Source organism: Lynx canadensis, chromosome C2 (genome assembly GCF_007474595.2).
Source record: "Lynx canadensis isolate LIC74 chromosome C2, mLynCan4.pri.v2, whole genome shotgun sequence".
Classification (NCBI taxonomy): domain Eukaryota; kingdom Metazoa; phylum Chordata; class Mammalia; order Carnivora; family Felidae; genus Lynx; species Lynx canadensis.
The window spans coordinates 81,477,611-81,765,968 of NC_044311.2; the positions used below are offsets into that span (position 1 = coordinate 81,477,611).

General features: G+C 38.7%; 2 protein-coding genes across 6 annotated transcripts; both read left to right on the plus strand.

The window, feature by feature from the left end:
* The first annotated feature begins 42,386 nt into the window (after positions 1–42,386).
* On the plus strand, positions 42,387–178,718 carry LOC115524279 (interleukin 1 receptor accessory protein). Of its 5 annotated transcripts, none has more exons than XR_003971997.1 (12): positions 42,387–42,563; positions 90,742–90,806; positions 127,933–128,218; positions 132,388–132,574; positions 144,938–145,103; positions 147,570–147,641; positions 149,660–149,786; positions 152,503–152,651; positions 161,400–161,543; positions 163,106–163,249; positions 172,640–173,585; positions 177,588–178,718. XR_003971997.1 is itself a non-coding variant. In XM_030330699.1 (12 exons), coding segments are annotated over exons 2-12 (1,920 nt in total). In that variant the 5' UTR covers positions 42,389–42,563; position 90,742; the 3' UTR covers positions 173,503–175,597. The 5 variants fall into 5 exon arrangements, 4 of the variants coding, with proteins under 4 accessions (XP_030186557.1, XP_030186559.1, XP_030186560.1 ...); XM_030330699.1 differs by lacking the exon at positions 177,588–178,718 and having other exon boundaries at positions 42,389–42,563; positions 172,640–173,218; positions 173,501–175,597; XM_030330697.1 differs by lacking the exon at positions 177,588–178,718 and having other exon boundaries at positions 172,640–175,597.
* Positions 178,719–222,148: 43,430 nt separating this feature from the next.
* LOC115522870 (55 kDa erythrocyte membrane protein-like) lies at positions 222,149–228,604 on the plus strand. Its single transcript, XM_032594583.1, is given in 5 exon segments — positions 222,149–222,287; positions 227,100–227,266; positions 227,269–227,335; positions 227,338–228,186; positions 228,189–228,604. Coding segments are annotated over 5 exon segments (1,638 nt in total).
* Positions 228,605–288,358: the final 59,754 nt, after the last annotated feature.

A 288,358-nucleotide genomic window follows, 5' to 3' on the forward strand; every position in this document is an offset into this window, starting at 1 on the left:
CAAACCTCTGGCAGCGGATCTGACTCCCTCCGGCTGCCACAGGGCCCCTCCTGAAGTGGATCACCTAAGGAGAAGCGAGCTAAGCCTGCCCCCCCGCCGCCGTGCACCTTGCCTTCCCACCCCAGCTAATACGCCAGATCCCCAGCATCACAAGCCTGGCAGTGTGCAAGTAGCCCAGATGGGCCACGCCACCCCACAGGGAATCCCGCCCCTAGGAGAGGGGAAGAGAAGGCACACACCAGTCTGACTGTGGCCCCAGCGGTGGGCTGGGGGCAGACATCAGGACTGACTGCGGCCCCGCCCACCAACTCCAGTTATACACCACAGCACAGGGGAAGTGCCCTGCAGGTCCTCACCACACCAGGGACTATCCAAAATGACCAAGCGGAAGAATTCCCCTCAGAAGAATCTCCAGGAAATAACAACAGCTAATGAGCTGATCAAAAAGGATTTAAATAATATAACAGAAAGTGAATTTAGAATAATAGTCATAAAATTAATCGCTGGGCTGGAAAACAGTATACAGGACAGCAGAGAATCTCTTGCTACAGAGATCAAGGGACTAAGGAACAGTCACGAGGAGCTGAAAAATGCTTTAAATGAAATGCAAAACAAAATGCAAACCACCACGGCTCGGATGGAAGAGGCAGAGGAGAGAATAGGTGAACTAGAAGATAAAGTTATGGAAAAAGAGGAAGCTGAGAAAAAGAGAGATAAAAAAATCCAGGAGTATGAGGGGAAAATTAGAGAACTAAGTGATACACTAAAAAGAAATAATATACGCATAATTGGTATCCCAGAGGAGGAAGAGAGAGGGAAAGGTGCTGAAGGGGTACTTGAAGAAATCATAGCTGAGAACTTCCCTGAACTGGGGAAGGAAAAAGGCATTGAAATCCAAGAGGCACAGAGAACTCCCTTCAGACGTAACTTGAATCGATCTTCTGCACGACATATCATAGTGAAACTGGCAAAATACAAGGATAAAGAGAAAATTCTGAAAGCAGCAAGGGGTAAACGTGCCCTCACATATAAAGGGAGACCTATAAGACTTGTGACTGATCTCTCTTTTGAAACTTGGCAGGCCAGAAAGAATTGGCACGAGATTTTCAGTGTGCTAAACAGAAAAAATATGCAGCCGAGAATCCTTTATCCAGCCAGTCTGTCATTTAGAATAGAAGGAGAGATAAAGGTCTTCCCAAACAAACAAAAACTGAAGGAATTTGTCACCACTAAACCAGCCCTACAAGAAATCCTAAGGGGGACCCTGTGAGACAAAGTACCAGAGACATCACTACAAGCATAAAACATACAGACATCACAATGACTCTAAACCCGTATCTTTCTATAATAACACTGAATGTAAATGGATTAAATGCACCAACCAAAAGACATAGGGTATCAGAATGGATAAAAAAACAAGACCCATCTATTTGCTGTCTACAAGAGACTCATTTTAGACCTGAGGACACCTTTAGATTCAGAGTGAGGGGATGGAGAACTATTTATCATGCTACTGGAAGCCAAAAGAAAGCTGGAGTAGCCATACTTATATCAGACAAACTAGACTTTAAATTAAAGGCTGTAACAAGAGATGAAGAAGGACATTATATAATAGTTACAGGGTCTATCCATCAGGAAGAGCTAACAATTATAAATGTCTATGCGCCGAATACCGGAGCCCCCAAATATATAAAACAATTACTCATAAACATAAGCAACCTTATTGATAAGAATGTGGTAATTGCTGGGGACTTTAACACCCCACTTACAGAAATGGATAGATCATCTAGACACACGGTCAATAAAGAAACAAGGGCCCTGAATGAGACATTGGATCAGATGGACTTGACAGATATATTTAGAACTCTGCATCCCAAAGCAACAGAATATACTTTCTTCTCGAGTGCACATGGAACATTCTCCAAGATAGATCATATACTGGGTCACAAAACAGCCCTTCATAAGTTTACAAGAATTGAAATTATACCATGCATACTTTCAGACCACAATGCTATGAAGCTTGAAATCAACCACAGGAAAAAGTCTGGAAAACCTCCAAAAGCATGGAGGTTAAAGAACACCCTACTAACGAATGAGTGGGTCAACCAGGCAATTAGAGAAGAAATCAAAAAATATATGGAAACAAACGAAAATGAAAATACAACAATCCAAACGCTTTGGGACGCAGCGAAGGCAGTCCTGAGAGGAAAATACATTGCAATCCAGGCCTATCTCAAGAAGCAAGAAAAATCCCAAATACAAAATCTAACAGCACACCTAAAGGAAATAGAAGCAGAACAGCAAAGGCAGCCTAAACCCAGCAGAAGAAGAGAAATAATAAAGATCAGAGCAGAAATAAACAATATAGAATCTAAAAAAACTGTAGAGCAGATCAACGAAACCAAGAGTTGGTTTTTTGAAAAAATAAACAAAATTGACAAACCTCTAGCCAGGCTTCTCAAAAAGAAAAGGGAGATGACCCAAATAGATAAAATCATGAATGAAAATGGAATTATTACAACCAATCCCTCAGAGATACAAACAATTATCAGGGAATACTATGAAAAATTATATGCCAACAAATTGGACAACCTGGAAGAAATGGACAAATTCCTGAACACCCACACTCTTCCAAAACTCAATCAGGAGGAAATAGAAAGCTTGAACAGACCCATAACCAGCGAAGAAATTGAATCGGTTATCAAAAATCTCCCAACAAATAAGAGTCCAGGACCAGATGGCTTCCCAGGGGAGTTCTACCAGACATTTAAAGCAGAGATAATACCTATCCTTCTCAAGCTATTCCAAGAAATAGAAAGGGAAGGAAAACTTCCAGACTCATTCTATGAAGCCAGTATTACTTTGATTCCTAAACCAGACAGAGACCCAGTAAAAAAAGAGAACTACAGGCCAATATCCCTGATGAATATGGATGCAAAAATTCTCAATAAGATACTAGCAAATCGAATTCAACAGCATATAAAAAGAATTATTCACCATGATCAAGTGGGATTCATTCCTGGGATGCAGGGCTGGTTCAACATTCGCAAATCAATCAACGTGATACATCACATTAACAAAAAAAAAAGAGAAGAACCATATGATCCTGTCAATCGATGCAGAAAAGGCCTTTGACAAAATCCAGCACCCTTTCTTAATAAAAACCCTTGAGAAAGTCGGGATAGAAGGAACATACTTAAAGATCATAAAAGCCATTTATGAAAAGCCCACAGCTAACATCATCCTCAACGGGGAAAAACTGAGAGCTTTTTCCCTGAGATCAGGAACACGACAGGGATGCCCACTCTCACCCCTGTTGTTTAACATAGTGCTGGAAGTTCTAGCATCAGCAATCAGACAACAAAAGGAAATCAAAGGCATCAAAATTGGCAAAGATGAAGTCAAGCTTTCGCTTTTTGCAGATGACATGATATTATACATGGAAAATCCGATAGACTCCACCAAAAGTCTGCTAGAACTGATACATGAATTCAGCAAAGTTGCAGGATACAAAATCAATGTACAGAAATCAGTTGCATTCTTATACACTAACAATGAAGCAACAGAAAGACAAATAAAGAAAATGATCCCGTTCACAATTGCACCAAGAAGCATAAAATACCTAGGAATAAATCTAACCAAAGATGTAAAGGATCTGTATGCTGAAAACTATAGAAAGCTTATGAAGGTAATTGAAGAAGATTTAAAGAAATGGAAAGACATTCCCTGCTCATGGATTGGAAAAATAAATATTGTCAAAATGTCAATACTACCCAAAGCTATCTACACATTCAATGCAATCCCAATCAAAATTGCACCAGCATTCTTCTCGAAACTAGAACAAGCAATCCTAAAATTCATATGGAACCACAAAAGGCCCCGAATAGCCAAAGGAATTTTGAAGAAGAAGACCAAAGCAGGAGGCATCACAATCCCAGACTTTAGCCTCTACTACAAAGCTGTCATCATCAAGACAGCATGGTATTGGCACAAAAACAGACACACAGACCAATGGAATAGAATAGAAACCCCAAACTAGACCCACATACGTATGGCCAACTCATCTTTGACAAAGCAGGAAAGAACATCCAATGGAAAAAAGACAGCCTCTTTAACAAATGGTGCTGGGAGAACTGCACAGCAACATGCAGAAGGTTGAAACTAGACCACTTTCTCACACCATTTACAAAAATAAACTCAAAATGGATAAAGGACCTAAATGTGAGACAGGAAACCATGAGAACCTTAGAGGAGAAAGCAGGAAAAGACCTCTCTGACCTCAGCCGTAGCAATCTCTTTTTTTTTTTAAATTTTTTTTTTTCAACGTTTATTTATTTTTGGGACAGAGAGAGACAGAGCATGAACGGGGGAGGGGCAGAGAGAGAGGGAGACACAGAATCGGAAACAGGCTCCAGGCTCTGAGCTATCAGCCCAGAGCCCGACGCGGGGCTCGAACTCACGGACCGCGAGATCGTGACCTGGCTGAAGTCGGACGCTTAACCGACTGCGCCACCCAGGCGCCCCAGCCGTAGCAATCTGTTACTCGACACATCCCCAAAGGCAAGGGAATTAAAAGCAAAAGTGAATTACTGGGACCTTATGAAGATAAAAAGCTTCTGCACAGCAAAGGAAACAACCAACAAAACGAAAAGGCAACCAACGGAATGGGAAAAGATATTTGCAAATGACATATCGGACAAAGGGCTAGTATCTAAAATCTATAAAGAGCTCACCAAACTCCACACCCGAAAAACAAATAACCCAGTGAAGAAATGGGCAGAAAACATGAATAGACACTTCTCTAAAGAAGACATCCAGATGGCCAACAGGCACATGAAAAGATGTTCAGCGTCGCTCCTCATCAGGGAAATACAAATCAAAACCACACTGAGGTATCACCTCACGCCAGTCAGAGTGGCCAAAATGAACAAATCAGGAGACTATAGATGCTGGAGAGGATGTGGAGAAACGGGAACCCTCTTGCACTGTTGGTGGGAATGCAAATTGGTGCAGCCGCTCTGGAAAGCAGTGTGGAGGTTCCTCAGAAAATTAAAAATAGACCTACCCTATGACCCAGCAATAGCACTGCTAGGAATTTATCCAAGGGATACAGGAGTACTGATGCATAGGGGCACTTGTACCCCAATGTTCATAGCAGCACTCTCAACAATAGCCAAATTATGGAAAGAGCCTAAATGTCCATCAACTGATGAATGGATAAAGAAATTGTGGTATATATACACAATGGAATACTATGTGGCAATGAGAAAAAATGAAATATGGCCTTTTGTAGCAACGTGGATGGAACTGGAGAGTGTAATGCTAAGTGAAATAAGCCATACAGAGAAAGACAGATACCATATGGTTTCACTCTTATGTGGATCCTGAGAAACTTAACAGGAACCCATGGGGGAGGGGAAGGGAAAAAAAAAAAAAAGAGGTTAGAGTGGGAGAGAGCCAAAGCATAAGAGACTGTTAAAAACTGAGAACAAACTGAGGGTTGATGGGGGGGTGGGAGGGAGGGGAGGGTGGGTGATGGGTATCGAGGAGGGCACCTTTTGGGATGAGCACTGGGTGTTGTATGGAAACCAATTTGTCAATAAATTTCATATATATAAATAAATAAATAATAAATAAATAAATAAATAAATAAATAAATTGAAAGAAGGATAAACAACAACAACAAAAACAAAACAAAACCAGGTCCACAAAAGAAATTCCCATCATAGACTATGAGAGAAAGTGGGGAATGAGTGCAAAAATCCTAGGAAGGAAAGGGAAAACAAACGTTCAATCATTCTCTGGAATCCAAACAGAAAATCCAAACATGCTTATGCAAAAATGGATACAGTTAGAGCAAAGTAGGAGGCCTTTAAATCTCTGAAAACTTGGAGAAAATCGTTAATTAGCATTCTGAGATAATCACTGCTGTAAGTTCAGTCATTCGGCCTCTGTTTTCACAACCTGGCATTTTCCACTGAGAAGAGGAATCTGCCCTTCTCAGGAATTTTATTTTCCAGGCTCTTTCAAGGGTTCTGCCAGCACAGCCCTGACTCACCAGCTGGGGCTCCCTGAGGAGAGGTGGGAGGGGAGAGAATCCCCAGTGTGTGTGCTCTAGCCAACTTCCTGGAAGTCCCTGTGCATTTTGTCATGACAGTTAGACTCTCTACTTATACAAAATCTTCAAAACATCTTAATTAAGTTAGATTGAAGGAAATTACACTAAAAAAGATTTGAGGTGTGGAGCATTTCTTCCAATGTAGCTTGAAATGGAAGATAATAGGGTCGGTATAAAAGTCCCATTGTAAACCCAACGATGGTGGAGATCAAGTAGAGTCTGACTACTGCACAGATAATGAATTTGGAGGTCTCAGTTATATCTTTAGAGACGAGGAATAAGAAACAGTGCAAAAAATATTTTAACGGGTGGGGAAATAAAGGGAGAAGAATGACAGGGAATGGGAGTTATATTGGTAATGATACACAAAGCCCCTAATATTACAGGATGTCAGAACCAAGAGGTATTTTAGAGAACATCCAGACTATCCAGACAAACCCCTTTATTTTATAAAGGGGGGAAATAACACCCAGAGCAGCTAAGTAATAAAGCTGGATGTTTACAAAGTTAATTTATTTATCAGATAAACTATAAGACACATAAAATCCCTTTGAATTTCCATGTTTTTTGAAAGAACACATATCACAGGCATTGTTTTTGTTACTCTTTCTTTTCACATAAATTAATAAACTATCTTAACATTATGTAACTGAAACTATGGCAGTGAATATAATACCACCATAAATTGTAACCAAAGCCCAAAATGATTTGAACTTTATAAGTTTGGATTAGTCACATCATTAATAAACTTCAATTCACTGTTTTGTTGCTTAATGCTTACAAGCACTGTGCTTAAGCTCTTCAGAGGAACCATCAATGATAAAGGTTCCTGATCTCCAGGGGCTCACAGTTATCCAATGAGGTTAATTATAGGCAACACACACAGACTTTAACTTTAAAGGTGAAAAAGGCATTTTAAAGGGGTATAGAGAAAATAGATCATGAAGAGTTTAATTCTCTCTAGAGAGTTCAGGCAACCTCCATGAAATTAAATTGAGAAAGGACCTTGAAGGAATACTAAGACTTCAGTAGATGTAGACTGGAAAAGTAGGTCATTTTAGATAGAAGGGAATATACACACAAAGGCAGAGAGGTGGGGAAGTCTAGTGTGCTCTTTAGGAAAGACGCTATGTGTACTTAAGGTAGGGAAGAGAGGGTGCAGTGCTTGACAATATACAACCTCTTCTTGGTCACCACCCATGTACCCAACCATCACTCAAGGCTTTCTCTTAGGTAGCCACAATCATTACCATGGCACCTTGTCTCCAAATACCTCTCATTGAATTAGAGTTGAGCTACTCCACAGGTTTGTCAGAAACCTACACATTGGCTTGGCCCAAAAATTTGAATGAGGCCAATCATATATATGCCTTCTATAGTTATTTGAGCTTTGGAACACAAAGTTTCAGTGGAAGATAAAGCTGGAAGAGAAGATATAGAAAGGAAAACTGTAAGATAGAATCAAGGCCATGGAAAATTAAAATTTTGAGGGGACACAAACTCCAAGAAGAGAAATCATGGAGTTCTTTTATAAGAGTCAGAGAGTGGTTTGTCCCTAAGGTTACCTCAATCCTTGATATGTCCATCTTATAAACCAAGCTTGGGAGGAGTCTCAGGTTCTCAAATCAAAAGAACCTGGCTAATCCTGAGACTAAGAAAACTAATGAGAAATTAGGCCACATTTTATAGAATCTCTTGGGGTAAAGTGGGTATTTTAGACTCTACTGTATACATTAATAGCTGATGGTTTAAGAATTACCAACAAGGCTTGTTAGAAAGGTACACAGGTTCTGACTAATTAGTTTGGGGAGGAGACTAGGAATCCACTTTTTTGGTAAATGATCCTTAATCAAAGAGTTCATGGACCATACCTTGAAAAACTGTGACGCAGATTTTTTTCTAATAGGGAATTTCTAAAATAAAGTTTTGTTTTATTTTGTGAAGGTGTGAAACCAGGAGGTAAGCTAATAGAATATTCTAGATGGGAGAAAAATAATATGGGGGGAAAAGTTGCTTTTAATACAGTAAGTCTTTCATAAAATTCCATTGTTGTAATTTAGAACTATATATACCATCCCATTTCCTCATCTGTGTTCCCTTTACCTCCCTCTAGTATTTGTTTTTTTTTTTAATTTTTTAATGTTTATTTATTTTTGAAAGAGAGAGAGAGAGAGAGAGAGAGGAGAGAGAGAGAGAGAGAGAAAGTGTGAGCAGGGGAAGGGCAGAGAGAGAGGAAGACACAGAATCTGAAGCAGTTTTCCAGGCTCTGAGCCCAACATGGGGCTCGAACCCACAAACTGTGAGCTCATGGCCTGAGCTGAAGTTGGACACTTAACTGACTGAGCTACCCAGGTACCCCTCTAGTATTTTCTATCTATCTTGTCTATTCCTGAGCATGGTTCTCTATAGATGGATGTAAGAATTAGTACATCTGATCCCTGGGTTTAGTGATCTAACCAAAGTTAGCTCAGCAGATGGCTAAGAAAACCCCTGAAAGACAACAGGTTTGGCCAAAATGAAGATCTAATAGTATGAAGAATTACATCTTAATGCTGAGAAATCATTTAAATAATCAAGGGTTCTTTTTTCTTTAGTGTTTTCTTTTTTTTAATTTAAGTTTATTTATTCATTTTGAGAGAGAGAGAGAGAGAGAGAGAGAGAGAGAAAGAGAGAGAGAGCAAGGGAGGGGCAGAGAAAGAGGGAGAGAGAGAGTCCCAAGCAGGCTCTGCATTGTCAGCACAGAGTTGGATGTGGGACTCGAACTCACGAACTGTGAGATCGTGATCTGAGTCGAAACCAAGAGTCTGATGCTTAACTGACTGAGCCACACAGGTGCCCCAATAACTAAGGGTTTCTTAAAAGTCTTTTAATGTAGGAAAATAAAAAGAAGGGGAAAATGGAGGAGGTAATAAAATACCTTAAAAAATATGAAACGTATGGGGCCCCTGGGTGACTCAGTTGGTTAAGCGTACAACTCTTGATTTCAGCTCAGGTTTTGATCTCACAGTTTGTGAGTTCGATCTCCACACTGAGGTCCCCGCTGGCAGTGAGGAGCCTGCTTTGGATTCTCAATCTCTAAAATAAATAAATAAACTTATGAAAGGTAAAGGCAAGGCACAAATAGTTGTGTAATAAAGATTTAGTTAGAGTAGAGACTTCTTGGCTTTGACGAGTAGTGAATTCAAACAAGATTTTGGTGATTGATGAGTAATGGGGAGCTGAACTGGTCATCCATAAAGAGCAAAGCTCAGATTCCAGTATTTCTGCTGTATTCCTACTCACTATAAGGGTTTTTCCAGTTGGCGTCTTTAATACAGGAAAGTGATTATACTGATGAACTGTTGACAGACAGCTATCTTTGAATTACTCTTATCACTTACTTTTCGGTTTTAATTTTTAAGAACCCAATTTCCCTGTGTCTCTGTATGTGCTCAAAGACACATAATCTTCCAGGTTGTGAATCAAATCTAATCCAAAAGGGAAGAAAGGGAACTGGAGAACTAAGAAGACTTGGTAAGTTTGAGAAGACTGTAGTCCTTCAGTTGGAACATTAATGATAAAAGAGAAGACAGCTAGGAATCCCCCAAAGCATCTTTGGCTTGAATTAGCAATATAATCCCCATTTTTCTTTATGTGTGTTGCAAATAAGAAGCAGAGAAACTGGGCTCAGATGTGCTTTTGAAGGTTCCAAGGAATAGCCAATCTGCACAGATTTCTAATTGCCTTAACTTGAAAAGAAAGTACACTTTTTTTTTTTTTAAAGAACATAACTCCCTGCAAAACCAAACTGATAGCACTGCAGGATAATTACAGCTTCTTCTGGTTGCTATGACACCTCTTATACCTACGTCATCCTGTATCATAACTGTTTTTGAGTGCCAATAAAAGAAGTTAGGACGGTGACATAAGAGTAAAGGTATGAGGGGGAAAGATCTCACTAAAGATGACATTAAGAAATTATTTAATGTTAGTATTTTGGTTAATGGAAACATAATTATCTTCCTAGCAAATATTACCACATACGTCTTATGATACTTTGACTGTAACAGCTTGTACTTGGGTGAACAAGAGTTTTCGTTTGAAAGCTTCTTACAAATGTAAAACTAAAATAAATCTACCTATGACAAAACCAAGAAAATGTTTGAGCTTTTCTTTAACCAACCCCTCAGTGGTCTGGAGTAACTTGATGATAACATAAAATGGCCAGTGACTCAATAGAAGAGTTGTCAGCAATGAAGAGTTTGTTTTTGTTTTTGTTTTTGTTTTTTTTAATCCTCTGCCAAACCACCTGCACACTATAGGATGTCAGAACAAGGCTTCACCCACTTGGTATGAAAAAGCAGGCTGGCTCTTGTGGAGGGAAAAAGAAAGGAAGAGATTAGGAAGAGGAAGGCAGTGTGGACAGAATGAATGGTAATGAGTGCAGAGGAGCCGCTTAATCATTTGCCTACCATGGGCTTCCACCTGGATCGGACCAAAAGGGCTTCATTTAATGAGAAGATTTATCTTTGGTGTCTATGAAGCGAGAGCTGATCTGCCTTTGTTTAAACAGACAACATGAGAATGCAAGAGTGTAAAGCTGGTGTATTACTGAAATGCTCAAGAAATCTCATCACAAATACATTCAAAATACACAATCTAATCCCTTTTAAAGGGCACCTCACATTAATCCCCTCAGCTGGGGTTCCTCATTTTTATAGCATCATTTATCACTTTAATGTAACGTTAGTTTAGCAGCTAAAAGCCATGACAGAAAACCTGCTCCGAATGTTGGAACATTAATGACTTAAGCAAAAGGAAACACTTGAAGGACCAGCCGGCGCTCTAGTTCTCCTCCCCTAGGTTATAATCACAGATGCAGGAAGCAATTGCTGCTATATAAATTAATACTGCAATGTGGTTCACATTGGCAAGACCAGACTTATTTGTGACACTAAAGGGTAAATAACAAAAGGTTTGACAAACTGACTCAAGGGAGAAATGTGTGTTTATGTGTGTGGGGAGGGAGTGGTGAGAGGGAGAGAGAGATGAGCTCAAATAGTTCTTAGCTTCCAGTGCATATTTTCCTAAACAGAAAATCTAGGGGTGGAGATGGGATGCAGAGGGTGGAGGATGGAAATACCAGGGCATCCTAGCAGCACAGATGGCATTGGGACTCATGCCTCCCACTACACCTGAGGCTGTGGGTGCTGCTGGAGGATGGACGGGGATGTGGGTGTGGGGAGGGCTGGGGAGGCAGTGCGAACTCCATTTAGGAGGGGAGAATCCCAGCCTTTGTGAAATCAAATTTCCCACTGCTTCAACAACTGTTTTTTTCTGAACCTAAACCATATATCTGACACATATCTGACTCTCTCCCTTACTAAGTATGGTCTTGGGAGAGACACTTACCTTTTCTTGAATCACATTGTCCACATTTACTTTTTTTATTTTATTTATTTAGTTTTTTTATGTTTATTTATTTTTTAGAGAGACAGAGCATGAGTGAGGGAGGGGCAGAGAGAGAGGGAGACACAGAATCTGAAGCAGGCTCCAGGCTCTGAGCTGTCAGCCCAGAGTCCAACATGGGGCTCAAACTCACAAACTGCAAGGTCATGACCTAAGTAGGATGCTCAACCAACGGAGCACCCAGGTGCCCTGTCTACATTTCTGAAATGCACCAGAGATGGGGATGATGAGGATGGGGCTGTATGGATGAATCCTTTGAGTCTTTCCAGCACTATTTTTTTTATGGTTTACTTTGCTATTATTAACATAGCTGATAGTTCTTTTTATGCATCTTTGATGCTCTGATTAGAATCATAGCAAAGGACTGAATGTGGGCATATTCTCCAGGCTTCAGAATTTTCCAAAGGTAGAGCCATTTAGGAAATTTCCAGAACCCTCAATGTCATACTATTTAGTGACAAAGATTTCCTCTGACCGAACTCCAGCCAAGCTCCTCTGGGCCCTCTTCTTGACTAGGCCTCAACCTTGGCCTATAAAGACTTGACCAAAATAACATCATAGTTTCTAACAGCTTAAGGCTCTATCCCTAGGATGACCCTAGCTCCTCCTAAAGTACCTGCTTGAGAAAACTCAAGGCTGCCAAAATAATTTACTGCTTATTCCAGCCAACATCTGAAATAGGGTCCCTGTCTCTCAGCCTGTATGGGAAACCAAGAGCCTAAGTCTGATAAGAACCAGTTAACAAATTCAGATGGGTTTGATAGGGACCACCGCCCCTCCCACCACCTTCCTGCTTTTTGTGATTTTTTACTTCATTGACTCTGCTGAGGCCCTGCTGATTTCTTTCCTTAATCCCTCATTCTCCCTTTTATGTCCAGTCACTTCTGTACAAATCAAAGTTGAAAATTCAGTTCGCACTGCAATTTTTTTCCTTATTGCAATAGTATATTACTGATTAAAATCTGTCCTTACCAATTTAACTAGTATCCAGCTTTATCTTTGACATTACACAGTTGTCCCCATAATTTCAAGGTGATGAGTCTCCTAACACCCTTTCAGTTCAAAGGGTAAAATACAAATTTCTCATCCTGCATTTTATATAGCCCTTGAAGGGCATTTCCGATCTGCCCCACCTCTTCTGTCTTTGGGGCCCATCTGGCTTTTGTTTCAATCTCAGACACAGCAGATGACATTCTCTGCCAGGAATCCTATTTTCAGCTCTCTTGGGTAAGCTACAGACGCTGAGCCATGCTCCCGAATTTACTGCCAGGTTTAAAACAATAAAAATCTCATACTTATTATTCCCACTGACCTAGGGCAGGGTCTGAAAAGGACTGACTCCAGTTCTTCTGCAAAGATATCAAAGCTTGTTTAAAAAGTATTTATATATATCAAATGACTACTTGAGAATGACCCTGTATGGGTGTGTGGGTCTCAGAGGAGTGCTTTCCTAATGAATTGAGACTCCTCTCCATCACTACTGTCACAGCAAACAGAGACGGGGGAGGTGGGTCAAGCTTAGCCTGTATTGAGTTCTTTCCTTCTACATAGCAGAGGTTGAATGATCCCCACATGCCAGTTTGGACTTTGGAGTTTCCGGGAGGGATCCTCATCTAAGACAGCTCCAGGGGCCCCTGACACCTAATCTGTTCTGACTCTCTTTTGCTTTTAGAACTCTGCTACTCGGCAGAGAACCATCAGCATCCATACACCCGAGAACTTGTCAGAGATGCAGAATCTCAGGTCCTCCCCCAGACCTATCCATTCAGAATCAGCATTTCTGAAAAGACCTGCAGGAGATTCTAATGCACCGAAAAGTTTGAGAAGCATTGCCATTTGTAACCACTCTGACTCCTCGCTTTTTCCTGGAATCCTTACTACAATTCCTGAATCCTTGTCTTCCTAATATGCCCAAGGGGCTGCAGATACAGAATTTTCCTTAGTCTTTGCAGATGCTTCCCACATAGACTATGGGTCTACTCAGTAACCTGCCTGCCCTACAGAGTTGACTGCCTAATGGGACTCTGAGTGTCTCTCACTCATGTCTCACACATGAGTGACAAGGGACAAATATAGGTCTTGCACTTGCAGGTTGGCCACTCCCCAGCCCCACTGCCATGCTCCGTCTCTGCCTCATCTTGGTTAACATGCCTGGTTCTAGCTCAAACTGTCCTCATGAGCCCTATACCATGAAGTACACCTTTTTTGTGCCCGTAGCTTCCCAGAGCACTAAGATAAAATGAACTGCAGGCTTAACTGGGGATTATTGTAAAGAACATAGACCTGAGTTACAAAACACAGGATTTAGCTCCATCTGGTAGAAAACAATTTCACCTACGTCTCCTTGTTGTGAAACTTGAATGAGAATATCTATGGAAGCACTTGGTAACATCAAGCACTAAAATAGTATGTGAACAAGAGGTAATTGAGGGCTGAAATTGTTTCTCCATATTGCATCCCTCTTACAGATATGTTTTAGAAAATAAGGAGGGGGAAAGAGCTTAGTAGACACTCCTTAATTTGCTGTTCCAGAGCTTCTATGAGTGAACAACCATATACCTACCTTTTGCCATTTCTCTCTTTGTTCTTCCCTTTACCATCACCTGCCCCATCACACAAAATATTTCTCACCTATTACTTTCTTTGAACTACTTTGAGTTGTTGCCTTTTTCTCAACCTAGAATTCTTCCTTCAACATCCATTTATACTTGTTTGTATGCCAAAAAACTCGCATTTCTTTATTATCCTAAATGACATATATTTGGATTGTCTTTATCCAGAAGAACTGACAGGAAATGTTATTTCACTAATTGTTTTTATTTATTTTTTAACTTATTTTTTTAAAATTTAAAACCAGGTTAGTTAACATAGAGTGTAGTAATGGTTTCAGGAGTAGAATTTAGTGATTCATAACGTTGGATATAACACCCAGTGCTCATCTAACAAGTGCCCCCGTTAATGCCCCATAACCCATTTAGCCCATCCCCCCACCCAATACCCTGCCAGAAACCCTCAGTTTGTTCTCTGTATTTAAGAGTCTCTTATATTTTTTATCTTACTTTTCTTTCCCTTTCCCTGTGTTCATCTGTTTTGTTTCTTAAATTTCACATATGAGTGAAATCATATGCTATTTGTCTTTATCTGACTGACTTATTTCACTTAGCATAATACACTCTATTATGTTACCGCATATTATGTTACTGCAAATAGCAAGATTTCATTCTTTTTGATCACCAAGTAATATTCCACTATATACATACACACACACACACACACACACATACACACACACACACACACACACACCAGATCTTCTTTACCCATTCATCAGTCGATGGACATTTAGGCTGTTTTCATAATTTGGCTATTATTGATCATACTGCTATAAACATTAGGGGTGCATGTGCCACTTCAAATCAGCATTTTATATCTTTAGATAAATACCTAGTTAGTGCAATTGCTGGGCCGTAAGGTAGCTGTATTTTTAATTTTTGAGGAACCTCCATACTGTTTTCCAGAGTAGCTGTACCAGTTTGCATTCCACCAGCAGTGCAAAAGTGTTTTCCTTTTCTCTGCATCCTCACCAACCATCTGTGTTTCCTGAGTTGTTAATTTTAGCCATTCTGACAGGCGTGATGGTGGTATCTCATGGTGGTTTTGAACTGTATTCCCTGATGATAAGTGATGTGGAGCATCTTTTCATGTGTCTGTTAGCCATCTGGATGTCTTCTTGAAAAAGTGTCTGTTCTTGTCTTCTGCCCATTTCTTCACTGGATTTTTTGTTTTTGGGTGTTGAGTTTGATTAGTTCTTTACAGATTTGGATACTAACCTTTATCTGATATGTCATTTGCAAATATCTTCTCCAATTCTGTAGGCTGCCTTTTGGTTTTGTTGATGTTTCAGGGGGCAGTGTAATTCAAAGACTAAGCTCTTAATCATGGAACTTACAATATAGGGAATGCACTGGTTAATTACCCAAGCCAATATTCTTCTAAAGAAAAAATGGACTTCATGGGCTTCAAAATGGCTGCCTTGTATTAAAATAGTTTATAGATGTATACTTTTCCTCTACTATATTTTATATAATTATTTTGAGAGAAAGATTTATATCTGCTTGATTTATTACTCTCCTATAGCACCTGGCACAGTAACTGTCCCATAGTAAGCATAAAAATATATATTGAACTACCTATCCATATCTGAACATTACCAACTCCATAGGCTATGATTCATTCAATGAGGGGGTACCTGGGTGGCTTAGTTGGTTAAGAGTCTGACTTTGGCTCAGGTCATGGTATATGGGTTCAAGCCCTGCGCTGGGCTCTGCATTGGCAGTGAGGAGCCTGCTTGGGATTCTCTCTCTCTTCCTCTCTCTCTGACCCTCCCCAACTCACACTGTTTCTGTCTCTCTCAAAATACATAAATACACTTAAAAAATAAGTTCATTCAATGATTGCCTTTCTTCCCCTGCCCCTACCTTTGGTATTCTATTCTACTCTGCATATAGGCAGACTCAAAACACATCCTCTGCAGCATCAAGGAGAATCTGATGTCCCTTATGAGCTTTGTGTGAAGGAAAACATCACAGACAAGGAGTCAGGAGACATAGGCTTGAGTTCTGATTCTGTGAATCCATGTTATACATGTAATTTTCCCCTTAGAACTATTTATTCCACAAAATGAGGTGTGGACAAAATGATCTCCAGGTTCCTGTCAAGTTTTTGAGTGCAGAAAAGTGGCTTTGAAGTCAGGCACCGTAGATGCAAGGACTGCATCTGTATGATTTAACACCATACTTATCTCTAAGACAAATAGAGTGCTTACCATCTCTCAGTAATTATTAGCTATTTTTATTAGTATACTATTCTTGATTGTAATAAATCCTTTAAGGTGACTTTATCTAAGGCACGTATGTATGGTAGCTCATTTTTGGTTACGGGCCAGTAATGTCTTTTATAGCTTCCATTAATCCACCTCAAATTTCTCTGGTTACATACACTGCATGAGACACTCAATGGTCGTGGAAACTGAAAAACTGAATCATGTAAGGAGTTGTTTTATAGCTGACATCTCCTTGAATTTATTTTCCACCCATTTGACTTGCTTTCTCTTCAACCTGAATTGACCAGATTTATGACTTTGTGTAGGCACAACCCATGTCTGATCCTTAAGAACTGATAAAAGAAGATCAGACAGTGAATTCTTTATATTTATGAATCTTTCTGAAGATTCATCAAGGGATTCACTTTTACCAAAAGCAATCAGCAGAGACAGGCAATACATATAATTTCTTATTGAGAACATAGTAAAACTTTCTGTCATTGGGGGAGAGTTATAAATTTTAGGAACTTGTCTTAAAATATAGAATTTACTGAGGACTCAGCTTTCATTTAACATTGTTAAATTATAGAGTGCTTAGCTTCAACTCTACATAGATCTTGTGGTTCTTATTCTCTACCTATACATTTATTATTCCTCTCAGCATCTGTTATTGAAAGTTTAACGAATCTTCCCCTTTGTTTTTAATTCGTAGCAGAAACATTGAACCAAATTAGACACAAGATGGATTTCTGTGTCACTCCACTAGAATCTTCCCTCCACTAGTCTTCAGATGGATATTTTACAAGTTCCTAAAGGTAGAAATATGCAAACAAAAGCTTCCTAAGGACCCTAAGAAGTCAACTTCACTCTCAATTGCATTGATATTTCCTACCCTTCTTTTTAATTACCAAATGGTTTCACGGTATTAAAATAGAGGGAGAAGGGACAGATATTTGGAGCCAAAATTGAATATGCATTTTCTTTTTTTTTAAGTTTATTTATTTATTTTGAGAGGGAGGGAGAGAGAGCATTAGTGCATGCCTGTGCTCATGAGTGGGGGGAGGGGCACAGAGAAACTCCCAAGCAGGCTGTGCACTGCCAGTGCCAAGATGGATGGGGGGCTCAAACCCACGATGTGGGACATGAACTCCAGAACCATGGTATCATTACCAGAACTGAAATCAGGAGTCAGTCGCTTACCTGACTGAGCCACCAAGCACCCCTGAATATTCATTTGTCAATAAACCCAGATTGTTCTTCAATCCTTCCTTACGGTTGGTTTCTAGACCTGTCTTTGACAATCTTCTCTTCTTACTCTATTAATTCCATCAATGTGAGCCATCAGATGTTAGTTTTTAATTTTTTAAATATTTATTTATATGACAGAGAGAGAGAGACAGAGAGAGAGAGGATGCCAGCAGGGGAGGGGCAGAGAGAGAGATGGAGACAGAATCTGAGGCAGGTTCTGGCTCTGAACTGTCCGCACAGAGCTGGATGCAGGGCTCAAACACATGAGCTGAGATCATGACCTGAGCCGAAGGTGGATGCTCAACCAACAGAGCCACCCAGGCGCCCCTCTAAGATGCTATTTTTTAAAATAATTGAGAGCTTCATCCTCCCTCTAATAAATACAATACTCTGCTGAAATGTATCACAAATTTAATTCCGTTGATGTGGCAGTCTGGGTCCAGTCAAGAGATAAATAGAAACCACTTAGATTAAAATGGGGAAGTTAAATATAAAAAATAATTAACCACTATAAGAGAGTAACTGTAAGATATAAGGAAACTCTCTATGTACCACGTAGAGTGCCAAGAAAGCACATACTTGGAAGCAGAGACCTCATTAAGGAAGGTATGGTTCAGCCACCAGGGATAACAGAGACTCCAGAACTGGGCTGGTGTTGCAGGGCAAACAGCAGATAATCCTCTGGTTACAGGTGAGCTGCAGAAGGTCAGTAATCTGTGGTGTAGAGGCAGAGTAGGAATCCTGGCACGCCAAGCAGGAGGGCTTCAGAGCCAGGCAGGCCACACTGAGGAGGGGAAAGCCTCACAGTTGAAACCACTGCTGGGTGTGTGACCCTTGGGTCACAGGAGGTTAGGACTCATCCAGAGGATTTGGGCAGGTGGCTGTGAGAAGGTTTCAGGCAGAGGCTGCAGGATCCTAGAGAGACTGTGTTCTGGGCCCATGGCTGAGGCAGGCTCCACCATATATTTTCACACCCTCTCTGCTGACCCCCAGTCCTCAGAGGAAGCCTCCTCCTTCTCCAATGTCCAATAGCGCCCTCTACTGAGAAATCTTTGTGCTCACTTGTCAGGAAAAATGATTACAAATATTCCATTGTTCATCAGAGTATGTATTGAAGGATGCATTTGGAGCATAAAGACAATAGACTACTAACTTATTTTTCTTTTTTTTTTAATTTAAATTTAAGTTACTTAACACACAGTGTAGTCCTTGGCTTCAGGAGTAGAACCCAGTGATTCATCTCTTACACATAACACCCAGTGTTCATCCCAACAAGTTGCCCTCCTTAATGCCCATCACCCATTTTAACCCTAATTTATTTTTCTAATTTTACTATAACTTATGCTGTACTATGGGAGATAATTTCTCTTACGTTTAATGAATCAACAATCAGGATTAAAATACTAAAATTACTTACAGGTGTTAACTCTCTATGACTAGGACTATACATTTTACTTTCCCAAGCTTTAGTTTTCCTTGTCTGTAAACTATGCACACTACCATCTCAAGAGATCGTTGGAAGAATTAATGAGATGCATAAGTGAGAGTGCCTGGTAATGAAATATAAATGTATTTTATTTATTCTATGTCTCTTGAAATCATTAGCTTGTTTTTAATTAAATTGCATGCTAAGAGTTGCTTCTGGAAGCTAGAATGTTGACAAAGTAAGATAATTCCACACTGACTTTTAGTGAAAAAAGCGGCTTGGAGGTCACTGAATCACATCCTTGACAGGGAGTTGTGGAAAATTGGTCTCCAGAGCCCAAAAAGTGACTTACCCAAGTTTGTATGGAGATTGGCGTGGCAGAAATAAAACTGAGATTGGGTATACCAGCTGGCTGATTAGAATAAATAATCAAACCCAAGCAAAAGCCCCAAATAAGCAAGCTCAATTCTTATTATGGCTTTACGTTATCTCCAAGGGGGTGGGTATGTGCTCATAAGGGCAAAGAAACTAATTAAACAAGAGGGTTAGGGAAGATTGAGTGCCATGGTTCTATTCGGTTTATGTGAAGAACCTTTTGTAATCTGACCTGAGTGTAGTCTGTAATTTAGACAATGCAAAGGTTACCGTAAAAAGGGGTCTTTTCATCATTTAGCGTGTCATGTTCATGTTCTTTCTGGAGCACCGTTCGCACCCTTTTTCCAAAGGCACTTTTCCTTAATTCTTTAATGTACTTACTAGTTCCTGAATCCCTTCAGTGTGCTAGCACCTAGCATTACTACATCTGCCTCCAGCTCAGTGCGAAATGCTGGTTGCTAAGCAGTGCATATTTTACTCCACTTGAACAGAACAAGAGAGGCCCACTCAATGAGAGCCTATCACTGACACGAGCTGCTAAGTGGCTTCTGCAGGTAAGCATTTACCGGTGTTGCTCTATGACTCTGTGGACTCCACAGTGTGGCATCCAGGATGAGGGAGTAAAACTGAGGCCAAAAGCCTGTCCAAAGAATGTGTTAATAAACAACAGGAAACCTCAAAATACATTAATTCATCAAATAGAGATTGAGGTCCCTAATATGGTTTGTGGCTATTAGACATTGGAATGAATTATTGGACTAAACAGATCTGGCCCGATTATATAGTTTGTAGATTAGATGGAAAAAGAGGCAACCGGAAGCACCAAAGTGACAAATTGTGATAAGAAATAAACATGCGTGGGGCTCGTGGGTGGCTCAGTCAGTTAAGCATCTGACTCTTGATTCCAGCCCAAGTCACGATCTCACCAGTTGTGAGTTTGAGCCCCGAGTCAGGCTCTGCGCTGACAGCGCTGTGTCTGCTTGGGATTCTCGCTTTCCCCCTCTGTCTGCCCCTCCCCTGCTCACACGTGTTCTCGCTCAAAGTAAATAAATAAATAATCACTTTTTTTTTTTTTTAAAGAAGAAACATGTAACTTAGAATAACAAAGAGAGAGAGGGAGTGTGTTTTAAATAAGAACAAAGAGGAAAGCTTTCTGAAGCCAAAATACAAGCACCAGGAAGGTGCCACTCATGTGAAATGTATTCTAGGCAGAAGGAACTGTCGGTACAAATGCCCCGGACTGGCAGGGCAGGTGAGTAATGGAGAATGGGGCAGGAGGATAGGGAAGGAAGGAGCTTACCATGGAGGCACTGAGAAAAGACCAATGTGAAGTGGTGTTTAGTGAATCTCAAGTTATAGACAGATGTGCATTTCAGCTACAGTGAGTGAAAGAAAATCACTTGGACAGCTTTATGCAGTGAATGATTTGATCCATTTATATTTTTAATAGATCATATTCATTTCCAGGAAGGAAATTGATTGAAGGAAGACGAGAATAAAGCAGAGAGCCCAGTTAGGGAGCCCTGGCTAAAGTCCAGGAGAAAAAAAAAATGCTAGATAATTGATAAGAGAGGTGGCAGTGGAGATAGCAGAAAGGCAAGTCTGAAATATATTTGAGAGGTAGAAGAACAGAAACTTGATGAACTTCTGGTCTTCTACCACCAACCTGCTCGTTTTACAATCTTTCCCGTTAATGGTTAATGACCATCCATCCTTGTTCCCTTCATTCAAACAAGTGAACAATCTACTGGTTCTGCATGAAAAAGGTATCCTGAATCTACCACCTCTCACCAACCCTACCTACAAATCCCTGACTGAAACCACCATCATGTCTTACCTAGATAATGGCAACAGGTTCCCCTGCTTCTTTTTTTTTCCCTCCTGCGGTCTATGATCTGGGTGACATTCAGAGATGTTCCATCCCATTAAAAAGTAGATCAGATCTGGCACCTGGGCAGCTCAATTGGTTAAACACCAGACTTTGGCTCAGGTCATGATCTCACAGTTCCTGAGTTTGAGACCGGTGTTGGCTCTGTGCTGACGGTGCAGAGTCTGCTTGTGATTCTCTCTCTATCTCTCTCTCTCTCTCTCTCTCCCTTTCTCTGCCCCTCCCTCACTTGCTCTCTTTCAAAATAATAAAATTCAAAAACAAAATAGACCAGGTCCTGTTGATTTTCTGCTCAGAATCCAGTAGAAGCCTCACATCTCACTCTGAGTAAGAGATAAATACCTTGCAATGTAGTTAAAAAGGCACTACATGGTCTGACCAACCACTGTATGTCTTACGTCACCTTCTAGTTTACTCCAGCCACACTGGTGTCCTTGCTACTCCTTAAACACGACAAGCTTGTTCCTACCTCAGAGTCTTTGCCCCTCCTATTCTATCTTCTTGAAATCTCTTTCTCTAGTTAGCTATGCATCCCCTGCCTCACCTTTGAAATCCTTGTTCAGATGTTACCTTCTCCAGTAGACCTCCTCTGACTGCTCTGGATGAAATTATACTACCCCCAGCAATCTCTACTCTTTTCTGCCTTATTCTTTTCACAGAATTTTTTTCATCCTACCTACTATATATTTTACATTTTATCTTATGTAAGTTATTAAGCTCCATTAAGTGGTGAAACTTTTTAAATACACTTTAATTTTTAGTGCAACATTGTATTTTCAGGAGAAAAATGAGACAATAGCACAGAGAATTCCTGTCATACCCGGTTTCAGTCATTACTAACATCTCCCTTTACTATGGTGCATTTGTCACAATTAATGAACCAATATGACAACATTATATTTTTAGCTAAGGCCCTGTAGTTTAGTCAGATTTCCTTAATTTTTCTATAATGCCCTTTTTTAAACCAGAATCCATCCAGGTTACTATGTACCTGAAGTTGCATGTGGCCTTGAGCCTCTCTTGGCTTCGACAGTTTCTCAGATTTTGCTCTGTTTTGATGAACCTGAGAATTTTAAAGCCTACTAGTCAGATATATTGTAGGAATACCCAAAATGTCCTCTCAGGAAATTTTATGATATTATCTCATGATTAGATGGCTCTTATGAATTTTGACGAGGAAAGATCACGAGGTGCTGGTTACCCATTTATGCATTCACCTATAGACAGTCGCATATGGTCAACAGGATTTATGGACTGATGGTTATTGACCTTGATCACTTGGCTGAATGTGCATTTGTCTAGCTTCCTCCAGTGTACTGTTTCTTTCCCCCCACCCAGTTGTCTATCTTGTAATCTTTGGAAGGAAGTCACTATACACAGCTCCACCTTTAAAGAGGGGGGCACTAATTATGCCTCCAACTCCTGTGGAGGCAGAGTATCTGTGTACATGACCTGGAATTCTTCTGCTATGGGAGATTGGTCGTCTCCTGACCAATTTATTAAATTTTTTATCCTTTATTTTATTACATAAACTCGATAGCTTTTTGTTTTTTATGGGGGTATAACCAATACTACCTTTCTTTATTTGGTGTTTCAATTGTTCCAGATTTGACCATGTGGCACCCTTTCCATCCTCCTATTCTGTTTGACATATTCCCACCAATTTTTTTTTTTTTTAGCACTTTCTTACTTTCTGGCATCATGAGATGCTCTAGGCTTGTCTTGTGTATTTCCTGCCCAGTCCTAGGTTCAGCCACTTCTCGAAGGTGAAGTGGTGAATCTTTATCAATTCAATTATTTCTACATCCCTAACACTTAGTACACAGTACCTGGAACAGAAAAGGCTGTTCATAATATTTTTTGAATAAATGAATGAATTGGAAGCAGGATGGTGGATAGGGCTTGGGGACAGACTATCTTCCCCAAACCTCATTCTGTTATCTTCTTTCTTTTTTAATTTTTAAAATGTTTATTTATTCTGGAGAGAGAGAGAGACAGAGCACAACTGGTAGTAGGGTAGAGAGAGAGAGGGAGACACAGAATCGGAAGCAGGCTCCAGGCTCTGAGCTGTCAGCACAGAGCCCGATGCAGGGCTCAAACTCACAAAGTGTGAGATCATGATCTGAGCCAAAGTCAGATGCTAATTGAGCCCAACCAGGCAATCACCGACTCTTTTTTCATCAAGGCAAGTGGGATCCAGCACTTTGGCAGAAACCCTTCCATGGCAGTATTGCAGGCCTAAATGTGCATCACTCTCAAATATATTATTTTTTTAAAGAAATAGTTATCTTGAGGAGTGTTATGGAAATTACAATCATTTATTTTATATTAGTAAGCATTGTTTCCTTTAGTCAGAATTAATCACTCTCTCCTCAAACCCCACTCCTCTCATGCCCTAATTAGAAGACATATTTGTTCTTCTTCAGTTGTCTTCTCTTTTTCTGTCTCAGTTGGCAACAGGGACCATGTCTTATCTTGTGCAGCTCCGTAACACCAAGGCAGCTGACACACGGGAAACTCTCAGCAAGCAGCTAAAGAGAGAATATGAGAATGAGATTAACTGCATTGTTTAAAGCAATATTCACATTACAAAGCAAGCATAATCAAAGATCTGCATTTTTAGCTACGGAGAGTTGGCTGGAAAAGGGTGCATTTCAATTTGGACACTTATGGAGTAGAGGAAATGATAATAATAAAAAAGAATCCATTGTTCGATGGGACCAAATAACTTCCTTCCCCCCCACTTCTTCCTCTGCTGTTTCTTATAAATTCAAATAAACAAGAAACCTTTCCTGCGGTGCAGAATCACCAAGTCAGGGTAACCTTTAATATATGGTATAAGCCCCTTCTTTTTAAAGACAGAGGGATTGTGAGCCAGAGGCTGGAGGACATGATTGCCCCTAGTCAGAGTCCAGCTCTCACTCCCTAACTGCCAATGCCCTACAAAGAGGTCGCACCACTATTAACATCCTTGTGTAAAAGTGGACAGCACACTTAACTGTTACACTGGAAGGTTCGTGCTTGCTGAATAAAATAACAGATCGTATAAACTGAACTAATTCAAAGGTCTAATATTTTTAAGCAATTAATTTTTCCTTTAAGTAGGAGAGGGAGTGCACATTTAAACTCCGGGAAAGACAAAGCTATTCCTTCCAAATATTAAACAGCTGAAACTTAGAACAGAAAATGAGCAACCGTGCAAGGTGTACGAGTACTTTGCACCCACAAGTCGCCTGTACATGTTATTAGTCTGATGTTTCATGCTTCAACAGGGAAGGACTGTTGCGAGATGTTAAATAAATCATCCCCAGTCACACAGCTATTCGGTAGCAGAGCTGAGATTCGCACCAGATTCTGTGACTTCTATGTCTGGATATGCCTCTCTTTACCGCACCTTGATCCTTCCAAACTCCAGGACTTGAACTATTCTGATTATAGTTTTAAGCCAGATCTCTTTGTGCCTGTGTTATCTATCTTATCAATGCTGTACTGATTTAATTCTTATATGTGGTATTCACCATTCAATCCAATTTAGTTCAGACAAGATTGCTAACCACCTACCATGTTTTGGGGCACCCTACACCATGTGCAGCGCAGAATAAAAGATGGATTCACCTGATCTCAAATCGGAAAACACATGTGCACATCAACTCTATTGAAGGGAATATATGGAAACTTCTTAAACAGATGGACAAAGTACTATATAAAGTATCGTACATGTGCGTTTGTGTGTACACATACATATATATAGTAAGAGTTCTGCCTGGTGTGTGTGGGCTGCGTGTGTGGGCACTGGTGTACAGATGCATATGAAAAATCAGCACCATAAATTTATAGTTGCCCTATATACATATAATATATATGTAAATAGACATATAAAAATACTACTGTTTAATTTTAGTAGGTTCCGTAAATTCCTGCCCCCGAGGCTTAAGCTGAAAGCGGAACTTAGTATTATGTGCTAGTTTGTAAACAACTCAGAAAAAAATGCACGTTCACTTTTAATGTATGTTTTTCCATGATGATGATAATGGTGATGATCTGATCATGGCTCAAGACTTTAGAAACACAATAAAAATAAGAATAATGACAAAAGGCAAAAAGAAAAAAAAAATAGAAAAGACTGACTGGCCAAAAAAAAATTTAAGAAAAGAGACTTCTTCACAAGGACTTGGGATTTTCTCATAAGTTCATTTTTTACTTCAGACTTGGCACATTGTATAAGCATGCCTTATTGTCAAATTCCAAATTTATAACTCTCCCTTCCTCTTCTCTAGTCTCAAATTAATTTTTCGCTGTCATACCTCAAAGAAATTCAGAAAAAAAATGCTTTTATGCTGCTCCCATTTGTCGTGACATACATAAATGGTGAGTTTATAATAGTCATTTTATCCAGCTAATCTCTTCAGAACATTTGTTCTTTAGTCACTGTGAAATTCACATATAAGAGCAGGTCACTTGCAGTCTGACCTTTAAAATTTTCAGTAGCAGGATGCACGTTTTGCTGTCATGTGTTGTCTCTCCCCCGTTGTCCTTTGTAAGAGATGGTCTCAAGTCAGAAGTCACGTGCTTGCATACAGACAATTGGACAAGCCCCCATTTTCAATCTCCTTTGAAATTTTCGCTCCATGAATGCCAAGGCTTCTATTAGCAGGAAAATAAAACATAATATTTAAAACCACTTAATGAGCAGAACTAAGGTTTTTCTCTCTAAAACCAAGAGAAGGAATAGCAGGGACAAAAAGAGACCTTAATTTTTTGATGATGATGAATTTAGGAAGAACCAACATAGGATACAAAGTGAGAGTGTGGAATGTTAGGTTTTCACAGAATTGTTTAAAACCAAGGAATATATAAGGAGGGGACAATTTGCCAGATGGAAGCAATTGGGGCGATTTGTTTTATTTTTATTTTTTCTAAACCACTTTGCACTCTGTAACTGTCTTTAGTTCTCATTCCATATTCTTTCTGTGGTATCTATTTGTCTACTCTTACCTCCTCTGAGATTCTAAAAATTTGATGATAGCAGAGAATGTGTCAGATTCAGAATAGTCTCCATAATCCTTGTGCAGTACTTTGCACATAGTAGGTGCACGGTAAACAATGAGTGCATGGCTGCAGGCATGAGAAGGGCTAATATTAAATACCCATGGATTATATAGCATGTGGTTTTGGTATCTCTGAATTATACTGTCAATCAGTTCCAACTTTGGTCCCTATATCTTAGATTAAGACATGCCAATGGGATGATAAAGGCAGCCACACAATTTAACATTCCCTAATACACCAGAGCTTCTTAAGTGACAAGGTATCAGGTTGTTATATCAGCAAGACTGGCCTGTGAGGCCAAATCACATGGCATTCGTGCTCATGACAGACAGCTGCCATCAACAATACCTGGGAAAGATGCTGGCAGTCTCCCTTTTGAGATGCCGACTTCATTTCTTTGGTTTGAAGACCAGACAGTTTTACCCACTGATTTTACACTAAGATTCTCTTCAAAACCTTAGCCCTGAGTTGTGGGTCATCAAAGGTAAAAAAATTCAAAACTGATGATTATTTAATATGAATGGAGTATGAAAAGCTTTGGTGGAGCAGTCCGTATGAAACAATTATGATTACAATAATTAAAAAAATCATCTTTTTGTGTCTTTCTCAAGGGGAAGTCAACATGCCTCAATAAACCACAATGCAATTGTAGGTGTGGACTCATATCTAAACGCTCTGAAGCCTGGTGATGAAGATACTGACTAGTTCTGTGTTACATGGAGATGGGCAAATAATAGGTCTGCAAGTTTGTAGGAGGTCTTGTGTTGGAACAAGTCTTATTCTGTCATAAACCAAAGCAGCATTGTAAAGAGACCATGGCGTGGCAGACCTGGATTCAGGTCCCTTTGCTGACATTTACTGTATATTTGCAAGTCACATCACCCGATTTGAGCCTCATGTTAAAATCAGGATAATAATTACTGCTTCTTCCCTTTCTTACCTGTTGTTTTGAGGATCAGGTTACAGACAATAATGCCTTGTGAGGTGGATTGAAGTGCATAAACTTAAAGAATTGTAATTATTACAACAATTCCAGCAAGGATCGTTCCGTTCCCTCTTCTTAAATAGTAAGGCAGGAGCTGGCTTGGTACTTTGGACATAAGCTTAAAGAATTGTAATTATTAAGGATCTTTCCTTCTTACATAGTAAGGTAGGAGCTGGCTTGGTACTTTGGACTTCTCACAATAAATCAGGAAAGCATCTTAAAACCATATATCTCCTGCCGCAATGTTGATCGAGCAAAAAGTGTTTATTGAATGCTTGCGTTAATCAATATATGTATATCAAGTACCTATCACATGTAAAGAATTGTGTTGGACTTGGGGGAGAATAAGAATTAGTATCAGCTATGGTTTCCTTATGGTACCCGTGGTTCTTTATGAAGAGTAGACAAATTAGGAATTCATTTTAAGTCAATGGATGGGGCAGAAACTTCCATTTTCTGTTCACGTATAATGCACCAGACACTATAGTAGGCAATTTAAATGCATTATCCTTTTTAATCCTCACAGTAATTCTTACTTTTTGAGATAAAGCGTTTTTAATCTCAAGGCGTAGAGAAGTCAGATACCTTACTCAAGAATCCATCACCAATCAGTCAGAAAGTTGAACATCCATCCCAGGCTGGGTCTTGGGCAAATAGTAGGAAGTGTCAGCCAAGCATGGTAGGGACTCTTTGGAGTGTCCCTTCCTCTCTTGTTTTCTGTGGTTCCACTTTCATGTGCTCACAGAACCACATTTGGGCATAATATAGCTCTGTGCCCTCTCTCTATCTCTTTTTCTCCATTTATCTGCTTCATAATGAACTCTTCATTTAAATCGTAATTGTTTTACATATAGTGGTTTCATGTGATTTCACTTATGCTTACAGAATATTTGATTATCACAGAGGGAATGAGGGCACTTACCTCATCTTTACAGTTAGAAAAACTGTTACATGTTAAATAACATCTAGAGACATCTAACATATTTGTGAATTTTAAACATCAGTTATAAATTATTTTGTGAAGAAAAAAATGTGTATTTATTGAATGAATAAGCACTTAAAGCTAGCATTTGGTATCTTTTCAAATCTACTTATTATAAAGAATATTTACCAAATCAAATCTTTCTATCAACCTCCATTATAAAATTGGACCATAGTCCAATAGAAAATTGTTTTTGCATCATTAGATATGAACAACTACAAAGTAAGGTTACTAATCTCATAAAACCATACATCTAAAAGGAAAAAAATTCAATAAAACAATCATAATATTACAAATGAATCACAAATGGGATATGCTAAAACATAAAATGTTAAATAATACGCTCAGTGTTTTTGTATCCTTGTGATTTTCGATAATTCATGGTTTGAGTTCCATTTTATTTTATTGCTCTTATCCCAAACTAAATACATGTTTTGATTTCTCTTTCTAAAGGGGCTTCTCTATGTACAAGTTACTTATGCGTGCAATATTCCATGGGTAGGAAGTATATTTGTGTTTATAGGTGAAGAGGATTAAGATTACACATATCATGATGAACACTGATGCATAGAATTTTTGAGTCGCCATATTGTACACATATATGTTAACTATACTGGAATTAAAACAATAAAGAAAAGAACATTTATTTTTAATTCTTTCTCTCAAGAGAAAAGATATTAAATCCCTCTTTTTGGAGAAGTGGCAATTTTATTTCTTTCACAAGTAATATTATTGTAGAACAACATAAAGAAAACATCACAAAGTTTATACATACACAGTTCTACACATCTTAATGCTTTACTTTTCATTTTAATTGTATTGCATGTCTATAAATATGAATTAAGAATTCAGTTTTAAAATTTAAATATCAGATTTCTTATACTGTATATAATTATAATCCTAGTGGATGTATCATACTCTACACATGACCTGTCGATATTGATCAAGTCATTTTCCTATTTCTTAAAAAATCAGGTTGCCCTTGTTTCCTTTTTTTAATTTGTGCTAAAATACACATAGCAGTAAATGTTCCCTCTTAAACATCTTTATGTGTACAGTTTGGTAATGGTGAATACATTCATCATGTTCTTATGTAATCAACACCTAGAACCCTTTTCTTTTTAAGACCAAAAATCTGTACTCATTAAACAATAACTTCCCATTCCCCATATTCCTACCCCCTGGTAACTAGCATTCTACTTTCTGTCTCTATGAATTTGACTGTTCTAGATACCTCATGTAAGTGGATTTATAGAGCATTTGTCTTTTTGCATATGGCTTCTTTCACTTAGCATAATGTCTTCAAGATTCATCCACATTGTAGCACATGTCAGAATGTCTTTCCTTTTTCAGGGTGAATAATATTTGATTGAATGTATTTACTACCTTTTGTTTATCCATCTGTCAGTTGATGAACACTTGGGATGCTTCTACCTTTTGATTATTGTGAAAAATGCTGCTATACACATGGGTTTACAAATACCTCTTCGAGACCTTTCTTTCAATTTTGGGGTATATACCCAAAAGTGGAACTCCGGGATCATATAGTAATTCTATTTTTAAATATTTTGGGGAAGAATTGTACTGTTCTCCATAGAAGCTGTGCCATTTTACATTCCACCAACAGTGCACAAGGGTTCCATTTTTTCCACATCCTCACTGACATCTATTATTTTCTTTTTTTGCTTCCTTTTGTTTTCATTTTGTTTTATTTTGTTTTTGTAGGTGGTGGCATTTCATTGTGACTTTGATTTGTATTTCCCTACTGATGAGTGATGCCGAGCATATTCTCATGTGATTACTGTCCATTTGTATATCTTTGAAGAAATGTCTATTCAAGTCCTTTACCCATTTTTTAGTTGGGTTATTTGTTTTTTGTTACTGAGTTATAGAAATTCTTTATATATTCTGGATATTAACCTTAGCTTACCATTGCATTTTTTTAAAATATGAAATTTATTGTCAAACTGGTTTCTATACAACACCCAGTGCTCATCCCAACAGGTGCCCTCTGCCATTGCATTTTGTAGTCCGTATCTCTGAAGATAGTTTCCTCTTTGTTTGAATTATTTCTTTAGGTAAATTTCCAGGATTGAAATTTCTAGCTTAAAGAATATAACATTCTAAGATCTTGATTTTAATTGCCAAATTACTTTTTCAAAGAGTTGTGTCTATTAACATTAGCATTATGGAAATGTAGCTGTGTACCAGTAATCCCATAATTTCATTACCAAAATTAGTTTTAAGTCTTTTTCAATAATAAATGTAAAAATTTTCCTTATTGTTGCCATTTGCATTCCTCTGATAAACAGTGAAAGTTCAATACTGTTCCAAATATTTTTGGAACTACATTTCCTTATTTATTAGTAGGTTTTATCACATATTTGCCTATCTAACTATTGGAATTTGAGGTTTGTTGTATGACCTTTCAAACATTTTGCAATATTTTCTCTATGCATATGTTTCCATTTTAGTTATGCTTTAGTTTTCATTATAAAAAGTTAATGTGTGTATATGCATAATAGTTAATTAAACCTTTTTGCCTTTTTTTGAGTTTTTAAATTTATTTTGAGAGAGAGACAAAGAGAGAGAGAGAGTAAGCACAAGCGGGGGAGTGGGAAAGAGAGAAGGAGAGAAGAGGGAGAGAGAGAATCTCAAGCGAACTTCATGCTGTCAACGTGGAGTCCAATGTGGGGCTTGAACCCATGAACCATGAGACCATGAGACCGTCACCTGCGCCGAAGTCAAGGGTCAGTACTTAACCTATTGAGCCATTTAGGAACCCCTAAACCTTCTTGCCTTTCAAAATGTGATAGTAGATTCTGTTTTCTGCTATATTTTCTAGAGTTGTATGTTTTCTATAATTTTTTTAAAGCAAAGTCAACCTGTACAAAGTTTTTTCAAGGTACCTCACAATTGACATGCAGAGCTATGGAATTTACACAATCTGCTGCTCTCCTGAGTGGTGACCAAAATGTCAGCCTATGCTATTACGTGGCCAGCTGAACATATTGGTGGAAGGAAATGCATCCTTTAGAAACATAGCACCAATAAATAAAATGGCCTTCAGGGGCAATGAAAGTGTCTTGGTGTCAGCAGCAGCAATCAAAGCCATATTGGAAACACCAAGAAAAGAAAGCAAAGAGTCCTGGTTTGGGGATGGGACGAAGGCTGAGAAATGCTATCCCATGAATTTTACAGGAACAATAAAATTAAGGTCTCTGACCACAGAGGGTCTTTACAAGGACCCAGGACGAGTGGTGATATTAAATCTTGAGACCTTGGCCAAATTCCAACTTGGGTAATTGCATTTGGTCAATTTTAAATTCCCTCTGCAGTTTCTAATGCAATGCCCTTCTGTGCCTCCTGATGCCAACCTGCTGCATGCTACTGATCTGCACTGATAAGTACCTGGTGCCCTCTACCCTGGAGAAGGCCTGAAAGCTCCCAAGGGGAATGTCATTATACATGTCATTTTTGTCTTTCACTTCTGAAGAACCTACTTCCAAGCACTTAGGCTCTTATAGAAAAGTCTTCGCATCTTTAAATGTGGTGTATTTGGCCTGGGTGTTCTCCCATGACCCTACCAACACTTTTCCAGTAGTTGGGGACAGTGAAAGTTATCTTTAGACTTCAGCTCAGAGGATCTGAATTCCAGTCGATCTCTCTAACTCCTATCATCTGTGTGACCTGAGGCAACTCACTCCCTTTACTCATCAACTTTGAAGTGCTCCTCACAGTTTGAGACAATGGTGCTTTAACATAGCCAATGGGTGCCTGGGTGGCTCAGTCAGCTAAGCATCCGACTTCAGCTCAGGTCATGAGCTTGCGGTTCGTGAGTTTGAGCCCCATGCTGGGCTCTGTGGTGACAGCTCAAAATCTGGAGGCAGCTTCAGATTCTGTGTCTCCCTCTCTCTGCCCCTCTCCTGCTCATGCTGTCTCTCATAAATAAATAAATATTAAACAATATAAAAATAAAAATAAAACAAGATTTAACATAGCCAAGCCTGCCATGACTAGTTTCCAACTAGCCTTTCTTCCCTATCTCTACCTACTCCCAGGGTTAGAGACTACAGTCAAGAAATCTCCACCATTTCTTTTTTCCTCCTTGCTATGTGCACGGATGCCACTATGTGTCTGTCCCTGCTATGCCTACTGCCTAAGTGCCTCCCACCTCCCTCTCCTTTTGACAAATCCCATCCATCTTTCAAGGCTGATCTCATATACCATCTCCATAAAACTTCCCTGATTTCCCAGCTGGAAATCATCTTCTATTCCATAGCGTGAGTGTGAGTGCGTATGGTTGTTCAGCTTTCATACTAGAACTCTTTCTTTTTAAGTTTACTGTGCATTTCCTCTGGAACACAATACAGGATTTTATATTTACTAATCTTTCTAGTCTCTGAATTGTTTTCTTTATTTTCACATGATAGCCTTTCCAAATACCAAAGCAAATCTTAAATAAGCAAACAATATCATAGTTCATTTGGGATTAGTAAGCATACACAGAAACAGCCAAATAATCTCTTAATTGCTCTTCCTTCCCGCAGACTTTCTGTGATATTCAACCACAACAAATGTGTATATTTTACTAAATGTATTTACATTTAATTATCTCTTGTGATAAGAACCATGAGAGGAGCCTGGGTGGCTCAGTCGGTGGGGTGTCCAACTTTGGCTTAGGTCATGATCTCATGGTTCATGAGTTGCGATGGGCTCTGTCTGACAGCTCGGAGCCTGGAGCCTGCTTTGGGTTCTGTGTCTCCCTCTCTCTCTGCTCTTCCCCCACTTGTGCTCTGTCTCCTTCTCTCTCTCTCTCTCTCTCTCTCTCTCTCTCTCTCTCTGTCAAAAATAAACAAACATTTAAAATAAACATGGGGTTATTCTCTCAGATAAATACATTTTAAATATACAGCTTTTGGAGTCAGATTAAGTGACTATTTTTGAACTTTTCCAAATTTGTGTTTCAACTAATATATGATAATTTATGAGCTAATACATGACCTGCAAGTCCAGTCATTTTCTAATCAAATTTCCATTATTAGAATCACTTCTGGAGTGAGGTGATTAATCTCATGCTATGTCCACAACCCACAGGTTAGCATAAAGATGGGGCATCTCTAATCATTAAAGACAAAACAAACCATATGAAAAGACCAATAAAACAAAATTAAAAAGCCCAGGTAATTTAGATGCTTAGTAAGGGCTGACGACCAATACAATGCTGGAAGTTCATGACCATTTCCAAGGCAAAGAAGCAGAAGCTCAGAGAGCACAGAAAATGAACAGCCACACCTGGACTGCAAGCCAGGTTGTCTTCCTCCAGTTAAGTGCCTCTTTCCTCCTATGCCTCTTTCCTCACTGAAGCATCCACTCTTCCTCTTCTTTTGCAGGATTTTTCCATATCCGGGCTAGCTCTGTGACAACTATAACTTTCACAGGTTATAAATGTAGGAATACAACAAACCCGCATGCTAATTATAAATACATTTTCAAATTAGATAGAGAAGTCTCATTGCTGCTTCCGTTTTTACTGCTTGGGATTTAGACACAGCCAGATTTGCCCCTGGCCCGGTGATCCCAAGGTATGCCTCTGGTGCTTAATAAAGACAACCTCTGACTTTAGGGACCTCACACGCTCCTCAAAGAGGAGCTATTGTTTACCAACCAACTCATTTTCTAGGCAGATTTTCACTCAGTAACCCATGAGTTCCCGTGAATGGTATGTACACAAATAAAGGGGGAATATTTCACTGTAACAGAAATGAAGATACTTGGGTGCCTGGGTGGCTCTGTGGGTTGAGCATCTGACTTCAGCTCAGGTCATGATCTCACGGCTTGTGAGTTCAAGCCCAGCATCAGGCTCTGTGCTGACAGTGTGGAGCCTGCAGGGGATTCTCTCTCTCTGTCTCCCTTTCTCTCTGCCCCTACCCCCCACTCTCTCTCTTTCCTTCTCTCTCTCTCAAAATAATACAAAAAAAAATGAAATGAAGATACTTTCATATAAAGTCAAACTCTGTTGGTTGTGATAATGTGATTTAAAAAAAAATGTTTATTTTTGAGAGAGAGCAAGCCAGAGTGTGAGTGGGGGAGGGGCAGAGAGCGAGGGAGACAGAGAACCCAAAGCAGGCTCCAGGCCCTGAGCAGTCAGCACAGAGCCCAATGTGAGGCTCAAACCCATGAACTGTGAGATCATGACCTGAGCCAAAGTTGGACGTTTAATCGACTGAGTCACCTGGGTGCCCCAATTTTCTTGATCTGGATATGTTTACTTTTTGAAAATTCATCATGCTCTACACATATGATAAGTGTAAATTTACATACTTGTGTCACACTTCCATAAAATCTCTATTTAAAATAATAACAAAAGGGCTAACAATACAGCATAACATACAGCATAACAATATACTGCCTTAGCCTGCCATTTACAGTAGGCCAGAGAGTAGGAAAGAAAGGACAACTTCTAGAGTCAAAGTTTAAATTCCAGCTTTATATGTTTTTAGTTCTGTGATGTTGGGCAAGCCCTATTACCTCACTGGGCCTTAGAATACTTCCTATGTCCTGAACAGGAAAAAATAAATACCCACCTCATGGAGATGCTGTGGTAATGACATGATGTTTGTAAAAAAGCACCAGGCCTACATAGCACCTGGCCCTCAGCAGGCATCAGTAACTCACGCATTTGTCCAAGCAGTTCTTATGTCAGGCACCATTCTGGGATAGAGGGGCCAGCATGTTACAGTTCTTGCTCTCTAGTGGGTAATTTCAATAGAATTCCCTCCTTTCCTCCAGTATCTAAGTAAAGTATAGTTTTCCAGTCCTTTCTCCCACGACTTCCCACATGTTCTCCAGCTAGTGAGAGGATTCACCCCACTCTCCTTTCCCACCTCTTGGTGCTGTGAAACCACTTCCTCTGAGCTTAGGAGAGCATCATGCTGTCTTTCCAAAAGCACTTACCACCTCACGTTGCAGTTCTTTATTTACATTTTGAGCAGTAGTTGGGTGGATGAAGAGATAATGCTGTGCCCTTGTCCTATAGCTTCTCACTCCTTCCCTCCGTCACCATGAATCTTAACTCCACCTGTCTTCCCAATCCCTGCTCCTGACCCCCTCTCAGTTTCTTTCTTTGACACCCTCCAAACAGAAGCCATTTCCCTTCCTTCTTTCCTTCCTCCAAACAGAACCAGTGCTCCAAAAGTCCTTTATTTGAACTGTCTCGTGGACCTTATCATAGTATGGAGAAGTATGGCCTTCAGAATTTGTTCAATCTGGGGCTCGCCACTAGGTTAAAGTTAATTAGCTGTGTGGCCTTAAGCAAGTAAGCTTCTCTGACTTTATTTTCTCAACACTTAAAGTAGGGAAAACTCTGTCTACCTTTTAAAGTTATTGGAAGGTTTAGAAATAATGCATGTTTGAAGGACATGCCATGTAATAGTCATTTATCGAAGAGGAGCTATTATTTCAACTTTGTGTCTTATAATCTATGTAGACATCATGTCTTCTTCTATAATAAAGGATCCGTGTCTACCCTACCACAGCATCACCCACAGTGCCTGTATAAAGCAAGTGTTCAACACATGTTTGAATAAACAAATGAATAAAAGATAAATTTCTCAATGCTGGGGGCAGAGAAGAAATCCCATACAAAGTCTCTGAATCCCAGATGACTATTTGAAACTCTTTCTCTGGAGGTGAATAATATAAGTGCCTGCCTGCTAGGAGATCATTCAGTCTTCCTGGTGCTGCACAGAAAGAAAAGGACTAAATGGCACAGCCCTCTCATACTGCCTTATGAACAAGCACATATTAGCGTGATTTTAACTGGCACCGATTGGTTGTTATTCACCAGATGGTGAGCGATTTCGATGGAGTCTGCCCTAAAGAATATTGCAGTGGTTTGGCTTATGGGATAAAATAGGTGATGGTATCTATATAAAGAGCATGCCTTCAATTTAGATTAGATTTTGGAGGCTGGAAGCTGGTAAATGTGTTGTTAACTACTTACAAGGCCAAATGAGAACCATAAAGGTAGGCTTCCCCTCTCTGCATGCAAAGATCTTGTCTTTAAATTTCCTGCTGTAGGGAAGTGTCAACACCGCATAATAACCATCCTCCAAGACTTTATTAAAATCCTGACCTTTACTTCAAAGCTTCTGTGTGGAAGGAGAAAAGCAGGGAGGGAAAATTAGGTCTTTTCTAGCAGTCTCCAGGAGCTTTAGGCCATAGGCCAAGAAGACTCAGGCTGTCTTTTGGAAAACATGTCTTTGCCCGTCATCCTGTCACTCATCTAGATACGCTCCCGTGACGGTGCAGGAGGTGTATAGCCATGAAGACAAGCATTCCAAGGGAGAGGAAGCTAGTGTTAAAGCAGAAGCAACTGGGGGAATGGGGTACTGAATTTCCCACTACACGTATCCCATGAAAGACTCTAGCAGCCTCTGAACACTGCAGAATTCTCAGCATATAACAACTCCATCCAAACTCCTGTGCTAAGAGACTAGACTAAACTCTAGCATGGCTTTTAGCAGCATGAGTCTATGCCCCTGTGATGACCCCAGCCTCCCATTAAATGCCTGCCTGAGAAAGCTCAAGGCTGCCAGGAAAATTTATTATTTGTTCTAGCCAACATCTGATGAGAGGACTCTGACCTCCTTTTCTTAGAGCATTTACTAAAAAGGGCTTCCGATTGTGAATATGTATCTCTTACTACACAGAAGTATCTTTCTCAAGGATCTGAGAGCCACTCCTTTGAAATGCAATCATCAGGCAGGCCAGTCTCCATGGGAGGATAGAATCTTAACTTTAACTGCCAACCAGCAGATGTAGCTGGCCTAATCGTATTTACATTGACCAACTTCTTTTAATTTTTTTTTCTCTGACTCTACTGAGCCCCTCTCCTCCCCTCTCCCTCTTTCTCTTTTGAAACAACCAAATTTTCTCTGCACAAATCAGAATGAAGCTTAGTTCTTTTACCTACTGTCAGTAGTCACCGAATAAATTCTGTTTTCATTGCTTTAACTGATGTCCAGCTGTGTTTAACATGTGGGAAAATCACCTGTTCCTGGGGCCCAACTCCATCCCTATATGAAGAGAGTTCTGGAGGGGATCCAGGAATTCTGCTTTCACCTCTCTTCTTCCAGGGCCACACATAACATACCTTCTAGGTTGAGGGGTAGAAATGAAGAAAGTCTCCCATTGTGCAGCCATATTTCCTCTTCTAAACCACTTGACTTTCAGTAGTCAAAGAAGTGTGTCTGGGCACATGAGCACATACCGCTGGTAAGACAGGGCTGAGCTCTTAGTAATCTCTATCTTAACATAACTTTGTTCAATCTGCTTGTTTACCTACACCTACTCAAACCAAACTGAGGGGAGGGGGGCTTTTATTGGGGACAGAGGCTGTAAGTAGCAAGAGGGAGGATTGACTTGGAAACACCAGGCACAGCAGGGGCAATGGGCAAAAGCATGGTTGAGCACAATAAGGGGACAGTTAGAAAGCAGCTACAGGGCTTGGGTTGTGATGGGAGGAAAAATGGATAAGAAGTATAAATGGGGGGATGTAAAAGGACAGGGAAGTGACATCATTACTTGTTGCCTTGTTCACGTTTTTCCTTTTGGCTCAGTCCTGCTCTTCAACTTCCATCCAAAAACTTAAAGTAAAATGTCTCTGTATTGTACTTTCTTTACTCTGATCCCAGCCAATAAAAGCCACTTATTGTTTTATTTCATCCCTTCCATTATTCTGGCTTTGCAAAGATGTAAATCAAAGGAGAGGGGGCAAGGAATTGGTCACTTAATATCTTTGGGTCTTGGTTTAATCATGAGAGTTTTAGACTGCGTTTATAGTTCAACAAATGTTTATTAAATGAGTACTATATCCAGAGTACTGTGTATTTGCTAGGGAAACATCATATCACCCTTCTGGAGCCTAAGTTACAGGTTCCAGCAAAGGAGACATTCAATGAGCAAATTAAAATGTAACATAATTAAGATCAAATGTAATATAATTAAGATAGCGAATAAAAGAAGTAGCATTTGATAGGTTGTCAGAAAAGGTCGCATAGATTGTCACCTATGTGAAAAGGTAACAGTTGAGTGGAGGTGTGCATGAAGTAAGGGACCAAGCCAAAGGGGAAGAAAATTCCAGGCAGAGGCAACAGCATGCGCAAAGTTCCCAGCATGGGGAATTAGTATGCTTGGCAGCCATGAGAAGCACACGGTGAGAGACCTAAAGAAGTAATTCAGTGTTGGGGCACTTGGGTGGCTCAATTGGGTAAGCATTTGACTCTTGATTGCATCTCAGGTCATGATCTTGTGGGTCCGTGAGTTCAAGCCCTGTGTCGGGCTCTGTGCTGACAGCTCAGAGTTTGGAGCCTGTTTCAGATTCTGTGTCTCCCTCTCTCTCTGCCCCTCCCCTGCTTGTGCTCTATCTCTCTCTCAAAAATAAATAAACATTAAAAAAAAAGAAGAAGAAGAAGTAATTCAGTGTCCAATCATGTAGGGCCTTGTAGGCTACAGTAAGCACTCTGGAAATTTCTCTAATCATGATAACAATTCATTGAATATTTGAGAACAGAGGATGACATTTTACCACTAGTAAAAATAATAACTAGTATTTATATAGTACTTCCCGTGTGCCAATCTCTTTTCTAATTAGCTCATTAAATTTTACAACAACCCTCTGATGTAGACATGATTATTATTATTATTATTATATTTTTACAGATGATAAAAGTGAGGCACAAAGAAGTTAAGTAACTTGACCAGTTATGTTAATATGTTATAGAATTTAAACTAGAAACCAGGCAGTCTGGCTCCAAGGTCCTTGCCCTCAATCCCTAGCCTGCTTTTATTCTGATATCCATTGATAAATCACCTGAAGTGTGAGGAAAGACCCTGGAGGCAAGCAGCTAAGCAGGGGGCCAGTGAGGGGAGAGAGGACAGTGACCTGGTCTATAGTGGTTGTGGTGGAAGAGAGAACTAGTGTTCAGATGTGAGATGTGTTCTGAATGTAGAGGAAACAAAATTTGCCACTGGTTTGCAGATGAGCTATGAGAAAAAGCCAGGGATCAGTGGTGAATCCAACCTTTTGGCCTGAACAACTGGGTAAAAGATGGTGTTTCTTGTCAGTCTGGGAAAACTGGGAGAGGAGGTGGTTTGGGGAGTGGTATAAATAGTTTGTTTGGAGTATGTAAAGTTTGAAATGTATATGAAACATTAGAGAAGACATTTAAAGGAAGCAATAGGATAAAGACAGTCTGGGGTTCCGCCTGCAAACTTAAATTTGCAGGTCATTATCGTACAGATGTCTGAGAAAGCTATGTGCCTGGATATGATCTCCCAGGCAGGGAACAAAAGCACACCAAGGATCAGCCCTGGGGCATTCTAACCTTCAGCGATGATGAAGAGGTGAAGGAACCAACAAAAGAGTCTGGAAAGGAGTAGCAGATGAATCAATGGAAAAAGAGAAGTCAGGTAAGAAGGAGTTTGAAGGAGAAACTGATCAACTGTATCTAATGCTGCAAATAGGTCAAGTAAGATGAAGACAGAATTAACCACTGAATTTGGCAAAGAGGAGGTCATTAGATACCTTGACTACGAAGTGTTAGGGCCCAAACTCTGACTGGATTGGGTTCAAGGGACTAGCAATATTCTGAGGCATACGAGTAAAGATAATCAGAGGGAAAAGGTGAGGGATAGTAGCAGAGGGAAGAAGAAAGTCATGCATTTCCAATACTTCAACCAATTTCAGAATATTTTATTGGGCATGCCCTACACACCCAACACTGTTAGGTACTGACACCAATGAGTTTGCAGCCTCATTCATTCATTCATTCGCTCATGGGACAACTGTTCGTTGAATACGTAGTATGTGAGTTCTTAACATTTTTTTCTTTTTACATTAAAACAAATTTAAAAAAGGAAAAAGTATGCTTACACTCTCATAATCCTAATACATTCACGCTTTCCACATTTCTTTCAATTACCGCCCATGTGTTTCCATGACTTTTACACAAACTTATTAATTATATTGTAAGCATTTTTCTTTGTAGACATATTTTTATAATATGTTAATTTGATAGCAGCTATTTTATTGTGTGCATACATAGCATTAGTTATTTTTTCATTTTCATTCCCACTTATGTTGTCTTCAAATTTCAATATATAATGCAATGATTATTTGTCTATATGTGTGTCATCTTCATTAAGCTGAGTAGTCCCTCACAGTCCAGGACTATAGGTGGCTCAATTTTGAATCCCCAGCATGTGCCTGGCACACAGTCTTGTCTTCTAGAAAGCACACGAGGCTATACAGTGGAGCGGCTAATAACAGGAAGACTGACTGCCTCAGTTCTCAATAGTTCTCAATTTATATTCTCCCATTGTAGGCTTGTAGCTGTGGGCAAGATACAACTTCCCTATATCTGATCAATAAGTTGGAGATGATCGTAGTACCCTATTGGTCATGAGAATTAAATAAGCAAAGTGCCTGCTATATTGTAAGCACCTATGTAAGTGCTTGATAAGGGTACTATAACAGAAAAAAAAGTCCATGTCCTGAGTATGTTTAATGAATAAATAATAAATCAAGGAACAGTTCTCTTTTTGCTTCATACAGGTCATTTTAAAAATTCTTTTGGATTATTTGCCTTTGGGTTCAGAAACAATGTTGTGAGCATGTACTCTGGGAAAGGTATCCAGGGACCAATAATCGTTTCCAGGAATTAATTTTCATAAATGATATCAGTAAATGCAAGAACATGGACACTTCTATAGCTTCCATTATAGTGTTATTTTGCCTTGGGGAGCTAAGCTCCTTGAAGGCATGGGCGCCGTCTGGGTTTTGCATTGCTGGCCATCTTTGCAGGTAGATGCACAGAGACTGCCACCCGCTAGTTCCACCTGATAGTTCACGCAGGCCCTCTTCTTCTCCTTTGCCTTAACTTCTGTCTCTCTGGATGCCGATTTCTTGGATAAATTCATAAGATTCAATTAGCTAACTCTAAATGTGGAAGGAAAAAAAAATCAAGGAGATGGTGGCGGGCAAGGCATGTGTGAAGAGACAAGTCAATGTGGTAAAGGGCCTTTGTTAGGAAGTGTCAGAAATGGGGACAGGTGATGACGACAGGGCCCCGCCAGTCAGGAAGAAATCGTGATGGACCACCAACAGAAGGTTCTTGAACAAAGAAGTTGACTTAATGAAAATCTTCATGAAGTCTCTTGGGATGATTATCCAGACTGCCATCTAGAATGGGATAGAGTACTTGAGGTCTCTGGCAGAAACCTTGAGAAATGGGAATGAAAGAAGGGGAAGTAATGTTTTTGAGATTTATTTCGTTCGTTCGTTCGTTCGTTCATTCATTCATTCATTCATTCACTCATTCAACTCACACGTCTTCGGGGCTTACTTGGTACCAGGCACTGTGCTAGGCACTGGGTATCCACCAGTGGAAAATACAGATGCAGTCCTGCTCTCATGACCAGTTGTTTGTTCCCACGGGTGCCACTCGTGGCGGAGCAAGAGCCCCGGAAACACCGAAATTTTGTCTGTTTCTTCCTGTCGCACTCGGTGCTTGGCACCTGGTGGGCTCGCGCACATCCTGTGGCCTGAATTGATTCACGGCCCTGCTGCAGCAGGATAGCTAAGTACACAGACCCGGGGAGAAAAGGCGGGGTGGCATCGATGTCGCCTGTGAAGACAGGGTGCTTGCAATGAACGCCTGAGTGCATCTCTGCGCACGGTGGGGGCGTATTCTGGCCGTGCGCCTGGCAGCGGGCCGAGCTGCGGGACCCACCCTCTCCTTCGCCGGCGCGCTCGAGCCAGCCCAGGCGGGGGCTAGGCGCAGACGAGGCCGGGCGCAGCCTGGCGTCCGCCCGCAGTCCGGCCCCAGCGCGGCTCCTCCTCGCCGCGGGCGGAGCTGCCGTCGGTGCCGCCCCGCGGCCGCAGCTCCGCGGAGCCCCGAGCGCCTCGGGCTGGCGAGCCAGGGCTGCGGGTGGAGCCGGAGCAGCGCGGCGCCCGCCAATCGCGCCGCGCCGGGGGAGGAGCCCCAAAGGGGGAAAAAGAAAGTGCGGCGGAAAGTAAGAGGCTCATTGGGGGAAGACTGGCCGGATCGGGGTCCCCGGGCTCCTCTTTGGCCAGACGCACCGAAAAGCAGCAGTGCTGGGCGACCCTGCACCCTTCCCCACCGGTTCGGTGTGCCCCGCGCTGCTTCCCAAGAAAGGTGAGTCTCTCGCTGCCTGCAGGGCTTGGAGGAATCACCTACCCACCTCTCAGGGTGGAAGGACCCCCCTGGAAATCATCTCTTCCACCCTCTTATTTTTTCAAAAGGACAAACTGAGGCACAGAGCGAGGCAGCGGCTGGGATAGGTCACACAGCTAGTTAGTGCCGTGACCAGGACTCGAACCCATATTTGCTTTGTGGAGCTTTAGATACCGCAGTTTGGGGACGGCTGCGCGTTGCTGCACCCCACTTCCAGCCCTTCAAGGGATCCACCCTGGCGTACCCCCGCCCGGGTTTCTCCAGGGCGCTGCTGTGAGCGGTGAAGATAGAAGAGGGCAGTGTGTCCCAGCGTGTGTCACGCCGCTCCCAGCCTGGAGCTGTGACAGCCTGGAGAAAGGCTGCTCGCAGCTTCGCTCGGTCTCCCCCTGACCTGCTTTCTCAGAAAGATGCCCCTGCCGAGGTTGTCTGGCAGACGCCCGGGGAGGTGGTGGCGAGGGGAGGGACGCCCGGGCGCGGATGACTTGGGTTGGTACCCGCAGCTGTCTCCCAGCGCCGGGGGAGGCCGGTGGTCCTGTAGGGGATGGGATGCCCCTCGTTTAGGAGTAGCTGGCTTCACGGAGCCATGGCCCCTGGCACTTCTGAATGCTGGCATGGAACAAGGAAGCCGAGTTACAGAGAAAAAAATCACGAACATAAAAGCAAACTTCTGCCGTTTCCTTTAAGAGCCGTCCCCAGTCTGTCTTCCCTCCACCTCCGGTTGTGAAATTGAGAGCCGCCGCGCCTCTTGAAGCGCTTTCGCTGCTTGGCTTCACAGATCCTGGGGTAGCTACGGGCTCAAGAGGACGATTTACCTGGTTTTGAGTCCAGCTCTGCCCAGTGTTAGCTGTGTGAACTTGGTCGGGCAATTCAGGCAGTCCTTCTGGTAGTGTGTGTGTGTGTGTGTGTGTGTGTGTGTGTGTGTGTCCTCCCCCCCCTCCCCTCCCCCCAGCCGCAACATGGAGATTATAAGGATCAGAAGAAGCCCTTAGGGTCGTGGGGAGGACGAAATGGGATCATTCAGATAGTACGTTTAGCACAGTGCCTGTCATGGCACCTGGTTAGTTTGAGATTGATGGCTGCTATTGTAAATATTGTTATACAGTAACCATGAAGACAGGGGATTTTCAGAAAGGTGATTTCATACCACCTTACAGGGACTTTTTTTTTTTTTTTTTTTTTAAATCTGGGATGTTGTGGTGTTTACTTTTTTGGAGTTTGAACTGCTCCAAAAGTGTTTTCCCAGTGCTGTCTCCATGTAACTTTGATCATAGATGCTTGACTTGGAATACAAAATGAATGTTTCTCAGTGATGCCAAACCACCTAGATGTTAGGCCAAGCCTCAGGTCTATGAAGCCCTGATCTGTGGCATCCTTTATTGGCAACGAGCGTCTGGAATTTGACAAAAAGTAGGAAGACAAGAGGAGAAGTTGGAAGTTCCATCTGTGTTACAGACTGTTCTAAGCCTTGTATTCCTGCTGTCTTCGGTCAGACAAGCAACTTTATGGTTTTTCTTTTCGTTTTTTTCTTTTCTTTTCTTTTCTTTTCTTTTCTTTTCTTTTCTTTTCTTTTCATTTTCTCTTTCTTTTTCTTTCTTTTTTTTCTTTTTCTTTTCTTTTTTTTTTACTGTAGGAAAACAACAACACAATTCTCATGTGTTTCTTTTGGACTATATACTGGTGGTGCAAAATTCAGTCCCTGTGGACACAAACTTGCCTTATTTAAACAGAAATACTACAAATGCCTACTCTTGTCTTCCTTAATTATTGGCATTTTAAAATGAAAAAAACCTCCTCATATATCCTCACCATGCTCATGAAAATTGATTTTATTCTGATTGACTTCATACAGTTATTTACTACTGTCTCCTGGCTATGCCGTAAGTGTCTGAATTGAGTTCTCAGCATTTGTAGTTAGCTACCTGCTTCCCAGTCCCTCTCGTTTGTGTGGGGTATTGATGAGTGCATAGGGGGGAGTGCGATACATCTTGAGGGCAAGGAAGAACTTGGTGGTGCCCCTGGAGATGCCTCCCACACCAAGCGTTTGCAGAGGGTGGGATCACTTGCTTCCGTCAGTCTGTTCCGTGTGCATGCATTGTGATGAGCTGGCCAGTATGCATCTGAACGCGTGCCTGAGAAACCGGTGACTTGTGGGCAAAAGGAAAATGTTAAAAATAAGGTCAGAACAAGGGAATGGAAGGGAGATTGGAAGGTAACTTCTTTTGGTTCTGGTTCTTTAAAGAAAGAATACCCTGTTATACCTTTTCTCCTTATCCAGATTACCTGTGACAAAAATCATACACACATGCAGAGAGAACTTTAAAATTTCCAAGGCATATTCCATATATATGATCTTCCTTGCTACTTGCTGTAGCCCTGAGGGAAGGACGTGGCAGGCATATTAATAGTGGAAGGAGCTTAGGTTTTGTGGCCAAATTCGAATTTCAGTTCTAATACCTGTGTAGCTAGGTAATACTGAGCAATTTATTTCACCACTTAGAGCTGTCATTTTATCCAATTCTAAAATGGAAAAGAAAATGCTTACCCCAAGGATTTGCGTGAGGGTAAAATTAAGTAGAATAATGTGAAGTAGATGTAGTGAGTAGGTGCTCATTAAACAATATCTCTTCTTAGCTGGTCTCAATTTTACTGAGAAAGAGACTGAATGAGACTCAGAGAGTTGAGAGGTTTCTAGAGTCACATGGTTCTTAAGTTTCAGCCCTGGATACACAGTTCACACCTGGTGACTTCTAGTTAAGGGCTTTTTCCGTCACACCCTGTCACATCTTCAATGAGCTCCTTAACAATTTACTTCAGTTAAGTTGGCCTTACTTGGCTGGTGATTGCAGGGTATCCTTTCTGTCCCAAAGAGGAAATTTCCTTGCTGAGGGAACAATTCGCCAACATGCTCTGTAGAGTTTAGGGGGGCCAGCTTTCAGGAGAGGAAGTTTGAAAGCCCCGATCTCTAAGGCAACCTGCCTACTCTCCTGTGTTTGATGTAATGTACTTTCCAGTCCTAGGAGGAAGAGTACTGTGAAGACATGTCACGTTTTTTTCTTCCTGTTCTCAATGGTTTGCTCCCTCTGTCATCCTTGTGCTAATTCACAGGGTAGTAAGAAGATTGAAGAACAAATGTCACGAGTGGCCATAGCGTTCTTCACTTCTTTCACCAATTCTGTGGGTCCAGGATGGAATAGGGAACAGCATGCGCAGGCGGCATTTGCAGAAAAGACCACTCACTGCTGCTGGCGGGTGCTGATCACTGGTCTGGAGCCTCAGTCCTCCCTGTGGAAACTGATGGCTGCAGGCTTATGTAGGAAAATGAACAGATCTGTTTCTGGCCCAGGCAATGGGGCCATTTATCCGTTGAGACTCCCCACAGGCCATCAGGTTTCTCTGCTCTGCAGCAAGCAGACAGGCTTGCAAATGCAGTTCTGGGAGAAATGTTTTGCTCCTTGCTTTTGGCATTTGGAAGCATATGTTTGCATTTGCCAAAAGGTGCCCAGTTAGCGTCATCTTACCTGGCACTGTTAGAAAAGCAGAATGTAGCTGGAGGAAGTCAGAGGAGGAGGCAGAAGAAAAAAATAAAATAAAGGTTATCTCCAGCATACACACAGTTTCATTTGTTGCTCAACTTTGTCAGGCTTCTGCTAGTGACACAGATGTAGGACCTGGTGAGTCATTGTCGCCTTGCCCGTGAAATATTAAAGAGAGCCACCTACTGTGCTCTTTGCCCATTTTGGAAATTGTTCTGTGGGAGAAATAAAAGCCCCAATGAACTGGCAAGTTACAGAACATTTGGCATCTGATATTTTGGAGGATTAATTTGGGTTAGCTACTCATTTGCTCAAAACTGAGCAAATTTGGTTGTTTTTTTTTTTTTTTTTTTTTTTTTTTTTTTTTTTTTTTTTTAAAGTGAGGATGTAATGATGGGGTCGTCACACGGATGGGGTTGTCGCACTGATGGGGATACCTCCTTGTAGCCTGACTTTATATTCTGCCTAGCTCAGGCAGTTGGAGCCGTGTGGAGTGGTGCAGCCTGACAGGTGCAGGGGGCAAGGTAGAGTGTTGACATGAACCTCCATCTCTTCAGTTGGGAAACAGGGACACTGATGCCTGCCCAGAAGCTGGAGTCTCTCTCAGCACCTCAGTCACAGGAGGCATTTAATAAACACGGATTCATTCTTCTGCCATACATTCCTTCGATGTATTCGTCTGTTAAAATGTGAAAATCAAGGGGCACCTGGGTGGCTCAGTCAGTTAAGCGTCCGACTTCAGCTCAGGTCATGATCTTGCGGTTTGTGAGTTTGAGCCCTGCGTGGGGCTCTGCACTGACACCTTGGAGTTTGGAGCCTGCTTCGGATTCTGTGTCTCCCTCTCTCACTCTACCCCTCCCCTGCTTGTTCTTTCTCTCTAGCTCTCTCAAAAATAAACATTAAAAACATTAAAAATCGGGCGCCTGGGTGGCTCAGTCAGTTAAGTGTCGGACTTCAGCTCAGGACATGATCTCATGGTTTGTGGGTTCGAGCCCCGCATTGGGCTCTGTGCTGACAGTGCAGAGCCTGGAGCCCGTTTCTGATTCTGTGTTTCCTTCCCCCCCCCCCCCGTGCCTCCCCCACTCATGCTCTATTTTGTCTCTCTCAAAAATAAATAAACATTAAAAATTTTTTTAAACATGAATATCAAAATTTAATAACTACTCTTTACTGAACTCCATCATGGATTGTACTGAGTGCCTTACAGACATTACCTCATTCAATTCTTGCAATGATCCTGGGTATTTTTGGAGGCAACTAAGGCTCAGAGAGGTTAAGTGGGTAAGAAAGACCTGAAATTGTGTGGCCTCTGGATGAGAACTGAGAGCCTGGGCTAGGACTGCTTACCCACCTGTCCCCATCCTGCCATTCTGATCCTGGTATTACCTTGGCTGTGACTGAGAAGTCTCTACCTCTGGGCCTCAAATGTGAGCGAGCTGTACAGGATGATCCCTAAGTTCCTTCTGCAATATGTTGTTATTTATTTATTTATTTTAAAGTTTCCTTTAACTCTGAAATTCCATCCCCGTATCTCTTTGTGAAAGTCTAGGCTAGAAGGGGAAAGGGAAATAAACAGAAAATACCCTATGTTTTATGCAGAGAGATCTATTTTCCGGTCAAACAGAGGAGGGCAAAGGAAATCAACATTCATTGGTGCATGCACTTCTGTCATTTCATTTAAGCATAAAAGTAACTCTTAGGTGTATATTATTGTCTGCCTTTTACAGATGGAAGAACTGAGGCTCAGAGACACTTACAGACTTGCTCAAGGTGATCCAATTACTGAGAATTAGAACTGGTGTGTGCCTGAGTGTAAAGCCGTTTGGTCTATGATACCACCACATTTGCTAGACCCCAACCATAAAATCGGAAGACTTGTATAGCTAGATCTAGGAATGTCCCCTCCTTGTGTCCCCACACCATACCACCTCAGCAGCCATCTCCTCTCCTCCTCTGTCCTTCCTACAATGCTGCTTGAATCCTTTCTTGCTCCTTCCTGGTCCATGGACCCCTTTAAATGCTTTACCATCTTCTTCCTATCTCTACTGTGATTTTAGTTATTTGTTTGTACTCTGAGCCAGTAATTTGTCCCTTTGTGTTCTTGTCCAACTCCCTGATTAGCACCTAAGCAGCTGAGACACGTAGCACAGTGCCTTGTATATAAAAGGAACAGAGTTAAGTGAATGATGGTTTCATACTGTGTCAAGTAAGCCCAGAATACGTTTCCTAGTTTTCTCATGCTTTATTATGTTTCTAAGTATCTCAAAGGCCATCTCTACGGACTAACAAGGTAACTTTTAATTCCTTTAAGTTTATGGTCACAGAAAATTGGAAAAATGCTAAGGAATCACAGAGTCTAAGAAGTCTGGACATTGGGGCACTGGGGTTGCTCAGTCAGTTGAGCATCTGACTCTGGATTTCAGCTCAAGTCGTGATCCCAGGGTCATGGGATTGAGCCCCACCTTGGGCTCCACACTGAGTGTGGAACCTTCTTGGGATTCTCTCTCTCTCTCTCTCTCTCTCTCTCTCTCTGTCTCTCTCCCTCTCCCTCCGTTCCTCTCCCTCTCCTTCCTCTGCCCTTCTTCCTCACTCACGCTTTCTTCCTCCCTCTCTAAAATTAAAGAAAGGAAGGAAGGAAGGAAGGAAGGAAGGAAGGAAGGAAGGAAGAAAGAAAGAAAGAAAGTTGGACATCACTGGCTCAATGATGGAAAAGGACATTTTTTATTCTAATGATAAAGGGTGTTTTGCTGCAAACAGAGGGAAGGGAAGGAAGTGCTCGCTTGCATATATTGACAGCAAGGCCAGTGTCAACTGTCATGAATTAATTAACCAAAAGAAAGTAGGAAGTTTCCAGGGAAGCAGGCAGCTGCAGTGAACTCTGATCTCAAGATTTCTAAAAGCAATGAAGAATATGCATCCGTCCAGCTATTATTTGATATAATTTGGATAAAGACTGGTGACTTTTTATATCTAGTTTATATCCAGGAGATGCCTGTGGTTTCTACCTGTCTGGCACATAAGTCCTCATGATTACACTGGTTTCCTCCTTTTCCAATAAATGCTAAAGACAACAGAAAAGAGAACCAGTCATTTTATAAACACTGCTATCTGAAAGTGTTCTTTTCATAGATAACACAGTTCTTTAAGCCAGCTATGGTTAGATGCTATGGTAACCTAAAATTTTGGCCATGTAACATTTGTGAGCTCTAGAACCAGACCAGCTTCCCTGCGTTTGGTTATTTGGTCTGTCTCTGCTTTATTTTCATCATCTGTAAGAAGGGATACTAAAACCCTTTCATCAGGCTTTTGATAGGTGTCATTCATATGCCATAACACTTGTTAAGAGCCTGGTGCATGGGGATTTTAACATCTAATATGATTAACATCTGCAATGATATTCAACTGCATGCCCAAATTGATATTGGAGTAGGAAGTATAATACTTAGGTTCAAACAATAATAGTTTTTGTTTATATAGAACTGTAAAAGCCCTCAGAATGAATGTTATCGTATATACACCCACACCCACACCCACACCCACACCCACACACACACACACACACACACACACACACACATATATTTTTTTTTACAATAATTTGAGGTAATTAAAGCAACAACATTTTTCATCCTGAGTCTGAGAGGCTAAATATTTGCTGAAGCCACATAGCTAGTGACTAGTGGCGCTGGGACTTGGACCTCAGCTTTCTAACTCCAAGTTATATGTATTTTTTCCCTTTAATGATTCAGTCCAACAGTCCAACCCACTACTGGTTAATTGCTTTTCCTTCTCAGTGTCCTTTTTCCCACTTCTAAAATGAGAAATGTGGACAAGCTGCTCTCTAAGGTACGGTGTTCTATGAGTCTGTGCCTGTAGAGTAATGACTTAGAAGATACCATGAAAAGCCAAGAGAAGAACAACCCTCTTCTTGCCACAGAGGCACCCACACGCCATGGCATGTGGAGCACCCTAAATCCCAGACACCCAGCAGCCTCCTTGTCCTCAGTGAGACTCACAACTGAGTGTTGCACTGGGAGTCAGATCCATAAAGACACCTTCCATGTCCTTCAGGATGGGATTCTGCCACATTCCCATGACCTACACACTGTTTTCCCCTCAGGATGCAGGTTTGGGGGTGGGAAGAGAAAAGAGATGGCTGGGTTATGCACATTGACATTTGCTGTTTGGGAAATGAAAAGAGAGCCTTTTTTTATATAACGCAAGCTCTGTATCACCATTAATCACCATAATCTTCTACAAAGAAATAAAGAGATAAAATATTTGGCTTTCATTTGAATTTTAGCATTATGAGTGCATATTTTCTGCTTTATTCTTTTGAGCTAATTTAGTGCCCATGGAAGAAGCTTGGCTCTCATTGAATAAATATAGGAGTTTTTTCAACTTACAGAAATGATGGATGCTGGAGAGTGGAAATACACACTAAATAGCACTTTTCTGGAAGCTTGGACTTCGGTTTCCAATTACAGAATGAAACAATGGCAGGGGTTGGGGAGTGAATGATTAGAATGGGTAGTGAAAAGTTGGCTGGTTTTAGAGTCGTTGAACCCCAGATATTGCTTGCTCAGCCTGTGTAGACTTGGTTTCCTCATCTGTGAAATGGAAATTAGCATACTCTGGCTATCTCCTAGATAGATACACATCAATATCTGTATCTGTACCTGTCTTTATATACTTATATATATTACAGAGGTTAAAGCAAGATGAAATGTATCAAGTCCCTAGACTGGCACCCATAGGTCCCACAGTAAATACTCATCCCTCTCCCCATTCAGCGCTGCTATTTACCCCAAACCCTCACCCATGTGATGAAATTCACATGAAACTCTGATGGAGAGGGTGGGTATGTTGAGTAGATGCTTCTGCTTGTCTAAGGAAATTTTTCCCAATTTGACAAAGGGGATGGTAAGTATAGGAAGTGAATGTGATATTTACCTTAAACTATCTGGAAAGTTTTCCTGTGGAGGAGGAATTTGACTGGTGAAAATTGTGATACCTGGACCATCTACATCTGAATCATACAGATAGCTTGTTAAAGAAGCAGGTATCAAGGGCCTTTGCACCGAAGTCTGAGAATCACTGGATCAGAATTTTCTATGCTGAGAGGCAATATATCGTAGGGGTTTGGAGACTTACATAGGTTCATATTCTGGCTCCATTTGTGTAATCCTGGGCAAATTACTTAACTTCTCCGTGTGAAATGAGATTAACATGGCACATAACTCATTGGGTTGTTGTGATGACTAAATCAGTTAGTACAAATGAAGTTCCCCAGGCAGTAGCTGGCACAAGTAAGCACACATTATTTCACTCGGTGTGTGAGCCAGTCTTAAAACTGCCTTGTAAGACCCTGTATAGTTTGCATTCTGTTTCCTCTCTGACCCAGTCTCTCAGATAACCACGTAGCTAACTCCCCCATCCCCTTGAAGCTTTTGCTCAAATATCTGCTCCAAGAAGCCTATTTGATTGCTTTACATAAAATCACCCCTCATCCTGCTTCCCATCTCCACCCATGCCATTGCTCATCTGACTTACCCACTCTGCCCGCTTTTCCTTTTTCCATAGCAGTTGCCACTTTTCTCAGCTCCCACATGTGATTTATTTAATTAATTTAGTCTGTCTATTGTTTATTGTTTAGTTCACCCCCACTAGAATGTAACATCCTCAAGGGCAGAGACCCCGCTGTCTGCTGTATGCCATGAACAGTGCCTGGCAAATAGCAACTACTTAATCCTGAGTAAATGATGAATAAATACATGCACAGATAGGTGTTAGTATAATTGTTTGTCCTCAAGGGGTAGAAAGAAAGAAATGGAACTGAACAAGAAAACAAATCATGTATGTAATATTGAAATAAAAAACTTGTTTTGTACACACACATACACACATATATGTTTATGCACATTCATGCACACGTACACACACTCACATATATGTTTATGCACGTGTGCATAGGCACACATATATGTTTATGCACATGCATGCATTCACACGCATGCTTATGCACATGCACGCACACACATGTTTATATACACATGTGCACACACATGTTTATGCACATGCACACATATGAACACATATGTGTTTATGCACGTGCACACGTACACATATGCGTTTATGCACACACGCATACACACACGTACACACATATATGTTTATGCACATATATACATTTATGTACATGTATACATATGTAAACATACACAGTCAAAAATTGCTTTGGGAAGCAGAGATGTTGAGGTAATTCCTTGTTAGGAGGGAGAGAGACAGAAGAACAATATAAGTGAACAGATAACAGACAAGCAGACAGAAGAAATACAAATGATTTCAGGGCAAGAAACAAGGAACTGAGATGAAACAATGACAGCAGCACTAAAGGGATGTGGAGGAGGGACAGTTTTAAATAGGGTCGTCAGGGATGACACCTCTGAGAAGGCGACATTTGAGCTAAGGAAAATGCCTGAGAAGGAGCCAGGCTGGTCTGAAATCATGGCTGAGAGGGCAGAGGCCAGGTGAGAGGGGAAGAGGGGCTGGAAATAAGGTCGCAATATAAGCTGGGGCTACATCACCCTTTCAGGCGGTGGGCGGGAGTTGGGATTTTATGCAAAATGCAGAAGGAAAGTCACTGAAAGGATTGAAGGAGGATAGTGACCAGGTTTGACATATTTGGAGCCCCAGAGAGTGAAGGAAAATGGAAGAATTTATTTATTAGATGAGGAGTTAAACTCTTCTGATCCCCTATGAACAGAGGAGAGAGACCGTTCAGTTTCATTGATGTGTCATTCATGGACTTTCCTATTAGAATGTCTCCAAACAAACAGACAAACCCCCATTAGAATGTCTCAACACACACACACACACACACACGTAAAATAGGCAAAATCAGATTCCTTTGCTTTTTCTCAAATGATATTCTTATTTCCACATGCAGTAAGTAATGGATGGAAATGTAGGCACTGCTGCTCAGTTCAATTCAGCTGGAAATTTTACAGTTCTTGTGTAGGTGTTTTATGTAAGCAGTCCCCCAAAACACTGCACCCAGAGCTATTTCCTTTTAAGATTTTCAATACCAGTTTCGGAAATCTGCTGTATTGAGGAGGAAGCGTATGAAAGGCAAATTTAATTCCACGTAATATCAGTTTCTTCTTTCTGGATCTACACATTTAGATGGTGCCCAACTCTTCCAGAAATAAAATTCCTTCATGAACTCTTCACCTACATATGCATATGGAGTCTCATACATGCCTTTAATAATATAAACTAAAAATAGCTTGAAAACATATGCCAGGCACCTTTTAAGTGCTTTACGAACATTAGCTTGTTGAAACCACAGAATGACTTGATTCTCTATTACTTTTCATTGAGGAAGAGAAAACTGAGGATCAAGATCACAGTCAGTCGTAGAGCTAGTATCTGAACTTGGGCAAGCTGAGCCACTATACCGTCCTGCATTTTGATTGGAAGTGACCCTGAATATTTTATTCATCTCTGTTTGTCCCACTTTATGGTGGGATGAGGAATAGGTCAATGAGAATATGAGGAATAGTTCAATAAATGTATTGAATCAGTGAATGAATACGTGACCTATTCTTCAAGTTGTATTGTTTCATTAGCATAGTGATAAAGAAAAGTGGGTTTTAGAATGAGACAATCTGTGCAGGGTAATGCTACTCACTACCTCTGGGATATAGTAAATTTACTTAACATCTTTAAACCTGTGTCCTCATCTGCGTTGTTGGCACAAGAATAAAATCGTTGTTAGGATTAAGTATGTACACAAAGTGCTTAGCACAGTGCCTGGAACATAATTAGTGCTCAGTCCATTTGAGCTATTTTTATTATTTTTTTGAACTAAAATAACCTCCCCAAACATGCTTACACTTACATACTCAGGCAGTTTTTCACTTGTGCTTATTTTACTAACTTCCTTCAAAACTCAGAGCCAATGATCCAATCCTATAATCAGTGATACTAATTTTGTTCTAGGACCCATTCTGGTACCTTGCCCTCAGCAGAAAACTCCTGCAGGTAGAAGGGCCAGTCCTGGGGAATGATATGGGAGCCAAGATGCTGTAGGACTGCCCTGTCTCTCTCTCTTCCAGACATCTGACATACCTGTAGACAGTACTTCTCACCCTGCACATCCTTCTGCCCAGCCGGACCTGGCTTGCTGGGAAGTTATTTTACATTCCCGTGATGACTCCAGAACATTCTGGGTGGCAAAGGGAAAGCAGGAGAAGACTCAAATTTTACCCTAGATAACCCTTAATGAGGCTAATTTACAGAGCTTGCTGCAAGTTTAGGACCTCTTGCTAATCATCACACTAATATTGATGCAATGTTTCTTGTGTACCAGAAGCTGTGCTGAATGCTTTATTTTCATTATCTAATCCAATCCTATTGCTACCTTATGTAAATTATAAGTTTTAGTTTTAAGCCAGGGGATAAAACTAAAGGGTGTTATAGTTGCCTCCATATATGTACTGGGGAGGCGGTGATGATAAAATCAAATATTTCTTACCTGTGTTTTGCCATGTTTTTCTTCCAAAGCAAATTGTGCAGGGTTGCAGCACCTTTGGTGTCTCCAGGGATCTTCCCTGCAGTGAAAAGATGTTTGGCAGAGAAATGAGGCAAAGGTTGTGTTGGGAAGGCAAGAAGCTTCATTCTAGTTGACAGTTTATTTTGCCCTGGAAGAAACTAGTAGCAATGAACTCAGTCCTCTTTGGTTGATTGCATTTGCTTGCATCTTTGTAAGAAACCAATAGGGTGCTGACTTACAATGACCTTTTTTTTTATGAGATATTTAAAAGGTGTAAATTTATCATCTCACATGGCCCAAGTTTGATGATTTCCTTGGAGGAAAGGTCCATACACACAATACACACACATACACACAAGCATGAGAACAGTTCCTGAGTCTTGGTTGGCCCTCACTATATATTAGTTGAATGAATGCATGACAAAATAAAAATAAAAATAAAAATAAACTTTTTGGGGGGCACCTGGGTGGCCCAGTTGGTTGAGCGCCCAACTTCGGCTCAGGTCATGATCTCATGGTTCACGAGTTTGAGCCCTGTGTCGGGCTCTGTGCTGACAGCTCCGAGCCTGGAGCCCACTTCAGATTCCGTGTCTCCCTCTCTCTCTGCCCCTTCCCTGCTTGCACTCTGTCATTCTCTCTCTCTCTCTATCTCTCAAAAGTAAATATTAAAAAATTTAAAAAAAATAAAAAGCTTTTTCTTTTCCTGAGAATGGGAGGTGCTGTGGGATTTTTTTTTTTAAATAGTAAGATATCAATATGTAACTTTTTTTTTATTTTTTAGAGAGAAGGCACATGAGCTGAGGAAGGGGGAGAGAGAGAGAGAGAGAGAGAGAGAGAGAGAGAGAGAATCTGAAGCAGGCTTTATGCTCAACATGGAGCCAGACAACGGGGCTCTATCCCCTGACCCTGGGTCATGACCTGAACTGAAATGAAGAGTCAGATGTTCAACTGACTGAGCCACCTGTAACTTTCTTGTAAAATTTTTGTTTTAAAAATAATTTCAGAAGGAGATTATTCTAAGATAGGTGGCATTACTTAATCTTGGTGATTCAGGACAGCTTATTGGAGTGGACTGTAATTCCTTTAAAATTTATTGAGATGAGACCATGTACCCATGTAATAAGTGGCCCTAGACTGGTATACTTTTAAATTTATGTAATCTGATTTTCATAAATTTCTGTCCTCTCTTCCATTGTCTGCTATTTTTTTTCTTACTTTCAGCATGTCTTCCTCTAGCAGCTTTCTCTCCATTCCCCATATAATTAGCTGTTTCCGCTTTACTAGAGACTAGGGAGCAGGCTGACGAGTTTTGTTAGAGCCGTGTGTACGATAAAAATATACAGGGTTGGATTCGAATGAGACAGGCTCTTCTCTAAGGGAAGGGGATGGAAAGAATAAAGTGGCCCCAGAATAGTCTGCATGTAAGTGAGGCTATACCATATACTGTAGCACTGAGTTTTAGTTACCTGTGATATTAAAAAGGGAGTGGTAGCATGGATAATTCATTTACTCTTTGGGATGTTTCCTGAGAAGCTTCTGTAGGCAAGTCACTAGTGAGATATGGAGATTAAAATATCGTTACACAAACACAACCCCTGAAGAACAAGAATTTATGGATCATTTTGAAAGATAAGATGCTCACAGAGGTTTGCAATACAACTTGTACAACATTTGGAAGAGTGTAAGAGTATGTAAGATAACTAAAAGATATATGGAAAGACCTTTTCGTGTTTTTTCCCCAAATTTTTATTTAAATTCTAGTTAGCTAGCATATGGTGTAATATTGGTTTCAGGAGTGGAATTTAGTGTTTCATCACTTACATACAACACCCAGTGCTCATCCCAAGTGCCCCTCTTAATACCCATCACCCATTTAGCCCATCCCCTGCCCACCTCCCCTCCAGTAACCCTCAGTTTGTTCTCTATCATTAAGAGTCTCTTAGGGTTTGTTTCTCTCTCTCTTTTTGCTTCCCGTATGTTCATCTGTTTTGTTTCCTAATTTCCACATATGAGTAAAATTATATGGTATTTGTCTTTCTCTGACTGACTTCGCTTAGCATAATACATTCCAGTTTCATCCATGTGGTTGCAAATGGCAAGATTTCATTCATTTTGATGGCTGAGTAATAGTCCCCTTTTAGTGTTTTAAAAAGACACCTGTGTCACTCAGGAAAGGATTTATGAGGAGGTGGTGTTTGAAGTGATTCTTGAATCAATGGGCAGGTTTTGGACATAGATTAGTGGGGAGTGTAAAAATATTAGTGTATGAGTTTGGGTCCAACCAGGGAGAATAAATGATACGGGTGAATGATATGGAATGTGGGATTTATTATAAGGATGGTACCTAAAATTGTGGGGGGGGGGAAGCTGGACAATTAAAGCCTCAAAAGGGAACAGTGGGAGATGAGAAGGAGGTGGCGAAGAAGACTGTAGAAGACTACTTCTGTCTGTGGTAGGCAGGCAGTCAGGAAGAAAAGCTGGATGTGATGGGGAAGAGAGAAACCTGGACAACCCTTGACTATCTCTCTGTACCTAACCTGGCCAATGTGAATGGCCTGCAGAAGGAGCTGGGGGTCTTAGCCACAGAGCTCCACATCTGCCTGGCCTTGGACTGGAGACGTTGAAGGTACATTGGGTATGGCTGCTGCCCCCTCTTAGATCAGCCACCAGATCAGCAGTTATGTATGTGAGAGTCAGTAGTACCTAGGAGCCTAGACAGGCCCTCACAAAGCAATGGATACTGCTACACGTCCCTTCCAAATCTCGTGTGCATTTCCCTGTGGCTACCCCTATCTAAGAACCATGCAGAGAAGGGGATTCCAGAAAACATAATTCCAGCTGACCTAAGCTGACAGTTAAAAACCACAAATGATACTCCAGATAAAGGAAAATGAAAACATAAAGTGAGGGGGGGGGGAAGCTGGTGCCTTGCTTGGGGAGAGCCCAGTTTGAGCGGGAGATGATATTCAAGCACCAGGGTCATTGAAGATCGTATTTAAAAAAGGTGAGCCAAAGCCATATTGTTGAGGACCTTAAATACTCTGTTGAGGAATTTGCACTTAAACCTGTAAGACAAGGAGAAGTGCTGAATATTCTTGAGCAAGGGAGGATCATTATCAGATCTGTATTTTAGACAGATCTGGTATTCGGTGTTATAGCACTGGAACTTAGGAAGGGAATAATGAACATTCTATTATAATGGTCCAGGCAAAAACGATTGCATTCCTTTATTTTCACTTGGGAAAGTGACTTAGAATCATTGTAAGTGATTGTTCAGGACCATCCCAGGAACTAAAAATATTAGTGTACAATTGCAAGCCAACGTGACTTGACCTATGGCTAATATGTTGACTGTAATGTCCTTCTGACATATATTGGTAACTGGTTCTTTAAAAATTCCCTGATGATTCTGCCTTCAGTATGTGAAAAGCAAGAAGAAGTGTATAGGTAATTGGAACGTTGACTGAAATGAAATTGGCTTATGTAAGCATGTCAGTATCATTTTGGGAGGAAGAGCCTATAAAAATAAATATTGCTTATTTAATTCAGTAACATAATGCTTTTTGGCTTTACTGAGTAGTGATAGGAGTACTTTCTTATGTTTGTCCACATGCTTAACAATTTGCAAATTGCTTATGTGTCCCTTACCTCGTTTGCTTTGACGATGACTCCCCAAGGTCAGTTTGGTCTGAATTGGCTTCAGTGAGGCAACTGAAGCTCAGAGATTGTGGTAAGGATCAAGTAACCACTTAGCCCTTGATTCAAGGGTACTCACTGCACGTCCATAGATCCAGTGGATACCTTTCTGTGGCTCATCCTTCTGTTTCACACTATGCACCACTGCCCGATGATCTTTGTGGGGCACATCTCTGGTTCTTCTGTGTCCCTGTTCTAAATCTGCCCACAGTTTCTGGACTTCATTACTTGCAAGGTCTTGCTCTACCCAGAGGGTAGGCTCTTTGTAACCCCAGTGTTATAGTGGCAGCTGTCTGATTCCTCATTCACCCCCTGGCAGGCTTTTTACTGCCTTCTACCAAAGCACAGAACACTACAGAGTAAAGAGGAAGGCCTTCTTTACAAAAGCACACCTGAGTAGGTACCCAGGATCTCCCCAGGAGATCCGTACATCTTTGAATGAGGTCATTCTGTAAATCTTTCCTGTCAGCGTTTCCAAGCACATATTCCTGAATGTGTATAAAACATCTCTCCTGGCTTCCCACTTGTTGAAACATGGCAGAGCTCATTCACTTGTCTTGACTTATTTAAAACAAACACACCTAATGCTTTGTCTCCTGCGATTGCAACAGCGAATAGCAAGTGAGTACAAAATCTATAACCTCCATTCAGTGCTCCCCTGAAGTGTTGTGTCCTCTTAGAGGGATCCTTAAGGAATATCAAATTGGGGTGACAACTTCACGTTCTGTGCTTCACGGTGTGTGGAATTTTTACGGTTGCATGTAGAGACATCACTCAGGGGAGAGGGAGGAGGCTTATGGAAATCAAGCCTTCCTCGCTGTCTTTACACAGAAGACTTGTAATGGTTCTCTGAGAATACTAGCATGTTAGGGTCAAAAAAGCTAAACCCCTGGCTTTGCAAATAGGACAGAGTGGGATGTGTCTTGCTTAGAGTTAGCCAAAACTCTGTAATTGGTCTTCTTTTTAATTTTTTAAGTGTTTATTTTTGAGAGAGAGAGAGAGATCAAGTGTGAATGGAGGAGGGGCAAGGGGGCGGGGACAGAAGATCCAAAGTGGGCTCTGTGCTGACAGCAGAGAGCCCAATGTGGGGCTTGAACTCAGGAACCGTGAGATCATGACCTGAGCTGAAGTCAGATGCTCAACAGACTGAGCCACCCAGGTGCCCTTGTTATTGGTCCTCCAAGCTCTGTTACAGTGTACTTTCCACTGTGATGCTGTTTCTCTTGCTTTGGTTCTGCCACGTGAGAATTGGCCTCATTTCACCCCACCAGATATATGGGTTTTCTGCTTTCTGCATTGCTACGCTGGGTCGGGAAAAATTTGGGAGAATTGAAGGCTAGACTTCTGGTAATAACAATAAAACATAATAGCTGAGAAATCTGAGTGTTTACTATGTGTCAGGTGCTTTATAATATTATCTCACATCATCTTCATACCTGATTTCATGAGTTGCTTTACTGACCTATCCACCAATGAGGAAATGGAGACTCAGTGTGGTTGAGAAACTCACATAGCTATAGAGGATGTGAGTCTAGTCTGTGAGACTCCAAAGTCCTGGTGAAACTTTGCTCTTTGCTTCACTCTGCCAAGGCATACCCTCTGTCCCGTGGCCCCATCCAGTTTGCCTAGGGGCACATGAGAATCTTGTGACAGATGTTTAGTTACAACACTGATCGGTCTGATAATTCCCTAGAAACCCAACATGGGTGAGCTAACCCACCGGTCATATTGCTTCCTTTTCTCCTTTTTCAATTCCCTTTTAAGTCTGGGTAGCATAGGAGGTGCCTTGATCAATTGATGCTAGTTTTTCCTGTTTTAGCGATCTTTTCATTTCCTCAATATCCTTTTCTTACATTTGAGGGTTAGAGAAGCAAGTAAGGAAACAAGTGCTTGGTAAAAGCCCTGGTCTCCCATTTTGGAAAGTGAGGTCTGTGGAGATAAGGCAATGCTACTTCCAAATACCAGAACCACCGAGCTGAATGCCCTCAGGTGTCTGTGGAAGACAGAGGGAGGCTTCTGACATGATGCCAGAGACCTCAACCGGGACAAGGAGGTACAGATTCCAGGGGATCAGAGTCCAGCGCAACATAAGTTGACACTTATTACAGTTCGGGCCATAGGAAAAGTAACTTGGTAATGAGTTCGCCATCCTTAGATATATTTAAAGAGGGACTGCACATCCGCTTGGCAAGGATGTCAGAGGGATATTTGAATATTGGAAAATGTCCGAGTCAAAATGATATTTGAGGGCCTTTCCGGCGTTGAGATCGCGTGGCGAATTCACTTAGAAACTTCATATCGCGAATAAAGGTTTCCCCTTGTTACAATGAACACCAACTAGTGATGTCGCCTCCTCCCTCCCCCCTGTGCCTTCCCCGTGGAACAACTGCTCAATTTAGGAAGGGGCCTTAGGATGAGGAAGGATGTGGTTCCTTCCCGCTTGGCAGTGCTCCGTGTCAGAATGGAGGACTTGTGTCTGGGCCTGGCACGGATCCGTCGGGCCCTCTCACCAGCCCGGTCATGTCTGTGACTGGAGCACGTGGGAGTGCACATCCGTGTAGAAAACCTCCCACTGGCTGCCAGCTCTGGATTTGTTTTTTTGTTTTTTTTTTTTTTTTTTAATTTTTCTAAATGACTGATGAATGCGGTCTTGCCCAGGGCAGACCTCTCGGAGGGGATGGGGACACACCCTGAAACAAGTGCGAATCAGCCCAGACAAGCTTCCCCTGAGAAATAGTCCCTCTGCACTTGGCAGCGTCTGAGAAAGTGTCTTTGAGAGCAGTTTCTTCTTGCCGTTTCAAAGGCTAGCGGCTTGCAGGCCAGGGTATCAGGAGTGCAAAGCTCTCTCTCTTTTTATTTTTTTATTTATTTATTTTTTTTGTCTATTTTCTTTCTTTCTTTCTTGTTCTTTTTTTTTTTTTTTAATTGGCTTACTACTAATCTGAAAGCTGTGCTGTTCAAAAATGGTAATCCTTTGATTGAATGTCAGAATTGAGACACTGCCTGGGTTCTGGAAGGAAGGAGCGTTGCAGTGATAGAAAGCGCCCAGCAGCTGATTAACCGCTTTAATTTAAAAGAATAAAAAGAGAGTTACCAAAATGAGCAGCGGTCACACCGGGCCAGTGCTGCATGTAAGAATTCACACTAAATACAGAGCTCTTTCCCCTCAGGATTTACAAAGACTTTACCAATCCCCAACCCAGTTCAACTTTTTTTTTTTTTTTTTTTTTTAATGAAATGTTACAGCTAAGGATGTTTGGCTCAAATCTCTCACGTTTGGATATCTCAAAGTATGGTCTTGTTCCTTACAGGGAAGCTTCAGGAACTCACAGCTGTCAGGGGGCCCCCGCAGATAAACATGTTAAAAGCTTCATAGCTGCAGGGACTCCTTTAGGGATCTGGTCCAACACTGCCTGGAGGTGGTTTGGCCAGAATTCCCTGTGTACACCATAAATCTTCACGGAGTCGTGGGAAGAGAGCAGCGGCTTTAGCTTCTCCAGGCAGCTGGCTCCTTGCCCCTGGGCCCGAGGAGCTGTCTTCCTTTGACACAGGCCTGTTGCCTGTTTAGACATGACTTTTGCCTGGGATATAAATGGTGTGTTATTTTTAGGGGACAGTTATAGTTTCTGGTAGTTTTTCAGAGTTGGGAGGCAGCATGGCTTCATCAGAGGAAAGTCTCACCTGGGAATCAAAAGTGATCCCACATTTTTCACAAGCAAGCTGTTGACCTCAGGAAAGTCACTGCTCCTTCCTGAGCTTCTGGCTCCCAAATAGTGTCCAAATAATATAATTGGGCTTCTGAGGCCCTTTCTGATTTTCTTAAGGTCATCTAGATAAGAAGATAGAAAGAGGGAGAGAATTAAAAAAAAAAAAAAGCAGCGAAGTGGAGGATAGGGCTTAGGAAAAGAAGGCCTCTATTTCAAACAGGGCTCAGAACGCCTTTGTTGCAACAAGCCCTTGTTGCAAATATATGAAACTTTGTCTGTATTGCATACTACATGCTATTGGGATTTCCCCTATTTGTCTCATTTTTATTTGCTAAGACCTGACTAGAAACATGAATCATAACCATGAGGAAGCTTAGAGATCTTTAGATTCAGTTCCCTCACTTTACACGTCACAACCCCGAAGCCCTTGTCCAGACGCACACAGAGACTTGAATGGAGGTCTCCTGCCTCCTTGGGCAGTTTTCTTTGAAATCCGTTGCCTGTTCCGTTTATTTAGCAATGATGAGTCTTCAGAGAAAGAATCAGCCTACATTCTCAACGTTGATTGATCCTAAACAATACTTTGGTGACCAGAAATACATGCTAGCAAGGCCACACACACACTCACATACACACTCACACACACACAACTTGTTTTTCCCATGCTAAATGTGTTGATCTTTTAGGTTCGCTTTTGTGCTGCTCTCTCCATTGTCAATAAACACTGCGTTTCTCTCTCTTGGGTTTAGAAGGTCTACTTCTCCAAGAAAAACCATGCCTTATAATTCACTCTCTGTCCTCCAGCAGGGCCACTCACTCACACCTCTGATCACAGTATTTCTTAAGGTAAAAACCTCGGCTCTCTGAAAAGACTCTGGGATAACTACTTTCTGGGTTGGAGAGCATTATGAGAAGTTAAGGCAACAGTTCCTAACTGTCAATTTTGTAACCGTGGGGTGGCCACAAACACAGTGTCGTAAGATTCGCCTCTCCTGGATGGCAGCTCTGATTATTTCCAACAACCCACTGACCTTGGATCAATCAAGTTATGTTCCTGCTTTTGTTTTTCTGTTGAGTGAGGTGGTTGGCTTAGGGCTTTTTCCCTGTCTTCTGTGATCAAGGATCTTGTAACTGTTTGAATACTATCTCTTTCTAAAGTGTATTCCATACCACACAGCTGTCTTACAGTGAGTATCCTGAGAAATTATACCTTTAATTAATAATTCAGGGCCATGATTTTGAACATCAATTATTTTATATTGTGCATAATGATGTCCTCAGGGCCTGTTAAAATATGTAAGGCTTTAACACTAAATGGTCCCAGGCTCCATATCACTGTTTATTATATATATTTTTGTTTTGTTTTGTTTTTTAGTTTTCTTGTTGGCTTTCAATAGCTCCACTTTCTCACTGCCATCAACATGCCTACTTATAAAAGCCTTTTGCCTTCCATTCAAATTTGCTTTTCTTCTGTGCTTGGGCATAAGGACTCAGATAAGCAAGTTAGCAGAATGAGGATCTGAGGATGCTTGAAGTGGCTTAATTTTCTTAAGTTTGTGCCGAAATCATTCTGTCGCTAGTGTGCCTACTTGTTAGCTACTGGGTATTTGCTTGGTAATTGATACTGCCTAGTAAACTGAGTTACCAGCTGTTTAGCTATAACCGTATGCGTTTGATTCTGTGTATTTTGATTTTCTCCCCTTTTAGATGTTATGCTTCTTAGCCACTAGAATCACTTCAGATTTTTCCTGTGGTCTTCTGGGTAGATGCAAGGGACCTATGGATTTTTTTCTGTTAATATTAAAATAACCTAATCATACTAAATGTGGTATGAAATTTCTGAAAATAATCAAAACACCATCAATAGGGAAATAGTTAAACACACTGTGTATGGTGTAGCTGGCAGTGGAATTGTATTGAGTTATTAAAAGCAGTGAAGTGGGGTGCCTGGGTGGCTCAGTCGATTAAGCGTCCGACTTCAGCTCAGGTCATGATCTCGCGGTCCGTGAGTTCGAGCCCCGTGTCGGGCCCTGTGCTGACAGCTCAGAGCCTGGAGCCTGTTTTGGATTCTGTGTCTCCCTCTCTCTCTGACCCTCCCCTGTTCATGCTCTGTCTCTCTCTGTCTCAAAAATAGATAAATGTTAAAAAAAATTTTTTTAAATAAATAAATAAAAGGAGTGAAGTATAACAGTATAACTATGTGAACTGATCTGGATAAATGTGAATGATATGTAGAGTTCAATTTTTGTAAAAATAAAAATAAAGAAAAAAGTTATATGCAAAAAATGTAAAATTCTAAATCTGGTAGTTCCATGTAATAATTTTGGGAATGGGATTAATGAGTGCTAAAAAGAGAGAAGACAGGGACATAATATTTTCACTTCCTACTTAATTTATTTTTTTAATGTTTGTTTATTTCTGAGAGAGAGATAGAGAGAGGAGACACTGAATGGGGGAAGGGGAGAGAGAGGGAGACGCAGAATCCAAAGCAGCCTCTAGGCTCTGAGCTGTCAGCGCAGAGCCCCACACGGGGCTCGAACTCATAAGACAACAAGATCCCATGACCTGAGCCGAAGTCAGATGCTTAACCAACTGAAACACCCAGACACCCCTTCTACTTAATAAAATTTTTAAAGGGGGAGTAATAGAATCATAGGTAATTTTACCCTAACATTTTGTTATGCAAACATAAAAGCATGCAGCAAAGTTGAAAAGCTGTGACAGCGAACATCCATAGAACCGTTACCTTGATTCTACTGTTAATGTTATTTAATACCTGCTTTATCACATGCCTATTCATTTATGTATCTCTGGCCAATTTTTACTGTTCTTATGTTTTTCATTACCTCCAGACTTATTTAAGCAATTGACATGGAGCCTCTTGCTAAGTGAGACCCACATCCTATCCCAAAGAACCCATCATGACATTTACAAATTTTACTGATTCGGACAGACACAAAAACAAATACTGATAGAAAATTTATTAGATACCTTTACCTTAGGTACCTTAGATATCCCTTCTTTTCTTTTTATTGTTATTAGCAATGTTGGCAGAGAAGGCAATGAACTTGTCCATTCAGGGTCTGGCAGCTTACTTGAACTTCCTGGGCATCCTGTGAGTTCCCCTGCCCTGTGCCACCATGAACTGACTATGCTGTGCCTTTCCATGTTGACTGCTGTGCAAATTCTATATATTCTTATAAACCCATTTAACTTCCTTTTCCAGTATGTTACATTCTGAAATGTTTTTGGATATTATTAGGTTTTCAGAATAAATACAAATGATTTGTGATTCCCCTGAACCACTGCTGGAGTTTAGGGGTCCTAATGGCAGACACTGAAAGAGTTTGGGGCAGACCATATTTTTTTCAGTCCTACATAGACTTGTTTTTTTTTTTAATGTTTATTTATGTTTGAGAGAGAGAGAGAGAGAGAGAGAGAGAGAGAGAGAGAGAGCGCACGTGTGCGCATGAGCGGGGGAGGGGCAGAGAGGGAGGCACAGAATCCAAAGCAGGCTCCAGGCTCTGAGCTGTCAGCACAGAGCCCAAGGCAGGGCTTGAACTCATGGACCTGAGATCATGACCTGAGCTGAAGAAGTCGGAGGCTTAACTGACTGAGCCACCCAGGCACTCCTAGACTTGTGTGAAGAAAGGTTATTTGGCTGAGGCTGGGCTATGATTTGCAGAAAGGCAAATTATATTGAAGAACAGTAATGGTTTTGGGTACTTAGCTATAAATGTCCAAATGTGGAATATGAATAACTTTAAACAAGACCTACATTCTAGGATTTTTTTTGGAATAATTTATTTTAACAGCTGGACTTTGCTTCCCTTTTTGGTGATCAGACGTCCCTCCCCCGCAAAAAAAAGAGTCCAATCCATATGACCCCATCATTTTTCTCCTGCTGATCAATCTAGGCCTATTTCCCATAAGTCTTTGTCACCGCCTTTGCAAATTGCACTCTGATCTTACCAGACACCTTGCTTTTCTCTAAATAGTTGATGCATTTTTCTGCTTTCAGAACTTTTGCTCAGCTCATTTTCTCTCTTTTCAATTCCTTCTCCTCTTTCCTTGACTCCTTTCCTCTACACTCTCCCCTCTCCTTTTTTCTGGTTTCACCTGCTTACACAGACACACACCTCTATTACCTCTGCTTCTCTACCTCTTTAAATGCAGAATCTTCTCTGTGGAACCCAGCTGAACTTACCTGCTAGAAGGCATCACTTCTAACTTTGCATTTCCATAGCCCTTTGTTTATTTGCGCTTTATCCCTTAGACTGTTGCTTTTCAGTCTGTGGTTTGTGGCACTGGAGCAACAGCCTCCAGGGGTGACTTAGAAATGCGGACCCTTGAGTCTTGTCTTGTACTTAGTGCATCGGAATCTCTGCTTTACCGAGATCTCCAGGTCATCCTTATGCACATTACTATTCCAGAAGCACCGTCTTAGAACAGACATCTAACTTTGCGTTTCACTTGATGGCTTTTGTGTTGGTGGATTCTGATAGACTGTGTCTTGTGATCAGAGACTGTGTCTTCCTCATCTTTTGTCTGCAGGGCAGGGCGGATGGCTTTGCACACAGTAGAAACCCTTCAGTGCGTGTTGTTGAATGAAAGCCTCTGCTTTCAACGAACTTGGATATGTGAGGGAAATATATGAATAAAGGACATTTTCATGATTCTTGTCAGCAAGATATCTTTCAAATGGTCTCAGTCCTGCCATTGCTGTGACCAGGTTTTACAGACCCTGGCACAAAAGGGCTTGCCCCACTATCAGATCTGTTTTCTCCTCCCACTGCTTTGAAAAGTACCTCAATGATAGGGGGTATTTGAGCTTTCAGAAGCGATGGGAATTTACTGTGCAAGGGATTATATTTAAGACACAGAAAAACTTCATATTGATATTTTATTAATACAGTTATATCTGTACAACACGATTGTGTATTTGTTTTAAGAATTGGAAGCCTGATCACAAAGTCAGAGTAAGGTCTAGAATCAGATTTTGGTGCATCTGATCTCAGGAAAATAACATTGTTTTAGTTGATTATGTTTGCTTTTTGAAAACTTGGAAAGGGAGGAGTTTCATCATTTCAAAAGGACTTCTTCTATCTCCTCTTAACAGATTCTTTTCAGATTCTTTTTCCCAACATCTCCACGTTGCCCACTTTCCCTGGCATGATTGTTTTTCTTATTGTCTGGCACTCTGTTTTCTCTTCTAGTCTGTACATCTTTGTCGTATAGTTTCCTTATTCATTCTACTCATTTGTCCCATAATCACACTTCTGTATTGTATAATTCTGATGAAGTTTGTGACCCTTCACAAAACTGCTGAGTTAATTAGTAAAATTACAATAAATATAAACACAAGTAAATATAATAAATGAATATATAAGATAAAATAAATAAATAAAATATAAAATGATCAGTAACATGATAAATCAAGTAAAATAAAATAAATGTAATCATATAAAAATATAATTATAAACAAAATGAAAAGAGTAAATAAATAATCAAGCAGACAATTATTTGACCTATATAAGAACAATCCCAGTGAACACTTGCTGTTTTTTCCTGTTATTGAAAACAGATCTTGAATATGTAATGCCTGTTTCCTCTTTTTGGGGGGGATTATTAAGATTATGAAAATTGTTTGAATACTTCTTTCTCCTATATTCATTCATTTATTTAGAAGATATTTTCTAGTCCTGTGCTCTCCATGTGACATCGTAATGATGCAAACAAGAACTAAAAAAATAATAAGAAAACTTGTTTTGCCCTCAAGCCCTTAAGGTGCTCACAATGAAATCAGAAGAGATGAGACATATATAGAACTAGCTTAACACAGGTAGAAAGGAATAAATGCTAACAACCCTATAACAAAATTGTCAGAGTGTTTTTAAGGGAAATCCAAGAGGTAGTAAATGTGCAGACATGACAGGAAGTTCGTTAGAAATTGAAGGATAAGTTTCTATGAACTCTGATTACTGTATTCACATTAATATCCGCCCCCCCCAGTTGTTCTCTCTCTCTCTCTCTCTCCTTTCCTCCCTCCTTCCCAAGGTCTCTTTGCCTTTCTTCCCTTTAGACTTTCCATTTCTTGTCTTTGGTGGACTAATGTTTGTATGATACCCATTTTGAAACTGAAGGCATGGAATTCTCTTTTTGGAAGTAATTTTACAAAATTTTTGTCATGAGCCCGTCTGTAGGGAAATTTCTTTCAGTCCTGGTTGTTCCATTGGCCATTCATTTGCTTTCATAAATACCAACATTCATTATTTTAAAATTTGTTTTTCCCTTTTTTCCACATGTTCACTTGCCCTCAGTTTTCCTGCCAGTTTGTAATAAAGAGTTAGTCTTTTCTCTCATGTGTGTCTGTGTTTTAGTTTTTCTCCCACTAGAATTAATTTTAGTGAAAATTATACATGTTATAGTATAAATGTTATAGATTTACATATAGTTGTGGAAATATAATTAAGAAAAAACCCTCTCAACCCAGAAATCCTTTCCACAAAGGTAAGAGAGAAAGAAGACACTTTCATCATTAAGTAAGCATTAAACCAGGATATGAAACACATCACAGGCAACCCACTAAGAGATGGCAAAAACAGAAAGAAATCTTATACTTTTATATGGCCAAGCATCTCATTGCATACATGTTTTTGAGATAAACTACAACTTGTTTTCAAGTAGGATGAATTTGTCCTGCAAAGTTCATGCTGACTTAACTTGGTAATTGTTAGTTAATTGATTTTACTCAGATGAAAAACTTCTCATCTCTTTATTTTGTTTTAATTATACTTTACTGTGGTACAGATTCTTAACCTGAGATCTACACTTTTAACAAATGTATATGTCTAAAATACATTATTGTTGACTATAAGTACAATGCTGTAAAGGAGATCTCTATAATTTATTCATCTTTCTTAACTGAAACCTATGCCCATTGATTAGTACCTCTCATTTTCCCCTCCCTGCAACCCCTGGCAACCACCATTGCACTCTGATTCTATGAATTTGACTGTTATAGATACCTTTTCAAACTAGAAACAAGTAGTATTTGTCTTTCTGTGATTGGATTATTTCACTTAGCAGAGTGTCCTCAAAGTTCATCCATGTTGTCCCATACTGCAAAATTTCCTTCTTTTTTAAGGCTGAGTAGTATTACGTTGTATTTATACACAACATTTTCTTTATCCCTTCATTTGTGGTTGGGCATTTAAGTTTTCTCCATGTCTTGGCTATTGTGAATAGTGCTACAATGAGTATGGGAGTGAAGATACTTCTTGGAGATCCTGATTTCAGTTGTTTTGGATAAATATCCAGGAGTGGGAATGCTGGATCTGACAGGAAGTAGTTCTACAACTTAGAGCATTGCATTCTACCAAAGTAAAGCATCTCTCCTCCAACAGAAACTAGAGGAAATATCTCTATCATTTTTTTTTAATTTTTTTCTTAATGTTTATTTATTTCTGAGAGAGAGACAGAGTATGAGCAGGGAGGGGCAGAGAGAGAGAGACAGACAGACAGAATCCAAAGTAGGCTCCAGGCTCTGAGCTGTCAGCACAGAGCCTGATGTGAGGCTCGAACTCATGAACCGTGAGATCATGACCTGAGCCGAAGTGGACCACTTAACCGACTGAACCACTCAGGCGACCCAGCACCTCTATGGTCTTTGGTCTATGGCCCACTGGTCTTTGAGAAAGATATTTCTGTGTCACAAAGGTGACAAGAGACCTATGTAATCTTCAAAAGGATTTATATACTTAAAGAAAGGGGAAGTACCTAATAATGACTAGTTTTCTAAAGTAAATGCGCTGACAAAAAGTGAGGGGGGTGGTGGGAATCTCTTTCCTTATTTTTAAGGAGAATTAAGTCTCTTATTCTTAATTTGCATTTGTTCTTACAGAGGCTAGGGCATATTTTAATATGTCTAACTAATGCAGTTTGGAATAAAAGTATTTTTTGTTTGTTTGTTTGTTATCAACCAGAGATTCAACTGACGGTTGACTTTGGCTTTGTATAAAAAAATATATACCTTCATGATGAAATATGTTTTGAAATTCATTAGCATCTTTTTAATTTTCATTTTTTATCATGATAAAATATATATAACGTTTATCATCTTAACCATTCTGTGGCAGAGAGTACATTCACATTGTTGTGCAACTGTCGCCACCATCCATCTTCAGCACTTTCCCATCATCCCAAGTTTCAACAGAAATTGTACCCTTTAAACACTAACTTCCTGTATCCTCTGCCCTCCAGCTCCTGGCAACCACCATCATTAGCATTTTAACCTACCTATTAAAAACTGCCCGTGAAATTTCAACATCCTGCCTGTAGTGATAAGTCGAGTTCTATTTGCCCAAGATTCGAAACACAAAGGTGTTTTCTTGGGAAACTGACTGGGAAAAACAACTTTAAAACCTTTGAATGTCATGCCCCCATTTACACAAGTGATGCTACACTAATTACAAATAATCTAAGTCTGTGCAGTTCCCAGAAACACATCATTTGTGCCACTCGATTACTTTCAAAGTAATAAAGAAAAGCTTTTCGAGTGAGATTTTTTTTTTTTGCTTATAATTCAGGGATTTTACCAATCTAGACTGGCATTTTCCATGACCTTTGCTCCAGTGAATCTTTATTGTTTTTAATTGATCTTTTGGGTTGTTTTGTGAAACACAGCAAGCTAAATATTGAACACTTCCTACGTCTGTTTAGTTCATAGCTTGCCATGGGTGTCGGGGAGAATAAGGCAGAAGAATCGGTCAGCAATCTGCTGCAATCAGAGAACCTTATTTGAAACCAGCTCTGCTATGTGATTGCTGTGACAGCTTGAGTAGGACACTTCACCTTTTTGCACCTAATTTCTTCATCTGTGAAGCAGGAAAATTATATTTCTTTCTGAATAAGTGTCATGAATATCAAATAAAATAAGACCCGAAAAGAAGCCTACAGTCAAAGCATGGCTTGTTTTGGTTGAGTAAGGTACCTGGTAGAGAGTAGGGGTTTGAAAAATATTTGTTGAATGAACAGATATTGTTCTCAAAGTGAAATTTCCTGGGGTTCTGTTTTTTCCACTCATCGTCCTGGCTTGCCTTATTACCTCTCCACTCTCTGCTTGCCTGTGTTCCTGCTCATACCCCTCACTCCTGGCCCAGATCATGCTTCAGGTAAAAACTCCAGAGTTCAGGGTTTGGGAAGTGATATGAAGGGGCCAAAGGAATGTCTGTTATTCCTCTTCTCAGTTCTCCCTTCCTTTTTTTTTTAAGTATATTTATTAATTTTGAGCGGGGGATGAGGGGCAGACAGAGAGAGGGAGAGAGAGAATCCCAAGCAAGCTCCGTGCTCTTGATACAGAGCCCGATGTAGGACTCGAACTCACGAACTATGATATCATGACCTGAGCTGAAATCAAGAGTTGGACGCTCAACAGACTGGGCCACCCAGGCACCCCTCTTCCTTTCTTTTTTTTTTTAAATTTTTTTTTTCAACGTTTATTTATTTTTGGGACAGAGAGAGACAGAGCATGAACGGGGGAGGGGCAGAGAGAGAGGGAGACACAGAATCGGAAACAGGCTCCAGGCTCTGAGCAGTCAGCACAGAGCCCGACGCGGGGCTCGAACTCACGGACCGCAAGATCGTGACCTGGCTGAAGTCGGACGCTTAACCGACTGCGCCACCCAGGCGCCCCATCTTCCTTTCTAATCTAGACGTTCCTCAGAGCTACTGAGGAGTTAGAAATAGCAGTTAGAAATACAGTCATCTACTGGAACATACACAGTTAAGAAGAAGGGAGTTCCTTTTTGCCCAGCAGCAGCATGCCCCAGGGATCTCACCCTGGCCAAAAAATAATGAGCTGCAATCATGTTGAATCAGACACTGTGAATCCCCGTGAAACAATATTCTGGGCCTACTTCCCTGTGTAGACACTTGGGCAGGAGCTCACTGGGGTCTCACTTGCTCAGCAGCATCATACATGGGGTAAATGCAAATGTGCATAGTATAAGGCATAACCAAGTACTACCCTGGCAAAGCAGAAGATAGTCCCAGGGCATTCCTGTAAATTGTCTGACAGATTTTAGTGAGAAAACACCTCCCTAAAGGTGATCTGGAGAAAGAGATGAGTGCTGAGAGACCAGAGGTGTGGAAAACAAATGACAGAGTCAGAGTATTTCCCTAGACTGAGAAACAGCCTGTAGAATCACAATATTCAGGAGACCACAATCTTTCAGTCCCACAGCACTGAGCACTTTCTGTGTGCCGAGCTTCATGCGAGGCCTTGCGAGACAGACATTCCTCACAGGTGGACCCTGTTCTCAATCTCAAGAGGAAAAACACACACACTTAACAATCATACAAAGTAGAACATTCCATTACTGGAACGGTAAGGCAAAGTTGTAGGGAGAAGGGATAAATTGGGCCGGGCTAAGAGGGGGAGGGACATTTCATGAAGGAAATGTTTGTGGAAATCGATCTGGAAGGACGGGCAGTGTGTGTTCATGTGAAGAGGGGAATGCAGGTCATACAAGGCAGAAGGGATGATTTAAAGGGAAGGGAGGCATGGCGCTGATTTGTAGCACCATCTGTGGGAATCTGTGGTGGGAATCCGAGCTTATAAGAAGGGTTCTGAAGAGGGTGAGGTGAGGAGTTGGTGGCACCAGATCCTGGAGGATCCAGAATGTCCCATGAAGGACATCAGGGAAATAGAATTAAGTTGTGCTGTGTGGGAGAATCGGTTTGGTCCTTGCCATCAGTCAGTCATTAGGGGTGCCTCATGGCACCCAAAACTACTGCCTTCTTGTTTGTGATGTGGTAGGCATTGCTTCCTTGGGCTTTGGAAAATAAGATTTTGGTCTGTTTTTTCAAGCATCAGTGGATAGAAAGAAGTATTTACATGCAAAAAATACTACCAGTTTTTAAGTCAGCCTAATGAATACATGCCTTTTCTCATATTTCTCTTTTTCAGGGAAAGGCAGACCAATGAACACCTTTAATTTTTCGGGCATCTATGAAGGTCACAGAGGTGAAAGGGTTATTTGCTGGGTCCCTTTATGTGGTTGACTCCTTTTCTAATTGAAGAAATAACAGCTCCCCTCTGTTTTCTGATTCTGTATCTATGGTGTCTTACACTCTGATTTGGCAATGGTCTTTAAGCATCCGAAATGCTAGAAGAAGTGAAATCATAATCGACTTCAATTAGCTATACTGGCCGAGCATAGCATTACTGTACTTACGTTCACCAGCATGCCTTATGTCTCATTTTAGCTAGTCATTATGTTAGTGCTTCTCCATCAAATTGCCATGGGGATGGCTTAGTAAATTAGAAAATTGATTTGAATTTCCCACTTTTTTTCCTCAATTAAGAATTCATGACCCATACCTCACTAGGAGTTTTTAATAATATGTCCTATGAGAGAATTTACAGGAATTTCTCAAAGCCTGGCCTATTGCTGGGTGCCTTTTACAGATGAAACCCCTTTCTTCCTGAAAGAACTTCAGTCAGCATTTCTAAACTGTGCCAAGAATCCTAATAACTTGGAGATATTTTAAACAAAAAATTTGAAAGTCAATTAAGTTTGAGGAGCACTGTGAATGATTCCTAAGTGATTTGGTTCACAGTGTGTATTATTAGCATTCTAAAGGCCCTGAGAAGTCCTGTAAAAGAAGATAACTTTGTAACCTAATTTTTAATCTAATATTAATCACTTAATATTTCTCTAAAACGAGGACACAATACCAAAATGTAATTTCTTGAAATCATTCTCTAGAAGCCCACGCTGGACAATATGGATCACCATGTGACCTTTGGAGGGTCTAGGTTAATCCAAGAATAAAATAAAACTATTAAGAGCCTTGAATTTAGTAGGGGTATTAGGAGTATGTATTGAATTCATTCTCCGTCTACCTGCCAGGATTTATGGGAGGATTTTATTTATTTATTTATTTATTTATTTACTTACTTACTTACTTATTTTGTAACTTGGCGATCCTTTAAAACCTTGTCTGTGTCAACATAGCTGCTGCATCTGATACTATTTTCCTGAACCTGAAGAAACACTGAAGGGCACTGAAATAATAGGACATTAATTTCGGCTACAGAATGCCAATCTTGCTGACCCTGTGGGGTTATTGCAGAGTGAGATTAATTATGCGGACGTGCCACCCCAGGCTTTGGAGTTGAAGTACCCTGTTGTAATGCATGGCAGGGTCGTTCATGTAGTCGGCATCTTGATATGATTATTATTCCACCAAGGTTTTACCCGCCCCTAGACAATTACAGAACCACTTACCAGCATCTCTCATTGACTCCTTATTTAAAATTCCCAGGGCCACAGCAGGCATTCAGGTCCTTTTGTTGGAGACAGCTACAGATCAATGGCATGAAGCAGCATGGGATTTCCTTTCGGACATGATAAATGCTGAGATTGTTTGCTCAGCAGAAGATAGTCATTCAGCCCCCAGCAGAAAATAGTGTTTCTGTCCCCATGTCGCTGATACAAACATCTAGAATAATGGCAGCAAAACCAGAGAGGGAGCACATAGTAGAAAGATCATGAGATTTGGGGTCAAGGTATCCGAGTTTGAACACCATTAATGCTGGACCTTTAGGGAAATCACTACTTTTTCTGTAAAATGGGATTGATATTAAATGTCAAACTCCTGGCAGTCTTAAGAGGCTTAAATGAATATACATATGAATATATAAGCTTTGTGAGTGACACAGTGTTTTAAAAATATTGTGTTTCGTGTGCTAATGAGAACGCCTTCCATTCTTGAACTGGCAGTGTCGGCATAATTGAACATGCGTTTAAGGGCTCCATCGCTTGGGTAATACCCTATTAACTCCTATAATCACTAGTACTGCTACCTAGAGTAGAAAGTGGTAACCATGCATTGCTATGATTAGCAGCTGCATTGGGTATGATGTGCAGGACAAAGTTTCTGTTTCTAATAGTTGTTCTTAGTCTGTGGTTTCAGGGACTTCATAACTGCAAGATAATATTCATCTAATTGGAATTTTTCAGCAAGTTTTCCTTCCTGTTCTATGCCCAGTGGTCAAAAGTAAGGCTTGTTTTACTCTAATTTTGCACTAAATGCCTTTCTTCCTATGCATGGCTGCATTTCAGCGTGTTACCTGTCTCCAGAGTCCAGCTGTATTGCCATCTGATTCAAGGAGCCTCTCATCCCCCCCAATCCCTCTTGCCTCCCCCCCCGCCAATTAAAATGCAGATAATTCCTTCTTTACAGCATGTTCCTTGGACTCATTTGTATACTTATGATGGTGTAAGCAAACATAGCTAAACTGCTTTGTGTAGTTAAAGAAATAATAATAGTAAATATGCATTAAGGCATTTTGTATATGTTCACTTATAAGATTCTGTCAACAAACATATGAAGTAGGGACTGTTATACTCCCCCATTGTACAGTTGAGGAACCTAAGCACACACAGATTAAGTAATCTGTACCAATATTCTACAGGTACTAAGTGAAAGAACCAGGTATTGGAACATTTAACTAAAAGAACAGATTTAGCTACAGGGTTGTAATTAACAATATGCATGTTAGGAGATCCCTAGTAGGTTGTGAGTTCCTGGATGTTCAAATCTGTTTCATCTTTTAGCATTTAATGTCGCATAGTAGATCCTCAGTTATCATTTATTAGCTTTGCATTGGAAATCACAAAATCCCCACTTGTACTTTGTCTAACCCACCCTCCTCCACACACACACACACACACACACACACACACACACACACATATTATCTCTCTCTCTCTCTCTCTCTCTCTCTCTGTATATATATATATATATATGGATATGTGTGTGTGTATGTATACACATATATTAGTATATGTTCTGTCCTCCTGCTCAATTTTCTTGTCAGAGCATTTTAAAACCTCATATTAAGTGCTGCTTGAGCACCTCTCTCTGAGGGCACTGTTTTTTTCTAAGTATCATATTTGTTGGAAATAGGGTCACTTGAGTTTTTTTTTTTTTTTAATTTTTTTTTCAACGTTTATTTATTTTTGGGACAGAGAGAGACAGAGCATGAACGGGGGAGGGGCAGAGAGAGAGGGAGACACAGAATCGGAAACAGGCTCCAGGCTCCGAGCCATCAGCCCAGAGCCTGACGCGGGGCTCGAACTCCCGGACCGCGAGATCGTGACCTGGCTGAAGTTGGACGCTTAACCGACTGCGCCACCCAGGCGCCCGAGTTTTTAGTGGTTTATGGATCAGCAGATAATAGCACTATAAAATTCCAGCCCATTGTCATTCTGATGAAAGGGGGATTGCATGCTCTTACTTTATTTGCAATAAAATCACCAAATGTCAAATGCATATGTAAAGAACTGTGGCCAGAGCCCCTCACCCCTTCCCTCCATCCAGAGTGATCTGGTAGACTGAGGTCACATCCCAGACTATGGGACTGGTGGGTACACATTGCCATCTGTCAGGATAATCCTGGTGTCCAAAAAGCCGTGAAAGAAGCCATAGAATTTTTTCAACCAGGACACAGATGCCCACAGACTCACACAGTGTTAGTTCATAAGGGGACGTTCTTTAACACTTTAGATACAGAGAGATGATACTTTCTTTAAGGCTCTCTACTTTTGGCTTATGTGGGTTCCCAGAAAGACTTGGAATATTATCTCTGCATTTCAGGGACAAGACTGGAAGTAGGAATGGAGAGGATGCCTAATGGATTGTTCTCTCTAACAGGCAGAATGCTTGAAAGCAGAGGCTGGCCTAAAGGCCGCGTGTTTTCTCATCATTAGCAGTGTCAGTTTGGTACGTGGTAAGTCTTCTGTGAAAGTTCTTTTTTAACTTGTGACTTGAACTCTTCTTAATAAAGCTAGTTGTGGAAACTAAGCCACCTGCGGTGCATAAGCAGAGTCATACCACTAATTAATGCAAGAGTCAGGACTAGGACCCAGGACCCATCCCTCTTGTTTCTCTGCATAATTGACAGTGAGGAGCCCTTAGGCACTACGGGATCTGTTTGAGTAGCTGAAGCTCCTGACGCTTCCAGGTCCCTGAAGACGAGTGCAGGTGAAGCTCTAGTCTGATGGATGATAGCAAGCCAGTCATTTTTTCCTGCCAGAAGCAAAGATGACACAGGGAAGTGATCTTGTGAAAGGACAATTGATTCTGTTGTGAGACCAAGATGGCAGAGACCCATTCAAGTCTAATTTCTGAAGGTGGGTTCAGTATTTAAGCAGTGGATTTTGAGGAGAGCCACAGGGCTCACAGTGACGTGTGTCTAGACCCACTCTTGGAAGAGAGGGCATCCTTTGGATGGCTTTTAGCCCTGCTGAACAATCTAGTTTGCACATGAAGATGTGTGTAAAATAAAGCATTAACATCTCATATTTGCATCACACTTCACTGTTATGAAGCTTTTCCATGAATAGTGTCTAATTTGATCCTTACGGCAGCCTATGAAGTAAATGTTTGCAATCCTATCTTACTGATGAGGATACTGGGATCCACAGTAAATTATCTAAGGGGCACACAATTAAAGAGTGACCAACAGCAAACTAGAACAGAGATTGACTGTGTCCTTGGGATAGGTTCTTTCTACTTCTCGGCAGTTGCCATATGCATATATGTGTTTATTGTGTAATAGTGCTGGACTGTGGACATAAGCTTGGAGTCCTGGTCCAAAATGGGAGACGAAAAGGGAAAAAAAAAACCTAAATAGTACAGATCAGGATAGACAGTTCTCAGGGTTCTAAGAGAAGTACAGATACCTGCTTAGAGTTTTTAGAAAAGGTATCATTTACTTTTAGCCAGCGACAAGATAAGAGAGAATCAGGAAAGTCTGCAGAATGGGGATAAAGTTGTGGGGAACTGTCGATTTACTTCCTTTCCCTGGTAGCCAGTTTAGCCCCAAGTTGGGTGACTTTGAGAAGCATCTGTATCTTATAAATTGAGGATTGATCTGGGAATTAGGGTTCGGGCTCTCCCTTCCCCAGTTAAATTTTTTACTATCTGTAGCAGGATTTCCAATGGAACTCTAAGATGTATAATGCATAAAAAAGGGGTTCAGGGTTAAACAGCTTTGGTTAATGCTGTGCTGAAACAAGTCAACCAGGATATTTACTTGGCAGATGACCAGAGTCTTTAAAATGCTAATGTGTATACTGAATCTCCACGAAAGAACTTTGGGACGTGTCACTCTTCAAAATCATTTGGCCACATGGTCCTTTGGCAGAATGCACGTTATGGGATATGACAGTTTGATAGTTTCCATTATGTACTTTGGTGTGATTATACAGTATGACCATATACTTGTTCTCGTCTCTACTTTTTTCTTGTGTGTAAGTCTGACTTGCCTCCCAAACTGTTAGATCCATGATCATAAGAACTGTATGTTTATTTCTCTATACCTCACAGTTTCTATTAAAGTATATGAAATAGGGGTTCAATAAATCTTGATTTGAACAAAATTTGATTCTGTAGATGCAGAAGCAAGAGCGTACAGTCTTTATGGAGAAATCAATGGAAACTTGGCCACAGCTTTGTTACCTGTGGCCTCTCTAACAGTTTGTACGTGATGTCTTTCTCTTGTGAGCCTCAAAGGCAGCATCCTGATATTCAGGCCATCCCTTTGAATTAGAGGTTATTAGTGGCAGTGTTCTTATATGACATTTAAAGGGAGAAAACCTCGGATGGCTAAGAAGCTTTTCTATGCTGGAAAAAGTAATTAATTTCCTAACCTGGAGGTTACTGGATCTGAGCCTATAAGGTGTCATGACTGTTTTGTGTCTGTGATAGCTGTAATGTCACCTACTTCCCTACTTGAACTCCAGATGGCATCATATTTCCCCAGGGAGCTGCTCCCTCCTCTCTCCTCTCACACACTGTAAAATGCCTTTGGTTTAGCACTGTGCTTCAAGACTGTAAGCTCCAGGAGGACAGGGGCATTTTCCTTCCCTCCTCCGCCCTCAGAGTGTGTCCAGAGCTTGATAAATATTTGTTGAGTGACTTAGAAGGAATCTTAGGTACATTCTCATAAATATTCTTCTCCACCGCAGCCATAAAACTCCCTGAAATGATTCCCTGTCATATTCGGTGTTGGATGTTAAGCTGGTTTCTTGATTTAAAAGGTTATAGTGTTACCCTGTAGTTTTCTCTAACCTCTCCGTGTTGTTTAAACCACTCTAACTTCAATCAAGTGAAAGTTTTTCCGTAATATTTTGAAGAAGCATAACATATTAACAGTAAAATACACAAATACTAAGTGTACACATTGATGAATTGTTACAAATGCATCATTATGAAACCATCACCTGACTAAAAGATAGAATATTACCAGATCTTAGAAGATGTATTCTTGCCTGTCTCCATCAATATTGCCAAAAGTAATCCAGGTTCTGATGTGAAGTAAGTAATTTATGCTGTTCCTTTTTGAGGAAGTGTTCTCCACTGCTTCAGATTCTTTCAAATTTAAACAAGCAAAATAAAAATTTCAGCTTATTTCACATAAACCCAGCAGCATAACACATTATATTAAATCTCTGTCCACATGTCACATCATTTGGTCCTCTGTAACCACCTCATGAGATAGTCATGGCGGAGGGTTTTACTTCCATTTAAAAAAAAAAAAATGGGGTATTGAAAGACTAGAGAAGGAAAACGCCCTGGACCATAATCTCCCCAAGTTCAACTCGATTGTGGAGGGTATCATAAGAATCTTAGCTTTTCCATAAGGTACAGAGGCTGGATTTACAACTATTGTCAATCAGAGGACCGTCTTCTCTGAAATATTTAGGGAATAGAGCACTACACTTGGACCTGGTACAGCAAGTTTTGCCCAATGGTCAATGGTCAACTTGAACTAAGTCACTCGGGCTCTTCTTCTTTTAACTAATATTAATGATAACTCCCATTGGTCAACTGCTCCACATTTTCTCAAGTTTTTCACGTTTGTTATCTACTTTAATAAGAGATAATGATAATCAGTATTTGCTGAAAGCTTCCTATGTGCCTGGACAGTGCTAACTCCTCTACAGGAATTATCAACTACACTCCTCCCAACAGACTGATGAGGTAAGTATTGTCACCCCCACCATGCAAACTCCTGCCTCAGTCTCCCTGTGTACGTGGTTAATACTTAACCATCAAATTGTCCACCCACTAGGAAATGTAACACACTTTTCATTCTCATTAAGAAGCGTCCATGAACATCTAGCATGTCAGTCTTAACTTAGTCATCAAGATAGTGATCAGCTTATGACTCTTAAGTGGTTGTTATGAATCTTTATCTCCTCCTCTCTCAGGCTATTCAAGGTCAAACAATCAAACTTAGAACTCCAACTGTAGTGTGCTTCTTAAGGTTTCTTTCACCTTCATCTCACTGAAAACCTAGTTCTAGTTCTCTCTCATGAAGGATGAGACTGATGATATTTCTTCCCTCACTCCACAGAGCATGTTGCTGTTCAAAATATTAAAGAACAAAAGGATATCAATCTGTTCACATTCTATTCCAAGCTTCTAAAGGTGGCAGGTGGTATATTATATATGTCCTCTCAGAGTTCCCAACACTCTGAAGCTCTTTCGTAACAAAGGGGAAGGTAATATCTAAGAGGAGTGTGCCAATGTTTTCTGGAGTGAACTTTGACTCTGCTGTTATATCAAGGTTAGCGACACTGGCTTATGCTGAAAGTGGGGATGTTTCATTGATCTTTCTATGTATTTCTACTGCTGGACTTTTCTGGAACATTCAGTACTTAACAACAGGACAGTGTTATTTTCAAAGTAAATTTTGAAAATAGAAACCATATTTAGGTTAAAACAGCTTTCATTTATTTAACCTGTCTACAAGGGTTCACAAATCATTTGCAGAACTGTTAAAAAGGAAGACTCATGCTACTTAAAAAGATAAATTTTTAATTAACATACAATAAGATTGACTTTTAAAAGTACAACTCTATGAATTGTATAGACTCATTTAATCACTGACCCAGTCAGGACACAGACTCTTCTATCATCCCAAAGACACTACTGTGCTATCCCTTTATAGTTAACACCTGCCCACTACTTCTAGCCCCTGATCTGTTCTCTGTCACTCTCGTTTTGTCTTTTCAGGTATGTCATTTAGATGGAACTGGACAGTTGGTAACCTATTGAGACTGCCTTTTTTCTCTTAACATAATACCTTTGGCATTCATCCAAGTTGTTGTTATGGACAGCTCGTTGCTTTGTCTTGCTGAAGAGTAGGCTATTTTTTCCAGTATACCAGTTTGTTTATGCATTTGCCTGTTGAAGGGCATTTGAGTTGTGTCCAGTTTTTGACAATTAATAACAGAGCTGCCGTAAACACTCATGTACAGGTTTTTGTGTCAACATAAGTTTCCAGTTCTCTTGGGTAAATACCCAGGAGTGGGGATGCTGCATCCTATGGCAAGTGTATGTTTGACTTTCTAAGAAGTGGCCATGTGATTTTCCAGAGAGGCAGTGCTATTGTGTAGTCACCGCAGTAGGACGGTTTCAGTTGCTCTGTATTCTGTTTAGCACTCAGCATTGCCAGTATTTCTTACTTTAGTGATTCTGAAAGGTATGTAGTGGTATCTAATTTTGTGCTTTTAATTTTCATTTCCCTTATGGCTGATGATGTTGAACATCCTTTCCTGTGTTAATTTACCTCCTGAATATCCTTTTCAGTAAATGTCTCTTTTACTTTTGACTTTTGACATTTAAAACTGGGTTGTTTAGATGGATAAAGAAAACGTTGTGTATACACACAACCCCATGCACAGAAGGAGATTTTACCGTTCACAACATGGATGGACCTAGAGGATATTATGCTAAGCATTTAAGTCAGACGAAAAAAGGCAGATACCAAATGACTTCACTTATATGTGGAATCTTAAAAAACCAACAGACAAATAAAGAACAGAAATAGACTTATAAATACAGAGAACAAATGTGATTACGTGTGGTTACTATAGGTGATGGGCAATGGGTAAAACAGGTGAAGGTGATTAAGAGGCACAGACTTCAAGTTGTAAAATTAGTCATACGGATGAAAAGTACAGTATATGTATAGTCAATATTGTAATAGCTTTGTATGGTGACAGATGATAACTGTACCATGGTGAACATTTTGTAATGTATGTAATTGTCAAATCACCATGTTGTATCCCTGAAACTAATATTATATTTTGTCAACTGTACTTCAATTTTTTAAAAAGTTGGGATGCTTATACTGTGATTCCTACAACTTTATTCTTTGTTTTCAAAATGTTTGTCAAAATTCAAGGCATTTCTCTTTCCATATACGTTTTAAAATCAGCTTGTCCATATCTATAAACAAATCTTGCTAAGATTTTTTATTGGAATTTTATTACATATGTCGATTAATGTGGGGGGAGAATTGACATCTTTCTATGCGGAGTCTTTCAATCCATAAATATGGTATGTCTCTTGCATTATTTTCTATTGCCACTAATAAATTACCAGAAACGTGGTGGCTTAAAACAACATCCATGTATTACATCACAGTTTCTGTGAATCGGTTCAGGTACAATATTCTCTGCCTAGTGTCTTACGTGGCTAAAGTTAAAGTGTCACCAAGGTTATGTTCCTTTCTGGAGGCTCTGGAGAAGAGTATGGTTGCAAAGCTGGGAATATTTTTTGAAAGTTTTTATTTAAATTCCAGTGAGTTAACCTAAAATGTAATATTAGTTTCAGGTGTGCACAGTAGTGATTCAACAGTTCCATACATTACCCAGTGCTCATCACAACCAGTGCACTCCATAATACCCATTATCTTTATAACTCATACCTCCATCTCCCTTCTAGTAGCCATCACTTTGTTCTCTACAGTGGAGAGTCTATTTTTTTGCAGCGCTCCCTCTCACTTCCCCCCCTTTGCTCATTTTTTTTTTGCTCCTAAATTCCACATATGAGTGAAAACATATGGTATTTGTCTTTCTCTGACTGACTTACTTCACTTAGCATAATACTCTCTAGCTCCATCCATGTTGCTGCAAATGGCAAGATTTCATTCTTTTTTATGGCTGAATAATATTCCATTGTATATATATACCACATCATTTTTATCCACTTATCTATTGATGGGCACTTGAGCTGCTTCCATAATTTGGCTGTTGTAAATAATGCTGCTGTGGACATCGGGGTGTATGTATCTCTTTGAATTAATATTTTTGTATTCTTCGGGTAAATACCTAGTGGTATGATTGCTGGATTGTAGGATAGTTCTATTTTTAACTTTTTGAGGAACCTCTATGCTGTTTTCCAAGTGGCTGCATCAGTTTGCATTCCTACTGAGTGTAAGAGAGTTCCTCTTTCACCACATCTTCAAGTTGTTGGTAGAATTTTATTTCCCATGTTGAAGGCCCTAGTTACCATTCTCTCGCTGGCTGTCAGGCTATCAGCTGAAAATCTCTCACAGCTGTAGAAGGTCACCTGCAACCAAACAGAAGGTACTGGACAGGTTACTACATTTATCTTTAACACCAAAGTCCTCTCAAGTTCTTTTCTCACTTCACATTTCCATCATTTGTCTGTCTGCTACATCTCTCTGACTTTAACCAGAGAAAGTTCTTTGCTTAAGGGCTGATGTTAACGATTAGATTGAGTCCATGTGGATCATCTAGTATAATCTCCATATTTTGAAGTCCATAACGTTAATTATGTTTGCAGAGTTCTTTTGGCTAAGTAGGGCAACAAAACAGATTCCAGGGATTTAGGGCATGAGGCCATTTTGCCAACCATGTATTTCTATTTATTTAGGTCATCTTTGATTTCTTTTATCAATATTTTATATATTTCAGCATACAGACCTTTTTACATATCGGTTAGACTTTTTGCTCAGCATTTTTTTTAGTTATTATAACAAGTCTTTTTATTTATTTATTTTTAAATTCTTTTAATGTTTTTTTTTTTTATTTTATATTTGAGAGAGAGAGAATGAGAACACAAGCAGGGGAGGGGCAGAGAAACAGAGACAGAATCTGAAGTAGGCTCCAGGCTCCTGGAGAAAGCCTGATGTGGGGCTCGAAGTCAGGAGCAGTGATATCATGACCTGAGCCAAAGTCAGATGCTTAACTAACTGAGCCACCCAGGCTCCCCTTATTATAAGGAGTCTTTTAAAAAGTTTTGTTTTCTAGGCACCTGGGTGGCTCAGTCAGTTAAGCGTCCTCTGACTCTTGGTTTCTGCTTTGGTCATGATCTCACGGTTTGGGTTTGTGAGTTCAAGCCCTGCATTGGGCTCCGCACTGTGAATAGGGGTCTGCTGGGTATTCTGTCTCTCTCCCTCTCTTCCTGCCCCATCCCTGCACACACACTTGTGCTCTCTCTCTTTCAAACTAAATAAATAAACTTAAAAAAGTTTTGTTTACCGTTGTTATTGCTAGTATATATAATTTTTTCATGTTAATTACGTATGCTGTGACTTCTTTTTTTGTAATAAATTCTTTAGGGTTTTCTATGTTGAAAATTACATCATCTGTGACTAGCCTTACTGTCCTAGTTAAGACTTCCAGGATGATGGTGAATAGTACTAATAATGAATATCCTTGTCTTGCTGCTGATGTGAGTGGAAAAGTATTTGGTTTTCAACATTAGATGTTATGTTAGCTGTAGGTTTTTTATAGATACTCTTTATTGGTTTGAGGAGGTTCCCTTCTATTCTTAGTTTGCTAAGGACTTTTATCATGAATGGATACTGAATTTTGTCAAATGTTCTTCTTGCGTCAATTAAGATAATCATGTGGTATACTTTTTTGGCCTTTTAAAATACTGAAACCGGTGTTGCATTCCTGGGTTGAACTCTGCTTGGTTGTGGGATATCTGTAGATTTGTTTACTTATATCATCTGTGGCAGAATTTCGAATCAGAGTAATATTGTGTCATAAAATGAACTGGTAATTGTTTTGTCTTTTATTTTCTGGAAGAGATTATCTAGAAGAGATGATATTTATTCTTCAAATGTTTGGTCAGATTCACCAGTGAAATCATCTGGAGCTTGGAAATTTCTTTTTTGTAAGGTTTCTAATAGCAAATTTAATTAAAAAAAATAATGATAGGACCAATAACATTGTACATTTCATTTTGGATGAGCTTTGGTAGTTTGTGGGCTTTGAAATATTGGTCCATTTCATCAAAATTGTGTAATATGTGACTAGAGTATTTAGTATTCCCTTAATTACCAGTTTCCCCTTTATTACCATTTTAATGCCCCATGATCATTAGTGATGTAGCCTCTTTTATTTCTGATATTAGTGATATGTGTCTTTTTTTTTCCATTGGTTTACCTGGTTAGAGGTTTACCAAGTTTTTTATTGTTGTTGTTCTTTTCAAAAAACCAACTTTTGGGTTCATTTTTTTTTCTCTTTAAAATTTTTTCATCTCTACTTTTCATCATTTCCTTCATTTTGCTTGCTTGTATTTTTCTCCTCTTATTCTAGGTTCTTAAGGTAGATGATTAGCTTATTGACTTCAAATTTTTCTTCTTTTCTAATGTAAACCTTTTAATACTATAAATTATTTTCTAAATGCTGCATTAGCTGCATCCCACTCGTTTTGGTATGTTGTATTTTCATTTTTGTTCAGTTTAAGAATTTTCTAATAGTCTTCTTTTTGACCCATGAATTATTTAGACACACGATTGACCCTTGAATAACATGGTTTTGAATTGTGCAGATCCACTTATACACAGATTTTTTTTTCAATAAACGTACTACATTTCTGTCAATGTATTTTCTGTTTCTTATGATTTTCTTAATAACATTTTCTTTTCTCTAGCTTATTCTATTGTAAGAATATTGTATATAACATATATAGCATACAAAATATGTGTTAACCAACTCTTTGTATTAATGGTAAGCCTTCCTGTCAACAGTAGGTTGTTAGTAGTTAAGTTTTTGAGGAACCAAAAGTTATGCATGGATTTTTGACTGTGTGGATGGTCAACACCCCTAACCCTTTCTTGTTCAAGGCTCAGCTGTATATACCTTAATTTCTAAGTGTTCGAATATTATCCTGTCATTTTCTTTTATTGGTTTCTAGTTTAATTCTATAGTTAGAGCATATATGCTCAATTCTTTTAAAGTTGTTAAGGTTTAATTTATAGTTCATAATATAGCTGATCTTGGTAAATTTCCTATGTGTACTTGAAAAGAATGTGCTTTATTTACTTTTTGGAGTCTTCATATAATTGTTTTATGCATTCTTCCCAGGTTTATAGCTGCGTTCGTTAAGAGAAACAAAGTGGGTTTTGCTTACTTCGTTTTACTCATCATTAGAGTTTTCCATGTCACTTTGTTGGTAATTTTATTTACTGGTAAATATTCTTTTCTGAAGTATTCTGCATAAGGGTCCCTTTATGGTTCAAAAACTGCGAACTAGATAAAAGATGGATGATGAAAATAACTTTGATTTCTTAATAAATGCCATTGCTCCCTTTCTGTAAGATGGGATAATTAATAACTTGTCTCATGTCCTTTAAAGGCTTGTTTGTCATATCTTAGGTGAGCATACATGCAAAATCTGCTCAAAGTTTATTAGTAAGTTAGAGAAGTAAGTTAGGTACAGTTACTGAGTTTATCAGTAAGTTATGATCTGGATGGGATCAGGACTTAAGGAAGTGATTTGGCTGCAGGGTTGACCCGGCATGGAGATGACCATCTAGGGTTTGTAGCTTGGTGTTTACGGCCAAGTTTTCAGTGCACAGATCATAGCAAAGGACATCTGTCAACCAGGAATGAAGCAGCTCATGGCAACTCTGTGGTTATGGGAGGCATATCTAGCTTGGAGCAAGACCTTATGGGGGACAGAATTCAGGATTCTGGAAAAGAGTGCTGACAAGCCCCAGGTGGAAGGTCCATGTTCCAACTAGGTAGATGGGCTTCAAAGAGTGGCTAGGATCTGGGTATGGGCTAAATGTGGAATCAGGAAACTGAGTGAGAAATCCAGTCCTGTGGCCTGGTGAAATGTTACAGTGCAGGAAGAAGGCGAAGTGATTCAGGGATAATACCAGCCTTGGGGTAGGAGACCTAGTTTCAGCCTGTCACCTGCTGGCTCTGTGAGAGAATCATTGGTCAGAGCTGACTCAGAGGTAAGGAGATCCTGAAGCTTAGTAAGCCTAGAGAATGCAGGCAATGGAATGATTCATATGCAGGGGTAGATGTTAAAGTGCTGACCACATGTTGACAATCATCATTAATATTATTGCTGATTACATAAAAATAAGTACATGTTTGAAACTTTTTTGCCAGGTGGTATTGGCATCTGAGTTGATATACCAGGGAACAGTGGAATTAAATAGGAGCGAAGTACCAATACCTAAGAGGGGACGTATGAAAATGATTAGACAGTAGGTAAAATGGATAGTGCAGGAAAGGCTGACTGGGAATTTATTTTTGTTGGTTGCAATCATCTGAAGCAAGGGCAGAGTCTGTTAAATGCCATGGCAGTAATCTAAAGCTGGGTTGTAATTCAGACCATGAGAAACTGTGTGTTATTAGGCAGGTTCCTTTGCTTTCTGACAGCTTTTCCATCTCTGAAAATATCCAGCACCCTCTCTCCCCAAGACACAAGAACCAAAAATGTATTACTAGTCACAATAATAAAATTCTGAGGGAGAACGGAAGACGATGTTAAATGAACCAGCCAACCTCCTCCCACTAACCTTGGTACCTTTAGTCTGTCAAACCAGCCTGCACAATCACATTTTCTTTTCAATCTGCTTTATTCTAATTCATCACAGGACAGGACTGACCCTGGATTTGTGTTTGCACACAGGTTATCTTTAGATTGGCTTTACCTTGATGACCTGACTCCTTGCTGCCTCTGAAATAATCCAGTTACTCAAGGGAATATCAATTAAGGCCCTCAGTCACACTAATTAGAATGTCTTCTAAGTGTTGCCCTAGGAATTCAGCAGCTTATAAACAGGCGAATTGGGACAATCCAGAGGTGTGGGCTTTTGGTTTTGTTTTGTTTTGTTTTGTTTTGTTTTGTTTGTTTTTTTATATATAGCCAAAAGCAATTTGAGGGGGAGAGTGCTTTAGCACAGGGAGTATTGAGGCTGAAGTTACTGTGCCCTGAATCTGCAATGAAATATCTGGTTGTTCTCCACTGACAATGATTAATGCAGAATTATTAAATACTTTTATTAATGACTTGGATGAGGACATAGGTGGCATGCTGATCAAGTTCATAGATGACACAAAGCTAGGAGTTAAACAATTACTGTGATGACAGGCTCAGGAGACAAAATGATTTCAAGACAGAATTTAAAGGAAAAAAAAAAAAGAGAGGTTAGAGTGGGAGAGAGCCAAAGCATAAGAGACTCTTAAAAAATGAGAACAAACTGAGGGCTGATGGGGGGTGGGAGGGAGGGGAGGGTGGATGGATATTGAAGAGGGCATCTTTTGGGATGAGCACTGGGTGTTGTATGGAAACCAGTTTGACAATAAATTTCATGTATTTAAAAAATAAATAAATAAATAAATAAATAGACAGAATTTAGTGGCAATACATCCATACATTCTGGCAAGAATGATCTCCAGAAGGCACAATTTGATGATCAAGTCAGTCTTCTAATCAGAAACCTTCATTGATTCCCTATTTTCTGTTTAAATTAAATCCTGAGTCCTTTGCTTGCTATTCAAGGCCTTGCTGGAATCTGATCCTAACACTCCCCGCCTTCCAACAAACTCTTTATCGTTCTTTTACTAATACCCTGTGCTTGAGCCAAACTGAATTATTTACAGACTATTTCCTTTTTATGTTCCATGCTTTTCCTATCTGTGAACATTATTCTCCACTGAGTTTCTTTTCCCCATTTTCCTTCTGCTTCAATTCAGTTCTTGCTCAGTTCAAAAGCTACTTCTTGTATTTAGTCTTCTTTGATTGCTTTGGCTGAAGTAATCTCTTTCTTTGGCTAATCTTCCATAACACTTATCTGTTCCTCTCTATGCTTATCAGTATTTACTTTGTACTGTCATTATTTTTGTGCACATTTTAAGTCTTTGCTAGACCTGCTTAGTGCTCGAACTTGTCTGATAAATCTTTGTATACCTTATAGTGCCTCTGCATGTGTCTTGTTCATAGCTGTGACGTTGTAATGATTTATGTCCTCTACTGGGAAGAAATGCCTTTAGAGGAGGTCCCTGTATTTGTATCACAGAGACTTGTAAACAGAAAGTGCTCAGCACATGTTTTATTGAATAAATTAATGACAGAAGAGTGCCCTAAGTTAACGATATAAGAATTGGAAGGGAATGGTGGTGGCAAGAAAGAAACATTTAATCTCTGGGATAAAAAGGTTGTTTAGGATATAATAAACTCACTTGTGGTTTTTGAACAGTCATGCTAAAGGAGAGAGTACAATATGAACTGGAGATTTGTGGTGATCAGTGATCAAGAGAGGTGACAGGTGTCGGAAACTTGCATTGTCCTTTAAAGTGAGCAGGTACTCTGGACTGCTCAGGCAGTACCAGTTTATACCTTTGTTTTGGTGCCACACTCTTACAGGTGTCTCATTTAAATTTTCTTTTTTTAATGTTTATTCATTTTTGAGAGACAGAGTCAGAGCGTGAGCTGGGGAGGGGCAGAGAGAGAGAGGGAGACACAGAATCTGAAGCAGGCTCCAAGCTCTGAGCTGTCAGCACAGAGCCTGATGCAGGACTCCAACTCACAAACCATGAGATCATGACCTGAGCCGAAGTTGGATGCTTAACTAACGGAGCCACCCAGGTGCCCCCACACGTGTCTCATTAAAAGTGCTATTGTGAAAAAAAAAAAAAGTGCTATTGTGTGGCCACCCTATCAAATACCTCTTACACCTTTTTTTAGATTATTGGGTCCCTATGGTTGTGAACCTTGTGTCATAGGCTATTATTGGCTGGATGTGGCATAATTCCCATCTCTGTCACTTACTAGAAATGAGATCTGGACAAGTTATCAAGACCTCTGTAAGCACCCATAGGTGACTTTCTTGCTATTTCTCCAAATAGTTCTTGCTAGTTGGCTGGTTCAGCTGGTTATCAATAGAAAGGCTAACCATCACAGAAACCCGACTTTACCCTCATCATTTATCTCTTCCAAGGAGAAGAGGAGAGCAGGCACAGCAGGACATGAGGTTTATACATTTCCCCCTGCTATAAAGTCAGAGTGTAGTGGACTATAAACCGAGTTTGAACCCCGGATTTCTAGACTTTCTATTTATCACTAAGAAGGAGAAGTGCCTGGGTCATAAAATATTTCCAGACCACGAGAATGCTAAAGAGATCAAATTTATCTGCCAGAAATGTGACTCCTGATGAAAACATTGAAGAGGAATATTTTTCTTAAGTAGGCAGTTATAGTTGAATAATTAAGAGATTGTTCTAGAGCCAAACTGCTGGAGCTTGACCATTATTCTACCACTTTCTAGGCAAAGGAGGTTGGCTATGTTATTTAAACTTGTATCAGTTTCCTTATCTGTAGTATGGGTGATGAAAGAAAAAAAAAACTATTTTATTGGTTGGTTCCTGCAATTAAATTTGTTAATATTGTAAACGTGTTAGAACAGGTCCCCGTCCATAGTCAGCATGGGGATGCAGTAATTATTAAACTCTTGAGAGTGTGATAAGTACTCTCCATTAACTTTGTATTTATGTTGACAGGATGGGACTTCTGTGGTGTGTAATGAGTCTCTACTTCTATGGGATCCTGCAAAGTGATGCCTCAGGTAAGTGAATGGTTTTTGGCAATCTATTAAGGTACAGATGATCTCTATGGTATAATGTGTCAACTCTCTGAAAAATGAGTTAAGACAAAATAATATTTAAATCCATTGTCTTTTGTGGTACCATAGATTCACAGATATGAAAGAAATAGAATTTTGGTGATGGGAGGACCACTGACACCTTTAGTCTTTAAGGGGCATAGTGTACTTTGGGCAGTGGTCTGGTATGTCTAAATATAGGAATTTTCCATCATATCCAAGCCAACTAGAATCTGGCTTCTTTCCCTTCACCCCAGGTCTTCTGAGACAAGAAATGACAGAGATGGTAGCATGACCCTGTTTTTTAAACTTCAGGACGTAGTGGAAGAGGCCTTGGAGCTAACAGTCCATTGAGACCTTTTAAGAATGATGGGTTCCTGTCATACTGCTTCTATCTGGGAAAGAAAGAATCTATCATTAGGCTCATTTTTTTTTTCCTTTGGGTGTTGCTTCTTTTTTTAAACTTTTTTTTTAATGTTTATTCATTTTTGAGAGACAGAGAATGAGCAGGGGAGGGCCAGAGAGACAGAGGGAGACACAGAATCCAAAGCAGGCTCCAGGCTCTGAGCTGTCAGCACAGAGCCCGACCTGGGGCTCAAATTCATGAGCCACGAGATCACTGCCTAAGCTGAAGTCAGACGCTCAGCCAACTGAACCATCCAGGTGCCCCTGGGTGTTTCTTCTTAAGAGAAGCCAGCCAAAGCTTGTTTGAGTTTGAATAATCAAACTCGGTCATCACGGAACTGGATCATGTGAAATCAGATTCACAAGGGATTCGAAAGTTCATCCTTTCAGGGCTCCTCTCATCTCCAGAATTACTGCTCAGAACGGTTCCATGGTAACTCTACCTAGTAATCATCTCATTGCAGCCCATATGTCTTTGGACTGGCCAAGTTCTTACAAAGCTTTCTAGTATACATGATTGAGATTTGTTTTCATCATTTCCACATTTCTCTGGTTCAACGGCTTGATTTAAGTAGAAAATAGTCAATCCAGTGGTAGTCTAATTTTAATTCAAGGAACCTAGATATCTTCATTTGAAGAAGCTTCTCATGTATAATTCCCCTGAAGACCATGGAGAATACTTTGAATACCATTATTTTAATTCCTCTCCTGTGTGAGAGGTCTTCAGAAATTTTAAAATAGTGATCATATAACCTTGACAGTGTTTTCCTATGTTCTTCACATACCATGGATTTGAGCCCTCTTCAACCTGATTATCTTTTCTGGGTATGTTTCAGTTTTTCTATACCACTTAAAGCATTTTATCAGAAACCAAAAATAGCACTAAAGAAAGGGTATAACTAGGACAGAGTACGACTCAAAGCTGAGAGAAGTAAAGATAACTTCCAACCTCATTGGCCCTTTTCACAAGGAAAGCATATTTGCTAACCTGGACTGATATGCAGCTGGGAACCACTAGTACACAGATCTAATGGCTGTTTAGATCAGCATCTTTCCTGCTCGATTGAGTGTCTCATGTGACTGGTCAGTGCTGTGATGTCCTTAATTTTAAACATGTTGAACATAATCCCTGATTATAATCAGTTCTTATTTGATTTAGTTCTATGCTTGAATGTTATCTACTTTAACCACCTTAACTAGAATAGCCCTGCCAATCACACATTCCTATACCCACCTTTAGTTTCCTTTATGACACTCATCATTTCCTGACATTATACAAATTTTCTCTTGTCTCCTTCTCCTCCTTTCTCTTCTTTTTCCTCCCTGCCCTCTTCTCTTTTCTTCTCCTCTCTCTCTCTCTTCCCCCTGCCCCCTTCCCTTTCTCCTTCCTTCCCAATTTCTCTACTTGTAAGCTGTGCAAGGACAAGGACTTGTCCTCTTTGTTTGTTACCCAAATACTTGCAGTAATGATTGGTATGTAGACACATAGTAGGCACTCTCTCTGTATAGATATTTCATAAATGGATGGAAAAAAGTCCCTTCACATCCCTTTTGCCCAAATTGGCCAATTTTATAATGGGACTTGTTTGGATTCATACCAGTAATTCATCGATATGGTTTTATGTCCTGCCTCCCCTTGAAGGTAAAGGGAGAATTGACCGTGTTACTCTTGTTGAGAGATCAGTGAGATCTCAGAAGTTTGAGGATACTGGTATCTCCCCAGCCATCCTGGCAGTGTTGCTTTTCTGAATGACCTTTACTGTAATCCATCCAAGGAGGTCCCCTACCCCCCACCCCAAATGCTATTGGAAAGCGAGTTTTCTACCCAGGAACTGTGACTCATAACTCTGCCGGGGAAGCTGACTTCTTGAATAAGATAAGTTTTCATACCAGCCCCATTGAGTCACCATGGGAGCAGGAAACATGTTGTAATCCCCTCAGCCCATCTGGCACATACTCATTTGCCTTCCTTATGAAAAGGTATATTGTGTCTGTGTCAGTGATGCACTTCCTAGTTGGAGGAAGAGGAACAAAAAGGAAGCGTTGTTGACAAAAATAAAAGGAGCAACTAACTCTGGGCTACTAGGGGACAAAAGAGACCATTGCACGTGTTGGGGGAATCAACCAACTTCTCATACATCAAGGTATAACTTCGTACAACCATATAGATGCTGGCAGACTTGTTGGCCTTCCATGAGCTTCTTCCTATGCTTCATGTTCCTAGCTTTAATGGAATCACAGATTGATGTGAAGAATAAAGGGGTAATAGCCAGAAAACCCTAAATCAATGTACATGCATATGATATTAGTAGGAGTCTTGTTTGGTTGTTCTGGGCCTTTCCGTGTGGTCTCTTCTTTTAAGGGGAGCCCCACATTTAAAAACCATAATTTTAGAGGTGCCTGCGTGGCTCAGTTGGTTGAGCATCCGGCTTCGGCTCAGGTCATGATCTCACTGTTTGTGAGTTCGAGCCCCACGTCGGGCTCTGTGCTGACAGCTCAGAGTCTGGAGCCTGTTTCAGATTCTGTGTCTCCCTCTCTCTATGCTTCTCCCCTGCTTGTGCTCTCTCTCCCTCTCTCTCTCTCTCAAAAATAAATAAACATTAAAAATTAAAAAAAAAATAAAAAACATAATTTTCTTTATTTTGAGAGAGAGAGAGAGCCAGCATGATCAGGGGAGGGGCAAAGGAGAAAGAATCCCAAGCAGGCTCCACACTGTCAGCTCAGAGCCATACCTGGGGCTTGATCCCAGGAACCGAGATCATGACCTCAGCCAAAATCTAGAGTCAGACACTTATTTGACTGAGCCACCCAGGCACTCCTGGAAAGCCCCACATTTAAAAAAGAAGCCATATTGACATAAGAGCTTTAGTTCCATGCAGTGTGTTTTAAGTGCAGTGAACTGGACTTCAAGGCACAGAATTCTGACCTCAGAACACAATCTTTCTGGTAGCAATACTAGGATTTCCTTATTCATTCAGGGAAGTGGAAGCAATATTTTCATCTCAGGTGGCCATTAAAGCAAATGCTTAAGAAAAAAGCATTTACTTTTAAGGAATTAGAGCTTGGATAATTATAATGGTGATAATATAATGTGGTAGTTATAGTGGTAATAATAAACCTTCCTTTGCTGAAAAAGCACTTTGCATTTTACATATCCAATATCATTTGACTCTCACTCCCAAAATATAAAGCGGTCAGGCTGTTGTAACCACCTGTTTTGAAAAAGAAAATTAGAATTAAAGAGGTTAAGTGAATTACCCAAAGTCACAAAGCTAATACGTAACATAACTATGACTTCAACTAGATCCTTACACAATTAAAAAAAAAAAAGATTAAAATCCAAAGGGTCACAGGTTTCGCTGTTAAAGAACCACTCAATAGATTTCTGCGCTTTTTAGATAAGAAATATCTTCCCTCATGACTCCTCCGCCCCCCACCTTAGTTGTTTTCTTCAGGAGAAAAATCACTGCACTGTAAGCTCAAAATTCAATATTCCCATTTTTGCTTCTTATGGTATTGAACATTTCTGATACTAAACTCAAAGAAGTTTTGTTTTGCAACAATTCTGAAAGCAACTTGTCACACATTTCTCCTTTGGTGTGTTCCATTGGCAACATGTTAGAAGTTGAACTGTTAAAACTGCCTTTAGAGTAGAAATAAATATTTGCAGTTTGTGATTCCACGCTGGGGACAGGGTTGAGAATGGCACCACATGTAATATGGTGACTTTAAAAAATATTGCCATTTCAAAATTATTTGTTACAGAGACCATGTGAAAAAGATAGCACTGCATTGTCACTCCAGGTGCATGCGCACACACACACACACACACACACACACACACACACAGATCTTTGAATATTGTTTTTTATTTCAAGGTCAACAGATGACTATGTGCCAGGTACAGGGCTAGATTTCACACACATTGTCATTAATGTCACAGAAAACAATGGAGACTGGGGTTGGGAACCTGGAGATTCTTACACACATTTTATGGTTTAGGAAAAGAAGAACCAAAGAAGTGACCTAGGTTAACAGTGGTCTGGTGGCATGTCCAGTAGACCTAGGTTCTGAAGACTGCCTCAACTCCCGAAGCAGACCTCTTTCCTTTAAACTACATTGCCTTCTTGGGGCGCCTGGGTGGCGCAGTCGGTTAAGCGTCCGACTTCAGCCAGGTCACGATCTCGCGGTCCGTGAGTTCGAGCCCCGCGTCAGGCTCTGGGCTGATGGCTCAGAGCCTGGAGCCTGTTTACGATTCTGTGTCTCCCTCTCTCTCTGCCCCTCCCCCGTTCATGCTCTGTCTCTCTCTGTCCCAAAAATAAATAAAAAACGTTGAAAAAAAAATTAAACTACATTGCCTTCTTGGGGCACCTGGGTGGCTCAGTTGGTTAAGCTCTGACTCTTGATTTCGGCTCAGGTCATGATCTCACAGTTCATGAGATTGAGCCCCACATTGGGCTCTCAGAGCCTGCTTGGGATTCTCTGTCTCTGACCTTCCTCCATTCTTCATGTTCTCTGTCTCTCTGTCAAAATAAATGCTTAAAAAATAAATGACATTGCCTTCTTTTAGGATTTTGTTCTGCTAATAGAGGTTAAGATCCTGTGATTTAATTGCCATTAATTTTGAGAAATTTGCCAAGGGTGGAAATAATCTTTTGGCTTTTTGAGAGTGACTAATAAATAACTTATTTATTTATTTTTCACTATGAAAAGTAAATACGTAAAAACACTGGCTTACCAAGAATCGAGAGACATTGCTTTAAGTTCTGACTGTCACTTTGTGAGTGTTTAATGACATTAAGGAAGTCATTTAATCAGTCTGTGGTCACTGTGACCTTACCTATAAACCCAACCAACCAACCAAAAATAGCAAAGCTTCAGCCAATTCTGCTTTCTTGTTTGATTTTTTATTAAAGAGCACTATGAGAATTATTACACATTATGGACGAACACAGATACACTCTTCCTTTTATTTAAATAAGCAATTTCTAAATTTTTTTAATGTTTATTTTTTGAGAGACAGAGAGAGAAAATGAGAACAAGAGAATGAGCGGGGGAGGGGCAGAGACAGAGGGAGACAGAATCCAAAGCAGGCTCTAGGCTGTAGGCTCTGAGCTGTAAGCACAGGACCAGACGCAGGGCTCGAACCCATGAACTGCAAGATCATGACCTGAGCCGAAGTTGGATGCTTAACTGACTAAGCCATTGGAAGCCCCTAAATAAGCAATTTCTAAATGGCAAGTATTTCTTTTACCATGATTTTACTTTAGTCTAAAGATCATGTGTTTGACAATTTCATATTATAGAATCCGGGACAAATAAGGGTAGGCTTTTATGTAAGTGTCTTAGAGTCAAGTCTGACAGAGAGAAGAGAAAATAAATAACCAAACAGAATGCCATGGGAGAGCAGAGAAAGTTACCAGCCTGGTACGGGGCTCTGAGAGAACACATCCCAGTCAAAGAACAATTGCTCTTTTCTTGGAGATAATGTATCTCTTATTTGGGACCAGAACAGTGCAGTTGGACTATTGGATAATGTGAGGGTATTTAGAAGCCAAGCTAGAAGGGTAGGTTGGGGATAGGAATTCTTACAGGTGAAGAGACTATTTGTGTTTAATACATTTTAGATATAGTTGGCTGGTTATTTTGTGTGTGTGTGTGTGTGTGTGTGTGTGTGTGTGTGTGTATCTTACTTTTGTAAGGGCTTATAATACTTCTGATGCTATGTAATGGTTCTTTTAGCTTTGGTAAGCTTTTTATTTTTATTTTTATTTTTTAGTTTGTTGCCAATCTCAGTAGCTCCCTAGTATCTGAATATGCTTTCTGAAAAACTCCATACTTGGATGTACTTGTGACATTCAGTCCTGTCTGTTGCTCATGGCTGGTCATCCTGAACATACTTCGTTTCTATGCAATTTAGTCGAAACAATTTGAGAATGTCTGAAGAATACAGTTTCATTTTATTCTTAGACCTAAAGGTCATTGGAATTATAACATTTCACCCTGGTGTCCTTTAAATCCTTCTCCTTGGGAGCAGATATATTCCCTCTTTTTTTTCTTTTCTTGTATTTTGAAACACCCTGATGCTTATTTTTAAGTTGCTTATGCTTCCCAAAGGTAGGTATTCTGTAGCTTTATTGAAAAGAGATTTGAGGGGCGCCTGGGTGGCGCAGTCGGTTAAGTGTCCGACTTCAGCCAGGTCACGATCTTGCGGTCCGTGAGTTCGAGCCCCGCGTCAGGCTCTGGGCTGATGGCTCAGAGCCTGGAGCCTGTTTCCGATTCTGTGTCTCCCTCTCTCTCTGCCCCTCCCCCGTTCATGCTCTGTCTCTCTCTGTCCCAAAAATAAAAAAAAAACGTTGAAAAGAGATTTGAGTACCACAATTTATTGGCCTGATGCTAACTTTGCAAATATAAACTCTCCTGAACAGCTTCTTGTATCACAGTGGTAATTCTATGTTTAGAGAAATGACCTGATTCTTCCTTCACATGGCTGCATTAGTTAACAGAAACCCAGATTTTTGCAGGGAATACATTTTGTATATGGGGTTATAGGTGACAATGTCTGCTTTATGAGAATTCATTCAAGGTTTAAACACCTTCGTTTTTTCAAGGTGTTTGCAAACCTTTGTTTCTGCCTTATGATGAGCTTTATAAAACCAGACCACTGTCTTGATGATCAGTGACTAAATCCTATGCACTAAATATATATATATATATATATATATATATATATATATATATATATAAAATGTGTGTGTGTATGTATATGTATGTGTGTGTATATAGGTATATATATGTGTATATATACACACACACATATATATGTATATATATATATAATATAATAAAAATAATTAAAAATATATATACACTATGTATATATGCACTATATACATATATACACTAGAATAAAATAATATATATATGTACTCTCAAGATAAAAACACAATGATACTTGTATTTTGAAATCCACTAAGGGCCAGTATCTCTCATTATTTATTTTTGAGGCACAGAGAGAAATGGATCCATTTTACAAATACTCTGGGAACCTCAGTAAATAATTTCAAGTACCTTTTATCCAAACCTATAAAAGCTGAAATACAAAAATGCCCTCTTTTTGTCTTTCTCTGTTTTAAAGGCAATAGGCACAATGATAATACAAGATGGCAGAGAAAATGAGAGAAAACAGATAAAACAGTCACACCCATAATAAACTAGACTTGGCGGAGTTCTATTGTTTTCATGAATTTTCTTTCTCTTTCTGCCGTCAGAATCAAACTTTTGCTATAACTGTACATTACTGAGAAATGAGTATCACTTTCCCATGGTGTTTGTAGAGTCTGAACTAATAGTTTAAGGCCATTTGTTCATCAACCCTTTCAAAATACTTTCATATTTTTTGAAGTGCTTCCTGAGGTAGGCAGGAGTGTGCACTTTGATATGTGCATGAAGGTACTGATGTTTGCATTCCACCTTAACTTCTGTAATAGAATGTTATGGTCCCTTTAAAGGGACCACACCAACAAGAGGGAACAAGTGAAGAGTATCGCCAACTATGCTTCCTAGTGGAACTTGTAGGGCTTACACCGTAAATGTAGATTCCTGAAAGGAAAGAAACAGAAAGAGAGTGCATCCATCAGCCACCAGTGGCTTTTCTATGTAAATATAACTTTTTGTTAATATTACATGGTGGGTTTCAATTTCTAATTACTTAAACTTACCTACAAGTACAACCATAGTTGAAATATAGGACTGTATTGTTGTTAAAGCAAACACAGATATACAAATTGTTGTTCCCAAGTGGATCCCCACCATCGTTAACCATTATTTACTATATAACTTTGTTTTCCCTTTTTTCTTTGGGGAGAAACCTTTAATCATTCACCATGGGCTTGTTTGCTGTTTAAACACATTATACCTAATAGCTTAAATTGATGAGCCTGGGTTAACTCTGTTATTCTCTAGATCCTTTGGGAGTTCAGACTGCCCCCAAAAGTTTCCTGATGAACTAATTTTTGCTTTTCAGAGAGAAAGCATTAATATTATCCTCATATTTTCTAATTTGCCTTGGACTTTTTGATCTATCTGGTCCCCTAGGGAGAATTGAATTTCTCTTATGCAAGACTTGTTGACATCCATGGCTTGATTTTAAATGCTTCTTCAGCACTTTTTACTCAAGGTACAGAACCGTGACGAGAAGGAACAGGGAGGCGGAGAGAAAAGGAAGGGAAAGGGAGACAGAGAGAGAGAGAAGAGATAAGAGATACAGATAGAGACAGAAAGACTGAGAGAAAGAGGAGAGAGGGAGAGGAAGGGAGGTAGGGAAAGAGGAAGGAGGAGGAGAAAAGGAGAGAGAGATACAAAGAGAGATAGAGACACAGAGACAGTCTTCTCACAGAGGAGCTCACTGGATTTGATACCAACCCAAGTATATATTCACCCCGCCCCGCGCCTCCCCAAGGAAATAGATGGTATTGGATGGTATTCTTTTTTTTTTTTTTAAGGTTTTTTCATTTTTCAGAGTCAGACAGAGACAGAGCACAAATGGGGGAGGGGCAGAGAGAAAGGGAGACACCGAATCTGAAGCAGGCTCCAGTCCAAACTGTCAGCACGGAGCCCGGCGTGGGTCCTGAACTCACGGACCGCAAGATCATGACCTGAGCTGAAGTCAGACGCTTAACTGACTGAGCCCCCCAGGCGCTCCTGGATGGTATTCTTTTCGAACATTTTTAAACATTTCTTTTTTATCTAGGTCTTTTTTATTTTATTATTATTTTTTTACATTCTGACTCTTTTTCTCATCCCTAATGTATTAAAATGATGAGAGCATGGAGGACCTGGATGGCTCAGTCCATAAAGTGTACAACGTGATCTCGTGGTGAGTTTGAGCCCTGTGTTGGGCTCTGTGCTTACAGTGTAGAGCCTGTTTGGGATTCTCTTTCTCCCTCTCTCTCTGTCTCTCCCTGACGTGTGCTCACTCTCTTCCTCTCTTTCAAAATAAGGAAATAAACTTAAAAAAATGATGAGAGCAAATAAAAGCCATGCATATTGTAGAGGTTTCCTTAAATACGGTCACCTCCAGCCATGAGAGCCATCAACATGTCCAGGGATACTGCTTTGCCGGTCGCAACTCTGACGAAACTGTACAGCAGATATGGTGGAAGCAAAGAGCTAATCGTGGCCTTCACAATAATGAAGAGGAGACAGTGACAGACTCTGTATCCCCCTTTACACTCTGCCTTCCTAAGGTCTAAGGCAGAAACAATCTGCTGTTGTTTGCAATTGACATGAGCTATAACATGTCTTTCCTATTAGCACTGTATTTGCTTGAGGCTCAGTAGAAACCCAGCTTGTATTCAGGTCTAGGAAGAAGGTGTAGCTTTGGAGAATAATTGAAATCATGGAAATTGTGAATAGAGCAATTAGTAAGTGAATGTGTTGGAGGAGTCACTCCCACTGCATGCAGTGTTCTTAGTGACATACCAAGGGAGATTTCAGGAAGAAAGTGAAGGCAGGGTCTTTGTTCCTGTTTGCTTTATTAGAGCCAACTCTTAGATATCTCACCTTTATTACTCTAAATATCCTGTTATTACAAGGGTCCATTCTCTCATCTACAATGCAGTGGTAATTGATGATGGCAATAATAGCCATGAAACATTACACACTATTGGATTTTTTTTAATCACTAAAGGAAAATCATGTTAAGCTAAGCATGGCTTTAAATCTATTTTATTCTAATTTTTTTTTGTGAATTGGTAATAACTATGTAGTGGAGTGTGTGTGTGTGTGTGTGTGTGTGTGTGTGTGTGTAATAGAAGAAAAAGGAGGTGGGGGAACTAACATTAATTGAACAATTGAACCAGGGATTATGATTATATATAATATTACATAAATTTTTGAATAGCCCCATAAGATAGGGATAGGCATTTTTATTTTGTTACCAGTGAGGAACCCTAAATTCAGAAAAGTGAATTAAAAAGTTAAATTAGCTTAGTAACTTACTAGAGCTATTGAGTGGTACAACTTGTATACCTGTTTGATATTAAAATGCACGCATGCTAGTTATGCTATACCACGTTGCCATGGAATTCTTTACAGTTAAAACTCTGCCTTCTAGACATGCCAACCAAAGCTGTCTTTCAGTAATTGATATAGTGGAGCACATATATTTGCAAAAAGAAACACTCAACCAATTAAACAAAACACAGGATGTGATTTTTCACATTGCAGATACTATTTTAGATTGATTTGCTCCAGGATTCCTGAAACATATACAGTGCACTTTGACTTCATATATTCAGATGAGACACATTTTCCCAAGGCTATAAGAAGTTTTCTAAAGGAAAGAGCAGTTCTAAACAAGGCTACAGATGGATGAAGGTATGGTGGTTCAGTGCCGATGCAATGGGTTTGAGTGAAGTGGGAAACCATTAACTTTGGTATACTGCAAGATGGCTTTGCCGTTGTTCAGTTAGCTTCCCATGGGGCAAAGTCAGAGACGGTAACTGTAGCTCCCTATCTTTTCCTTCTTACCCAACTACAGCAGGCTCTGTCCTTCCTCCAGGGTGCTTGGGGACTTAGTAAATGATATTTACATATGGCTCAGAAAGTTTTTTGGTACCCAACAGTGTAAAGCTCTAGAAAATTCTTTTCAGTCTAAAAATATCAGCTTTTTTTTTTTTTTCCCTGCTAGACTTTGGCAGTGATTGGGTGTGAATTTTGAAATTTGATGATGGTTTCACTCCAAGTTCCATTTTATTCCTGATGGAGCTGGAATGTTTTATCTTTTTCAGAAACTGTCACTTTTGTGTATGTGTATATGTTTGTATGTAGGTGTATGTGGCAACAAAATAGCCAGAGTAACACTCACCTGGGTCCAGCCAGTGCACAAAAGATTGGCTGGCAGCGTTATCACTAATCCATACATAGATATGTTATTTCACTCCCTGCAAACTCTCCAGAAGTGAGCACCTGAAAAATTTTTCAGGTTTAATGCACAAATCCCCTTCAGTCTCAGGGAAATCAGTGTTTTCCATAGATTAGTTATCCGTTTTAAAGTATGCAATACTTTAATCACAGAAGGATAGTAAGTATTCCCCTTTTATTTTGAGAATGTACCTTTGTGATTTAAAAGGAACACGCCAGAGGTCTGTATAACCTCTACATTTAGGAAAACTGGTTCTCCATGATGAGATGTGAAACCTAGCTCAGTTGATGTTTCCTGGGCACCTGTTATGTGCAAAACTTTGTTACCACAGGGAATGTAAAGATGAGTAAGACACTTTGTAATCATTCATTCATAGTGTATGGGTGTGTGCTAGACGCTGGGCTTTCCTGTAATTTATTTGTAAATAAGACAGAAATGATCTGTGCTCCCATGAAGCTTATAGTCTTCGGAAGAGTATGGGACAGAAGAAAGTAAGTAAATAAACACATTTTAAAAGACAGTTCTGTGAAAATTACCTACAGGTCGTTACATTGATGAAAAGAAATCAGACCGTGCTCCATTTGTCAGGTGGCTAGGGAACATCTACTCAAGTGGATGACGTTCTCTTGAGAACTGAAGGATAAGAAAGAACCACCTATACAAAGCAAAGGGAAGGCAGCGGGATGGCCTGTGTGGAGACCCTCAGCTGTGAGGATCATGCTGCCAGTGTTGCTCTAGCTGCAAGAACTAGGGGGAGAGGGGCGCCTGGGTGGCGCAGTCGGTTAAGCGTCCGACTTCAGCCAGGTCACGATCTCGCGGTCCGTGAGTTCGAGCCCCGCGTCGGGCTCTGGGCTGATGGCTCAGAGCCTGGAGCCTGTTTCCGATTCTGTGTCTCCCTCTCTCTCTCTCTCTGCCCCTCCCCCGTTCATGCTCTGTCTCTCTCTGTCCCAAAAATAAATAAACGTTGAAAAAAAAAAAAAAAGAACTAGGGGGAGAGCGAGGTGGGCAGGATCCAGCGCATATTAAGGGTGTTGTCACATTTCCCTTCACTGCAACAGAAAGTCATTGACAGGGTTTGAGCTGGTTCCTGACATTATCTAGTTTTTACATGGTCATGCTAGCTGCTATGCGGGAAATAGATTGGAGAAGATTTCAGCTTCTCCCGTATGGTGGACAAGGTCTCCTAAACAACCCTTCTGCTGTGAGGCAACCAGAAATGCTGCATTTAAAAATAAATGTCTTTTAAAATGAATTGCTGAGTTGGTAAGAAATTCTCAGAGGACAAGATTGAAGTGAAACCGGGAATCCAGAAAAGAAACGAAGCCAGCTCTACAGCTGGCAGCTGCCCAAGGTAGCATCCAGAGTTGGTGAGAAAAGATATATTTAGGTGCTAGAACGTTTGGATACTCTCTTTAATATAAAGTTACATTCTTACCTTTTGCCTCCCCCCCCCCTGGCCCCGCCAAAAAAAATCTCAGTTGAATGAAATATTTAAAGGTAACAAATAAATTAAATCCTAAAAAGTACTAGAAGAAAATATATGCAAACTTGTTCATAATGTTGAGGTAGAGGATACCTTTCCAGCTGTATCATCAAAGGTAGGGGCCATTCAAGGTTTGCTATATTTGACTACGTAAACATTGACATTATAAGTTAAAGGGCAAATGAAAAACTGGAAAATATAGAATATGGCAAAGGGTTGATGTCATTAAGGAACTCTTGTATGAACACTCAAAAATATTTAACTTGCATTTCAGGCAGTTCAAAAAAGATAAAACTGAATTGATCATAGTTGAAAGAATCAAGTTCATGAGTAAGAAGATAGATGCAAATTGAACCAACCATTCTTGACCCATTACTTTGGCAATGATTGAAGAGAACAAATCCCACCTAGCAATGGCCAGGATATGGTGGTCTAACAACCAGATGCCAGATGTGGTGTTAATATACCCTGTGGGCCAGAGTGTTCTTGGAACAGGCTTTGTGGAGGGCACTGGAGCTATTTGTTTCAAAGATACTAAAGTGCCTCCCTTTGACCTAGTAATGAGCCTCTACGCATATAGCCTAAGGAAATAATCAGAGAAGTGTATCAAGATGTAGTCACAACTTTGTTTTTCATACAACTGTTAAAATAGGTAATATTGGAAACTCTGCAAAAATATCCAGTGGTAAAAGATGCTTAAATAATGTGTTATATCAGTAACATGGGGATACAATTAAAACATTAAAAGTATAATTTTGCATTTGTTGATACGGAGCTTAGTTTATAATAGATATTTCTGGGGGTGCCTGGGTGGCTCACTGGGTTAAGCATCTGACTCTTGGTTTTGGCTCAGGTCATTATCTTGTGGTTCCTGAGTTCGAGCCCCACGTCGGTCTCTGTGCTGACAGCTCAGAGCCTGGAGCCTGCTTCAGATTCTGTGTCTCCCTCTCTCTCTGTCCTTCCCTTGCACGCTCTCTCTCTCTCAAAAATAAATAAACATTATTTTTTTTTAAATAATAGATATTTCTGTTTAAAAACAGATACCATGCAGGGGATCCTGGGTGGCTCAGTCGGTTAAGCAACCGACTCCGGCTCAGGTCATGATCTCACTGTTTGTGGGTTCGAGCCCCATGTCGACCTCTGTGCTGACAGCTCAGAGCCTGGAACCTGCTTTGGATTCTGTGTCTCCCTCTCTCTCCCCCTCCCCCATTTGCACTCTCTCTCTCTCTGTCAAAAATAAATGCATCTTAAAACAACAACAACAACAACAACAACAACAACAACAACCAGGTACCTTACAGCCGGACTAGTCTGCAACTTATAAACTGTGGCATTTGTTTTTTGGTGCCAGCTCTCACCAGCTGGCTTATGAGAGCTACTTGTTCAGTTTTCAGGAATTTTATGAGCCCTTAGGTAAACTGTTGGTTTAGAGTTTCGCTCCATGGAAACTGATAAACAGACTGTACAGAGCAGGCCCTCCTACTCCCCAGCTCGTTTGCCACACACTGGTGTGTGCAGGTGTGTGTATGTATGTGTGTGTGTACATATAGAAAACCCTTGGTAGAACATACTGACATCTTAACAGTGATTATCTTTAGAAAGTGGAATTATGTTTGAGTTCATTTACCCTCTTTTCAAATAATTTTATGTATCATCTGAATATATTCCAATCCAATAATTAGAAAGAAAGTATCTTAATTTTTGGAAGAAAGAATGAAGGCCTAAGCCATTGGAGTCCTCAGGATGGTAAGCAAGGAGCAATTGCAAGGTACTGTTGGTTAATGAGCTCTGTTTCTATCTGTAGACTGGGTTGTTAATAACTTCCCTAGCACAGGGATGATTTCAGTATTCATGAAATGACCTTGGTACACTACCGAGTTTGGAGATTGGTAAGGCAAAAGAGATATTACTGTTAAATTTCCTGCATTACAGCTATGACTGATATTTGTGTTAGATGTGTAATTTCAAGAAAGTAAATATTTAGCCACCCAAATTGTTGGAAGTTGAAATCAGTTGAGTTCCCAGTTCTCTGCTTCACAACGTTTGCTTATGCTAAATAGCCCCCCAAATATCTGTGTACCCTAATTCTTATTTCATTCATCAGCTCACTTAAACATTTCTGTTGATTACAGGCAGTTTTCTGTTTTTGTTTTTTAAGATATCAGTACCACAGAGTGTACTCAGCCAGCTGTCAATATTTCAACATCTGTGGGCATGATGATACATGTGTTCAACAAATGAGTGTGCTTTCCTTCATCTGTCAGCATTCCTTCCTTTCTCCATGCAATAAACATATGTAATTTTAGGCTTACAGTGTGTGCCAGATACAGTTCACATTATCATTATAGCAACTAATTTTTAGAGTGGTGGATGCAATTATATAGTGTTTCATAGTTTTAAAATGCTTGCGTTATTGATCATCAGAAGTGTATCATATTTTCACTTCACAGATAAGAAGTGGAGACTTGGAGAGGTTAGGTGACTTAACCATAGCCATAGGGATAGTAGGTAAAAGAACCAGGACTCAAGCCCTTGTCTTCTAATCCCAAGCCCATTATTATTTTACCTTGCAGACCTAGGGGATCCCAACCCTTTCACTACTAAGGACATCATTTATTTTATATTTTTTTCTAAAGACTCCACATGTTGAAAGCAGTAGAAACTAACCATGTTAGCCTTGCCATCATGACATCCTAAGCCTAAGTTAAGAACATATTCATCACCCAAAAAATAAACTCTGTACGCTCTAGCTGCCAATCCCCATTCCTTCTCCCCATTTCTCTCAGCTTTAGGCAACCACTAGTCTCCTTCCTGTCTCTATAGATTTGCCTACTCTGGGCATTTCATAGAAATGGAATTATATGTGGATTTTTATAACTGGCTTGGCATAATGTTTTCACTTAAGTTTTCAAGATACATCCATGTGGCAGCACGTATTGGCACTTCATTACTTTTTACTGATGAAGAACACTCCATTATTTGTCCATTCATCATTCATGGACATTTAGATTGTTTCCATTTTTGTGTCACATCAATAATACTGTGAACATATGTGTACAGATTTTTGTGTGGATTGTTCTCATTTCTCTGGAGTGTATACCTAAGAGGGGAGTTGCTGAGTCATACGGTAATTCTATGTTTAACATTTTTGAAAAACTGCCAAACTGTCTTCCATCATAATTGCCTTTTTGAAGTATTGAATAGAAGGTGAATCTCAGGTTGGGTTCGATACCGCTGCCACTTTGAGAATGGTCCTTAAGATAAAACACATTACATCAAAAAAGATCATGGTGAAATCAGAGGTCTTCCCTAGACTCAGCCATTACTCTCTGTCCGGGAGAGGAGCATCTGAGTATTTTATTTTTTGTTAGTGTAATGAATTTAAATCCCAGTGCTATGGGAGCTCAGAAAATGGCCTGGGTCAGAAAATGCCCTGAATTATTCACAATATATAATGCAGAGAAAAAAAAATTCTGGACTCATGTCAAATCTTGGCTTCATGTGACTCTCTGTCCTTATTTATAAAATGAAGATGATAATATCACAAAGTTGTTATGGAGATCCAGTGAGATAACATATTTCAAAGTTTTTCTGTAATCAGCGAAAGCAAGTAAGTAAGCAGAGAGATTCAGCTGAATGAGCTCAAAAACTGACAATACGTACTGGGCATATGGGTAAGCACCAATTTGTTCTCTGTATTATGAGATTAGGATTGAGATTTTTGCATTTGAAAGTGGGTGTTTGTCCACAAGAATACACATTTCCAAATGCAATTAAATCCTTGCCCAGAGGGTTATCTTTTCTCCAGATGGTTATTTACCTATCAATCTTCTAAGAATTCAAAGGCAGGTAGTAGCATATTCTTCAAAACCAGTTGCTTGAAAATTTGTCTATGCTCCCATGATTCTTTGCCACTTATTTTGACTTTGATGACTCTAAGTCAGTCGATATTTGTATTTTTTTTTGAATTGTATTTTTTTAATACGGAATTTATTGTCAAATTGGTTTCCATACAACACCCAGTGCTCATCCCAACAGGTGCCCTCCATCACCCCCTTTCCCCTCCTTCCCACCTCCCATCAACCCTCAGTTTATTCTCAGTTTTTAAGAGTCTCTTATGGTTTGCCTCCTTCCTTCCCTCTCTGTAACTTTTTTTCCCCCTTCCCCTCCCCCATGGTCTTTTGTTAAGTTTCTCAGGATCCACATAAGAGTGAAAACATATAGTATCTGTCTTTCTCTGTATGACTTATTTCACTTAGCATAACACTCTCTAGTTCCATCCACGTTGCTAAAAAAGGCCATATTTCATTCTTTCTCATTGCCAAGTAGTATTCCATTGTATATATAAACCACAACTTCTTTATCCATTCATCAGTTGATGGACATTTGGCTCTTTCCATAATTTGGCTGTTGTTGAAAGTGCTGCTTTAAACATCGGGGTACAAGTGCCCCTATGCATCAGCACTCCTGTATCCCTTGAATTGTATTTTTTAATATAATTGCAAAAGAAAACTTATTCATTCATTGAGCAAGTATTTATAATATTTTGATATTTTGATGAGCCATTATATTTAAATTTCTTGGGGGTCTCTACAATTGACCATGACCCATGGATGGCACCATTACTGTGCTTTCTTTAAAAATGAAGAATAATGTATGCTGATTTCTCCTCAGAATAAAGCAGAAGTTGAATTTGGACTTTAAAAAGTATAAATAAGAATAACACAAGCAGCATAAAATTGCTTGATATTGTGGTTCAGCTCTGTTGATACTTTTCTGGATGACCTTGTGTTTGAATCTATGTTTCTAAATCTGTGTTTCCTCATCTGTAAAATTGTCTAGTTCCTTCTGAGTCTAGCCCTCAAGCATTCCATAACTGATACTGCAAGTTTGAGGTTCGAGAGTCTCTGGACCAAGTTAACTGTTTTTTAGTGTGTGTTTTGTTGTTGTTGTTTGTTTGTTTGTTTCTGTTTTTTTCTGCACTTCTTATCAATCCATCTTAGCTGTTCTTTCATGTGACTCTGTCTACTTCTCTTTAGCTATCATCCTAGCCTAAACCATACCATCTCACTCTTGACTTTTCTGCAGTAGCTTCACAACTGGCCATTCCTCTTCCACTCTTGCTCCCTATAGCCCATTCTTCACATGGCAACCAGTGTTATCTACTTAAAATGTTAAATTAAATAATCTTTCTGTGATGAAAATCTCGAAAGTATTTCCCATTATTCTGAGGATAAAATTTCAATTCCTTATGGTGGCCTACATGGCCTTATATATTTGGATCTATACTCATTGATTCAACCTCCTTGTGTTCTATCTTCCTGACCCTGGCAATGAAGCTTCCTGAGATACTTTCAGACATTCACACAGAGTGTTTCCTTTCTACTCTAAGTCTACCACACACTCTCCCCTCAACTTTGTTCCTCTTGTCTTTATTCTACAGTGCTCGGTGCAAAAGTCAGTTCTTCAGAGAACATCCCCTTTTTCCTCCAAGCACTTGGGCTCAGACACATATCTCCCTGTTATATATTCTTTCATATCACCCTGTACTTCTTTTTCATTGTACCTGCTATGATCCCATCTAAGTTCTTAATTATGTAAATATTTACTTAATTACTGAGTTAATTAGTTATTTAATATCTGTCATCTTCCCTGAAATTAAAGTTTCATGGGGACAGACACAGGTTTATTCACTTCTCTATCTTTAGTAGCTGGCATAAGGCTTTGCACTTACTAAGTGTTCAATAAAAACTCAGTGAATGAAGGAATGGATGTGATAATTGGCTGAAATGCCAGTTCTTACATCATCTATGAGATGATTTGTATGGGAAAGCATAACATGTGTATCAGGAAGTTCTGAGGAAGTGTAGACTTTTATCCCTATTCAGTTATTGATCTTTGCTTTTATAGTAAGCTTCCTCACCGCACCCAATTTGAAACAAATATCTGCCAAACTCTGTGTGCTCAACATTATGTTGGGTAGTCAGGATCCAAGCCCTGTCTTTGAGCTCACAATCTAGCCGGAGATCAGCCACAAACGTAAATAACAGTTATGCAAGGAGGAAAGTAGTCAGTGTCACAAGAGAGAGCCAGCCATATCTAGAGCAGTAGTGACCAAGTTGGGTCTTGGAGAATTTGACTTCTCGGATATGGTTGGGAACAGGCAGTGCAGAATGAGTCTATAGCCAAATGTCTCCCCCCTGCCAGTTGTTGCAAATAAAGCCAAATCTCTAATTAAGAGCCTGGAATTATTTAGATCCATTTTTATCCCACACAACTTTTGGCCTTTTGGAATTTATGTATTTTTATTTATTGTTTTATTTTCATATAGTATCAATCAGGTTTTGGTGTATAGAGTCTCTGAATTTTAGCAAATGCATACAGCCACATGAAAGCTGCTGCATTTCAGGGGCAACAAAGTTCCATTATGCCCCCAAATTTCTCTCATGCTTCTACTGTATGGCCCACCTTTCCTGACCCAAGCCCCTAGCAATCACTGATCTGTTTTATGTGCCTATGATTATGCCTTATCCAGAATGTCATTTAGATGGAATCATATGATACTGGACTTCTTTCACTAAGTATAATGTACTTGAGATGTGCTCATATTGTCTAGTGTATCAGAAGTCCGTTTCTTGTTGCTGGGTGGTATTCCATTTTATAGACATACCACAGTTTGTTTATTCATCCGCTAGCTGATGTTCATTTGGGTGCTTCAGGGTTTTGACAATCATGCTTAAGACTGCCATAACGATCTGGGTGCAGGCTTTTGTCTGAACATGAATTTTCATTTCTCTTGGGTAAATATCTAGAACTAATATTGCTGGATCCTACTGTAAGTGTTGTGTGTAACTTAAGAGGAAAATGTTACTTGTTTTCCAAAGTGATTGTACTTCATTATGCATTCCCATCAGCTATGAATGAGAGTTTCAACAGCTCTCATTCAAATTCAATATTCTCCCCCAAACTTGGTATTTTCCATTTTTTAAATATTAGCCATTCTAAGAAGTATGGAGTAGTATCTTATGTGATTTTTAATTGGCAACTAATGACTAATGATTTGGGCTATGTGTTCATGGGCTTATTTGCCATCTGTATATCTTCTTTGATAAAATGCCTATTGAAATCTTTTGTCCCTTTTTAAATTGCTTTCTTGCTGAATTTTGAGAGTTCTTTATATGTCCTGCATGTAAGTCCTTTATCAGATGTGTAATTTTAAAATATTTTCTTCTCATGTGTGCCTTATCTCTGCTAACCTTTAATTTTTTTAGTAATTTTAAAGTCCTGTTTCCAGTCTCATCACTGGATCTGCCACTGTTTTCTTCACTGCTTAGAATGTTTAAGAGCTTTTTGGTTTTTTCAAGCACAGTGGGGTCATGACGATGAAAAGGACAGTAGTCCTGTTAACAAGGAGCTCAGTGGTAGATAGAAGGAGGATCCAGGCCTTGAAACATCTGTACCCATGGAATGGTGTTCTATGTGCCATAAGTGATATATAGACAGTGTGCTGCGATATAGAGCACTGCCATTCATTGAGGTTTCTGGTTATTAAAATACTTTGCAGACAGGCTCAAGAGAGACACAGTAAAGGTTCTGGATAATTAAATTTTAGGAACTCTAATAAAACTGTTGCCCCCTCTACAGCCCCACGTATTATCACTGGCAATGATGGGGGTTGGGAGATGGAGAAGGAACAGTAATGTCTCTCTCACATCGATAACTCACAGTCCTCCCCTCCAGCAACTGTAGAGCAAAAGGACCACCTCAGAAGCGATCAGCTTCACTGCCTACCCACTCCCTCCTTCCCCATTGCTGTAATGGTCTCTTCTGTCTTCATTTGTGGTGTGTACAAGGAAAAGCCAAGATGACAAGTAGATAGGGAAATTCCATTATTGATTCATGTGGAATTGCACATGTGTATGACCCATCAGACAGTCTCAGGGCACTAACATGTATTTCCCAATCCAGTCTTTATCTCCACCATAGTTGTAATTAATATGTGTCACTTCATTCTTCCAGAAGCATCAGTGACTCCCAGTTCCTGCAAGATAAAGTATGAACTTCTTACCCTGTAGAACCATGGTCTTCCATTCTCGGGCTCTGCTGCCACACCCCCCCACTCAGTTGACTGACGGACTCATCACAGTTCCCGCACGCTCTAGGCCTTTGCTCACCATGTTCCATCAGCGTGGACCCCTCCCCTCGAATCTGTCACTGCATCGTCTATTCGGTTTTCAGGCTTAATTCATATGCCATCTCTCCTGTGAAGGTTTTGTTGAACTTCCCACCTCTCACCGTCAGAGATAAGGACTCCTTCTGCCCTCTTATGACATGCTGTATCTTTTTTGTTTGAACATTTACTTCATTTTGCTGGCATTGTGATTGTCTGTGCTTCCTCTCTAGCTAGCGAGATCTTTGAGATGAGAGACCATGTCTTCCTTGTGTCTTTATCCCCACGTTGGAACCTGCATATTATAAACTGTTGCATGTATTAGGTTTTCACTGCGGGTTTATTGATTGAAGGACATGCCATAACCCACAGTTCACCTTTCTTTCTAACCCAGACAGAAGAGGTGTCTGAGTGGCTGATAGTTGTAACCAGAGGTGACAGGGTGATCGTATGTGCTCTAAGCGAATGCAGTTTTGTTTCCCTATTGGCTGTGATTATGCTCTCCTGTCTAGGATAAGAAAAGGATGATTTGATTTTGAGTAATAAGCAATGCAGCTCTAATTGTGTACCTTAAATGCCTTCTATATTTCTGCTTAAGGTGATTTTCTACCAGCGTGAAATGTTCTCCTTCACAGACAGTTGATGGAGGAGCTGAGTCATGCCTGACTATACTTAATAAGACAGAGGCAGCTAATGCCTGAGGGAGCTGCCTTCGAGGACAAGCTGACATTTCTGACTTCTCTGCTTTTTAAAAGGGGGTGTTGTGAGGAGAAGTTGAGCATTGAAGATAGCTTCATTGTCTCCATTGGAAACATGACTACATAATGACACTCTAATTCAGACAGATGTGATCTGGCCGGTTGCCTTTTGGCTGTGACGTGTGCCTTCTGATGCTGGGAACCACTAATCAAGGATTTTATGCTCCTCATTAAAAAGACCCAGTTTGTTCCACTCTATATTAACTAGCACCCCAACTCCACTCTTTTCCCTGAAAAACTGGCTTGATTTTACGTTTTTAAGATTCAGCTAGAAAACACTCTTGAAGTTAGTCTTGATTGTAAACCCATCATATTGTAGAGGTGGAAGGAATCAGAGCTCATCCGGTGTTACCTTCTTACATATTATACATGAGAAAGCTGGATGCAAGAAAAGGGAAGTTATTTGGGCACAGTCAGGGTTAAATTTTAAGGTCTGGAATGAGGCAGATCTGTGTTAGAATCCTCTGTCACAAACTTACTATTGCTAAAAGATAAACTGAGGCATATTAAAAATTTTAAGAGTTTATTTGAGCAAAAAATCGATTTGAATTAGGCAGTACCAAACTGGAAGTCATTGGGAGCACTTCAACAATGGGAAGTGGGGGCAAGACTTTTCTAGAGAAGAGGTGGAAACAAAGAAGAGAACTGTTCATTTGACGATAGCTTAAGTAGTTGCATTACCTGATAAAGTCTAGTTGGCTGTTGTAATCAGTTGCCTTGGGTTCTGATTTTTTGACCTTGAGGCATTACAGGCTTAGGCTTTGGTTTGCTTAGGTAGGCTGCTAAGGCATTAAAACCACCTGAGTCTAATGGCCTCCTTGTTTAATTAATTAACTATGTGTAATCATGTGGATGTTCTTTAACTTACCTAAGACTCATGCTCCTCATTTATTAAGTGGGGGCAATAATAAAGCTATCTGAAAGAATGGTTAGGAGAATTAAAAGAGATAGCAAAAGTAAATCACTTAATAGCTGGCATATGGGAAGCATTCACTATTAGTTGGTTGTGGTAGTTATAATAATAATGATAATGGTGGTCACACTGACAGAGTTAGGATAAGAAATCAGGTGCCCCAACCCTATGTTGTTATTCTCTATAGAGAACACTACAAAAGGTACCTCAGGAACTATATATTTAGTGTCAAGGAAATTTAAAGATATCTGTCTGAGATTGCATTCCTGTATTCAAACAAAGGTTCAGTAGCTAGTTGGCTAGAAGACAGAAGGAAAGAGGGCACCAGGGTGGCTCAGTCGGTTAAGACTCTGACTTTGGCTCAGGTCATGATCTCCTGGTTCGTGAGTTCGAGCCCCATGTTGGGCTCTGTGCTGACAGCTTGGAGCCTGGAGCCTACTTTGGATTCTGTGTCTCCCTCTTTCTGCCCCTCCCCTGCTCACTCTCTCTCTGTCTCAAAAATGAATAAACCAAAAAAGGTTTTTTTAAGACAGAAGGAAAAAAAACATAGTTTGAGATGTTTGTTAACATAAAGAATCTGAGTGGGAAGAATTGAGGGAAGAAATTATGTATAAAGTCTTTAAACTGGAAATCAAAGGACTGAGCATGATACAAGAGAGCCTGAGAGGGTTAATGGAGAAAGGACTGGCTCTGGGAGGGTCATTGGTTCTGGACTCAGAAAACTCTGCCCACCAGCACCATGAGTTTTCCAAGTCATCCTGAGCCTCTCTTTCCAAACTCCAAAACAGGGTGACAACGCCTCACCGTGTGATCAAAGGATATAATGTGTCTGAAACTGCCATGTAAAACATAAATTATTGTGGATTCTGTTAACAATCATGGATTTGTAATCTTGGATGAGATGTGGTAGGGGAAAGAAAACAATGATTCCTAAGTGATGAGTTTGACACATTTTCCTGCCTCTAAGAGTATGGAAACAAGATGTTGTGTTTCTAATCAACCACCTTCATAATCAGTTTCTCCATGAGGTAGAGAACTATAGCATTGGGAGACTGAAAATGCCCAGAGATGAGCATTCTGGACCGGACAGTTTTGCTTTGGGATTTATACCTGGATGAACACATACCCCCTGAGATATATATACCACGACAGCTTTACTTGTACAATGAAGCACCTAAAAGCCCTATTGGCAATGACAGCAGATCCTTTTCCTGATCTTGCACCAATTTATGTTATTTTTGTTTTTCTAATGTATAGTAATTATATTGCTGCTTTTCAGTGGCAGACAACTGGTGTATGTGTGTGGAGAGGGGGTTTCTCTCATGTGTGTCATGAGAAAGGGGGTTAACAATAAGAAGGATATTATAGGAGAGATTCTACATTTTGATTTCTCTGGAGTTAAACTGCTTTTATGTCATATATGAAACGTTCCTTCTCCTGTTTTGCTCCCTAAGTTTTAAGAGCTCTGGAGTTCAGAAAATTTGGTTTGTGGTTTCCGCTTTCTCTTCAGCACTATATATGTTAGAAGCAAATGTCCTCAACCTTAAGACTACAGCGAGTCAAGAGCTGAATGTAGGGTCATAGGAGTGTATGGGAGCAAGTGGTGGCTACATTTGTGGTGAGCATGGCGAAATGTATAGAGTTGTTGAATCACTATGTTGTACACCTGAAACTATTGTAACATTGTATGTCAACTAGACTTAAAAATAAACAAACAAACAAACTGAACATAGATATAGGTATAAAAATTCAACCTCTGACATCCAGGGAGAAAAGACAAGCCAAGACTGATTGATTTAAGTGCAGTGTGAACTCGCTTTCGTAGTTGGTTTTATAGGCAAAAGATAACGTGATATGGGGCAAACAACTAGGACCTGGAAGGTTTCATCCTGCCTCTGTTACTAACCAGTCTTTCACTCAGGTACTCTGTCACCCCTCTGGGCTCAGAGCCTAATCTGTATAATGTGTCATCCTGGGTGATTCAGAAGGATCCCTTCCTACTCCAATGTGTAGTGGTTTTCTAAGATGCATAGTGGATTATAAGTGACTTAAATATTTAGAAAGGTGGACCATGATTGTATCTTGGCTTTTATCTTCCCAGGATCTGCTCCTCCTCTTGGGAGCTGACACTGTTCTCTAGCCAAGGAGCCACTGAAAACCCAGCCACTCTGGACTCCTCCCTCATGAATCCTTCCCACCACCCCCTCATCATTCACAGCCAGACGTTTCCCCAATCCCTACTGCTTATGCTCTCAGCTTCTGATGTTTGCTTCACCTGATTTTCTCTCAGAATCTTTTGTCTTCTGCTTGTCACGACCAGCCTTCAAGAAAAATCTACATGCTTGACACATTATTAAAATTGAATGAGACTACACTGGCATTTCACAGGTGATGCCTCTCTTAAATGCAGTGGCAGGATTGTAGCCTGTGTCTCATCCTGGCAGGTGATGAAGATCTCAAATGCCCTTTTACTCCAGGCAATTTCCTGAGAAATTGCTGGGGAGGTTGCTGGCAAGGCTCACAAGATGTTCTTTCCTTTGGCTTTGTAGTTGTGTGTAGAATATGGCTGCAAGTCTTGAGTTGGAGGAATCAGATAGCTCCTAATTGAGAGTTCAAGGCCATTGATGTACTTTCACTGAACAAGGCTCCTTGAACCTTTGTTGGGATTTCTGATGTAGAGATGGAGGGCACGAAGACCAGTTGAGTACCTAGAGGGCCTTTAAAACAATTTTTTTTAAGGTTTATTCATCTTTGAGAGATAGAGAAGAGCACGAGCGGGGTAGGGGCAGAGAGAGAGGGAAACACAGAATCCGAAGTGGGCTCCAGGCTCTGAGCTGTCAGCACAGAACCCGACGTGGGGCTCTAACTCATGAACCATGAGATCATGACCTGAGCTGAAGTCTGATGCTTAACTGACTGAGCCACCCATGTGCCCCAGAGTACCTAGAGGGCCTTTAAATTTCCACCTCACTGTTGAGTGGGAAAGTGATTGCTTGAGTTATCTACACTAATTTAAGAAGTCAGTCCATGCTTAGCCTGCTTTCTACATTTTAGGATTCAAGTCTTAATTTTGTGTTTTCTTTCCCTGGCTCTGGTAAAGTGCAGTAAAAACTCACAACCCAATACACGCAATAACTTGTTTTCCCTGCTATCTTTCTAGGTCTTAATTCCCTCATCTATGAAAATCAACATAATCATAGCTAAAATTTATTAGGTTCATACTGTGCACCTGAGCCTATGGTATTTTTGTGTATGACCTTTTTTACCCCTGTCCACCATTTTATGTGGTAGGGACTTTCATTAGCATTGTATTTTGCTTCATGCATTATTACACATGAGGAAACAGGATCCTTCTTTCCAGGTGCCCCAAGTATGGTCCGCATTAGCACCTACTTTGTTTTCAGCCTCAAAGACAAGATCCACATACCAGTGTCTTTACCTATAGTATGAGTGGGAGGAAAAGAATAGTTGTGTGGCTTGATCACATAGAATGCACGCAAAGTTATCATCTGCAGTCCATTGTTAATGCTATTTGTTCCACTATTCTGAGGTTTGCTATTTTGCCTATTTCATCCTCTATTTGGAAGAGGAATATAATATTGTACTGCTTACGTGCCCAGTACCAACTAGGAGTGTTTCTGGAGATATGTCTTAGGAATATCTATTTTACCCGGATGATGTAAGAGAAAGGAAATGACATTTGGATCAAAAAGAAGCGATTCCGTGCTTGCCACTCGTGAGCTCAGTGCCATTTATCAAGTTAGCTCTCTGGGCTTAGTTGCCCTGTTTGTAAAATGAAAGTGTTATTCTGAATGTTTTTAAAACTGCCTTGCAGTCTAATGCCCTCAAACACTTTGTTAGGGGCAAGTCCCCATAGTTTAAACGTTAACAACATTTGTTGGGCCATATTCAGTTTGAAATTGGCCATACTCAGCGTGGAATTCAGAGAGGAATGCAGTATAAATAATAGGACCACTGAACAGCTCTCTGCTAAATACTTTAAAAGTATTGTCCCATTTAATCTTCAGATTAGCCTGCTTTGGCATATAGGATATTTAATTTGCTTGTGGGTAGTCACATGGCTAGGAAGTGACAGAACAAGAAATTGAACTAGGATTGTCAGACTCCAGAGACTAGGTACCGTATACTCCAGAGGGAAAGTTGTTTCGGGATATAGGAGACGTGGTTTGGTCCCTTCACACCTCTATCATCGATTGTTGGCTCATGTCTCAGACCTGTTTTTATTCTCTCTTAGCTTCATTCACTCATGTGTGGTATGGGGTATTACCAGCTATTCTACCAACACTGGAGGCTACAAGCAGACCTAAAATCCTTATGTTCTGGGATTCTATGATAGAGTGTGAAATACCTTTACTTCTAATGCTGACAACCTGTTTCTTGAATAGAAATCTGAAGGCAGAGATCATGTTTTTCCCTGCATTTTGTTTATAGCCGCTGGCACTCATAGGACCCTGAATAAATATTATGTAATAATGAAAATAGAGAGTGAAGGCTGCTTGATTATTATATGAGAATGGTAATTGGATCTTTACATCTTAATCACAGATTAGAAAAGATTTCTTGGGGATAAAAAAAAAAACATAGAAACCAGATAATGACTGCTTAGAGTTTCTCCAGTGTGCTGTGCCACACTTGACATAAGCCAGTTTATGTATGGTCACAACAGCCCTGCAAAGAAAATCATTCCCTTCAGCTACATAAAGATGCTCATTACAAGAATTTTTTTTTAAAGAAAATAATGAAACCATGGTACAGAGGCAGCACACCCAGAATCCATTCTTTAGCCTGCTAACCCCTGCTGCAACTTTGATGGGAGAAACAGAGCCTTTTGTAGGTGGCTATTAGATGATGCTATTCCGTGTTCTTCTTGATTATGCACAGCAGCAGGCAGGGGGTCTATTGGACCCTACTTGGACATTAACACATGATGATTAAGCATCCTTTTGTTGGAGCTCCAAAAACCGGTTGTGAACTGACTTCACGGAGACCAAGAAAGAGCCTGCAGACCTTCAGCAGCTCTTCTAGACCTAGGGAATGTAAAATTCTCTGGAGATGGAGACCCCAGGGTTTTTCCTCACATCCTCTGCCACGAGGGAAACTTTGTAGAACGTGGCACTCATGTTCAGAAAGTCAGAAAGGAACCTCCACGTGACAGAGACGGAATGAAAACCATACTGTTCAGAGAGCCTGGTGTACTGGCTCCGTGATGATAATTAGGCTCTGAAAAACCCCAACTCTCAGTCATCTTTTAAATAACGTGATTTTGGGGGCGCCTGGGTGGCGCAGTCGGTTAAGCGTCCGACTTCAGCCAGGTCACGATCTCACGGTCCGTGAGTTCGAGCCCCGCGTCGGGCTCTGGGCTGATGGCTCAGAGCCTGGAGCCTGTTTCTGATTCTGTGTCTCCCTCTCTCTCTCTGCCCCTCGCCCGTTCATGCTCTGTCTCTCTCTATCCCAAAAATAAATAAACATTGAAAAAAAAAATTAAATAACGTGATTTTGTAACTTTAAGTATCAGTGACAATGGTATATGTTCTGGCTTTAAACTTCATGGGTTTGGATGTTTTCATCGGTGAGGGTTCATTTTCCTCTTTTACCACTTCCTTTATGTTATTTTCTTTGTTTTCGTCTTTGCCTGGTAATTATTTGCTCCACATTTTGTAAAAGAACTGGCCAGACCCACCCCTTTTAATTGATATAAAGTAACAGTCTTTAGGGCAGGGTAAAGATGAAAGTCTGGTGCTACAGGAAGGAGCAGCACACAATCGGGAATAAAATTTGTCCTAGGAACAAGCTCTTATGACATCTGCAAAACTGAGGCTGTCACATGCGGATCCCCCACCCCCTGCCCCCATCAACCAGCTTTCTGAATTTGGCATGCTTTCTTTATCTCACAAATCTTCTCATCTGCTCAGGGCTATTTCTTATTTTCTTCAAATTACTCAATCAAGAAAACTCCCTTTTTTGGTGGGAGTAAGGTATGTCTAATTATCTGGTCCAGGAAAACCATCTGCCGAGTTATTAGCTCAGTGTTGTTGAACAGTACAAGCGACATGAGGATTTCTGATGGATGCTCACAGCCTCTCCGGCTCTTCCTCCCCCACCCCTCACTTCTCTCTCTTCTTTTCAAAGCTTAGTTGATAACCACAGAACTTCAGAAACATTTTCTAGACCTTTGTTTGGGTAGCTCTCCCCTGGATAAAAAAAATACCTCTTTTAATGATATTTTTCTACTTACATCATATTCTAGGAAATGTAGTTTGTAGATTTTTTTTTAAACCAGTTGTTTGCTATAGAACTTTGCTAGAAGAATATCCTGCTATTTTAAGCATTTTTTTTTCCATTGAGGAACAAAAAAGAAAATATTTTTTAAACGTAACTAATCAAAGAGACATAGACTTATGGGGTGGATAAACCTCACAATTTATTCAACAATCTGCCTTCTTTAATAGATGAAATAAGACATTGTTATCCTTCAGTATGATGATCAACTGTGACTAAGGACACACAAAACAATCCTGGTTTAAACTAATACTTATCCAATGTTAATGTGCTTAGGAATAATCTGAAAATCTTGTTAAACTGTAGTTTCTAATTCAGTTAAAGATCTTTAACTGATCTTCGGTTCTGACAAGCTACCAAGGTGCTGATGATGCTGGTGGGTTGTGAACCACACTTTGAGTAGCAATGATATGGGAAAGTTTCTTTCTTATGTAAAATCTAGAGCTAGAATGCTGAGGGCTGGTAAGGCAGGCAGCACCTTACTTTATGCCTTTCACTTTCACATTCCACCATCTGTTAGGTGTGCCCTTCATTCTTATCTTCCATGATGTAGCGTCCCTGTTCCAAGCAGCAGGATGGAAGAAATGGGATGGGAGCCGGAGCCGAGGAACATACCAGTATCTCTCAAGAAATGTTTTCGGGGACACCTGGGGGGCTCGGTCGGTTAGGTGTCCGACTCTTGATTTCAGCTCAGGTCATGATCTCAGGGTTGGGAGATCGAGCCGGGCATGGGGTTCAACACTGAGCATAACAGCCTGCTTAATATTCTCTCTCTCTCTCTCTCTCTCTCTTCCTTCTGCCCTTTCCCCTGCTCATGTGTGCACGTGCATGCTCTCTCAAAATATAATAATAATAATAATAATAATAATAATAATAATAAAGAGAAAAAAATGTTTTTGGAATCTACCACATGAAATTTCAAATATATTCCAATGATTAGAACTTGCCACTTGAGCACATCCAAGTGAGGGGAAAGCTTGGGAAATGTAGTCTTTCTTCTGAACGACTATGTGCCCAAATGAAAATTCCCATACTTTTGAAGAAGGGGAGTGTGGGGACAAGGTCAGTGGGACATGACTAGCAGTTTCTTCCATAGACCAGAGTGAGAAAATCGTTTTCCAAAGGTCACATAGAAAATGGCAGCCCACAGATTAATTGTAACTAATATGTGCATGGAACTTTACAGTTGCTATCATACTTTATGTCTCAGGCTCATTCAGTTTTCATAACTCCTCTGTAGTATGAGCTTGAAGTTTTGGTTTTAGGAGCTGAGGTTCGTAATGGCTGAGGGACTCACCCTGACTGCCCTCTTTAAAATTGTAAATTCCTCCTTCTTCGCTCTTCCCTCTCCCTCATTCCTGATCCCTCTTACCAGGTTTTATGTTTTTCTTTGTTCCATTGACTAACCTTCCAAAATACTCTGTGCTTTTCTTATTTATTTAAAAAAAATGTTTAATGTTTATTTTTGAGAAAGAAAGAAAGAAAGAAAGAAAGAAAGAAAGAAAGAAAGAACGAACGAACATGAGCAGGGGAGGACAGAGAGGGAGGGAGACACAGAATCTGAAGAAGGCTCCAGGCTCTGAGCTGTCTGCACAGAGCCCAACGCAGGGATCGAACTCATGAACCACAAGATCATGACCTGAGCTGAAGTCGGACGCTTCACCGACTGAGCCACCCAGGCACCCCTATACTTTTCTTATTTGATTGTCAGTCTCCCTGTGTTAGGAGGTAGGCTCCATGAGACCTTTGTTTTGTTCACCAGTGCATCCTGAGCTTGACCCATGGCAGGATGCTCACTGTGTAATTTTTTAATGAATTAATAAATGCAGGTGCCAAAGCCTGTCTTTAAATAATATCTGTTGTCCCCAACTGTGGTGCTCTGTGCTTTGTGCCATATGCCTCCTCTATTAGGGCTCCTGCTAATGTTCCGGCGTCTGGCACTCCTCTATCTTGCCTCAGAAACTTGCCCACACTCAACTTGTTGACTTACTCTTTGTCATTGTGCAGGTCATTCAACATTACTCACACCTTGGATTCTCCCTAGACCACAGTCCCTGGCTAATATTTCCTGAGAAGCCACGTATACCACTAGAAAAACAAAATTAAGCAAAGCTATAAGAATGGGTTATAAAACCAGCCTTTTCATTATACTTAGTCTCTGCCCTCAGGCTTAGATAAGACTACTGAAATTTACTGGTGGGACGGTTTTTAGAGCATATTGAGTTCCAGCTGAGGATATGAAAAAGGATTGTTTCTGATCACAATCCAATCTCAAGATTACCATTTGCTTCCCCTACCTAATGTAATGTAATACAATCATATGATAGCCTATTAGAATAGTTGGTTCATTCCACCAGGTATTTTCACTTAATCTTTCTTTTTCCAACATTGTCAACTTCTTGACAGGCAAGGTCCTATTCAGATTTATGATGCAAGTTCAGCCCAATATGTCCTGAGCTCCTTGTATTTTACCAAGCCCCTTAATCCTCACTCAACACTATAAGGTAGGCATGTTACACATGCAAAAACTGAGTCTGAGAGGGGAAGAATTTGCCCAAGGTTATATGTCAATTAAGTGGCATATGGCAATTAATCACATGTGGAAAGTAATTCTACCTGAAGTCGTCCAACATTTAAATCTTTCTCTTTTTCTTTTTTATACCTGAGCTTCCTAAGTTTTTATATCTACATATCTTTCTACCCAGCACCCAGCCCAGTGCCTTGATCCCAGCAGATTCTGAATGAATATTTAATAAATACAAATATATGAATAGCTTTTCCTGTGGGAAATATCTTGCTTTGAATGTGTGAGCACAGATTAGGGACAAGCATCCTAGATCTATGTTCAGGAAGCCTTTATTTGTGCTACCAGTCAGGCAAAAGTAAGTCAATTAATCTCTCTGTCTCCGTTTCCTGGCATGTAATGTGGGAATGGGCATGAAAGCCCAAGAGGGTGTTGTGAGATTAATTAGTTAAAATGTATACCCTGCTATATAAATGCTAATTGCTGTCAGGAGCGTGGGTTGGATTTTCCAGTGACTTGGCTTTGGGAAGCTTTGCACATTCCATTAGTCCTCTGTGCCACCCAGCCTCAGCCTTAAGAAATCCTTTGGCTGAGGGAAATGATGACTTTGTGGCTCCCCATGTCGAGGGGCCAGTTGAGAGAGGACTTCCACTGTGGAGCACACCGGGTAAGAAGGGACATTTTAAACAAAAAAGTAATTCGCTCTGCCAATAATTTGCTAAATTCCCTTTGCTGTTATTAGAGACAAATATATTTGCATAGCAGCCTTTTCCCCAGTCTTTTCTTCAGCTGGTGCCTGCAGTGAGTCATATAATTAATTTGGTATTACATGACACTCCAGCCTGTTGCCATAGATTTTATTTTTATTTGTTCATTGAATAATTTAAAAAGCTCCAACAAAATACCCTCGGGTGGCTGGCGAGGGAAACTTAAAAACTCAGAGAACAAATTTCAAATGGACAAACACCCCAAAGAAAAATCTCATAATACCTTTTTTTTTTTTTTTTTTTTGGCTAATGTTTAGGAATGCCGATATGTGTATTTTTCAGTCCCTGTTGTAAAGGAGGCTGATTCACTTTATAGATATGTTTACTTGGCCCATGGGACAATCTGTAAGGGAGATACCTAGTAGGTATAGTGATTTATTTGCCACTTTAAGATGAATTGCATTTAAATTGATTGAAAAGATTTTAAGTCTATGGAATCGGCCAAAAATCTAAGTGATTGATCTGCATTTAAATTTTAGTATGTGAGGGACTTTAACAAAAGCTGTTTTAAAATGTGTCTGCTCTTGATGTACTAAGTTATGCGATAAAAGGAGAATCCTGCCTTTTGTTAGTTAAGGTAGAAATACTAGTTAGTGTAAGAAGGATGGAAATACTAGTTACTGTAACAATATGCCCCCCACATCTCAGTGGCTGAACGCAGTAGAAGTTGATTTCTTCACTCAATCACAGCCCCCTGAAAGTGAGATGGCATTTCCAAGGAGCTCTGCTCCAAACAGTGGCAGGGATCCAGGCTCCTTCCATCTTGTGATACTATGTTATTCAAAATTTTCTGGCCCTCAGGGACTCCATGTGAGGGAAGGAGAAAGCTTCGTAGGTTAAGCTGGGAGTTTCAGGTTAAAACATTTCCAGCTGCATCCATTGGCCAGAACCAAACCAAATGGCCCCAATTCAGTTGCCAAGGATATGTAGTTTCCATATGGGCCAAGGGAAACCAGGGTTCAGGAACATTAAGCCGGTCTCTGCCACATCTGCCCCAGTGGTCACCGGAGTTCCATGTCCTACTTCCTCCTCGGTTGGTCTGAGTACATGCTTGCGGTTGAGATGTCGCACTCGCGGTCTGCTCATCCCCCTTTTCACAGTCTGCATTCTCCTACTTTTACAAAAGAAAAATGGACCTGTCACTTATCATCCATCTTACTATTCATCATTCCCAGGACTGTAAAGACCTCCAGGCACCAAACAAAGTGACAATTTGTAATATTGGTGTCAGGAAGTCTCCTTTAATCAAGGTACCATTAACCCTCAGAAGGGTCTCCTCTTTCTGTCTGGTTTACCAGGGTTCCTGTTATGACAGTCATGGCGTGAGAACTGCTGTCTACTGGCCCAAGTTGGGGTGATCTGAATTGAGACGTATTAGAGAGCAGAGTTGCAAGAAGGATGTTAACTTTCATTTGATAGCCTTGCCTCTACCATCATCCACATGTGGACACATAGAAAGACCTCTTGAGGGAGGTGCCTGTAGGAACAGCCTAAAGCATATTTTTATGAAATACACAAGGCAGGAGCATCTTTTCCCTTCAGGTGACAAACAGTGTGGTGACGTTCCAGATACCATCAGCAGCCCAGCTGCCTGTCACTCTTTTTCTTTTAAACTATACCTTATAATTCAAAAGTGAATGACTGCCATGCCAAAGCACACTGATACAAATTTTGGAATTAAAAAGCGAAATCAAGACTTTTTTTTTTTTGTCCTAACGGAAAGTTAATATGATTAGGGTGGTGAAACACGGAGATTGGCTTTGCCAATTGTATTGCATGATAGGTACGTGCTCCCTTCCTTCCTACCATCTTTCCTTCCCTTTTTTCTTCTAATTATTAGGTTAATTATGTTCAAAAAAATCACACACAGAGATTTTTTTAAGGCCAATGTATTAAAAGGTTTACACCAAAATAATTGTACTCTGCCTAAAGTTGCCTCACATCTGCTAGCTCTTTTCTTCAGAAGCCACCACTTTTAGGTATTTTATTGATTTCTTCTGGCATTTCCTATCTATATTTTGCTAATCAATTTGTGCCTACTCTTTCATGTAGCATTATTTTTTTTTTCACTTTTTTTTTTTTAACGCTTACTTATTTTTGCGACACAGAGAGAAACAGAGACAGGGGAAGGGCAGAGAGAGAGGGAGACACAGAATCCAAAACAGGCTCCAGGATCTGAGAGTCAGCACAGAGCCTGACACAGGACTCAAACCCACAAACTGAGATCATGACCTTAGCCGAAGTCGGACGCTTAACCGACTGAGCCACCCAGGCGCCCCTCACTTTTTACTTACAGTAAATGAGATTTCTCTCTCTTAAATGGCCGTACCCTCTCCTTTATTTACCCATTCTTCTCTACGTATGTGCTACAATATTTGAATCAATAATCATTTAATTAATATGCCTTCACATATTAATGAACTATGATTATGTTTACTTTCTTACTTTTGGAAGTTATTAATTGCCTTGCCTTCATAGGCTCACTTTAATTTGGATCTTCTGGATAACTGTTTCATACTTTACAGTTGCCTTTCAGCATAATTTTCCATAGCGCTAATTTCATCAGGTAATTTATTAGTTACAATTATTATTATTTTTTTAATTGGAGATTTCCATCCCCTTCTACTTACCCTGGTTCATCACCAAGCCCTGCTGCATAGCTGTGTGCCTAGAATCTCCTTCATTGTTATTCTGGAGATTCCTTTCCCCTCTGTCTTGAACTGGATCCCTTCTTCCTCTATCCCATAATTTGCTTTTTTTCCCTCTCATTTTACTAACACAAATCCCTCAGAAGCCTCATGATAAAGAGCATATGGGAAGTAAAATTACTGAGTCTTGATGTGCCTGAAAATGCCACCTTCACACTTGATTGTTTCCTTGGGTTTAGTTTCAAAATTGAAAATAATTCCCCTTCACATACATTGCTTCATTATCTTCCAGTTTCCAATCTTGTTTTTGAAAGTTCCAAAGCCATTCTGATCCCTGGTCTTTTGTAAGTGACCATTTTTTTTTTTTTTTTTTTTTGGTCTCCTTTCTTACTCTCTGGTTCTTTATAGCATCTTCTCTTTTTCCAGTTTAAAAAAAAATAGTTTTGTGGTGTAAGTCTGTTTTCATTGACTTATTTAATTGATGGTTCTCTGCTTTCTGTTTTTTTTCCTTTGTTTTATGTCATCTACATCAAGGGGCCCAAGTTAAAGGAGGCTCAATCCCTGTGCTTTTATATTTGCCAAGGCAGACGAAAAGGGAACATGATAAAATATGCTCTAGCCCTTAAAATAATCAACACAAGTGACACTCACTACATCATATTGGCCAAATTTAGTCACATGGCCTCTCCTTCAGAGGGGCGGAAAAGTGGAGTCTTCAGCCTAGAAGAGAACCTGGAAATATTGGGTGAATGGCACTGGTGATTCCTTATCTCAGGGCTGACAGTTCCTTCTGGGTCTTTTCTGCATTCAGAATTGTACATTGGTATGCTCTCCAGCCTTCCGTGCCGGTTTAGGATTTGTCTGTTTAAATGTGCTGAACTGATTACAGCTTGTCAATTTTGATGTTGTTCCTGTCTTTTTTCCTATTCTTGCTATTACTTGGGGTTATGTCTTGAAACATTATTTTAGTTTCAGTGAAGTTTCAGAAAGGAGTGAAATTGGTTGCATGGATTCAATCTGACATATGTATCTGAAAAACTACAGTTGTAATTTCCTATAAACTGAATGAGCTGATTCTGCAACTTTTTAACTTTAATGAAAATGTATTTCAAGAATCTGGTAAGATAGATGTTTTATTTTAAAAAATTACTGTCATATTTGGATTGGTGTGGACAACATTTTGATCTTTCCCATTCTTTCTTTGTATATTGGATTTTAAGAGGTATTTCTAAATAAAAGCATAGTGATTATAAATAATAGTAATTTGTTGAGTCTTGGAAAAGCCAGTTTGTTAAATTTCTCAGAGATCTATTACTTAAGGATTTACTGCTTACAAATTCTTCTGCATGTCACATGGCTTCCAATTCTTTGCTTTTATCAAAATTAAAGTAGCCACAAATTTAGTTGTTCTCTTGGTTATCTGCTGCCACAAAAATGTTGCCTTGACAAACAACCACAAACTTTAGTGGTGAACTTCATTTTATTTATTACACATGTGGTTTGCTTGTGAGTCTGTTACGTAGATACCTTTGCCTGGGCAGATCTAGGCACTAAATCAGGAGACATGGGAATAACTGAGAGTCTTGAGGGTTGTCTTTTCAGTTACAATTTTCCCCATAGACCCTCCTCTGTTCCCACAGGGGTGAAAGAGCACATGATTTCTTTTTCAGGTGAGATTCTCCATCATACCTTATAGGGTAAAATAGGATCAAGTTATAAGATCAAATCATTATCCAAGAGGTAATCAAAAGATGATAAAGGAAGGTAGAGAAATAATTTCTTCATACCACAGGTTTCTATTACATGCAATTATTATTATTATTATTATTATTATTATTAAAGTTTGCTTATTTATTTTGAGAGAGAGAGAGTGAGAGAGAATGCAAGTGGGGGAGGGGCAGAGAGGGGAGAGAGAGAGAATCCCAAGTAGGTTGTGCACTGTCAGTGCATAGTCCGACGTGGGGCTCAAACTCACCAATTGGGAGATCATGACCAGAACTGAAGTTAGATGCTTAACTGACTGAGCCACCCAGGCTCCCCATAGGACATGCAATTATTATGGAAGGGTTACTAAACCTGACCAGAGAAGGGGGTTCCTGGAATTGATTGGGTGTCCTAAGGGGAAGGTATGTTCTCTGCAGCCCTTTAAGATGAGATGACTCACCAGCCTTTCCTTTCTTTTGTGATCGTTCCAGAGCGCTGTGATGACTGGGGACTAGACACCATGAGGCAGATCCAAGTGTTTGAAGATGAGCCAGCTCGCATCAAATGCCCGCTCTTTGAACATTTCTTGAAATACAACTACAGCACAGCCCATTCAGCTGGCCTTACTCTGATCTGGTATTGGACTAGGCAGGACCGGGACCTGGAGGAGCCAATTAACTTCCGCCTCCCTGACAACCGCATTAGTAAGGAGAAAGATGTGCTCTGGTTCCGACCCACCCTCCTCAATGACACGGGCAACTATACCTGCATGTTAAGGTAGCCTGATTCTTGGTGGTGACTTTCTCTTTTCCCTTTAGTTCCTGGGCTTTTTTCCAGATGATGCATCTGCTATGAAGCTGGGGAGGGGAAGGAAGCATCTAGAAAGAGTTAGTTACACCTCACCTCAGTGGCTTAGCAGAGGTTGTCTGAAAGAGGTGCGCAGAGAAAATGGCTGTACTCCTGAGAATTTTCTTTATAACTGGTTCCTTTTCAAACCCTGGCATATATCAGGATTATCTAATGCTGGAATCTTGTTTATTTGTTCCTTTTCCCTGATATTAGAGCCTGCCTTCATTTCTGCCCTACCTGGAGGCATTCATTTCCCTACACAATGAGGAGGGTGGGGACTAGAACCCATATATATCTGTTATTCTTGGCATCTTTCAAAATTCCAGGCACAGAATAAAGCCTTTGGATGCCTTATGGAAGAAAGAGTATTTGGGAACCATCAAATATATTTAGAGCAATGCCTTTCAAATTTTTTCACCAAAATCCCCTAGGAAGCAAATAAACACCATATCATTGGGAATCGAAGAATGTAACTCAAAGCACCCTACCAACACTGCAAAATTTCTTTCAAATCAATATTTTTAATCTTGAAAGTTCATGTAGATTTTGCATTTTACTACATAATATGCCCATTCTATTATTATTTTAATTAATATTAATTAACAGTTTTTTGCTCTGAAAAAAAATCTTTAAAAAACTGAGCTCCCTCTGAAGAATAATAATTTTTATTTATTTATTTATTTATTTATTTATTTATTTATTTATTTTTAAGTTTTTTAATGTTTATTTATTTTTGAGAGAGAGAGACAGACAGAGAGAAAGTGCAGGAGGGGAAGAGAGAGGGAGACACAGAATCCAAAGAAGGCTCCAGGCTCCCAGCTGTCAGCACAGAGCCCAACGCGGGGCTTGAACTCACGAACCTCGAGATCATAACCTGAGCCGAGGTTGCACAAGACACTACCTGAACCACCCAGGCGCCCCGAGAATAATCATTTTTTAAATGTTTATTTATTTATTTTGGGGGAGAGAGAGAGAGTGTGCAAGCATGGTAGGAGCAGGGAGAGGGAGGGAGGCAGAGTGAGAACCCCAAGCAGACTCCATGCTCAGTGCATAGGTGGATACAGGGCTCCATCCCATGACCCTGAGATCATGACCTGAGCCAAAGTCAAGAGTCAGACATTTAACCAAATGAGCCACCCAGGCAACCCTAGAGAATAATCATTTTAAGGCTTAGTTCTCTGGCTACTTTTTTCCCAAGATCCCCTTTTAGCATCCAGGCTTTACTTTGTTGTTTAAATTTCCATCTGGCTTATGGCTTATAACTATTTTGTTTTTTTGGTTTTGTTTTGTGTGTGTGTGTGTGTGTGTGTTTGTTTTGTTTTTACATAGTTTCTTGCTGTTTAATAGGTGCATTGGTTTGCCATGGCTACCAAAACAAAATACCGCAGACTGGTAACTAAATACTAGAAATGTGTGTTCTCACTGTTTGGGAGGCTAGAATTCCAAGATCAATGTGTCATCAGGGTTGATTTCATTTATCTCTTCTTGGTTCATACACGTCCATCTTCTTCCCATGTCTTCATAAGGTCTTCCCTATGTGTCATCTCTGTCCTATTCTCTTCTTCTAAGCACATCAGTCATATTGGATTAGGGCCCACCATACTCATTTTACCTTAATTACCTCTTTCAAGGCTTGTCTCCAAATATGGTCACATTCTGAGGTATTGGAGGTTAGGAATTCAACATAGGGGACATTTGGGGGACACAGTTTGGCCCATAATAGGGCTGAATGACATACCAGTACAACAGAGAATAACATAATGATAGATAATTCCACATCTTCTTCTGAGTGCCCCTTGTCTCTCATGGATATTAACTATTCTCTAATGGAGAAATATGACTATGTTTTCATATATTTAAGCTGTGTCGTGATGAAGTGAAAAAGGACCTTTTCTCTGTCACAGAGCATTTTCATCACTGTGGCCTTGGGAGTCCCTTGTAACTTCTGAAGGCCTATTTGAGATTTTCACCTGACTCTTTAGTTTTATTGGAGTGGACTCTAGACTAGCATGTGGGCTTCCAAGGAGCCTGTGTCCACTGTTCATGTCCCAAGACAGCGTTGTAGGAGAGTTTAAGACAGATTATAGTGGAAGGAGCACTGGATGAAAAGACACAGAAACTAGGCCATCTGCCCAGCCCTGACCCTACTTAGCTGGTGACCTCATGCAAGTCAGTATCTGATAACTTTGGTATCTGTATCCACCCAATGAGAAAATTAGCCTAAACTCCTTGACCTCCTTTTCATCTTTGACGGTTGTTAATCCATTAACATTCCACATGTAGTGGATATCAGGAAATACTTGGGAAGGGGTCATCAGTAGGTTTCTGGATGACCTTGTTGTCTACTCTGCATTTTAGTGTTTCATTATCTCTATTTCTGTTTCCTAATTGTCTAGAGCCCTTCCTCAAACTTTTCTAATCTTCTTTTACATTACGGGAGCAGTATGGCTGTTTAGGCCTGAGTATTCCTTAAATGTTACTTAGCAGTTTCCATACTTATCAGATGGCCATATATTCAGTTTATCTGTCTGCCAATATTCTGTGTCCCCAAAGAAAATCTAGAAGTGAACCTGTCTGGTGGGGACACCAGAAGCTTCCCACTGTCCTGAGGTGATTCCTAAATGAAGAATGACCTTAAACTGAACCATGTAAAATCAAAGGCCTGATGTATTTAAGGCCATAAATTAAGATTCATCCTCTAAGACTGAACCAATTGTATTCTTGCTTCAATGTCCCTCTTAAGATAACATCCATATTTTACTTTTGGAGCTGGAAAAGTCAGTCCCACCACTGTTCATCATTTCTTTAAAATCAGAGAATATATCTTACAAAGCTGAAAATTACCCTCTGTATAATTTCCAACTGTAGAATATTTCTTCCAGGGGTTGCCTGGGTGGCTCAGTCGGTTAAGTGTCCAACTCTGGGTTTTGGCTGAGGTTGTGATCTCATGGTTCTTTGAGTTCAAGCCTTGCATCAGGCTCTGCACTGTCAGTGCTTTGGGATTATCTCTCTCTCTCTCTCTCTCCCCCACTCCACTGCTCGTACTCTCTCTCTCTCTTTCTCAAAGTAAATAAACTAAGAAAAAAAAGAGTATTTCTTTCACATGGTAGACCTTTTGCTTTTTGTAGGTAGAAATCAAAGCTGCCACTCTCTCTTCTCACCTTATTACCGTTGTCATAAGTCATCTTTAAACACCCCTCTTCTCATCTTGGAAAGGGGGGAATTGCATCTCCCTATTTCATTGTATTTAGTCTCAATTAATCAGTTAATGAATATCTAATATGTGTTTGTCACCTTACACAGAAATCACAAAACAAGGGTGAACAGTGAATGGCCCATTTACCCATCACCCTAAGATCAGTTACTTTCATTATTTGTGTTCCCTTTATTGTTTTCCCATATGTAGATGCATGTATTACATTCATTCCATTTGTTTAAGAAACATTTATTCAGGGACGCCTGGGTGGCTCAGTTGGTTAAGCGTCCCACTTCGGTTCAGGTCATGATCTCGCAGTTCATGAGTTTGAGCCCTGCGTCAGGCTCAGAGACTGGAGCCTACTTCAGATTCTGTGTCTCCTTCTCTCTCTCTGCCCCTCCCCTGCTCATGCTCTGTCTCTCTCTGTCTCTTAAAAATAAATAAATATTAAAAATAATATATTTATTCAGTGCCTTCTGAAAGTTTAGACACTGTATTACATGCAAGGAACAAAAGAAAATACACATGGCCGTGCCCTTGTTTGAACTATGATAAATTCAGTCAAGGGAATGTCTAAGGTGCGGGGTGATGGGAGGAGAAGAGCCCTGTCCAGGCAGATGAAATGACGTGTGCAGACATTCAAACACAAGTGCAATTCCCCAGTCACCCTAAAAGGTAAATATTTCAGTGTATCAACAGTAGTTAATGGTGTCTGTTTTTATTTTGTGATGTCAAATTGGTACAGGAAATGCCTCCATAATACATTTAATTCTTACATGAACTTACGGATAAATGAAATCTCCATATGTAGCATTATTTCCTTTAGCTCATTTCAATGGGATTGCTGCGTTAAATCAAATGAAAATGAGATTGCCCATTTACTGTGTATTTCTCTTTTCAGGAACACCACGTATTGCAGCAAAGTTGCATTTCCTCTTGAAGTGGTTCAGAAAGATAGCTGCTTCAATTCCTCCATGAAACTCCCAGTGCATAGACTATATATAGAATATGGTGTTCAGAAGATCACTTGTCCAAATGTAGATGGATTTTTTCCTTCCAGTGTCAAACCAACCATCACTTGGTATATGGTAAGCAAGCTCAAGAGCATTTTGCCCTCTCTAAAATGCCAATAACTGTTGAGTTAATGTAGAGATGCCATTTTGCCCATCAGATTTCTTATTCTTCCTTAATAGCTTTATACAAATCTTTTATCACTTCCTCAGTTTGTGCCATTTTAAAGAAAGTGGTAGAGAATGCTTTGTCTCCATTCACCATCTCCCAAATTATATTCAGTGGATAACTAGAATTACTATATTTCTATTAATTTCGTATGAAATACCATTGGAGAAATGCCACATGCTTCTGTTGGCTGCTGAGTGAGGCCAGCAACTGCCCGTTCTTTTGGTGTATTTCAACACCTTGATTAATCAACACTGTATTTTATTATTACTTGTGTGTGTGTGTTTATGTTTGCCCTCATTTGTGGACACAATCCTTCTGTGGTCTTTCGCACATCTAAGAGACTTGGAAATTGTTTAATCAAAAATGAAAGTGTTGGAGGTGGCCCCTGGGGTAGTGGCATTGTTGTTTAATGTCTTCAAATATCCACAGAAGCCAAGGCTAAACCCTCCTGGACCACATTTACATGTGTTTGTAAAACATGCATCTACTTATGGGAAAACCACACACAGAATCAGTGTCTAGGGAAGAGGGCAGATGGAAGTAATGTGGTACCTGGCAGACTTGACAATAGGGAACCCCCCAAAAGCCAGTGGTACTCACTGGAAAGTAAGGTGGGCCAATTTGAGAACAGCAGCTGAAATTAGGAAGAGTTATGCTCTCAAATAGAAGGTGAATCCAAGAGGCCCATAGTAAGAAGTTCTGAAGGGATTGAAATAGTCCAAGTGCCTTGTAACTCTGAATAAAATGCCACCTCCACTGAGGACAAGCTGCTGGGAGTGTGATCAAAAGTAAACAGAATCACTGGGGCACCTGGGTGGCTCAGTCAGTTAAGCATCTGACTCTTGATTTCAGCTCAGGTCATGATCTCATGGTTCATGAGATCGAGCCCCACATGGGGCTCTGCACTGACAGCTTGGGATTCTGTCTCTCCATTTCTCTCTGCCCCTCTCACACGTGCATGAGCTCTCAATACGTAAATAAATAAATAGATAAATAATAAACTTGAAAACAAATAAACAGGATCAGGACAATACAGAGGAAGAAAAGAGAAAGACCAGCTAAAAATGGAAGAGCAGAAGAGGCTCAGGAAATCTCAAGATCCTAGTTTGTAAGAGAGATCTCTGTGAAGTTAGAAAATCTGCCAACCTAAAAGCTCAGGGAAAACAAAACAAAACAAAACAAAACAAAAACAAAACAAAACAAAAAAAAAAAAACCCCTAAATTTACATAAAAATAAACAACAAAAAAAAAGGGAAAAATCCCATTCAAAGTTATAAGAAAAAGGAGAATAAGAAGCAGAATAACATTCTTATCAAAGAAGAAAATGCATGCCAGAAGGACATAATATGACTTACTGTTTCAAAAATGAGCCACAAGACATTAAGAAATGATATAAGATGAGAAAGAATAACATAGCTAAATAAGAATTAGAAAAGTCCAGAAGTTATATAATTCAGTAAAAATTTAGAAAGAAGAAAATAAGTCATTTCATAAATGAAGCCTGAAACTAAGAGGAACATAATTGTAAATGAATGTGATAGGTAATGCCTTAATATGTACAGAAAGTAGAGTGGAGAAAATAACTTTAAATGGAAAATAAATGGTGAATAAAAATAAGGAAGCTAGAATGGATATGCCAGTAACACATAAAGTAGACTTTGTCGGAGATAAAGAGGACTTTTCAAAATAATAAAAGGGTCAGTTCATCAGGAAGCCATAAAAACAGTACGTGTGCTTCACAGCAGTGTGTCCAAATGCATGAAGCAGAAGTTGACAGATTTAAAGGAAGAAACAGGCAATTCATAATCATAGTTTAAAATGTTATCAGGGCACCTGGGTGGCTCAGTTGGTTAAGCATCCAGCTTCACTCAGCTCAGGTCATGATCTCACAGCTGGTGAGTTCAAGCCCTGCATCGGGCTTTGTGCTGACAGCTCAAAGTTCCTGGACCTCAGTGGTGGTTTGAAGGTATTTGCTTTACAATAATACATTAACTCATATATACATTGAAGTATTTTTTTTATATCTATTTTATGTTATACTGAGAGGATTAAGAGAAAGGGAGGGAAAGAGGGAAGAAAGAGAATGAGAGAGAGAGAAAAAGACTGATTTCAGATATATAAAAACCAATTGCAGTATATGGACCTTCATTAAATTGTGTTTTATTCAAACAAACTCTAAAACAACCTAGGAGAAAATCGGGGAACTCTGAACACAGAATATTGATAATACAATGCGTTATTATTACTTTTTAAATTGTGATAATGTTACTACAGTTATGCTTGCAGAAGGGGTCTTGTCACTTGGAGATACACACAGATATATTTACAAGTGAAATTACAGAATGTCTGTCATTTGCTTCACAATAGTCTTGGGGTGCAGTGAGTAGGTGTAAATGAAGTAAGACATAGCCCGAATTGATACTTTTGAGGCTAGGTACAGGTACAGGGGATCATTGTGTATTCTATGATTGTAATGTTCTGTAGTAAAAAACATAAAAAATGATTAAAAGAATCATATGAAAAATTTTATATCAATAAGTGTAAAGTATTTTCCAGTTTTTTAAAAATGTATTCTTCTATTTACCTGCAAATGAGTTCTCTCATCTCTAACCCTGTTCACTTTTTCTGTACTTTGAATACTCAATAGTCTGAAAAACTTAATTTTATTTCCTTATGTATTCTATAATTTTCCTTCTTTTTTCTTGATACATTCCCGATGCCTGGCATGTCCCCTATTCTTTCATTAGAACATATCAAATTCTACTGTCTTCATATCAATGTTTGTTCCCTGTTCTCTCCAGCTATAGATAATTTTTCCCTGATATAATCCCACAGCTACTTATTTATGCCTGTCTCCATCTCACTTTTCACTTCCTTTATTGTTTTACAGTCATTTTTCATTTCATTTCATTACAGTCATTTTCAACAGCTGTTAAAGATCAATTGTATTCAATGAAATATGTCAGGGGGTTATAATCAATGAGATATATGTCCTGCCCTACATAGTTTCAAAAAGAGACCACAGTTTAATTCAGACAAGTTTATAAATAAGAATTCTTGGGGTCCATGGGCGACCCCAAGCATCTGACTCTTGATATCAGCTCAGGTCATGATCTGATGGTTTATGCAGTCGAGCCCTGTGCCAGGCTCTGCACTGAGAGTACGGAGCCTGCTTGGTATTCTTTCTCTTCCTCCGTCTCTGGCCCTCCCCTGCTCACATGCTCTCTTTCTCTCTCTCTCTCTCTTTTTCTCTCAAAATAAAAATAAAAATAAAAGAATTCTTACTCTTATCAAAAGTAGAATTCTAACTTCCACAAGAGTGACAAAGATCGTTAATGTTGGTTTTAAGAAGAGGGAGAAATTTACATGCCTGTGCCCTGTGAGACTATTTCTTGAGAGTAAAGTTATAGCACACTCATCTCTGTATTCTTAATGATTTCCAGATTTTTTGGTTTTCCTGGTTGGATGAATGTTGGTGCTATTAACCAAGGTATGAAACAGCAGGGCAGAAGTAGGTTTGGGGGGCAAGTAATGTATTTAGATAATGTCAGATGGAGTTAGAAGTGTCTGTGAGATACCTATGTGGCAGTGACCTGTAGGCAGTGGCTACGTGTGTATGGGTCTAGAGCTTAGAAGAAAAAGTCAAAGCTAGAGACAGAGAATTAAATGCATCTATATGATAGTTGAATCCCTTAAGAAAACAAAATAAAATGATAAGAGAAAAGGGCTAATGTGAAAATCTGGAGAGAATATTCATGGGTGAATAAAAGCAGGAAGCCTGGAAAGAAGATCAAGAAAAAAGTCATAGCAGTGAAACCATTGCCATGGCAGATACCCAACAATGTGCAGGTGACTAAAAAGGACAATCAGTAAGCAGACATCCTTTCTATTCTATGATTACGAAAAGGTTGCTACTGATGTGTGCTATACTGCTTTTTATTTCTCCATCTTGGAGTAATTGACACCTTTAATCCTAAGAGTTCTGCAATCTTGGGAGCAAAATCAGTGTTCTTAGAAGGGGCATTCTCCTATGCTGACATTGCTTTTCATTTTCTACCATCTACAGTCACTCCCTGCATCCATCTGGGTTTCTTGGCCCTCCTACAGTAACTCTCTCTCAGTTGTTATCAGCTGAGTTCCCTACCCTGACGTTGGAGAAATGGTCTCTTTTAGTAATAACTGTGAGACTTAAAAGACACATTTATCAGTTCCAGCAAATTTGTTTTCCTGTTGGCAGAAAGGTGAAAACGAATGAATTGAAAGGAGGAAAAGGAGACTAACATTTCTTGCATTTTAGCGGTAAAATACATTGTACTGGGTACTTTATATGTTATATGTAACACTTACCACAATCCTTCAGGGTAGATATCATTAGGAACAAGAAGCTCAGAAAGGTAAACAAGAATAGCTGACATTTACCAAGCACAGGAATTTTTCCAAATGCTTTAATTATTTTCATTCTCTCAACATGAAGTAAGCTCTACTGTTCGCTCCATTATATCGTTATGAAAACCCCCAAGTATATAGTGGTTGAGAGATTTTTCCAAGGTCCCAGAGCTATGAGCTAAGATTCAACCCTATACAATCTATGTCAGGAGCCCATAGTTTTACACTATTTTATATAATTTACTCAAAACAACCCAGCCAATATTGGGAGAATCTGGAATTTCAAGCCACTTCTGTTGGGTTCTAAAGATTATACTCTTCAGAAATGACACAGAGAGAGCACTCCAGTCTTTATTTCTGGAGCATAAAGCATTTATTTTTTATTTTTGCATTTATTTATTTTTGAGACAGAGAGAGACAGAGCATGAACGGGGGAGGGACAGAGAGAGAGGGAGACACAGAATCGGAAGCAGGCTCCAGGCTCCGAGCCATCAGTCCAGAGCCCGACGCGGGGCTCGAACTCATGGACCGCCAGATCATGACCTGACCTGAAGTCGGACGCTCAACCGACTGAGCCACCCAGGCGCCCCTGGAGCATAAAGCATTTCGAAGGGCAGAGCAGGCTTTGCACATGGATTAGGTTAAGGGAGTCTGTGGGCCATAAGGAAACCTGTGGAAATAGGGCCTTGGGGAAGTGAGAGGGGGCTCAGAAACCTGGGATTAGTGGGAGCAGAAGATCCAAAGTTTCTCTTTCAGAATTTCAGGGGACATGGGGCAGGCTTGACTTTTTCTTCTCTGCGTGTCTTCTCTCCTCCTGTCTTTCTGCATGGCAGGGTTTTCTTCAGTCTGGGCCCAGAATTCATAGGTCTCTAATTCAACAACCCTGTGAGTTAAACTGATGTTCAGTAAATGTTTGTTGAACAAGCCAGGTTTTGTTACCAGCCTGGAAAGCAAACCATGGCTTGGAAGTGATTTACTGAATTTCAAATAGCCAGCTTATAAAAGAACTTCTGGAACAAAACACGTGTATAAATTGGAGGCTGCCTGTTTGTTCTCATAGGGACTTCCAAATACATAGGAATAAAGACACAGGTAAGTGTGATCCTGTTGTTGTTGTTACTATTATTATTTATTTGGAGACCTAAGCTATAAAATATGGCGAGCCATCCTAACGTTTATACTACTGGATGATTCCTTGTTCTCATCGGTATAACTGGGCATGTGAACATTTTTTGACAGAGACACTTGTAGAAACCAAGGCAAATTTTCCCTTCTTACTGAGGATCAGAGGAACCACTTTAGTAGGTGTTTTGGATATTACATTTATGGCAGCTGCTGAAATGTTCTCAAGTGCTATTTAGCAGAATAGATATCATTCCGGATATCACTTTGCAAATAGCTGGTTTTCCTTGTACTCAGTGTGATCATTAAAATTGGGATATTACCTCCACCTCTAATTTTCAGTGTGAGATTAATCAGAATTGGCCAGATATTGTTTATAAATCTCTCAGAAAATTGAAAAACTTTTGCCTCTTTTGACAAAATGCCATCAGGAAAGCACATTTCTGAAAGCGTGCCAGGCTTGGCCTTCTTGTTGGCACGGCACGTATTGTTAAGTTAGTCCAAGGACTATGTAATAGACTTTATTTTAAGGTGCTTGTTTCAATTTGATCTGACATCTTAGTTTGGTTCGTTCTTTCTCTCTTTCCTTTCTTTATGGTCCCTATATAACGATTTTTAACCTTTGGTATAAAGGAAGTGTGTATCATATTTTCTTTCCAAGCCATACACATTTAATTCTATATATGCCTATATACATACACAGCATTTTACACATAGTTTGAGGGCTTCTGGGGAGTTAAGTTACATCCTTTAAACTTAAACCCAGTTCAAATATCTGTGAAGCCCTGAAGCTGACTTTAGCTGAATGAATCACCCACTCTGTATTTTGACAGCACTTAAATTATACTTCACCTTTGTTACTGTAATGACTGCACTTTTCTCTCCTGTCCTGGGTAGTGACCTCTCTCTTTCTATCCCTTGAATCACAAGCACACAGCACAAAACAGAGCCTCTGCACTCTGTATTTAGGAATTGATTAAATACCTGAATGAATTAGACCGGACTGGAAAATTCCATGGGAATAAGGGCCATTTCTGTTTTTACCGTCTACTGTGTGTGTGCCCATCTGCTAACATAGTACCTGTCACGTGGGAAGGGTTTTGTAAATATCTGTTGCGTAAACAATGGATGACATAGTTCTGTTCCCTGGAAGTGACTCCAGTGTAGAACTCTTATAAAATTTTGTGAACAAGTATGATGCATCCAGACCAACCTGGATGCAGAAATGTCAGTAGATATTCCTAACCCATTATTTCTCAGTTAAACTCTTTGTATCCTCGCTTGCAGTTTCCCCATCTGTCCTACAGCTCACCCATCCCATGTCTCATATTTCTTGTATTCATCTTCTTGTTCTCATTTGCATACCGCTTGAACTTGAAACTCCACATCTTGAGCTTGCTTCTCTCATTCATATTTTTGACCACACAACACAAATGTATTGTGTAAATGTATTGCATGTTTACCATGTGCCAAGCATTGGGCAAGTTGCTGCCCATGTGGATACAGTACTCATCTACCCCCTCTACCTGCCCCTAAGAGTACCTCTTGTAGAGGAAGAAATACACATGAAAAGAGATCACTACAATAACGTTGGTGAAGGACTCACACAGAAGGCAAAATGCTGTAAGAGTGGAGGGGGTTCGTTCACACTTTTCCTTGTCCCTGGAGTGGCATCTCCCACGTCTCCCCTCCTCCTACAGAGGTGGTAATATTCTACTTAACCCTTTAAGAAGCCAGTCCACATTTTCCTTCTCCATGAAATTTTTCTAAATGTTTTCTGTTTAATCTTTCCCCCCACTCCCCTACCCCAATATGCTTTCCACAGTATTTGTTGCGATTCTCCATTAGACTGCATACCTAGAGGTTAGGAACTGTATCTTCACCATTCTTGTGCTCTCATACAGTTCTTTAAAAGTTGTAGGTTGGTTAAATGGACATATTTGTCCCCTTTTACTCACAACATCCCCTAACTCACACCCCACACTTCAGCACATGATTTATTTCCTCTCGAAGATCTCAAAGTCATTTCTTGTGTTGTTCTTTACCTATACATTGTGGTAGGTTGTCATGGCCACCACTATGTGTTGGAAAAGAATTTCTCCTGTCCAACTTCTCTCTTTTTAATTCAAAATGAGGAACTGACTGGTCAACTAAGTGGATGACTTGTTTTCTAGTCAGATAAGTGTTTGCTTCACAGTGGAAATCAATTTACCGTTAACCGTTTATTGTATTTGGAAACATTTTTTTCCCCTTTGGACACCTTTAGATTCTTGTTCAAATCTTTTTTTTTTTCCTGGATTCCAAATAAATGATTTTGAAATATGTAGGATTTGTTTTTAGGAATAGCTTATTAGGTTTGAAAGTATCCTATGTGTATCAGGTGCATGTACCAAAGGGTCCAGAGATGCAATTGCATATAGGAAATAGAGTTCATCACACACTACAGGCTAAAGTTAATGGTTATTTATAGTTAAACAATGCCTCACAGGTCCCCCTACCATGCACATGCACATTTAGAATGTAAAATGTTTCTTTCATTTCCTTTGCGAACATGCTATAGGTCTTATAACTTAAAAATGGCTTTTTATTTCTTTTGGTTAAATCTAGCTAATTTAAAATATTTGAATGGTAAGCCTTTTCTGAATAGTGGATTAGACCCCAAACTTTCCCATTGATTTTTATGTAATATTTCTTAATTCAAAATGCTTTCCTAGACAAAGAAGCTCTAAGAAAAACCTGTACCTGGTCGACATTTTTATCCTTTATGGAAAGAAGGGAAGAACTCACAAGAAAGCATACTTAGACCATTGACACACAGGCCCATTGAATACCTTTAAGTGTATCCATCCCAAATTTCAAGTTCATGTCCATGGGTTTGAATAAGAAGAAGAAAAAGAGAGAGCTAGCAAGAGATCAACACATACCTGTTTTGTGCCATTTTCCTTGCTATGTAGATGTGTCTCATTCTATTTCTCTGTTCATGATGAGTCTGTAAGAGCTGATCCTTTGTTTTATTCAATGTCGTATTCTCAGAACCTCACACAGTGGCTGGTATGTGGTTTATGATTAATGCTCAAGGGTGAATGAATTAATGAGTGAATGAATGAAAAGACTTTGAGCCAGAAGTGTTTCTTCATATTTTTAGTACATACTATGAATCCTAAAACAATGTGTTTTTGAATAGTTTTTACATAAATGATACTTAGCCAGTCAAAAAAGAAAGGTTTCTTTTAGTACATTCTTTTTTTTTAAATTTTTTTTAACGTTTTATTTATTTTTGAGACAGAGAGAGACAGAGCATGAATGGGGGAGGGGCAGAGAGAGAGAGGGAGACACAGAATCGGAAGCAGGCTCCAGGCTCCGAGCCATCAGCCCAGAGCCCGACGCGGGGCTCGAACTCACGGACCGTGAGATCGTGACCGGAGCTGAAGTCGGCCGCTTAACCAACTGAGCCACCCAGGCACCCCTCTTTCAGTACATTCTTAAGAAGTACTATTGACCAGTTCAGTACTAGTTGTCAACTTCCTTTTTTAAAATTGTTTTTAATGTTTATTTAGTTTTTGAGAGAGAGAAAGAGAGAGAGGGAGAACTTGAGTAGGGAAGGGGTAGAGACAGAAGGAGACATGGAATCTGAATCAGGCTTCAGGTTCTGAGCTGTCAGCACAGAGCCTGACACAGGGCCCGAACTCATGAATCATGAGATCATGACCTCATGAAGTCAGAAGCTTAACCCACGGAGCCACCCAGGTGCCCCATAGTTGTTCAACTTCTTATCCTGAACAGTGTAATTGTACAGTTTCTCACTATCTGTGGGAATCAACCTTATTTAAATGATAGAGCCATAGCATGCTATTAACCCTGGGACTGGCCCAGGTGCAGCATATGTGCATAACCAGGGTAGGGAGACAGGGTCAGTTGGGGTTCAAAGAAAAGGCCTCAAAGCAGGTGGATCTAGATTTAAATTTTAGCTCTGACACTACCTAGCTCTATGGCATTGGCAATCACTTAACCTTTCTAGGCCTTTCTTTATATCCTCATCTAGAAAATGGGCATAAGAACATTCCAAACTTGCTAAGTTTGGAATAAGGATTAAGTGAGATAACAGAGTGCATGTCACTACATGTGTCAATATAATTTTTCCAGCCTCAACTAACTCCCAAGGACAGGTGTTCATTCTTAGTTAAGAAGCTAGTCAAAAACCTTTGTTCTTATATCTGAAAAACTGAGTTTTGGCTTTGCTGTGTATTATCTGGAATACCTCCTTATCTGTCTCATTTTTTTTCCACCTGTAAAACTAGAGCATATTTAGTGTGATCTGTCTACTTCATGTGGATTTAAGAACAGCTAACCTAACAAATGAGAGAAGAAAATAGCTTTGAGCTGTTTAAATGAAAGGTGCCACAAAAAATCAAATAGAATTCTATAGATAGTCTAAACTCAATTTAAACCAAATCTGACATAAATTCATTATAAGAGTACAGGTCTCTGTGGCCTTATTCTTTGTGCTAACCTAAGAACATTGAAATACTTTGCTGATGTGACAAGTGTCTAGAAACACTGTTTATCAAAACAAGATAAATTGCATTCAGAAAATAAGCATATAACAGCTTCCTCTTGATGATCATTTCCATGAATCAAAAGTTTAGTGATATTCTTAAAAGACATAGTTCCTGTGACAAAGCATTGCAAAATATGCCATTTAGTGTAACTATCATATTTCAAAACACATGCTCCAGGAATTGACGTAAGAAAACCGTAAAGTTTCAAGAATCAAAGTTAAATATGTGAATACAGTAAATCTAAGCTATAAGCCAATAATAGCTTCCTGGAATTTTCAAGAGCTAAAAAACCTTAGGTATAACCCAGTCCATTTTGTTACAGATTATTGATTTTTTTATTTTTTCATTTTATTTTTAAAAAATCAAATATAAATTTTATTTTTGCATAAAAGTTAATTTCAATAAGCTGCGTGGTTTTTTGGTTTTTGGTTTTTTTTGGTTTATGTGAACAGCTGAAAATGTGTATGGTACATTCAATTTTTTTAAATATGAAATTTATTGACAAATTGGTTTCCATACAACACCCAGTGCTCATTTCAACAGGTGCCCTCCTCAATACCCATCACCTACCCTCCTCTACCTCCCACCACCCCCATCAACCCTCAGATTGTTCTCCGTTTTCAAGAGTCTCTTATGGTTTGGCTCCCTCCCTCTCTAACTTCTTTTTTTTTTTTTTTTCCTTCCCCTCCCCCACAGTCTTCTGTTAAGTTTCTCAGGATCCACATAAGAGTGAAAACATATGTATCTGTATTTCTCTGTATGACTTATTTCACTTAGCATAACACTCTCCAGTTCCATCCATGTTGCTACAAAAGGCCATATTTCATTCTTTCTCATTGCCACGTAGTATTCCATTGTGTATATAAATCACAATTTCTTTATCCATTCATCAGTTGATGGATATTTAGGCTCTTTCTATAATTTGGCTATTGTTGAAAGTGCTTTTTTTTTTTAAAAGAGAACAAAGTTTTTCTAAAAGTAACTGTTCAACACATAATTTTGTCACAGATGCTGTATTTTTTCTTTAGTTTTTTTTAATGTTTACTTTTGAGAGAGAGAGAGACAGAGAGAGACAGAGACACAGAATCCCAAGCAGGCTCCAGGGTCTGAGCTGTCAGCACAAAGGCTGATGTGGGGCTCAAACTCATGAGCCATGAGATCATGACCTGAGCTGAAGTCCAACGCTTAACTGATTGAGCCACCCAGGCACCGCTGTATTTTTTTATTAATAAAATAAAATAAAATAAAATAAAATAAAATAAAATAAAACAATGTAAGCCAATTAGTGGGAATCAGAGAGCCAAAACAGGAGTCCAGTTATGTTTCATGAGCTATTACACTCTCAAAATTTTAAAAATCAACAGAAGTATATGAAAATATAAGTTAGAATAGAAATAAACTTCACTCTTGGTCAGACTCATAAAATATCTTTTAGTTTTAGATTCTGAAGTCTGTAATATTGGATTGTAAAATAAATAAGGAAAACACAAAAAAGTTTGGAAGCGACTGATAGAGTGATTCAACAGGGTGATCAAGAATGCCAAAACCTCAGGGTCGCCTGGGTGGCTCATTTGGTTAAGCATCTGATGCTTGATTTCCGTTCAGGTCAATATCTCACCATCATCGGATCGAGCCCCACATCAGGCTCTGCTCTGAGCATGGAGTCTGCATGGGATTCTCTCTCCTTCTCACTCTCTCTCTTTCAAAAATAAATATTAAAAAAAAGGAAAAGACTGCCAGAACCAGACACCTAAACTAAACCTGAATTAGCAGAGTGGCTGGACTCCCAAATTAATATAATCAGTGAATAAATGGAGATAGGAAAACTAAGTGTTTCTTAAATGGCAGCAGATGCATTTTCTTAAGTTGCCCTAGTTGTTTTCACAATTTTAACCTTATTTAACTACTAATGTGGGATTTCCAAAATTCAAATACTGGATCCTGAGACAGGAAGCCCATGCTTTTGAATTCATATCTCAGTTTAGAATTCCTATTTTCATTTTGCATAAAATATAATGAAACATCACATTCATTCTTTACAGAAATATCATTAAGTACTGGACCAAAATAGTTTGTAAAAGGTGCAGCCAGCATAGATATTTGTATGTTCCGTGTAAAATTAGATGTGTGTATATATACGTGCATTTGTATATTTTCCATGCATGTATCTCAATACTGAATGTCTTTTTTTCCTTCTTCTAGGGCTGCCATAAAATACAGAACTTTAATAATGTAGTACCTGAAGGCATGAGCTTGAGCTTTCTCATAGCCTTGGTTTCAAACAATGGAGATTACACATGCGTTGTTACATATCCAGAAAACGGGCGTACCTTCCATCTCACTAGGACCCTGACTGTGAAGGTGGTAGGTAAGCATGGTTTTGTACTAAGTGCACACAGCAAAATGCAGTAATTTTGTTTTGGCTCTTGATAGTTTATTACAAACAGGTATGTAAATTCTATGAGAAAAGAGGTTGATCTTTTTTGTTCACTGTGCTGGAGCCACAACACATTCCACATTCAGAGTAGGCACTCAATACCTATCAGTGTACCGCATGAATCATTGGTCTATATGAATGAATGAGGAGTGGAAACAGTGCCGGGTGAATCTGTGTTCAACTTGTACCCTTGCCATTTATTAGCAAAATGCCTTTGCTCAGGGTCTCAGTCTCCTTGTCTGTCTTCTGGGACTAAGAGAACCTCACATTCAGTATAGTTGGGAATATCAGAAATAATATATATATTATGTTAATCCAGTTCCAGGAAAAGAGTGGAAACTCAATGAATTGTAGTTAATATTATTGTCAAAAAAGTGTTGTATTTGAATTAAATGAGCTCTGTCTTTCTATGTACTGGAACTGTTGTAGATGGAGCTGCTTGCTGGCAGGGTTCAACCATTGCTTTGCCATGAGAGAACAGGTGGTGGGAAATGAGGAAAGTGGAAAGGACAATATCCAGGCCATAGTCAAAAGACTGTCAAATCCAGAAATCAAGAGGGCCAGTGTCAGGATAGGTGGCAATTAGGGGAGAGCCCTGAATACCCTGTGCCCATGGTATTCAAAATGAGAGCATATCAGAATGAAAACGTTTCACACCCCATCTTTTCATAGATGTCATTGAGACACAACAACACAAAGTAACCTGTTTTGGGGGCTCCTGGGTTAAGTGTCCTACTCTTGTTGTCCGCTCAGGTCATGATCTCAAGGTGGTGAGATAGAGCACTGTGTTGGGCTCCATGCTGACCACTGAGCATGGAGCCTGGTTAGGATTCTCTCTCACCTTCTCTCTCTGCCCCTCCCCCACTCCCTCCCCCCTCAAAATAAAGAAATAAAAATTAAAAACAAAAAAACAAACACAAAAACCAAAGTAAACTGTTTAGAGATGCTCTGTTAGTGGAAGAAGTGATTCCAAATCCCAGGTTTCTTATTCTTGGTTCAGGGCCTTCTCTACTAGTTTGACATAATTTGGGCATAAGTTTTAAGGGCTTTAACGTAATAGTACAAATAAAATTCAAACTGAAAAATTTTGTAATCACCTCTCCTCTTCCTCTTCCTACTTTTGGAATAATGCTGAGCTGGGAACTAATTCAGAAGAAAAATCAGACAAATTTTTAACTTAACATGAATGGGGATACCAGGTGGCTCAGGTCATGATCTCACTGTTTGTGAGTTCAAACCCCATACTGCACTGACAGTGTGGGGCCTGCTTGCTATTCTCTCTCTCCTTCTCTTTCCACCCATCCTGTGCTCACGCTCTCTCGTTCTCTCTGAAAATAATAAACATTAAAAAAAAAGAGAGAACTTAACGTGAATGGACTTAAAAAGCCAAATGAATAATCTAACCTTAAATTCATCTTGGAAATTATTTCTGATATAGATTCTTAAATTCAGGATTAGGAAAGTTGAGAATAGGCATGCTTGGTCACCTTTATAAATACGGAAGTTGACAGATGCTGATGGGAGGTGTGGTTCTTATCTAACCTTCAAGCAAAATACAAGTTTGTTTTTTAAAGCTGTGAAGTATTGAGTACTTATTATATACCAATAGGATGCTTTAATATGCATTACTTAATTTAATATGCATGATTTAATTTAATTCTTATAATGAACCTGTGCAGTGAGTTTAATTATCCTCCTTTTAGAGGTGAGGAAAATTAGCTTTTGAAAGATTAAGTAACAACCCAGAGTCACATGGTTAGTACATGACCAACTAAGGATAAGAACCCTGGTTGTTAAATCTTTGAAGCCTTTACTCTTAAACATGACACTGTAAAACCCCGTGGGGGTTTTTTTCTTTCAATTTAGAAATATAGAATGTTATAAAGAGCAGCAATCCTAGGAATTAACAGTCAACTGACACAGACATCAGGTAGACTTGTGTGCTGGCTTCATAAATGTGATTTTGAATATTCCATTTACATATTTGTTTACTTAATATTTACTTATTTAGCCAAGTCCCATACTAGACGCTCAAGCATGTTCTGGAGAAATATGTAGAAAAGAAACAATTGAGTAAGACATGAAAGCAATTTATCTTATACTATTAGAAGTATATTTCATGTAAGCTTTGGAAAGCAAAAACACTGGTTAAATCTTCTGTCCTGAAACATGGAAGCTACTTAGTATTTTATGTATGTCTCTTTGTTTGTTTTAAATGAATGAAGTGTTGTAATTTACTGTATATTGAGCTATTGGCCCTGTCAGGAAGAATTGCCAAACGATGCCAGGAAGTTGGACAAAAGTTTACAAAAGAGCAAATCTTGGAAATGGGTTATGAGAGATAAGGGCTACATGATTTAACATCATCTCCCTTTTGTCTCTTCCTCTCGAACATAGGCTCTCCAAAAGACGCATTGCCTCCTCAGATCTACTCACCTAATGATCTTGTAGTCTATGAGAAAGAACCAGGTAATTATAGCTGTGCCTCTTAATTTCAGTTAGATTCTCTTAATTACAAGGAATAAAATGTCACTTAAGTTAAAGTATGAGAATAGAGGGCTATTGTAGGGAAACAACATGAAGTGAAACTTGAAATGGTGTCAGAAACGAAGGCAGCTCTGGGGATTAGCTCCTTCGTCCATCTCTTGGGTATCTCTGGGATTCTCGGCTTCTCTCTCCGCAGCTGCTCCCTTCTTCCTCTGTAGTGGCTCCCCTCTCCTGATTAGTGATTTCTGTGTGATGCACACATTAGCTTGCACAGGCCTTGTGTTTTCCAAGACTGCAACATGAGCACAAGACTTCCTTTAAGCTTTTGCTCCACTGCAGAGGGGCGAGGGCAGGAGCTCAAAGGAAGACTATGAATTTAATGGATAACAACTGGTAGACCTCATACAGCTGATCAGAACACTATTGGGTGCTTCCTGTGGCTGTCTGGGGCTCCTTTTAGTTTTCATAATTTTCCATTCTGGACAAAAATCTTCTGTGACCAACCGAATAAGGCATAATTTGTTATTCTTCTGGCTCAAAGCCTCCCACAGTTAAACTGAAAACCATAGAAAATTTTAAGAGTTTCTATATTGTATCCTTTACAATAAATTCCCTCCAAACCCAATGAAAGGTATAAAAGAACATATTTTTAAAATCTACTAAAGATAGCAGAGGTTGTGATCAAATGTAGGTAGAAAACAATGATGCCCTCCTAAAATTAAGATAAAGTTTCAAGTAGTGAGCTTCCTGTAAAACAAACAAAGAACACCCTAAGAGGTCCGCCAACCCCAAATGGACCACATTTCCCAGAATTCTCAGTGGCTTTGTATAGTAATATGTACATTCTTCCTGCTCTCAGGTGAACCCTTACGAATGATCTAGTGTGTTTCATCTACCTCTACCTACCGTATGATTGCAAAATCTATGTTCATGTTTCCTTCCTGCATATTAATATAGAAACTGAAGGGGAAGGCGTAAGAACCATGCATCTTAGAGGAAGGGATGGAGTAGGACCACTCAGTGAGACATACCTGAGTTCAAATTTGGATGACAATATAATTTGTCATCTCAACCTGCACACTTTCTGAGAGTGAAAGCAGCTGATATCAATAACTAACTAGGAAAGCAGGCATAGAACAGAGCTGTCCTGGGTAAGCTGGAATGGAAGTCATTCTGGGTCAAATTCTGGTCTGCCACTTATTGACAATTTCATCTAGGAATGGCATTTAACATCTTTAAGCATTAGTTTGCACATCTATAAAAGGTGGATTTTAAAAATACCCCATAGTATCTTATTAAAATTAAATGAGACACTAATAAATATAAATATTTATCACAGCAAATTATATAAAGGTCTTAGTAAGTATGCTGCTGCTCTTTGTCTCATTATTATCATTTTCTGCCTCCGGATCCCCCTGACCTCATGTTCCATCTTGGAAAAATAGCAGAGAATGTTATTCATAAATACTAATGTTTATAAATATATAAATATTCACTATATATATTAACTACATATAATATTCACTATATATAAATATATATGTAAATGATATTTAAACTTGTTGACTGCACCCTTATAGCCGGATCTGACCTGCCTCTCAGCATTGGCATTACCCTGTATTTTCTGGGCCAAGCTCCAACAATCTGGAGAACCTCTCCTCAGTCACTATTTATGAGGGAAATAAAGGATAAGAGTAGTCCATGGACGTTTAGGGCTCCAAGTATGTTGACAGAGCCTCTTTGAACAAATACTGTTATAGTAGAATGTACATGGATTGTATAAAAAGATGGTCATTCTGGAAATTTGGTATAAAGCTGCTCCACCTTTTTTCTTGGTTTGTTTATTTTGTAATGAAGTATGATACATTACTGTGACAGGCCACTTGAAAACTACTTAGAAGTAGAGTTTTAAGTATACTTTTATAGCTTCTGATTAATCAGAGTGGAACCATTATTGCCATGTGAAGGGTACACCCTGATAGGTTAACTTGTTATTTTAGGTGAGGAGCTACTCATCCCTTGTACAGTCTATTTTACTTTCCTGAAGGATGCCCGCAATGAGGTTTGGTGGACCATTGATGGAAAAAAGCCGGACGACACCAATATTGATGTAACTGTCAATGAAAGGTACTGTTGGCTCAGACAAGGGGTGACCAACACTTGTCCTCAGTCTAATGCCCTTGGGTATATACTAATCATTGAAAGTAACAACCCTGACTTTTCCCCATCATTACCAAAAATCAGCAAGATTTTCAAGTCTTTAGTGGCTGCATTCCAAAGCAGAATTCCTGGATTTGCAATTCAAGACCCAGATACCTTCTGATAATCACACATTCATGATTCTCCCTTCAGAGTAGATGGGATGTGTAGCCCATATGCATGAAAAACTACAATATAGGGCCCTGGATACGTGTAAGCTGGTCATTGTGGCCCTGTTCTTTTCTTTCTCAAGTCTGGAGTCTAGGCCTCTGTATTTGTGCCTCAGCTAAATTGTGTGTTTCTTGTCTTGCAATAAGCATACATTTCCTTTCTTCTTCCTCCTCATTCTTATCTCACATAGCATGCATGTCACCTTTATAATTGATAATCATTTTTTAAAATACTGACTAAATACATTCTTTAAATTTTATTTTTAACAAGCTGAGTCATTTTATTTATCTTTTTTTTTTTGTTTTAATGTTTGTGTTTTAGAGAGAGAGCATGAGTGGGGGAGGGACAAAGAGAGAGGGAGACTGAGGATCCAAAGCAGGCTCTAAGCTGACAGCAGAAAGCCTGATGTGGAGCTCAAACTCATCATGACCTGAGCCAAAGTCAGACTAAGCCCCCCAGGCACCCTCATTTTAATTCTAGATAAATATAATTTTTTTTTAAGGACATAGGGTTGGCAGGAAGGAAAATACGGGTCTTTGAAAAAAGATTCTTCTGGAAATGAAGCAGACAATTGCAAGATAACAATTGGTTCAGAACAATAATAAATAAAAATCAGCAGCTGACCAACTACATGACAAAGTAGTTCTAAAACCTCAGGCCTTAACGTGATGTGCAAATAGATCTTTGGCTAGTTGAACTTCTAGGAATCAAAAGATATGTCTTTCCTAGTAGTAAAGTCAGACTTTGTGCAGAAGTTACAAAATGTCTACATTACAGCAGGTGCTATGCAAGATACTTAGTCCCTAACTGAGTAGATTTTATCGGAGTAAGAGTGATAGAGCAGAAATTTCAATAATTGTGATAAATGTAGTGATTGGAAAGTATTAGAGGTTATCAGAAGCTTCAGTTAAGGAGTCCAGTCCATTTTGGAGGATTAGGCAGTGCTTCTCAGATGGTATAGTACCTACATAAATATTTGAAGGATGAGTAGAAGTAAACCAGGTAAAGAAATAGAAAGAATGTTCCTGGTAAGAGGAACATCATGTGCAATGGCTGGATGTTAGAGAAGCAGAGCATATTTAAAGGTACAGAAGGAGCCTCCTGAAATTAGAGCAGTTTTTTTCAGAAGGAACTGATTAAAGATGTAGCTGGAGGCACAAAGGGAGAGTACTGATCATTTCAGGAATTCTGAACATTGTGCTTTCTATCCTCATAATAATAATGAATGAATGATATGAAAATCATGATGTTCCTCCTTGCTGCGATTTCAGCACAACTCAGTGTTCCTGGTGGAGCAGTGCAGTTGAGTTTAGGCTAAACTCATCATAAGCTTTGACCAAGTTCTCACGACTGATGGTAAGCCTTATTGGAAGGAGAACCTGGATGTCAGCCATAGGAGAGAGATTTTGTTTTCTCTTCATAGCAAGTAGTTCCCAGGGATTTTAGATCTTGATCTTGGACCCAAAGCACTTGATCTCCGACATGGAGATTTAGAGGTATTTATTTTTCATAAAGCTTACTTGCTTTGAGAAGTTTCTTCCTTTAATATGTTAAGATTGAACCCATGAGCTTTCAGCATTTTGACTAAAATATTCTACCTGTGTTCAAAACTCAAGCTTTGGGAATCCCTGAATTCAAACATATGAACTATTGCTGTGTATGGTAATAATAGCCTATATGTATATTTATTTAGCGTTGTTCTGATACTTACGCATTGACATACTCAATCCTCACGGTTCTTGAGTAAGTTAATACATGTAATACACTGTGTAGGCATTGCTATTTACCTCTTTCAAAGAAGGAACGCAAGACTTTGAAAGATTACTTACTGTGCTGAAAGTATATAGCCAGTAAGTGACAGAGATTGGATCAAACCCCAGATGGATCTGGCCTCAGAAGCTTCTTTCTACTCTGATACAGAATCCTGTCTCATAAGTTTGTAAGGAGACATTTTGCTTTGAAGAGAAAGCTATAATGTGTTACCAACAAAGAGATTTGATCTAGATACTGGGATTGTGTGTGGTTTAAAAATGTAAGGACTGCTATTGGAGGGGCACCTGGGTGGCTTAATCAGGTAAGCATCCAACTCTTGGTTGCAGCTCAGGTCATGATCTCATGGTTTGTGGGATCCAGCCCTGTGTTGGGCTCCATGCTTGAGATTCCTTCTCTCCCTCTCTCTCTCTCTCTGCCCCTCTCCCACTCACATGCATTCTCTCTCTCTCTCTCTCTCTCTCTCTTTCTCTTTCCCTCTCTCTTTCTCAAAATAAGTAGATAAACTTTAAAAAAAAAAAGAATGGTATTGGAATCTAGAGTTATTCTTTCTTTGTAACCATTGGATCACGGGCAACACAGCCTATGGGCATTCTGTCTGCCTTCATCTAGGGGCTCTGTGGTTGTCTACTTGTCTGATTCACACACAGCACATGGCCCTGCAGCCTTGCTCATGCTTTGATTTTCTTTCCCCTATTTCTAGTATAAGTTTGACTACAACAGAAGATGAAACGAGAACTCAGGTTTTGAGCATCAAAAAAGTTACTGCTGAGGATCTCAAGCGCAACTATGTCTGTCATGCTAGAAATGCCAAAGGGGAGGTTGACAAACCAGCCAAGGTGAAACAGAAAGGTAATGGATGCACTCAGCAGATGAGTCTGTGAACTCCAAACGTAACATTGTGGTGAATAAGGAAAAAAAGAAAAATTGAGAAGACAGTGCTCCAGCACCTAGCACATCTGGCATATAGTAAGGAATCAGAGATGAATTGAAAAATCTTGAAAGAAAATATCCATCTATGTGAAAATACTCAAAATATTAATTCTTATACTCTTAGTAACTTAGTGCCCAAGTGTGGCTTAAAAAATCCATGATTATTAAAAGGAGGTATAATTTTATATCAATACAGTCATGAAAAATGAAAAATAAAATATTTAAAACTACCAAAGATATAATAAAACTGGTAGAGTTACATTTTGTGGTGAATTGTAAAGACCCTTTTAGAAACCATTGATGGCAGAGTTCAAGGGTCATAAAAATGACCATATCATATGACTTAATACTTTTGGAATTTTTCCTGCACAAATAACAGAAAGAGAATTATGTACCCATCGCTATTCTTAGAAGCATTATCTATAATAATGAAACATTATAAATAGCAACCATCTAATTATATTCAAGTAGTTAAGTAAGATATAAAATATTTCTTCTCAAAAATATAACTTTAAAATGATCATTTTAAATATTATGTAACAGCATTCAAGCAGGTTTATAATATACCGCTAGCCACAATTGCTAAAATGAAAATTATTTAAACAATGACTTAAAATATGTAAAAGGATTTCTATGTTGCTCTTACTAATTTCTTCTATAATAAATAAAAATGATAAAGCTCTTTTGTGTGAGCTGTTGCTACTGAAACAGAGTGTGTCTAAAATTATCTTTGGGTCTCTCACCTAACACAGAACCTCAGACAATTAATGCCTTCAAGAATGTTTTTCAGTGATCTAGAGAAAGATCATGATGATTCATCACATGTGCAGTCATGTCATTCAGAATCATCGTGGATTCTAGTCTCCTATAATATGTATACCAAAGTAAAAAAACAACAAAAAAGAAGTTAATACATAATTCTTACATTTTGCAATGGGATTTAAACCTTTTTTAAAGCTGATGCAAAAACAAGTTTCACCTTAACATTCCATTACAATCTAGAAAGTAAAAAGCAAAGTCCTGGAGTATATATGGCACTTAAGTCTTAGTGGATTGGTTCTGGATAGTTCATTGCTTCAGCACCTCAGAAGCCAGTGTAAAACAACAAGACTCAACCAGATAATATAAGGCAGTTTCCCAAAGTTCGTTCCTAAGAACACTACTGGGACTCTTTATAGTACTGCAATTCAATATTTGTACTCTAAACTCAGAGGGCCTGTGTTGGAATCCTGGTTTCTGAGCATCCTAACTCTGTAACCTTGAAAAAAATCACTTAACCTCTCTGACCTTCCATTTCTTTATATTTAAACTAGGCAGATGATACCACTCTCTTATAAGGTTGTTTAAAGCACTCAGCACAATTACTCGCTTTTATACAAATATATTAAATGCTCAACAAATGTTAAGTCTACTTATTTCCACAAAATTTTCACAGGTGTTATTTGACAAAGGCTTTTATAATACATAAAGTATCTTTAAACTCTAGATTAAACAAAATCAATCAAGTTACTTTAGTCAAGGGCCCCTGAGAATCTTTCATGTGTTAACATTTGGTATGAATATCTGCAGGGAGTTGGAATATAGGAGGCAAATATATTTTTCAAATATATTTGACTTCAGATTCCTGGAGAGTGGAGCATTTTGTGGGACTCGTTTTCTGAAGCAAGCATTTTGGGAAATAATTATAGGGGATAACAATTACTTATTGTCAGAGAGGATTAAACAGTCAATTAAAATCATGTTTAGTCTAGGAGTGATGCAGAAGTCCGCCTGCCAGAGGTACATGAGTAACTCCTGTCCACAGAAAGCCATGCTCTGAATGGTTATGTATGAATGGTATCAGGGATGTGAAAGGACAAGTATGTCCACTAGACTGGAAGATCTGTGCTGATATTACATCAGTATTACAGATAATCTAGTCTGGTCTGCGTACATCTCGTGGTACCAGAGGTGTGTGTTTGTTACTTGGCTTCTGTTCTGGACCAGGTAATGCTGCAATTCAGTGGTGATTCCTGAGCTCATATTAATACATTATACATAAGGATCCTTCTGGATTCGTTGACAAAGCATTCTATGTCTTTCATCAAAAAGATGACAGGAAGGGCTCCAAATAAGAATTTACTTCGATAGGTCTTTGGACCTAATAGCTCTTTGGATGGCACAATTTCATCTAGTCGGTTAAAGCAAAGTATTAAAGGAGACACAGCTAACATAAACATGTTAAACATGCAGTTGTTTTATAGAGGAGACAGGTGGGAGCTAAGGCTAGATGTGTGTTGAACTTTATGAGAAACTGCCAAAACTATTTCCAAAGAGGTTGTACTATTTTATACTTCCACTAGAAATGAATATAAATTTCCATGTTCTACATATATTCTTACCACCTTTTGAAGTTATCAGAGTTTTCAATTTTAGCCATGCTAGTAAATGGGTACTGGTATCACACTATATTTTTTAATTTGCATTTCAGATACTAATGATGTTGAGCACTTATTTTTAAAGTCTTCCTTTTTAAAAAATGTTTTTACTTATTTATTTTGAGAGAGAGAGAGAGCACTATGCCTGTAAGCTGGGGAGGGACAGAGAGAGAGAGAGAGAGAGAGAGAGAGAGAGAGAGAGATAGGGAGGGAGAGAATCCCAATCAAGCTCCACACCGTAAGTGATGAAGTCAAAACTGTTGTCTTCCTCCTTTTTTCTTTTCAAAGAGTTGACCTATTTCTGAAAACAATATTTTTCTATAGATTTTAGTATTATCTTGTGAATTTCTATGTTAGAGCCTGCTGGGATTTGATTAGAATTGTATTAAATTTGTAAACCAATTTGGAGGGAATTGAAATCTTAACAGTATTGAGATTTCCAATCCATGAACATTATATGCCTTTCAATTTATTTAGTTATCATTGATTTTTCTCAGCTTTTTTTTAAATTTTTGGTTTTATGTGTACAGGTCTTACACACATGTTAAATTTACCCCTAAATGTTTTGTGTTGCTATTGTAATGGTATTTTAAAAATTTCACTTTTCAGTTGCTCATTGATAGGAAATAGAAATGAGTTCATTGATTTTTATGTATTGATCTTGGTATTCTGACTTCCAAATTCAATGATTAAATAGGGTTTCTGTTTATTTTGTTTTTTAGGTTCCTTAGCATTTTCTATACACTTGATCATGTTTACAAGATATAAACATACTTTTACTCCTTCCTTTCCAAACTTTATGCCTTTGACTTCTTTCTTCCTCTGTCACTCTCTTGCACCTCCAGTACCATGAACAGTAGAAGTTATCAGAGTGACCATACTTGCATTTTTCTTATCTTAGAGGACATGCATTCAGTTTTTATGTGTTAAATATGATGTTATTTTAGGTGTTTTGTTTTTTTTTTGTAGCTGGCTTTTATCTGTGTGAGAGAGTAATCTTCTATATCTATATAATGAGTATCTATTGAAATTTAACAAATTCTTGGTGTGGTTTTATTTGAATGCATCTTAATTAGGGTTCTTTAAACTCCTTGGTTCCGCAGCACCTGTGTGGCTCAGTCATTTAAATGTCCGACTTTGGCTCAGGTCATGATCTTGCAGTTCTTGAGTTTGAGCCCCATGTTGGGCTCTGTGCTGACAGCTCATAGCCTGTAGCCTGCTTGAGATTCTATGTCTGTCTTTCTCTCTGCCCCTCCCCGCTAACATTCTCCCTCTCTCTCTCTCCCTCTCCTCTCTCTCTCTCAAAGATAAACATTTAAAAAAATTTTCTAAACTTCTTGGTTCCATAAGTTTATGTTTTTAATTTAATTTGAAATATTTAGCCATTATTTCTTTAAATATGTTTTGCTCACTTTTTCATTCATTCATTCTTTCCTTTTCTTCTAATAGCTCTGTTAAATTTAGTATAGACCACTTGGGGTTGTCCCACAGATGACTGAGATTCTCATTTTTATTTTATCCTTTCCTGTGTTTCAATTTGGGTAGTTTTTAGTTTCCACTAATCATTTATTTTTTGATGTTTAATCTGCAGAATTTTAAATTTCAGAATTGTATTTTTCAGTGTTTGGATTTCCATTTCTCCATAAAAATACCCCTATTGATATTTTTTAGTTGTTCTTTTTTTTTTTTTTCTTCCAAGATCTTATTTAAGTTTAAGTGAGTTAATATACAGTGTAGTATTGGTTTCAGGAGAGGAATTTAGTGATTCATCACCTACATACAACACTCAGTCCTCATCCCAACAAGTGCCCTTCTTAATACCCATCACCCATTTAGCCCATCCCCCACCCACCTCCCCTCTAGTAACCTTCAGTTTGTTCTCTGTATTGAAGAATCTCTTATGGTTTGCCTCCTTGTTTGTTTTTCTATTTCTCCTTCCTTTCCCCTACATTCCTCTGTTTTGTCATCTTTTTTTTTAATTCAACAGGAATATTGATAATACTCATTTTAAGTGCTAATTTGCTAATTCCATCATATTTGTCAATTTTGATTCTGTTTCTTTTTTTATTGGCTGATTTTTCTTGTGAATATGGGTCTTTTCTTGCTTTTTATTGTTTTGTTTTTTAATCATATGCTGGCCATTATATGTATGCCGCATCATTGAGTGTCTGAGTTTTTAAAGTGAGTGTTGTCTTTTTTCTCACAGGTAGTTAATTTACTTGTCTAACAGCTTTTTTTTTTTTTTTTAAGAGTCCTCCTTATCTTTGCAGGACCTTACATCTGAAAAAAATAGCCTTTTCTTTAAGGCCAGATTGGATTTATCTAGACTGGGGTCTCTGCTTAACACATGGGGAGCTACCCAAAGCTTCTTCACTCCAGTCTTAAGTGCCCCAGTCCTGCATGCGCACCTACAGTTGTTCAATTCCCAGTTTCCTAGCAGTTGTCCCCTTCCTGGTAGTTTTTCTTTCACTAGTAACTGTTCTTTGCCTGATCTTGTGAAGTGTCATCGGCCAATGCAAAGCTTTATATTTTTCCAAAGACTTGAGGTCACCCCTTGCAGATTTATAGAGTTCTTTTTCTACACAGTTTTCTTCCCTCTTTGCCCAGGCTTGTAAATTCACCCTAAGTCAGTAGTTCTGAATTCTGATTTCTGTCTCCTTAGCTCACTGTGATGACTGTATTTCTTTTTGGTTTTCCCCTTTCTATGCCACAGTCTAAAAGTGCCTTCAGGCAAAAAAACTAGGGTGATGGTGGGGCTCAACGTTGTTGTGTCCTTTCTCCCACAGATCACACACAGATCAACTGCCACTTATCCACCTTAGAAAAAACTGTCATTGTAAATATTATGGAAAGGAGGCTATCCCAGTGTCAATTGCTTCTCTAAGGCCAAATGCACAAATTTTACCACACTATGGTAGTCAAAGCAGGTCTGCAAGTTAATTCAGTTATACATCTCTGGTTTACTATCATATAGACAAAGCATTCTAATAGTTTGTAATTCAGGGAAATTGTCATTACATGGTTCCCAAAATTATCAAGAAGTCTCAGCAGTTTAGCAAAGAACACACAGGTTCTGTGGCAGGGAATACCTGGGAGTCCAAGAAGCTGTTGGGCTGGGAGACTCAGTGGATAGCAAGGCCCCAACTAATAAAGATAAAAATAATAAGTTAGGTTTCCAAGGAGAAACAAAATTGTAGATCAAGAGCTTGAAACAGGGTAAAAGACTGGAGCTAAAGTCCTGGATTAGTTTAACTCAGGGCGGTAGCTGGAAATGTGAGCTTTGGAACCTGTTATTATTGTAGAACTGCAAAAGGAGTGGAGGGAATTCTGATTCAGGGAGTAACAGCAGAGCAAGTGGCTAAATTTGGCAATATCCTAAATCAATTATAAGTGAGATCAAAGAGAGACGTGGTTTAGAAGTCCAGTTTGGTCAAATTGCATCACTCTTTCCTGATTGGGAACCCTTTTGTCTGGGATTGCATCACAGTAAAATCTTTATGCCAAAACATCAGAGGTCCAGCTGGGGCAGACAGAAAATGTGGGCTGAGGGTCACCCTTTCCCTGCAAGCCAGCAAAGCTTTATAGGAAAGCTTTTTAGAACATTTCCTGCATGTGGTTTAAGCTATTTAGAAATTCAGCCCTGTGGATTATTTATCTTAAGAGTTCAATTAGTTAAATAGCATTAGGAACTTCTTGATATCATCAATATGGCCCCACAATATGCGATCTATAAATATGACACATGTAATTCAATGACCCAAAACCAAATTAAAAATCCCCACAAAAAAAAAAAAAGAAAGAAAAGAAGCAGTAGTAAAATAAATGTGGCAGAGGGAAATTCATGAAGGTAATTGACCTCTTGATCATTAGGCAAGATATCTATTGATATATATATATATATATATATATATATATATATATATATTTCTTAATCCATTTCAGGTAAGTGCATTCACTGACCTCTTTTTTTCACAATTACAAAATGTCCAGCCAGAGGAGCAAGAATAACTGAGCAAATAATGAAGATGACAATGGGAATTACCCCAGTGTGCTGTTAACATAACGTGTGCTCAGAAATACCAAAGACACAGCAATTTTCATGCCAGCTACCCAAATTGATCTTAGCAAATTCTCAACAACTGCACCAACATAGCTTTTGACATTTGATGATGGAGTTTTCTTATTTTAAACATCATTATTCATGGAATGAGAACAAGAATAACTGGTAATAATTCTGCACTGCGGAGTTCCATACTATCTCTGAGATAGAATAAGCATCCCGAGTTTAGGAAAATGAACTTAAAACTCTAAGATCTGCCCTTTAATTAGAGAACTTCAGGCTCAGCTCCAGGCTGCTTAACATTTCCCCAGTAGGATAGATACCTGTTTTAAAAGGGATTTTTCCACTAGTATATGACCAATAATTAAACTTCATGGCAGAGATCTCCAAAGATCTCTGGACTTTGGAATCGGGGACCCTGGATAACAGTCCCAGCTTTGAACAAAATTCCTCTGTGCCTCACCTTGGCAAGCACTTACACAATGTTCAGGCGATCAAAGAAGCCTTTTCTCACTACCTGACCTGATACACCTCTCCTGCTCAGCCCAGCCTCTCAGTCACCTCTGTCACATTACCCTGGTTTATTTCCTTTATAGCACTGATCACTACCTAACATTAGTTGTCTTATTATTTATTTCCTTGCATTAGAATGTTAACTCTAAGAAGGCAGAAATCCTTTTGGTCTTATCCACCATCGTGTCCCCAACAGCATCTGGCAAATAATAGGTGGTAATAAGTAATTGTCAAGTCAACTAATACACAATTTAAGCCACTTGTGTTTCAGATCCAACTATTCTATTCCGTCTTCAAACACTTAGGCTTCATTATCACAAGCTAATAAGGCAACCAAATGAAGTTGCTGATATTGGAGGACTAGATTTCTTTTAAATATCCCAGAAGTATATGGTGTTATATCAGGAAACGTTCATTGAGATCCTCTGTGTTCTAGGGATGGGATGGATGAAGAAGACATAGTCTTTACCTAGAAGACAACAAAAGTATAGTTTAGTGGGAAGCAAGAGAGAGTAGAGAAGCAAGCTTGTAGACAAAATATAACACAAATGCTCTAATACAATTATAAACATTGAGAAGAGTTGAAATTGCTGCCAGGCAGATGTCAGGTGCAAGACGAGTTTTATTCTAGGAAAGCCTATACGAAATAATGACATTGGAGCATGGGCTTGAAAACTAAAGAAAGAGAAAGGATTATTCTTGCCAGAAGTCCCAGCATGAGCAAAGACATAGAGCTAAATCTTCCTAATGTTTTTGAAGAAAAGGCCATGGTAAATGAGACGAGTGGCTGGTGGTTTCGTCATAATAGACCTTGTTTACAGGGTTGAATTAATACGTATCTAGTTTCTAGGAAGTCAGGAATCATCTTATTCTATTTCTGATAATTCCAAAGAAACTGCTAAAACGCCTATCATATAAAAGTAAACAGATTAGGTGGGAATCTGTCCATGCCTGGATATTACAAGTTAATCTTCAGAATGTGTATCCTAGAACTATAAACCTGAGAGATACTTTCAAAGCCAAGCATACTTAGCATTTGGTAGATTCCTCTGTTTTCTGCCCAGTGAAAATAAGATTTTTGAGGCTTTTTTCTGAATTTATAGGAAAGGTAATTAAATTTCTTCCAAATGGCACTGAAAAGAAAATGGAATTAAGACTAATGGAAACACATTAAGATTTTCACTCAATCCAACTGCTCCTCCAGCAATTAAAATTCTATCAGTTTCATGGTCTTGTCTAGGTAGTAATAAGGAGTCCATCCCCAAAATGGACAAATGGAAGATGGAATCACACTTTTCAAAAATATTTTTAAGAAGATTCATTTATCAGATTGTGCACTGAATGACATGACCTTCTAAATCCTGCCCAATGCTAAAATGAATAAAATATACCCTTTATATGCCATTAATGTGTATTAATTTATGTAACATCAAAGTCCCCTCAAGTCACCTAATGGTTAAGAACGCCTGTGTCAGGTGCTGAAAACAAAAAGAGAACTATGACACAGTCTGGCATTAAAACCTAGTGCTTAATCCCTATCACGTTATCTCTGCTTGTTCACACATACAAGTCAGGAGCATGGCTCAGCTGCTTAGCTTACCCAAGTATTTGCAGGATGACAAGCCAGCGTGATCACCACGTAAAAATCAATTGTTTCTCTGTTCCCTCCATTGATAGCTCCAAGATACACAGTGGAATTAGCATGTGGTTTTGGAGCCACAGTGCTGCTGGTAGTGATCCTCATTGTTGTTTACCACGTTTACTGGCTGGAGATGGTCTTATTTTACCGGGCTCATTTTGGAACAGATGAAACCATTTTAGGTGAGTAATGAACGTTTGATGTAAATACCTTCAACTGTCCTTTTCAGAAAGCATGTTGACTTGATAAAAGCTAGAATAACTGGGAGATTTAATCTAATTATCTTTTGTTTCGGCCCTTACTATTGAAAATCTTTCTAATGTATATTATTTTGCTTCCTTGGCTCAATATGTGTTTAGTCTAGGTTAGCCTGTCCAAATAGAAATATAATGCAAGCCACATATGTAATTTAATATTTTCTAGCGGTCACAGTAGGAAAAGTAAAAAGAAAGTGAAAATTATTTTAATAATATACCTTATTTAACCCAATATACTCAAAATACTATTATTTTAGCATATAATTAATATTTAAAAGCTGATGGTGATATTTTAATCTTATTTTTTTGTGGTCAAAATGTCAAAATTTGGCATGTGTTGTGTTTTAAATTTACAGCATATCCCAGTTCAGACCAGTTGCATTTCAAGCATCCGATAGCTACGTGTAGCTGTGTCTCCTGTAACTGGACAGTGTAGGTCCACTCTTTGTACTTAAAAGGGGTCCATACACCAGCAACATCAGCATCACATGGGAGCTTGATAAAAGGAGGCTATTAAGCTAACCCCTATTCTGAGTCAGGATCTACATTTTAACAATATTCCTGGATGATTCAGGTGCACATTAAAGTCTTAGAAACACTGCACTAGTGCACATTTGCCTGGTGACAGGCATGGAACAATGAAACATACTGATTCTTAGACTCATCCCATAAAGATTTTCATTCAGTAGGTTTGTGGAAGAGACACAGAACCTGTATTTTTACTGAGAGGTGATGTTTAAAATCAGGCAACTTTGGGAAAGATGGGTTTATTGAATCTAAGTGTGTGTGTATATATATATATATATATATATATATATATATATATTTCAAATGTTTATTTATTTTTGAGGTGGGGAGGAGAGGGCAATGAGAGAGAGAGAGAGGTTGAGAGAGAATTCCAAGCGGGCTCTGTGCTGACAGAGGGGCTTGAACTCACAAACTATGAGATCATGACCTGAGCCGAGATCAAGAGTCGGATGTTTAACCAACTGAGCCACCCAGGTGCACCAAATCGAAGTATATTTTTAATTGTGGTTATTTTCATGCATAAATAATTTAGACACTTTCTGAAAGTTTTGCTCAATTTATAATTCTAATATATCAGTGAGTGACAAACTAGGACAGGAACTGTAAATTTTCTGTATGGTATTCATTGCCAGTGTCTATGATTGACTATTTGCCTCCTGATTGTGTTAATTCATTGTCAAATGAGTCAAATCTCATTTATTCTCCACTATAAAAACTAAACTTAGTGATATGAGAGTAGTATACACATCAGACAAAATTTGTAATTACACCTTAAAATAGTCATTTTGCCTGGAGACCTGTCACAGGTGGGAAATCACATGAAATCTGTCAGATAATTCATACAGTAAAAAAAAAAAAAGGAAAAATGTCTAGTATGCAAAAGTTTGATTTAAGAAAAAAAATGCAATACTACTGAGAAACTCTTCTAATTTATATTCGATCTTTCTTCCTTTTGCCAGATGGGAAAGAGTATGATATTTATGTATCTTACGCAAGGAATGCTGAGGAAGAAGAGTTTGTGTTACTGACCCTCCGTGGAGTTTTGGAGAATGAATTTGGATACAAGCTGTGCATCTTTGACCGTGACAGTCTGCCTGGGGGAAGTAGGTATCTCACATGAGTACAAGTGATGCCACCCTCTGAATGGCAAAGGGAACCCTTAGTTTGGGGTCAGGTGTGAGAGTCATGGCAGAGCTCTATGTTGGCATCTTCGGATATTTAACATCCAATTGTTTGATGTAATAGAGACTTCTTTAGGAATAAAATTACATTGTGAGTTGTAGATTATTTAAGTGCCATTTATGGTTGTAAAATAGTTCCTCTTGTAAGTTTTAAGAACTCAGTGTCAGAAAAGTGTGGAGGCACAGTGGATTAGAACTCTATTAAATACCTCAGTTTTAAATGCTCTGCTTACACACATTTAGATATGTAGAAGGTTTAAGCAAATCTGCATTAGTTTCCCTAGAATGTTTTTTTTTGTTTTTTTTGTTTTTTTGTTTTTTTTACAAACACTGAGTTTAAACAACATTTTTACAAAGGCTGAGGTGTACTTGATTTTACTAACGATGAGTTTGTGAAAAGAGTGCACGAAATCTCTCTTTATAGTACTCACTCATAATAATCAGAATATTTTCTCTGTGGTATTTGCTAATTTCCTTTTCTTCACTTTTGCTTTCTAGCAAGCCAATGCTATTCATATTCTCCTTTTTCTTAGGTCTGTTTCTTCCTTTCTATCAGCTTATACATTTGAGATGTAGTTTAAAATTTTACAAAGGCCAGTATATTCTAGTAGTTTAAAAAAAAAGAAATTTGAATTGCTGAATGCTTTCAAGGAAAAGTACATCTCTAATTTTCAGATCCACCCAGTAACATACAAAGTGACAGTCCATTTGAGTCTGTTTTAATAAATACATAATAGCATTCCTAAACCCTCCGTTAAACTTTGTACTGTTGCAATGCATGTAATGTGTCTGATCTTCAGTACAACAAACTGATTTTCCTCCCCTAAAATCCTGTTTATGTTAGCCATTTGAGATGTTTTTGAAACTATTATATGGATAATGGAGATATAAAGTAGACTTAAATGTTTACGCTCATCTTGCATTAGCCGGACTACTTACTTTATCTCCTGTCATCACCTAGAAGTCCATCATGCTTGTGTTCTGCAGCTGATGTGTCTCTCAGGATCATTTTGCCAGGAAATGATGACTCGACTGAACAGCTAAAGGACAAATTCCACTCATTTTAAGACTTAAAGTCCTAAATCACTTATTCATCCATTTATTCATTCATTCTGCCATTCAACAAATATTGATCACTTGGTGAAAAGTTATATAAAGGTATACAGTATAACAATGGCCCGCCAGTAGGGGTTGACAATCCTTTGAAGGATTCAAATTCCACATAGTTACTCTTGCATCTTGCTTTGATGGTGGGTCCTTGTGAGCCACATCCTCTCTGCCACTCTTCTTCCTCTTTGCCTCTGGTCTCTTTCCATGCGTATACATGGCCTGCCTCCAGCAATACTGCCTCAAGTACATAATTACTTATTCCTCAATTCTCCTCCAGACTGCACATGGAATTTTAATTGCAGGTCTTTCCCCTTGGCCTCTGTACCTGTTGAAGGTGAAGGGGCAAAATGACTACTTAGGGGAGTATCGTAAGCCATGAAATAGCTTCCCACAACACTCGTGTATTCCCTGGACTTGGCTCCTATTTAAACTCCAGGTAAAGGATTATACAATCCTAGATAAGCAGCCTTGAGGAGATGGATTATTCCCAAGAATTTAGTGACAGGAACTAATCAGAGCCCTTGATAACAGAATAGAATTACACTGAATTTCCATTTTCCCTGTTTCCTCTTCTTCTTTTCTGACCTGAAGAAAGTATTTGCCTGCTAGTGAAGGCAGACACATTAGCTAGCAGCTGCTGAAACACACGGTTTCATAGTAATGATAGGAGTTTAAGGAGAAAGATCCAGGGACTAATTTAGACTCCAGAGCAGTGAGCAGAATAGAAGGCTGAGCTGAGAATGTGATGCCAGCCAAAATGCCATTCAGTTAGCTAGACTTTTTAAAGTTCCTATTCTAAGGACATAGACCAGTCTGAGTCAGGCAGGAGTCTGGCAACAAAGAGGGACTTTCAGAAAATGAACGTTCCTACTCTTGCTTTCCTGTGTTGGTGAGAAATGAATTTCCATGACTTTGTCTATGATGATTATCTTTTTAAACACCCACTGGCATTAGAGAGAAGCCACATGGGGTATCGTTGGGTAGAAAGGGCTCAGGAGCTGATTTGACTGGGCTGCAGCATGCCACATGGTTTGAAGAAATCGATTTCTGTACAATTCATCTATTTCTCATAAAGCTTTTGAAGACCAAGGTCACAGAAGTATACTTGGCTTCATGCCTGTTAAGAATTCTTTTTTGGGGCGGAACATGTGCATATCGTTTTCAGTACCTTGGAGGAGTGTGGCATTTATTGGACAGAGTGGATCTAAGGATTAAGTTGTTGCAAATGTTCTTGGTAAAAGTTTCACCTCAACTCCCAGGCTGTTACCCCAAGATCCCTACACTTGCTCCCCAAGCCCCAGGCTTTTGGGGAATTCTTGGCCAACACTAATCCCCATGGTGTTTTCTTTCTCAGTTGTCACAGATGAGACCTTGAGCTTCATTCAGAAAAGCAGACGCCTCCTGGTTGTCCTAAGCCCCAACTACGTGCTCCAGGGAACCCAAGCCCTCCTGGAGCTCAAGGCTGGCCTAGAAAACATGGCCTCTCGGGGCAACATCAACGTCATTTTAGTACAGTACAAAGCGGTGAAGGAGACGAAGGTGAAAGAGCTGAAGAGGGCTAAGACGGTGCTCACGGTCATTAAATGGAAAGGGGAGAAATCCAAGTATCCACAGGGCAGGTTCTGGAAGCAGCTGCAGGTGGCCATGCCAGTGAAGAAAAGCTCCAGGTGGTCTAGAAGTGGCGAGCAGGGTCTCTCCTATGCATCCTTGAAAAATGTATGAAAGGGACAATAACGAAATGGGTAAAAAGAACCAAGGGCACTCCAGGAAGGAAGAGAGTCCCCTTTCTTTGTTCCCAACGTATTGTTTCACAGACAGAAAACAATTCTGTCCAAGCCTCCCCGGAGGGATAAATTCAGGGTGACTATGACTGGTCGTGGTGTTTCCTCAGGCAATACTAAGGTTTAGAATGGTAGTGCCTCCAGTCCGTCCCCAGTGTCTGATGGCACTATGTTCTTTGCAGGCAAAGGCTCAGTTGATGCGAATTTCCCCTCTCTGCCTCCTCCATCCCTGTTCCACGTCTCCATTCCCTTTCTCATGTTTTATCACCTTAATGTTGTGGAGCAGCCTTTGGCTGTGGATTTCAAGACCCCTTAAAGATAACTCAGCTGTTAACAAGGTCATTGTGAGTTTCCAAGTACTTTTCATTTTTACTCATCAGTTAAAAAGAGAATGAAGGCCCACATTTGTTTTAGCTGAGGACAAGGAGCTCTTCAGCTCATTGTGTTGTCCAGCGTGCCCTCAAGGCCAGACGGGCACACCCCTTTAGGACAATACAGAGCAGCAGCGTAACTGAAAGTGTTCCTTATGATGGTTTTAAAGGGCTCGCCTGTGGTTTCTACTACATCCCTTGTGTCCTCCTTCTCAGGTCATTGATGTCCTATTTGTCAACTTGAAAAATATACCATACGTTTTTTTTTGTTTTTTATTTCAGTAAACTCCTGGATATCTGTAGGTCGACCCATATTTGTCACTCCATCTCCCCTGCCTATGGTACCTCCTATCAACCAGAGTTTGCAGGTGGCCCCACCCTTGGCTTAGTCTGACAGGAAGCTTCTCCTAATGGTGCTAATAGTGAAATAACAGCAAAATGCTTTTAGGGCATTTGCTGGCTTGTGAGAAAAGCACAGAACAGGGTGTTCAGCAATTTGTCTTTTAATCTCAGCCTTGCTAATGTGAATATTAGGAAAGTGATTTCTCCTCACTCGCTTCTGTCTCCCATTGTAAAATGTGGAAGTTAGACTCAGTGACCTTGAGAGTTGCTTTTAACATTAATATTCTAAGAGAATTAACTGGACCACCCAGTATTTTCGATATTTTATTCACTAGTACAGTTAATACATTCATGCTAAACAAGTCAGTGTCTTCCATGAAACTTGTTTTTTTGTTTTAAATAAAATTGTACTGTTATTAGGACTTGGAAAAGTGAAAACTAAGTCCAGAGTTTACAGAGTGGTGAATACACACACACACATACACACACACACACACATATATGCACAAACACATGAGTTATAAATGTATGTATATCTACATTGTGTATATATATATATACACATGGATTATATATGTGTATATATGTATGTATATGTGTGTGTATACGTATGTATATATATGTGTATATATGCACACACATGTGTACACAAGCATGTGACTTTAAATAGCTATTGACACAATATTACAAACCACTGAAACTCTTGTCCAGTTTTTAAATTATGTTTTTACTGTAGTGCTTTTGTGTCATGGTTTTCTGTACATCATTTGTAAATTCATAGCTCACATAGTAGTAGTTGTTGTTAGTTATTGCCTTCCCTAAATTAGTATAAATAACTTACTGCTGCTACATTTGGTATGGGTGCAATGGAATCTGTTAGGCACAGAGCTTCTATGGTCACTGCTAGGCAGTGACCAGACTTCTGGAATTAACTGATCATCTACTTTGTCATAAGTACATACACACACTTAGAGACTAGGCTGTGGTAATCTCAGCATTCAGCTATTGGGGAGATAAATCTCTACTTGGCCTGTTGGGTAATAGAGAAAAGGAAAATAAAATACCTATAGAAAAGCATGAGTATCCTATGAAACACCACAATCCATAATTTAAGGGAACCCTTATCCCAGTGTTATGAATGTTGATAATCAATTCTAAAACTATATCCTATGTTTAAGTGCCCTTCTGCAGCACTAAAGTACATAACAAATTATTTCTCTATAGTGAAGGTATTATTTTTAATTGAAGAAAACAAAAACTTCATGAATTCTTGACTATAAAACTATGGTATAGAGCCATCCTTGGATCTTTTTTGCCTATTAATGCTTTTCTTTATTACAAACCACAATTACTCCTCCTGTTAACCTTCACCCCCAAGACCAGGAGAGAGCTGACACTAGACAAGCTTTGAGTGTCAATTGCATGAGTTTTAGGTAATGGAGGACAGTCCCCTCACAGGTGGCCATTCTCTTGCCAACGCTGCATTCTTTCTGCACTTTCGGATTCAATATTTATCCCAAGTGCTTTTGGGTACCCCTAGAAACTTCTTGATATTCTTTTTCATATTTATATACTGGTCTTTGATATTAAACTTTATCAAATGCAAAAATCGAAAGCATTTCAAATCTAAATGATATGTCTCATGCTCAGAAAATTGTGTTTTATAGTTTTTGTTTTGTTTATGTCCCCAAAGATACCCCATACAAAATTTTTGGGGGAGATGAGGAAATACAATTTTTGCTTCACTGTTTCAAAAAACCTTAATGGTTTTAGATATATGATACAAAGATCTTCTGCACCCAAGTTAACAAAGAACCATGACATATAAAATGTCTAATTACACAATCATATAAAATTTATTTATCTTCTGTATTGTAACTTAGATGATTCCCTAGGATTCTAATAAAAAAAAACACTCCATTGTATTGGGAAACAAAAGCATCATTCCACTTGCTAATTATCCACTTCTTTCCATAGGTTTTAATATTTTAAGATTATCTTATTATCTTTTTTATTTTATTCATAAACTTTTGTATTTTCCATTTTCCATTTGATTTGTAAATTTGTTTCTTTTAAAAATAAACCATTTATTTTCAGCTTTGAATTTTATTTTGTGCATGTGTTTTATGTCTTTATTTTCATGTTTGGTCATAAGAAATGAGAATAAGAAGGATTCATGATACACATAAAAAGAAATTTAGAAGTTACATTAGTTAAATTTCTCTGAGAGAAATCTGAGAAAAAATGAGAACTTTATATCAACATTGTTTTTACATGTAAATAAAACTTAAGTAAAATGAATTCTTCTAGTATACCAGGTGTGTGTGTGTGTGTGTGTGTGGAGACGGAGGAAGAATAGCAGAGCGGTAGAGAGAGAGAGAAAGCGCAATAGGCTAGATTATTTCAATAGTTTTTTTTTATTCACTGTTTATTTAAAAGTAAATAGAAGTTTTAAAATTTATTATTCATTTATAAATCCACATATTAAAGTTACCATGAAGAATTGATTCAAATTAGGGGTGCCTGGGTGGCTCAGTCGGTTAAGCGTCCAACTTCGGCTCAGGTCAGGATCTTGCGGTTTGTGGGCTCAAAGGGGTCTGTGCTGACAGTCAGCTTGGAGCCTGCTTTGGATTCTGTGTCTCCTTCTATCTCTGCCCCTCCCCCACTTGTGCGCGCGCGCGCGCGCGCGCGCGCGCGCGCGCTCTCTCTCTCTCTGTTTAGCAAAAATAAATAAATGTAAAAAAAAATTTTTTTTAAAGAATTCAGAATCAATTAACATTAGTCCATATATTAGTTTAATATCACATTCACTAGACAGTGAATAATAATTTAACCAAAGTGATTAATTCAAATGTCTACCACATGTAGATATTTACACATAGGTATTTTTAACCCTGTAAGCTTGCTCTTATTATATGCATTTATAGATGGATGAACTCAGATTTAAATATATTAAGATAAAAACAGATAGATGGAGAAACAAGTATTTTTGGATTCAGATTCATCTTCCCAATTAGGTGGCTCACCTCACCCCACTTTTTTATTGCAATTTTTTTCAATGTTTATTTATTTTTGAGAGAGAGACAGAGACAGAGAGAGAGAGAGAGAGAGCGCATAAGCAGGGGAGGGGCAAAGAGAGAGAGGGAGACAGAATCCGAAACAGGCTCCAGGCTCTGCGCTGTCAACACAGAGCCGACGCAGGGCTCAAACTCACAGACCGCAAGATCATGACATAAGCCGAAGTCAGACTCTTAACTGAGTCACCCAGGCGCCCCCACTCCATTTTTTTTTTTACTACACTTCATATTTTAAGAAAGAGAGAGAGAAGTTTGCTGCCCTTGCATACACCAATAATCTAGGCAAAGAACAAAATTATAGTCCTGGTTTTCTTCTAGGTAAATTGCAGGGAGATTGTGACTTTTAAAGGCCGGATATTCTACAGTATTGATGAATTCTAGATCAGAAAATGTGATCTCAAAATTAATTTAGCACTACACAAGAAATCTGGTCTCATCAGCCTATAGCCATACCCCACTCTTTGAGCCAAACAGAATAAACAACTTATGACTCCCTCTCCATGTAATATTCAGCATTAAAAAATAGTAACAATTCACATCCTCAACTGCAGTTTTTACAATATGGAAGACATTAAAATAAGTCATAAAGGAGGCAACTTTCTTCAAAGTACTGCCTGAAGGCCCCTAGGAATAGCCCAACCCCCATCTGATAAGCATCTTACATCCATTCTTCAATGTCTAGAATTCCACCAGACATTCCACCGTATTTGTTTCTTTAGCATTGCCCTGTCTCAAATGCAAATTTTGCATTTTCAGGATGAGGTACCAATAATTAAAAAAAAAAAAAAAAGATAAAAAGCTAGAATCTTTCCTTACAGGATCTAGGACAGCATTTTATTTTCAACAGTGGTATCCCCATTGGACAGAACATTTTCCTAATAGGACTATTTTGAAGTGAAACACACAATGTACACATGCGCACACACACAATTTGAGTGCACAAAGTTCTTTTTGGTTGATTATCTATCCACGTTGTCTTAAGGTTATATCGTATTTCTCATGAGATAAGAGAAGCAGATTTTCTACTTTTACATTCTCAGGTTTATGAAAGGCAGCTACACAGATTCTGAGTAGGGCTGGGATAAAGGAGTTTCCAAAAGACACACACACATACGCACGCACACACACACACACACACACAGGCTTTGAAGATAAGTGAAAATTTAGACTTATCTTTTAAGATCAAAATAAAAATTCTCTAAAACTACTTTGCACTCTTGATAAAACTAGTTAAAAGGTCTTGAAAATTGAACACATGTCTCTTTCAGTTACCCTTCAGGTTCATGTTAAATTTACTCATTGGAAAGAACTAAGCTGGTAAGGAGCACAGCTCCTTCATTCCATGTCAAACTGTAATGATCAAATTTACTGCAAACTTTCAGCTAGTCATCACAGGCTAGAAAGTCTCTCCATCCCTCTTTCATCTCTGGCCCCAAAAGGGGAGGTCCCCAACCTCATGGTCTGTCTATATAGCACTTGTTTTCAGAATCATCAGTGGCTGTGATTTACACATTTGGAAATCCTTTCCTTCAGGAAATCACATTGTTTAAGCCCTTAAATCTCATAATGAGTTAAGCACTACATTTATTTCTGGAATTTTCCATTGGAATCTGTCCAAACCCACCAGAGTAACTATTAGAAGTTAATCCATTATCAGAAGTCTTTGATTGATTCCCACCCATTGTATATGTTGTTGCTCCTTTAATTGATTTTTAGTCCAATTCTTCATACATATACATGCAAAAAGGAAGGGAATTTTGTTTGATAACCAGGTCAATACTATGAACTGTCTGATGCTGTGTCCAAAAATTTTAAGAACCAAGAGATGTAACTGTGTGGATTCTAGGAGATGGCAATTCCCTATTGCTCTTTGCTGATAAGACTAAGTCTGACACCTTATGTTCAGTCCTCTACCAGGTACTACTCTCAGGAAACACGTATATGACCTGAATATTATTCAGAGGAACACGATAAAAGTGGGGAAAGAGACTTGAAAGCATGTCTTACGGGGGATAAGATAATACTTCCGAAGCTGATCTAAATCTAAAGATGAGGAAAAAATACAATGAGATTTTTATTTTTTTATTTTTATTTTTTTAATTTATTTATTTTTGAGAGAGAGAGAGAGAGGGAGTTGGAGAGGGGCAGAGAGAGACGGAGACACAAAAATCTGAAGCAGGCTACAGGCTCTGAACTGTTAGCACAGAGCCTGATGCGGGGCTCGAACTGACGAGCTGTGAGATCATGACCTGAGCGAAGTTGGACGTTTAACCGACTGAGCTACCCAGGCACCCCAAGCAGTGAGATTTTTAGAGATTTGAAGGTATTAGATCTAAGACTACCATATAAAAGTCGCAGGGAAGAATATTTTTTAAAAAAATAATTTACAAATAGCTGAAATTAGCTGCTTTTAGAGGTGGTAAATTTTCTCATCCCTGAAGGTAGCAGGAACTTAGCAATCATTGATATGAGTAATGTAGAAGATTCATTTGCTGGGCAGATTATTTAACACTGAGAACCTATGTTCCTGAGTGTTTATTTATTGCCTCTCCTTTGTAGGATGGACAATGATGAACTCCAGTTTATATAAGTTTTCACTAGGCATTGTCCTATCTTTCCATTTTCCTATAGATACAGTGGAAGCAGTTTTTGACTTCATTCAGAGAAGCCGAAGGATGATTGTTGTCCTGAGCCCAGACTATGTGACAGAAAAAAGTATCAGCATGCTGGAGTTTAAACTGGGTATCATGTGCCAGAACTCCATTTCCACCAAGCTCATTGTGGTTGAGTACCGCCCCCTTGAGCATCCACACCCAAGCATCCTGCAGCTGAAGGAATCCGTGTCTTTTGTGAGCTGGAAGGGAGAAAAGTCCAAACACTCTGGCTCTAAATTCTGGAAGGCCTTGCGGTTGGCTCTTCCCCTGAGAAGTCTGAGTGCCAGCTCTGGCTGGAACGAAAGCTGTTCTTCTCAGTCTGACATCAGTCTGGACCATGTTCAAAGGAGGAGAAGTCGTTTGAAAGAGCCCCCAGAACTCCAGGGCTCAGGGAGGGCTGCAGGCACCTCTTCAGCCCCAGATACAATGTCCAAGCACAGAGGGAAGCCCTCTGCGGCCTGTCGCTGCTGTGTCACCTACTGTGAAGGAGAGAGTCACCTCAGGAGCAAGAGCCGGGCAGAGATTCATAACCAGCCCCAGTGGGAGACACACCTGTGTAAGCCTGTTCCCCAAGAATCAGAAACTCAATGGATACAAAATGGCACCAGATTGGAACCCCCTGCTCCCCAGATCTCAGCCCTTGCTCTTCACCATTTCACGGATTTATCCAATAACAATGACTTTTATATCCTATAATTACCGTATGGTGGGTGGTGGCTGCTATCCATACCAGCCCTCTTTGTGTCATGAACCTATGGGAATAACTGACATTTTTATCATCTAGTGGACTACCAGACTGTGTCCCCTTTATTGATTTTTAAAAACTATTTATTTCTAGGAGACAAAAGACCTGAGGACCTGAATCCAGAATTATTGCCTCTCTAATGGCCTCAGAAGAGCACACTCTTCTTGGGCCCTAGAAGGTCAGTATGTGAAACTTGCCTAGAGTCTGATCCTCTATCTTGCCCAATAGTTTCAAACTGAGCAAAGAATTTAAGTGTGTTTCCTCTGAGTTTGTCGATCCACCTCACGTTATGAGTCAGTCAGGTGTACTTGGGTAACGACACTTACAGGGTATGCATATCCCAAGGGAGCATTGTGGACATGAGTTGGTTCAGGTGGAAGCTGTAAGACTCAGCTCTACAGAAAACCTATAGCACATTTTCCCTGGAAGAACCAAACACGCTCACACAGGGATACATGGTGTTCTGTCATTGTAAACTAGTGCTCTCTAAACTGCCTAAAGTTGTTAGTGTCAATAAAGTTCTATTTTTATGTGATTTAATTTGTACTAACAAGTTTTTACCTGTCTCTCTCCCCTCTTCTTTTTATGGCTTTTGAATTCATACCAGAAGAGTATTCCACTTTAGGAAACCTAGGCTTGGTTTAGGTACTAGGAAAGTCTGAGGTGCCTCTTTAGCTGCTTTCTCATGTGTATGAGAGGAAATCTGGGAAAGGACAGAAAGCGAGTGAGAAAATGTTCCAAATGAAATGGAAGTTTACACAAAATCTCATTATTTTTAGAACTGACAGCTGAAAGATTCAGATTGTTAGGGATTTATTGTAGCATTTGGTATATGAATCCCTTCTCATTCAAGTTTCTGAGATGAGATAGTCAATTCAAGTGCCTACAGGAATCAGAAAGTAAGAAAAAAGGAAAAAAGGACCAGATATAAACATAATACATATGCTGTCCATCTAAGACTCATGTTTATAGGGACATAGGTATAGATACATATTCCTTTAGTTGAAACATTTTGATGACATTTGATCTCCCAGTGAGGGAGATAATAGAGATGATTGGGCCGGTGGGTAACTGAAGAGTATTTCTTAAAAAAGGAGCAACGTCTACTCAGCTCCATCACAATATTTGTCACTCAGCCCCACTGTTGGCAGATTGTTGAATTTTTCAAAAGAATCTAAAAATTAATATTTGTAAGTAGTCTCCCAATTATGGGATGGCTTAAATAAGAAAGAAAGAAAGAAAGAAAGAAAGAAAGAAAGAAAGAAAGAAAGAATCAAAATGCATGAACATGTATTCAGCCTAAGGGCCACTAGTTTGTAATTTCAGAACTAAAGTATTCATCCAAAGAGTATATATCTGAATGGGGATTCAAGTGTCCCTGGCAATAGTAAGACTGGAGAACACAGGCTGGCCCTAAGGACATAATGGGAGACTTCTTTTCTGTCCCCAAATCAAAAACACCTGAATCCTCAAAATAAGGATTCAAAATAGTGATCTGACTTAACACTCCATCAGAGGAGAAAAAGCTGGAAAATAGTTCCTTCCATCCACTCTGGTGGGAGAATAGAGGCTCCCTGTCTGGTGACTTTAACTGTAAGACAACCAGAAACACAATCTGCTATCCTTAACAGGAGCTGAGTGAAAAGAGCAAACGACCACACCAGACATGAGCAGTCACCTTCAATACATTAATGCTGGCTGCTTGTGAGCTATGACCCAATGAGTGTCAGCCTTTCTCAGTCACTAATAGTGAGGGATGGAAAAGAAGCCAGATGTTTATTCCACTACTGCACTTGGAGAGAAAAGCAGAAAATCCCTTCTCTGTTCTAACAAACTATTAGATCCTTTTTCCTGTTGAAAGAAAAGATATGGGAATAAGGACTCCCCAGAGGAAATGTGACTCATCGTGGAACCTGGAATTAAGAAATGACAGGCCATCCTACCTACCTGAATATCCAACAGAAAATGATTGAGCACAGTCCATATTCTATATTCATTTCTTCTTAAAGGAGATTAATCCATCCTTGATGGATGTTCAAGGATCTTCACTTGGAAGACAGCAGTTTATCTTCCAAAGTGTTAAAAGGTGGTGGTGGGGTAATGTAAGTTGCTCCAAATCCTAAAAAGGGAGAGAATGCTTTTACCCATAATCTTATTCCTTATTAGCTCAATGTCCCAAATACAAAATATCTTCACAAAATTTGAGAAATTACTTTTGTTATTTATGAATTATTTTTTTAGTGAAAAAAAATAAAGGATGAATGGCAAAGACATGGAAATTAAACATGATTTCTTATGAATGAGTAGCTACATAATTTTGTTCTCAAAAGCAAAGTTAGCTCTGGTGAGTATCAATTTCCATTAACAATATAAAGACAATGCAAGCAGTATAAAGTCATAGCTTTTGGCATTAGCTATACAAGGGTCAGAAAGATAATGGACCATACTTTTACCGTATGAAGAAAGGCTAAGAGGTTATGTTATTAGCCTCTGACTCAACATGCCATACGTGAGTATAATATTCGGTGTCAAATACTTCAATGAGGCAAATGATAAGAAAATTTCCTTGTGGGTCATGCATATTCATAATTGACATATGATTGCAAGTTAAATGTATATCATTTACATAGCAATATTGCCTATTTAGGAGCAGGAGTTTTAAGTCAAGTAGAGATGAATGTGTGTATTGCTTCTCTCCTAATTATCTGTTTGACCATGGGCTCTATGGGCCTCAATCTCCTACTTAGTAAAATGGAGATCATATTATTAACCTCACTGGGTTTTGTGGGCATTAAATGATATAATGCATGTAAGTGCATAGCACAGTGCCTGGCATATTATAAGTGCTTGATAAGTGTTGGCCAGTACTATACCCATAATGGAATCATGCTCATGGTTGCAGAAACTTACATTTGCCTAATGGGTTATGGTTTACAAATTGATTTCACATGCATCACTTTTCTTTCCTTATCTTTCTTCCTTCTTTTTTTTTTTTTTTTACTCTCCCAAAATGCACAAAAGCAGTACAGAGCAGGCACACATTATTTAGGATAAGTGACTTTCCTAATGACACTCAGCCAATTAGCAATATGGTTAGGCCTCTAATCTAGGCTTCTGACACCTGATCTAGTGCCAATTCTGGAACTTTTCCTATAAGATTCATGTGGAAGTACTTCTAATTGTAACTATTTAATATGGACCATTATACATTCAAATCAACAAGTCAGTTAATGTAAAGCCACAAAAAGCTAATTAAATGTCATATCAAGTGTCTGACGTGTCATCTGGCCTTGTCATATTATGATTTTATAGAATTTCATTTTTTTCTATTTTAACATTTGTTTAAGAATTTAAAAAATAGAATCATTTTTTTGTGTCTTCTAGACTCTATGATCAGGTTATAATTTTTCTCTCAAAATAAATTATTTGTGTTTGTCTTAATGGAAAATAAAATGTATCCACCTTATACCTTGAAAAACAAATTTAATCTTTTAGCAGCTGTGATTTACACTGTGAGTTCCAATTATCATTTCTTATAACTAATAAGAATCCTAGTGATAATGCGTACACTTCTAGTTTGAAAATTTGAAGTGACTGGTAAACTAAAGTGCATGAAAAAGATATCAATAATAAATTGACCTGGGTATAAAGATATAAGAATGCAGAATGATAATCAGTCCCTATGGCAATGATTTCAAACTTCTGTGTGTATAAAGATCATTTGGGGGGCATCTTAAGATGAAGATCCCAGGATGGGCCCCTCCCTTAGAAGAGTTGATTTATTGGGTCCTGGGCATTGTCTAGAGGTCTATGTTTTAATATTGTGCCCTTGATAATTCAGGTATTCCATGGGTCAGCTATCAACTACTACCTATGAGAGTTCTTTCAAACCCTTTCCATAGTTTTTATTTTATTACTCAGGTTATAAGAGGAGAAAAGCTTTATGAGAGTCTGGTCCAGTACTTCTTAAAGTGTGTTCCTTGATGCATCCATATTGGAACCATTTGGGGTTCATGCATGAAAATGCATATTTCTTGACCCATCCAAGATTAACTAAATTAGGATCTCGAGAGTGGGGCAGATTTGCACTTGAAATAAACTTTCCAGGTGATTCTAATGCACAAAAAGTCTAAGAACCATTAATTTGTATCTCTCTTTAACTCCTCTTTTACCCTTGTAGGCTCTGATTTTCTCCAGCCAAGGAAGACTACAAATCATCCTTTAAACAAGGTGTTTGCAGGCAATAGATGAAAATATAGGGCATGTTTAGCCCTTGGAGTTGCCTTGGCACAAGAAGACAATTAAATAGAGGAGCAGTTAGTGCAGTGTATTTCTAATATATGAAACATCAAACACTGACATCTGGAATCTGGTAGGATTGCTGTAATCATCACATGTATTAATCAGATTCAGATAAGCTACATTGTGCTAACAAAGAACCCCAACATTTCAGTAGCTTTATATCACAAGACTCATTTCTTCTTTATGCTATATGTCCAGATACGGGCTTACATTTCTGTAGTTCTGCCATCTGAAATGTGTGGCTTCCTGCTGTTCTGAACTTCTAAATATGACACTTATTACTCTCACTTACAATCCACTGGCCAAAACTAGCTGTGAGTGCTGATCCAGTCATAGAGAAGGCTGGAAAACGCATTCTTCCTGGGTTCCTGGGAAGAGAAAAATGAAATGGAACTTGGTGAACACAAAGCACTGTCTTAGCCTAAGAATGAGATATTGAGATTGCCTGAAGAGGCAAGAGAACTACATACAGAGTTATGTTAAATACCTTGATAATGAAGGAATGGAAAGACTTTCCTGCCAACACCCCACCTCAGCTTGCCAAGGTGTCAGGTCAGGTAGTTGTGAAAAAAGAGTATACGAAAATGAATACGCCTTGTCCATAATTTTCCCTAAGGAAAGTAACAGAAGGAATGCATAATAATGATTACAGCTTCTGATTAAGGAAAAGGATTCTTAAAAATTGGCAAGTTTCTGTATTTGGTTAATTTCCATTCAGTGGCTTTAGGTAGTTTTCTAAGAATGTGATGCTCAAACCATCTGCCAACGAGCCATTTCATTTTTGAATATCCAGGGAGTCTCAGAAGGATTGAAGACATTTAGAACACAGCAGAGCATGTAACACGGTCATTAGAAAGTCTCCCTTGATCTATTTATCTGAAGAGCTAAATGGGGAATTCAAACTGAACATGCTAGAGCTCAGATGAAAGAAGAGATAAACGTTGTTGTGGGTATTATGAAGTCGGCCGCCATCTATGCATCTGCTCTCTCTATGATTTGGATTCTTTGTATTAAAGATTTGAATTTTTACGACTTCTCTAATGTTGTGCAGTATCATTTGGTCATGAAGAAATCTCTCTTTGTGCTTAAGGAGCCTAAATCCATACTAACAAGTTACAATGCTGAACAAAGAAAAAGTTTGATTGCTTAGTATAGTGAGGAGATTATGGACATACTCAAAATTCTTTAGAGAATAATTGACAAAGGTTTTCTCCTGGATAATACAAAACACTTAAATATTTAAGTAGAAAAAAATGGCTCTTTGAAATGGCCTCATAGAAAGAAAGCAGGAAGATTCCAACTCTGAACTCAGAACATGAGCTATTTTTTTAAGTTTTTTTTGTGTGTTTGTTTGTTTGTTTGTTTGTTTATTGAGAGAGAGAGAGCGCAAAAGCAGGAGAGGGACAGAGGGAGGGAAAGAGAGAGCATTCCAAGCAGGCTCCACACTGTCTGTAGAAAAGTGGACCGGAACTCACAAACTGCGAGATCATGACCTAAGCCAAAATCAAGAGTCAGATGTTTAACTGACTGAGCCACCCAGGTGCCTCATGAGCTATTTTTATCCTACTCTAGGTGACAGGAATTTTAATATTCTATGCTTTATTGAAAAAAAAGTAAGATCAAAGCTGATATGTATTTATTTTTCATTTAAGACACAAAGCCATACATAACAACTTGTTACTTTTGTCAAAAACTATGGTACATGCTTGCAGTTAATTTATAATTCAATGTTTCAAAACACCTCAGGCAAGTAGTTCTTTTAAAGAATTGCAGAGGGGCGCCTGGGTGGCTCAGTCAGTTGGGCATCTGATTCTTGATATCTACTCAGGCTGTGATCTCCTGGTCATTAGATGCAGCCCAGCATCTGGTTCCACGCTGAGTGGGGAGTCAGTTTAGGATTCTCTCTCTTCCTCTCTCTCTGCCTCCCTCCCCCTGCCTATGCATGCATGCTCTTTCTCTCTTTCAAAATAAATAAATAAGCATTTTTTTAAAAAAAAATTGCACATATTTGGGGCCTACCTCAGACTATTAAATCTCCCAAAATGAGTTAGATGTATACTCTTATAAAGTATACATTAAGTACCTTTTTAATGTCTGCAAATGTTTCAGTGAAAAATTAGTAATAACATAAATTTGGACAAAAAGAAAGGTAAAAGCAAATCCCGATCTTTTAGACAATGTATATTTTTCTTACAGTAAAACTTAAGTTTCCTTGCCAAATACTGAGGTGTGAGACCTTTATTTTCATATCTTGTTATGAAATTACATAAAATATGAGAAAAACAAAATGTAGTTAAAATTATGGAAAATAATGTAGTTTAATCAACTGCAATTTATTTTTTAATTGTTTAACGTTTATTCATTTTTGAGAGGCAGAGAGAGACAGCGTGAGTGTGGGAGGGGCAGAAAGAGGGAGACACAGAATCCGAAGCAGGCCCCATGCTCTGAGCTGTCAGCACAGAGCCCATCGCGGGGCTCGAACGCAGACTTCAAGATCATGACACTTAACTGAGCGAAGTCAGACACCTAACTGACTGAGCCACCCAGGTGCCCCATTAAACAACTGCAATTAACCAAAGGCTGGAACCCTAGTATTCATTACATCCATATCATCGGTCATCTACAATAGGACAATGTGTTCAAGGTATAACAACTTGGCTGTTGGCAAAGACAATTAAATGACTGCTAAGAAGAACCAAAGGATAAAAGGGAGAATAAGTGAACCTATTCACTAATTTACAAACCTCAGGACTGCAATGTAAAAGGGAAGGGAGATCAGTAACAATTCCCAAATACCAGATGGACAGCTAAAATGTGGAGTTAGTGTCAGGGTTTAGGGAGGAAAGTTGAATGGTTATTTTTATAAATAAGAGCCTTGGATATAGGGGAATCAGGAGACCTGAACTGGAGTGCCAGTTCTCCTATTTACTGTGTGCCTTTCAGACACTTTTGCTCTCAAGTTTTCAATTTCCTCATACATTATAGGAGTATAGTATATCCACCTCAGTAGATTGATGTAAGGGTAAAATTATATAGTAAATGTGAACCTCTAACATCTATAAATTACATGCTGGGAGTGGTATTATTATTATTATTATTATTATTATTATTATTAATATTCTATAAAAGAAAGTTGGGGAAAAGGAAGAGGCTCAAGAGAAAGTTCTTAACCTGCTGAATACTGTGGTACTTTCCAGACCAGATAGTTGAACTGTAATCTTTCATATCTAAAAATGAAAGAATAAACAATACAATTTTGTATGGCTCTAAGTGTTGAAGACTACAAAAAAAAAATCAGACTCTGAAAAAGTAAAAAGTTAAAAAAAGTTGCATTTTTTTGTGTGCTGCCATATAACCAATTACCCTTCAGCAGCTTAAAACAACAAATATTGGGGTGCCTGGGTAGCTCGGTCGGTTGAGCATCCAACTTCAGCTCAGGTCATGAACTCATGGTTCAGGAGTTGGAGCCCCGCATTGGGCTCTGTGCTGATAGCTCAGAGCCTGGAGCCTGCTTCGGATTCTGTGTGTGTCTCTCTTTCTCTCTGTTCCTCCCCTGCTTGCACTCTGTCTCTGTCTCTGTCTCTCTCTCGAAAATAAAGATTAAAAAAAAATAAAAATAAAACAACAAATATTGATTATCTCACATTTTCTGTGGGTTTCGGTCAGGAATTTGGGAGCGATTTAGCCGGGTGTTTCTTACTCAGAGCTCCTCACAAGGTTGCTGTCAAACTGTTGATCAGGGCTATATCCATCTGAAAACTTGACCAGGGCTAGAAGATCCATCTCCAAATGCAAACACATGAGTGTTGGTAGGAAGCCTGAGGTTTAATATGAACCTCTCCATAAGGTTGGTTGAGTATCCTAATGACGCATCATTGGCTTACCCCAGAGCAAGAGATCCCAAAGAGAGAGAGCAAGGAGGAAACCACAGTGCCTTCTATGACCTAGTCTCCAAAGCGACACAGCATCATTTCTGTAATATTCTATTGGTTAGAAATGAGTTCTTAAGTTCCTTGCAAATTCAAGAGGAATGGAATTCAGTTCTACCTCTTGAAAGAAGGAGTATCAAAAAATCTGTGGGCATATTTTAGGGCCAGCACTATAACATAGACCACCACTTATTTTTTAGTTGAATAAATTGAAGTCCAGAAAAGGGAAGTGACTGGTCCTCAGGTTTCTTAATTTCATCCCTAACATGGTAAGCTACCTAACTGTAGAGGTGCCACAAGGCAAACGAGAGCTAACTGTCTTGTCCTGGCTAGAACGTTTCTTCTTCCTGGTGGAAGATTTGGAATGGGGAAGAATTATATCATCTTAGTTCTGGTTATCTCTGTCTCTGTTTTCCCCCGGTCTGCCTCCTCTCTTACTTTTCCCTTTCCTTCTCCCTCACCTCTCTCTCTCTCTCTCTCTCTCTCTCTCTCTAAGTCCTCCTCCCTCCTTCCCCTTCCCTTCATTCTATTCTGGGGCTGGTTAGCCATATTCTTGGTCTGGGGGTTGAGTATTGAAACAAGTTTTATTCTGGCCTCACTTGTAAAGAGATTGAAAGTGACTATTTATTCCAAAAAGCAGCCACTGCAAGAGGAAAGATGAGGTAATGGCTTTCTCTGGAGTAATCCAGGTTCTCATCTTCGCTCTGAACTGAAATAATTATATATAAATAATCAAAGCATTTATCCTCTGTATCTCAGACCTCTGAGTCTCTAAAATGGATGTGATTGGACTAGCAAGTCGGTAGGATATTGTAGTTCTATGCTTATTTGATTCACTGAGTAATGCTTAAATAATCCCCTCTCCTCTCCACCCATATCGCACACATCAGCATCCAAGGTCTAGTGATATTTGAAAGAATATTTGAAAGGTGAAAGGGCTCTTTCCAAAGAGTCATAAAGAATGCTTTTGTCTGTTTAGACCTAGTTCCTGTATTGCATTTCTCACTTGCAAAGCTAAACAGACAACTTCTCTTCTCCCTTATCTGCTGTCCATTACTGTCTAGGAATAGTGTCTGTGAGATAATACAATGAGTTTACCAGGAGCCTGCTCATAGTTCAACTCTGGTGCCTCCAATTTCTTTAAAAAAGCTTTAATCTTAAGTCACAAGGTCACTATTTTGTAAATTAGATTGAAGAAATACTATCTTTTGTCTTCCTAATAGCTTCATGCCCTTATTTTTAACTCATGCAAACCTCAAGCAACCTTCCTATTGAGATATATGTCCATGTATTTTATGATGCCAAAAAAAAAATTAATAAAGGGAGCCTAATTTAAAAAAAATTTTTTTTCAACGTTTATTTATTTTTGGGACAGAGAGAGACAGAGCATGAACGGGGGAGGGGCAGAGAGAGAGGGAGACACAGAATCGGAAACAGGCTCCAGGCTCTGAGCCATCAGCCCAGAGCCTGACGCGGGGCTCGAACTCATGGACCGCGAGATCGTGACCTGGCTGAAGTCGGACGCTTAACCGACTGCGCCACCCAGGCGCCCCAAAGGGAGCCTAATTTTAAAACTACACAGTATAGAAACAGCAACATCTCAGGAATTAGGAGATCTGAGTTCTAATCCAAAACTATAATTCTATTTTTCCCCCTCCTATGAGACCTGGAGCAAAGCACTAACTGTGCAATATTCTCCCTATCAATACAATTCAAGGATCACTCTGTGTCTTTCTATCCCCAGTATTCTAAAAGTCAGTATAGTAATAACAAAGCAAGACTTTCCTATGCGTTTCAGGGCACAACCATGGTTCTCTCCAAGTAATCCAAAGTCAGATGTCTAAGAAATTGGATTCTCCACAAGTGCCCAAATGCTAGTTAAGTTGTACAAAGTGAAAACAAATCTCAGAGATTTCTCCTCCTCACTCATCCTGAGACAATTGCTTTTCTCTTTTCTTCTCCCCAAGAAATCTATGAATTTAAACTACATATACACTAAACACTATTACCTGAACATGCCATGTAGTTTTATGCTGCATGTGCCTTGGTTAATATTACTTCTGCGTGGAATGCCCACTCTTCTTCCTTTCCATGTAAGCACTATCAAACTTTCTCAGGCAGAATTGAATGCTCCTTCTTTTATACTTTTATTATGCATCACACTTCTGTTACTGAATTATAAATTTCTATATCTCTCTTTCACCTGCTGTACTGTAAGCTCCCATGGGTTAATGCTATATATTGAATCTCTAATTTGAGCACTTAGAATGATGACAAGAACATAACAGTTTTCCATTAATGTTTCTTTAAATTAATTATCATGCACACTATCATTGGAAACAAAGCGATAGAGCTTTGCCTCTATCTTTCTTCTATTTCTCCTCCATTATAGATGCAGTATTATAGAAAAGGCACCACTTTAGGCTTTTATTCATCACTGTATAAAGTGCATCCCAATATTGGAATCCTGGGGCTCCCAACACCACATCCAGCACCACTAAAATTTGGCCCTTGGTATTGCTTACAGACAGATGACCCATGCCCTGGTAGGGGTGGTAAGAGCCCCAGCTGTGCCACGCCTGGCCTGGTTGCCACTCTTGCACTAAGGACTTCCACCCCTGCTACACTCTATCTGCAATAACAGCTGAGGCTGGGATCACTACCATGCTCATTGGCAGATGTTCTGTTTGTGATGTTGCTATTAAATAGGTTCAAAATGACAGAGCACTAAGCTGTGATAAACACTCTCTACTTACAGTGTATCATAGAGTATTTCTGGCTAATGAATTCAAGCAGAAAAAAACATTAAACCTATTGTTTAATGAAATATCGGAAAAATGAAATAAAGAGCTGTGCTGATTCAAGGTCAGCTGGTAATTGAGGGATCAGTTCTTCCGAGCGCCCTAAAAAATATATTCTTCTCCTCTCTGGGTCAAGATACTCTCACAATCTATGTTACAGCTCTCCTCCCCATACTCCTTGCCACTGCTGTGGTTTAGGGCTCATCACCTCTCCTACTGGCTTTTTAGTTTATTTGAATGTCATTAGTCTCCCCTCTCCTAACCTGTGTACACTATCACCAAATCCTTCTTTCTAGGATACAACTCTGACTGTGACATTTGACGTCTCAATCACCTTGTCACATCTAATTTGGTACAAGATAAAATTTGTCCCAGTTTGTTTCACCCTGCACTGGGGGCACTCCATTCTCTGGCCTCAGCCTATCTTCAGCAACTTACCTTTTCTGATTTCATACGCACATAACACACAACACAACTAAAAGACTTACTGCTTTTTGAATACTTTTCCATCAGTGTAACCTTATCCAGGTTGTTACTGTCTGGGAAAACTCTTCAGTCATCTCACATGTCCACTCTCAAGGTACAATCCAAATTCCATTTTTCTGATACCATCAGCAGAAAATATTTTCGCTCTTATCAAATCGCCCATAACATTTCTTGTGGGTTTGTGTTGTTGTTGTTTATTCACTCATTCAACAACATTAATTAAGCATCTACTCTGTGCCCACGGCCACTGTAAATACTCAAAGCATTTCAATGAATAAGAAAGATCAAATTGCTTCCTCTTCTTAAGCTTACACTCCAGTGGCAGGAGACAGACAATAAATAAATAAGAAAAATCCAGAGCACATTATATTGTGATAAATTCCACAGATTCAGATTAATTCAGATTAAGCAGAAACATGGGATAGGAAGTGTTGGGAGGAGATTTTCAATTTTAAACAGTATTCATAGAAAACCCTAAGGAGAAGATGGCTTGATGGCTTTTGTACGAAGGCCGAAGTAAGGTGGAAGAGTGAACAGACTTAATAGCAACTGTAAAAGGCGCATATATATATATATATATATGGAAAGAAAAGGAAAGAAAAAAGAGGAGTCCTGTGGTTAGAGTATAAGAAGCATGTGAGAGAATAGAAAATGAAGTCCAAGGTTACAATAACGTACATCCTTGTAGACCATTGTAGGGAACTTTCAGTTTACTCTGTGTATGATGGCAAATGTATCATCCACAGTACCAGCAGGAATGGATGGCATACATAAACTGGGAAATTAAATGATAGTTTAATAAATTTTCTACTTCCGAATGTATGGACAAGATTTAGGAAACCCGGTATGGAATTGTATGGTACCCAGGACCCGTAGCAGTGAGCAGCATTACTACCACTGTCCTAAAGGCAAGGAGAAGGACTGGCTATGAGAAATCGAGGATGTCTGTATCGAGTGAGCTATTAGACAGCACCTGTGACTTTTACTAGAGTGAAATAGTCAACATTTTTTGACCACATGGAAGCAGAGGAAAACCTAGACCTCACTCTCATCCTGTCTACCAATCTTTGGCTCATGCCTTTCATTGCTCAGTCCAACCAGAACCCAAAGATCAAGGAATCCTATACACAATCTAAAAGATTTAGTCTGTTTGGGCTAACAACAAGGTAGGGAAAGACAGAAAGGGTCTAGGAAGCACACAGAATATATTCAGATCTGGGATCTGTTGGAGAGTTCTGAGCAGAGGGGGATATGATATACCTTAAATCTTACCAAGACACTGCTTCTTTTACAAAGAATAAGCTATAGGGGAACATCATCGCAGGTGAGAGGCTACTGCAGTAAACGAAGTGAGAAAAAATGGGGATCTGCATTGGCATGGCACAAGGGAGTGGTAAGAAGTGGTTGCAAACCATGTTTTGTAAAAAGTTAAGCTTACAGGAATTTCTGACATATTAGGTATAGGATTTGAAAGTACAAGATAAGTTCACAGTTTGGGCCTAAGCAACTGGAAAGAAGGAGTGGCAGTGTTCACTAAAGGGGTGTATATATGTATGTGTATGTGTATATATATATATATATATATATATATATATATATATATATATTAGTTCAAGATGCTTTAGACTTCAAAGTGACCATGTTTAGGAAGCCACCATTCAGGAGAAAGGACTGCTCAGGATATATTCACTTTGAAACCATCAGAAGCCATTAGGAAAAAAGTGAGGAAAGCCAAGGTCCAGGGAATATCCCTGAGGCACCTCAGTAATGAAAGGTCAAGATGATGAGAAGGAAGCAATGAGGAGCATGAAAATAACAAAGCCAGCAAGAATGTAGGACTTGGAAGTCAAGTGAAGAAAATGTTTTAAAGTGAAGGAAATAGTCAATATGGCAAGTTCTGGGGCTGGGTCAAGTAAAATAAGCACTGAGAACTGACTATTGCACTTAGCAACAACAGAGGTCATAGTGGGCTTGATGAGAGGAGGTTTGTGGAGTGGCAGAAGCAGATCCTTCTTGAAACAGGTTCAAGACAGAGGGGAAAGAAAACTGGGCACAGAAAGCAAAATAGTTTTAAAAGAATTTGGCTGTAAGAGGAAACAGAGAATGAGATGGATTCTTGAGGTGTATGTGGCAACAAGAAGTATTTTGTTTTTGTTTCTCCCATGCTCATAAGAAAAATAACAAGGTTTCACTTCAGAATTGTTGTCTTGAGTTTGATATGAGACCACTCAACACACCAGTGTATTATCATCACCCATATTTAGCTGCATGCACATGGACATATAGGTAGAGAGGGAAAATTTAAAATGCAGGATAGGGAGGAGAAAATTACTGGAAGAATGACCCTGTGTGAATTGAATCTAGTGTATAACTGGAAGGGTTCCTTTAAGCAGCACAGAGTTCAGAGCAACAGGAGTGATGCTAGTAGGGGAGTCAAGGGAGTTCTGGGAATTTGAAGACTGTCTTTTCTGGTTCTCTTCTATTGCTTTCTAAATGGGAAATAAGATAGCCTAAACCAAGAATGGGAGAGGAGGTGTTGGGTGTTGGATATTTGAGACCAAAGGATCAGGTATGAAATAGCCATCTAGGAAAGTAAGAAAGTGAATGTTCCCGGGCAATGTAGTATTATTTCTGAGGAGGAATAAGGGTCTACTTGAGAAACGATACTGCATGAGATTATTATGAGATTTAACCACAATAACAATCTAATCCCATTTCTCTAAACTATTATACTCTTTAACCATCCCTATGTCTTTGCTGTTCTCTTTGCCCCAAATGCCCACTACTCTATTTTCTACAAGCCATGTGTTCACTTTATTAACTTTTGTTCATTGTTTAGATACAACACAAATATTACTAACAAATGCATGACCAAGATGTTTTTTCCTTCCTTCCTTCCTTCCTTCCTTCCTTCCTTCCTTCCTTCCTTCTTTTCTTTCTTTCTTTCTTTCTTTCTTTCTTTCTTTCTTTCTTTCTTTCTTTCTTTCTTTCTTTCTTTCTTCCCAGTATCCATTCTCCCTTTTCATAGCAATGACATTCTGATTTACTTTTTTAGGGAAATTAAGTTCTTCCCTTCTCTCAATCCTTGTTTTCTGGGTAGTATTGAATCCAGAAAAAGGCATGTAATCTAAGCCCACCCCATAAGTAGTCTTTTCTAGCTCTGATAATTAGTTTATAAAAGGTATATAGTCCAAATCAGTCCAAAGAAATTGAACTGGGACTACTCCTGGAATTTTCAAAAAGGAAAATGATATTTTGATGAGGTTACTGGGAGAATAAAAGCTGCTAAGTTGTCATCTGCTGGATGAAACCAACAGAGGAAAAAAGAGGGAACCAATGAAGAGAGAAAAACTTCCTGAAGACCTATTCTGAGTCCCTGGATCTAGCAATATCTAAAACATTTTCTCTCTGGACTTTATAATCACATGAACCAATTGTTTTTGTTTTTGTTTTTTTTCTGTAAAATGGTTAATCTTTCATTTATAAATAAAAGAACCATGACTAATACAATTATTTAATATGATGGAGCGTCAGAAGTCTTGTGTCCACTAATCAAAGCCCAAGCTCCTGAGAATTACTGGACTTTCACGGACCCCTAACATGAACAGTGGCTTTGACATGGAGAGAAAAGCCCTTGTCTAGGACTGTCCCCTCAGCTCTAATCCTCTATTTATATTTCAAGTATGATGAATAACAGCAGTCAGGCCATTAATGCAGAGATAATTAGCCAAAGATAATTAAAAGGAAATTCTTCTTCCTCTTGAAAGCCACCCAAAGTCTACAATTAAAGGTTCACTCAATTATGACAGTGCCTATATTCAATACAAGTCACATAGTCTGTAGATAAAACCTGCCCTTGAGAGAAACCAAGAAAAGTATAAAATCAAACTGTCTCAAAAGAAGTCTGCTTCCTATTACATTTCATTAAACTGCTTACCCTTAGGAAGAGTTTCAATATATTTTATTCAGGAATATCAAATGTTTTTATTCAGAGCTATATAAATCACTTAATTAATCAATTATTGTTAATTCAGCAACAAACCAGAGCAGAACAGAGAAAGATTACACGCAAAAAGGCAGAGAGAACATCTCCAAATATACTGCATAATTACTTCCCAGTTTTGAAAAGTAGATCGAAGACATACCATGTTAGTAATTCTTGTGAAACACATTATCTTTTGAAGAGTTAAAAGAGAAAACATAAAAATAATGCAACATTTTCCTCTGGAGTGTGACAGAATCATAATCACATCCTTAACACACTACATTGTTTTCTTACATATACTTTCATCTAAAAAATCCTAGCCTACCAAAGAAGACATCCAGATGGCAAACAGACACATGAAAAGATGCTCAACATTGTTCATAATCAGGGAAATACAAATCAAAACCATAGTGAGATACCACCTCACACCAGTCAGAATGGCTAAAATGAACAACGCAGGAAACAACAGATGTTGGCAAGGATGTGGAGAAAGGGAGCCCTTTTGCACTGTTGGTGGGAATGTAAACTGGTGCAGATGCTCTGGAAAGCAGTATGGAGGTTCCTCAAAAAATTAAGAATAGAATTGCCCTACAACCCAGCGGTTGCATTATTAGTAATTTATCCAAAGGAAACAGGAGAGCTGATTCAAAGGGGCACATGCACCCCAACGTTTACAGCAGTGCTATCAACAATAGCCAAATTATGGAAAGAGCCAAAATGTCCATCAACCAATGAATGGATTCATTGATTGATTGATAGATAGACAGATAGATATACATATGCATACACAAAGGAATACTATTTGGGTATGAAAAAGAATGAAATCTTGCCATTTGCAACAACATGGATGGAACTGGAGGATATTCTGCTAATTGAAATAAGTCAGTCAGAGAAAGACAGATATCACATGATTTCACTCATATGTGAAATTTGAGAAACTTAACAGATGATCACAAGGGGAAGGGAAGGAAAAATAAGATAAAAACAGAGAAAGAGGCAAACCATAAAAGACTCTTAAATACAGAGAGCAAACTGAGGGTTGATGGCAGTGAGGGGTGGAGGGGTGGGGTAAATGGGTGCTGGGCATTAAGGAGGATACTTGTTGGCATGAGCACCGGCTGTTATATATAAGTGATGAATTACTGGGTTCTACTCCTGAAACCAAAACTGCACTGTATGTTAACTAGCTTGAGAATAAAATTAAAACAAACAAACAAACAAACAAGCAAACATAGCCTAGATATATACATTGAAAACTATTCAGGGAATTACATAAATTGCATAAAATAGGTCCTAGTGATTGGCTATCAAGGTTAATTAACCATAGAAGGTGACCATTTCCTAAAGCATATTTATGATGGGTTACAATAACAAATCTGTCCCCCCCCCCCGAAAAAAAAAAGCCACAGCCGTGTAATTTATCAATAGCTGAATTTATAGACAGTGTTTTCCTTAAAAAAATATTTCGTCCAACTATATAGTCCTTTTCAATCTTGCTGACCTTGAAATTTGCTATAAAGGATTGTGTTGGAAGGTAGTAGGAGACTACCTGGAGAGAGAGAAGATGACAGGTGGTAGGATTTACCTACCCAGACTCACGTCATGCCATTTAATCATTCTAAGGACAAGAGGCCAGTATAATTATCTCCATTTCAAAAATTAGATAACGAAGATTCAGAAAAATTAACTTCTAACTTCACAAGATCAAGTAGCTGTAAAGTGGGAGAACTAGTATTTGTAAAGACATAAACCTAGCTCCAAAGACTAAGTTTTCTTAGCAATCAGGCTGCTTAATAACCTTTCAAAGCAACATGATTCTTAAATGGTTGTTTATATTTTTGGCACCACTGACATATTATAATAATGAAATATGACCAAGAATGGCTTGATGATTAATAAGCTTTATTATTTTGTCATTACATATCAGAGATTATAATAAGACTGCATAAGTGGTATTGTGAATCAAAATATAGCTTTATGTTACAACAATAGCAATAAGTCATATTTATATAATGTTTTACAGTTTCAAAATATTTGTACATACTCTACCTCCTTGTGATTCTGTTCTTGTAACAGCCTGTGAAGTAGGCAGAGCCAATTTTATATTCACCATTTATTTTTATTTTATTTAAATGTTTATTTATTTTGAGAGAGAGAGAGAGAGCATGCATGCGTGAACTGAGGAGGGGCTGAGAGAGAGAAGGAGAGAGAGAGAGAGAGAGAGAGAGAGAGAGAGAGAGAGAATTCCAAGCAGGCTCTGTGCTGGCAGCATGGAGTCCGATGTGGGGCTCGATCTCACGAACAATGAGATCATACATGACCTGAGTCAAAATCAAGAGTCAGATACTCAACCGACTGTGCCACCCAGGTGCCCCTTCCTCACTATTTAAAGCTGAGGAAAATGAGAGACAGAGAAAGGTTTTGCTTAAGTTAAATAGATGCAGAGTTTAAATGAAAGCCCAGGCCATTCATTCACTGATGAATGATGAATGAACTCTTTCAACAGTTTTGCATATCTATTATGTAATATTCTTATTTCTTAAGTGATCTCTAATCTCTTATTCATTTTGTAAATCTGAGCCTTACATTAGAGAGTGTATGAAATATGTTAATAATAGTGCCTGCCAAGGCCTAACTAACATCTTTTCAAGTCCCAACCTAACACCCCTACTCAGAGAAACTGACTTAGGTTGTTCTTTGAGTGAGTTCACTCAGACTGGCTCAAGAGCAGCAAATCCATAAACAGGCTGCAAACATATGGTCTAGCATAAAATATCTGCTCACAGAGACAATGGCTATTGAATAGAAAGACACTGAAAAAAAAGACAGACTGAAGGAATAGAAGGGTCAGACTCCAAGTTAAAGGGCAGGCTAAATAGAGCATGAGCTCTTGTTCTTACTCTGAACATATAGTAATGCTGGCTACTGTATTTTAAATAAATTAAAAACAATTAGACAAGATATAAAATAAAAAAGGGAAACAGCTAGATGCCATAAATGAAAAATAATCCCAGAGCCGTGGCAATAATCAAAAGTTGAAGCCATGTTGTTTTTGAGAAAGTGAGAATATATGTGTTAGTGACTTGAATTTTTAAGCTGCATGCAAAAATTGATAAATGCAGTGAGAGCTTGAGCTAGGCTCTTAGTAGAAGCCAGAAGCCAAGTAAGTGCTACTCTGTATTTGCCTAGAGTCTTAAAATCTCTGAAATCTCCCCCATGCAACAGCTTCTGAGGTCTTAGGTATGAACCAAGTCACCAGTAAAAGCTTGAGATCTTAGTTCTATACTTGTGTACAGATCAAATTTACAGCACCTGAACTATTTGGAAGAACCTGAGGTAGAAAACCCGATATAAAAATTGGAACCAGTCTACCCATAGGGCCTAGGCAGAGGCAATGAAAAAACTGCCCCATAGAGGAACCTCCAACACTCAAAGTTCAGGTAAGACTCCCCAGGAAGATGACCACTGAAGATGTTCTTACTTACAGATTTAAACATAGAAAGGTGGATCACAGACTTACAAATGAAAAAAAAAATGGATATGTATGGGATCACAGGAAAAGAAATAAAAGCAAGACACTTTAGTGTGTTTATGTGTTGCAAGTGCTCAAAGTGATTTAAAAAACCAATAAAAAGAAAAAAAGAACAAAATTGTAATATAAAAATAAGTAGTTTTTAACTGTCAGTGAATTTCTTATCAGCAAAAATTGAGGCTAGCTGACTTTTGGAATAATATTATCAAAACTCTGAGGGAAAAAAATAAAACTGTCACCCTAAAATTATATATTAACTAAACCATAATTCAAACCTGTGGATGAGATAAACACATATTCAAAAAGAAATAAATGCTAAGTGAAAGCACTCTCCATGGAATTTATAAATAGAAAATATACTTAAGCAGGAAAGAAAGTAAACCCAGAGGAAGTAGCACGCAAGAAGAAAATATGAGCAATAATTAAATAAATATATTAATAAACATAAGGATTAAATATTAATTTTTAAATAATGATGTTTTTTGTATATGTAAAAAAAGAAGGTGGAATTAAAATACTAAATAACATGAGAGATCAGAGGGGAGTAATCAATATGGTTGTTAAAGTAGATATATCTTGTTATATCTGTTTCTTGTTTAGGAGAAATAAATTTTAAGTTTAATGTTTCAGAAACACTAAATGATATTTTAGATATATTAAAATATAATAGAAGCCACTAAAATAGTATAAGTGTCTAAGTTTAAAAGTAGTAGATTGATAGAGTGGAAAATATTGATAGGCCAGAGAAAAGACAATGCTATCAGTCCAATAAAAGGAAAGAAAGGGAGATAACAAAAAAAATCATGATAAAGAGATAATGCAAATGAAGTTGGTAAAAATAAATTCAAAAATACTAGCAACTGATCAAACATAATCTTGGCAAAACACTTCAAAGTAAAGGAAATATATATTGACTATGAGTATACTTATCCATATCAAAAGATGGTGCACTCTAAATTCACATTAGCAGTTGCTTCTGTAGACTAGGAAGAGAAATGTGAATGGATTGGTTAAAAGGGGGTCCAATTTACGTGTAGCATTTTGTTTCTCTGAAGAAAAAAAAGAGACTCGAAGCCAATACCACAGTGTTACCAGTTATCAAGTCCGAATGGAGAGTATGTGGGTATTTTTAAATTCCATATTAGTGCTTTAATTTTTTTAAAGGTCTCCATTTTTCATCAGAAGTCATAAATCATATTAATAGTTCTCTGAAGTGAAGGTTATGAACTCCTGCTTCTGCTGGATGTCAATAGATAATTTCATACCTGGGGTTTCCAAGAAACAGCAACAAATATTTGAGTTCCTCTGAGTACTTTCATCATTTACTGACACATTAAAATCAACTCACTTTACTTAAAGTAGCTTAGGAGAGTCTCTATTGCTTTTAATTTAAAAATTTTGCCCAGAGTTAAGATGGCAGCTTTTAGTAGGAGGGCCCTAGGCTCCTCACCTCCCTCCACACAACTAGATAACTATCAAATCAGTCTGAATACCCAAGAAATCAACCTGAAGTCTGACAGAACAAACTGCACAACTAGAGGGAGAGAAGAGGCCACGTTGAAGAAGGTAGGTAGTGCAAAGACATGGTTTTGGGGAGAAACAGACTGCGGGTTCTGTAGAGGGGAGGGAGCCCTGGTCACAGAGGAGAGAGAGAGACAGAGGAGCACACAGGGGAACACACAAGGAGAGCACTTCCCCAAAGCCATTGACTGGGAAAATGAGGGGCTGATTTTCATGAATTTTTGCAACTAGTGAGGTTTGGAAACTAGAGTTTTAAAGGGGGAGGGGAGTTTGGTTGTGAATGAACCCTGAGGGCACTGCCCTACTCCTGGAGAGAAGACAGGCAAACAACCCTGGGAAGGACCATAGTGGAGTCAGAGATCTGAAGAATGCCTGGGGCACACAGTGGAGATATTATTTGTTCTTCTTAGAGCTGACACTGAGAGGTGGCCTTCACAGAGACACCTCTCTTGGGACAAAGGAGCTGGCTAGCACCCTTCCCCCTGACCCCCACCCTTCAGCACAGGTACAGAGACACCTGCTGAGAATGACTCTCCCAGATACTAGCTGCCTAGTTTGCTTGCTGCAGCTCCCATACCCCTGCGCTCTGGTATGACAGCCCTTCTGGGTCAAACCTGCTATCAGACCCTCCTCAGGGAGATCAGCACAGGCTCCTGACAATACCATATCCCTAAAGCCTGGATTTTTAAAGTCCACAGGGCCTGGCTGGGATAGAGTCTGAGGGCACTGCACTACTCCCGAGAGAAGGTGGGCAAGGAATCCAGAGGCAGACAGCATGAAAACAGTGGTCTGAAAAATGTCTGGGATGCACAGTGGGGAGATTGTTGGCTCTTTCTCAGAGTACTTTTCTGGGAGAAGTAAGCACAGAGACCCCTCTCTGGAGACAAAGGAGCTTGTTGGCACCATTTCCTTCCCCTGCCCCTCAGCATAAGTACAGAGCCACCCACCTGTGGTAAACAGCATAGCACTGACACAGGCTGCCTAACGTGCTTACTTACACAGGGTCCCACACCCCTGCACTCTGCCAGTATTGCCCTTCTAGATCAAGTCTGCCTCAGTCCCAGCATGGAGGGCTCCTTCCCCAGAAGACCAGAAGAAGGCCCTGCCCACACCACATCTCCCAACCACAGAGTTTTTCAAGGCTTCAGTTGACATAGTATCAGTCTCATTTAACAGGTAGACCAAAGCATGCCTAGGTAAAACTCGCCACACTCTGGCCAAGGTCTAAACCCTCCCCACTGCAGGCAAGAAGTGCCTCTGTAGACAACTGGCCTGAAGAACAGAGCAGCCAAAACACAGCATGAAAGTGCACCAGCACATCCCAGATATACTCCCTAAAAGCACCAGGCACTGCTCACTATATGACTGCTTCCTCATAAAGCCATTACTCTCACAAGTAGGAAATGCAACAGGCTTTTCTACCACAGAGAAGACAGAGACTTAAACAAAATGCCAAAATGGAGGAATTCATCCCAAATGAAACAAAAAGATATGGTTATAGAGATCTAATCAAAACAGGTACAAGTAATATGGCTGATGGAGAATTTAGGCTTGAGAAAAGAATGAAAGACTTCAGGGAAGCCCTTACTGCAGAGATAAAAGATTTCAAAAACAGTCAGAAATGAAAAAATACAATAGCTGAGATTTGAAACACTGGATGCAATGAACACAGGATGGAAGAATAAGAGGAACAAATAAGTAATACAGAAGATAAAATAATGGAAAATAATGAGGCTGAACAAAAGAAAAAAAGAATTATGGAATATGAGAATAGACATAGGGAACTCACTGACTCCATCAAACATTATAACGTTTGCATTATAGGAGTCCCAGAAGAAGAAGAGAGAAAGGGGATAGAAAATTTAGTTGAGGAAATAATAAATGAAAATTTCCCTAATCTGAAGAAGGAAACAGACATCCAAATATAGGAGACACAGAGAATTCCCATCAAAATCAACAAATGCCGGCCTATACCAATACATATTACAATCAAATTTGCCAAATATAGAGATAAAAAATCCTTACAGCTGCAAGACAAAAGAAATCCCTAACTTACAAGGGAAGACCCATAAGGCTAGCTGCAGATCTTTCAACAGAAATTTGGCAAGCCAGAAGGGGGTGGAATGATATATTCAATGTGCTGAATAGGAAAAATCTGCAGCCAAGAAGACTCTATCGAACCAGGCTGTCATTCAGTATAAAAGGAGAGATAAAGAGTTTCCCAGACAAAATCTAAAGAAGTTCATGGCCACTAAACCAGCCCTGCAATAAGTATTAAAGGGGAACTCTAAGTGAAAAAGAAAGACCAAAAATGACAAAGATAAGATAGGAACAGAGAAAATCTCCAGAAAACAATGATAAAACAAGTAACAAAATGGCCCTAAATACATATCTACAATAATTACTCTGAATGTAAATGGACTAAAGGTTCCAATCAAAAGACATAGAATGTCAGAATGGATTACAAAAAAAAAAAAAAAAAAGACCCATTTATATGCTGCCTCAAGAAACTCATTTTAGACCTAAAGACATCTGAAGATTGAAAGTGAGGGGATGGAGAAATATTTATCATGCAAATAGACATCAAAAGAAAGCTGGAGTTGCGATACTTACATCAGACAAACTATATTTTAAATCAAAGACTGTAACAACAGATGAAGAAGGACACTATATCAGAATAAAGGGGGTCTATCCAACAAAAATATCTAACAATTGTAAATATCTATACTCCCAACATGAAAGCACCCAAATATATAAAACAAATAATAACAAACGTAAAGGAACTAATTGATAATGATAAAATAAGAGTAGAGGACTTTAACACCCTACTTACATCAATGGACAGATCATCTAAAGAGAAAATCAACAAGGAAACAATGACTTTGAATGACACACCAGACCAGATGGACTTAACAGATATGTTCAGAACATTCCATCATAGAGCAGCAAAACACACATTCTTTTCAAGTGCACATGGAACATTCTCTGGGTCACAATTCAGGCCTCAACAAATACAAAAAGACTGAGATCATACCATACATATTTTCTGACCACAAATGCTAGGAAACTTGAAGTTGACCACAAGAAAAAATTTGGAAAGACCACAAATACTCGGAGGTTAAACAAAATGCTACTAAACAATGAATAGGCCAACTAGGAAACCAAAGAAAAAATATATACATATTAAAACAAATGAAAATGAAAACACAATGGTCGAAAATCTTAGGGATGCAGGAGAAGCAGTCCTAAGAGGGAAGTATAGAACAATACAGGCCTATATCAAAAATCAAGAAAAACCTCAGATAAACAACTTAACCTTGCACCCAAAGGAGCCAGAGAAAGAACAACAAACTAAGCCTAAACCAGCAGAAGGAAAATAATAAAGATTAGAGCAGATATATGTAATATAGAAACTAAAAACAAAACAATAAAACAGATCAATGAAGTGATGAACTGGTTTTATGGGAAAAAATCAATAAAATTCATAAACCTCTGGCTAGACTTATCAAGAAAAAAAGAGAAAGGACTCAAGTGATTAAACCACAAATGAGAGAGGAGAAGTAGCAATGAACACCAAAGAAATACAAATAGTCATAAAAGAATATTATGAAAAACTATATACCAACAAATTGGAAAAAAGAAGAAATGGATAAATTCTTAGAAACATATAAACTACCCAAACTAAAACAGGAGGGAATAGAAAATTTGAACATACTGATAACCAGAAAAGAAATCGAATCAGCAATCAAAACAGTCCTAACAAACAAAAGACCAGGACCAGATGTCTTCACAGGAAAATTCTATGAAAAATTTAAAGAAGAGTTAATACCTATTCTCCTCAAACTGTTCCAAAAATCATAAATGGAAGGAAAACTTCCAAATTCATTCTATGAATGAATGAATTCATGAATTCATGAATCAATGAATTCTATGAATGAATGAATTAATGAATTCATGAATCAATGAATTCTATGAATGAATGAATTAATTACTCTGTTACCAAAACATGACAGATTCCACCAAAAATAGAACTACAGACCAATATCCCTGTTTAACATAGATGCAAAATCTCAATAAAATACTAGCAAATCAAAGCCAAATACCTCAATATCACAAAGGCCATATATAAAAAACCCACAGCTAGTATCATCCTCAATGGGGAAAATTGAGAGCTTTTCCTCTACAGTCAGGAACAAGACAAGGATGCCCACTCTCACCACCATTATTACCACACTACTGGAAGTCCTAGCTACAGTAATCAGAGAACACAAAGAAATAAAAGGCATCCGAACTGGCAAGGAAGAAGTCAAACCTTCACTATTTGCCGATGGCATTATACTCTATATTCCCCAAACACGCCAAAACTCTCCACCCAACAATTTCTGGCACTAAATACACAAATTCAGTAAAATCGTAGGATACAAAATCAATGTACAGAAATCTGTTGCATTTCTATATACCAATAATGAAGCAACAGAAAAAGAAATAAAAAAAATCAATCCCATTTACAATTGCACCAAAACCCAATAAGAACCTGAGAATAAACCATAACCAAAAAGGTAAAAGATCTATACTTTGAAAACTATAAAACACTGATGAAAGAAATAGAAGATGACACAAAGAAATGGAAAAACATTCCATGCTTATGGATTGGAAGAACAAATATTGTTAAAATGTATATATTACCCAAAGTAATCTACATATTTAATGCAATTCCTATCAAAATACCACCAGCATTTTCCACAGAGCTAAATAATCCTAAAATTTGTATGGAACCACAAAAGACCCTGAATAACAAAAGCAAGCTTGAATAAGAAAAGCAACACTGGAGGCATCACAATTTCCAACTTAAAAGTTATATTACAAAGCTATAGTGATCAAAACAGTAGGGTACTGGCACAAAAATTGAAACATAGATCAACAGAACACAATAGAAAACCCAGGAATGAACTCAGAAGTAGATGGGCAATTAATCTTCAACAAAGCAGGAAAGAATATCCAATGGAAAAAACATAGTGTCTTCAACAAATGGTGTTGGAAAAACTGGACAGCAACATGCAAAAAATGAAACTGGACTACTTCCTTACACCATACATAAAAATAAATTCAAAATGGATTAAAGACCTAATTGTGAGACAGAAAGCCATTAAAATTCTAGAGGAGAAAACAAACAGTAACCTCTTTGACATCGGCCATAACAACTTCTTACTAGATATGCCTCCTAAGGCAAGGGAAACGAAATAAAAAATAAATAATTGGAACCTCATCAAAATAAAAATCTTCTGCATAGGGAAGGAAACAATCAACAAAACTAATGAAAACATATGCAATGGGAGAAGATATTTGCAAATGACATATGTGATAGTATCCAAAATATGTTAAAAAACTTATCAAACTCAACACCCAAAAACCAAATAATCCAGTTAAGAAATGGGCAGAACATTTTTCCAAAGAAGACATCCAGATGGCTAACAGACACATGCGAAGATGCTCAACATCACTCATAATCAGGGAAATACAAATCAAAACTACAGTGAAGTATCACTTCACACCAGTCAGAATGGCTAAAAATCAACAACACAGAAATGGTAGATGTTGGGGAGGATGCACAGAAAGGGTAGCCCTCTTATACTGTTGGTGGGAATGAAAATGGGTGCAGTCCATTGGTGCAGCCACTGTGGAAAACAGGATGGAGGGTCCACAAAAAGCTAAGAATAGAATTACCCTATGATCCAGCAATTGTGCTACTAGGTAATTTACCCAAAGGGTACAAAAATACTAATTCAAAGGGGTCCATGCATTCCATGTTTATAGCAGCACTATCAACAATAGCTAAATTATGGAAAGGGCCCATATGTCCACTGACTGACAAATGGATAAAAAAAGATGTGTTATAAATATACAACGGCATATTACTCAACCATAAAAACATAATGAAATCTTGCTATTTGCAAAAAATATAGATGGAGCTAGAGAGTATTATGCTAAGTGAAATTAATCAGAGAAAGACAAATACCATATGATTTCACTAATAAGAGAAATTTAAGAAACAAAATAATGAACACGGCGGGGGAGGAGAGAGGAAAACCAAGACACAGACTCTTAACTATAAAGAAAAAATTGATGGTTACCAGAGGGGAGGTATGTGAGTGGATGCGTTAAATAAGTGATGGGGAGTAAGAAGTGCACTTGTGATGAGCACCAGGTGTTGTATGTAAGTGATGAATCACTAAATTCCATAGCTGAAAATAATATTACATTGTATGTTAACTGACTGGATTTTAAATAAAAACTTGAAAAAATAAAAAATGAAAATTTCGAGTGTACACATACACATGTAGGTCTAAGAAATCCTAATAGATTTGAAAAAAGATCCATATTGGTACAAATATGTAAATCTTATTTTATTTGATTTCATCTCATTTAATTCAACAACAAACATTCATTCCAGCAGGCACTAAACCAGATATGGTGAATTTGAAGATTTAGAAAGCATGAACCTTACCTTTAAGTAGCATATTAATTGGTTGAGTTGGTAAATGAAAAAAAAAAAAAAGAAAGAAATTACAATACAGAATAACAGATACAAGGATAGAAAAAGGAAGCAGGTGCATGGGAAAAGAAGTAAATTCCTACTGAACATGGTTAGCGAGGCTTATTCAGAAGCAAGGATATCAAAATGTTGATTTGAGGAGCAAATATAGGTTTAATAAAGTATCCCTCTCTGATTCAAGATACATCTGCGACTGGTTTAGTCACAATTAAAACATTTAAAAGGAAGAATCTAAAATGTCATCTTTGATCATCATAAAATCCATATTCTTCCCAATAGATCTATGTGATCCTGATAAGGTCTTATAAAAGCTAAATGTTTTCTGCTATCAATGGGTGCAACAGGAGACCCAGAGACTCTCAGATTCCTCAGTGTCTGCTTATGGGAATTGATTTTCTAATACACTTACAGTATAATGTTTATTTTAGCAATTGTATGCTCATGTTTCACTGTTTCAAATAAGGACATCCTTGACTACAAATGCTACAAATACTAGAAATTTGCCAAAAATTGACTAAAACAATACACAAATGTATTGATTTGCTTGTAACTGGAGGTTTAGCAGTAAGACAGGACCCAGTGAGATGTGACTAATAATTTAATGATGAAAACAAAACTGTAGATGCATAATGTATATTTTCTCTTCACTCTGCTGTCCTAAGTCTTGGCTTCAATCTAAGACCAGAACCCTTCATGACTAACATATAGCTACAGAGTAGTACAGCATGGCCTCAAGTTATGTTGACATCTACAGGAAGTAATCGTTCTGCCTCTTTCATATAATGTGCATATGTATTTGGGATTATCATCTTCTTAACTAATTTTTCTTCTTATAAAATGCCCCTCTTTATATCTAGTAACACTCTGTATTTTTAAGTCTACTTCATCTGGTATAAATATAGCCACACCAGCTTTCTCACATTTATTGTTGCATGATGTATTTTCTTCTTACCCCATTATTTTCAACCAGCCTGTGCTCTCTGTGTTTAGTGTGTTTCTTGTAAACAGCATATGGTTGTTGTTTTAAGTTCAATTTGACAATCTTTGCCTTTTAATTGAAATGTTTAGCTCATTTTTATTTAATGTAACTATTCATATGATTTAAGTTTTCCACTTATTCTATTTAGTCACTGTTCCTGTAGTCTTTCTTTCCTGGTTTGTTTGTTTGTTTGTTTGTTTGTTTGTTTTTAAGGCAGAGAGGAGTAAATCACTGTCTTTTTTTTTTTTTTTTAATTTTTTTTTTTTCAACATTTATTTATTTTTTGGGACAGAGAGAGACAGAGCATGAACGGGGGAGGGGCAGAGAGAGAGGGAGACACAGAATCGGAAACAGGCTCCAGGCTCCGAGCCATCAGCCCAGAGCCCGACGCGGGGCTCGAACTCACGGACCGCGAGATCGTGACCTGGCTGAAGTCAGACGCTTAACCGACTGCGCCACCCAGGCGCCCCTAAATCACTGTCTTTGATATCCCTTTTTGCCTCTGAACTTTTTAACTAAACCATTTTATGTTGTTTTTTACTTGTTGTTCTAGAGATTACAATAAACATCTTTAAGTATTCACAGCTTACCTTCAAATAATATTATATAGAGTATTACATCATGGGATCTGAAGGGATATGAGGCCATTTTCACCTCTTCTCACTTCTTACACTCTAGTTGTTTCATATTTTACTTCCACATATTATATATGTCATAATATATTATTAGCTTGGTATAAATAGTTAATAGTACTTCAAATTTAAAACTATACACAAAAATAAGATACTTCAAGTCTTTTTTATAATTTTCCAAACATTGTTCTATTCTAATGTTCTTCATTTCTTCCTGCCGATACAGAATTCCATCTGGTATCTTTTTTTTTTTTTTCCTTTGGCCTGAATAATTTCAGCTAGCATTTTGAAAAGTTTTTGTAGGGCAGGTCAGCAAATTCTATAGTGCAGGAAACAAATTCTTTCTGTCTGAACATGTCTTTATTTTGAAATATATTTTTACTGACTGTAGAATCCAACATAGACAGTTTTGTTTTGTTCAAGTGTAACACTTTACAGACTTCTAGTGAGAAGTCAGGAGTCATTTATACTCATGCTCTTCTCTATGCAATATGTCTTTCTCCTTGTATGTATTTAAAATAAATTCATTTTGATACAATTTACATAAATTAAAATTCACACGTTATGTGAATACATTGATGACATTTTTTATATATACACATATATACATATACATCAACACATATATATGTATATATACCTGTATAATCACCACTCTTATCAAGATATAGAATGTCTCCATCATTCCAGAAAGTTTTCTCTGCAATTTCCTATGGTTTTTATAAGAAGTCAGATATATTTATTTTGTTCTCCTGTATGCAACAGTTTGCTTTTCTTTGTCTATATTCAAAGTTCTCTCTTTATCTTTGACTTACAGTAATTTGACTGTGAGATAACCATGTGTGTTTTCCTTGTTTCTATCATCAAAGTTTACTAACAAATTTTAAGAATTTTCAGCCATCATTATTTTAATTTTTTTTTCAACGTTTATTTATTTTTGGGGCAGAGAGAGACAGAGCATGAACGGGGGAGGGGCAGAGAGAGAGGGAGACACAGAATCGGAAACAGGCTTCAGGCTCTGAGCCATCAGCCCAGAGCCTGACGCGGGGCTCGAACTCACGGACCGCGAGATCGTGACCTGGCTGAAGTCGGACGCTTAACCGACTGCGCCACCCAGGCGCCCCCCAGCCATCATTATTTTAAAATACTTTTCTATTCAATTCTCCTTTACTTCATTTTATGAGATTCCAATTATGTGTATGTTACACTATTTGATATTGTCTTACAGATAACTGAAATTCTGTTCCTTTTCTCTATTATTTTTTTCTCTTTGTTCTTCAGACTAGGAATTTTCTATTGATTTATCTTCAAGTTTACTTACGTACTATTTTGCCACTTCCAATCTGCTCTAAAAAGTTCAAAAATACAAGAATGAAGTTTTCATTTCAGATACTGTAAATGTTAGGTCTAGAATTTCCACTTAGTTTTTCTTTTTAAGTTTCCATTTCTCTGTCAATATTCACCATTTGTTCATTCATTACAGCTGCATTTTCCTTTAAATACTTGAACATATTTATAATATAATATCTGTTTGAAAGTTCTTGTCTGTTAATTCTAATATTGGATCATTTTTAGTCTGTATTGCTTTTTTTTTTAACTATTGATCACATTTTTTGTTTGTTTCTTCATTACTTACTTTTTATATTATATTGGACATTTTCCTAATATGTTGTGGAGACACTGAATGCTCTTATCATCCAATAAAACATGATGATTTTTGTTCTAGCAGTCAAAATGACAAATTCTTGTGTCAAAGTTCAAACTCCTTTCTCCTGTCTTTGGCAACAGGTGAAATCACTTCTCAGTTCTTTCATCCTCTGGCTATTGCCTTCCTTGGGACCATCTAGATCTGTCCTGCATTTATGTAATTCAGGGGTCAGTCAAGAACTTTGGGTGGAGTAACATGCAGATTTTGTTGTTCCCCTCTCTGGATCGCTCTTTCTTAGGATTCACCAGTTCCCTTTTCAGCCATGACAGTAGCATTAAACTCTTGTCCTTTTCTCTTCAAACAGTAGCTTTGTGCCTAAATTCCAACTCCACTATGGTGTGCAAACTGGAGCATTTCTTCAGGCAAAAAAAGGTGCATGAAGGTGAAGTTCACCCTTCATTTAAGGATAGACTCCCCTCCAGTTTGTGTATTTTTTGTCATCCCTTTCTTTTTTTTTTTAAGTTTATTTATTTTATTTTGAGTGAGAGAGAGAGAGAGAGAGAGAAAGGGAGAGATACGGGAGAATACCAAGCAGGCTCTGCACCATCAGTGAAGAGTGGGATGCAGGGCTGAACTCAGGAACCTGGAGTTCACGACCTGAGCCAAAAGCAACAGTTGGATGCTCAACCCACTGAGTCACTCAGGCGCCCACGCTTCAGTGCTTTCTATAGTTTTTTTTCTTAATTTTATCCCATATTTATAACTGTTATCTATTAGAGGGCCAAATTGATACAATATTTTTTATTATTATTGAAAGATTTCCCTACATTCTTATTTGATTTGTTATGATATACTATGATTATTATTGCTTTAGTACTTCAAAAAAGGAAGTGCATATTCTTATGAAATTAAATATCCCTAGTGCAGGGACTCAGAGACCCCTTCCCTAATTGTGCAGCAATTAACTTCAGTTATGTATTACAATGAGTTAACTTGTAGAAGAGTGGTGGGAGTGGAATTGATCAGCCTTCCCAACAGGAGGAATAGCATACACAAAAGCTTTAGTGGGAAGGAATGTTGTCTTAAAGACACATGAGAAAATGTCAGTGTGGCAAGAGCAGAAAAAGTGAAGAAAAACTTTGTAGATATTAACAGTGGCCAGATCGTGCAGAGCCTTACAAAGGGTGTTAAGTATTTTGGTTTCCAGCTCCAGAGTAGTGGAACATTGTGAAAGAATTTTTGAACAAAGAAAGGAGATGATGAGATCACTATGTTGTAAAGCTTATTCTGGCCACAAGAAGAAGAATGCTTATGGAAAGGGATAAGAATAGAGGAAGGAGACTAGTCATGAGTTATTTTAGTAATGGTACAAATGAGAACTTATACTAGCTTGGACTACTTGGTACTTACATTGAAACAAAATGCACAGATTTAAGGAATCATTAGGAAGTAAAGGGTTAGGACCTGATAGACATGGGTGTAGGGAGGAGAGAAGTGTTTCTCTTCACATGGACAGGAATGTATCTGTTTTATTTAATGTTGTAATTCAAAACATGTAAAACTATGCCTGAAACACAAGAGGTTGAATTAATTAATGAAAGATAAACCTGATTTATCTTGCACAATTGAATGAGTGACATCACCTTTCTTCAAGATAAGGAACACCATTAAACACTGATAAGGCTTAGGGTTTTTGTTTGCTTGTTTCTTTGAGTTATTGTGCTTTTGTTTTAATTTGGTGGAAAGAATAATTAGTTCAATGTTAGAAATGATGAGCTTGGGATAGCTTTGACATGTCCAAGTAGAAATATCAAGCTGGCAGCTAGATTTAAGATTCTAGAGTACAGATGAAAGCTCTTGGGTAATGTACTATGAATCATCTTATTTGGTGGTAACTGTATTCATGGATAAAAATTAGATCATTTAAATGTAATCCTGGAGTTGGAAAAAAAAAAATGAAAGAGTACTTCAGAGTAAGTCCTAAATTAATCCACCCTTACATGTTGAGTACAGGAAGAAAGAACCAGGAAGAGTAAAAAGAAAGGGTCATGGAGGTAGGTAAAAAACCTGAGAGAATCTGGTATATCAAATGCCAAAAGACAACCTTTTTCCAGAAAGGTTGCTCTTTAGAAGTGAGTAAATTAAAGACTGCGAAATATCTACTGGATTTGGTTATACGGAAGTTATTGTCAGTAAAAGTGACACCTGTGTGCACCTATTTCTCTAATTTTTCTGTACCTCATAGTATTTTATTTTCCAAAAAGGAAACATGGGTATAGATAAAACAAACATATATGATACTTTTTCAAAGACTTTACTTTTTGAGGGCAGTTGTAGGTTTATTTATTGATATATCCTCCTGCTCATAAATTCTTAGTCATGCCCAGTCCACTAATAACTCCATGGGAAGGAAAGGAAAAATAAGATAAAAACAGGGAGGGAAGCAAACCATAAAAGACTCTTAAATACAGAGAACTGAGGGTTGATGGGGGTTGGGGGGCCGGGGAATATGGGTGACAGGCATTGAGGAGGGCACTAGCATCAGATGAGCTATGGGATGAGCACTGGGTGTTGTATGTATGTGATAAATCATGGGAATCTACTCTCGAAGCCAAGGCTACACTGTATGTTAGCTAACTTGACAATTAAAAAAAAAAAAGGCATTCTTCATTTCTACTCTATTTATTTATAAATATATATTTATTTATTTAAATATATGTATTTATCTATAGCATTTCTCTTTGGTTATTTCTTTGGATTTCCATCTCTCTTCTTACATCTTAGATCTGTTTTTGCATGCTATTTTGTCCATTAGAGTCCTTAGCATATTAAATAATCATTTTAAATTCTCCATCTGATAATTGCAACATCTTTTCCATGTCTGCTTCTGATGCTTGCTTTGTCTCTTCAAATTGTTTCATTTGCCTTTTGGTATGCCTTGCAGCTTTTTCTTAATAGCTTGACAAGATGTACCAAGCAAAAGGAACTGCTGTAAGTAGGCCTTTAGTAAACCGATAGGAATGTGTGGGAGGAGGGGACGTGTCCTGCAGTACGATGAGGTCTCCATCTTTCAGTTATCTGGTTATAGGTGTTACTCCACAAGTGTTTTCTCAAGTTTTTTTCCTCCCCCTTAGGTGGAATACAATGGCTAGAGTGGGCTTGAGTTAGTCATTTCCCTTCCCCGGGTCAGTTGGACTCTGAGATTAACCCTGGCAGGTTAAGCTCTGGTTGACTAATTCCTGTTGAGGGCAGGCCTCATTAAGAAGAACAGAATGTTCTGGCATATTTTAAAATGGTTCCTTTCCTCTTCCCCCTGCTGGAAGCCCCAGGGAATTTTTCTCCTATATTTACTGTGAGAACCAGGTCAAAGTCCTAGAGGTAAACCTCACAATACTGTGTTGGTCCCCCTAACTGTGGCCCCGCGGAGTTTTTAACTCTCAACAGTGTCCACGCTGAGATGACTCAGACTTCTCAGAGCTTTCTGCAATTCATCAGAAGTTGCAGTCCAGGTGTCCCACGCTGGCACTGCTTCTGTGGGAGGTCTGCCTTTCTGAGTCTCTGCTCTGCTAGGCTACAACTCCCAGTATACTCCTGCCCATCACTCCACTCTTTGGGGAGGCAGTTTTCCCTGTGTCCTTGCCTCTCTTATGGATCTAAGAAGAGCTGTTGATTTTTCAATCTGTTCATCTCTCTACTTGTTATTGGGGTAGAGTGGTAACCTCCAAGCTCCACTGAATGCCACGTAGATGATGAAATTTAAGGCAAGATACTGACGGAAATATACTCCAGTCCCTGATGTAATACTAAGGTGTAATTGATATCTGTCATCACTTTCTTCCTCTCCAACTATTCATTCTAGAGTTTTCTTATCCTTAGCTAGCATGTTGGCTGGTCTGAATTGCTTGCCTTGTATGGTCTAAGCCCTCTGTGGTTACTGCTGTCATCCTGTAATTATTCCTGAGAAAGAAAGCAACATGGTAGTTCAAATATACTCCTTCCTGCTTACCTTAGGTGGCAGGAAGTATCACTTCTGATAATCTTGGATGATCGCATCCTTATGACATCAATTTCTTACTTTACTTACTGATCCACTGGCACATGGAGCCAAAAGAAAATGGTAGATGCAGTTTGGGGTTCATGAGAAATCTTACTGTGGCCCCGGTAAAAGCATTTACTCCCCTGGCAACCAAGGAGGCTAATTGGCAATGCCTGAGACTGCCGTGACAAGCAGGCCCAATTATGCAATTGGGGCACAGGGAGAAATGGAAAGAGGGGAGGATCTTGTTTTCTCCACCTATGTGTTGAGTTCCAGATAGAGCACTATACATAAAGTCTTCCTCTTAAAGGAAAAAAAAAAAAGCATACTGTTTTCACTTCCAATTGCTTATACTTTTGTGACTTCCTTCCTTTTCTTTTGCATTGAAAATCCAAATAAATCTCATGTGTATTTTTTTTCCAGCCAAGAAGAGGGAAGGGAACATAATGGAATATAGGTTGTATGTGCGTCTGTGCATGTGTGTGCACTTATTTATCTACCTATCTACCTAAAAGTTAAGACAAGGGAAGAATTATATTTTTCAAATGCTGGGTATCTAGTTATTCCTACTATCATATTCCAACTTAAAATGTCCTGCACTTCTGCTTTAATCTTCTTTCCCTCTCCACACCCCCATAGCACAGCGGAGATATCATAGTCTAAACTTACAACCCACCCCTGCTATTTAAGGAATCCCCCCCACACATCTGTGCATTTAGCTTAAGACTAGCTGAAGGGTTTTTTTGTTGGTGTGTGCTGTGTGGGTTTCCCAACTGGAGTCCTAATTTGCAACACCTACAGCTTGCTCAGCTCATTCTGATGCTAGGGTGGTTTCCTTCTGTGAATAAATGTCAGTGAGGTGCTCTAGGCAAAGCTATTGCCCTCACGGAGCCTATGAATTTAGTTTGTTCCAGGAATAGACTTCCTATTCCAATATGCAAGTGAACATTTGGAGCAGGTATATTAGCTAAGCCAGCTTTAGGAGATTAAAAGAAATGACTCCTGCTGCCGAAGGCTAAAGGGCATGCTTTGCTGTACATCATAATGTTTCATCCAAACCAATTATATGCAAGCATTTTTTGAGTGCCTACTATATGCCAAACACTGAATATTTCATATTCTACAAATGTTCATGAGGTCTACTGTGAGCAAGGAACAGTGCTAGGAATAAGCAGAAAATACATAAATTAAAGAGGGATATATAAATTGGTAAGAGAAATAGGACAACCCCAATAATTACAAAACCTAAAGGTAAAGGAAGAAATGGTGATGTCAGCAAGATGGTGGAGTAGGTGATCCCAGCCTTTGTCTCCCCACAGGAAAAAAAGATTACACAACTACTAACAAGCACAAATAGCCTTAGGAGGTCTTGAAAGTCCAGTTAAAAACCTGTAGCAACACAATGAAGCAAAAATAAATAAAACAAAACACAACACAACAAAAAGCAGAGAATAACCACACAGACAGGATTGCTATGGAAATCAGAGTAACTAAGCCATCCAGAGATGGCACGGAACAGAGAAGGCAACAGATGCTACCATGGCTCTCAGTGGTCCCCACAGAGGAGACTATATTTTCCATAAAGTACCCCAACAGCCCCTGTAACAGCCATGGACTCCTTGCAGCTCTCACAATGGAGGATTCAGTAATGTTTATTAGTACAGACCCCAGTGACCTGCTCCACAGAGGACACCAGCAGCTTTTGTCACTGAAGCAAGCAACAGCCATCTCTGCCTCCGACCCTCCACCCCACCCTGAGAACGGGGTGATGTTCTGGCCCTGAAGAAGAAGCCACTGTTGCCAATCATGGGACTGGGATGCCATTAACCTCAACCCCAATACATCCTGGACTCCAGAGCTATGGCCACTCCATACATATCCAAACTCCAGATCATGGCCCTGGAATTATACTCACTCTGTACATACTCATGCTCTGGACACTGGCTTCACAGCTGTCCCGTGAGTACCCACACCCGAGACACCAGAGCCATGGCCACAGCAGTTGTATAATAGATACAGAACACCATCAAGAAGATCGAACATGCATCATGGGAATACCAGGAGAAAAAGAGGGTCAGGAAACTTATTTAAGAAATGATGGCTACAACCTTTCCAAGTCTGGGGAGAGATACAGATATCCAGGTATAAGTAGCCCAAGGGTCCCCAGTCAGGATCAACCCAAAGAAAATGTCACCAAATCACATTATAGTCAAGCTGTCAAAAATCAAAGGCAAAGAGAGAATTTTGAAAGGAGCCAAAGAAAAAAAGAATCAGTTTATACAAGGGAATCCCCATAAAACTATAAGCAAATTTATCAGCAGAAACCATATGGGCCGAGAGAGTGAATGATATATTCAAAGCACTAAAACAAAAACAAAAACTGGGGTGAAAAAAACAAACAAACAAACAAACAAAATAAATAAAAAAATAAAAAAAAAAAAAAAACTGGGGTGCCTGGGTGGCTCAGTCGGTTAAGCATCCAACTTTGGCTCAGGTCATGATCTGGCGGTTTGTGAGTTCGAGTCCTGCATCGGGCTCTGTGCTGACAGCTCAGAGCCTGGAGCCTGCTTCGGATTCTGTGTCTCACTCTCTCTGCCCCTCCCCTGCTCATGCTGTCTCTCTCTGTCTCAAAAATAAGTGAAACATGAAAAAAATATAAAACAAAAACAAAAACCTGCCATTCAAGAATACTATACCCAACAAAGCTGTCCTTCAGACATGAAGGAGAGATAAAGGCATTCCCAGACAAAGAAAAGCTGAAAGAGTTCATCACCACTAGACTTGCCTTATAAAAACTGCTAACGGGAGCTCTTTAAGTTGAAATAAAAAGAAACTAATTAATAACATGAAAACACGAAATTAAAAAGCCCAGTGATAAAGATTAGTATATAGTCAAATTCAGAATACTCCAACACTGTAATTGTGGTGTGTTAATCACTTTTAATTCTGGTATAAAGAATAGTGACAATGTATTAAAAACAACTATAGCTACAATAATTTGTTAATGGATAGATACATAATATAAAAATATGTAAATTGCGATATCAAAGACATAAAACATTTAAAAAAAATTTTTTTTCAACGTTTATTTATTTTTTGGGGGACAGAGAGAGACAGAGCATGAACGGGGGAGGGGCAAAGAGAGAGGGAGACACAGAATCGGAAACAGGCTCCAGGCTCTGAGCCATCAGCCCAGAGCTTGACGTGGGGCTCGAACTTACGGACCGCGAGATCGTGACCTGGCTGAAGTCGGACGCTTAACCGACTGCGCCACCCAGGTGCCCCAAAACATTTTTAAATGTAATCAAAATTAAGTTGTTATCAGCTGAAAATAGACAACTCTAAGATATTTTATTTATGCTTCCTGGTAACCACAAAGCAAAAAGTTATAGTAAGTACACATAGAATAAAGAGAAAATGATCAAAATATACCACTAAAGAAATGATCAAATAACAAAAGAAGATAGCAAGAGAAGAAGGAAACAAATGAACCACAAAACAACCAGGAAACAACAAAATAACAACAGTAATTTCTTACCTATCAATAATCTTTTAAAATATAAATAGGTTAAAGTTTCCAAGCAAAAGACAGAAAGTAGCTAAATGGATACCATAACAAAACCCAATTATATACTGCCTACAGGAGACTCACTTCAGCTTTAAGAACACACGTAGGTATAGGAAAAGGGATAGAAAAAGATATTCCATGCAAGTCCTAACCAAAAGAGAGCAAGAGTGGATATAACCATATTAGACAAGACAGACTTTAATTCAAAACTGTCAAGAGAGACAAAGAAGTTAACTATATAAGTATGAAGAGATCAATTAATTAAAAGAATATGACAATTGTAAATTCATATACACACAACATTGGATCACCTAAACATACAAAGCAAATATCAACAGAAATGAACGGAGAAATAGACACAGTACAATAATAGTAGGGGAGTTCAATATCACAATTTCAACAATGGATATATCATCCATATAGAAAATTAATAAGGAAACATGGGATTTGACACTTTAGACTTACACTTTAGACCAAATGTACCTGAGGAACATATACAGGACATTCCATCCAACAGCAGCAGAATATATATTCTTCTCAAGTGCACACAGAATATTGTCCAGGATAGATCATATGTTAGACCACAAAACAAGGCTTGACAAATTAAAGAAGATTGTGCTTTTTTCTGAGCACAATGTTATGAACCTAGAAATCAAAAACAGAAAGAAAACTGAAAATTGCACAGATACATGGAAATTACCAACACACTCCTGAATGACTAATTAATTGGTCAAAGAAGGAATCAAAAGAGAAATCAAAACTATCTTGCAACAAATTAAAATGGAAACATAACATACCAAAACTTATTATATGCAGTAAAAGCAGTGCTAAGAGGGAGTTTTATAGCAATAAACTCCTATTTTAAGAAAAAAAAAAGTTCTCAAATAAACAACCTAACTTCACACCTTATGGAACTAGAAAAAGAGGAACAAACAAAGCCTAAAATTAGCAGCAGGAAAAGAAAACAAACAAATGAACAAAACACAGATCAGACTCAGAATAAATTAAATAAGAGACTGGAACAGCAATAAAAAGAGATTAATGAAACTAAGAATTGGTTTCTTGAAAAGATAAGCAAAGTTGACAAACCATTAGCTAGACTAACCAAGAAAAAAAATGAGAGAAGAACCAAATAAATAAATAAGAGACATTGCAGCGAATATTACATAATTACAAAGAATCGTAGGAGGCTACTATACAATAACACACCAAAAATTTGGTATCTTAGAAGAAATGGATACAATTCCTAGAAAAATATAACCTACCAAGACTGAATCATGAAAAAAATATAAAATCTGAAGAGACCCTATAATGAGTAAGAAGACCGAATCAATAAATGTGGGATAAATGTATTAAAAATGAAAGTTAAAAATCATATGATCATTTCAGTAGGGACAACAGAAGCATTTGACAAAATTCAATATTCTTTCATAGTAAACACTTTCAACAAATTAGGTATAGAAGGAATGTATTCAAACACAACGAAGGCCATATGTAACAGCCCACAGCTAACATTGTATTCAGTTGTGAAAAGCTAAAATCTTTTTCTCTAAGATCAAGAGTAAGACACAGGTGCCCATTTTCACCACTTATTTTCAACATAGCATTTGAAGTCCTGATCAAAGCAATGAGGCAAGAAAAGGAAATAAAGGCTTCCAAAACAGAAAGATGTACAACTGTCTGTGTTTGCAAATGACATGATGTTGCATAATGAAAACCCTTAAAGAATTTATTGATAAACTGTTAAAATTAATTAAAATATTCAGTAAAATTTCAGGGTATCATATCAACATGCAAAAATGAGTTGCATTTTTATACACTAACAATGAACTATCCAAAAGAGACATTTAAAAAACAATCCCATTTACAATAGCATCAAAAAGAATAAAATACTTGGGAATACAATTACCCAAGGAGGTGAAAGATCTGTACACTAAAAACTGTAAGACATTGTTAGACAAAGATGGAAGACAACCCAAATAAATGGAAAAATATCCCCTAAGTATGGACTGGAAGAGTTAATATTGTTAGAATGTCCATATGACCCAAAGCACCTAATACTTCAATGCATTCTCTATCAAAATTCCAATGTCATTTTTCACAGAAATAAAATTTAAAAATCCTAAAAATCGTATGGAACTGCAAAAGATTTCTAATGGAAAAAGGAATCTTGAGCAGAAAGAGTCAAGCAGATGTCATCACACATACTCATTTCAAATTACTTACATAGTTACAGTAATCAAAACGGTATGATACTGGTGTAGAAAAACAGACACATAGACCAATGGAACATAATACAGAGCCTAGAAATAAATTCATGCATACATAATCAACTAATACACCATGGGGCAAAGTTAGTCTCTTCAATAAATGGCTTTGTGAAAACTGGATATCCAAATGCTAAAGAATGAAATTGGACCCTTATCTTACATCATACATAAAATTGAGTCTAAATGGATTAAAGACTTAAAAGTAAGACCTGGAATCCTAAAACTCCTAGTAGAAAACACAGTGGGGGAGAAAGCTCTTTGATATTGGTCTTGGCAATATATATATATATATTTGATTTGATAGCAAAATCACAGTCAACAAAAGGAAAAACAAACAAGTGAGACTATATCAAACAAAAAGTTTCTGCGCAGCAAAAGAAATAATCACCAAATGAAAAGGTAAGCTATGAATATTAAAAAATATTTCCAAGCTATATATCTGAAAGAGAGCCAATATCCAAATTATATAAGAAACTCAGACAATTCAGTAACAAAAAAATAAATAAATAAAAACAAAAAATGCTAAATAACCCAATAATCCAATTAAATATGAGCAAAGAACCTAATTAGGGACATCTGGCTGGGTCAGTCAGAAAAGCATGCAACTCTTGATCTCAAGCGCATATGTTCAAACCGCACATTGGGTGTAGAGATTATTTAAAAATAAAATATTTTTAAAAAGAACACAAATAGATATTTTTCCAAAGAATACATGCAAATGGCCAAGACATATAAAAAATAATTAATATGAAATGTTGATCAATGGGTACAAACTTTCAGTTATAAAATAAATAAATCCTGGAGGTCGGCTATATATAGTATGGTGACTACAATTAATAATAGTGTACCTTATACTTGTAATTTGCTAAGAAAGTAAATTGCAAGTGTTCTCACCACACACATGCAAAGAATAACTATGTGAGGGGCGCCTAGGTGGCTCAGTCAGGTAAGCATCTGATTCTTGATTTTGGCTCATATCATGATCACAGGGTTTGTGAGATCAAGACCTGCCACACGCTGACAGAACTGAGCCTGCTTAGGATTCTCTGTCTCCTCTTTCTCTGGTCCTCCCCCAGCTCAAGCTCTCGCTTTCCCTCTCTCTCTCAAAATAAATAAATAAACATTAAAAAAAAAAAGAATATATGAGATAATGGATATGTTAATTAGCCTGCTTGTGGTGATCATTTTCAATATATACACATATCAAAACATAATGTACATCTTTAGTATGTATAATTGTTATTTGTCAATCATACTTCAATAAAACTTGAAAAAAAAAAGTAGGTAACTAGGATACATACTAACAAAGAGTTATGGCTATTATCTCTTCAAGTAGGCTCCACACCCAACATGGGGCTTGCACTCACAACCCTGAGATCAAGACCTGAGATGAGACCAAGAGTTAGACCCTTAAATGACTAAGCTACCAAGTGAGTTATGGTCTTTAAATAAGACAGTGAATGTGAAATATTTTTAAAACTCTAAAGTACTGTAAAAATATAAATTGGGCATTAGCAAGCTATCCTTGGTAAGAGGGGGCTCAACACTGAAGTTTGGAATTACCACTTCTCCCTTCCTCTAGGTTTTTTTTTTTTTTTTCCCTCAGTAAGGTCTTCTTTTAAGAATCACCAATTATATTATATATATTATACATCTCTATCCCTATCTATGTATCTATCTATGTATTATCTATCTACCTACCTACCTACCTATCTTAGTGCTTTTTCCCCAAAGGGAAATCTTTGATGGAAACATACTAAATTAAACAAATAAAATCACCTTAGATTGAACTGGAGAAAGTACCAGAGCCCCAGTCACTCAACCCCCTCTCCACTACCTTTACCTCTTTAGTAAACTCTGTGAAGTCAAAATATGCTATGAGATTGATCATAGCATATTTTGAAATCACTGCACTACCTGATTTCTAGGATCGCTTACATTTTTGGTATTCATGAGTCTGAGACAAAAGTCCATCTGACTCTATATCTCTTTTAGGTGATCAGGCTTACAATCTATGGAATAAGTAACCAAGTGGCAAATTTGCTACTCTGCCAAAGTCTTCTGCATGTGACGTCCTACCTATTCCACTTACTCTCCACTTTCGCTTACTGAAACCCTGTACATGGCCTATCCCAGCTTCCTTACATAGAAATTACATGAGGCATCATGAGCTCTAAGTCTCAGAATTCTCCCAGAGCTTACACTTTCCCTTGGTTTCCACTGGATATGAGGCTGGTCTAGAAAACCAGGCCAACTTTTTCCCAGTAAAAACCACTAATTTGCGTGTCTAGTTAATGGGCCAGGCCGGCTCTCGCTCCCAGTAGAGAAAATTTAGACTAAAATATTTGACACAGTGGTTACCACTCCTTCAGTCTTTGTTTTGTTTTTCTGTTTGTTTATCTATTTGTTTTATCATAACAGGGAAAAAAGCCTTAGCTTAAATTTCTGACATACAGGGTTTCAAATTGTAGCATTCCAAAGTTTAAGAATTTGGGGAAAATTGAGAAAATGGAAGCAATATCCCAAATCTGACATGTTACCACCTTTACTGAGATGAATCAACTGGAATTACCAAGGAACTGCCAAAATGAAACCGAAAAATCGCAGCATATTTCCGACACAGGTTTTGGGCAGAAAAAGAGGAAAAAAGTTTTATCTAGCTCCCCCTGGTGGTGGATGCTTGAAATGTAAGACTACCTAATAGTTCCTAAAGCAATTTTTTGCATTGCTGTGTAGCTATTTGCCCATCCTACATAAAAATTAACTCTGAACTTGAATTACAATTCTTTGCAACTTGATACTCCTGGAAAAATATCAGACATCACAGGTGCTTAGTGCAACAACAAAATATATTACAGCAAAGAGCAGTTTCAAAAATTAATTTTCATGATACTCACTAGGACTTCTAAGAATTTCTGGTGCCTGAGGAACAGTTGCCACTACAGAAATAACTTGAAACAATAAATGTTATTCATCAATTAATATTCATTTATTCCTGAAGCAAATTGTGAAATATCTTATTCGATTTTTTTCTCAGTAAGCAAAGATGATCTAACATACATTTTGAATTGAAATGACTTAATATTTGTTTTTAATTGATAAATCTGGCTGCAGTTTGGGGAATGAGAAGGAGTGGGAACCACGGAGTATTAAGGGGCTGGATGACAGAAGGAATCTGCGATCAAAGGCTTGTAGGTAAAAGACTGTAAGAAAAGAACTTGAACTAGGGCACTAGCAATAAAGATGGAGAAAGCCCAGATTCTGGTGACATTTCTGGAATACAGTTTATGGGGTTTGGCCATTAAGTCAGTGTAACTGGCAGAGTGGGCGTAGTGAAGGATGCAAACTTCATGTCCTTGAATTTTCCACTGAACTTCAAACCATGTTAGTACCTTTCTGCAGTTAAACATACCCATGTCTTTCTTCTTTGAAGCCATGATGAGATTCATATCTAGTCTGGATCAGACTGGCAGAAGGCGAGATGTATGGATGAGTCTGCCTAAGTTTTTAACCTGAGAAACCAGAACACTTAGATTGACTTAAACTGATGTTTGAGGGCAGGCTATAAAACCAGGGCTGGTATCTGATGTGAGATTAGGGAAGATAAGGAAGGTGGTGAAGGTAAGTGAAGACAGCCATGTCCTTACCTCTCTAATCTGCTTATATAATATAGCATCTTTATTTATAGCTTTATAGTTCATATAGCATCTCCTGTACCAGGTATTTTTCTAGGCACTTAGGATTTAAATGAGAAGAAAAGGAAGTCCTCACTGTCACTAATTTTACTGTCTGGTGGTTGAAACAGGCAGGTAAGCAGGAAATTCTAAGACAGTGTGATTAATATAATTTTTATATAAAATGAGAGGACAAAGGAGGGGGAAAAGCCCAGACTTGGAAAGTTCAGGAAAGCTCTCTAAAAATGGTAATATCTGAAGTAAAACATAGAGAATGAGTAAGCAATCCTGATGGAAGTAGGAAATGACTGTCCTTCCAAGTAGCAGAGAAAAGAGCCAGTGAAAAGTTCTAGAAAATTAGGAGTACATCAGTATGCCTGAAATATTAAAAAGGAGAGAGAGAGAGAGAGAGAGAGAGAGAGAGAGAGAAGTAGGTTGGGAGAAAGGGGGCATAGTAACAGATGAATCTTCAGAAATAACCAGGGACTAGATCACGTGCAATATGCATTTATTCAGAGTTTGTACAGGAGACAGGGTATTCCTCCACTCCTAATCCCTATGTTTTTATTAAGGAGTTAGATATGGATCTTAGCATTTAAACAATATCCTTTTTTGTTGGCACATGTAGGTCAATTTTCACCTTTTGGGGTTTCCCCAAACTAAAAGACTCAGTATCAGCAATTTGTTCCTGAGAGAAGAAAATATTTTTGTTACAACAGGACTATGCATGCTTCAGCCATATATGAGGGCCCCTGCATGTGGTCTTATAGGAGGCAATGCAAGTCTAGTGTCTAGACAGGAAAAAGAATCAGAGGCTGGTATTTTGTTTGAGATGGGACTAATCCACAACCTTCTCAATTCCAAGTAGCATTTTTTTCTATAAATTAGTTTTAAATATTTTCCCAAACAGGGACTGCCTCTCAAAATGTAACCTCCCACCCCCAACATAAGCTTACTTGTATAAACTTTCCTCAGACCTAAAAGAAGAAATGGATTGTGAAGTCATCTTTGGGTGGGGGGTCCAAAGCAACAAGAGAAATTGTGGAATAGTTTCCCACCATCATAAGAATAAAGATTGGGATGCTGAGATTATTCATATCATTTTAAGATAAGATTATGTAGGGAAATAATATATTTGTATTCTCTATCTCTTTTTGCTTTCCCTGAGGGATGAGAAGGGTTACAGAGATCCACCTTCTAGGCCAAGATTTGTCAGGCATCATGGACACTCAGTGGGGATAATGTGAGGTGGAGGGAGGTATGTATGTTTTATGGAGTAGGCACTTGAAATACATCTTGTGGGTCATGTTAAGAAGTCCAAAGTATGATAACAGGTTCAGACTTTAAATTCAGATGGCGCTGAAGAAGCATCAGAGTGTTTTAAGCAAGGAAATGGCATGATCGTATTTATAGTGTGCAAATAACAATAAAGCTGTCATGAGTAGAATGAACTGGAAGAAAGCATAGTGAAGGGAAGAAGTCCAGTTAGAAACATGTACGTACCACAGTCTAGGCAAGAGACTGATCTAGTCTGGTAGGAGAGTGGAGGTTAAGAGGTGAACAGATTCAAGCAATTTTAAGGACACTGAAGCAACAAGACTCGGAAAGAGATTGGATACATCAGTGGCGATGAACAACGGTTCAGAGAAGAAGGTCTTGCCTCAAATTTATTGTGAACACGTGCTTCTGCTTGCTTGAGGCCTTTTTTCCTGATGATGGGAGCCCACTGGATCTACACTCAGGGAAAAGTGGAAGTGCCATAGTTATTGTCCCAGAAACAGCTCTCAAGCTGCTTCTAGAAGCCCAGTTTCTGAGGATTTGATCTAAGGCCTGATCATCCTTTCTTTGCTAAGTACTCCTTTTAGAAATCTAATCTGCTTTCCCATTGAATGCTGGATTTGTTCTAGATTATGTCACTTATGCTAGATACAATTTAAATATATCGTCCAAATTGCATTAAATAATATCTTCTTTAGGGGCGCGTGGGTGGCAAAGCATCCAACTTCAGCTCAGGTCATGCTCTTGCAGTCCACGAAGTTTGAGCCTGTGTTGGGCTCTGTGCTGAAAGCTTAGAGTCTGGCCTGTTTCAGATTCTGTGTTTCCCTCTCTCTCTGCCCCTCCCCAGCTCACCCTCTGTCTCTCTCTCTCTCAAAAATAAACAAACATTAAAAAATTTTTTAAATAATATTTTCTTTAATGAGTGGATGTTAGACTTACTGTAATAATTTTTTAGTATATATTATTGAATTATATTGTACATCTGAAACTAATATAATGCTACATATTCAATTAAAAAAAACTACTGGAACATACAGGATTATTTTTGTCACTGTTTTATATAAATTATGATCCTGTCATGTACTCATCTCCTCTGGCTTATTTACCTTTAACCCTTCATATCAACTACTTTAATTCATCCTTTTTAATGGCTATATAATATTTCACGACATGGGTGTACCACATGTGCTCATTCATTGCCCCATCAAGGAGCATTCTGTTTTTCAGGGTTTTTAAAAATATATATTCATTTCTTTTTTTTTTTTTTTTTAGGAGAGTACAAGTGGGGGAGGAGCAGAGAGAGGGGGACAGAGGATCTGAAGCAGGCTCTAGCTGGCAGGCTAACAGCAACGAGCCCGATGTGGGGCTCAAATACATAAACTGCGAGATCATGACCTGAGCTGAAGTCAGATGCCCAACTGACTGAGCCATCCAGGCACTCGTTTTCAGTTTTATTTTATTTCACTGCTATGACTAATGCTACAATAAATATTTATACATATCCCCCCAAATGATATTTTTGATATCTTTTTTAACTTTTATTTCGTTTATATAGGATTAGAGATGGTACTGTGGGAATTGTGTCTCCTAAAATGTATGTATTGAAGGCTTAACCCCCCAATGTGACTGTACTTAGTGTTGGAGCCTTCAGGGGGTAGTTAAGACTAAATAAGGTCACAGGATGGGGCCCTAATCCCAGAGAGATGGTGTTCTTGTAAGAGGAAGAAACACTCTTTTCTCCCCCCCACCCCCTCTGCTTCCCTCCCCCTTTCTCTTTCTCTCTCTCTCACCACATGCTCACGGAAGAAAGGCCAGGTGAGTATACAGTGAGAAAGTGGCAATCTACAAACCAGGAAGAGAGCTTTCATCAGAAATGGAATCATCCAGCAACTTAATCTGGGACTCCCAGCCCCCAGAACTGAGAGAAAATAAATATCTGTTGTTTAAGCCACCTGGTTTATGGTATTTTGTTATGGCAGCCCGAGCTGATTAATACATATGAGTACATTCAGTTTTTAATATTCTTATTGCTTATTTCCAAACTTCTCTATTCTCTTTCCTATTTTTTAATTTTATTTTTTCATAATATCCTTTCTTAAGAGAATGGATTCTGGACACGGATTGTCTTTTACTTTGGTCAAATTTCTTAACTTTCTTTGATTCAATTTTCTAAAATGTAAAAGGGGAACAATATTAACATTTATTTCCTCATAAGATTGTTATGAAGAATTAACACATTAATATATAAAGTCCTTTAAACATACATGGATTTCTAAACTTACTGTTATAAAGTTTCTATCTTATTCCTTTCTGTTTTTTAAATAATTATAGTTTTCAACAAATTAAATCAAACCTTTCTATTTCTCTCTCATTCTAACATAGCTCTTTCGTGTCCTTTAAAAGACACTCCCCCTTTCTAATTTCTTCTTGCCACAGACTCCTTTCCCCTGGTAGATAGAGCTTCACAAACTCATCGTTATTCTTCCTTATAAAGGGTAGTCAAACAGACCATCTATTGAGATTCCCACCAGATCAATTGACAATTGATTCCATTTTGTCACTAGGCAACATATTTTGGGAAAAGAATGTTGTGAATACTGTTTTTGCCTTGATTCTCCAGGAATAAAAATTCTCCAATCATCTTCTGCTTTGTTCTAGTATCTATGTGAGCCTAAAATAGCATTCATATCGTCTGTCTTTGCTTGTCACGTTCGTCATGCCATAGATTCTAAGTATAGAATCTGTAGCAAGATCCTGTTGATAGAAGATGCACATTTATATGTTTAGAAACAATATCGAGAAAGAAAGAATGTTTGGAAATAACATCAAGGAAGATAGGTTGCCAAAATAAACAAATAAAAAACGAAAGGGAGAAAAGAAGACCGGTTCAAGCTGAAACACCCTGGCAACAGTTTCTCCTTACCAGTTTGCGCTTCAGATTCTCACCATCCTTTGTAGAACTGGGGCATTCTTCAGGCTCTTTTTCCACAATGGCCACTAGGGGGCACTGCCTATCAGCCGTGAGGGAGGTAAGCAGCGAGTCCCTAACTTGGGGAAAGGACTGAGGTGAAATATGACAGTAGGGTCAGCCAGCACCAGGGGAAACTAAGATATAACTAAATGTCTCAAGGCAAGATTTTGCTGCAACCAAAAATGAAGTTTAAAAAAGACTTGTTAAAATGTGGTGGGTGTTCGCTCTAGATTTTATTCTCCTCCCACTCACTCTGAACATAGATGTTGTAATTGACTTGTAGCTTTATGGCTGCATGTGCCTTAAATTATATCATCAGTGTGTTACCCAACATTTTGGTACAAATTGCGTTTCTGAAATTCAAAATCTACTTAAATGATGATGGGTGGTTTCACTATTAAAAGATGGCATAGGTAGGTTTGGGAAAAGTTCCTTTAGGAAAGCAAAATATTACTTAATGTTTGAACACACCTGCAAATTCCTTATTAAGTTGATTTAAAGTGTGACACATTGCGAAGCTACTTGAGGCTTGATTCATTAGACCTACATACTATCCAATTAGACCACTGGCAAAGCATGAATTCAATTAGACCACTGGCAAAGCAAGAATTCAATTTCCAAATCCCTAAGCAGTCATTTAGTGCATCCACCGATTCTGCTCATGGGCCACCGATGCTTCCTCTGAGCGCCTTGAAGCTGCAGTCAGTGATCGCCCGCAACTTCTTACATTGCAATTCTACCCTCTCCTTACCTACCTCGGAATGCTCAGATTTCAAGACCGCAGGGGGCATTTTTTGAATGCATGTTAATGTGCGTATGTGTGGTTTGTCTATGTAAACAGCTTTACATTTTAACGTTTATCTCTGGCAACTCAGTGGCAAGTAGTGGTTTTACATTTGCTGTGGCTAAATGGGTACTGAATTCATCAGCCTGAGTTACACAGGGCTTCAAGCAGGTGTTCTAACCTCATGTATCTGCAGAAATTTTCAGCTGACTTTCAGCACTATATTCTCTGCATTGTCTCTAACATCAAGGACTGTTCCTCTTCAACATCCTTTACTTCCCTTTTTTCGCTGATGTCAGAACTGTAGCATGCCCAGGGGACAGACATGAGACCTATTTCCTTCTGTGTCTGCCTCATTTCCTTGGTTATCTCCTCCAGCATAGTGATTATTAAAGTCACTTACAGGCTAACAATTGACAAATTTATATCTCGAGGCTATTCCTCTCCCATATATTCCAAATTCTTACGTCCAAATGCCTACCTGACATGTCCACTTGAGTGGCCAATAAATACCTCAAACTTGCGTCCCAAACTAAACTGCTGATCTTTCCTCCAAAACCTCGTTCCTAAGTTTAAAGCAACTTCCCACTCCTCAGGTGAAAAAGACTGGACTCCCCATGCTTCTTTATCTCTCATCTTAAGTTATATTCATGTAACTTAATCCATATATTCTATTTATCCATAAGTTATATTTATAAAGACATTTGTAGCTTACAAAATATTTTTAAAGATAGTTGTTTCATTTGGGCCTCATACTTCTCCACCTAGATAAGCAGAAAAAGATAAAGAAACTGAGTCTCTAGTAGGTTAGGTAATTTATTCATGGTCACACAGTGTGGAGTTGAGCCTTAAATTCACATCATCAGATTAAGTTCCAGGAAACTTTTGCTAGTCTTAGAACTAGTGCTGGGGACTCCTGGGTAGCTCAGTCAATGAAGCATCTGACTGGTTCAGCTCATGATATCACGGTTTGTGGGTCTGAGCCCCACGTTGGGCTCTCAGCTGTCAGCACAGAGCCCACTTTGGATTTTCTGTCCCCTCTGTCTCTGCCCCTCCCCTGCTTGCATTTTCTCTCTCTCTCTCTCTCTCTCCCTCCCTCCCTCCCTCTCAAAAATAAGCATTAAAAAAAAGGACTAGTTGTGAACATTAAGTCCACCAGCCCATTGCAAAATGAGAATAAGACTGATGAAGTAATTTTTCACAAAGCTCGAAGTATTTCATTTAAAGAAGTGTCCTTTCTTCTTAGATGTATCATTTGCAATATCTGATGTCATAATGTCCTCTATTTTATAATAGTAATAGTATTCATACTTGTCTTAAGGCAAAATAAAAAGTTAATTCCTATCTGGCAAATATTATGATCTATAACATGCAGAGTCTGGAAATCGCTGAATATACTCTCATATCTCAGGTCACAAGATGTAGGGAGCAAGTTGCATTCTCACTAACATATTTTTCTTCTAGTCTATACTTGGGTTTTAGAGTCTGCTTATTTTTGTATCTGTGTAATGCAAATTAATAACTCCAAAATAGAAAGGCCTAAACAGACACCTTCTGTATGTGTGCCTCATGCATGAAGCTCCTTTCTGGTTCTCTGCTTCTATTGAGGAATTTTGATTATAATTTGGGAAGTGTAAAAAAAATCATATTACTTTTGGGTGAACAGTGGTGTCCATATTACTAAAAAGTTCAAAGGGAATGATGATTACATTTAGGGAATTGTCTCTGAATCCTATTAAAATGCTGTTGAATATAATCATTTATCGATCTCTCCCTCCCAAATCCTACTGAAATGATGGAGCAGATATACATACACATACAGCAGTATGAGTAACTGGGGAACAATACCACCAGCTGATCAGAGCAGTGAAGAATTTCTGGAAGAGTAGATTCATTCATTTATTCAACAACTATTTATTGAGGGCTTATTAAATGCCACGCACTCTTCTAGATAATGGAAATACTGCAGTATTTCAACATCTTGTTGAATGTCCTTGTTCTCATAAATCTTACATTATTGAAAGGCAAATAAGGCAATGTTTTTTAAAAAAAGAATGAGGGCGCCTGGGTGGCGCAGTCGGTTAAGCGTCCGACTTCAGCCAGGTCACGATCTCGCGGTCCGTGAGTTCGAGCCCCGCGTCGGGCTCTGGGCTGATGGCTCAGAGCCTGGAGCCTGTTTCCGATTCTGTGTCTCCCTCTCTCTCTGCCCCTCGCCTCTCTGCCCCTCGCCCCTCTGTCTCTCTCTGTCCCAAAAATAAATAAACGTTGAAAAAAAAATTTAAAAGAAGAATGAGTCAGATTGAGGTAACTGCGATGCAAATAATTAAGAGAAGTTAATGTGATAGAAAAATTACTGAGTGGTTGCTCTAATTTGGATAATTATGAAAGAGCTCTTTGAAAAGCTGATATGTTAGTTGAGAGCTGAACAAGAAGGAGCCAGCTGTTCAAAGATCATGGGGAGAACACTTCTGCGAGTGAGAAGAGCTTGTGCAAAGACCCCAAAATAGGAGTAATCTTCCCATGTTTGAAAATCTAAAAGAAGGTAAGAGAATTGAAGGTTAAAAAGCAGGCCATAGAGGGAAGCAGAGGTCAGACCATGCCAGGTTTTGTAAACCAGATAGGAGTTTGGTTTTTATTCTAAATAGGATGGGAAGCCATTGGACAAACATAGGTGGCAAAGTAGCATGATGTGATATGTGATTTCAAAAGCCTGCTCTGATTAAATTTTGGAAAATGAATTGTAGGAGGTGGTATATGGATTTGGATAATGTTAGCTGTAATTACAGAAAACCTAAACCTAACCTAAAAAATATTAGGGGCACCTGGGTGACTCAGTCAGTTGAGTGTCCTACTTTGGCTCAGGTCATGGTCTCACCATTGGTGAGTTCGAGCCCCACACAGGGCTCTCTGTTGTCAGCCTGTCAGCACAGAGTCTGCTTCAGATCCTCTGTGCCCCTCTCTTTGCCCCTCCCCCATTTGCGCTGTCCACCAAAAAAAAAAAAAAAAGTGTGCGTATATAAACCCATAACGTAAAAAGTCCATCAATAGGACATCTTCAGCATTGTCTATCATTGCCTCAGCAATAACATCAAGGACTAGAGCCCTTTTATCTTTTCATTTTGATATTATTGGTGTGATATTATTGGTATTTGATATTATTGGCTCTGTCTCCGTGACTTCTCCCGCCATCGGTTGCCAGGTAGCTTCAGTGGCACCAGATTGCAAGTGCAGACACAGCAATGAAAGAAGGAATAAGCCTCCCAGTAGACCTTCTTTCAGATGTGCCTTTATATTGATGGCTATAAAGATTTCTAGTGGAGTGAAAACACCTTTACTTTCTCCCAAAATTTGTCAGTCAGAACTTCCAATTCGTACACCAAAAAATCAAATAACTGGGATCCAAGTTCTTAATTTAGGAACCAGAAGACAGCAAGGTGTAATTAATGCCCTTAAAGAAATTTTTGAGGATACTGCATTCGTAGAAATGAACGGGCTTCATTTTTGAAAAGAACAATTAGACTCCAAAAATAAAAGCCCCATTGCAGAGGCAAGAAACAGATGGGCTAAAATCACAGAACCAACACAGCTGATGGCTGAACTTCTAGGCTAGAAGACAGAGTCAACAAAGAGTGCATCGCTGTTGTAAGCCCCTAAAGTATTTATAAAATTTCATAAATTCAAAGCAAAAAGTGAAAAATAAGGTTTATTAACAGAAAAAGGACAGCCAAACACCATCTACCTGGAAAGTATTTTCTTAAAAAAGGCAATTAAGAAGTGAAAGTATGTATAAAGAGGAATTGAAAACTAATACTCCAGCTAACTACATTTACACCAGCCATGCTGGTCATCTCTCTGGGAATGGCTGATTCTTTACTGAATGGATGATAGCACCATATACAGAAATAGGAAGGATGAGGCCAAAACAGTATTTAGAAGATAGATATTTTACCACAAATACATTAATTAGGAAATGAGAATCTTTAGAGATAAATCAACCATGCTTTCAACTTGACAACAAGATGAACAAATCACAAAAAAAGACAAAAATATTTCATTTGGAATTTGATTTGGGGGAAATTTTTCAGAAAATTGACTTGATAGAATCATACATCTTCATGAAACAACATGTAATTCTCTATTTCACTGAAATGGCAATAAAAGATTTTTAAAGCAAATACAAAAGGTTTCATAGCTGTGGAAAAAAACTTTGCTCCTTTAATATTGAGAAGATTCAGTTCTCTAAAGTAATCAAAGACCTGATACAAACAGCATGAGGCAGGGGAAATCATTTTGATGAAACACAATCTTTGGGGCACCTGGGTGGCTCATTCAGTTAAACCTCCTGCTCTTGATTTTGGCTCAGGTCACCACCTCACGGTTGGTGAGTTTGAGCCCCCTGTTGGGCTCTGAGCTGGCAGTGCAGAGCCTACTTGGAATTCTCTCTCTCCCCCTCTCTCTCTGCCCTTCCCTTGCTTGCGTTCCTCTCTCTCTCAAAATAAATACATAAACTTTAAAAAAAAACATTAAAAATATAACAAAAAGTAAAAAAAAAAAAAAAATACCCACAATTTTTGTTTTCAAGGCAGAGTACTTGAAAGAAACAAAACAACACTTTCATAACCTGGCAGCAGCAGTGATCCATAATCTAAGAAAATTTATCCTCATTTGCAGTTGAAGCAAATTAAGCTGTAGTTTTATATAAATACACAACTGATATTAAAGATTACCTTTTGGCCCTTCCAGCGCGCCGCGGGTGGGGAGGTGATGGGGCCACGCCGCCCCCGCCGCCTCTGCGGCCCTGCAGGCTTCCGCTGGCACTTCCGGTTCTGCCCGCCTTGCGCCTCACGGCCCCGCTTCCAGGCCCCAGGAAGATTACGCTCTAGGGGAGCGAGGACGAGGGTGGGGGTGCGGCATGCGCACCGCTGTCTCTGACCTCTACTTGGAGCACTTGCTGCAGAAGCACAGCCAGCCCGAGGCTGCTCACACCAGGCGAACGCTGTGACCGAGGGCATGTACACCAACGGCTGGGCTGCCCCAGGAAGCCTTGCCCAGGCCAAGGGGCAGGACGTACAGAAGGTGGGACTCATCCAGTTCGAGACGGTCACCCAAGAGCCCATGGGAATCATCCTGAAGCTGAACGACAAGCAGTCCTGTACCGTGGCCATGATTCACAGACAAGGCTCCCTTCACGTTGGGGATGAGAGCCTAGAAATCAATGGCACAAACGCAACTAATCACTCAGTAGAGCGGCTGCAGAAGGCGATGAAAGAAACCAAAGGAACGATCTCATTAAAAGTAATTCCCAACCAGCAGAATCATCTTCCTGCACTACAGATGGTCATGAGAGCCAAGTTTGACTATGACCCCAAAAAGGACCACCTGATCCCCTGCAAGGAGGCGGGGCTGAAGTTTGTTACCGGGGACATCATCAAGATACTCAGCAAAGACGACAGTAACTGGTGGCAAGGGCAGGTGGAAGCTTCCTCCAAGGAGTCAGCTGGATTGATCCTTTCTCCTGAGCTGCAGGAATGGCGAGTGGCAAGTGTGGCTCAGTCTGCTGCGAGCGAAGCTCCAAGCTGCAGTCCCTTCGGGAAGAAGTACAAAGACCAGGACCTGGCCAAGCACAGCTCGATTTTTGACCAGTTGGAGGTCGTTTCCTACGAGGAAGTTGTTCGGCTCCCGGCGTTCATGAGGAAGACCCTGGTGCTTATAGGAGCCAGCGGGGTGGGCCGCTGCCACATTAAGAGTGCCCTGCTCAGCCAGAACCTGGACAAGTTTGCGTACCCCACCCCGTGTACCACACGGCCGCCCAGGAAGAGTGGGGAAGATGGGGAAAATACCACTTTGTCTCCACCGAAGAGATGACGAGGGGCATCTCTGCCAACGAATTCCTGGAGTTTGGCAGCTACCAGGGCAACGTGTTTGGCACCACATTTGAAACCCTGCACCAGATTCATAAGCAGGACAGGATTGCCATCCTGGACATTGAGCCCCAGACCCTGAAGATTGTCTGCACAGCAGAACTGTCATCGTTCATTGTGTTCATCGCACCCTCCGACCAGGGGGCACAGACAGAGGCCCTGCAGCAGCTGCAGAAAGACTCCGAGACCATCCGCAGCCACTATGCATACTACTTTGACCTCTCGCTGGTCAACAACGGCGTCGATGAAACCCTGAAGAAATTGCAAGAAGCCTTGGAGCAGGCATGCAGTTCTCCACAGTGGGTGCCCGTCTCCTGGGTTTACTAAGCTTGCAGAAGGAGGGAACTACCATCCGCCCTTCTGTAGCTGTGTGAACTGCATTCTCCTTGCTTTCAGACCAACAGGAAGGCTCCCCTAGTTTTGTCAGCTTCCGGCACTCTGCTCCTCTCCTATTTCCGCCGCCGGTGGGCGTCAGGCTGGTGGAGGCTTCTGACTGGGCTCTGACTTTCCTGCTAGATGGAGCCCCAGTGATCAGGGCTTCAGAAGGCTCTCTGGAAATCTGGAATTTTACTTCGGAAAGTACTGTCAAAACTCACCTGCTAACCAAGGATGGTGCGCACAGAGAGGAAAAGCTACGGACATTGTTCTTTAAAGCCTGTGCGCCTTCACCTTTAATTACCCTGGGCATTTAATTGTTCTTGGAAGCATTTGTAACCTCAGCCTCAACTTTTAAAATGCCAAAATGAAACAGCTGCGCAATAGAAGGATGTCTGCTCTAGGGAAACCCTCAAAAGCAATAAAAATGTTGTGTTAAAATGCCAGGAAAAAAAAACACACAAAAAGATTACTTTTTTAAAAAATTCTATCACAAATTCATCCACTTTTAGCCAACTCGTTATACAAGGTAAGAATTCTCTTTATCTCCAACTTTGTGTATCCATTTACACCTATTTGATTCACTTGTTCTTAACAATTATGTTTAGATTACTCATGAAAATTTCATGAGGCATTAAAGAGCTAGCCATCAACTTAAGTTATTTTTCTTGCTGACAAATTTTGTAACAGAGGTAACATGAATTCATTTGACTAGTAAACCCAGGTAGAATAAAAGTTGCATGCTTGAATTAATTCTAATGCTGATAATTTGAAGACATGCCTATCTTAATTAAGCCAACAAACTTAAACTAGTTGAACTGGAAAAGCATTTGGGTTACTTTCTACATTTCTGAGAGTTTTAGGAATACTTAACATATATGCACTTATTTTAAACCAATTAAGTAGATCTTTTTTACAAATTTTGGCAATACCATCCAGAGGTAGAGTTATAAGTACATAACATACAGGGGCACGTGGGTGGCTCAGTTTGTTAAGTGTCTGGTTCTTGATCTCTGCTCAGGTCATGATCTCACGGTTCATGGGATCAAATCCCACCTCAGGCTCTGCGCTGACAGCACGGAGCCTGCTTTGGATTCTCACTCTCCCTTTCTCTGCCCCTCCCCCTGCTTGTGTGAATGCTCGCTCTCTCTCTCTCAAAATTAATAAATAAATACACTTAAAAATACATACATCCATAGACATGATGCATAAACATACAGACACAGAGCCCTTCTAACTTCCATTCCAAAATTTTATCCATGAATCACACACAGCAATGCAAAACTCACTAGTTTATAAATAACTCTTGAATCCAGATTATGTAAAATTAATGTTACCTGTTCCCAACGCTAAAGTTTTTTATTATTATTTATGAAGGAGACTTTTAAGATTTGCAAGTAGTTCATGGAGACTGTGGAGTGCATTTTGGGCAAGGGAGCTTCTAAGCAGTCTGTTCTCTAAAAAGCGAACTTTCCCCCTCTTATTTTATTTGGTCTCCCGGTAGGCAGTGTTTTAGTTATCCCTTGGGGTATTTACATTTCGAAGACGTGATAAGATTTACATTTTAAAGGGACAAAGAATGAAAGTGTTTCTCTAGAGATTTCAAGGTTCATTTCTCTATTACTAGAAGTCTTGGGTAATTACTATTTAAAACTATCCTGTGTATTACTGGTCAGATGGCATGAGAAGCTCTGTCTGTTTCACTGTCAACCACCACAACACACTTCTCTTGTTTCTTCCCACTTTGCCAGAGATTCCACCTTTTAGGGTCCCAGTCAGGCTTTGTCACAAGCCCCTGGATCTTATTCCATGCAAGTTCATGCATTCCTAGTTATGCAGATTGGCATGCTAAGGACTATAACATAGTATCCTGCTCTCCCACCTCATCTGCTCACCTGGAAGCTAGCAGAATGGTAGACACTTCCTTCTCTAACCTCTGCTCCTCTTCCAACTTTCTAACTTGAGCTTCTGCCTCTGGTTGGACATTGGTAGCCAGCCAAGCTGCCCACATTAGAGGCCATCCCATTGGGACAGCCATTTGTTTCCCTTCTTCGCTATGGGTGGTGTGTTATGAACATTTTGTCAAACAAATACATTAGACCAGCCAGCCTTTTGGGGTGTCCCATCTGACATATGGGTCACCCTTCCCCACTTAGAGGTTGATGCCCAACCTGGAGTTTTCCTTCAGGTGTCTCTTTCCCAAGACCTGTTTCTCCTGGATGGCTTGCCAATTATTGGTTTGCAACTTTAGAAGTTTCCTGGGTGAAATCTGAAACTGGCCCCTGTCCATAGAGGGCAAGGAGAAGCCAAAGGAAAAGGAAGATCACTCTAGATGGGTAGGTGGGCTTTTTAAAAAAAAAAAAATTTTATATTTATTTATTATTGAGAGAGAGAGAGAGAGAGAGCGAGCGTGAGTGGGGGAGTGGCAGAGAGAGAAGGAGACACAGAATTGCAAGCAGGCTCCAGGCTCTGAGCTGTCAGCAGAGCCCAACGCAGGGCTCAAACTCACGAACTGGGAGATTATGACCTGAGCCGAAGCCAGGTGCTCACCGACTGAGCCACCCAGACACCCCTGGATGTTTTAATAAGCAAGGGAACTTATAAACAATGCTTGTCTTGGGTGGTCACAAAACAAGTCTCTGCACCAACCAGCCAGAATCTTGAAAGTTTCTGTAGAGGCTTTAACAGGGTTCAGTCTCATATACAGTCCAGACAGTCTCAACAGCATGTTACTCTTTTGAGGTTGCAACCTTGAAATGGTTCCAGTTATGAGAACAGTGGGCAGGGCATACATTCCAAAGACAGGGGAGGGGGTAAGGAGCCTCTGATTGCCCAGGTCCAGTTGATGGGTCAACCAGTGGCCATGCCCTCTTGAAGACCTCCTCCAATAGTAATAGAAATGTAAATCAGAATGGCCTAAAACAGAAACAAATATGTCATCAACAAATGAAGTTGATCAGGAAGAAAAACATGTCTACTCAAAGTATATTGTGGGTTCATTTTTGAAGGGTGTAAGTTGGACATGTGGTACCTGACCAAACATGAGAATAGATACAGGTCATAGCTAGTGTGAAAAGCACAAAATGATGATAAGAAGCCTCAGATGACTATATTCAGGGCCATGATGGTCAGGACCATCTCATTATAGCCAAATATAACTTATTTTACAATGCTTACTAATAACAACTTAAGTTTTGTAGTACCTTTTCACAGTCCTTCTTGTTTATAAAATATTATTATACCCTTTGAACGAGGAATGAGTTCCTGTTGATAAAGGTTACTATGAAACAAAATTATGCTCAAAGTAAAGAGAAACTTTCTAAAAATCTATTACTATCAGGTTTGTGAGACAATTTCCTTGGGAAGTGAAAATTTTCCTATCCTTTGAAACGTTAAATAGTGGCTGGAAGATTATTTAAAGATGATACAAAAGAAAGGTGTTTATTAGATGGGATGAGGGTTGGTGTGAGCAGGTAGACCCTAAGTTATCTTCCCACCCTAACATTCCATGATTTTTGCTTCTGGTATACAGCATTTACCCTAATATCTTGTGTTGATGGACTCCTATTAGGCTGATAAATAATTCTCAGTATATTTATCTTTATATTCTATAGTCATTGCTAAACCTTTCAAGAATCCTACAGTTTTGCTAAAAAAAAAAAAAAGGAGTAAATAAACAATGGATGTCTTTATTCAAATATGGTTGTTCCATGAATTCTGGGTTTTCTAGCAATGAATGGTGTTGCTCATTTTGAAGCTGGAGCTGCTTTTTTGAGTTTCATCTCTGGAAATGAAGTCAGCATCATCCTACACATATTTTCCTCACCTCATCCCCAATGCTCTTAAGGATACCAGTCATGTTGCTATGACTACCGATGGCAAGTCTAGTATAATAGATTGCATCAACATAGTGCCTCTATAGGACTGTTTGCACAAAAAAAAAAAATGCTAGCATTTACTGAATGCTTCTTATGTACTAGGCACTTTTCTCAGTGCTTTGCATGTGCTAACTCAAATAATCTGCAAAACAGCCCTGTGATATTGATGCTAATTTTATCTTGATTTTAAGGATGATGAAATTGAGGCACAGAGAAGTTAATGAATGTACTCAGCTGCCAAGTTAGTGAGAGAGCTCAGATTTACACTCAGAAAGTTTGGATTCCAATCTCCTGAATCTTTAAAATATGTTGTTTGTTGGGGCATGTGGGTGGCTCAGTAGGTTAAGCGTCCAAATTCACCTCAGGTCATGATCTCATGGCTCATGAGTTGGAGCCCTGCGTCAGGCTCTGTGCTGACAGCTCAGAGCCTGGAGCCTGCTTCGGATTCTGTGGCTCCGTCCCTCTCTCTGTCCCTTCCCTGCTCACACTCTGTCTCTTGAAAATAAATAAACATTAAAAAAAAATTAAATATGTTGTTTTTTGTTAAATTTCTACATGAAATGATGTAGTCCATAGTAGGAAAAAAAAAACCTAATAACTGAGACGCAGAGACATGTAGTGGAAAGAATATTACACTAGGAGTGTAGACTTTGGATTCCTAGTCCTGTTATACCTCTATATAATTCTGGGTGAATCATTTAGTGGCTGTTCTTCATCTACGTAATGAAAATTGATTCAACGCTCTTTGTTTCATTCTAGACCTTTCACAAATCACCTTCAAACACCCGTTGTCTAATCTAAGCTTTATAGAATAGTGGTGATCCCCCCACCTGTGTCCCATCCTCTTTGTTGCACAGATAGTAAGGATCCTTGGACTCCAAAACCAATGTCTTTTCCTATTATAACTGGGTGATCTATTTTATCTACACAAACACATTTTCTAAACTAACATAATGTGCCAATATTAACTTTTATAATTAATGTGGCACGCAGAGATGAATTGGTAATGCTTTCAGCAGAAGGAGGTAGCAAAGAAAGGATAATTTTGGAATTGATTTTAAGAAGCCAAATTAGTTTACGCGAAATCCACATGCATTCTTAATTTGTTTTGTTTAAATCCCGAGACAAATGCTAAACTGATGGAAAAATATGCTGCTTCTTTGTGCTTCGGTAAATTCCTTATTTTGTAACATGAAATGATAAATGTTTGAACAGCTGCAATTATGAAGTTAAGGAACCATACAACACACAAATACACATACACATACACATATGCACACACACATTTTTTTTTCCTCCAGGGCTATGGATTGGAACTGTGCCATAGAAAAATAATCCATGAGTGACATAAATATATTTTCATTCATTTTGTTGAATCCCTTGCTTGATATAACTTTCTCTGTGGGAGGTTTACCTCAAGAATAAAAAGAAAAGAAAAAAATGTGAACAAACCAGCTCTCATGATTTATTGTCTTAGAATAGTTTCTGAGATATTGTTCTCCTTTACGTGCAAGTGAAATAGTTTTGCAACAATGGAGGACTAATGGGAAGGAGCTGGGGGTAGGACTCAGCTGTGGCCTTGGCCATTGAACAAATCTTTAGTGTCTATTTTATCTTTGTATACTTAAGCATGAATAGGAGTATTTGTTATTTTTTATTTAATTTCTTTTTTAAGCACTTGTGATCTAAATATATACTATTATGTAGAGGTGAGCCTGTGTGTCTACTTAATCCATATGCACTCACTTTAAATCCTTTTTTTTGGCTATATACTTGAAATCTGAGAACTTGATACTCTGTTGGCATTCTGGGAAGTCACATGCAAACTTACAATATTGCTTAACTTCCCTGTTGTCTGCTAGAAATAGATGAAGAGACTTGAATCTGCCCCTACTATTTACTGAGATATACGTAGATCGCATAATATCATACTGAGAATCCCAGAATATCAGATTCAGAAGGGGTCATAGAGCTCAGCAACGCATTTCTCAGGGAACCAGAGCCATTGTAGGTATCACTTAGAGAAGGGATTTATAGTAGGAATTAGACCTTGCCCGAATATAGGAGGAAGGGGAGAAGTGACTGTCTACAGGAGAGTTGGAAGATCCATAAAAAGGTCACTGACCAGTCCACTGTAAGCACTGGTGTGAGTGGACAAACAGAGCTTTCTTGGAAATGCAGGATATCAAACACTTTTAGTCTGTGAATCAGATCCACAAGGGGGGAAGCTTCTGAGGGGTTGAATGGAAATCTCCACCTCTCAGGAAGCTAGGCCTCTGTAAGACTGCAGCCAAATAAATCCTTGCTAGTGGGCCTGGGCCCATAGGGCTGGCAGTAGGGAAGGTGAGCTACAGAGTAGAAGGAAGTGATGTAAGCTGGGATCTACTGGATACTTCTGCATCTGCTCAGCACCATCCCACACTGAGACATCCTTCCCAAAGTAGTGACATCTGTTTTACTCTGACCTTCCACATCTCAGGCAAGTTCCTCCTTTGTCAACTCTAGCGTAAAGACCATAAAGAAAAAGAGATTCTGGGAAATGTCGTTCTGAGCCTTGGTCAAGTTGACAAGGTACAATCCAGCATGATGTCCAATGTTCTAATTTTGCAGACAAGAAATCTGCTGCTCTGAGGCAAGTGACCCAACCAAGCTTGATGACTTAGGTAGTGACAGAATCAGAACTAGATTCAAGGTCTCTTAATTGCTAGGGTAGCCTTTTTATTACATCTTTTGTCTAGTTTATATCTATGTATGTCCTACATGAACACAATTATTTGAATGTGGACTAAAATCTATATATAGGTCATTCATCAAATATTTTTATTAGAATTAATATAAAACTAATTTATGAACATTAATATAATTGAGATTTCTTTTTGTCGTTGTTAACATTTTAAGGAAGTTTGCATCGTGTTCCCAGTTGTAGGAAAAGGACATTTTGAATGCAGGTGTTAAATAATGAAGTCATTATATGACTATTCACCCAAACTGTATTTCAGAAAAATTACTGATACCAGGAAATGGAAGGACTACATAAAATTAAAACAATTATACTTGTGATGTATTAAGAGCCCATTGTATATCAGCCTATGTTAAACACTTCATATCTCAACTTTTTCTCAATGATTTTTCCTTGTTTTTAAATTATTTTCATATCAATATGAAAGCATACACATATACAAATTGATTAGGAAACACAAATAACTCTATAAAAAGAATCACATTGTCATAAGAACAATATTCCTAGCAGAAAATTACTTAAGTGGAGTCTGGACCATAGTTTGGTTTTCATATTTCTTTGAGGTTTTAAGAATTTCTTCTAGGGGATTCATTGGAAAAGGTACCCAGTGAGCCTTGGGAAATAGAGAAAGTTCCATAGTCTGGCATCTGGCAAATCTGGATACTGGATATGGGAGAGGAGGGAGATGTTTGATTTTTTTTTTCTAAGCTCACCATGGCCAATGTCCAGTTCTCAGGAAATAGTGGGGTGAATGTCTTCAGTTGCTATCAGTGACTGGAAGTGGGGACTTCATTAGCACATGGCCCACGTTGATAAGAATTTGACAGAGGTTCACCAGAGCAGAAGGTGTCTTGTAGTGAGAGTCTGTTTCTTGGGTCACATTACTTAAATGTGGTCTAGTTGCTCTTTAGGTCTTCTGTACAATTGTCATCCTGCCTCTTGTGTTGACTCCCCTGAATCCTGCATTAAAGTGAAAGACAAAATCAGAAGCTTTCTGAGAATGGCTCATGGAATTTTTTTGTGAACTAAAATATTTCTGTCATATCTTCAGATTTAACTTTGAATCCGGCTGGATTAAAAATTGAGATATTTCATTACTTAGCTAGGAATGTTAAAGATGTTCAGTTTTCTTCTTGTTTCCACTATTGTTTCTTGAGAAGTCCCACTCCATTCTGAATCCCAGTCTTATGCTTAATATCTGGCTTCATCTTCCTCCTCTCTGGAAGCTTGTAAAATTTTTCTTCTTATATCCTGAGTTCTTATATTTCTTCAGTTTGGATTTATTTCCTTCTATTTTATGTCAATCTAAAGTCCTAATTTCTGGACAAGTTTCCCAACATATTTTACAAGTATGATCCTCTCCTCTTTCCTCCCTGTTCTCTTTCTCTGTAAATCCTCTCACTTATATATGTTGGACGTTCTGAACTCATTGTCTAATTTTTTTAATTGTTTCTTCTCCATTTTCCTAAACCTGTTTAAATATTCTGTTGAGTTCCTCATTTCTGCTATGTCATGTTTTTAAATTCTAATGTTTTTTTTTTTTTCTTATTGCTCTGAACATGAAAATTAAAGCTTTTCCTAAACTTCTCTTCACATAGGCTCTGTTCATTTCAGTTTTTTTCTCTTTATTCTTGTCTCTTTTATTTAGAGATTCCCCTCATATATCTGCCCATGCTTGGCATTTGTGTTTAAGATTCCCTGAATGCTTGGATGGGGCTTAATTACCTGCAAGATGATTTACCTGGACTCTTGGCATGATGTTAGTCTCTCTCCTTAGGCTGGTCAATATTGTCATTGTGTGTTTAATGTCTTAAAACATCTTTTTGGTGTAAATTTAATTTTCTTTTGGAGGTGAGGAGGTGTGATCAAAATGCTTTTAAACTGATATGTCTCCATTATCTTATTAAGCCTCAATCTAACTAAGATGGTTGTAGGTAAATGGAAAGTGTTAATCTTATCCCCTTGGAGGTGAGGTTAAAGGGGTTTTGTGAGTTGTCCGTGTTCTCATAACTGTTGAGTAGATAAGTCAGGATTTGAACACAAGGGAGGCTGACTCCACAGCTACTATATTAAAGACATGTGGCCCAGAGAGCAGGTACAGCTTCTCTGCTCGTTTATGAGGATCTGACAGTTCCTTATATATATGGCTGAAGAAGGAATCAATACAAAAGGCACCTCAAAGTGAGTAACAAAACTACTTGATTGCTTGATTAACTGAGCATTTTCAATCCTTTTAACCAGAGAAGTGTATTCTAAATCTGTTGGTTCTACATTCAAACGAAACTCCCATTGTGTGCGTGTCTCTTTAACTCTGTTGCCACCTTTCTGTCGCTGATCACTCATGTTTTCCTAGATTATCACAGTAGCTTTCTATCTGATTGCCTCATGTGCATTCTTTCCACTTTTTACCCATAATGTATATTGAACCTAGAAGAGATTTTTCCTAAAATTTATGTCATTGTGTTTTCTGTTTAAAATGTTTCAAAAATTGTCCACAACAACGAAAAGGTAAAATATGAATCCTTAATGTGGTCCACAAGGCCTGCATAGGCTGATCTGTACTCATTTTTGCAACCTCTGCTTTTACTTCACTCATTATGCTCCAGCCATTATGGCTTCATTTCAAATCGTTGGAGGTACCTAGAGACTTCCTGCTTTAAGGATTTTGCTTATGCTGTTCTCCTAGCTCTAAATGCTCCTCCGTTTGCTGCCAACCTATGGCTGCTGCATAATCCTCATTCAGAGTTTATCTTAAATCACTTCCTCAAGAGGTCTGGTGTATGTCCCATGTCAGGTAGGTCCTTCATGCTTCTTGTGATGTTTTAGGTTTTCTACACATAATATCTAGGGATTCAGAAAAAGAATCTAGAGAATCTGAACAGTCGCATCATTCATTGTGTGTATTTGCTTCTTATTCCAACTACAAATGTCAGAAGCATATTATCAGATGAGAGGGTGCTCTTCTGAATTTATAAAGTGAGATTTAAACAACCCACTTGATGTGAGACAGTAAAATGAATTGGGACAATGAGCCTCAGGGGACTTGGGCTTTGCCACCAAGTTGTTGAGTCCCCTTATTCAAGTCAGATGAGTCTCTATGGGTTTCCTCTACCTCTGAGGTGCGGAGTTTGGACTGGAAACACCCTATAGATCCTCTGGCTCAATATGCTGTGGCCCTCTGTTCTAAAACTTGGGTGTCAAATGATTTTTGAATACTGCAAAAAGCTCTGTAAAAATTTTCAAAAATTTAAAGTAAATCCTAAAACATGTTATTTTTAATTCTTACTTTTAGTTAGATGACTTCCTTGAGTAGGCTCAGATTTTCTTTCATAAGATTTTTTTGGTATTGATTTTAATTTTTTATTATTTTTTTTAAAACGGCAATCTTTATTTATTTTTGAGAGAGAGAGGGTGCAAGTGAGAGAGAGGCAGAGAGAGGAAGAGAGAGAATCTATAAGGGGCAGAGAGAGAGAATAAGAGGGAGAGAGAAGCAGGGCTCAGCTGAAGCAGGGTTCATGTTCACCTGAAGCGGGGCTCGTGCTCACCCCAGGCGGGACTCGAACTCACAAGCCATGAGATCATGACCTGAGCCAAAGTCAGGTGCTTACCTGACTGAGCCACCCAGGTGTCTACATTAAAATTAAACTATGTTTCCTGAGTGTATACCAGTTGCTGTGAGAAAAGGGGTATCCTAAAAGTACTACAGGAAACATAAGTACAGAAAACAGAAACATAGTAATTGAATGTCTAAGGATGAGTCCCATAATGGTTATTGTGAAAGGGCCTAAAACTGAAATATCCTCAAAACTGTGAAAAGTAAAACAATGCTTTCTAAATATGCAACTGCCAGTAACTGTAGGAAGGGAGAGACTCCCAGATGGCCACAAACCAATATTGTATTAATGAATGGAAAGGAAACACTGTTGATTAGCCTATTGCCTCAGCTGTGATGCTAACACTTAAGTCTGAATGAAGACACTAGTGGAGAAAGTTTAAGTTTTAATTTACAGTGATTGACAGCTTTATGGACATTCAGAGAGCAATGTTTGCTCATTCTTGTCTGCTAAAGACTTCTGTCTTCTCCCAGTATCAACCATGCACAGTTATCCTTAAGGAGAGTCATGAGTGGATCCAAATTAATCACATTTTAACTATGACTCCAAGGAGCTCAGCAATACTGATTTTAATATTTTACAAACTAAAAGGCCTTGATTTTGACTACTTTTTTTAAAAATTTTTTAATGTTTACTTATTTTTGAGAGAGAGAGACAGAGCACAAGCAGGGAAGGGGCAGAGAGAGAGGGAGACACAGAATCGGAAGCAGGCTTCAGGCTCTGAACTGTTAGCACAGAGCCCAATGTGGGGCTTGAGCTCACGAACCGCAAGACCATGACCTGAGCTGAAGTCAGATGCTTAACCGGCTGAGCTACCCAGGCGTCCCGATTTTGACTACTATTAATATGTTACTGGCTATACCGTTTGGAGAAATCTCACTATTGAAACTAGGATTAAGTAAACTTGTAAGAACTTAAGAAAGCCAAGCCAAAGGAGACCAACAAGCAAAGAATCTTACTCTGTAGACTCTTTTTTTTACAGAAGCCTCCCTAAAGGACATGTTGTTGACAAGCATATGGAAGTTATTATGACATTAACCTCAGAGGTTAATTTAAGTATTATAAGTGTTTCTTATACACTTTTAGTGATAATAATTCTTTATACATGCGAAGCATTTTGGAGTTTTCAAAAGGCTTTCACATCTACTGTTATCTGTACTATGAGATATTAAATAATGTATGAAATATCTTAATCATACTTTTTTCTAAGCACAAAATCCTTGACATATGTAACTGCTGTAAGAGCATGTTGAATAAATTAAACAATCTGATTCACACAAAAATCCATGTGAGACATATGCACAAGTATTATACAATTTCACCTATCTAGGAAGAATTTTAGTGAGTGGTCAGGGTGCCTTAACTAGTTGGTATAAGAAAAAAGATGAGATCTAAATTCTCTGATCTTTCAGCTTTTAGGGAACTGTAGAGTAACTCTTGAAAAGAAATGAGTCAAAATAACGAATAAAAAATGTGCAGTGATGGAACTTAAAAGCACACATATTTTGTTTGAACATTACTATGATATATACGTATCAGAATTATATGTTATTAGATTAATATATGCATTAGAATAGACAATATATATTTATTTTTTATTTTATTTATTTATTTTTTAAATGTTTATTTTTATTTTTGAGAGAGAGCGTGAATGGGGGAAGGGCAGAGAGAGAGGAGGACAGAGGATCCCAAGCAGGCTCCATGCCATCAGTGCAGAGCACAAGGCAGGGCTCAAACTCATACACCATGAGATCATGACCTGGGCCGAAGTTGGATGCTCAACCTACTGAACCACGCAGGCATACCTGGCACCACACATTTCTTACATGGGCAGGAAACTACCTCAAATCAGAATGTATTTGCTGATACCTTAGCTTTACTGTCTGTACACAAATGTGTCTTAGTGTTTTTGTTGTTCTGTCTACGGTGACCATCACTATTAATTTTCCAGTGTTCACTTCACTGTTTTATCTTTGTCTTTTAACATTTAAGGAAGCTATCTAAATCTTTCTTCAGTCCTCTGATGTCCTAAAAGAAGGGAAATTTGTCTTTAAGATAAATTGGGTTTGTAGGCCAGTTGTAGAATTAGGTGAAGAGTACTTCAAATTGGGAAAACCATGTGAGGAAATTCCTGAGGTGAGAAACTACTGAAGATATCTTGCGGAAATGGGTTTGGCTGAGACATGAAATACACGAAAAGGAGAGGTTTGGGGTCAGGGCTAGATTATGAAGCACCTTAACAGTTAAATAGAGCACTTTCTTTTTTACAAAGAAAATGGTTTAATATTTATTTACTTTTGAGAGAGGAGGAGAGAGAGAGAGAGAGAGAACAAGCAGGGCAAGGGCAGAGAGATAGGGAGACACAGAATCTGAAGCAGGCTCCAGGCTCTGAACTGTCAGCACAGAGACCGCCATGGGGCTCGAACTCACAAACCAAGAGATCGTGACCTAAGCCGAAGTCAGATGCTTAACCAATGGAACCACCCAGGAACCCCTAAAGAGAGCACTTTCCATCATGAGCAGTATGAAGCCATTGATGGTTATTTAGAAGAAGAGTGGCAGTGTGGGTTACTAAACATGTTTGGTTTTTGTTTTTGTTTTTAAAGAGTAATGAGGGCAAAGCCACATCTCTGCTTTAGGATGATCATTCTGGTTGTAATGAAAGAAGAGTGCTGTGTTAGTGTTTGTACATATATGTGTGTGTGTGTGTGCGTGTGTGTGTGTGTTTGTGTTGGAAAGGAGGACTGGAGTAAGAAGGGTCACCATCTCAAAATAACTATTTCAATAGTACAATTAAAATAGAAATCATATATACCACTTACTAGATAAGTAATGTAGGACAAATTATTTCTTCTCTCTAAGCCTCATTTTCTTCATCTTGTATCACGTATCCTATAGGATTGTTGTTAAGATTAAGAGAGAGATTACAATGAAAAGCATCATGCCGAGTACATAATAAGTGGTCAGTATGTGTTCATTATATACTAGACTAATGAAGATACATTATATTCATGAATATGTCTCAGTGAAGTATTTTGGGCTTTTCTCAATGAAGTATTTCAAAACTGATACATCCTACTAGACAAAGATAAAAATGCACACTGACAATATCTTTCCCAAGACTGTCCTCTTGGTCTCCCCCAGTGAAGAGGGCTTTACCAAAAGGGCCCATAGGAAGGAGGTCATCTTGTCACCTGAAGCTTCTGCTCTTTTACACTATACAACCAGAAAGTCAACAAATCCATGAAAGAACACTCGGTCATGCCTGAGAAGCCAAGCATGAGCTCTGGTGTTTGTGCTCCTCCCAGAGTGAATCAAGCGTGATGTCTCACTTGTCTCCGAGTGCTTGTAGACACTTGGTCCTCATATATCATTTTGCATTTCTTAAAGTCAACCTGTGTATAAGAGGGAGTGGTAGAACTGCTTACTCTTCAGTATTTACTGCACTCCCCCTGCTCCCCCATAAATGGCTCAGGCCCTCTTATGATGAAGACCAAGCAGGAGTTCTGTCATATTTCAATGACTGGAAAGGGTAAATCTGGAACAGTAATGTATAAAGGATAAAGTATGCAGCAAGCTTTGACAACCAAGGAAGGTTTATGTTTGGGATTAGTTTTATCTTCTGAGTGCCCAAAGATGACCACAATGCTGGGCACAGAATGTATGATAGAGGCACATGGAATTGAAAGACAGTATTTATTTATGTTATCATTATTTATTCACACACCTACATACACAAAACCCCTAAGCAGTTAGGCACCTATTATGGTCAGATACTGTATTAAAGGATAGAATGTGGAGATAAACAGCATTGTTTAATCCAAAATATTTACTGAACACTAACTATGTACCAGGACTTCTACCTTGTTGTGGGAATTCAAACATGACTGTGTAATAGTTCATACCCTCAAAATGTTTCTTAAGGAGTAACCCATATGAAATGGGTTGCTCAGGAGCAATAACTAAGCAATCTTTTTGATCTTCAACTTATGATATTTTATAGTTAAAACAACTTTCATGTCTAATTCATTCCATTTCATCTAAGAAGTGTCAGTCATCTGAAATACACTTTTCTATGTTTTTTTTTTTTTTTTGTCTTTTGGGACACTCATATACTGCTGAAAACATAAAACATCAGTATTTTTCTCTCTAAAGGTGTTCAATATGGTGGTTTCTCCTCAGTTCTATACTGATGAATACTGCTTGACACTCAGTTGGGTGGTCTTCAGTCTGTCACTGCTGATCCCTGAGATTTTTCAATGGAGAAAATAAGGAGGTAAGTGAGCATTTGCACTAAAGAGCCTTAGCATGCTATAGATTTATGACTTTGCTACTGCATACTCGAAGAATTACACAAGTAAGTCCTTTGATCTCAGATTTATTTATTGCTCTCTCATGAGATACAACCCTATATTTGTACACATCTTTGTGGTTGTAAGTACATTGTTTTGGAGAGTGAAGGCATTACTTTTAATAATGTTTGGTCATCTGAGTCTTTTTGTTTTGAAATATGTTAAACATTCCTGTTTTATTTATGTCCAATTTTCATCAGAATCATAGAAGTTATAGATTAAGAGCTAGGGAAAAAGGATTGAGGCCTCTATAGCCAATAAGCAATATTATGTTGAAATAATCTTTTCAAAATTCAGTATTAGCTATATTACCAAGAGAAGCCAATAAAAAGAGCAAATTGTTCCTCTTTTAAAGTGTCATTTTGGGGGGCGCCTGGGTGGCGCAGTCGGTTAAGCGTCCGACTTCAGCCAGGTCACGATCTCGCGGTCCGTGAGTTCGAGCCCCGCGTCGGGCTCTGGGCTGATGGCTCAGAGCCTGGAGCCTGTTTCCGATTCTGTGTCTCCCTCTCTCTCTGCCCCTCCCCCGTTCATGCTCTGTCTCTCTCTGTCCCAAAAATAAATAAACGTTGAAAAAAAAATTAAAAAAAAAATAAAAAATTAAAAAAAAATAAAGTGTCATTTTGGGACAGATGGGGAACCTGTGTCTCTGTGGCTGATAATGGCAGTTTAAGTTTAGTGTTTAGGTGTCTTCATTTCCCAGAGTTGCCTCAAAGAAAGAAAAAGACGAATTTCCATTCTGTTTGTGATGTGTATTAAAATTCTAGGGTTGAATCTACCTAATTCTTCCACCTGAGGTTTTGATGTTGGAGTATGTTCGACTTTCAAAGAAAAGTCCGCTGAAGATTGCTGCCAGGGATCTACCACAATCTGTCTCCATTATTTAAAAAGATTATCTCCTGATTTCTACTATGAAGTGGAAAGGGAAATTGGATCTATGTATGTTTTAGTAACTAACCGAATTCATAGTCCCAGTGAATTAATTAAATTAATCAAAAGATTAGTATTTGTTTTTGTTCAACCCAACAGAGTATGTTAAGTGAAGTTCAACATTTTGGCCAATTTCAATCTGTTATTAACTTTATGCTGACAAATTTCCATCTGTTAAGCTACTACAAGTCAATGTACTGGTATGAATTTATTACCTGGAAAAGCCATATTTGATTTTTACATACATACAAGCTGCTAGTTCACTTATGCCTAACTTGTTCACTGAAAATGTCAACACAGTTCTTTTAAGTTGGAGAAAATAGTTATATTTAGTTCAAAACTCTATTGGTTTAAGTGTCAATGGAACACATGAGGAAGTGTTTCTATGAAGAATCAGAGCCTAATCTATATTCCTAATAGAATTCCTTACCAACTTTTTCAATCAGTGGATAACATTAGAGCAATTAATTCATCTACATAGACTTAAAAGGTAGAAGATCTCTGATTATTTGTTATTGTTTTAAGAATTTCTGAATGAGGGGTGCCTGAGTGGCTCAGTCAGTTAAGTGTCCAACTTTGGCTCAGGTCATGATCTCGCAGTCCTTGAGTTTGAGCCCCGTGTCCGGCTTTGTGCTGACAGCTCAGAGCCTGGAGCCTCCTTTGGAGTCTGTGTCTCCTTCTCTCTCTGTTCCTCCCCCAACTTGTACCCTCTCTCTCTCTCAAAAATAAATAAAGATTACCAAAAAAATTAAAAAAAAAAAGAATCTCTGAATGAATTAGACAAACATTTAACCATGTAATAACATCCTTTAGAACATCCTAAACCCACTGTTATGTTTCTTTGACATCATCTGTTAGAAAGCTATGATGGCTATCTGGTAAAGTGACAAAATCATTTCAGAACAAATATATTGCTTCCTTCTTGTCCTGCTGTTTCCTGTATGCACAAGAGTCATCTCTTTAAACAAGGTGGGCAAACTTATAATATTTGGTTTTTTTCTTTCCCTTAAGCTGAATGTGAATATTTTCTATCTAAGGCAAGATATGGATCTCTCCAGTACCAAGAATGGCCTTTGGCCTTCACATCAGAAAGTAGCCCATGACATTGTACTTTGTCTTTTCTTCCTGTCCCATTTTGTTTCTGTCCAGACCGAGTCTACTGCTAAAGGCTGGTGGCTGAAACAGTAGCAGTCATCAAAAGACTACTCTTAGAAATATCTTTTACCAGGGCCAAAAGATTATTTGAAGGGAAAATAGAGTTTTCCCTGTGGATTCATCCAAACAGAATTTCTTATGGACCAAGTTGTTACGTTTTTCTTTCTGCTGGATTACTTCTTTACCTATTTCCATTACAAGTTAATGGTTTCATTAAACTTCTTTTGGTGAATTTGTCACTGAAGGTAGTCATTCTTTCAAAAGGAGAGGTGACATGTGTGAGGACAATCTTTTGAGACTTATGTAACATTTTTTTTTTCCTGCTGGGTTATACTATTAAAGAACACTTAATCTCCTGAAAGACACTTCAGGCTCCTTTGCTACGCAGAAGAGAGAATCACCAGAAAAAGAATGTTCTTTAACAGGACACTCATATGCATCAGGCAACCAGTCATACTGTAAAATACCATATTTTAATAATGTCAGTGCTCCATATAATAACAATAATAATACTAATAGATAAAATACATGGGTATACTATATGTTGGCACTACATTAAGTGCCCTACCTACATAATTTTCTTTAATTATACTATCAGTTTTATGAGGTAACTGTATCTATCTTTCCATTTTACAAATGAGAAAGTGAGGGGTTAAAAAATTGATGATAATAATCATAACAAACTCTTATCAACATTTATTAATTACCAGGTCCTAGTTATAATAGCTATTATAGTTAGTTATAAAAGTTATCAACTTATTTGATACAAAATAAAACCCACTGAGTAGATATTACCATTAGTCCCAATTTTTAGATGAGGAAATAGAAGCACATAAAAGTTAGGTAATTGCTCAAATCTCAGCTAATAAGAGGTGGAGCTGGGACTAAAATGCTGGTTTAGGGTCCCAAACCATCCTCTTACTGCTACATTGGCCGCTTCTGCCTCTCCAAAAGTTAATTCTCAGTGATTGATGACTGCTTAGTGGCAGTGATGGGCCTTGATTTCAAAGTCTATGCTGTTAATTGTTGTATTTTATTCAATTGTTCCTCATTTACTAAGCACAGGGTCATTGTGGTTAGTGGAAAGCCCTGTGGCTTTTGTGGCATATGCTAATAAAAGCAGAGTGTACAGAGATCATCTTTGTCCCTAAAAATTTTACTTTTGGGGGATGAAACTGCTTACTTTTTAGTTAAGGGACCTACCACCCCAACTAAGACCAGAATAATTTCCCCAAGGATCTTTCTGGAGTCAGTAAAGATCTCTCCACTATGACTTCTGTAACTTGGACTAGCAGTGAGCCAAGGGGGCTCTGACTCAATACATTCCTTGAGCTTCTTCTTCTTCTTTAATTTTTTTTAATGTTTTTATTTATTTTTGAGAGAGAGAGAGAGAGAGAGAGAGAGAGAGAGAGAGAGAGAGAGAGGAGAGGAGGGGCAGAGAGAGAGGGAGACACAGAATCTAAAGCAGGCTCCAGGTTCCAGGCTGTCAGCACAGAGCCCAACACAGGTCCCAAACTCATGAACCGCGAGATCATGACCTGAACTGAAGTCAGAAGCTTAACCGAGTGAGCCACCCAGGCACCCCATTACTTGAGTTTCTTAAGGAACTGTTATAGTTTGTAAGAGATAAGCTATTGCTGAAGGTTTTCTCTCCTCACTAAGAAGACACAAATGGCTGACCTGATGGCCAGCCAGTGAAAAGGACAAACCTTTTTGGAGAGCAATGCCAGCTTTAAAGTGCTCAGCTCCTTGCTTTCTTAGGTGAGAAATTGATGGTATGACATGAAGGAATGAATGCTAATGAGTCCAAACTTCAATTCAAATATTTTATGGTCCTCAAATATTCCCTATAAACCAGATGTAGTGTAGTGGAAGAAATATTATTCCTTTCTGGAGACACAAAATAATATTGAGAGAAAAGTAGAGAAGAGAGTAGACCTTTAAAAAAATAAGATCCTAAAAGCTTTCCTAAACTTACAGCTCATAAGACCTTAAGTGTTATGTGAAGAGACTAAAGTAGGAGTCTGAGCCCTCAGTTCAAGTCTTCACTTAAATCTTAGATTTATTCTCACGGATAAAATACCGCTATATGGAGTAGACTTTGTTTTAATTTTAAAAAGCGGTATATTCTCACATTGCCAAAGTCTTCCTCTTTGGTCAATAGCAACCTCTTCCTTTTCTGGGGTCCTACAGTTCATACCACTCATTTAGAGTGTCATATATTATGATGTCATGTAGTGCCATTTATTACTGTATATGGGGCTCTATAATATTATTTCACTTCATTCAACACTATTGTAAGCTATTTAAGGATGAGGTCTACAAGTTCCAAACTCTTCACAGTGCCTGTTCCTTGCCGAATGTGGGTGTTTGGTAATTGTTAGTCAATGGAGATTAAGGTTCCAGTAGAAAGTTATTCTTTTAAAATTAAATGCTTTCCAAACATACTGGTGGAATTCAAGCTTAATATTTACTGACTGATAATAATGACTGCATTAAATTAGAGACATAACTTCGTGTAAATATCTTCAACTAATTACAGAAATGTAAATATGATGATGGATACAATTACTAAAACGATTGTCAACTAACACAAGCTTATCATTTGCACGATCCCATGTAGTTCTTTCTCTTAAAGGTTTTGGAGCATTGGCGCTTTAAATAAATGATATATTTGCACCAGTAATCATGTGGTGAAGAACTAGTATTTTGAGGATGACTTCTCATAAAAATAGTAGGTATACTCCCCCTTCTCGACTCAAAGGTCCAAAAAGAATTGTAATTTCAATACAGTTTTTCCTGGGAGGGTTCATTTTCTCATCTTAGTTTGAACTGAGCAAGGACATTTTAAATATAACTCTTGGGATTCAGGAGGCTATGCATCAGTGTAATATGGAGAGTGTGGTTATATACCAGGACAGTGGAAAGAACACTATACTGAGTCTGGATATCTAACTAGAAGTCCTGGCACTTTTGACAGCTTTCTATGTGACCTTGACTAAATAATATCTGTATAATAGTCTCCTAACAATAACATACTCTAATTCCTGAAAACAATAGTTTTTCATTCTTACTCCTACCTGTAGTTCCAAGTCTGCTACTTTTCTTTCATCCTAGGACATTATTTTGCTATCTAAGAGTTCCTTTCCCTGGAATGAAAACCTCAAGTTCATAAAGAAAACAATCTAAAGTTGAAATAGCCTCTTGTGTTGTAAAGAGCTCTAGAGTCTCAAGAGATATCTAGTTGATTGTGCAATAAATGATCTTGGCAGCTCGGGTGTCAGAGTGGGTGTTAGGTCAAAGTGGGTGATTTGGATTGATGCTATTTAACCCATTTTCCCGTTGTACGATTTTATCTGCTTTGGATAAGTTATTCTTGATAAATGTACTCAAGTCAGAAATTGGGTGTCTTACTCCCACCTCTACTGCTTAATACTGTGTTATAATGGGCAAGTTACATGTGACCTTTGAGCCTTAGTTCTCCATGTGTAAGATAAGGATCCTGATAGCCACCTAACAATTCTCATAAATGTTAAGTGAACATTTATCTAAAATATTTATATCTTACTAAATGTTTTCAAATTCAAGGGATGATAATGATGACACTTGGCAGAAAATGAACTAAACATTTGAGGGAGATGCAGCAAATCTGTTAGGTATTTGTCCTTAAATAGATATACAGTGTTCTAAGTAAAATACCAGCAGTTCTGAAATTAAGGTAGCTTCAAAACTGTATGGGCTTACTCTTAAACTTGGGCCTCCAACCAAGATTTGCCTTAATAAGGAGGGATCATTCATCTGACTACAGAATATTCACTTTGCTAAAAATTAATAATACTGTCACAACTGTTACCACTATCTTTATAATGATAATAGTAATTTTGATAATGTTGATATCATAGTTCCATATATTTCCATCCTCCCTTTTCTTAACCGATGAAATCATTTTTTCTAAGAAATGTGGCTTATTACATCATGGGATATATATTTTACCTATATCTTTTCTTGGGGATGATGTGAAGTAGGGTGAAGCAATTCCTTTTTCTATGCAAAGGATATCAAGAGTGAATCAGAACAAATGTACACCTAGTGGGATGGGAGAAGTAGAGAAGAAATACAGGTATATACTTGGAGAGAGTTCCATTTCTTGTTTGGATGGAAACTGTTTTCCATTGAAAAGGAGAATCTAGCCCAGCGAAAACATGGTTTTTAACAGGAGCTTAGCTAGGAATCTGAAGTGCTCAGAAATCCCATTATTTTAAGAATTAAAGTTGAGGCATAGAATTCCAGAACCAATAATTTCACAGCCCAGCTTGTTCAAATCCCCATGCTTCTGAACCATGTACAACCAGAGAGCATCATTCCATTGCTTGCCTGGATATCCTCACAATCACATCATCACGATAGAGGAATTTGGCAGCCTGTCTTCATGAGCGACCTTCACAACTGAAATGGGTGACTTTATTTTCAAGTCCACTGAGAAGAAAAGCATGCCAAAATAACTAGGGGTATTGAAAGTATTCGTTCAGGAACTGATTCTTTCCAACTTTCTTCTGGAGATTAGCCTGGAAAGTAGTTGCTGGTGTGTGGTCACTCCAGGATTCGTGGTTAGAACCAATAGAGGTGCCTTGACAGGAGTAAGCAATGCTGACAGGTACATACACTGGAGTTTGTGGTATGTATTTATGAGCTATGATTCAGCTCAAAAAAAAAAATAGAAAAAAACTTACAGACAGCTTAAAGATATAAAGGGGAAAAAAGTCCAGCTAATGACTGGTAAACAAAATTATCTCATTTTCCTGAGGGTAACTCATTTAAAAAAAATAAAATGCTCTAATCTCATCAAATTCTTTGAAGTATTTTTCATATGAGCTAATTAAATCTTATTAAAATTATACATGGCATGATGAGGTATGGAGTTTGCCTTTATACGAAAAACTCTCAAGTATGTGATTGCTTGTCTAAAGTCAATGAGAGGCAGCAGCATCAGAATTTAAGAAGACCTGCCCTAGACAATAACTGGCCAGGTAGGCAGTGACTGTTACCTTTGTATTTGTTTGTTTTAATGGGAAAATGATTCTGTCTCACATAGCAAGTTGTTACACTGAACACTAGTTTTCAACTAGGTGACATATATCAGGATCAGCTGTGAAACAAAAATAAATGGGGGGCAGCAGCCTGCCCCCCAAAACTCTGACTCAGAACACTTGAGAAGGCCCTAGAGGTGTGCCCAGTCAAACCAAATCTCCATTTCACAGAAGATATATCCATGAAAAAATATGTTTTTCCTGAATTATTTTTGCCCGCACATTTTTACTATGCATTTTTTTTTTCAAAAACAATTTGCTTTCACTTACCTAGTTTCTCTATTAGACTGTGAGAAAACTAATTGAGATTAACAAGTATTCCAAACTGGAAGTTTTATGTACAACAAGCCTCTCTGTTAATCTACTTACAAATAGTTCCAATTAATAAATATTGTCTGGGAGGGGAGGGTGTGTGATGGGCATTGAGGAGGGCATCTTTTGGGATGAGCACTGGGTGTTGTATGGAAACCAATTTGACAATAAATTTCATATATTAAAAAAATAAATAAATATTGTCTGAATGTCAACTAGGTGTCAGACACTGGGCTAGGTTCAAAATTTAAAGATGAATAACACACAGTTCCTGACGTCAAGCCGCTCACAGTTTAATTACACAGACCTTCATAAGCAGTGAGAATCAATGCCTTTCTCCTTGGATTATGTTGTATTTTATACCCATCTCATAATCTCATTGCATTTGTCTTGTGTCACTGTATCCACATCCATCATTGCAAGTGGGTTAAAAGTCTGCTAAGGGCAGAGAAATATCTACAGCCCTACAGGTCTGTTGGTAGGTAGCATATTACAGAAATGAATAAATAAAAAGTGATTTAAAAAACCAGGAAATGTAGTAGTGCAAATTTCATTGTTGACCATCATCAATCAAGTTGTCTTAATCTTGAATAACGTGTATAATCCACTTGTTTCCAAACTAGAAGATTCAAGGTCATTTGCATGCTTTTCACAGCCTCTACATCCTAATTCAAAGAGGTTTGTACCAAAGAGCACACAATCTGATTATATCATATTTTTACTTTCATTGATTTGCTTGAAAAAAAAATTACTATTTCAGAACTTCTGCAAAAGAACATTACATTGAATTTTAGATATTTTTCCCCACTCTGCCTTCTGCTATTTCACCAAAGCTAGCTTCCTAAAATGCAGATTCGATCTCTTTTTCTGATGCATAAAAACTTTTTTTGATACCCAATGCTTATAAGATAAAATCCAAACACCTCAGCAAATGAGCCTCTTTATTCTTTTTGCCTCAACTTCTATCTCTAGGCCTATCTGGGACCACTCTTTCCACCTCAAATATATCAGACCCTTCAAACATCTGGCATCTTGCACATGCTATCGTTTTCTTTTGGGAGGTCTTTCCTCATTGATGCCAGGTAAAATCCTAATCAGGCTGCAAAACAATCCTCAGTACCATAGTTATGAAGCTTCCCTGCATTGTCCCTCTAAAATTAGAATTTTTCTACTCTATATAGTGAAGTTCAATTCTCAGTTTACTACTCAAAGTCCAGTTGTAAAAATTTTGCTACTCTAGCCTTGCCACTGAGCTCATCATTTGTGGATCTGTCAGTCCTTTGAAGTAAGGTCATTACAACTGCAGGAATTCTTTCTAAAACACAGATAACTTTAGAAGAGCTAATACACTAACAATCCCTGGAATTTACCTAACACTTCACAGTTTACAATAAATTTGCATATTCAATTCCAAACCAGGAAGACAAACATTTCTACTCAATAATATTCAAACCAGAGAGCTAGCCTCTCTGAGTTTTCTGCAGCTAAATGTTTTTCTAGACCTTTTGCATTTGTCAGGTCTATGTATGCCGGGTTAAGGTTTCTCCTGATAATTTCTGCTATTATGGCTAGTGAACAGACTGAGTCTCCCAAGAGAGGCTGAGCTGAAGATAGCAGAGTACCACATGAAATTCAATGCTGAGAATAGTAGCTTTTGTAAAAAAAACATTCTGAGTTCTTTATTTTTTCAAACACGCACACACACACACACACACACACACACACACACACTAGTAGAACACTGTACTTTCAGAGTAAACTTATAATATGCAGTTAATTTTTAAAGGAAGAAATAATATAGATAAGATGTAATTTCCATTACTTAAGGCTAACCCCTGTTCTCATTGTGGTTTTTATCTTTGTTGTCTGTTTTTTTTTTTTCTTTTATTATCATACATACATGCAGATGGCATTTGTGACTGGTGTTTGTCACTAGAAGTGTACTTGGAATATTTTCATAAATTTGATATTTCTTTGAAGCTGAAATTTATAAAATGTTTGTTGATGTTTGATTAAAAGTTCAGAGAAGATTTACTGTAGAGTCAAGTCCAATCAAAGTTCAGCTGTTTAACCCATTAGAGGGGAAAGTGGAGGATAACACTTGCCCAGGGGATTTGGGGGGAAGACAGTCTGTCCTAGACAACTCTGTTATTTCCTGGGACAGCTATGCCACATGGCATGACTGAGCCTTACTTATTTCCCTCTAAAAGATTATGATGTACTTTAATTCACGATTCTTATTCTTAATTCCCTGTGATATATTTTGAAAATGAATCTTCTTTCTCTCTCTGTATATATATATAGACATACACATACACCCTTAGTCAAATATCTGTAGGGCCTCAGTTTCTCCATCTGTAAAGTAAGTGTGTCAGGGCGCCTGGGTGGCTCAGTTGGTTGAGCATCTGACCCTTGATTTTGGCTCAGGTCAGGATCCCAGGGTCCTGGGATCCAGCCCCTTGTTGGACTCTGCACAGAGTATGGAGCCTATTGAAGATTCTTTCTCTCTCCTTCTATGCCTCCCCCCTATTCCCATGCATGCTTGCTCTCTGAATAAATAAATAAATAAATAAGTAAATAAATAGATAGATAAATAAATAAATACAAGTATGTCAATCAGATATTTTTAAAAGCTTTATCCAACACTGATATTTCCAGTTTCTGAATCCATTTTCTAGGCTTCCATTTAAATATAATCAACATATACAGGGCGCCTGGGTGGCTCATTCCGTTGAGCATTGGACTTCTACTCAGGTCATGATCCCACAGTTCGTGGGTTCTTGGGTTTGTGGGTTTGAGCTCCCCGTTGGGCTCTGTGCTGATTGCTCAGAGCTGGAGCCTGTTCCAGATTCTGTCTCTCTCTCTCTCTCTCTCTCTCTCTCTCTCTCTCTGCCCCTCCCCCACCCGCACGCACCGCGTTCTCTCTCTCTCTCTCAAAAATAAGTACACATTTAAATAAATAAATAAATAAAATGAACCTATTATAATTTGAACCAGAACATCACTCTATTTAAAACAAAACAAAACAAAACAAAACAAAAAAACTTTATAGTCTCATTCAGTTAAATTCCCTGCTAGGCCTATGATTTTTGCAAACAGCTGCTGGTTCATAACTTTCAAACAGAGCCTCAAATTTAATACAAAACCTCAAACTATGTTACTTATTAATACACTCCATTTCTTTCCACACTATCTTGGACACTGGGTTGTGGCCAAGTGATCTGTTCTGATTCTCTCAACTTTATTGCTAATGCAATTTGAATTGTGATCTGGCTTTGCCCAGTTCACTACCAGGGAGTAGCTTCCAAAATTTTCAAGCCTATAAACTAGAACCGCGCCTGCCTCTTAATTCTTACTTTTAAACGTATGAAAGGATCACATGCATGATAAGGTAACACTTTCAGAACTGTGGGGCCTCTAAATTCTTACGTCAGTCCTCTGTTAACAGTCTCATGCTGCTGTTCTGATGTTAGTTTGTAAAAGTGTCTCTTCTGATAAGTATTCAAAAATGTTCCTTTACTGGACCCCAAAGGAAATGGTGGGAGGCAAGCATGTTGGTACCTTCCATCCTGCTGACCTTTAGAGTTTATGCTAAGTGATTTCCTGGAAGTGAATCCTACCACATCAAATACAATTTTTTTTTTCCCCAAAGTCATTAACTTGTTCTACCTTCTGAATTCATCATGACTCACAGGTGTAACGGCCCCTTGAGGAATTGCTAAATGTCTCAGACATTTCAGAGATGTTCTGGGTCAAATTACCATTTAGAAAGAGGACACTTAAATTAGAGGTGAATAAAATAGTTGAAAATCAACGGATTTACTCCCTGAAGGAAGCAGGAATGTCTCAATTATGTGCGGTATCAGGTCAGGCTTCCCCAGAGATTTTACAGTGATGTATGCTTCCAGTGTCCCTGAAAAATCAAGCCTTTATGGATGACCTAATTTAGTTATAAAAATAATTGCTGTAAAGGGTAATATTCACGTTACCGTAGACTAAAACATACGCCTTTTAAAATTCATTAGTGCATTTGATTCACTTGGAAAGAAGATCACTTATCTGTTATCAGGCCTCACTTCCTCTTCCTCATTTGTTTTTCATCATTCAAACCTGTTCAACTGAGCTCACAAAATCTTCCCCAATAAAAGGTGCTCATTCTCATGCAGAGAACTTTATGGCACTTCATCTCTTTCTTATGTCACCTAGCAGGTTCAAGTGATAATAAATGATGCTGCTTTCTTTTCTCCATTACTTAGTAAGCAACTTTATGCAAGTCACTAGGTTTATGCTCTTTCCCTAGATCAAGAGGTTTATCCCTCTTTCCTCACATAAGTCCTAGAGTCTAGTAGGAGTTCAACAGGTGCCTGAATTTTTCTGAACAAAGCCCATATGTGTTTCGTTTTACTCACTGTGCCATCCACAGAAATGCTTGGCAATGTATGGGTTAATGGTCATTATGAACATAAGTGTTTTCCAAAAATCTGTGGCAAGAGATTCAAAATTGTTCTGTTTGTGTTCAAAAGAATAGTTTTGAGTTTTCAGTTGAAAGCTAAGAGAATAAGCTGATTTTATATGTGAGGGAAACAAAATTCATAAGCCATTTAAACCACCCAACCGAAACACAAATAGGAGTGGGCTGTTAGGTATTTACATTAGGTTTTGCTTTCTTTCTTTTTTTTTTTTTTTTTGTTTAAATGAGGCACTAGTGTGTTAGCTCAGTTTCCAAAAAGTGATAATTTACCAGCAAACAGTCATGTTTGTCTGCATGGCAATAGGATTGGCTGTACTTGGAAAAGGGACCAAACAAAGAGAAACAAACAAATTACCCAGAGCGCCAACCCCAATCTATTTATTTGACTTACTCAATCTCATGGCACTTTAGACTTCCTCAATAAATAAAAGCACAAAAGCTGAGTAAGGTCAGTCATCCTTGGTTTTTGTCTTGGGGAATTTATCCCGCTCACAAGCAAAAGGATGTGAAGTTGGCTTTTCCAATCTATATTAAAGCAGTTAACAATGTGAAGCAAATCCAAAATATCAGCTGAAACCATCAGCTTTAAAATGAACCCTGAGGGAATTTAAATAAAGGCTGCAGCCTCAATGGATATCCTGCATTCTAGTTGTGATTTTACATCTGCCCAAAAATGCCTATGAAACTAAGAGCTGAAGCAATGCGCTCATGGGAATGATGATTTATCATATTTTTAAGAGATCATAATATTACTTATTATCCATAGTCAAAATAATCAATATGAGGGTTCTGTCTACTTTTAAATATGTTCATATAAATATGTATTGGGATTAAGGAAATGACCAAAGTTATATATCCAAAGACCTGTTGCACATGTAGTAAGATGTATTTGGACCGTAATTCCATTTATCACCTGGCTTCCACGGGTCCTCATCCTAACAAGAAGGGAGGGGGAGGGGCACAATGCATTCTAGAACCCATATTTTAGATCCAATGTCAGTTCAGATTTCTTAACTAGAAAAATATGGGTATTTCCTTTTTTCCCCAATGAATTGTTTTATTCTTATAAATGGCTGTTGGTTCCTTTGGGGAAATGAGGGAAATATTGTATTTTATACACATGTGTTGGTATTGAAGTGTTCTTTCTCCACAGGACTCAGCCTCATTTTCAATGGATAGGCTCTGGGTCTAAGAATTGTCTCATGTAAAGAAACTGGATAAGGGATCACTATTTCCCTTTGCAGTTGCTGACATAAGCTTTCTGCTCACCATTTAACTTTTTTTTCTGGTTATACAATTATAGCCCCTATCTCATTCTTGGAATCATTATGGTCAACTAGGTACCATCTCAGATCCCTAATGTTCTAGAAACCCTGGTTGCCACACCAACCTTATAGATTTTTCCAGGTTGCCTCTGATCATTAAGTGCCAACATCTGGCCTCTCCTATTTTCCCACAACCAAGTATCCCCATTGAAACTGTGGGAGAGTCCCTCCCTAAGGATTGTGGTGAAAACCTCAAGACGAGGGAAGGCAACCTGGCTATGTGTGTGTTCACAACATTACTCATGACCCTGTAACATATACTGTCCATTCATACTGTATGTTACCATATATGGGAGGCAAAGGAGCAAAAATTGAACAAAAGGCGGGGCGCCTGGGTGGCGCAGCCGGTTAAGCGTCCGACTTCAGCCAGGTCATGATCTCACGGTCCGTGAGTTCGAGCCCCGAGTCAGGATCTGGGCTGATGGCTCAGAGCCTGGAGCCTGTTTCTTCTGTGTCTCCCTCTCTCTCTGCCCCTCCCCCGTTCATGCTCTGTCTCTCTGTGTCCCAAAAATAAATAAACGTTGAAAAAAATTAAAAAAAAAATTGTACAAAAGGCAACCCCCCACTGTGCTCGGGACTCAGCTTTTTGGGTCTTAGCCCACTGAGCCCATTCCTGCACCAATAAAACTGCTTCCTGGAAAGAAGAACCTCCATGTCTCGGTTCTCTGTGTGTGACTTACTGCTACAAAACCAAAGATCCCAGCTCCATCACCATCTCTTATAGTCAACCATGGCTTACAGAGAACAGTCAGCACTAACATTCTCAATAAAGCCAGCAGTCCCCTCACATATGCATTCAATGCCTTTTTAGTGAAGAGAGTGTAATTTGGGCCTTCTCAAGTAACACAGGGTGAGTGATTGGTTCTCTAGTCTCACAGATTAAACCCATTCTAACTTGCCTACCTCCCTATGCCTTCTGATTCCTTTCACAACATGCTGATAAAACAGTTCTTACATCTCAAGTTCATGTACTATTTGCCATGTTTATTGTGTCCAAGACCTAAAGAACCATTCCAACAATGTTTTAGGACCAACTCTAAATGTCCTTGCCATAATGTTAAATCATGAGTCACGGCAGAGTTCTTCTATATCAATATTATGTTATGGTGCCTTATATTCAACACTTCCACACTGGCCCACCGTCTCAGGGGCCTCATATGTTCTTTTGGTTCCCTCTTATATAGATTAGCTAGAACTTGAAACAGTTTTGATCCACTGTCTGAGCACAGACTCTTTTTCCTTCTCAGCCTATTCTGAAATCTGACCCTAGTTATTGGTCTATAGGCAATCAGGAGAGACAGGGACAGATCTGAAGAAGAAACAGCATCATTTCAAAAGATCCCCACCTCAGATAAGATCATATAGTCTCCAGGCAAACCTCAAGGCAAGCATCTGTAATCCCAGAAATCAGAGGTGAAGGAGTGGAAAAAGTGAAACAAAGAAGGAGGAAAAGCCAGTTACCATTGTGGGGAATCAGGGCTTAATTCTTCTAGGCTCAAATAAGAAACTATGCTGAATATACCTCAGAATTGCCCTTAGAGTGGATGAAAGTCCAGGGGGATTGATTCACCCTTCCTGTTTGTTGGGGTTTCCTTCAGTGGTATTAGTTCCCCTAAACTTAGAGATCTTGTCTGAACAAGGCAGAGCAGCTTTCAAAAAAGCCCAGCAGGGAGTCTTTGAGACACATTCTGAGTGGGGAGCACAGGAAGTAAAGAGAATATTCTATCACAATCACATTGAAATCAAATGAGCAGGGTGGGGGTATCTTGGCACATCATGTGCATTCAGCTAACAATGGTTATTATCATGTCAATCCCACTTTGTAAGAGGATTCTTTGGTTCACAATTTCTGTGGAGCAAATATCACACTCTTAGCAAGTCAGGCAATACCCTCTTTAAATTGACTCATGCTTATTCCTCAAGACCCACATATATAGAAATCTACTCCATAAATACCTCATTATCTATTCACGTAGAACTTGGTGCCTGCAAGTTTCTAAACATTCATAACTTTGCACATGGTATCTATTCTGCCTGACATTCATTAAATCTCGCCGCTCTTTCTACACAGAATAAACTTAAAAGTCTTTAGTGTGACACTAAAAACTCTCTACACTGTTGTCTCTTCTGTCTCATCATTGTGATACTATTTTCCAAACACCTTAGAAAATCTTTATTATTTTCTTTTCTTTTCTTTTCTTTTTTTTATAGTCTCAATGCAATGGTCGCATGCATTTTGAAGCATCCTGAGACTTATCCATACCACCCACCACTAAGTGAGTCAACCTCATCTTCACTTGATGACTTTATAGATTACTATTATGGTACTTATCATATTGCATTATGATTATCTGTCATCTGCATTAGCGGGTAAACTGCTAGAAATGAGACATATTGCCTAATATGCATATTTACATCACTAATACTAGTCAGTAATTAAAACATTTTTTAACGTTTATTTATTATCGAGAGACAGAGAAAGACAGAGCATGAGCATGGGAGGGGCGTGGGAGGAGGAGACATAGAATCTGAAGGAGGCTCCAGGCTCTGAGCTATTAGCACAGAGCCCGATGCAGGGCTCAAACTCACAAACCCAGCGAGATCATAACCTGAGCCGAAGTCAGATGCTTAACTGACTGAGCCACCCAGGCGCCCCTAGTTGTCAGTAATTAAGTATTGACTCAATAAGGCAAGTGAGGATGAGATTTTTCTATCTTTTAAATTTTATATAAAAAATAAAACCAGCTCTATGATGGCTACTCTGCCGACTCAACACTATTTAAAACTAAATAAACATACATATTAAATATAGTATTTTATTTACATTTATACCTTAAATTATAACTAGTGAATGTGATTGAATTACATTTTTATAAAATATCTCAGTGAAAATAGAGCTAAATTCAAATAGACATTGGGAGAGTAATATATGTAACTGCTTTATATCCCTTTTAAAAAGAAGATAAATTAATTTAAGGTATTTGGGTAATGAAGAAATAGAAAGTTAAAATAGCTTTAAGAAATGAATTACATTCCATCAAAACTCATGTAGAAAGTGTTATGAATAATTTAAGCATATGACCAATAAGGACTGTTAATATTTTCATAATTTACAAAAGACTCAGTATCTGTCAAATGCAAGTATATTGTAGAAACATAGGATTCAGCTGATGGAGCAATAAAAGCCTTTATTTCCAGAAAGTGAACCACAATTGTTGGAAGCTGAATTAGAAAAGAAAATTACAAGAAATTATGTCAGCTTTTTGGTTTTTTTCACGTTTGTAAAATGAGGAGGTGGAATTTCTTGAGCTGAAGTTATCACTCAGGTAAACAAAAGTTATCAGCCGACTGAGCCACCCAGGCACCCCATTTTTTTTCTTTTTAATAAAGCTATCACATTCAGCTCCCTCACCATTTCACTATCCCTCCTTCTTCCCATCAGGGTCCATGCATAGTTTACAATAGACAGATCTAGGTAGAAATGATCTGGAAAGAGAAACCCTCATACTTACTCATACATTTATTATATGTAGTCTATTCATTAATTAGTCTTTGAGATTCATGAAGTTTGGGACTTGTTTTTATTTATTCACTTCTGAATCACCATTGCCTTGAACAGTATGAAGTAGGATGTGAAAAATTCAATAAACCTTTGTTGAATCAATGAATAGTTTAACGTTCAGTTAATCTTGGGTTAGAACAATTTGTTATTTTATTTATGACTTAAGAGACGCACTTTAATTTTTTTTTTCGACCTTTATTTATTTTTGGGACAGAGAGAGACAGAGCATGAACGGGGGAGGGGCAGAGAGAGAGGGAGACACAGAACCGGAAACAGGCTCCAGGCTCTGAGCCATCAGCCCAGAGCCCGACGCGGGGCTCGAACTCACGGACCGCGAGATCGTGACCTGGCTGAAGTCGGACGCTTAACCGACTGCGCCACCCAGGCGCCCCAAGAGACGCACTTTAATGATCCTCCTAATAAAATAAAAATTTAAAAACAATGGTTTTTAAAATACACATTTTGGGTAGACTTGCAATAAGGTAAGACATTATCAAAGGCCCAAACCAAAGTCAAGGCAGGAATCATGGGAGATAAGAAAACTTAGGAGGCAACTTGCACCCAAAGATATTTGATCTGCCATTTTGAGGATTGCATGGAGTGATGGAGACGTGACATAAATTCTAGGGCTTGCTGAGGTGGACCCTCAAATAGGGAACACTAATATAAGGCTAGGACTACAAATGATCATAACTTTAATGAAAGAGTGGGTGAGGCACAAGTGTCAATATTCAGAAAGTGGTAGAAAAAAAACTTGCTTTTTTATGCCTTGAGTGTTGATACAGGAAAAAAAAATGTAAAAAATTCATGAGTTGGTTCTCATGTGATTATGCGACTCAGTTACACACCTATATGGTCCAATTTTATTGAACAAGATCCCAGATTGAAAATGCCCCCAGTCACCTTGCAGAAGAAAACACAAATCCTCCTTGGAAGAGTACAACCTCAGAACATGAGTTTTTCAATACTAAAGTGTTCTCTCATTTCAAGTTTTTTTGGAAGAGCTTGAGATAGATTAATGTTAATTCTTTTTTCAATGTTTGGTAGAATTCACAAGTGAAGCCATGGGCTTTTCCTTGCTGAGAGGTTTATGGTTGCTGGTTCAATATCCTTACTTGTTTTTTGGCTATTCAGATTTTCTGTTTTTTCATGATTCAGGGTTGGTAAATTGTAATTTTCTAGGAATGTATCCATTTCTTCTAGGTTGCCCAATTCATTGGCATATGTATGATTGTTCATAGTCATCTACATAACCATTTAAATTTCTGTGCTATCAAAGGTAATGTCTCCTTTTCCATTAATAATTTTATTTGAATGTTTTTCTTTTTTCCTCAATTCAGGTAGGTAAAGGGTTGTCAATTTCCTCTATCTTTAAAAAAACAACTTAGTTATTTTCTGTTGTTTTTCTGGTCTATTTAATTTGTTTGGCTCTCATTTTTATTAGTTCCTTCTTTCAGCTAACTCTGGGCTTAGTTTCTCTTTTTTGTAGTTCTTTGAAGTATATAGTTAGGTTGTTTATTTGAGATCTTTTTTCTTAGTGTGGGCATTTATCACTATAAACTTCCCTCTTAGAAAATACCCACTGTTCCCCATTTCTTCTTTCTGCTTGATAGAGGTTGTTGTTGACAATATTGCAATTTTTCATCTCATTCACTATATTCTTCAGCTCCAGAATTCATTTGGTTCTTTTTTGTGATTTCTTTTTGTTGAACTTCTTTGTTCATGCACTGTTTTTCTGTGTTGTTTATCTGTGTTCTTTGCAGCTTGCTAAGCAACTTAAAACTATTATTTTGGTTTTTATCAGGCAATTCATAGATCTCCAGTTCTTTGGGGTTGGTTACTGGTAACTTTCTATGTTCTTTTGATGGTGCCATCTTTCTTTTTTTTTCCCATGTTCCTTAGAGTCTTGCATTGTTGATTTTGCAATATTGTTGTCTTTGAAGAAGTAGCCACCTTCCCCACTCTTTCAGAAGGGAAAGATCTTCAGCAGTCAACCCAGCTAGGGATTCTTCGGGTCTCAGATCTTTCCTATGAATACACCTGCTTCACTCTTGTTCCCTCTGGAGAGGAAGTATTTTCTCAACCCTACCAAGCCAGCCTGGTTCTGACAGCTGCCCATTTATTTTCTCTAGGACAGTGCCCTAAAGTGTTCGGAGTAATGCACCTTCTCCCAATTCAGCAGAGTTCACCCCAGTATTTGTGCGCATGTATAATCTACAGAGGCTTCTGTGTGCCATCTACAGGTGGCATGCAATAGGAGGAGGGGCGCTCAGAGTACTGGGGTTGCATGTAGACTAGTTTGGGGGTCCTCAAGTAATGAATCCTATGAGGTTTAGGGCAGTTATCATGGTGGAGTCTACCAGGCAGTTAGCAGAAACCATGTGCCTTGGTTGAGTTTACCCTGGCTATTGTGAGTCCTTGCCCCTTTGCTCTGCTCCCAACCACCCCCAGAATATGGTAATAACTTAGAAAATGGTTGATTTTATTCTTGAAATACCAAAAGTCATTGTTTAATAGTGAAAGCAATATTTGTCAGGGATCTGTGCTTAAGTCAAGCAACAACCACCAAAAAGTTACAACTAATTTGAACTCTGTAGAGCCAGTTAGATTTCGAATGGGAACAATCCTGTTTCTCATTAAAACCGATACATAGACAATTATCCAAGTATCATCAGCCCAGGGAATTAGAACTCCTTGCATTCAGACTGAAGTAATCAGGAGAGTAAATCCAGAATACATAGAAACAGTTTTCTAGGTGTGATACATATAATGTTAGACTGAGACAAGATGCCTAGATGCTAATTCCAACTCTGCTTTGGGCAAGTTTTTTCCCATCTAGACTACAATTTACTTCTATGTAAAGTGAGTAGGTTACAATAAAGTTTAAGAATTGAAATTATGGCCTAACGGACAAATGTAGTTTGCTTATCCCAGGGTAGGGAATCACCTGATATTTTAGCACAACCTAGAAGTTTTAATTTGCTGGTATAACTCATCTGAATTGATTAAACATTTAAGTTTTAAATTGCTGCTTCTGGAAAGTAAGAGAAAGGAGAAAGAGTTGTTAAGGTTTTCCCTAGAAATTATCATCTGTGCCATAGGAGATATGTTTTCATCTCTACATTCCAAGCTTGATCAGATTTCTCCCACAAAGAGGTTCAAAATACGTCTTTTGTTTCACAGTGGAAGGAGAATGCTGATTTAACAGTAAAGAGGCAGACAGGTAGTGGTCAGATTAGAGAAACAAAGAACCATACATCTGAAATGGTTCTGATAAGGTGACATTATATATTACTTGAAGTATTTTAACCATTTGTAATTTGGACATTAAATTATAGAAGTGGGTGAAAATATTTGATCAGGCAAAACAATAAAATAATCTCAGATTTTTAAAAATTGCTTTCCTTGTCATATAGCATAAACTAAAAAAAAATGCAAGATACATTCCTAATAATTTTTAGCTAGTTAGGAAGGTGATTCATTTTGGACACTTACAGGGCATCTTATGTTTTAAGGTTTTAGAAAATTAAATTTATGGGTACTATTCTGTCTTTTAGAATTCAGCTATTTCTAAGGGTCAGAGAAGTCAAAGACTTATGGAACAACTTGCTCCCTGGGTTTACTTTTTGATGTTGCTTGTTTGGAATGCAAGCAAGGGCTGGGATTACTTTTGAACCAGCTCATACCAATTTCACAATCTCCTGCTCTGGCATGTCTAACGAAAGTGGTTTTATTAGATATAAAAAGCTACTCATCCAACTAATCATCTAAAACTTATTCCTGAAGCATGTTGGGGGGTGTTGAGTGTGAACTTAAAAATATTTTAAACTCCCATAACGTTTTAAAATCAAAGAATATTTCTTGAAACGTTGCTCTCCTTAGAGATGCAGCATTTAGGGGGTCTCTTGAGGAAAAGCCTTGTGTTTCCTCATTTCTTTTGAGTGCGGTTTGGAAAATATGTATTTCAAACTTATTTTGGGGGGGGAAATAACTTCAAACTTAAAAGAGTTTCAAAAATTAAAATAGTACAAAGATCATTGGTATACATTTTATCCAGATTCATCAATTAGCATTTTATCCTATTTGCTTGATGATTTTCTCTCTCTCCTGTCTTTCTCCTCCTGAAAGGGAGCTTTTATTTCCTTGCTCCAGTTGACTATATTTGTTATTGTGGAGGCACCTATAGGATACAAAGACATTTTTTTAATTTAAAAAACAAAATACAGGGGCACCTGGGTGGCTCAGTCAGTTGAGGGTAGGACTCTTGATTTGGGCTCAGGTCATGATCACAGGGTCATAGGATCAAGGCCTGCATCAGGCTTCATGCTGATGTGCAAAGCCTGCTTGAGACTCTGTCTCTTTCTCTCTCTTGCCGTCTGCCCCTCTCCCCTTCTTGCACTAAATAAATAAACAAACAAATATATATATAAAACAAAAACAAAACCCATGATCTTGTAAGGCAACTGCCTCTGGTGTCTTTGCAGAAACTTCAGGAGATGAGACTTCTGTTTCCAAGGAAAAGAAATTGTTTCTGTTGGGTGGGAGGACTCAGGAGAATCTAGAGGTTTAAGGTCTTCAGCTCATTCAATCAAATATCCCCAGTGCAGACCTCACTCTTTTTCTATTAGCACCTTGTCTTTGGCATAAAAGACATATCAAATTTATAGAATTAGTCATAACTGCACTACCTTTTTAATTAAAACTTGGGCCTCTGCCTTGTAGCTGCAAGAGAAGTAGGTCTTTCTTAATGTTACTGTGCAGGCTTTCTTATTTTCAAAGTATAATTACCTGAGTCTATCAATTTATTTTTAAAGCTTTTGAAGCTGTAAATAAAAGCCAGCAAAATCACCATCTTTAGAATTACTGTTGTCCTATATAATTTATTTATGTTTTTTTAAAATTTATTTGTTTTGAGAGAGAGAGAGAAAGTGAGCACACAGGAGCATATGCAGGGGATGGGCAGACAGAGGGAAAGAGAGAGAGAGAGAGAGAGAGAGAGAGAGAGAGAGAGAGAAGGGGAGAGAGAGAGACTCCCAAGCAGGCTCCATGCTGTCAGTGCAGAGCCCATCAGGGCTCAATCTCATGAACTGTGAGATCATGACCTGAGCCAAAATTAAGAGTCAGATGCTCAACCTACTGAACCACTCATGCACCCTGCCCTACATAATTTAAATGTCAACTTGTAAAGCTACTTCGGAAATGAAAGTTTCACTTTCTATGTGCACCTTATTCCAACCTATCATTGGTGAGATTCTTAATGACTATAATGCAAGGGTTATCACAGTTTCACCACCAACAACACACTCCTTACAGCTATCTGGTGAGTGTTCTAGTTTTAGAAACCTGTTCTGATGGTGTGACTTCTAGGGTCTTTTCTGTTACCAGCCAATTTAAGCCAGTTTGTCCCGCAGGTGTGAAATATGGGTCTCCATGCAGATTATTTATTTTTGAAAGTGATCCTATGAGATACGAAGGGGAGTAGGTAGGGTATAAAAGGGAAGAAAGAAAGCCAATCTAAGAGTAAGCTATCATACTAATCACAGTACAAAACCAGATATCTGTCTTGCTAGATACCTTAGAGGAACCACGTAGAAGATATTTGTGTATTGCCCTGAGTTTCAGGAAAAGGAAGTATCCATTGGCTTCTATCCCTCATTGGTTAAAAGGAGCCACATAGGGATTGAGATTTTCTCCATGCCAGAATGACTGACAATTTTCTCGCCATTGTCCCACAGCATAGTGACAGAGAAGCTCTGGAAGAAAAGTGATGTTATTCCATACAGCTGATGTGAGGTGCCATAGATAACACTCGCACACAGTAGGTTGGCACCATAAAAATGAGTAAAACAGGGACTGAAATAATGTGAAGTGAGACATAAGGTGAGTCAGCTACACTTGTCATTTAAACAAGAGGGAAGGTATTACCTAAAAAACATACGTTAAAACAGGAATATTTTACTAATTAAATGCGGATAAGGTCCTGTATTAGTTTCTTATGGCTGCTGTCACAGATTATCACAAAGTTGGTGGTTTAAAATACCACTAATGTATTCTTTTACAGTTCTGGTGACCAGAAGCACAAAATTAGATTCACTGTACTAAATTCAAACGTGTCAACACAGCCAACTCCAGTTCCTTCCAGAAGCTGGGGAAGAGAATATGTTTCCTTGTTTTTTTTCCAGCTTCTAAAGGCCACCTATATTTTTGGTTTATGTCCCTTTATTAGAGCTCTACAAAGAGATAGATTCAGTGTTTATGAATACATCATCATACATGTACATCTTTGATCCCTGACTAATGATGGTTTGACTTTGGATTTTTCAGCTTTACAATGGTGTATGATATGCATTCAGTAGAATCCGTACTTGAATTGATCTTTTCCTGGGCTAGCCATGTGAAGTACAATATTCTCCCATGATGCTCAGCTACTGCATGGCTACCTGCAATGGGGCTATAGCTTCCATTCAGTCTCTTGATCATGAGGGTAAACAACTGATACACTTACAACCATTTTGTATTTCACCTTCTGTACAGTATTCAATAATTACATGAGATATTCAACATTCTATTACTAAATAGCTTTGCGTGAGATGATTTTGCCCAATTGTAGGCTCATGCAAGTGTTCTCAGCACATTTAAGGTAGACTAGGCTACATGATGAAATTTAGTAAACTAGATGTATCAAATACATTTTCAACTTGCAATATTTTCAATTTATGATTGGTTCATTAGGATATAGCCCCATCATAAGTCAAAGAAGATCTGGAGATCAATATATCTATATCTATTTTTATCTATCTATCTATCTATCTATCTATCATCTATCTAATAGAGAGACAGAGAGAGGGCGGAGATTTATTTTACAGAATTGGCTCATGGAATTCTGGAGGCTGACAAGTTTAAAATTTTCAGAACAGGTTGAAAGACTGAAATCCTGGGGAAGAGTTGAGGTCATGTTATCATGTCTGAAGGCAATCTAGAGGCAAAATTTCTTCTCCCTTTCAGACCTCAGTCTTTTGACCTTCAACAGTTTGGTTGAGGTCTACCTAAGTTATCTACTTGACCCAAAGTCTAACTGATTAAAATCTTTTTTTTTTAATGATTTAAATCTTAATCCCATCTAAAGAATATCTTCATAGCAACATCTGGACTAGTGTTTGACCAGTCATTTGGGCACAGTAGCTGAGCCAAGCTGAGATATAAAATTAGCCATCACAATCCACTTCCCCCATCTTCAAAATGCATGACTTCAATACCCGCTTATCATATCTGCATATCATATGATCTCTGCTGTGATTCTGATTCCTCTTGCATCCTTCTCAAAAGGACCCTAGTTATTGTATCAGGCCCTTAGAGATAATACAGGAAATTCTTTTTATCTCAAGATCATTAACTACATTATATCTGGAAAGTTTCCTTTGCCATATAAAGTAATATTCATGGGTTCTGTGGATTAGGGTGTGAACTAAGTGGGACATTATTTAGTGTGTCACAGTCTGCCCTATGGATTCATGCACATCCCACATGTGAAAGACATTCAAGTCAGGTATAGTTGAGACTCTGGTTATGATTTATCTGTCCTGACAAAATTCCACTCCATTTGTGGACACATGAAACTAGATAGCAAGTTAACTGCTTCCACAACACATTGGTGGGACAGGCATGGGACAACAGTTACCAACTTTCCCATTCCAAAATTTTTTTAATCTTTACTTATTTTTGATAGCAAGAGACACAGGAAGAGAGTGGGGGGAGAAGGGGAGGGCAGAGATAGAGGGAGACACAGAATCTGAAGCAGGCTCCAGGCTCTGAGCTGTCAGCACAGAGCCCGACGCAGGGCTCAAACCCATGAGCTGTGAGATCATGACCTGAGTGAATGCTTAACTGACAGAGACACCAAGGCACCAGCTTTTCCATTCTAAAATAGAGGAAGAAAATGAAAGGAAAAAAAGAATAACTGGTTCCAATAAATTTTGAAAGCCAATTGGATCAACTCCATGAGGTTTCAAATCCTGGAAATAATCTTCTGTGGCTTTTGGATTCACCCTCTGAGTGATCCTTCTCTTTCTTTTTTAAAAAATAGACCTTTTTTTAAAGAGCAGTTTTAGTTTCACAGCAAAATGTAGTAGAAAGTACAGTGAATTCCTACTTACTCCCCTCCCCCCACCAAATATATGCACAGCCTTGCCACCATCATACTGCTCTTACCAGAGTGGTGCATTAATTATAATCAATTAGCCTATGCTGACACATTATTATCATTAAAAGTCCATATTTTACATTAGAGTTTACTGTTGGTACTGTGTGTTTTATGGGTTCTGACAAATATATAATGACATGCACCCAGCATTATAGCATTCTACAGAGTAAGTTCCACAGCCCTAAAAATCTTTGGTTCATCTCTCCTCTCCTCCTAACCTATGGTGACTGCTGGTGTTTTTTCTCTCTCCATAGTTTTGCCTTTTCTAGAATGTCTTATAATTGGAATCATATAATAGGTAGCCTTTTCAGATTGGTTTCTTTGACTTAGTCATATGCATTTAAACCTCCTCTGTGTCTTTTCATGGCTCACTAGCTCTCTTCTTTTAAAATACTGAATAACATTTTGTTGTCTGGATATACCACAGTTTGTGTATCCGTGAAGGACATCTCGGTTGCTTGAAAGTTTTGGCAATTATGAATGTCTGCAATAAGCATCTGTGTGTAGTTTTTTGTGTGAATATATGTCTTCAACAAGTTTAAGTAAATACCAAAGAGCACAACAGCTGGACTGTATGGTGAGAGTATGTTTAATTTTGTAAGAAATTGCAAAACAGACTTCTGGTTTCTGGTTCTGCATGTGAGGACCTTAGAAGTTACCACTCCATTAAAGCAAGCAAAAAGCTGAACAGCCTAAAGGAAATCAATGAGACTTCTTGAAACCATAAGAGAGTGGAGGACACAGGGCTCAAAATTGGAGATACCCACAGGGGAATACAGGGAATCATGGCTTCCTGGAGTAGACATTCAAGAGGAAAGCATTATGGGAATCAGTGCCAGCATGCGGAAACCTGAAATGTGTTTTCCAAATTGCAGGCGGCTCGGTACAGACAACTCTGAAAGTTGGGGACCTGTCATAGGAGAGTTCCCAAAATATTGTGAGATTTTTTTCTCCAGGAGCTTGTTCTGGTTCCCATAGTAAATATGGGAGAAAAATCTCTTTGGGTTTCCAGCAGGGGAGGGGGAAAGGAACCATTCTGAAATACATCAGAACACTCTGTTCCACTCAACAAGTCCTGCCTGCAGAGGAAGCTAGTTAAACAGAGACTAAACTGGTTAATTGAAGTATTATCAGAACTTGACTGGCCTGGGAAAGGGCCATTCCAGCCCACTCCAGCTACTATGTCCCTCCTTAAGGGGGAGAGGAAAACTGAGAAGCATTTGTGAACTTTACAGTCCAGAGGCATAGGCTCACTATAAGTCTGAGACATTGTAATAAGACAATAAATCTTTTCCCCTGCCCCTGTCCCTCATCACCATATTACTAAAGGCCTATTTACAGCAGTTCCTTTTCTTAAGTACTTTATGTTTGGCTGTCAAGAAAAAAATTACAAGGCATACCAAAAGACAAAACAACATAATTTTGAAGAAATGGAGCAAACAGTAGAGCTGAAATTGGCAAAGATGTTGAAATTATCAGACCAGGAATTTAAAACAACAATGATTAATATGCTGAGGACTCTGATGGCTAAAGAAGATAGCATGCAATAGCAGGTGGGAAATGTAAGCTGAGAGATGGAAACCCTAAGAAAACATTAAAAAGGGCCACCTGGGTGGCTCAGTTGGTTAAGCATCTGACTTTGGCTCAGGTCATGATTGCACAGCTCATGGGTTCCAGCCCCGCATCAGGCTCTGTGCTGACAGTTCAGAGCCTAGAGACTGCTTCAGGCTCTGTCTCCATCTCTCTCTGCCCCTCCCCCGCTCATGCTCTCCCCCTCGCCCCTGCCCTGCTCTCTCTTTAAAAAAATACATATTTAAAAAAAATAAAGACATAATGCCAGAGATAAAAATACTGTAACAGAAGAGTGTCTTTGGCTTATTAATAGACTGGACCCAGCTGAGGAAAGAATCTCTGAGTTAGAAAATATATCAATAGAATCCTCAAAAACCAAAACATAAAATAGCAAAGACTTAACAGAATGTGCAAGGACTATGGGACAACTACTATATGCATGTAATAAATATACTGGAAGGAAAAGAAAGAGAAAAAAGAAGAGATGAAGTATCTGTAATAATAATGAATGAGAATTTTCCCCAGATTAATGTCAGACCACAAGCCACAGATCCAGAAAGTTCAGAGAACACCAAGTAGCATCAAACAACAATAACAATAAAACCCTACACTTAGGCATATCCTTTAAAGTACATATTCAAATGACACCATGCAGTATTTGTCTTTCTCTGTCAGGTTTATTTCACTTAGTATAAGGCCCTCAAGTTCCATCCATGTTGTTTTAAATGGCCAAATTTCGGGACACCTGGGTGGCTCAGTCGGTTAAGCACCCGACTTTGGCTTAGGTCATAATCTCACGGTTCGTGGGTTTGAGCCCTGCTTCGGGCTCTGTGCTGACAGCTAGGAGCCTGGAGCCTGCTTCAGATTCTGCGCCCCCCTCTCTCTCTGCCCCTCCCCTGCTCCTGCTCTGTCTCTCTCTGTTTCTCAAAAATAAACAAACGTTAAAAAAATTTTTTTAAATAAATAAATGGCCAAATTTCATTCTTTCTCCTGGCTGAATAACAATCTTATATAGAATATATGTAATATATTATATTGGACATATAATATACATACACACACACACAAACATACACACATTATACCATTAGGTGTGTGCGTGTGTGTACATAACATGTCTTCTTTATCCGTTCATCTCTTGAATAATTAGGTTGTTTCTATATCTTAGCTATTGTGAATAATGCTGCAATCAACATGGGCGTGCAAATATCTCTTTAATATCCTATTTTCATTTCATATGGGTATATACTGAGAAGTAGAATTGCTGGATCATATGGTAGGTCTATTTTTAATTTTTCAGAAAGCTCCATACTGTTTTTCACAGTGGCTACACCAATTTACACTCTTACTAACATTGCATGAAGGTTCTCTTTTCTCCACTTCCTTGCCAGCACTTGTTATTTCTTGTCTTTTTGATAATAACCATTCTATTCACTTGTAAATAACAAGTTGTTTTTGTTTTGCTGGTTTTAAGATTATCTCCTTGTCTTTAATTTTAGACAACTTAATTATAATGTGACGTGGTATGGGTGTCTCTCTTTTGTTTAATGTTTATATATTTATTTTGAGACAGATAGAGACAGAGAATGGAGGAGGGACACAGAGGGAGACAAAGAATCCAAAGCAGGTTCCAGGCTCTGAGCTGTCAGCACAGAGCCCAATGTGGGGCTTGAACCCATGAACCATGTGATCATGACCTGAGCCAAAGTTGGATGTTTAACCGACTGAGCCACCTGGTGCCCCGGTGTGGGTCTCTTTAAATTCACTTTATTTGGAACTCTCTGGGCTTCCTGGATCTGGATGTCTGTTTCTGTCCCTAGGGTTGGGAAGTTTTCAGCTATTATTTCTTTGATGAAGCTTTCTGTCCCCTTGTTCTCTCTCTTCTCCTTCTGAACCCCCTATAATGCAAATATTTGTTTGCTTGATAGGGTCACATAAGTCTTTTTAGCAATTTTTACCCTTCTTCATTTTATTTTTTCTTCTTGCTCATCTGGATGAATTCTACTGCACTGTTTCTTTGTTTACTACTGTGTGGGACACATGAACACAAATTCTCCTGGCCACCAGAGCCAGGTAACCAACAGATGTATGCTTAGGTTAACAGCCACATAAGCCAGAGTGAGAGCTGTGAGCACAAAACTCCTTCCTGGGTGACACCAGTGACCTGAAGCAGGCCAAAGGGAAAACAGGGACAATGTGCCTCTTGGTTTCCCTGGTTTCCAAGGAGGATCCCAGTCAGCCCCTAAAAGTGCACTAAATTAGAAGCTGACCCTCAGGCAGCAGTTTTAAAGTATGCCAATGAGACCTTTTTCAGGAAAAGAGTGAAAGTTGGAATTTCTACCTGCAACTTTTGCACTGAGCCCAAGGGAGATGGCCACAGTGAGTCCTCATGAGCCAAACTCTCTTTGTTTGCTACAGTCTTGTAAGTCTTGTAGATACAAGCCCCCATTGGCTTCCCACGGTAGTGTTTTGGGGGTCCATCTCTCAGATGGGGAACTTGATGTTGGCTCCAAACCTTTGCACTCAGAGACAAGCTGGGAATTGTGAATTCTCTCCTTGTATGTTACTGTGGCCAGAGTGGGTCTCAGCCTTTCCTACCCACTTTGTTTTGAGTAGTTTCTTATTTGTCCGATGTGTAGAAGTCACGTATCTAGTTTCTGGCTTTCTTTCAAAGGGGATTGCTCCATTACACCTGTAGATTTGGTGTGTCCAGGGGTGGAGGTGAGGTTAGGAGTCTCCTTTCTCACCATTTTGGACTGGGACTCCCCAAAACATCTAATACAAGTGATTACTTGTCCACTCATTTTCCATTTTGTGATGTCTTAAGTTTTGCTGCTTTTCTTTTATACACTGAATGATTTTATAAAAATTATACACTTTTTAAAACAGAATCCTCATTTATACAGACCAACATCATAACCATGTATGAATAAATAGAAAATAAAAAGATATAATACATTTCTTTTGTAATTATAATTTATTATTATAAATTTACAAAGTAAAGTGAGCATACAGCATTTCTTAAAAATTAAGGATATATTGAAAATACATTTTGTATTTTAGTAATATATAAATATGTTTTGTATTTATAATAAATTGACAGAGAAATATAGAGTCTTGTTTTAGCCTGGGTTCCACAGAAAGTGGAGCCTGAGCCAAAGTGTTTGTCTGAGACTGTTACTGGGAAGTGCAATACCAGAGAGCAGGGGTGAGGGGAAAGGTGAATGAAGCAGAGAAAAGAAAAAGCCAGTTAGTAGGACATGTTATTGATTTGGTTGCTGAAAAATGCAATTTATTGTTGACATCCAGGCCACCAATAAGCTGTGCAAACTGTCTCCCAAGACATCCCATCTTAGGGATGGTGGGAGGAGAGAATTACTCACTAGTTCCCATTTATCAGTATTTCACACAAGAATGGGTGATCCTCAGTTTTATTTCATGGATGCTTAGTTGGGTGTCATTGCTTCCCAAGCTTTTCAGTCAACAGGGGAATCATGGGACAGGAAATAAGAGATGCATGGCACAGGGAAGTGGCCCAGGTGTATCACAATTCATGCAAAGCAGGTACTCATAGCAGACAACATAAACAAAAGACAAAGGAGGCCAAGAAACTTTGAAGCAATACATATGAGGTGTCACAGGTCTCAAAAGCACAAATATTGATAGTGGGATTTGTTTCTAATTATATAATAAAAATATACAAATAACGTTTAGGTGAATATTTCACATGTAGCACACTCAAAACGTGTGTACTTAAATATTTACATCTCTTCACTATTGCCAAAAAAGTCTGGAGACCTTTGGTTCGTCCAAAAATTGATCGTTAATCTTTTTACTACCAATTTTCCTGCTGAACAGAGATAATTAATATTTATGATGAGTTATACAAAAGTACTAGCCGAAAGATTTTGGAATCCATATCTTTTCCATTTAGATGTCTAGCACCAAACTGTCTTGACATCTGCATAAAGATTTGAAGAAAAGTGGTCTGAGAATTTGTTTAACTGAAAGTATGATGGGATTTAATCCCCAAAGTCGGCTGGGTGGTTGCTTATACAAATACTTTGCCATATTATCCATGCACCTAACTGAAAAAGCTGTTGATATTTACATTAATGTCCATATTCTCCTCAATCTTTTCCCTACAAGACATCCCATACTTTTTTTGCTGAATAGAAACAGAAAGTACTTCATCTTTGAAAACAAGATTTCTGCTTAAAGCTTTTACTTTGTAAATTTTTCAAAGCAGCTTGTTTTCAGAAGCATTTAAACGGATCTGCAGATGGCAGAGATTTAACATTTTGGTAGATGACATATGTGGCTTTTTCAGTAGACAAATCTTGTGATGATATAACTCATTTTACATGTAGCATGTATGAATTTATTCTATAAAACTTGTGTGTGAGAATCAGATTTACATTTTCCCCCCTAGATTAATTTAAACCTCGCATGAGACCCTGTCTCCCAACTTAGTAGAATATCCAATATTACTCATTATGGTGCTTCTCAAACTTACTTGATGTCAAGATAATGGGAAACTGTGTAGTACTTTTGCTATGCATTCACCATGGTTAGGTGTGTTTCTTACACTTAAAATGTTTCTGTTGAATGCTAATCATACTTTTTTTTTTCCAAAAGCTAAGGCGAGAGGTATAATTACTGCCACTCCAAAGGAGTGGTATGAAAACCATTCTGGCCTGACTTGCCTCCAGTTATCCATGCAAGCTCCTGTTACCTGTAAGTGCTCTGAGACTTCTATAACTTTACCCATGGAACACTTACCGCTCACTCTGGCTGTCTCTCTCTCTCACTGCCCAAATACTTATCTCTTTCCTCCCTTCCCCTTTAGTGAAACCAGCTGAATTTCTTCCTCAGAGAGCTGGATAGGGTTTTTCTTCAATAATTAAATTCCAGAGAAAGTTATTCATTTTCCCCAAGTGGTAAGAAAGAGTCAGACGTTATCATTTCAGGGAAAGTCTTGACACAAATGTAATTCTATGTCTTCCCCATAAAAATGTTTGTGAGCTAAATTTAATGCTTAATTATAGTAACTATTGTTTTTTTTTCAATAACTGTATTCTTTGCTTAGCCTCACCCCCTTCCCCCAAATTACTTTAATATGTGGCTTCACTGTGTAATGTGTCTTTTATCATAAGATGCTTCTAACCTTTTCTGTAATAATATGGGGTACAAAGGAGGAGGGATTACTTTAAAAGTAATCCAAAAACAATAATACGCCTTTTATATACATTAAGAAATTTCTCTTAAAGGCAGCCTTCCGTGAATTCTCTTAAAATGCGAATCATAGCCTCTTCGAATTTCTGCTTAGTGATTTTTGGTTTCTGTTCTCAGTATGCATTCACACATGAAACGATTGCACGAACATCTCTAAGACTAGTGGGGCATCCTGCCCTTTGTGTGGGGCCCTCATGAGGTCTTGAAGAGGGGATTTTTTTTTTAATTTTTTTTTTCAACGTTTATTTATTTTTGGGACAGAGAGAGACAGAGCATGAACGGGCGAGGGGCAGAGAGAGAGGGAGACACAGAATCGGAAACAGGCTCCAGGCTCCGAGCCATCAGCTCAGAGCCTGACGCGGGGCTCGAACTCACGGACCGCGAGATCGTGACCTGGCTGAAGTCGGAGGCTTAACCGACTGCGCCACCCAGGCGCCCCTTGAAGAGGGGATTTTTAATTTCACTTTATATTGTATATTTAAGTTGCTGTTCAACAGTTGTGCATTTTTCTTTTGATAAAATGTAAACTTCTAAGTGAGACTCCTTTGAAGCAAAGGAGGATCATTCAGTATCCATGTGGGCAGTCACCAAAAAGGAATATAGACCACAGGCACAGACACAAAAAGCACATGGTAGTCAAACAAAGACTTTCACACTGTCACCAGAGACACAACACATCCCTTAGACATAGCCATTAATATCAGGGTTTATAGAAAGAAAGCAAACCTCTCATAGAAATAATATTTCTCCTGCAGAATAAAATCTGAGATATTGGTGTTTATGAGGAAAATTCATTTATAAACTGACCTTTGCCCATTAAACCATCTTTTACCTTTAGTCCCTTTGCTCACTGACATTAAAAGTCAGAGAGATTACAGAAATTGTCCAAAGTTACACAGCTAGATGACTGATGGAATAATGATTTAGCCTAGAACATTTCTACTCCAAAAAGTATGTCTTTTCCATTTGCAGCAGATGGGGCATTACCCTGATATTAATACTGCATTCTTGGGAATATTACAGTTTGGGCAGTAGGGCAGGGTGAGGGTGAACCTAACCTCTACAGCTAAGGTTAAGTTATAAATAGAATGTCTTATTTCTGTTAACATTTGGATTTACTGCATTATCAAGAGGGAAAAAATCTTTGCTTTCTTATTAAATAATGAGTACCTGGTATACGAAATAGGGTTAGGTGAAATAGGTATAAAAAGCATGATGACAACACAATAGACCTAATAGAAAACCCATAAAAGTGGTTTGTCAAAGGGTAGAATGTATTGCAAAAAGTGTATTGATTTTTCCGGTTGGTCACTACAATTTAGAGGGCTACATTTTATAGTTAAAAGACAACCTGAAAAAATCTAATCAATTATCTGTCTCCTGATTTTAACTTTTTTAAAAATAAAATTTATTTATTTTGAGAGAGAGAAAGTGCAAGTCAGGGAGGGGCAGAGAGAGAGGGAAAGAGAGAGAATCCCAAGCAGGCTCTGCACCATCAGCACGGAGCTCAATGTGGGCCTCAAACTCAGGAACCATGAGCCGATGACCTGAGCTGAAGTCAGACGCTTAACTGACTGAGCCACCCAGGCGCCCCCATTCTGATTTTAACTTTTTAAAAATTTGATTTAAGATAACAGGATCAATCCTGCCTATTTGAGCTGTTCAGTTTGGTTTTGTTCACTTGCCATTTCCATCTGGGATTGAAATACTTGCTGCCAAAGTAGGCCTAGGAAGGAGGCTTGTATGGATTTCCCATCTGGGATCTCTGATATGGGGCCAGCAGTCTCCTGGGAGACTTTGCATTGGGTCATGGCCAGATTTAAAGTTGTTATTTTGAGTGTTTAATGTTAAGTATGGAACCAACAGGAAATTAAGTGAGGTGTATAACATCCACATGGAAGACAGGGCCTTCTCTGGCGGGTAAGCGATAGTGATTAAGAACAGAGCTTTTGGAATCAAGCATTTGACTCTGGATTTAGACACTTATCGTATATTTGATCTTAGGCCAATTATTTAATTCCTCTAAACATCAGGTTTATCATACACAGTTATTGCAAAGATTATAGGAGGAAATATTAGTAAAGCATTTACTTATTATATAATAGAGCTCAAAAAACTTAATGCTGATGGTTTGAATAATTGTTAGGCATCATTTATTTTTTTTCTAAATGTATTGTTACCTAAACAATATGTCAGAAATAACACAAATAAAAAGTGAAAAAAAATCACCCCAAGTTTTACTCACTACCATAAAGTCTGGCACTGGGTCTTCTTTTCCCTTTTTATTTTCAATTATTAGTACATATGTTGACAATGTTTACATGGTGAAATCGCAGTATAGATGTACTTTTATAAGCCAATAAAATTTCAGCTCCCAAAGGACAAGGATAGTACCTGTCTTTGTTGCTACTGTGTGTCCACTATGTAATACAAGTATGTCGAGTTGAATTGAACATGAATTGTAAGCAGAGTCTCCATAGCCGTTATTTATAATAAGTAGACTATAATGTACCTAATTGAATTTATTGTTGCTGTAGCCATAGTTTCTAGTTTTCAAGAGATAGTCCTAACATATGACTGTCCTAGATCAGAAAATACCTGTGATTCATTTTTAGTGCCACCTTGCTCTGTAAATCATGTCCCAATTTGAATGAATTACATAATTTTGGTTACCAACTTTTTGAATTTATGAATAAAACTGTGATGGACATCTTTTCATATATATAGCTTTTTACTCCTGTGATGTTATTCCTGCAGAAGGAATTAATGACATTAGGATTTAGACAAATAGGGATATTTTTTAAAAGTTGTAAATTCTTCCATTTTGTGTGTGTGTGATTGGCTCTTTTAGAAAATGAAAAATGATACTCTATTCACTTTTTATAATTCCTTATTATATAAAATTATGTGACTTCATCAATGTTTTGATGGATTTAGCCACATTGTCACTACTATTTCTCAATAGATTTATTGAGAAAGCCAACAGATTTCAGGATTTATTAAAAAAAAAAACAAAAAACAAAAAAAGACAAAAATTTTGTCTATTCTCTATAAACTTTCAAGTATTTTACAAATGGGTTCCAAACTGTGGTTTGATAAATCAATTCACTCATTAAGTCTAATAGGTGTTAAATGTTCTATGGAATTTTCTTATTTTTCTAAATCAAATTATAATTTCCTGTATACTCCCAACTTTTTAAGATTGGAAATAAGTTGTTTATCAATTTTTAGTGGACCCCTTGCCCTCTCTGGAACTTACATGGTCCTAATAAGTGTGTTCATGTAGAGGAGCCTTAAGAGTCTGGTTATTTCCATCAGTATCATTGTTTTCCTTGGTTTCTCAGTCATTGTGTTGTGAAACAAGACCTTTATGGTTGGTGTCTTCATAGCGTATAGAGGTCCTCAACCTTCCCCAGTGCTGAAGTCCTTTGAGCATAGCCTTTAAAGGAACCCACGTGGTTATTTTCTATCCATTTTCAAAGAGACCATATCCAGCCAGTTTCCAAGGTGACTCTTTCTAGTCAACTCTGGCTGCTATAACAAATCACCATAGACTGGGTAGCTGGAACAATAAACGTTTATTTCTCACAGTTTTGGAGGCTGGGAAGTCCAAGATCAAGATGCTGGCAGGTCCAGTGTCTGGTGAGGCATGCATCCTGGTTTACAGATGACTGTCTCCTCATATGGTGCACAGAGAGAGAGGGGACAAGCTCTCCTGTCCCTTCTCACAAGAGCAATAATCACATTCATGACATCTCCACCTTCATGACCTAACTATCTCCCAAAGGCTCCACCTCCCAATACCATCACATTGGGGGTTAGGACTTTAATGTATAAATTTGGCAGGGCAGGTGGCGGGGGGTGGGGTGGACAGAAACATTTAGCCATTACATTCTCCCTTTGTACAATTCCTAGGGTTTCCTTGTGGATAAGTTGATCTAAGCCTTCCAAAACACTGCTTGTGTATGTTGAAAATGTCTTCAGGGTTACACCTCCAGTTTGAGGGCATGAAACAGAATAGTTATTAATTACTCCTAGTAGGGACGATAACCTAGAACTAAAGAACTCCAAAGCCTGTTTAGTCTCCATTCTCGGAGAGGAAAGGATAGAGACCTGAGAGCTGTTTTAATTTTTCTTTGTTGAAATAATATTAGTTGGACACAGTAGTCCCTCTTTATCCACGGCTTTGCTTTTCACAGTATCCATTATCTGTGGTCAACTGTGGTCTGAAAGTATCATCAGAAGGTCACTGGTAGGGGCACCTGGGTGGCTCCATAGGTTAAGTGTCTGTCCAACACTTGATTTCGTCTCAGGTCATGATCTCCTGGTTCGTGGGTTTGAGCTTCATGTCAGGCTCTGCATTGACAGCATGGAGCTTGCTTGGGATTCTCTCTCTCCCTCTCTCTCTCTCTCTCTGACTCTTTCAAAATAAATAAATTTAAAAAAAAAAGGTCATTGGTAGTCTAATGCTACCTCACAGTGCCTACATCACTCACCTCCATGTCATCATGAGGGCATTTTATCATCCCACATCATCACAAGGAGAAGCATAAGTACAGTAAAAGAAGATATTTTCAGAAAGAGAGAAATACCACATTCACATAACTTTTATTATAGTATATTGTTATAATTGTTCTATTTATCATTAACTATTGTTGTTGATCTCTTACTGTGCCTAATTTACAAATTAAACTGGATCATAGTATGTATGTATAGGAAAAAACACAGTACATACAGGGTTTGAAAATATCTACAGTTTCAGGGCATCATTGGAAGTCTTAGAACATATCCCCCATGGATAAGGGGGGACTACTGTAATAATAAAAATAAAATAATAATAATAATAATAATAATAATAATAATATCATTGTCTTCAAATGATACCAATTGAAACTTTTTTTTCTTATTACTTTCCATAGCTTATTTACTAGCTATATAAAGCTCTGTTATGATGAATTAGATGTTTATGTAGGTTGGGGAATGGTATCAAGGTAGAAATTATTGAGATATAATTGACATATAACATTATGTAAGTTTAAGGTATATAGATGTGATGATTTGATACAGGTATATATTGCAAAATGTTTATTGCAATTAAGTTAGTTAATTGCAATAACTGGTGAATTGATGGGGCGCCTGGGTAGCTCAGCTGGTTAAGCTTCTGACTCTTGATTTCAGCTCAGGTCATGATCTCATCTCAGAGTTCAGGAGACCAAACCCCACATTGGGCTGCACGCTGACAGCTGCTTGGGATTCTCTCCCTCTCTGCCCCTCACCCATGTGTGCGTGTGTACATGTACCCTCTCTCACAAAATAAATAAATAAAATGAAAAAAAAAAAAGGTTGGCAGGTTGAAATTAAGGCAGTCACTTGCTCTAAAGTAACTCAATCTAGTAGCAAGACAAGCAGCTTACCAGAGTTTGAATCCCAGCTATATCACTTACTAGCTCTGGTCAAATTAGTTGATTTCTCTGTATTTTATTTCTCTCATGTATAGAATAGGTAATAATACTCTTCTTGGGTTGTTGTGAAGATTATATGAGTTAATATATAATAGTATAATAATTTTAATGTAATCACAAAATGAACTTAGAAAAATGTCTGATGCACAGTGTTTAATAAATTTTAGCTATAAGGGTACCTGGGCGGCTCAGCAGGTTAAGCATTTGACTCTTGGTTTCAGCTCAGGTCATGATCTCACGGTTTGTGAGTTCAAGCTCCACATCAGGCCCCATGCTGATAGTAAAGAGCCTGCTTGGGATTCTCTCTTTCTTCCTTCCTCTCTGTCCCTCCCAGGCTCGCTCGCTCTCTCTCTCTCTCAAAATAAATAAATAAACTTTAAATTTTTTTTAAATAAATGAATTTCAGCTATAATTATTAAGGTAACACAGATATAATACAGTGTGAAAGACACAAATGATGTGTTAAAAAGGAAATGAAAGAGAGAAATTAGATTCTCCTGGGAGGATCAGTGATGCCCTCACAAAGGAAAAGACAAGTTGAGCTTTGAAGAATGGGTAGGAATCCAACAGGCAGAGAGATAAGGAAATCACTTCACAATGAGGAAAAAGTGTGAAGACTTAAAAAGGCATGGGATGTTTTATTTGGGAAACGTCAATTAGCCTCATATGTGTTACGCACAGGATGCAGGAGAAGATTTTCAAGCGACATAGCATGCTATTACATTGGAAATATGAGTTGAGGCAATACATTAAGAAGCCTTGCATAGAAGCTAAAATATTAAGATTTTATTCTCTTAGACAATGAAACATGATTGGAGGTTTTCTAAGCACATAATTAATACAACTAGATTTGAATTTTTATCTTTTTTATTTTTTCACGTAAACAACCAACAGCAAGGTTCAGCATGTGTTAGAAGGGGCAGAGACTGGAGACAGGTAAGTTTCTGGAAGGGTGCATGAGCGATGATGGAGAGGGTAGAGTGAAAGAAAACAGTGGCTTTTTTCCTGAGTGAGAGACTATTTATGCTATTAACTGAGCTAAGAAAAATGCTGTACATGTTGGGAATAATCAGGGAGGGAAGTCTGGCCTTTAGGGCTGTCAATCCTGTATGTTTCTACCACTCTAAATTTGGCATGCAGATGGTACCCATTATTATTGTTGTTTAACATTTACTGAGCATCGACAGTGAGCTGAGCGTGGAGTGGAACGTTGGCAAGGCGTGCACACCTCCACATTGCCACTCCCACCTCCGTCTGGTCCCTTACTTTGTTATTGTCATACTTTCTGGGCACTTGTAAGTTGGTCACTGGTTATTCACTTCACAATTATCAATTACATGATAAGTAGTGAAAAGATTGAAGAGTTTTGAAAGTGCATTTATTTATCAATCAGTACTTCATAAGAAATGGGTACATGATTTGCCTAAAACGTTGTTCAAAGGAGGGTTGTATGTCTTACTAGTATTTAGTGCTTTGCCATTTTATGACAAGTTTTGCAATGACTAGCTAATTTTGATCTTAAAGCAACATAGAAAGTTACTGTTTTGGTTCAAAATATTTAAAACCACAGAAAATGCTTAGAAGGATATTGTGAATATCAGTGTTTCATGCACACACAAACTCACATATATTTTTTAATTAAAGAAATGATCTTATAGATAAAATTAAAAATCTCTTTTGTTCTCCAGCTCAGTATGGTTTACCTCTTTCCCTGTCTCTCCTAGAGTAACCACCATGGTAAATTTGATACATATGAAATCCTTCCAGCCAATGTTGTACTGTTATTAACTAAATATGCATCTTTATAGAATATGATATCTTAGTTTTACCAGTCTCATAAAATTAGCTGCACACATTCCTTTTTTTTTTGATTCTCTGTAATACTTCATGTAAGATATATTATACAATTTTATTGTATTAATTTATGCTTTTATCTTTATTATGTTTTCTCATCTATGATCTTTAGGCTTAATGTATGTTTTTTTTTCTAGGTTCCTGATTCAAATTTTTAGCCCTTTAAGTTTCAATTTTTCTTATTTTTGATCACCGAATGTGTCTTGTCTGCTGTGAAGTGTTTGAAAGTTTTTACAAGAATTTCTTTGTAGTTACAAAATACAATTATAAATACTCCATGTACGCTTAAGAGGGATTTTTATTATTTTTGGTATGTATATAATAATTATGTATAATTATATAAACATTATAAGCTATATAAATATTAAATGAAAAAATAAAGTAAATATTTATATAATTATGTATAATTGTGTACATATTTTTGTATCATTACTATCTATTTATTTAATCTATTCCAGTGTGGAATAGACCCATAGAATGATAATAAAGAGTCCATAGATAGACTTACAAATATATAGTTAACTAAATTTCGTCAAGAATGCTAAGGCAGTTCAGTTGGGAAAGAATAGTCATTTAAACAAATAAGGCTAAAACTCTTAGATATTCTTATGCAAAACCTTTCTCAATTCCACTTTCCACCACACAAAGATTGATTAATTTGAAATAGGTGATAAACATTAATATCAAACTTAAAGTATAAAACTTTTTAAAAATAAAACTTTCAAAAACTAGAAACAATTGAGAATAACAAATGCTGGCAAGAGAGTGAAGGAATTGGAATGTTTTAGACATTAACAGTGGGAATGCAAAATGGCACAGACATTTTCAAATAGGTTTGGTAATTTATTATAAAGTTAAACACTTGTCATTTGACCTAGGAATCTCACCCCTGGATATTTACCCAAGAGAATTGAAACCTATGTTTACAAAACAACAAAATGCTGTGTGGAAAAGTTTATTGCAATGTTATTAATAACTGCCCCAAACTGGAAACAGCTCAAATGTCAATCGACTGTAACATAGAGAAACCAGCTGTGGAACACTGTGGAATGAGATTTTATTCAACAATAAGATGGAAGAGATTACTGATGCATGCAACATCAGGGATGAATGCAATTGCATACATGATGCTAAGTGAAAGAGGCCAGATTTAAAAATCCACTAATTGTATTATTCCATTAATACGATGTTCTGGAAAATCCAAAACTATAAGGACATGAAAAGCAAATGAACAAAAATGGTGATAGCCAGGGGCTAGATGCAGGGAAAGTATATTGACTATGAAGGAGTATATGGGAATTTTTGGGGGTGATGCAAACGTTCTCTATCTTAATTGTGTTAGTAGTCGCACTAACAAATGACTGTGTGCGTTTGTTAAAAATTACAGAACTGTACTCAGAAAAAGGTGATCTTATTGTATACAAATTATAACTTAATAAACCTGACTTGAATTTTTTATATTTCTTTTGTATGAAAGTCTTACACATATTTTAGAGGCCATTATTCTTTTTTATGGGCATTATTTTTCAATGCTTTATAATTTTGATACTATTTTATTTTAGATGGTATGTGTCTTTTTAAATTAATTCTTGAACTATTTGTTAAGACATAAAACTATGGTTAATTTTATTATCTTGGTTACAGTCCAGGGCGCCTGGGTGGCTCAGTCGGTTAAGCATCCAACTTCAACTCAAGTCATGATCATGTGGTTTGTGAGTTCGAGCCCCACCTCGGGCTCTGTGCTGACAGCTCAGAACCTGGACCCTGCTTTGGATTCTGTGTCTCCTCCTCTGTCTGTCCCTCCCATGCTCATGCTCTGTCTCTCTCTGTCTCTTAACAATAAATGAACGTTAGAAAAAAAATTTATTATCTTGGTTACGTTCAAATACAACTGCTGAACAGTTTTATTTTTATTTTTTAAATGCTTTTGTATTTTTCTCTATACTTAAATATCCCATTAGTGGATTATACACATTTTGTTTATTCCTTTATTTTTTTTTAATTTTTTTTCAATATTTATTTTTGGGACAGAGAGAGACAGAGCATGAACGGGGGAGGGGCAGAGAGAGAGGGAGACACAGAATCGGAAACAGGCTCCAGGCTCTGAGCCATCAGCCCAGAGCCTGACGCGGGGCTCGAACTCACGCACCGCGAGATCGTGACCTGGCTGAAGTCGGACGCTTAACCGACTGCGCCACCCAGGCGCCCCTTGTTTATTCCTTTAAAAAAGGTTACAGAATTCATGTCATTTACTCATGTCCTCATGGTTTGAAAGTGGCAGAACTGTAACTGCAATAATGCTCTTCTGAGTATAAACTCCACAGCATTCTTTAATTCATTTTGTACTTTTATTCTTTAATTGCTTTGATGATTTCATCTAAGGCATTTATGTTGGGTCTGTATTGTTTCCAGGGCTGCAATGGATATCTCATTTATGCCAGTCCAGAACCTATTTCCTATTTTCTAGTAATAAATTCTCGATTACCATTAAGCAAAAAATCCAATGCCACACACCCCCTGTAAATTTCAGTGGACATCTAATCAAGCACCACATATCCCATCTATAGTAAATGGACTAAGGATTAACACTTGACTCACACCAGGTTTATCATTCAATCCATGAAATTTAACTGGATTTATTAGAAGGAAGAACATTCTTTCCATTAGCCTTACAGTCCTGTAGAGTATAAATATGAAGTGTTTCGGGGGGCTGCTTTGTGGTAAGAATTTCTTCGAGGATGAAGCCAGCACAGGAAAGCAGAATTGAGGGGCAGAACTAGAATTCTGATGGTATTTTTGGTTCAGTTTTCCTAGACCTTAAATTGGTCCCTGAACTTTTCAGTTATATGAAACAATAAATTAATTTTTTGTTGCTTGAACTGGTTTGAATGTGAGAGTATTCCAATACTGAGACATAAAAGGAACATTAGTCTGGAAACAGAGAGGTCTCACAGGCAAGGCAACGACCTCACAGACCTTTAAAGAAGATAAGGAATGTACATAAGTTTATTATGATAATAACTTTTCTATGTGGTTCAATGTCTGATTATTTTACTTTGAGACCATTTATAAAAATAAATTGAATTAAGTAAGTGTCAGCCATTCCTTCATTCAAGCCAAGAAGCTGATAATATTTTCAATTCCACCAAATACAGATACAGAGAGGAAAAAAAAAAGTAAATCATTATTTGAGTGGAAAGGTGTAGTCCTTAAAAAAGTGAGATTTAGATTTTATTTAATGCAACTGACAGATTTTTGGACTTTATTTCAAAGATCTCCATTCCCTAATCACTGTGAATTTTGAAGATCAGTAGAGAAAGATGTGATTCCAAACATTTAAAAATAAATGGTTTTACCATCTGTGTAAAAAAAGCACATGAGGATGACCTCAAGATTTATTATCAGAAGGTGGGAATAAAACCAAAGACACTCAGGGTTCACCACCTCTCTCCCATTTCTGTTAATTATACTATTATTAGATAAAAAACTGAATCTCAGAATCTATGCATTGAAAATATTGTCAAATAACATTTTTTAAAAATTTTTTTAATGTTTATTTATTTTTGAGACAGAGGGAGACAGAGCATGAACAGGGGAGGGGCAGAGAGAGAGAGGGAGACACAGAATCTGAAATGGGCTCCAGGCTCTGAGCTGTCAGCACAGAGCCCGACACGGGGTTCAAACTCACAGACCGTGAGATCATGACCTGAGCCGAAGTCGGACGCTTAACCGACTGAGCCACCCAGGCGCCCCAAATAACATTTTTTTAAATGCGGTACATTGGAAATAAGTCAAAATCTATAGGCTGCTTAATGCCAAATGATGTTTCGTTAACACTTTCAACCTAGCAAAAAGTTAATTAAATAATTTTTAGAACATACCAATGGGGGAAATTTTAAAGACATTAATAGAATTAAATCATGAAAGTTTATGTCTGTAAATACACATAAAGTGCCTATCTCTGTGTACATGTACAGTATATAAAGTGCCTAATCATCAAGTATGTCTTCAACACATATTTTTTTATAGGATTGCATTAAAGCTTTAAGTAATTTAGAGAGAACTGACGTCTTTACAATGGTGAGTGTTACAATCTATATTTGCGAATCAATGAATCATGAATCCATGAAGTTTTCCTTTTATTTCTTTCATCAACATTTTGTAATTTTTAGGATACAGTCCTTTGTATGTTTTATCAGATTTATACCCAAGACTTTAATTTTCTTTGGAGCAATTATAAGTGGTATTGTGTTTTAAATTCTGATTTCCACATGTTTGCTTTTAGTATATTAAAATGTGATTGATATTTATATGTTGCTCTTGAATCCTACAACCTTGTTGATCTCATTTAATAGTTTTAGGATTTTTTTTTTTGTAGTCTTTCAGAGTTTCAATGCAGTCATATCACATGGGAATGGGGACAATTTTATTTCTTCCTTTCCAATCTGTTTGCCTTGTTTCTTTTTTTCACCCTATTGCACTGACTAGAACTTCCAATTTAATAAGAATAGTGAGAGCAGGCATCCCAATCTTTTTTTTTTTCAATATATGAAATTTATTGTCAAATTGGTTTCCATACAACACCCAGTGCTCATCCCAAAAAGGCATCCCAATCTTAAAGGTAGCATATTCAGTCTTTCACCCTCTGTATTGATGATAGCAAAAGTTCAGTAGATACTCTATCAGGTTAAGGCAATTCCACTTTATTACAAATGTGCTTATAGTTTTTATTATGGTTTAATGTTGAATTTTGTAAAAATTTTTTTTTCTGTGCCAATTAATATAGTCATCGGATATTTCTTTTTTATTTTGTTGATATAGTGTATAAAATTGATTGATTTTTCAAATGCTTCACTGGTATTTCATACCGGGAGTTGATTCCACTTGGTAATGATGGATGCTTCTTTTTGTACATTGCTGAATTCAATTTTCTAATATTTTGTTGACAGTTTTTGTGTCTAACCTCATGAGATGTATTAGTCTGTAGTTTTTTTTTTGTTTTGTTTTTGTTTTGCTTCCTTCCTTTCTTTCTCTTTCTTATTTTTGGTTTTAGAGACAGAGGGAGACTGTTCCCCTGTGTGAGCAGGGGAGAATGGCAGAGGGAGAGAGAGAGAATCTTAAGCTCCACGGCTGAGGGTGGCTCCATCCCATGACCCTGGGATCTTGACCTTGGCCGAAATCAAGAGTGGATGGATGCTCAACCAACCGAGCCACTGCAGTGCCCCATTCTTTCTTTTTGTTTTGTACTCTCCTTGTCTATTTTTAGTATCTTGTTAACACTAGTTTCATACGATGTGTTAAAAAATGTTGGGGCGCCTGGGTGGCTCGGTCGGTTAAGCGTCCAACTTGGGCTCAGGTCATGATCTCACGGTCCATGAGTTTGAGCCCCGCATCAGGCTCTGTGCTGACAGCTCAGAGCCTGGAGCCTGTTTCAGATTCTGTGTCTCCCTCTCTCTCTGCCCCTCCCCTGTTCATGCTCTGTCTCTCTCTGTCTCAAAAATAAATAAACGTTAAAAAAATTATAAAAAATGTTCTCTTCTCTTTTATATTCTGAAAGAGATTGTGTAAAATTGGTGTTGATTTTTTAATTTTTTAGTAAAAATTTTCAGTAAAACATCTGGTTCTGTTTCTTTGTTTTTGTTTTGGAGAGTGCTTAAATTACAAATTCAACTCTTTTAAAGATAATAGGACTATTTAGGTTGACTGTTTCATCTTTATTGGACATTAGTAGTTTGTGGTTTTTGATAAATGTGTCCATTTCTTCTAAATTGAATTTATGAATGCAGAATTATTTGTAGTATTTTCTTATTATCTTCTTAATGCTACAAGATTTATAGTGATGTCTCTTGTCTCATTCTTGATATTGGTAATTTATGTCTTTGCTAGCATTTTTTTTTCCTTTGGCAGCCTAAGTACAGCTTTAGCAATTTTATTGTATCTGCCTGTCACCTTTCCCAAGG

Excerpts from the sequence above, each read along its gene's own strand:
- LOC115524279 (XM_030330697.1), top strand. The coding sequence starts at position 90,743 with ATGGGACTTCTGTGGTGTGTAATGAGTCTCTACTTCTATGGGATCCTG. Across the intron at positions 149,787-152,502 it reads GATGTAACTGTCAATGAAAG|TATAAGTTTGACTACAACAG; the intron begins GTACTGTTGGCT and ends CCCTATTTCTAG. Across the intron at positions 163,250-172,639 it reads TGACAGTCTGCCTGGGGGAA|ATACAGTGGAAGCAGTTTTT; the intron begins GTAGGTATCTCA and ends ATTTTCCTATAG.